Here is a 288,358-nt window from a genome sequence, read left to right on the forward strand (position 1 = left end):
CAGAGGGTTCCAGGAAGGATGGACACACTTCAAGAAAGTAATTTAGAAGGAGCAGGAGCAGCCTGTTACAACAACACATCATCAGTAGGGTAAAACTAACCTGTCTCACAATGGTCTAAATCCAGCTCACGTTCCCTACCAGTGGGGGAACAATCCAAGGCCTGGTGAATTCTGCTTCACAATGACTGGGAGAGCCGACATGGAAGGATGTTTGCCTAGTGAGAAAAGTGCACAATGGGGAGGGGACGGCCGTGGCAGGCCACGTTTCACCGCCCCCAGGGAACCCATCCAGCAAGCGTGGGAGAAGCTACCACCGACCATGCCACGGGCCAGCGGCTTTTGCCCACCCTGCAGGGATCGGCTTCCCTCCGGAAAAGCCGGGGGACAGCAAACAGTGACCAAAAAAACCCAAACAAATAAAAAGCACAGGGTGCGTCACACAACCCGTGTTAGCCACGGGGGTCACGGGCCAGGGCTGGGGGCGAGGCCCGCGCCTCTCACTCCCCCCACCCCCTCCACCGACATCTCTCGCTCTCCAGCCTCGCCCACGACATTCCCTGGGACTCTCTGCCGGGTTCCGGCCACCGCCACCGCTGCCAACCCTGAACAATTCCACCCGCTAAGCGGGTCCCCGGCTTAGGGCCGAGGAAGGGGGACGACTTCAACAACACACGGCGGGGACGCGGTGCCGCCACCCCGGCCCGCAAACTTCATCGGGCGACTCCCGTCACCGAGCCCCTCAGGCAAGCGGGCGAGGCCGAGGCGAGGCCACACGCCCCACTGCACGTCCCCGCGGCCCTTCCGACACGGACACTCCGGCAAACAGGTCGGGAGAGGGAAAGGAGGCGCAGCCACCTCGGCCGAGCGAGCCGTGCTCGGGGCTCTCGGGGAAGGGGCCGGGGAAAGCCTCGGTGGGCTCAACACAAGCCCGGCCACAGTCCAGCCCCGGCTGCCGGCCACCGCACCAGACCGAGAGCCGAAAACGCCGCCCCCGGCGAGCGGGCGGGCCCCGGCTTAAGGCCCGGCAGAAAAGGGACGAGGCGCCGTCGCCTCGCCCGCCGCCATCCCCGGGGGAGCGAGCGGGCGCCCACCCCCCTTCACGAAGGCGGCAGCAGCCGGGCCCGAGCGGGACACGCTCGCGGCTTCTCTCTGTCCCTGCCTCGCCTCGCCTCGGCCGGGGAGCGGCTCTCGCATCACCTCTCGGCTCGCCTGTCCCAGGAAGCTGGGTGGGACGGGAACCCGGACAGAGCCACGCCACTCTTCCCCTCGTGGGCTGCACTTTCCTTGCGCCGGTGACCGCCCGCGTGGCACAGCTGGAGGCAGCCACAAACAGCGAGCCCCTGGTGAACATCGGAGCCCGGTGGGGACAACAGGTCTACCCAGCCCTGCCCAAATTTGCCCAAGTCCCGTCGGAGTGGGGTACACCTGTCCGCCCCAGGACGCCGCTGGCTCCGGAGCCCGGAAGATGAGGCATCCTCGTAACATCCCGGAGCCGGGGGAACCCCGAGCCCCGTAACACCCTGGAGCCGGATGCCTCTAGCAGCCCTGTCCCAGCCGGTGAACCCGATTTCAATATAAAGAAGTATTTTCGACTTTTTTTAAAAATTTCAATTTTATATTTTACTTTATTTTATTTTTATTTTCCTTTTATTTTCCTTTCCTTTTCCTTTTCTTTTCATATTTTTTTGATTCAATGGCTCTTCTATTTGCTTCGAACAAAAATCTTTTCTGGAAAATAAAATTCTTGCCAAATCTTATTTGTGTTCCCTTTGTTCCCAGACCACTCCTAGCCGAGCTGACGGGCAGCCTGTGTCCTGTTCTCGCCCTGCTGACACACTGACCCGCCCAAACACTGTCTCCACAACCCCCCCCTTTCCCCGTCCCCCAGAGACCCTACCTGCAGAGCCCCCCCACAAAACAGAACCTCACGGGCCGCAGCACAGCCAGGGGAAGCACGTACGTGCAGCGAAACTCGGCCCAAAGCCGCCGCTCCCTGGCACAACTCGCCCTGCCCCTTCCCGCCCCACAGAGGGGGCTGCAGCGGGGCGACCGGCAGCTCCGCAGAGCTCTTGGGGCCTCGGCGCGGGTTTGGGGGGCCGTGAGGGCTCGCTGTCGAGGCGCCTGGGGCCGGCATGAAGCCGCCAGCACTCGGTCTGCATTCACACAGAGAGAGAGACACACACAGTGACTCACACACCCACTCCACACACTCGCACTCCGACGCCACCCCCTCAGACCGACACACAGACACAGACACACAGACACAGACACACACAGACACACAGATACACAGACACACCGCCACACAGACACACCGCCACACAGACACACAGACACACACAGACAAACACACAAAGACACACACAGACACACAGACACACACACAGACACCCCCCCACACCCTCTCTCATGCCCTCTCCCTGTCCCCTGTCCCATCTTCTTCTGGCCGCCCATTAACGCTGAGGACGACCCCTCCCCCCACCATCAGCCTCCCTGGCGCCATCTTCAGACTTTTCCCGCCCCCGCCCAGGGTCCCACCTGGCAGTTCACGGAGCGGCAGCGGCAGCAGCAGGGAGGTGAGGGGGCTGATGCCGAGACCAGCAGGCTGAGAGCCTGGTGCAGAAGCAGGGCTGGCGGCGGGCTGCAGGAGGCGGCGGGATGATTGGCGCCTTCTGTCCCTGGTCAAAGAAGCTTTCTGTTCAGCTTTCTCAGAGCCTTTTGCTTTGGTGGTGTTCCTTCCTGCTCAGCCCCGGCGCCGCTCAAGCCTGTGGCAGGGCGGCAGCGCGGCGGACGGGCGGGCGGGCGGGCGGCCGAGGGGGGGATGGAGGGAGCGAGCGAGCGCTGCAGAAATGAAGCCCGGAGCAGGGCCGCGGTCCATTCGAGCACGGGGAGGGGGCGCGGCAACGCTGCCGGCTGCTCTCGGGGAGCGCTTGGGGAAGCGGGGTGCCGGCACCATGTCGGCGGAGCGGACAGGGGCTGCGGCTGGGGAAGAGGCCGGCGGAGCTCGCCAGTGGCCGCTGGCGCATGGAGCCGGCAGGGACACCTGGGCACGCTGGGACCAAAAGTCGCCCGCCTTCACGTCCCGCCTTTCGCCAGGGGGAAGAAGACGCGAGAGCAGGGCTGCCTGCGGGGCTGCCAGTGCCCGCGGGCTTGCCGGACATGCAGGCCGACCGCCGAAGGCGTGCTCGCCTCTGTGGAGACGACAAGGGGGCCGCGCGACCGATGGAAGAGACGGGGCGCCATCGCGCGGCGGCCGGGCGGCAATGCTGGCCGACGGTAACAGGTCTACCCCGCAGTGGGCGGCCAGAGACTAAGTCCGGCAGAGGGCAACAGGTCTACCCGGCAATAGCCTGCTATAGACCAAGGCCAGCCGAGGGCAACCAGTCAACCCACCTCTCGGCCGCCAGGTACGAAGGGAAGCGCAAGGCTGCCGGTCTACCTCGCAACAGGCGGCCAAAGACTGAGACCTGGCGGTGGCAATCGGTCTACCCTCTTTCCCCTCACCAGGTGGCAAAGTCCGGTCCAGGGCACCCGGTCTACCCAGCACCCACCAGGACGGCAAGGCACCGGACTGGGCTCCAAGTGCCACCCTCTTGGCCTCCCAAACGCCGACCAACCACGTTTGTGGACGCGGCATGATGGGCGTGGCACGTTGCGCCCTGGTCCCCGGCCTCGGGCCCGGGTCCCTGGGCTCCTGCCCCAGCCGACACCAGGTCTACCTTGCTGCCTGGAGACAGCAGCAAACAGATCCCTCTCGCACCGCACATGCGCACGGTGAAGGGAAACCCGCCAAGTCAAGCCCCCGCACCGCGTATTGGGTCTGGGACCCGCGCGCAGGGAAGTCGAGGCCGCATGGCCCGGTGGGGCCTCTCTTTCTTTCTGGCTGGTGGTGCAGCACGCGGCCCTTGGCTCGCTGCCTGGCCCCCGGAGTCCGCGTATCGGGCCTGGGACCCGCGTGGAGGAGGGCGCGAAGGCGGACCTGCGTGAGCGAGGGGCGCCCTGCGCGCGCCCTCGCTACCGGGGCCGCCTGTCGGCCCCGGCCCACTGAGAGAGCCCTTGGAGGAAGCAAGCAAGGAAGGAAGGAAGCGCACCGCACCCACGCGCCGGAGCGGCGGGCCGGCCGGCCCGTTTCGAGCTACAAAAGCTTGTATCGAGGGCTGATTCTCAATAGATCGCAGCGAGTGAGGTGCTCTGCTACGTACGAAACCCTGACCCAGAATCAGGTCGTCTACGAATGATTTAGCGCCGGGTGCCCCACGATCATGCGGTACGCGACGGGGGAGAGGCAGCACCGCATCCGTCCGCCCCTCTGGCTCCCAACCACGAGCAGCACTCCTCACCGGGCCCGCCCGCGGACGGGCGGGCGGCCGGCTATCGCGAGCCCACCGAGGCACCGGCGGCGCTGCGGTATCGCTACGTCTAGGCGGGATTCTGACTTAGAGGCGTTCAGTCATAAGCCTGCAGATGGTAGCCTCGCGCCAGTGGCTCCTCAGCCAAGCGCATGCACCAGGGGTCTGAACGTGCGGTTCCTCTTGTACTGAGCAGGATTACTATTGCAACAACACATCATCAGTAGGGTAGAACTAACCTGTCTCACAACGGTCTAAACCCAGCTCACGTTCCCTATTAGTGGGTGAACAATCCAACGCTTGGTGAATTCTGCTTCACAATGATAGGAAGAGCTGACATTGAAGGATCAAAAAGCGATGTCGCTATGAACGCTTGGCCGCCAAAAGCCAGTTATCCCTGTGGAAACTTCTCTGACACTTCCTGCTTGAAACCCAAAAAGCCAGAAGGATCATGAGGCCCCACTTTCACGGTCTGTATTCGTACTGAAAATCAAGATCAAGCGAGCTTTTGCCCTTCTGCTCCACGGAAGGTTTCCGTCCTCCCTGAGCTCGCCTTAGGACACCTGCGTTACGCTTTGACAGGTGTACCGCCCCAGTCAAACTCCCCACCTGCCGCTGTCTCTGGAGCGGGTCGCGGCCAGTGCGCGCCGGCCGCTTGGCGCCAGAAGCGAGAGCCCCCCTTGGGGCTCGCCCCCCCGCCTCACCGGGTAAGTGAAAAAAACGATCAGAGTAGTGGTATTTCACCGACAGCCGGGACGCCGATGGGCGGGTCGCCCCGCGCCGCCGAGCACGCGCCCAGCCTTGCACTCATTATACACCTCTCATGTCTCTTCACAGCGCCAGACTAGAGTCAAGCTCAACAGGGTCTTCTTTCCCCGCTGATTCCGCCAAGCCCATTCCCTTGGCTGTGGTTTCACTGGATAGTAGGTAGGGACAGTGGAAATCTCATTCATCCATTCATGCGCGTCACTAATTAGATGACGAGGCATTTGGCTATATAATAAACATATACAGTGTTCTATGTTCCTCTTCCAAGTTAAGTAAAGGTGGCCCGTCCACCTATAGTCAAATCAGAATTTGGGGCCCAAAAGCTGTTATGGGGCCAGATGCAGTTATGAAGGATGAACCCCTCCCACCCAAACCAATTCTCACTGTCCAGTGCAACCAACAGGAGGGGAGGGGTCAACAACTTTATTAGGTAAAACAGAAACAATTGAACGAGCTTTGCTCCCAAAGATGTGAACAATATCAACAGAGGAAGAGAGCGCTCTGAGTGCCAAGGCTCTTGCAGTCTTCCCTAGCCTCGATTTAGAGAGACCGAGAGTCTGTAGCACGTCAGAGTTCTTTGAGTACCACTTTCCCCGTGCCCCAATGGGAAAGCCTATAAATTCGACATCTGCGGCGTTAGTAAGGTCTTGAATTTGCGGCAGAAGGTGTTGATATTTAGTCACCTTTTCCGCAGCTGCTCTCTTTAGAGAGTGCTTGTCATGTTCATAACGTACAGTCACATCCACCACCAATGCCTTGCTGTCCTTAACAAAGATTAAATCAGGTTTAAATAATTCATTGCTATCATCCCTTATCTGCGGTTCCTGGAATACAGTCCACCCTCCTTTTTTAGCTTCGGCACTAAGGGTGTCACAGATGGAGTTGTGCCGCTTGATCCTGGCGTCCTGGGTGATCGGGCAAGTTCCAATGATATGGGCAGCTGACTCGTATTCTGCTTTACAGTGCCTGCAAGATCGTGCATAACTTTCTTTCCTACCCCTGACCAGGAATTCTCGTGTGGGGTAGACATTCGCCCTTAGTTGCAGACCGGTGATCAGTTTACGATAAGGTATGCCTCTGTAGTTCCTTCGCCAGTTGTTACTGATGGTGTCTTCCTCAAAGATCTCAATTCCATGGCCCTGTGATGCTAGCTTTTTCCATTTCTTAAATTCAGTTTTTCTCCAATTAGATGGTTTTGGGTAATGAATTTTTGGAGCAGGGACCTCCCATTCTGATAAGTCCTCATTTCCCATGACAATGGGCATCATTGTACTACGCTCCCAAATTGATAGCATGGCTTCTTTCGCACCTCCATCTCTGATCCATAGCTTCTCATATAGTGTCTCCAGGTTTTCTCCCTTTAAAAACTTTCTTAGGGCCTTGTCAGATGTTTGGGCCAATCAATGTAGACGTCTCGCTTGTACACTTGGGATCAGCGCCGCCAATTTGATGATGCCTAGTCCACCATCTCTGCAACTTGAATATAGGATGGCATCGCATGTGCACGGTGGGAGATGTAACCAATCCTTGACTGCATTCCGAATACTCGAGTCAAGGGACTCAGGGGCCCAGCTTTGGTCTCGGTGTGGTCGGCCAGATACATCAGTCTCGGGATGGTATAAGACCGAAGTATATCAATCTTTTGTAGGGGTTTGAGTGGTGCCTCCCCAATTCGACGGAGCCATCCTTCCATTTTCCTTGACAATCCAGAGTCTGACCTGTACACCAAGATACTTTTCAGAGCTTCCTGGATTGATCATGTTCAGCGGGGAACCTTTGATGAGCCAAGTTGGACAATCATTGATGGTATACGAGTCCTTAGTTGGCCTGATGTAGAATCCATAACATTTCTTCCCCTGAGTTTGGAGTCCCATAGATTGCAGAAGGTCTCCAAGATTTTGATGTTCTCACACATACCGTCCCAGGAATTACTGAGTAGTACTAGGTCATCGGCGAAGGCCATTGCTGTAACTTTTAGTTTGCCTCGCTGGAACCCTTTACCTTCTTTCTCCAACTTGCACAGCAGGGGGTCAAGAGCCAGATTGAACAGCAGGGGCGACATGGGGTCACCTTGCTTTACACCTGAGAGGATGTTGATACTCTCGGTCTGTTCGTTCTTCATAGTGATATACATGGTTGTGTTTTTATACATGTCTTTAATGAGATGGATAATATGGGGATCGACTCCCCTTTGCTCAAGACCCGTGATGATATGCTGGCAGGAGACGGTATTGAAAGCCTTTGCAATGTCCACAAACACAACTCCGAGGTCACAGTGCTCCCGTTTTGCATGCTTAAGCACAAGTTGTAACAGCTTGAGATTTTCTGAACATCCCAACGCCCTTATGAACCCCTTTTGTCTGGGGTTAATGGGACACGCTTTGGCCAGTCTTGCTGTTATGATTCTAGAGAACAACCTCAGCACCGTAGATGAAATGGTGATGGGCCTCCAGTTGTTGATGTCACCCAACTTGGCAGCATCACTGGATTTTGGGATTAGGACTGTCCGGCAGCCCCTCAGCGTTTCGGGGATCATTCCAGATATAAGCCAGAGGTTGAAGATCTCCATCAACATAGAAAACTTTGGGTCTTTTTTAAGCAGATGACCCAAAGTAATCTTATCTGGCCCGGGAGCAGATCTCTTACTCATTTCCTTGATGTTTTTCTCAATCTCTTTCCAGGTGATCAGAGCTTGAAAGGCGGTGTTATCAGCTTTCCCATGAAGTGGGAAAGAGTCAAGACTCCTGAACCCTACCGTTGTTTCCCATCTGGATCTGAATGCTGCTTGGACTGTGTTAGATGGTATCTGGCATTGCAAATCTTCCACATCATCCAGGATGACTCTTGCAAGTCTTCCCCTCTGTAAGTGGAACATTTTTTGGAATCTTAGATATTTCCCTCTTTTGATAGCTATCTTGTGCATCCAATTAGTTGACTTGGATGCTTTCTGTCTTCAGGCTTTCTTCGACTTTGCTTTTTGGGAAGATTTTCCATCATGACAATTACTCTCTGGACCCTCAAGGACCTCCTTATAGCACTAATTCACTGCCTTTTGCGGGTCTTTTCCCTTTAGAACCTTCTTGAAGGCTCTTCGACAGTTGGGTAACTCGTGCGCCGGTAATTTCTCTCTGATGGCATCGTGATAATGGAGCTTCAATTCATTTCCCCTCGGCAGTTCCATCTCCTGGGGGGCCTTTTCTTGCACTTCCGTCCTAGAATTCACCTTATGCATTTCCATCCTAAAATTCACCTCATGCACTTCTGTCCTATCTTTCACCTCTTGTGAGTGCTTGGAAGGGGCCTTTATCAAAAGGCGCTTTTTATCACTTATTTGTTTAGTTGTTTTTGTTGGCAGTCGCTCTGCAATCCTTAGGTTTACATTCTTGCACCCGGAGTACTCTGTTATCAGCTGTCTTAGTAGCACTTCCTCACTCTCTGACCATACCTTGTTGTGGGCCCCTCTCTGTGATGTTTCCTTAGGATGGGAGGCCGCAATTCGCTCTTTATTTCTCTCAGAGGGATGCATCAATCTCTTATGTTGTCCCAGGCCAATCTTGGAGTTAAAATTTCTCTGGCATACCTCACACGTCCAGTCACCTGTTGGAACCACACACACCATCCCTTTGCATCGTGGGATATGACATTGTATGCTGCAGCAACTGAGATTTTGTTTACCGCACTTCGGACATTGGAAAATGATCTTCTTCTGTCCATGATTTCTCAGCAGATACTCGACTAATCCTGACATCCTGGTGAAATGGATGTCGCAACTAGGACAAGCCAGGTCTTTATCCTTAACGGACAGAACGGGTGTTTTTAGTAATGGCTCGCCCTTATTGGTTTTTTGAAGAGCAATGGGTGTACTAGGCTCTTCACTCACTCTCACTCTGCACTCAGAGTTAAGTTCCTGAGCCAACCCAATGGGCGAGGTCTCATACAGCTCAGGAAAATCAGCCAATCCCACCTGACCAATATCTAGATGGAGTCTACCTGTGTCGGAATAGGTGGAGTTCATAAACTCCAAACTCGCCAGATCGAATCCTTCATCATTGTGTATGGCAGGGGGAACAGATGGAATGTTGGCTTTTTGGACCCACAGATCTGAAGGGTCTGTCTGAGTAGCTATTGACATGTACCGCAAAGCCAGTAGTTGGACCATTGTCAAGACTGGTAAAAACTAGTAACTGTCAAGATCAAGTGAGGGTGGTAGAAGTTAGCAGGTGGCCCTCTCCCACACTGCCAGCTGTGTCCAAATGTAGCCTGTGGACAAGGCTCTGGGCAGCAGCTCAGAAGCTGTGCCAATTGCTTTCTGGTTTCAGCAAGGTTGTGAAGCTACCGCTGGGTGGCGAGTCCATTCGGTAGGGAGAGGCCGATACGGCACCCTCACTGACACTGGGGCGGAAGTCAACTTAGTCACCCTATATGGGTGTCCAGCAGGACCACTAGGAGGTGTGACTTCAGCAGCAAAGCCCAGTTTGTAACCTGACTCTCTAAAGCTTCTTTTTCGAACACATATAGGTTATATATGTTCCCTTTCCGGGTTAAGTGACGGTGGCCCGTCCACCGTGGTCGAAATCCGGTCATTTCGGCCAAGTCCTGGGCAACTGACGGTAACATGCTCACACCGTGCGGGCGCACAGTGCGCGGAAGTGAGAGACCCACCGAGAGTCCGGCCTCTCTCGGACTCGGGTACGACCAGGCCCCCAGTGACGTGGCCACTGTGGGACATGACTGCATGGCCCCTTCAAGTCAACTCGTGATGAAGCCAAGTGCACGGATGGGGTCGGGTACAGATCTTTGTACTCCCACCAGTGGTGGCAGTACCAGTGTGGGTACCTGGCGCGCCCACATGGTCGGAACAAACGGACATACACCGCAAATGCAATCACAGGTACACATGCCCTGTCGCACAGCTACCTGGGTTGATGTACGTTCCACTCACAACGCAGAGGCCAACTCAGGCTGGCCTGGGCAGGCGGCGGCGCACACCGAAATTTGGGGGGTCCCTGGTGGCTCACAGCAGCACTACCCCCCGAGTGCTGCCGTGCTTGATCCAGCTACGCCACTCCACGGGACTTGGACGGGACATGGCAGACTTGGGTTGCATGACCCCTGGCTCTAGGTCAGCAGTGCCCAAGATTTGGAGGTACAACCGAGGGGAGTGGGGCTTCCCCTCGGAGGATCATCAACTTCAGTTTGTTATGGGTTCCCGGCTGGCAACATATCCAAAACCAACCTGCTGCCAGCACATTTGTCCAACTCACTGGCCCGTGGACGAGGCCTTTGGGAAGAGGGCACTCTCATGGAGATGAGCGAGCCTCGACCATCAGGTTTGTTTCTGCGGATTGCGAAACTGCAAGTGGGGCGCAACTCCCACAGGCAGGGAGGGGCAGCACGGTACCCCTCACTCGCCCTGGGGCAAAAGTCAACTTGGCCACCCTTCATGGGTGACAGCGGGACCACAAGGAGGTGTGACTTCTGCAGCTGAGCCCAGGTTGTAACTATACTCTCAGGAGACGCCTCAAGAGAGTCATAGTTACTCCTGCCGTTTACCCACACTTCATTTAATTTCTTCACTTTGACATTCAGAGCACTGGGCAGAAATCACATCGCATCAACACCTGCCTCGGGCCTTCGCGATGCTTTGTTTTAATTAAACAGTTGGATTCCCCTGGTCCGCACCAGTTCTAAGCCGGCTGCTAGGCGCCGGCCGAGGAGGGGCGCCGGCCCGGGGACCTCCCCCGGGGACCCTCCCCTGCGCGAACCGCGCGGACCTCCACCAGCAGGAACTGACGGGGGGCAGTGGCGTGTGGCGACGACGGCGGCCGCCGCTGGGGCGAAGGCTGCGGCAAGGCAGAGGGCGGGCGGAGGAGGAGGTGAGCGGCGCCCGCCGCAGCTGGGGCGATCCACGGGAAGGGCACCGACACGCGTCCAGAGTCGCTGCTGCGCGCGCCCAGCCCCACTTTGCACCCCAGCCCGACCGACCCAGCCCTTAGAGCCAATCCTTATCCCGAAGTTACGGATCCGGCTTGCCGACTTCCCTTACCTACATTGTTCCAACATTCCAGAGGCTGTTCACCTTGGAGACCTGCTGTGGATATGGGTACAGTCCAGTGCGAGACTTACACCCTCTCCCCCAGAAATTCATGGGCCAGCAAGAGCTCACTGGACGCCGCCGGAACCGCGACGCTTTCCAAGGCGTGGGCCCCTCTCTCGGGGTGAACCCATTCCAGGGCGCCCGGCCCTTCACAAAGAAAAGAGAACTCGGCCCGGGGCTCCCGCCGGCTTCTCCGGGATCGGTTGTGTCACCGCACTGGGCACCTCACGGCGCCCGTCTCCGCCACTCCGGATTCGGGGATCTGAACCCAACTCCCTTTCAATCAGCTGAGGGCAACGGAGGCCATCACCCTCCCTTTCGGAACGGCGCTCACCTATCGCTTAGGACCAACTGACCCATGTTCAACTGCTGTTCACATGGAACCCTGCTCCACTTCGGCCTTCAAAGCTCTCGTTTGAATATTTGCTCCAATATTTGTCCAACATCAGCTCCAGCACCCAGTTCCTCCTCCTGGCCTTTGCAGACCAGAGCTGCAGCTCCTGCACTTGGGGCTCTTCCTGGGCATCGCCCTGGCTGCCCTTCTGGGCAATGGCCTCATCATCCCTCTGAGAGTCTGCAATTACCAAATATACACCCAAGGGACTTCTTCCTGCTCAATTTCTCTCTGCTCCACCAGGGCTCCATCTGTACTGCTGTCCCTAAAGCCATGGCCAATTCCCTCTGGGACATCAGTGTCACCTCCTATGGGAAATGGGCTGCACAGGACTTTTTTCTCTGTGTCTTCCTTGGAACAGAATATTCTTTTCTCCCCAACATGTTCTACAACTGCTCTGTGTCCATCTGAAAACCCTTATGGCCACTCTGGGACTGTCCTGGGCACCAGAGTTTGTGCCCCCATGGCAACAGCTGCCTGTGCCAGTTGCTTTCTCTCTGCTCTGCTGCTCACAGCCAAGACATTTTCACTGCCAGGGCAATGCCCTGTGCCAGTTACGTTTGAGGCTTCCCTGGGGTGGTGCCAGCACTTGGATGATGTAACTCACAGAAATTCAATCAAGCCCCTGGCAAACTTCCAGGATGGCTGGGGAAGACTGGTCTACCCAGGCCATGCCAAAATTCAGCTATGTCCTGCCAGAGCTGGGTAGAGCAGTTTGCCCTGTGCCTGGAGCTGTGGGGTTGCCCCACCCTGCCATTCCTGGGCAAGCCTGGTGGTCAAGCCCAACTGTCTTGGTTTGAAAGACAAATATTTGCTAAGAAAAGGCAAGAGCCCCTTCCCTGAGATGGAGAGTGCAACCCCCTCCCTTCCAATTATTATAGTTTTGGAATCAGGGTCTCTCAGGCAAAAGATATGGGGGTAGGAATAACAGTTCTTTACTAATATATCTACCAAGGCAAACAAAAGAAACAACAGCTATAGCAAAACAGAACAGTATAGCTCAGTTCCAGTCCTTTTTTGGCCACAGGCTCCCACTCTCCCTGTGCTCAGTTACCGGTGCTGGGGGCAGGGCAGGTCCTGTGCAGTCGCAGAGGGCTGGGTGATGGCGGCAGCGGCCCAGGGGTGAGAGGGATGGAGGAGCGACTCCCCCTTCATGGTGTCGGTCGTGGTGCTCAGCAGAGTGTCCGGAGATAGGAGGGTGAAGTGGGAAGGCAGCAGAGCGATGTCTGACAGCAGGAACGTGGCTCCTGGCTTTGGGATTGCGGGAAGGGTGCTCGGTAGCAGCACTGGCCATCTTCCTCCGACTCCACGAGTGAGAGAGCCAGGGAGAGCAGGCAGCTGCCCCACCTCTCTTTTTCTGGTGTTCCCCCTCTCCCCACCCCCTTTGAGAGAAACTGTTACTAGCTAGGGAGTAGCCACAAATACTTAGCATAACAATGGGAAAAATTCTACAGGAAGAAAAGGGAAAAATTCAACCCCCAACAACCCCCTATGCAGGACGAGCCAGTAGCACACAGAACTAGAGGCAGAAGGGGACAGGAGGAAGAAAGTGACAAAGAGGACGAGGGAGCTGGAAGGGAAGACAGATTATACCCTCTTAGAGAGGTTCCAATGGCAAATCTGGCCCCAGGACAGGGACCTATTGGTTACGTGAGTGTTCCCCTGAATACTAGGGACTTTAGGAAATTTAAGAAAGAAATGGGCAGGATGCTAGAAGATCCTACTGGAGTAGCAGAGAGAGTAGATCAGTTTTTGGGACTGAATATTTACACTTGGTTGGAATTGCACTCTATTTTAGTAATTTTGTTTACAGTGGGAGAGAAAGAAATGTTAGACAGTCAGGAATACAGGCCTGGAATAGAGATCATCAGGGCCCAGACCAGGGAGATCAGAAATGGCCTATGGCAAATCTAAATTGGAATAATCAGGAGGTGGAACATAGGCAGAATATGAGGGATTTGGATGATTATCCAAGGAGTTCAGGGAGCAGTGCCCAGGGGACAAAACATAGGGAAAGCTCAGAGTGAACACCAAGAGAAGGACGAGTCCCCAGCAGAATGGCTGGAGAAACTAAGAAAGGAATTGCAATTGTACTCAGGCATAGACCCTGATACAGCAGCAGGGCAGGTCCTTTTGGAAACACAATTCATAGCCAAGTCCTGGGGGGACATCAGGAAGAAACTGGAAAAATTGGAAGATTGGCAGGATAGGGGGTTTCAGGAGTTGTTAAGGGAGGCACAAAAAGTGTATGTTAGAAGAGATGAGGAAAAACAAAAGGCAGCATTCTAATAGCAGCAGTCAAAGAAACATAAACAGCCACAAACACAAAGAACCTAGCAGGAAAGAATAAAAAGAAAACATCAGGACCTACTTCTGAGGACACTAGACCTATGTGCTTTTCTTGTCACAAAAGAGGACATTTACAGAATTCTTGTCCTGTTTCCAGGAGTACAGGTCCCATCTGTTTCTATTGTCACAAAAAAGGACAAGTACTGAAAGTCTGCAAAAAGAGGCAGCAGGATGAAAAGATGTTTCAAGAAGATTAGGGGGGTTAGGGGCTCATTTATTTAATAAGGACCGAAACACCAGAAGAGCCCTTGATAAAATTAAAAGTAGGTCTTCAAAATGAAGAAATCACATTTTTAGTAGATACAGGGGCTTCTAGGTCCACAGTGAGAAAATTGTCTCCAGGCTGTAGTGTTAGCTGCGAGCATGTCCTGGTAATAGGGGTTAAAGGGGAAGTTTTTCAGGTTCCCATAATTAAAGATGTACTAATAGAATGTGATAAAAGATTTGGGTTGAATGATTTATTACTAATACCTGAGGCAGATAAGAATTTATTAGGAAGGGATTGAATAATAGCCCTGGGAATTCAGATAAAGCCCTGTGAAGGACAACTTAAAATTTATTCTTTAACTGAAGATAATCAGGAGATTAGTGACACAGTGTGGTATTCTGGAGAAGTGGGAAAGTTAAACATTCAGCCCATAAGCATTGAAATACAGAATCCAGAAATCCCCATTCAAGTAAAACAATATCCAATATCACTGAGAGTCGGAGGGGATTGAAACCAATAATTGAGAATTTGAGGCACCAGGGGATATCAGAACCTTGCATGTCAGCACATAACAGCCCCATTGTGCTGGTAAAGAAGCCTGATGGCAGTTACCGACCAGTTCAGGATCTCAGGGCAGTCAATCAAAGCACCATTACTCGTTTTCCAGTGGTGGCCAATCCATGGACTTTACTAAGCCAATTGGCCCCTCATTATACTTGGTATAGTGCAGTGGATTTAAAAGATGCTTTTTGGACTTGCCCTCTGGATGAGAGTAGCCGGGACTATTTTGCCTTTGAGTGGGAGGACCCAGACACAGGCAGAAGAGAACAGCTTAGGTGGACGGTAATACCCCAAGGTTTCACTGAGTCACCAAACCTTTCTGTGCAGCATTAGAAGATCTCTTGAAGTCCTTTGAGTTACTTAGAGGGATTAAGTTGTTACAGTATGTAGATGATTTGTTGTTAGCTGGAGAAACTGAAGAAGACACTAAGAAGGGGACTATACAGCTTTTAAATTTTTTAGGAGAAAATGAGTTAAAAATATCCAGGTCAAAGTTACAATTTGTGAGTCAGAAGTACGTTATTTAGGTCACTGGATCAGTAAGGGAAGGAAAAAACTAGACTCCCTGAAAGGGTTTCAGGAATATTGAATATGGGATCCCCAAAGTCTAAAAGAGAAATAAGACAGTTTTTGGGCCTTCTGCGTTATGGTAGGCAGTGGATAGAGAGATTTAGTGGGAGAGTAAAATTCCTATATGAAAAATTAACTACAAATCACTTAAAATGGGCTGAAAAGGACCAGGAAAATTTTGAGCAAGTTAAAGAGGCTTTTCTGCAAGCTCCTGTCTTAAGCCTACCTGATTTAGACAGGCCATTTCAATTATTTTTTAATACAACCTATCAAACAGTTTATGGAGTATTGACTCAGGATTGAGCAGGAAACAGAAAGCCAGTGGGATATTATTCCAAGTTACTTGATCCAGTTCCAAGGGCTGGCCAAAATGTTTACAAGCTCTCATAGCAACAGCATTGTTAGTAGAAAAGATTAGAAAAATAACTTTTGGGGCACCACTGGAAGTATACACTCCCCATAACATAAGGGGAATTCTTGCACAAAAGGCTGAGAAATGGTTAACGGACAGTCAAATATTAAAGTATGAGGGTATCTTGATAACCTCTCCAGAATTAGAATTGAAAATAACAAATGTACAAAGCCTAGCCCAGTTTCTGTATGGGGACCCAGGGGAAAAATTAATACATGATTGAATAGAAGTCATAGAATTACAAACAAAAATACGTCCAGATTTAAGGGAACAGGAACTGCGAACAGGAGAAAAATTATTTATTGATGGATCATCTCGATTGGTAAATGGGAAAAGAAAATCTGGATATGCCATAATTAGTGGAGAAAAATTAGAAGTAAAAGAATCTGGTCCTCTTAACTCATCCTGGTCAGCACAAGCCTGTGAACTTTATGCATTACTCCGTGCATTGTTGCTATTAAAGGATCGAGAGGGAACTATACTCACAGACTCGAAGTATGCTTATGGGATTGTGCATACCTTTGGAAAGATCTGGAAAGAAAGGGGGTTTGTAAACACTCAAGGGAAAGGATTAATACACCAAAGATTAGTCAGTGAAATACTTGAGGCTTTAAAAGGTCCAAAAAAGATAGCAGTTGTACACGTAAAAGGACACCAGAGGGGGAGAGACATTAAAACAAGAGGAAACAATTTGGCTGATGATGAAGCAAAAAGAGCTGCCCTAAGGGAAAACAACAGTGTAATTATGACTTTTAAAGAGACAGGAGCACAAACTGAAACACCATACTTTTCTTTAACAGAGATAGAAGCTATAAAGAAATTAGGGGCAACCATGAAGGAAGAAGAATGGATTCTACCTGATGGTAGAAAAGTAGTCCCAAAACCTATAGCCAGACAGATCCTGGACAATTTACATCGAAGAACTCACTGGGGCACAAGAGCACTTTGTGACCATTTTTTAAAATTTTATGGGTGTATAGGAATATTTGAAATTGGAAAACAAATTACACAAGGATGTCTCACATGTCAAAAAGTGAATAAAAAAGTGTTGAGGAGTCCTCCCTCTGGAGGTCGTCGGACAGCCTATCGGCCATTCGAAAAGATCCAAGTTGATTTCACTGAATTACCTAAAGTAGGCAGGTGGAAATATCTGCTGGTTATAGTAGATCAGTTGACTCAGTGGATAGAAGCATTCCCTGCGGCTAGAGCCACAGCTCAAACAGTAGCTAAAATTTTATTGGAGCATATTATTCCACGATTTGGAATAATACAAGTTATTGATTCAGATCAGGGCACTCATTTTACTTCAAGAATAATTAAAAATTTAAGCCAAGCATTAGGAATTGCCTGGGAATACCATACCCCATGGCATCCTGAAAGTTCTGGACGTGTTGAAAGGATGAATCAAACTATTAAACAACAACTAACTAAATTAGTGATAGAAACTAAATTACCATGGACCAGATGCCTTCCTTTAGCTCTGTTAAATATAAGAACCAAGCCCCACTCTGAAACTGGGATCTCACCATATGAGATGTTATATGGATTGCCTTACCCCCAAGGCATGACAATGGATCCCTCCCTGGTCGGGGACAAAACCATTCAGTGGGATCTTACAACCATCACAAACAATTTGAGGGAATTAAGAGAGAAAGGCATTTTAGCTCAAACCACTCCTCTCGATTTTCCAATACATTCCATCAGACCAGGACAATATGTATTGATAAAATGCTGAAAAGGAGAAAGTTTAGAACCTCGGTGGGAAGGACCATTTCTGGTTCTTTTAACCACAGAAGCAGCAGTCAGAACAGCAGAAAAAGGCTGGACTCATGCTTCAAGAGTAAAAGGACCAATACAAAACAAAGGATGGAAAATTATTTCAGCACCAGGAGACCTAAAAATCAAATTAAAAAGGGAATTTGAAGACTGATTAATTGTAATAACTTCATGATTAGGCGGAAAGGAAAACTTGACACCACAAAGCAGTATTAATAAGAAACTGGCATAAAGTCATTGTATTTGGGGACTAAAAGGGAACGTGTGATAGAGATATATATATAAGAGAAAGATATTATTGTATGTTGTTATTGCTTAGAATATCAATTAAAATTGCTTTGAGACATTATATTGTTAAAGTCTAGACATCCTGGATTGGCTGCCAACTGCAACCCCATTAAGTTCAGAAGCTGAGCAGCGCCGATGGAAAAGAATCAGACGCCTCCTTGATCAGTGGGAAAATCCCAGACAAATTGAAAAGTTTCTCCGGACTTTCTGACCGCCAACGTTAACCAATTTATTTGAAGAACTGCAACTCAAGAGAAAGAGACTGGTAACACCTATTATTGAGGAGGCCCAAAAACAATTAGAACATTGGCAATGTCATACTCATGGCTTAGGATGCCGCCCATGGATTTGTATTCTTTGCACTTGCTGTTTTAATTCATGGTGGAGAGTAACTAGGGCAAAAGAAAAAGAGAGACAATTGCTTTGTTTCAGTTGTTCAGGGCGTATGCATGATCAGCTAACAACAGAAAGATTTTTTAGTGACTTCTATGGGAAACCATTAAGACATGAAAACGGGACCTTTTACGCGGCAATTCAACTAATAGAGAATCAGGACCAACTACTCCTTGCCATATTAACTTTTGTGCAGGCTAAGGAACAAGCAATCCAAAATATTATAAATCAGAGTATCATAACTGGCAATTGCTGTGGAGAAGAAGTCTATGTGCCACGTAGTAGATACGTCTCACCAGCAAATTGGCATCGCGAGTATATCTATTGGTGGAAAAGAAGGTTTAGAAAACCAAAAAGAAGAATTATTTAATTGAAATAGTGTAATTTTGTTGTGGTTGGCATATCTCCGGAGCTTTACTAAATTGGGGAAAAAAAAAAAAAATTATTAGCTAATCAATCTAGAGAAAGAGATAAGGCAGTGCTGCAGAACTATAAATATTTTGTGCCATCTTTGGAACAGAAAAAGTTAAAATAGATCGTGTGAACCTTACGAGGCCAAGGGTACCAAAGAAAAAGAAATCCCAGGATACAAACTTTGCTACCGAGAAGATGGACATCTCGGCCCTTGGCTGCAACCCAAGGGGCCTTGAGACAGGTAGAAAGTTAAAATTCCTGAGGATTCTTTTCATGGTGCTTACAATAATACCCCTAGCAACTGGCCAGAACTGTAAGACTGCATGGAATGGAAAAGAACAAGCCATGCAGGAACAAATTACAAGACGACAAACCACTCAAGAAGCAGAAATAAAGACACGAACCCTTCCTGATCCCTGTGACAAATGCAATCATTCCATGTGGGTCAAGAATAAGATGGAATCAGTTTTTGTGGCACACCCACATATTAGTGCAGCTTGTTATGATCGTAGCAGCTTCTTAGAAATTTGTGTAAAAAGTTCAAAATTGTATTGGGTAAGAAAAAATTTGGGATTCAGGGGACGAGCTCCTTACCCTAATGATAATCAACTCTGTCCTAGATATGAACATTTTTTGTGTTTTGAAAAGGATGAAAAAGGAAAAGGGCCAAAGAAAAAACTAATTGGAAAACAAAAAGAAACAATGAAGGATAGGGAAATAATCAAAAGGAAAGAATTAGAAGAACTGGATGAGCTGTATAAACAATTAAAACAGCACTATAGTGACTGGGATTTGCCAACTTCAAACAAAAATTTGTTTATAGATCTAATGCAAGAAATTGCCACCGAATTAGGATTATCTAAATGTTTTGTTTGTGGAGGACTTAGGATGGCTGAAAGATGGCCATGGAGAGGTGAGGGTTTGGCTCCAGAACAATTTTTAAAATGGAATCATACACAAATTTCTAAGACCCTAAGACAGCCTGAAGGCTGGGTCCTGAGTCATCAAGTCATTGGAACAGTTTGTATAACTCGGGAAGGGAGAAAATACACTGAAGTGGTGGGATATACTCCTTGCCTATCTACTTTAGTAGTAAATTCAGACAATAACACAAAGACCTGGCGACCCAAGAGTCCTACTGGATATTGGGGAATAGCAAAAGAAATGAATTGCGAGTGGAATAATCAAACTAATTTGTGCTGGCATAACAGTTCTGGAGCTAACCCCTACCAATCCATAAAAGACTTGAAATCTTATTGGGAACAACCAGAAAATACAAAAGAAAGATGGAAAGCCCCTGATGGAATATATTGGATCTGTGGGCAACGAGCATACAGTGAACTACCCCGAAAATGGGAGGGAACTTGTACCTTAGGGATTATACGACTCTCCTTCTTTATCATACCAAGATCTAAGGGCAATATACTAAGAACACCACTTTATGAAACCTTAGAAAGAAAGAAAGAAAAAAAAGAGAATTAAATTTCGACTTTCTGATGGCGGGAAGAAACAAAAAATGGAAAGATGAAGAATGGCCTGCAAAAAGAATTATAGCATACTATGAACCTGCTACTTGGGCTCAGGATGGGTCTTGGGGATATAGAACTCCAATTTACCTATTAAATTGGTTGATAAGGCTCCAGGCCATAGTAGAAGTTGTCTCAAACCACACAGCAGACACTTTAAAGTTGTTGGCCAAACAGCATTCACAAATGTGAGCATTTGTATATCAAAACAGAATTGCCCTAGACTATCTGTTGGCAGAAGAAGGAAGAGTTTGTGGGAGGTTTAATGAATCTGAGTGCTGTGTGGAAATAGATGACCACAGAGAAGCCATCACCAAACTTGCTGACGAAAAAGTAGCACATGTACCAGTTCAAAAATGGAATTCTATCCTGAAAGCTGACTGGTGGGATAATCTTTTTGGGGGTGTGTAGTGGAAAAAATTAGGATTCATGCTATTGTGTTCTGGTTTAGGTCTATTGTTTCTGCCTTGCATGGTATCCTGTCTAATCAAACTAATCCACTCAGTAATTCAAAGAATGCAACTTACAGCCATGCCCATGGATCTAAAATCAACAGCAAAAGAAAAATTAAATTCCTTGATGGTACTGAAAGCACAATCCACTTGCACTTGAAGAAGAAAAATCGAGAAAATAGTGACTGAATGCAAAGAGAATACCCTGGCATGAGAAATGTTAACCAAATTTGAGAAAGAGTGTGAAAAGCTGGATGCCACATGAAAAATGTTAGAAAAATTAGAGGCTAGTATGAAGGAACATAGACAATACCAAGTAACAACCTTCTAAAGCACGAATCAAAATGATTTAAAAAAAAAAGAAATGGGGGAATTGTGATAAATGTGATTCGTGCTAATTAAGTTGTAACTATATTAGCAAAATTGTATTTAGATCAATAGAAGACAATTGTTACAGAGTGAGGGGGGGAGATGGGTGAGACAGGATAAAAGACATCTTACAGAGGTTGGGAGTCGAAGAAGAAGGTTGGAAGAAAGTCAGATAAGAATAGTCGAAGGACGTAGGTCTGATAAGCAGCATCTAGAAATACAGCTTCAACCTTGAAATGGGCAAAAATGGAATGATTCCAAGCATGGGACTTTAATTAGAGTCATGTTATGGAAAACATCTGCTCAGTCACACAGGGCGCCTGCGCTACCTGCAGGTCACACCTCGGTCACTGATGAAGAGGATGAGCCTTCATTGGAAATAAGACCCTCAAAAGGATGAGAGACCCCCTAACCCATTGGTAGAGCATGCGCCGTGCAGTATAGTTACGTAGATTTTAGGAACAGAAACTAGGAGGAGCTTTCTAGAAACTTCTGTAAACTACAGTATATAAGTGGGATTGTTAGCCTGGATGCTTTGATACGTGAGGAATGGGAGCCACTCCCCGTATCCCCGGTCGGAGGGGGGCCCCTCCCCGGTCGGTTTTGCTTATGCTTTATACGAACCTCAATTATACTAAATTACTTACTGCCAAATTTTGTATATTCTTAAATATATGCACTTTGATTGTTTCATCTCCAATACTTTAATTGTCATCTCCAATACTTTGATTGTATTCATTTTGTTACTATTAAAAACTTACTATTAAATTTAATCTTGTTGCTTGATAAATTGGAAAAAATAGAACATCATTCATAACAATTTGGTGCCGAAACCCAGGAACTCCAGTCCAAGTGAAGAATGGCTAGTTTTGGGAAGGAGCTCCCCACCAGTTGTTAAGGTGGTCCCAAAGCTAGACCAGGCTCTCTTGGAAAAGGAGTTCCAAATTAAAATAAAGCATAAGCAAAAGAAGCTCGCTACAAGGAGGCATGCCAGAAGAAGAAGGCTCCCGTGAGAACGCCGGCAGAAAGGGAAAGGTGCCCGTAAAACGTCTTGTGCACAAGAACCCTGTGTGAAAATGGGCTGTGTGAGTACCATGGGGTTGGGTAAAGGGGGCGGCTGTGTGCTTGTGTGTGAGTGAGGAATGTCTGAAAGGGGAGAGCGAGTGAATACCCCGGGAGGGACCGGGAGGGAAAGTCCCAGCCCGAGAACTCACGAGAAAAGTCTTTGAGAAGGGAGCTGATGCTCGGAAGAAGTGATTTAAGAAGGGAGTAAATGAACCAGGTTCAACTATCTGTTGGGAGGATAATAGATGGAAGTTTCAGTACGTGATTAAGAAAGGATTGTGGAGAATGGCCAGAAAGAGAGGTTGGGGAGAGAATAAAAGGAAAAGAAGGAATTAGGTAGGAAACAAGTGTTTGGCAAAAGAAGTGAGATTGGTATATTAAGCGAAGGAGTTGAACCGCAGAACGAATGAGAGAGAGCAAAGGAAATGTTGCCGCCAGAGATGGGTCAGAGGAAAAGTAAAATCTCTGACCCAGGGGTTGTGAATTATGAGAATAGTTCACGAGAACCCGGTGTGCCTGGGAACCAAGAGGGGGTTTCCCAGAAGGGGAGCGAGATTCCTCAGGACAGCCCCCTGGGGATAGTGTTACAATACTAAAGTACAAGGGAATCCCAAAGAGAAAAAGTAAGCAGAAAATTATACAGTACTGTATGTTTGAGTGGACAAAAGAAAAGATTTGTGCAAATAATTTGTACTGGCCAGAGTTTAAATCATTTGAGGATTAGATTTGTCAGGTTTTAAATCTATATATGAGTTCAAAACAACGTTTTAATTAAGAAGAAAGTGAATATGCTGCTTTGTGGCTTCCAAAAAGTGTGTGAGGGGTAAATTTATAGTTCAAAGGCAAGAAAAAGAAGGTTATTCGTTATACCCTTTGCAAACTAAAGGACGGGCAGCAAGAAGGGACTGGCTAAAGCCATGGGAATCGTTAAATCACCTCCCACCCCCATACAGACAGCCTGGCCAGCCTGTCCAGTCTGTTCAGCCCTTGGTCCCCGATGCACCCCCTATTCAGGACGAGCCAGTAGCACACAGAACTAGAGGCAGAAGGGAACAAGAGGAAGAAAGTGACAAAGAGGACGAGGAAGCAGGAAGGGAAGGTAGATTATACCCTCTTAGAGAGGTTCCAATGGCAAATCTGGCCCCAGGACAGGGACCTATTGGTTACGTGAGTGTTCCCCTGAATACTAGGAACTTTAGGAAATTTAAGAAAGAAATGAGCAGGATGCCAGAAGATCATATTGAGGTAGCAAAGAATTAGGACTGAATATTTACACCTGAGCGGAATTGCAGTCTATTTTAGAAATCTTGTTTATAGTGGAAGAGAGAAATGATTAGATAGTCAGGAATACAGGCTTAGAATAGAGATCATTAGAAGCCAAACCAAAGAGATCAGAAATGGCCTATGGCAGATCCAAATTGTAATAATCAGGAGGTAGAACATAGGCAAAATATGAGAGATTTCAGGTAAATGATTATCCAAGGTATTCAGGAAGCAATGCCCAGAGGACAAAATATAGGGAAATCTCTGAGTGAGCACCAAGGGAAAGATGAATGCCTGGCAGAATGGTTAAAGAGACTAAAAAAAAAAGGATTTGCAGTTATATTCAAGCATAGACTCCGATACACCAGCAGGGCAGGTCCTTTTGAAAACACAATTTGTAGCTAAGTCTTAGGGGGGGACATCAGGAAAAAATTAGAAAAATTGGAAGATTAGCAGGATAGGAGCTTCAGGAGTTGTTAAAGGAAGCACAAGAAGTGTATGTTCGGAGAGATGAGGAAAAGAAAATTAAAGCCAGGATTCTAATAACAGCAATCCAAGAAATACAAACAGCCACAAACACAAAGAATTTATCAGGAAAAAAATATTAATTCAAGAAAACTAAGGGGGGGTCAGGAGCTCATTTATTTAATATGAACCAAAATACCAGAAGACCCCTTGATAAAGCTGAAAGTAGATTCTCAAAATGAAGAAATCATATTTTTAGTAGACACAAGGACTTTGTTTTAGTTTAAGGTAAATTTAGAAAGAAACTTTTGAATAGAATTTTTCTGAGAAACAAATTTAAGCAATCTTTTTTTAATTAGTTAAAGAAAAAAAATATTTCCTCAGAGAGAAGTGGAAAAAATAACTATTTATTTAACAGGCAAAACACTTTTCAGTATAAAAATGAACAATATTAAACAACAAAACTTCTTATTGTTTCAAAAAGATGACAGATTCAAAAGAAGGTTTTTTTGTAAGTTGCAGCTTAACTTACTTAGTCTGGTATCAGTTCCTTCAGTGCTGGGAAATGCCTTGGCCCAGGCCAGGCTAGGTGGGCTACGGTGTGAGCTTTCAGTGCTTTCTTGGGTTTTCAGTCCAGAGCAAAATTAAATAATTCAAGAAAAAAAAAGAAGAAAAACACACTCCAGGGAATTTTTTACTTTAATTGGTTAAGAAAAAAAAAAAAACCTAACCAAAAAGCAAAAGAGAGTTCTCTCCCGCTGTCCACTGCGGACAACTAGGTCTGTGAGCAGGAATGCGGGGGAGTCAGTGTAGTTTCTGATAACTAATTCTGCACTTTTTCTCTCCTCTTTCACTCCTGGAATCAGTCTTAAAGCTGCAGAATTCAATATTCAACACCAACTGAACAGACTATTTAAAGATACAAGCATCATAAAATAAAAAGAAACAATTTGGCTGATAATAAAGCAGGGGGGAGCCCTAGGAAAAAACGGCAGTGTGAGTGTGGCTTTTCGGGAAGCAAAAGCACAGGGTGGGGCAACATGCTTTTCCTTGGCAGAAGTGGAGGCTGTGAAAAAGCTGGGGGTAACCCTGAAAAAAGGATGAATTTTTCTGCCCAATAGTAAAAGAGCGGTGCCAGGACTTTTGGCCCAACAGATCCCAGACAGCTCACATGGGGGGATTCACTGGGGCACGAGAGCACTTTGTGATCATTTTTGTAAAATTTTATTAAAAAAAAACAAAAAACAAAAAACAAATTACTCAAAAAAAATTGTAATAAATCAAATGAAACTAAGGAGAGTACTGGGTGCCAAAAGCTGCAGTCCATATAGGGTTAGCATAGAACCACTGTACTTTGGGACCAAGGGAGAATGTGATTTTTGTATGTGCAGTGAAAAAAAATATTATTTTACTGCTGTTTGAAATACCAGTTTAAAGTTGTTTTAAAAAGGTGCATTATCAAAGTCTGGACATCCTGAATTAACTGCCTGCTGCAACCTCATTGAACCTGAAGGCAGAACAGCACTGATGGGAAAGAATCAGACACCTAGTTGATCAATGAAAACAGCCCAGGAGGATTGAAAAATTTCTCCAAAAGCCTCCAACAGTCAACATTAACTGATTTATTTGAAGAACTACCACTCAAGAGAAAGAGACTGGTAACACCTATTATTGAGGAGGCCCAAAAACAATTAGAACATTGGCAATGTCGTACTCATGGCTTAGAATGCCGCCCATGGATTTGTATTCTTTGCACTTGCTGTTTTTAATTCATGGTGGAGAGTAACTAGGGCAAAAGAAAAAGAGAGACAATTGCTTTGTTTCAGTTGTTCAGAGCGTATGCATGATCAGCTAACAACAGAAAGATTTTTTAGTGACCTCTATGGGAAACCATTAAGACATGAAAACGGGACCTTTTATGCCGCAATTCAACTAATAGAGAATCAGGACCAACTACTCCTTGCCATATTAACTTTTGTGCAGGCTAAAGAACAAGCAATCCAAAATATTATAAATCAGAGTATCATAACTGGCAATTGCTGTGGAGAAGAAGTCTATGTGCCACATAGTAAATACGTCTCACCAGCAAATTGGCATCGCGAGTATATCTATTGGTGGAAAAGAAGGTTTAGAAAACCAAAAAGAAGAATTATTTAATTGAAATAGTGTAATTTTGTTGTGGTTGGCATATCTCCGGAGCTTTACTAAATTGGGGAAAAAAAAAAAAATATTAGCTAATCAATCTAGGGAAAGAGATAAGGCAGTGCTGCAGAACTATAAATATTTTGTGCCATCTTTGGAACAGAAAAAGTTAAAATAGATCGTGCGAACCTTATGAGGCCAAGGGTACCAAAGAAAAAGAAATCCCAGGATGAAAACTTTGCTACCGAGAAGATGGACATCTCGGCCCTTGGCTGCAACCCAAGGGGCCTTGAGACAGGTAGAAAGTTAAAATTCCTGAGGATTCTTTTCATGGTGCTTACAATAATACCCCTAGCAGCTGGCCAGAACCGTAAGACTGCATGGAATGGAAAAGAACAGGCCATGCAGGAACAAATTACAAGACGACAAACCACTCAAGAAGCAGAAATAAAGACACGAACCCTTCCTGATCCCTGTGACAAATGCAATCAATCCATGTGGGTCAAGAATAAGATGGAATCAGTATTTGTGGCACACCCATATATTAGTGCAGCTTGTTATGATCATAACAGCTTCTTAGAAATTTGTGTAAAAAGTTCAAAATTGTATTGGGTAAGAAAAAATTTGGGATTCAGGGGACGAGCTCCTTACCCTAATGATAATCAACTTGGTCCTAGATACGAACATTTTTTGTGTTTTGAAAAGGATGAAAAAGGAAAAGGGTCAAAGAAAAAAACTAATTGGAAAACAAAAAGAAACAATGAAGGATAGGGAAATAATCAAAAAGAAAGAGTTAGAAGAACTGGATGAGCTGTATAAACAATTAAAACAGCACTATAGCGACTGGGATTTGCCAACTTCAAACAAAAATTTGTTTGTAGATCTGATGCAAGAAATTGCCACCGAATTAGGGTTATCTAAATGTTTTGTTTGTGGAGGACTTAGGATGGCTGAAAGATGGCCATGGAGAGGTGAAGGTTTGGCTCCAGAACAATTTTTAAAATGGAATCATACACAAATTTCTAAGACCCTAAGACGGCCTGAAGGCTGGGTCCTGAGTCATCAAGTCATTGGAACAGTTTGTATAACTCGGGAAGGGAGAAAATACACTGAAGTGGTGGGATATACTCCTTGCCTATCTACTTTAGTAGTAAATTCAGACAATAACACAAAGACCTGGCGACCCAAGAGTCCTACTGGATATTGGGGAATAGCAAAAGAAATGAATTGCGAGTGGAATAATCAAACTAATTTGTGCTGGCATAACAGTTCTGGAGCTAACCCCTACCAATCCATAAAAGACTTGAAATCTTATTGGGAACAACCAGAAAATACAAAAGAAAGATGGAAAGCCCCTGATGGAATATATTGGATTTGTGGGCGACGAGCATATAGTGAACTACCCCAAAAATGGGAGGGAACTTGTACCTTAGGATTATACGACCCTCCTTCTTTGTCAGACCAAGGTCTAAGGGCGATGTACTAGGAACACCACTTTATGAAACCTTAGAAAGAAAAAAAAAAGAATTAAATCTCGACTTTCCAATGGCGGGAGGAAACCAAAAATGTGAAGATGAAGAATGGCCTGCAGAAAGAATTATAGCATACTATGAACCTGCTACTTGGGCTCAGGATGGGTCTTGGGGGTATAGAACTCCAATTTACCTATTAAACCGGTTGATAAGGCTCCAGGCCGTAGTAGAAGTCGTCTCAAACCACACAGCAGACGCTTTAAAGTTGTTGGCCAAACAGCATTCACAAATGTGAGCATTTGTACATCAAAACAGAATTGCCCTAGACTACCTGTTGGCAGAAGAAGGAGGAGTTTGTGGGAGGTTTAATGAATCTGAGTGCTGTGTGGAAATGGATGACCACGGGGAAGCCATCACCAAACTTGCTGGCGAAAAAGTGGCACATGTACCAGTTCAAAAATGGAATTCTATCCTGAAAGCTGACTGGTGGAATAATCTTTTTGGGGGTGTGTGGTGCAAAAAATCTGGATTCATGCTATTGTGTTCTGTTTTAGGTCTATTGTTTCTGCCTTGCATGATACCATGTCTAATCAGACTAATACAGTCAGTAATTCAAGGAATGCAACTTACAGCCATGCCTATAGATCCAGAATTAACAACAAAAGGAAAAATAAACTCCTTAATGGTACTGAAAGCGCAATCTAATCGCACTCAAGGAAAAGATGTCGAAAAAGTAGTGACTGAATGCAAAGAGAATACCCTGGCACGAGAAATGTTAATCAAATTTGAGGAGTGTGAAAAGCTGGAAACTGCACGAAAAATGTTAGAAAAAATGGAGGCTAGTATGAAGGAACATAGACAAAACCAAGTAACAACCTTCTAAAGCACGAATCAAAATGATTTAAAAAAAAAAGAAATGGGGGAATTGTGATAAATGTGATTCGTGCTAATTAAATTGTAACTATATTAGCAAAATTGTATTTAGATCAATAGAAGACTATTGTTACTGAGTGAAAGGGGGGGAGATGGGTGAGACAGGACAAAGGACATCTTCCAGATGTTGGGAGTCGAAGAAGGAGGTTAGAAGAAAGTCAGATAAGAATAGTCGAAGGACGAAGGTCTGATAAGCGGCATCTAGAAATACAGCTTCAACCTTGAAATGGGCAAAAATGGAATGATTCCAAGCATGGGACTTAATTAAAGTCATGTTATGGAAAACATCTGCTCAGTCACACAGGGCGCCTGCGCTACCTGCAGGTCACACCTCGGTCACTGATGAAGACGAGGAGCCTTCATCAGAAATAAGACCCTCAAAAGGATGAGAGACCCCCTAACCCATTAGTAGAGCATGCGCCGTGCAGTATAGTTACGTAGATCTTAGGAATAGAAACTAGGAGGAGCTTTCTAGAAACTTCTGTAGCCTACAGTATATAAGTGGGATTGTTAGCCCGGATGCTTTGATACGTGAGGAAGGGCGAGCCCCTCCCCGTACCCCCGGTCAGTTTTGCTTATTTTTTATATGAACCTCAATTATACTAAAACACTTACTCTCAAATTTTATCCATCCCAAATTATACAACTGTAATACTTTACTTGGATTGTATTCAGTTTCAATAATTTTTGTAATCATCTTTAATACTTTTGATTGTATTCATTTATAATTGTTACTATTAAAAATTAGTTGTTACTTTTAATCTTTGTTGTTTGTTTAATTGGAAAAATAGAAAACCATTCATAACAAGGACAAAGAGAAACCAGAATTTCTTGACTCACTTCGTTGTTCCTTCCGAGCAGCAGCAGAAAATGGAGATGTCCAGAGGTATTTCGAGCTGCTGCTGATGCCAGTGGGAGCCCAGCCTGCTGCCCAGCCCCAGCGGGATCCTGAGCCCAGCCCGGGCAGCTCCCGCAGTGTCGGGAGCTCAGCGCACGCGGGGCCAGGCCCAGAGCCCCGGGCACGGCCGCCCATTGCGGGGCAGCGGCGCAGGCGGAATGTCCTGAGCCCAAACCTCCTGCTCTGCCACACAGCGCCCAGCCTTCTCCCCCTGCTCCTCCTCTCCCAGCACGGCACAAATTCCAGCTCCGAGGAGGCTTCCCCACACAGGCCTCAGGCTCCTGTTTCAGCCTGAGTGTCCCTGCAGAGGAACACGGCATCTCTCAGGCAGTTCCACAAGCTCAGGGTTCTCACTTCATGGTGAATCTGGGATGGAAATGGCCTTGCTAAGAAAGCCAAAAGCCAAGGGAACGGATTAGTAATTATTAGAAAAAATTACCCTTCTTCGGGGTGTAATATATGATGTAATTCGTGTAAAGTCATAAATTAATGAACAGTGTTTGTATGAACAAAATAAACTCAGAAACCAAAAAGAAAACCACAAAGGAAAAAACCAAACAAAACAACACAGATTGCTTCACCACAACATTGTAACAGCCAACAAAAGCAGGACAGCCCAAATTAACAAGTGAATGGACGTGGCCACAAGGAGATGGCTCTCTTCAAAGACAGTCCAGAGAACACCCAGACACTGAGCGCCAAGCACCAGGATTAATCGGGAAAAATACATCTCAATACCAGCTTCCCTAAACCAAGGCCTGCCTTCATCAGAATTCATGGTCTCCCAGAATATGGTTTTGTCCAGCCCCATGCAGAGAAAGGAAACTACATGAATAAAATACATGAATATGCGAAGCAACGAAAAGGAGACAAAGACTTCTGCTCCAGGCTATGAAAAACTGTATATAAACTGGACTGACCACAGTGGTTTTGTGAACATTGGGGAATCCGGAGCAGTAGAGTTTGGATCACAGTGTGTTTACCCGGGCTCGGTGTTGCTCTTTGCAATTTTGGCTGTCATGGACCGTATCCCAGCCATGAAATAAATTATCACTTATTTCTGATTATACTCAATTCAGCTAAATCTTTTTATTATCTATAACATAGGCAAGGTTAACCAAGTAATTCCCTACATTTTCCCTGTTCAGATTCTTTTAGTTGGCTACTTTGAGAGGTCCAGCTTGTTCTGGTGCTTATCATGAGCGGATTGTACTCTTGATTTATGCACCAAGCACCAGATGTGGAATCGTCTACCCCGAACTCAGAAACAAACTCCCTCTGTCAGACCATTTTCACATTCCAGATAATTTTCAAGACGTCCACTGAGAGGTTGGAATGATTATCACACAACTCTCCACTTCTGGCTGCAGGCCCTGGAGATTCTTTCTCTGAATTCAGCCAGGCTTGTATTCCCTAGCAAGTCCTGCTACCACCTCCTGTTTTCTTAGATCAGAACAGTCACAGTGAAAACATTACCCACGGCACAACTCCCCAGCCCACCAGCAAAAGAAAGGACAAGTTTTCAAGTTCTCAAAACCTTTGTCCTGCTTTGCTGAAGGACAGTGCAGCACGCACAGTGTGGAAAGCTAAGAGACTCTGCAGTTGGTGGCACGTCTTGTGACAGGAGCTCATCCTCCAGGAAAAGTTTGTGAAAAGAGCAAACATCACTGTAGAGAAAATGCTTGGAACAGCGGAGCAGCTTTCCAGAAGTGAAATGACAATGGAAGGAAACAACCCAAGATGTTCACATATACTATTAATTCCTTTCCTTATACGCTCCCCTTTTCTGTGTTGCACTGGTTCTACATCAACTGATGTTACCTCGAAGACCTAGGACTTAGCAAGTTTGATGCACTCTGCAGTATCATTAGCTACACAGTTTGCCTTCTCCCTGTTTTGCTTTGAAAGCAATGCTGGAGACATCAGAAACCTGCAAATGCAAGATTTTAAAGCACAGCACTTAGGTTGGCTATGGGTTCTAGAGACAGGGCACGTGCTCTCACAGTATTTCACCCTCAGCAGTGACAATACACAGCAGCAACAAAGGTGATTCCTAGGACATCGTGCAGGGGTCAAGACTCCGTCTCTTGGCTTAACATGGCAAAGCTCACATGTTTTGACAGACTGAGGATCCAAACTAGTTTGCTTTTCTAGCTGTGTCGATGAACAGCAGGACAAATAAAGCAGCCAGCAGTTTCTTTGCAGAGAGGGCCTTTGCTCCAGGCTGAAAGGGCTGGATTGGCAGGGAGGAGGCAGGCAGCTGAGCTGCTGTATTGGACTGGGATCCAAACTCGGCAGAAATAGCAGTTTCATTCTTTTATTTTAATTCTCCTGTCGGCAGTCTGCGATTTTCACCCGGAACTGAACAAGAAAATAGGAACAGCCCTGGGGACGAGGGCACCGCGCCGGGCGTGGCCCCTCTGCTGCCGCTGCCCACCCGGAGCGGCCGGAGAGCAGCGCTGCCCTGCAGGGGCTGCATTTCTCACTCCTCATGTGCTGCTCTGCCCTCCCACGGGGCTGGCTCTGCCTGGCCCTGGCAGGCTCCTCCTTCGGCACTTTGCTCTGCTCCAGAGGAAAGTGCGGACAGCGCTTTGCTTGCTTGTGAGGAACAGACTGCAGCGCGGGGCGAGCGGGCGGGATAGGGCCCGGGGCATGCGAGCACAGGGGACAAGTTGCAAGCCTGCCGGAAATAAAAGTTCTGTTGTGAATGATATTCTATTTTTCCAATTTATCAAGCAACGAGATTAAATGTAGCAGCAAATTTTTAATAATAACAATTAAAAATGGATACAATTAAAGTATTAGAGAGGACTACAAAAATATCAAAGTATTAGAAATTAATACAATCAAAGTATTAAAATGAATATTGAATACATATATTTCAGGAAAAGTAAAATTTGAGAGTAAGCAATTTAGTATAATTGAGGTTTGTATAAAGCATAAACATAACTGACCAGGGAGGGGGCCTTCCCCCTACCAGCGGTACGAGGAGGGGCTCGCCCTTCCTCACGTACCAAAGCATCAAGGCTGACAATCCCACTTATATACTGTATGCTATAGAAGTTTCTAGAAAACTCCTCCTAGTTTCTATTCCTAAAATCTATGTCACTGTGTTGTATGGTGCATGCTCTACTAATGGGTTAGGGGGTCTCTCATCATTTTGAGGGTCTTATTTCTGATGAAGGCTCATCGTCTTCCTCAGTGTCTGCTGTGTAACCTGCGGGGAGCGCATGGCCACTATGTGACTGAGCAGATATTTTCCATAGCAAGACTTTGAGTCCCATGCCTGGAATCATCCCATTTTGACCCATTTTGTCCCATTTCAAGGTCGAAACTTTGTATTTCTAGATGCTGCTTGTCAGACCTACGTCCTTCTACTCCCTTCCAACATCTTTCTTCGACTCCCAGCATCTGGAAGATGTCCTTTGCCCTGTCTCATCCATCTCCCCCCTCACTGTAGCAATTGTCTTCTAGTGATCTAAATACAATTTTGCTAATATAGTTACAATTTAATTAGCACGGATCACATTTATCACAGTTCCAATCTAATGAAGAAGCAGCTAAACAAGACGGTGGTTTTGAGTGGGTGCACGAGGAAGAGATGCTCTGTGACTCCAGTTCGGCCCCGGTGCGGAGAGGCCCGTGCTGCCCCGGGGTGCACGGGGCGGAACGGGCACACAGGGAACGGACACACGGGGAATGGACACACAGGGAACGGACACACAGGGAACGGGCACACGGGGAACGGAGACACGGGGAACGGGCACACGGGGAACGGACTCGCGGGGAACGGACTCGCGGACAAACGCTCGCGGCGCTTCGGCAGCAGCAGCAGCAGAGAAGAAGCGATCCCGCAGACCCTCGACGTCCCTTCTCTTGTTCCTCGTCTCACTGTCCCGCTGTCCCACACTCTGTCGCGGTGTCCCGCAGCCTCTCCCAGTCCCCCTTTCCCGGTCTCCCCCTCCCCTCTCGGTGTCCCTGTCCCGGCCCCTCCTCTCCCCGTGCCAGGCCGGGCCATGTCCCCACCCCACTCCCGGCCCCGGGCGGGGCTGCCCCGTCCTCCCCCCCGGCCGTCCCGCCGCGGCCTCGCCTCCGCCCGGCTCTGGCGCTATTGGCGCTGGCGCTGCTGGGCGGGCATCAGTGCCTGGGCCGGGGGCGGCATCGCCGCTCTTTGGCTCCGCCTGTCCCGAGCCCGGTGCCGTCCCCGACGCGGAGTCCAGTCGCGGCTTCGGCGCCGGTGCCGGCTCCTCCCGGGGCCCGCGGAGGACACACGCGGCGCGGCCGCTCCCGCCGCCTCCGCTGCGGGTTCCCCGGCCCGAGCTCCGCCGCTCGGCAGCGCGGCCGCCGGCCCTGAGCCGCCGGGGCCCGGGGCGGGTGGGGATGCCCGGCCCGGGACGGTCGGGGGGCGCTCGGGGGCCGTGTCTGGCCCCGGGCCGAGCGCTGACGGCCGCGTGTCGCCCGCAGGGAAGGCGCAGGAGGCCTTGCAGGAGCGGTACCGGCTGGGTTCGCTGCTGGGCAGCGGCGGCTTCGGCAGCGTCTACTCGGGGACGCGCCTCGCGGACGGCGCCCCGGTGAGTGGCGGGGCCGGCGGCGGGCAGAGGACGAGGAGGAGGAGGGCGGGGGAGGAGGAAGAGAGGCAGAGGAGGAAGAGGAGGAGGCCGGGGCGCGGCGGAGCGGGCGGTAAGCTCAGCCCGCTGCTGCCCCTTGCTCGCAGGTGGCAATCAAATGCGTGCCACGGGATCGCATCCGGCACTGGGGCGAGCTGGTGAGTGAGCGGGGCCAGCGGCCGAAGCCGGGGCGTGCCGGGCGGCGAGGAGCTGGGGCCCGGCAGGGTGGGAGCCGCCGGGAGCCCTGCAGGGAGAGCGAGCGGGGGATACAGAGCGTCCCGGGCTGGCTGAGGGGTCCCAGAGCCCTGGCACGGCCTCAGCCCCACTGACGGCATCGTGGTCCTCGCGCAGCCCCACGGCGCCCGTGCGCCCCTGGAGATCGTGCTGCTGGACAAGGTGTCCTCTGGGTGTGCTGCTGTCATTCAGCTCCTGGAGTGGGTTGAGCTGCCCAACAGCTTCTTGTTGGTGCTGGAGCGTCCGGAGCGGTGCCAGGACCTGTCGGGTTTGCTGGCGGAGCGGAGGTTCCTGCCGGAGGAGGAGGCGCGGGGGCTGTTCCGCCAGGTGCTGGAGGCCGTGCGGCACTGCAGCAGCTGCGGGGTCCTGCACAGGGACATCAAGCCCGAGAACATCGTGCTCGACCTGGCCACCGGACAGCTGAAACTGATCGACTTTGGCTGTGGCGCCTTCCTCCAGGACACAGCCTACACCCAGTTTGCAGGTGAGCCCTCCCAGGGGATGCTCCTGGGCATCTTATGGCCCAGCCGGGCTGCAGCACTGAGGCTTCTGCCTGTTGGAGCGGGGATGGGATTAATGCTTGAGCCAAGTTGATTTGGGTGGGGGTGTGAGGTGGGCCAGCTCCCAGGCCTGCTGACAGCCTTCATCACCCACTCTGCCCTGGGCTGGGGTTGGAGCTGGGGCAGCCAGGCCGACAAAAACCCCATGGAGGTAGCAGAGAGGGGGGGTCAGTTCTGTGCACCGCTCAGTTTTGTGTGCAGACAAGGAAGGGCTTGAACTGCTCCTCTCCCCTTGTTTGCCTTGGCTTATTAACATTTTTGGGGGCCATGCAGGTGGGGAGAAGAGTGGGTTTTCTCCACCTCTGGGTGGGGTTTTCTTTTGCGTGTCATGGTTGGGCCTCCCTGGGGCTTCTGCTGCCCTGTTCCAGCACCAGTGGCTTCTTTTCCAACCCCGAGTTTTTACACAAGTCCCAGGTGCTGACGAGAGGACACCGGGTCACTCCCTGTGCCACTGGGGCAGCCCCTGCATGCCCAGGGATGTTGGGACCAGGCTCTGGGAGCAGCAGCATCCTCCTTCTGAACTCCATCTGTATTCCATAGGAACCCTGTCCTACAGCCCACCAGAGTGGATCCACCACCAGCACTACCATGGCGAGGCAGCAACGATCTGGTCCCTGGGCCTCCTGCTGTACCACCTGGTCGTGGGGAAGCACCCGTTCAGGAGGGGCCAGGAGATCATCTGGGGACGGATCTTGTTCCCACAAAGGCTCTCTCAAGGTGGATCCTCATCTCTGGGCAGGGGGGAATAGCAGTGCTGGGAGACAGCAGCGGGGTCGTGAGCATCCTGCTCTGGCAGCTGCTGAGGAGGTGGCACAAGTCCTGCTCTCCTGCTCTCCTCTAAACAGTAAATCCATGGGGAAGTTTAGGCACAACCCTGGGTACACCCAGCATGGCCTGGGCACGGGAAAGGGGGGAGGGGAGGAGGCAACTTCTGCAACGTACTGGTGATTTCTGGTTTCTCTCTTCAGAGTGCCAAGATGTTATTAAGAGGTGTTTGTCCATGCAACCGTTGGACAGGCCATCCTTAGAAGACCTTTTCCACGATCCTTGGATTCAGGGTGTTCATCTGCCCTAGAAGATGGGAGAGATCCACTGGCACAGCTGGATCCAGGAGCCTGGCAGGTAACAGCTGCACACATCTCTTGGCAATCAGTGGCAAAGCAAACCAGAGTGCCTGTAGCTCTGAGCAGGGATCATCAGAAGGGAGCATGCAGCTCTTGGGCTGGAGCTGAGCTGGAGACCTGGTGTGGCAAGCACTGGTGGCCACCATCCCCCTAGGTTTGCTTGTTTGTTTCACTGATGGCTGGGGCCCTGGGCAGAACACTGACAGCCTGGTCTGGCCCCCAGGGAAGGAGAAGGAGCCCCTAGAGAAGCTGTTCCAGGTGGGGCTGCTGCCAGAGACACCAAGGACACCCTCAATGACAAGAATCTGTTCCTCGACCTGGCCAGCTGAAGATGATCGACTTTGATTCTGGCACCTTCTTCACAGACACACTCCACACCCAATTTGTGGGTGAGTCCACAGCCAGGGGGATGCTCCCAGATCTGGGCACAGCATAGCCTGGCCGGGCACCAAAGATTTCCCCAATTGCTGGGGCAGATGCCATGAATTCTTCAGTTGGCTGCCAAGCTGCTTTTTGGCTGTGGGCAGCTGCTGAGGGGCTGGATGTGCCATGGCTGGCTGCAGGCTGGGCACAGTCCTGCCCTCCTGCTCTGCTCCCAGAGGCAGCAGTGATTGGGAGGTTTGTGCCCAGCTCTGGGCACGGCCAGCACGGCCTGGGCATGGCGGGAGCTGGGACAAGGGGGACAGGAGCCTTCAGCTGACGGGCGGTTTCTGGTTTCTCTCCTTGCAGCCGGGCTCTGCAGATGCTGAGGCTGCTCTGGGCTCTGCCAGGGCTCTGCTGGGCTCAGCCCTGGGCACGGCTGGGCCCGCTCTGCCCTCACATGGCTCTGACAGCTTTGCATCAGACGAGCCCATTCCGAGCACAGCACCTGAGCTTTTGCAGGTGAGGGAGACTCTCCTGCAGGCCAAGACATTGCAGTTAGGGACGCACGTCCAGTTGGCAAGAACCCAAACTCTCCACAGTCCCAGCTGAACGCCTGGATCTCCACAGGATGTTTTGTCAGTAACAGCAAGCAAAAAGCCATAAGTGAGACTTACTTTAAAAAACTCCTGATAATTTCAAAGGTAATGTGCAGCTCATTCACGATGAGAAGGAAGGGAGTCTTCTGAAGGATTTGGGCTGTGACAGAGTTTTGATTCCCAGTCATGCTTGGAGCTGGCAGGACACAAATGAATTCCTTCTTTCTTCCCACCAGTTTCACAACAATTCAAAATAATACTGGAAACAAACCCCAAAATCTTTTTAAAAAAGGTTACTGAGGCCAGTAATATTCATCAATACCTTCAGCTCATTTACAAAGTAAATAACTGAGTTTTGTGTTTCAGAAGATCAGTTACCTCTTAATTCAAAGTTAAAACAGAAGATTTTTCACTACATATTTGGGTGTTTTATCTTTCACATTTTATAGAGGTTTTATTTTCTTTTTCCTTTTCCTTAAAACAGAAAACATGCCATAAAAAAGGCATGTCCTCTGCTCCTGGTTCCCGTGTTGAGCATCTCCTTCCTGCTGGCTGAGCTGCTCAGGCAGAGCCCGGCAGCTCCTGGCCCTGCAGGGCTGAGGCTTTTCCCCATTGCTGGGCACAGACTGATGGAGCAGCACTGCTGAGCACGGGGACACACAGAGGGACCAGGAGCAGCTGCCTTTGTCCACCTGGAGCTGCAAGGCCCAAACTCTGAGCAGACAGGGCTGGAAGGGACTGACAGGCTCCCTGTTTGCTGTGCTGCCCCACTTGTGCCCGGCCCAGCTCTGTGTGGGGCAGAGGGAGAACAAGGGGCAGCTTCCCCTCTGACCCCAGGGCTTTGGACACTGTCAGCACCAGCTGCTCCAGCCACCGTCTCTGCTGGCACTGACAACAACACCCAAATTGTGGCTGATCCCGAGGGAGCAGCAGCAGGGCCTGGATCTGATCCCTGACTCTGGGGCAGGGCTGGACAAATGACCCCCACAGCAGCAGCAGCAGCAGCACATGGACCTGACTTTCAGCACAGCCCCTGCCACTCTTCCCTCCCGTGTGCAGTGGTGTCACAGCAGCCTGGGCCACCTGGGAACCCCCAGGGCCAGCAGGGACTGGAGATGGCAGCCCTGGGCTCCTGGAGGTTGTGCAGGGAACAGAGGTGAGGACTCCCTGTCCATGTGGAGCTTCCAGATGGAAAAGGCTGCTGTGAGCAGGCAGCTCCAAGGGCACAGAAAGGAGGGGCTGGAGCCCCTGATCTGTGCCAGTTCCTGGGCAGCAGCCACCAAGCACAGGGGGAACAGAGGGCACAGCAAGAGGGACAAAACCAGTCAAGGTCAGAGAGACTGGGAAGAGCCAGAGCTGGGAGCAGGAACAGCTGCTCCATTGCACCCTTGGAGAAAGCTCTTGGCTGCTTCAAAGTGCTGAAAGGTGTGAAGGGCAGAGAGGAGAGCACACCAAACAATGTTTCTGTTTCCACAGCCTCCCCTCTCAGTGTCCCAGAAGGAATTGGATGAACTGTGTTCTTCTCCCTGAGTCATCTCGTTCAGCATGAGCAGCTCAGCACCAGGAGCTAAAGGAGCTGAAGCCTTAGGCCACAAGAGCTGGCCAAGAGGGAACTTTTGACCAAAGTAATGCTGCCAGCATGGGCCTAGCTGAATGCAGCAGATGGAATCCTGGAATTGTAGAATCCTTTCTGTTGGAAAGGATGTTCTGAGCACATGGAGTCCAGCTGTTCAGCCAGCACTGTCAAGCCCAGCACTAAACCCAGTCCCTGAAGTGCCAAGGCCTGGGCAACAGGCCCTGGGCCAAAGGTGACCTCTGGATGAACCTTCCAACCAAAGGTTATCCTTGTATTAGCAAAATATACATGGTCATTAGTGCTCTGATAAATGTATCCACTCAAGTGAAACATGGATTGACCTTTCTGTATTTAGAAACCAGAAAAGGCCATGAAATCTGACATCTGGCCTTGTTTGGGGCTGTATGGTCAAAGTCAGCTCCCTTGGTTCCTCCTTGAGCCCTGGCCAGGCTTTGGGAGGATCCCAAGAGGAGAATGAAAGCAGCTGTTCCTGCACTAGAAGTGCTGTCAGTTTGTTTATTCAGCACTATCAGAGCTGGGCCCTCTCACAGCGGGGTTGGAAGCCTCACCTATGGCTGGAGGCACCTGCAGGAATTCCCAGTGTCCAGGAGTGGCTCTGCAGTCCTTGGCTGTCACAGCTTCCCCAGCTGATGTGTGCACCTGGCTGATGGCAAAGTCTGAGGGTGACTGGTGCTGTCTCTCAATCCCTGCAGGCAATCTTTGGTGCTGATGGTTGGGTGCATTGCTGAGCTTCTCCTTTTGTGATTCTTTGCTGCTTTGAACTACAGTAAATGACACTGATTGCTGAACTTGTGTCTGTGTCTCTGCTGCTGCCCCTGCCCACTGGTTAAACAAAGCAGGTGTAGTCTGGCTAGATCACCAGAATAGAATATTGCTTTTTAAATGTAAATGTAAGGGATCAGTCTTGTCTGGAATTCCCAGGTATAGGGAAAACCTTCCCTAGAGTTTGCTGGCTCTGGAGTGGGCTGAGGTTGGAGCACTGTGACAGCAATGGGGAAGGCAGCTGAAAGAAACTGAACCACTGGATGTATTAAAATGCATCCAAAAGTTGCACTTTGAAAAAGGAAAAGAAATTATGGATGTAGGAAGACGAGGGTGAATTTTGTAAACAGAATCCCAGAAACAGCACCAACAGAAGTGTGATAAATGTGATTCGTGCTAATTAAGTTGTAACTATATTAACAAAATTGTACTTAGATCAATAGAAGACAATTGTTACAGAGTGAGAAGGGGGAGATGGGTGAGACAGGATAAAAGACATCTTCCAGATGTTGGGAGTCGAAGAAGAAGGTTGGAAGAAAGTCAGATAAGAATAGTAGAAGGACGGAGGTCTGATAAGCAGCATCTAGAAATAGAGCTTCAACCTTGAAGCTGTCAAAAATGGAATGATTCCAAGCATGGGACTTAATTAAAGTCATGTTATGGAAAACATCTGCTCAGTCACACAGGGCGCCTGCACTACCTGCAGGTCACACCTCGGTCACTGATGAAGATGATGAGCCTTCACCGGAAATAAGACCCTCAAAAGGATGAGAGACCCCCTAACCCATTAGTAGAGCATGCGCCGTGCAGTATAGTTACGTAGATTTTAGGAATAGAAACTAGGAGGAGCTTTCTAGAAACTTCTGTAGCCTACAGTATATAAGTGGGATTGTTAGCCTGGATGCTTTGATACGTGAGGAATGGGAGCCACTCCCCGTATCCCCGGTCGGAGGGGGGCCCCTCCCCGGTCGGTTTTGCTTATGCTTTATACGAACCTCAATTATACTAAATTACTTACTGCCAAATTTTGTATATTCTTAAATATATGCACTTTGATTGTTTCATCTCCAATACTTTAATTGTCATCTCCAATACTTTGATTGTATTCATTTTGTTACTATTAAAAACTTACTATTAAATTTAATCTTGTTGCTTGATAAATTGAGAAAAATAGAACATCATTCATAACACCTCCGTGCCAAAAAGTCAGATAGAAAGGAAAATGACTGGCCTAGTAGGGCATGGAGCTTTTCCAGGAACTCAGGGTTAAAAGCAGGTGAATCACCTTTGGACAGAGGGGGACAGGCAACTCAAGAAGTATTTCAGGATGTCGCTAAGTCATGCAGAAAGAAAACTAGAGAGGTGAAAGCTCTATTAGGATTTAACCTGGCTGCTTCTGTGAAGGATAAAAAAAATGATTTTAGAAATACATTAATGGCAAAAGAAGGGAGAAGAAGAACCTCTATTGTTTATTAGGGGGGATATGGTTACCAAAGATGAGGAAAAGGCTGAGACACTTAACCCATTCATTGCCTCAGTTTTCAACAGTAGGACAAGTTGTCCTCAGGGCAAGTGTTCTCCTGAGCTGGGAGATGGGGACAGGGAGCAGAACAGACCCCTGTAATCCAGGAGGAAGCAGCTGGGGACCTGCTGAGCCACTCAGATGCTCACAGGTGTCTCTGGCACCAGATGGGATCCAGCCTAGGGGGATGAGGGAGCTGCTGGATGAGCTCCCCAAGCTGCTCTCCATCATTTCTCATCAGTGCTGGCTCAGCAGGGAGGTGCCAGAGGACTGGAGGTGCCAATGGGAGCCCATCCCCAAGAAGGGCTGGAAGGAGGATGTGGGGAAGTGCAGGCCTGTCAGCCTGACCTGGGTGCCTGGTGAGGTGATGGAACAGATCACCTTGAGTGCCATCACAGGGCACCTACAGGATGGCTGAGGCATCAGAGCCAGCCAGCGTGGATTTCAATATCTGCATTGATGGTCTGGATGAGGGCATGAGTGCAGCATCAGCAAATGTGCAGATGGCACCAAGCTGGGTGTGAGTGTGGATGTGCTGGAGGGTAGGAGGGCTCTGCAGAGGGACCTGGACAGGCTGGATCCAGGGCCCAAATCCAAGAAGGAGAGGTTTAACAAGAGCAAGTGTTGGGTCCTGCACTTTGGCCACAACAACCCCTGCAGTGCTATAGGCTGGGGACAGAGTGGCTGGACAGCAGCCAGGCAGAAAGGGACCTGGGGGCACTGATGGACAGCAGGCTGGACATGAGCCAGCAGTGTGCCCAGGTGGCCAAGAAGGCCAATGGCTCCTGGCCTGGGTCAGGAATGGTGTGGCCAGCAAGAGCAAGGCAGTGATTCTTCCCCCCTGCTCAGCACTGGTTGGGCAGCACCTCGAGTGCTGCGTCCAGTTCTGGGCCCCCCAATTTAGGAAGGACATGGAGGGTCTGGAGCGTGTCCAGAGAAGGGCACCAAGGCTGGTGAGGGGTCTGGAACACAAGTCCTGTGAGGAGTGGCTGAGGGAGCTGGGGATGTTTATCCTGGAGAAGAGGAGGCTCAGGGAGACAAGGTGATGTCAGGGCACAGGTTGGACTTGATTATCTCCAGGATCTTTTCCAACCTTGCTGATTCCATGATTCTCTGAAACCACCCCTGGAGCAGTTGCAGGATGAGCCCTGGGCCTCCTCTTCACAAGGTCCAGCAGCACAGGTCCCTCAGCTTCTCCACACAGACCCAAAGCCCATCCTGTCAGTCCTGCAGAGCCTCTCCAGCCCCTCCTCATTGCCCACAACAGGGAGCCCCACACCCAGACACAGCAGCCCAGATGTGCCCCCCTGGCCTGTGGTGCTTATGGCAAGGGAGCAGCACGAGGCACTGCAGGACCCTGCAGACAATTCCTGAAGCACTTGGAGGATGATCCTGCTCCCCAGGGGATGTTCCCATGGTGCCAACTCAGGAACTGAAATGGTGAGTAGGACCAGAGAGGAAAGGGCAAACAGGGATGGGCTGTGTGCTGGGGATGGTACAGGGATGGGCAAGAGGGAGAAATCCGGTGAAGGAAAGAGTAAAGGAAACAAAGGCAAAGCCAAGGAAATGCTCAGGGTAGTTTGGGGGTGGCTGCCAGGCAGCCCTGGCTCTGACAACAACATCTGCAATGGGACAGGAAACTCAGAGCCGATGGGAACAAACTTTCTGGCTGACTTCAGAGGCCACAACAAAGCTGAGTGGTTTCCCTGCCGTCCCCCAGCCCTTGCTGGCCCCAGGGGCTGATGGCATTTGTGCTCACTCAGCTCCATGTCCCCACAGCAGCACCATGGGGATGCTGAGCCTGCTGTGTGCAATGCAAACAGGGGCTCCTGAGCCAGTGCTGCCGTGTGTGTGCCTGCAAGGATGTGGCTCCTGTGTGAGCTGGGGGAGAGGCCAGGGCTGCAGAGGGGGGAAGTTGTTGGCAGGTGCATGAGGACGCTCTGGGACGCTGCCCTGGGGTGTCCAGCACAGTGGGGATGGATCAGCCCCTGCTCTGCTGCTCCTTGCCAGGGTGTCCCCCTTGCAGGGACCTTGCAGAGCACCAGCCATGCTGTTTGCCCCCAGCCTGCCCACGGCCAGCCTGGGGCTGCTCCCGGGGCTTTTCTGTGCTCAGCATTGGGCTGGCCAAGTGTTGTGGAGAGAGCGTGGCCAAGGAGCCTGGAGCCCCCAGGCCCTGCCCTGAGGCGTCAGCGCTGCCCCAGCAGTGCCCATGGCCTGTCCCTGCTGCAGCCCCGGCACTGCCACCCCCAGGGCTGTGCCCGGCCCCGAGAGCACTCAAGCCCTGCAGCAACACGAGGGCCAGGAGGGCAGCGGGGCAGTGGCACGGGAGCAGCACTGGCAACACCAAGTGCTGCTGCTGCTGCTGGGCACAGCTGCTGTGCCAGCACTGATCTGCCCCCAGCTCTGCACACAGACATTGCTGCTGCAGCTGCAGAGAAGGGAACAGAAGGGGCATCTCTGGAGAAATCTTTGCTGGGAGAATATTTATTTTATTTTGTTTAAAGTTACCAAGAGGGCTACCCCTCATTGACACAGTCTCTGGGTCACAGAAAAAATGGAGAAAATCAAAAGGAAATACAGCACAAATAATGACATTTCTTTGTGGACAATATTGAAAAGCTAAAACAAAGGAAAGTACAGAACAAACCAACAAGCAAACCAACAAGAAAAATCAAAGGAGACTTTTATTACAAGTGATTTTCAGAAATTGGCCAGCAGTTTACTGTTTCTGAAACCATCTAGTGTTCAGTCTCCACACTGCAGCCTTGAGCTCCTGGTTCCTCAGGCTGTAAATGAGAGGGTTCAGGGTTGGAGGCACCACTGAGTACAGAACAGACAGGGCCAGATCGAGAGATGGGGATGAGATGGAGGGGGGCTTTAGGTAGGCAAACACTGCAGTGCTTAGGAACAGGGAGACCACAGCCAGGTGAGGGAGGCAGGTGGAAAAGGCTTTGTGCCGTCCCTGCTCAGAGGGGATCCTCAGCACAGCCCTGAAGATCTGCACATAGGAGAAAACAATGAACACAAAACAGCCAAATACCAAACAGACACTAACAGCAATGAGCCCAATTTCCCTGAGATAAGATTTGGAGCAGGAGAGCTTGAGGATGGGTGGGATTTCACAGAAGAACTGGCTTAGGGCATTTCCATGGCACAGGGGCAGGGATAATGTATTGGCTGTGTGCAGCAGAGCATTGAGAAAGGCACTGGCCCAGGCAGCTGCTGCCATGTGGGCACAAGCTCTGCTGCCCAGGAGGGTCCCGTAGTGCAGGGGTTTGCAGATGGACACGTAGCGGTCATAGCACATGATGGTCAGGAGGAAATACTCTGCAGCAATGAAGAGCACAAAGAAAAAGAGCTGAGCAGCACATCCTGCATAGGAGATGTGTCTGGTGTCCCAGAGGGAATTGTGCATGGCTTTGAGGACAGTGGTACAGATGGAGCCCAGGTCGCTGAGGGCCAGGTTGAGCAGGAAGAAGAACATGGGGGTGTGCAGGTGGTGGCCGCAGGCTACGGCGCTGATGATGAGGCCGTTGGCCAGGAGGGCAGCCAGGGAGATGGCCAGGAAGAGGCAGAAGTGCAGGAGCTGCAGCTGCCGCGTGTCTGCCAATGGCAGCAGGAGGAAGTGGCTGATGGAGCTGCTGTTGGACATTTGCTGTCTCTTGGCATGGGGATCTGTAAGAAAAGTAATGATGGAATAGGTCAGTTTGGAGAAGATTTTAAATACCCCAGCCCAGCTTGGTGTCACTTTCCCCCCACTGCCTGCCCAGGGCTCTGCTGCCTGGAGCTGTCCCTGCCAGCAGCTGCTTCCCTGTGCCCAGGGCTGGGCCCTGCCAGTGCTGCCAGAGCCCAGCCCAGCCCTGGGGGCTCAGCTCTGCCCTGCACACCCCTCCCAGCACAGGGCACTGCCCAGGACCAGCTCTGCCTCTGCAGGCTCTGATGGCAATGTCATAGCTATCCTGAGGAGTCTGGAAAAGTGACACTGATGCTGCCTGTGAGGGACCCTGGGCTAATTTCTGTCAGTGACTGCTTTATAAAAATCCAAGAAAAAATCTTATATTTTTTCCAAACTGAACTTAGAGATTAATATCTATATGCAATTTCCCATCTAAGCAACCCAGAGCAGTAGATTATAAAATCAGGATTTTCTTTTTTAGGCAGGCCCTGCCTCACTGTGCTCCCTGTGTAATCTACCTAGAAACATTCTGGAGTTAAATGTTATGCTGGGAGCAGTCCTGAACAATGCAGCATCCTCACCACACAAGGACAACCCTTCCAAGCCTCACCAGCTGTCTCCTTCCACCCAGACCTTGTCCCTCAGTGCTGGGAGCAGCTCCCAGGGCTGGCTGAGAGCTGTCCCTGGCAGGCAGCAGAGTCCCTGCCCCAGCACAGCGCCCTGGGCTGCAGGACCCTGCTCTGCACCACAGCCCTGGGCACCCCTGGCTGCTCTACACAAGAGATCATCAGAGAATGTACTCACACAGTCTGCAGGCATTGGGATGTTCCAGCTTTAGGAGATCACTGCAGGAGCTGCAGCTGCATTGTCCTGCAGCCAGAGGCTTCCTGTGTCAAGGGCTGGGAGTGATTCTGCCCCAGGCACTTCTGAGCATCTTCCCAGCCCTGACTGATTGAAGCTCTCTGTGCCTCTGTGCTGTGCCTGGGGTGGCTGCAGGCAGTGCCCCAGCCCTGCTGGGCTGGCAGAAGAGCTGCTCATCAAGAGAAATGGGTTTTTGAAGCTCTTCTTGCTTGCCAGGATCACATTCTGAGCCAGGAGCCAAGCCCAGCTCATCAGCACAGACACAGCCCAAGGACTTTAATGACCCTCTTGGGGTTTGTGCTGAGGCCCTGAACATCAGTCCCTGAGTGGGAGCTGAAGAAACTTCTCAAGAACTCCAAGTCACAATCAAACTCCAAAGTTTCCTAAAGTTTTAATGGGTCCCACTGAGGGACACAACTGAGAAAATGTCCCCAGGTTCCAGTCAGAGCAGGAAATTGGAGGCAGTGATGACAGGTGGGGACAAAGAGAAGCCAAGTCTTGGTGCCCTGGGGCACAGCAGGGTCTGTGCCACCAAGGGCTGGGAGGAGACACCTTGTCCTGAGCCACTGGGGCCTCCTGGCACAGCCCCAGCAAGGCTGGCCACTGTCACCCCTTGTCCTGCCCTCAGCATCCCCCCACATCCCAGTGGCTTCAGGGATTTGCTGGGACGAGTCCCTGGGGAGCCTTGGTCAGGAATGGCCCCGGGGGCTCCTTCATGCTCCCAGGGGCTGCAGGTTTTTCAGAGCACTTTGGATTTTGCTTTTTCCTTGGAGTTTGTGAGAGCTTTGTGCAATCATGGCCTCCAATTATCTGCTTTAATTAGTCCCTTGAGAACCATTATAATTAACAACACTCAGTAAGGCTCATTAATGCTTCAAGATACTTCAGTTTTTTCAAGGTACTTTGCTTTTTCCTTTCTTCTCTGACTCCCTGAAAGGTTTTTGGGCAATCCTGGCCTCCCATTCTCTCCTCCAAGGAGTCCATGACGAGCCTGTGTTGGGGATGGACCCATTAACACCTCAAGGCACTTTGGGCTTCTCTTTTGACTTTGATTCTTGGAAGAGTTTGTGCAATCTCCCCTCAGGCCCTGAGGTTCGAAGGCTCAGCCTCAAATGCACCACGGGGCTGATTGGGATCAAGCAAGTCCTGACAAACCATGGCTCTGCCTCTGATTTCCCTCTGGCCTGGTGAAGTTCATTCTACTGCAATTACGGAGAAATAATTCAAAGAGATTCTTAGAAATACACATTGCTATTTTAAAGAGTCTGTTTTATTTCTATTCTCTTTATGCAAGCATTTTGTGGTTGATATTCATCCAGGGTCTCCTCAGGAGGTCTGGCCTGCTCACAGAAGCTGTGCCCTGAGATCTGACCCAGCATGGACAACCTTGCTCCACATTCCCCAATCCCAATCCTGTCTGTCCTCACTCACCTGGGACCTGCTTTGTCCCAGTTTGGAGAACTGGCTGCACTCAAGCAAAAATGAGTTTTTTCCCTTTTTTGTTTTTCTTGGCTTTTTTTTTTTTTTTTGAGCAATCTAAAACTCATGGATTTCCTCATTGCAAACAGACACCTTCCATTAGTGTGTGCCAGCCCAAGGTCCCACCATGGAGGTTTCCCTTCCCCAAGGCAGAGATATATAAGGAAAAATGTCAGGGGGACACAGCAATACAGAGTTCTTTATTTTGTGTAAACACTTGTGGACTCCTTGGTTCTACAAGGGCTCGCTGGGTCACCATGCACTCTTGGTTCCATGAGGTTCTGTACTGTCACTGTGGAGATTTGGGTCCATGGGACCCCACAGTGTCACAATGCTCTTTTGGGTTCCATGAGTCTTGCTCTGTCACATGCACTTCTGGTTCCTTGGGTTTCCATATTCTCAGCAATGGGCTCTGTAGTTCCAGAGTGTCACGATGGACTCTTGGTTCCATGAGGTTCTTCAGTGTCAAAATGGAACTCTTGGTTCCACGGGGCCCCACAGTGTCACCATTGTCTCCTTGGTTCCACAAGGTCAGGCAGTGTCACAATGGCTCACAGGTTCCATGGGGTGCCACAATGTCACAGTCCATGAGTTCCATGGACTTGGTTCCATGAGTTTCCCCAGTGTCCCAATGGTTCCTTGGCTTCACCTGGCCCCATGTGTCACAATGGACTCTTGGTTCCGTGGGGCCCCACAGTGTCACAGGGGTCTCCTTTTTCCTGTGGCACCCAGCAGCAAACCCCACTGGCAGGGCCAAATGCCTGGGAAGAAGGAGGAGGGGACATTTGGAGTGATGGTTTTTGTCTTCCCAGGGCACAGTGACGTGGGCTGGGGCCCTGCTGTCCTGGAGATGGCTGAACACCGGCCTGCCCATGGAAGGGCCGAGAGACAACAACCTCTGTGCATGGAACTGCAACAGCAGAGAGCTCAGGCTGAAGGCTGGGTTTAACAGACTGTCACCAGCACAGGAACCATCAATGTGAGAGGAAAGATGTGTGCTCATGTCTTTACAATTCATTTGGTGGGTGAAGGGATGGGTGTTCAGGTGTTTGAAATGGGTTGTAACATTTCTACTGACTTTGGGCAGCAGGTTTGTTACCGGGCCCAGCCAGCTTGGCTCCTGACACAGACAGGGGTTTTCACTGTTTTGTACTGGTTTTTGCCTATTTTCCTGGTTTGTACTGGTCCATACTGGTGTTTTCTGGTCCACACTGGTTTGTACTAGTTACTAGCAGTTTGCATTACACTGTTGTTTACTTTTTTATACTGGTTTTTACCACTTATACTGGTCCATACTGGTCCATACTGGTCTATACTGGTCCATACAGGTCCATACTGGTTTATACAGATTTCAGGGTGCCATCGAAGCTATCATTTATGGGGCAGTGGCTGGGGGTGAACCCCAAATCCTACGGGGTGTTGCACCACCAGGGCTGGGTGCTGGGCCGCGCTGCAGCGCCCCCTGCTGGCTGGGAGGACCTGGCGTTGTGCGAGCACCTCCTGGTGGCCGACCCCTGCAACTGTGAGTGGGTTGTACTGGTTTGTACTGGTTTGTACAGGTTTGTACTGGTTTGTGCTGGGATAGGATCCAGGGCGTACTGGGATGGGGCTGGGGTTACTGGATTGTACTGGGTTATACTGGGAGAGAGTGTGTGAGTGTCTAGGAGGATCTAGCACTGTGTGTACTGGTTATAGTGGGTTATACTGGTTTGTACTCGGATGAGGTGCTGAGGGTGTTACTGGTTTGTACTGGGTTATACTGGGAAAGGGAACAGGGGTGTGTGAGTGCCCCCTGCTAGCTTGGAGGACCTATTGGCCAACTTCGAGTTATACTGGTTTATACTGGTTTATATTGGGATGGGGTGCTGGGGGTCACTGGGTTATACTGGGATGTGGTCCTGGGAGTGACTGGATTGTAGTGGTTTATATTGTGTTATATTGGGATATTCTGGATTTTACTGGGTTAAACTGGGGTTTACTGGGTTATACTGGGAGGGGGCTTAGGCATGCTTGGCACTCCACTGGGAGCAACTTCTGGGGATGCTGGCCTTACTGATTTATACTGGGATGGGGCCTGGGACCTACTGGGAGTGACTTCAGGTTGTGCTGGCCTTACTGGTTTATGCTGGGAGCTGTTGCCATGGGCTCAAGGGGCTCAGGCGTTGCTCGCAGTGCTTACTGGTTTATACTGGTGCCCTCCCAGTATAAACCTGGGAGCCCCAGGACCACACTGGGAATGGGTTTGGGTGCATGAGGCCATACTGGTTTATACTGGGAGCTGCTGCCATGAGCCTCAGGAGCTCGGGAGTGGCTCAAAGTGCTTACTGGTTTATACTGGTGCCTTCCCAGTCCACACCTGGGAACACTGGTAGGCACTTGCGGCTGGGCAGGACCTCAAGGCCGAGTTGGCCTTCACCACGGCCTTGCTGAGCTGCAGCTTCTCCAACTTCTCGGCCTGGCAACACTGCCTGGGGCTGCTGATGTCCACCAGGAACTACAGCAAGGGCACTGGCCCCTGGAAGGCTGAAGGAAGGTGAGGGATTCCCCAAAAAACTCCCACAATTTTGCGGGATCCTCAAAATTTTCCAGCCCCTCCCTCACCTAGAGAGGGAGCTGGTGGGTTTTGTTGGGTTGAATGGGTAGACCTGGTTTCCCTAAATGCCCTTTGACTTTAATGGGTACACCTGAACTCCTGTATACCTGGGTGTCCCCACTGATATATTGGGTTTTCCCCACTGCCCCCCTGAGATTTTGGGGTGCCTCCTTTGCCCACCCCAGAGCTGGAGCTGCTGCAGAATACCATCTTCACCAACCCCATGCAACAAAGCACCTGGCTGTACCTGTGCTGCATCCTCTCCCGAGGTAACTCAGGGCTCCCTCCCACCCCTGATGTCCTCACCTGGAATTTTGCGGTACCCCCTGAATGTTGGGGTGCCCCCTGACATCTCCGCAGCTGCCAAGGGTCATTTGTATCTGTGTCGACTGGGAGGACGGTGGCCATCATGTTCTCCTGGCCTGTCAGCCTGAGTCAGGGCACTTGGGTGCCCCAAAAATAACCTGGATATCCCCAAAAATTATCTGGGTACACCTGGATACTGCCCAAAATCCCCTGGATCCGCCTCAATAATCACCTGCGTACACCTGGGTACTCCTTGGACACCTGGATCACCAAAAACCCCTGGGCCCCCCAAAACTAGTGTCTCAAACATCCTCATTGCTTTGACTGGGTAGACCTGGTGCCCCTAAACCTCATTGCTTTTAAAGGCTAGACCTACTGTCCCTAAATTCTTATGCATTTCAATGGATTGGCTCTGGAGTACTGTTTATCTCCATTTATCTCTACAAATCCCTCCCAGTGGTCCCACTTTTGCTTCAGTGCTCCCAGTCACACCAGTGTCCCCACTTAGCCTTTACCAGTGCTCCCAGATTAAACAGTAACTCTTCCCAATCAAGCCCTATCAGTGGGTAGGCTTGGTGTCCCTAAAATCCCTATTGACTTCACTGGGCTAGACCTGGTGTCCTTCAATCCCCTTTGACTTGAGTGGGCAGAGCTGATGTCTCAGCTCCAGCATGGGCAGCAGGTGAAGCATCAGTAATTCGGAATTGGCCTCCAGGAATTCATCCAGGACATCCAGAGCATTGGCAATGCGATCCTGGAGTGGAAATTCCCAGAATTAAGCCCAGGATTTCCTCCAAATTTCCCCAAATTTCCTATTTTAGGGCCAAATTTCCTCAAAATCCCATTGATTTTAATGGATAAACCAGGTGTCCCTAAATCCCTATTCACTTTAATGGGATAGACCTGGTATCCATAAGTTCCTATTGATTTCATTAGTCATGTCTGATGCCAAAAAAATGTGTATTGGGAGATAGATATTACAAGAGATAGGGCAACTAAGAGATGTTGTAAAAGATGGTTTATGGCCTCATGGTGTCAGTCTCATAGAAGGGTGAGACATTAAAGGTGTTACATCCAATGCCATAATATCAGAAGCTTCCTCATTCTTAGTTACAATGCCTTAAGTTCATTTTTTATCCAATCAAATACTTGTGTGAAGTTTGCCAGCATCCTTTTACACCAATCATTAATTGCTTTCCTTCTCATGGCTTTGCCACAATGCTTCATTTTTCAACCAATCATAAAACACTTCACCAACCTACATTGATATATCTTAAACTTCTAACTAACTTTATAGCAAGTTCTATTGCTAAGCTTTACAATCTTTTACTATCTTACTTAGCATACTGCTTTGCTTACATAATGCATATTTCTGTTTGCTTAAAATATATTTCTACTTAAACTAAAAACTTACATTCTTGTTTTATATCAATTTTACTTTTAATGTTCTGATTGTCCAAGACTTCTCCAAGGTCTTAGGTCAAACCTGGTTTCCATCTCAATCTCTGAGCCTGTATGCACAAGGCCCTGAGAGCTTTCTGTGCCTGCATTTCCCACACCACCTGTCATCTCTGCCTCCAATTTCCTGCTCACACTGGAACCTGGGGACACTTTCTCAGTCGTGTCCCTCAGTGAGACCCATGAGCAATATCAGACACTTTGGAGTTCGAATATGACTGAATTCTTCAGAGGTTTCCTAGAAAGCAACGGTTCTGCCTTGATTTCCCTCTGGTCTGGTCCAGTTTGTTCGGAAGTTTTTCAACTCCAGTTATGGAGAAATATGACAAAGAGCTTCTTAGAAATATCCATTCCCATTTTCAAGTATGTATTTAACTACTGTTGTCTTCAGAGCAGATGTGATTGCAGCATTCTGTGATTGATATTTATGAGAAATGGATTTGTAAAGGATTCTCAAAGCCTGACTGAAAGCTCACACAGTCTTGTACATCTGGATGCAAACTCTGAGATAAGGTGTGCTGACTCAGAAAAGCCCTGGAATAGAGAAGACATTGCTGAGAGAGAGACTGAACTAGAAACAAGTTTCAAACGATGGCCTTGCAAAAAGATCAGATATTTTTGAGAATTAGAACTGTGAAAGATGCATTGTGGCAAGACAACATGGAGTAAAATACAAGGTGATTGGTGTTAGAAGTATTAGCACCATTGTGTGGCAAAAGCTAATAGGCTGAAAAATATTTATAAAATATTGTAACCAGGAAATAACTTGGCTTTGGATAGAATGGCATGGAGTTTTATATCTCTCATTTTTCAACCTTCAAGGAGTCTAATAATGGAATAAAATATTTTTAAAACCCTTCTCAGTTACCCTATCTCTGTAGAGCTGGGATTTTCCAACACTTCTGAGTCCCTGGACCTCAGTCCCTGACAGAAAGCAGAAGGAAAACTTCTCAAGAGCTCAAAGTCATGTTCAAGCTCTAAAATTTATTTAACTTTAATGGGTTCCACTGAGGGATATGACTCAGAAAGTGTCCCCAGGTTCCAGTTAGAGTAGAACACTGGAGGCACTGATGAGAGGTGGGGACAAACAAGGGAAAGGTGTCTCTGATGCTGAGCACACCTGGATGTGTTTCAGGAATGCAAAGGGCCAAGGGCTGAGCCCCAGCCCCTGGCAAGGCAGATCCTGTCCCTCTCTCATTGCTCAGGGCTCTTCCCGGGCCACTGGGCTCTGGCCATGTGCAATGCCAAGGGCAGCACCATGGGGCGGCCCCTGCCAGGCTGCTGAGCAGGGACAAGGAGGCAATGAGGCCCCAGCACAGCAAGGCTCACTTGTCCCCTGCTGGCCTCAGGCCCAGGGCCAGCCTGCATGGCCCAAGCGCTGCAGGAGTTGGCTCTGTCAGGGCCTTTCAGCTGCTGCCCATCCCTGTGGCCTCTGCAGCCCAGGCTGTCCTATGGTGTCCATGCCCTGCGCCTCTGTCCCTGCAGGCTGTCGTCATCCCCCGGCTGCCCCACCTCGCTGGCCCCTTCCTTTGCTGACAGCTCTGCCTCCTGCCTGCCTCTGCCTGCACACACAGAGTTTTGGGCTGCTCCAGACTCCTTCTGGTGGATGTCTGGCACCACAGAGCCTCAGTGTATGAAAGGCAGATGAGAGCTGGCCCTGAGGAAGCCAAGGCCAGCCAGACTTGTCAGTCATGGCAGATGTTGTCTGCAAGCAATCCTTGGATATCAGGAATTCTGGAGGGAGATTCCCAATTTTGGCCACGGGTGCCTGGTCAAGATGGATGTTTTTTTCCCCATAAGAAAGAAAAGCACATGGTCCCAGTGTTTCAAAAGCAGATGAGAGGTGGCCCTTGGGTGGCCAAGCCAGACAGATCAGTTAGTTAGTCCTGTTAGTCCTGGCAGATTTCATCTGGGAACAATCTTTGTATATTGGGAAATTTGGAGGAGGCATCCCAATTTTGGCCATGGACAGCTAGAGGAGAAGGACACTTCTCTCCCATAGGAAGGAAAGCCCAGAGCTCCAGTGCTTGAGGGGCAGGTGAGAGGCAGCCCTCGACATGCCAGGGTCAGCCAGACCTGCCAGAAATCACCAGGAGGCCCAGCCAGCCAGAACTCTTCCATGTTCCCTTCGTTTCATGGGACCCCACAGTGTCCCCATGTTCCCTTGGTTCCATGAGGACCTGCAGTGTCACAATGTTCCCCTTGCTTCTGCAGTGTCACAATGGCCCTGTGCTTCCATGAGGCCTCACAGTGTCACAATGTTTTCATGGATCCACACAGCCCTGATGTGTCACAATGGCCCCTTGGCTCCGTCAAACACCACAGTGTCACCATGGTGTCCACATTGTCACAACTGACCCATGGTTCCATGAGGTTCCACAGTGTCACCATGGTCGCAGGCTGGATGAGATCGATGTCCCAGGCACTTTTGGATACTCGGAATGCCCGTGTGGGGCCAGGGCTGGGTCAGGCCTTGGTTTGTGGTGGGACAGAGCCCCGCCCCCAGCCATGGCCTGACACAGCTGCCAATCACAGAGCAGGGGCAATGCTAACCCAGCTCTGATTGGCCGAGCTGTCCATCAATCACAGAGCAGGGGCAATGCTGACCCAGCTCTGATTGGCTGAGCTGTCAATCAATCACACAACAGGGGCAATGCTAACCCAGCTCTGATTGGCCGAGCTGTCAATCAATCACACAGCAGGGGCAATGCTAACCCAGCTCTGATTGGCCGAGCTGTCAATCAATCACACAATAGCAGCTGGTGCCTGCCCTGACTCTGATTGAGCAAACAACTGGAAGTCCCTCCCAAGGGGCGGAGCCCATGAAGGCCCAGGGGGTTAAAAGCCAGAGCACGAGGTCAGCCCATGGTGTGGATTCTGCCTTCTGCTGGGGTTCTTCTGTGAGCCAAGCTGAAACCTGAGCTGTTGGTACCTATATGTGTATCTCTCCATACATCTTCTGTTGTTCTCTATTTCTTCTTCTCCTAATCCAACTTACCTGAAATACTTTTGGGTAACTTAATATCTTCAGTGTTCAAGGTTTTTCAGTTCAATGGTCTAAGTCAAGGAAGTTAATGCTATGATATGAGTTTTATGTTGGAAGTTGTATGAACTCTTTTGTCCATGTTCCTTGTCTATCTTTTGCCAGTAAAATTTTCTGTCATTTTGACCTCTTAACTCAATTGGTTAGAGCATGGTGCTGGTATCACTGAGGCTGTGGATTCTATCCCTGTGTGGGCCATTCCCTTAGGAGTTGGACTGGATGATACTTGTGGGTCGCTTCCTACCAAGAATATTCTTTGCATCTGGCCATGTTGGGAATACCTGGCTGGGGTTTCTCCTGTGCACCAAACTTGACTAAAGGAACTTTTGGTTACCCCCAGCATTTCAGTGTTCTGGGGTGTTCCAGCACTGCAGGCTCACCATGGCCTCTTGTTTCCATCAGGCCCTGCTGTGTCACACTGGCCCTTGGTTCCATGAGCATCTGGAGTGTCACACAGCTTGATGACATTTGTCCTTGCTGCCCCTGCCATCCCACTGCCCCAGCAACAGCCCCGAGCCACCTGTGAGGGACAGGCCCTGCTGGGCCAGGCCTGGGCTCAGGCCTTGGCCTTTCTGCTTCCTCCAGCCAGCCCAGGCCTTGCTCAGCATTGCAGTTCCCTGCTCACAGCCTCGGGCTCCTGCAATCCTGCCCTCAAGGATCTGCTCTCACCAGTCCCTGGGGAGCCTTTGGCACTCCCTGCCCTCAGTGGGGCCACTGATGCTCCAAGGGACTTGGAGTTTTGCTTCTGCCTCCTTGAGCAGCTTCTTCAACCTTCTCTCAGTGCCTGAGGGTCCTGGACTCAGCCTCAAATCCACCATGGGACTGATCAAAATGCAGAAAGCCCTCAGGAGCTCTTTGTTTTTCTTCAATTGTCTTCAAGTCTCCAGGGTTTGTGCAGCTGCTTGAAGTCAATTTGGAGTTTTCTTGAGGAGGAAGATTTCAAAGTGCACCTCGTGACTTTTTCTTATTAATCATGTTTTTACTTTTCATTTCAGAGGAGAGGTGAGTGAAGCATTCCTTAAGTGATCTTGATGCTGAATGTCTCCTTAGGAGGTCTAAGCACACAGAAGAATGAGCCCCTTGCAGGCTGACCCTGTTTGGACAACCTGCTCCTCACCCCCAGCCTCACCATGTCTGACATTGCCCACCTGGGACTGACATCCCTGTGCCCTGCAGCAGAACCTTGTCCCCTGAGCTCTGCAGCTGGCTGTCCCAGCCCATTGCACCATGTCCCACCTGCTCTCCTCAGGGCTCTGCCTGCACACAGGCCCAGGAGAAATTTTCCTGTTTGTGAGGAAAGAATGGAAAAGCCTGAGCAGGTTTCCTGAACAACAAACCCCACTGAGGAACCACATGCTCAGTCCAGGCTGTCTGGAATGATGTCACCTTCCTCCGAGGGACAGTGTGACCAGCAATGATCTCTGTAAGCAGAATTCTGAGTCTTTCAGCTGAATTCTCTGTCCCTGTCCTTTCCCTGGGTCTTTGTTGTAGATGGAAGCTGCTGGTGCCACCCTCACCTTTAATCTCACTTTTGAATGCAGACAGATGTTCCCAGGTGTGTTAAGCAGGATTTGCTCAATATTTATGCACAACTTTTGTGTTCTGTTGGAGTGAAGGGGCCATTTTGACACTGAGGGGGTGATATGGAAGCAAGGAGTCAGTTGTGACACTGGGGTCCCATGGAACCTGGGGCCATTTTTGCTCTGCAGAACCAACACAGCTGCTGGACCTTTCCTGATTTCAGGAATCAGGACTTGATACTGAAATTGTAGAGAGTCTTTCATTGGCAGCTGGGACACATGGGGGGATATTTCTTCCAAACCACATGTACCTGGTCAAGACAGGTTCCAGGTATAAATACACATTGATCCCACAAGCCCACACCTCCCTGCCCACCCATCTCCACCTTCTCTCCCTTTGTATTATAATTAGCCGCCACCACTCCTGGTGGTTGTGTTTGGTGGTTTTTGGGATGAAGGCTGTATGTCTTCCTCAGTAATCACTGTTTGACCTCTGCTTTTGGGCAGGTGCAGTGGAGGTTTGGCTCTTCCTCAGGTCAACTTGTCCCACTCAAAACCACCTGGCTGGTCCTGGTTGGTTTCTGGAGCCACAGGTTTCTGTTTTGTTGGGATTGTACAATAGCCAGGTCTTGCTTTGCTGAGTTTTTGCAATATATGTTATCTTAAAGTTTTTTCCTGGCAAATAACTTCCTATATGGTTTGTTACATACCATTTCTGCCATGAGTTCAACTTCCCCTCTAGCTGCTTAAGCACATCATAGACTTCTAAAGCTCTGAATTTTCAAAACCATTTATGTTCCCCACCTCATTAGATCACACTGGGAGTCTCTAGACCACACTGGGAGCAGGTTTGGGCACATCAGCCCTTACTGGTTTATACTGGGAGCTGCCCTCATGGGCCTCAGAAGCTCGGGGGTGGCTCCCAGTGCTTACTGGTTTATACTGGTGCTGTCTCAGTCTATGCCTAGGAACACCAGTGGGTGCTGGTGGGCAGGCAGGACCCTGAGTCCATGCTATCCTTTGCTGGGGCACTGCTGAGCTGCGACTTCTTCAACTTCTCAGCCTGGCACCACTGCTTGCAGCTGCCAGGGACTCCAGAAAGGGTGAGGCTGGGGCACTGTCCCACGAAAGGCTGTAGGAATGTGAGCAATTCCCCAGTAAAATTCCCACAATTTCAAAGGATCCCCAAAATTTTCCAGCCCCTCCCTCACCTAAAGTGGGAGGTGATGCGTCCTGTTGGGTTGAATGAGTAGAACTGGTGTCTCTAAATCCCCTTTGACTTTAATGGGTACACCTGAACTCTGGTACACTTGAGTATTCAGATACTGGGGTTTCCCCTGCTGCCCCCTTGAGATTTTGGGGTGCCCCCTTTGCCCCCTCCCAGAGCTAGAGCTGGTGCAGAACACTGTCTTCAGCAACCCCACGGATCAAAGCACCTGGGTGTACCTGCACTGCATCCTCTCCTGAGGGAACTCAGGGCTTCCTCCCACCCTTGAGGCCCTCACCTGGAGTTTTGGGGTACCCCCTGAATGTTGAGGTGCCCCCCAACAGCCCCTCGGCTGCCAAGGGTCATCTGTGTCCACGTCGACTGGGAGGACAGTGGCCATCATCTTCTCCTGGCCCATCCAGGTGAGTCGGAACACTTGGGTGCTCCAAAAATAACCTGGAGATCCCCCAAAATTATCTGTGTACACCTGTGTACTCGCCCAAATCACCTGGATCTCCCCAAAAATCACCTGGGGACATCTGGGTATCCCTAAGAATCACCTCAGTGCACATCAGTACCCCTGAAAATCACCTGGATTACCCCAGTAATCACCTGGATACACCTTGGGTACCTCTGGAACACCTAAATCACCGAAAACCCCTGAGGGTCCCCCAAACTGGTGTCCCAAAAATCCTCATTGCTTTGACTGGGTGGACCTGGTGTCCCTGAATCCCCATTGGCTTTCAAGGGTATATGTTGAGTCCTGTTTATACCCATGTATCTCTATAAATCCCTCCCAGTGGTCCCACTTATGCCCCAGTGCTCCCAGTAATCCCAGTGTCCCCCCCTTAGCCCTTCCCAGTGCTCCCAGTTGATCCACTAACCCTTCCCAATCAAGCCCTATTAATGGGTAGACCTGGTATCCCTCAATCCCCTTTGACTTCAATGGGTAGACCCAATGTCTGAAAATTTTTGCTGCCAAAAATCCCAACTTTGGGATCAGAATTTCCAGATTTGGGGCTAAAAACAAAGATTTTGGGCTTAAGTGGAGGCACAGCTCCAGCACAGGCTGAAGGTGTGGGATCAAGAATTTGTGATTAGCTCCCAGGAATTACGCCAGGACTTCCAGAGTGTCAGCACCATGATCCTGAAATTGGAAGTTCCCGGAAGTCAGCCCAGTATTTCCCCCAAATTTCCACATTTTAGCAAAAATTTCTGTAAAATCCCCATTGACTTTAATGCCTAAACCTGGTTTCCCTAAATCCCTATTGATTTCAAAAGGTAGACCTGATGTTCCGAAATCCCCTTTGATTTTTTAAAATAAGTTGACTTGCTATTCCTACGTTGCCATTGATTTCAAAGGGTAGACCTGATGTCCATAAGATCTCTATTGGGAGATGAATATTACAAGAGATGGAACAACTGAGAGACATTGTCAAAGATGGTTTATTGCTTTATTTCATCAGTTTCATAGAAGGGTGAGACATTAAAGGTGTTAGATCCAGTGTCATAATATCAGAAGCTTCTTCATTCTTAGTTACAAATGCCTTATGTTAGTTTTTTCACCAATGAAAAACTTCTATGAACTTTGCTAGTGTCTTTTTGCACCAATCATTAATTGCTTTGCTTCCCATGGCTTCAGTGCAATGCATGATTTTTCAGTATATCATAAAACACTGCACAAACCTACATTGATACATCTTAAACATCAATTAACTTTATAACAAGTTATTTTTGCTAAACTTTAAAATCTTTTACTATCTTACTTAACATACTGCTTTGCTTACATAATCCAAATTTCTGTTTTCTTGAAACATATTTTTACTTAAACTCCAAACTTATATTCTTGCTTTGTGTCTGTTTCACTTTAATGCTTTAATTCTCTAAGCCTTTTCCATGGTCTCAGGTCAAACCTTGTATCCATCTCTATCTCTGAGCCTGTATGCCCAAGGCCCTGAGAGCTCTCTGTGCCTGCATTTCCCACACTGCAGTATCCCAATGGAGCCTTGGTTCCATGGGGACTCACAATGGCAGAAGGGTCTCCTTGGTTCCACAAGGTCCTGCAGAGCCCCTTGATTCAACGAGGCCTCAAAGTGTCATCATGGCCTCCAGGATTCCATGAGGCCCCACAGTGTCACAATGGACCTTTGTTTCCATGGGGTCCAGCACTGTTCCATGAATCCTCAGTTCCATGGGGCCCTGTAGTGTCACAATGGACTCCTTGGTTCAATGGTGCCACACAGTGACACAATCACCCCTTGGCCTGACAAGACCCCACAGTGTCACAATGGTTCCTTGCTTGCATGAGGCCCTGCAGTGTCACAATGGCCCCTTAATTCCATGGAGCCCCATATTGTCACATTGGCCCCTTGATTTCATAAGGCCCTGAAGTGCCACAATGACCCTTTTGATTCACAAAACCTCATATTCTAAAAATGACTTCCATTGTTTCATGAGGCCCTGCTGTGTCACAAAGGACTCTCGGCTCCATGATGCCCCATAGTGTCACAATGGATTCCTTGGTTCTGCAGTGTCAGAATGCCCCCTCGGTCCCTTGGAGCCCACAGTGTCACTCTTGTGCCCTTGTTTCCATGAAGCCCTGCAGTGCCACAATGGTCCTTTGGTTTCATCATGTCCCATTGTGTCACAAAGGTCTCCTTGATTCCACCCTGTCAGACTGGCCCCTTTGTCCCATGGAGCCCCACACTGTCACTGTGGTCCCCTTGATTCCATGAGGCCCTGCCGTGCTGCAATGGCCCCAATGGCTACAATGGTCTCCAGTGAGACTCTCTACAACCACCTGAACAGAGGCTGTAGTCAGGTGGGGGTCGGGCTCTTCTCCCAGGCAACCACTGCCAGAATGAGAGGACACAGTCTGCAGATGAGCCACAGGTAGTATAGGTTTGACATCAGGAAAAAATTCTTCACTGAGAGAGTGACTGGGCACTGGAATCTTCTTCCCAGGGAGGTGGTGGAGTCACCACCCCTGGAGGCATTTAAAAAAAGACTGGACGTGGCACTCAGAGCCATGGTTTAGTTGAGGTGATGTTAGGTGATAGGTTGGACTTGATGATCTCAAAGGTCTTTTCCAACCTCATTACCTCTGTGATTCTGTTTCATAATAGTCTCCATTGTTCCATGAGGCCCTGCAATGTCACAATTTGGTTTCATGAGTCCCCACACTGTAACACTGGACCCTTGGTTCCATGAGGTTCTTCAGTGTCACAATGGTCTCCTTGGATCTGCAGTGTCCCAATGGCCCCTTGGTCACAATGGACTTCAGGTTCCATGAGCTTTCAGACTCTCAGCAACAGTTCTGCAGTGTCACCATGGACCCTTTGTTCCACGAGGTTCTGTGCTATAACATGGTCACCTTGGTTCTGTGAGGCCCTGCAGTGTCACAATGCACCCATGGTTGCAGGAGGTTCCACAGTGCACCTTCAGGTTCCACAGTGTCACAGCTTGACTCCTTGGTTCTGTGAGGACCCACTGTCACCCAATCTCCAAAATATCAGAATAAGACTCCTTAACACTGATTTCGTGTTAAAGAAGACATCCTTTTTTTCAGGCTTCAGGTCCAATGTGGGATAACTCCTAAGCTTATGTGGACATGTGATTCTACAAGTGTGTTGCTTGTATTTAGTCACTACATGCGTATTCCAATTTACCATTTCTATAAAACCCACCACAAGTTACCAGGTTGTGTCCTTGTTTTTTCTATCACAGCACCCTTGAGCCAGATGTGTTTCTCTTCTCTTCTGACAGTCTCTGCTGGGAAAGCAGCTCCTGCATGCCATGTTTCTCTGCTGAAAGTTCACAGGCACAGTAAAAATTGAATGAAGCCTTTTGGAGTCAAGCCCAAAGCTTCGTGTGTCCAGGCAGAGACAGGCAGGAGGCAGAGCTGTCAGCAAAGGAAGGGGCCAGCGAGGTGGGGCAGCCGGGGGATGACGACAGCCTGCAGGGACAGAGGCGCAGGGCATGGACACCGTAGGACAGCCTGGGCTGCAGAGGCCACAGGGATGGGCAGCAGCTGAAAGGCCCTGACAGAGCCAACTCCTGCAGCACTTGGGCCATGCAGGCTGGCCCTGGGCCTGAGGCCAGCAGGGGACAAGTGAGCCTTGCTGTGCTGGGGCCTCATTGCCTCCTTGTCCCTGCTCAGCAGCCTGGCAGGGGCCGCCCCATGGTGCTGCCCTTGGCATTGCACATGGCCAGAGCCCAGTGGCCCAGGAAGAGCCCTGAGCAATGAGGGAGGGACAGGATCTGCCTTGCCAGGGGCTGGGGCTCAGCCCTTGGCCCTTTGCATTCCTGAAACACATCCAGGTGTGCTCAGCATCACAGACACCTTTCCCTTGTTTGTCCCCACCTGTCATCAGTGCCACCAGTGTTTTCGCTTTACTGGAACCTCGGGACACTTTGTCAGTCATATCCCTCAGTGGGCACCATTAAAACTTCAAGAAACTTTGGAGTTTCAATTTAATTTTGTTTTCTTGAGAAGTTTTCCTTCAGCTCCCTCTCAGGGACTGATGTCCAGGAACTCAGAATTGTTCAAAAACCCCAGCTCTACAGAGACGGGGCAACTAAGAGAGGTTTTAAAAAGACTGTATTCCATTATCAGACTCCTTGAAAGGTGAAACATAAGAGATGGAAAACTTAATGCCATTCTCTCAAAAGCCAAGTTATTTCCTTCTTACAATATTTTATAAATGGTTTTCAGCCTATTAGCTTTTGCTACACAATCATGCTTATACTTCTAACAACAATCACCTTGTATTTTCCTCCACGTAGTCTTGCCACAATGCATCTTTCACAGTTCTAATTCTCAAAAATATCTGATCTTTTTGCAAGGCCATTGTTTGAAACTTCTTTCTAGTTCAGTCTCTCTCTCAGCAATTCCAGGGCCATTCTGAGTCAGCACACCTTATCTCAGAGTTTGCATCCAGATGTACAAGACTGTGTGAGCTTTCAGTCAGGCTTTGAGAATCCTTTACAAATCCATTTCTCACAAATATCAATCACAGAATGCTGAAATCACCTCTGCTCTAAAGACAACAGTAATAAAATACACCCTTGAAAATTGGAATGGATATTTCTAAGAAGGTCTTTGTCATATTTCTCCATAACTGGAGTTGAAAAACTTCTGAATGAATGGCACCAGACCAGAGGGAAATCAAGGCAGAACCGTTGTTTTCTAGGAAACGTCTGCAGAATTTGGACAGAATCAAACTCCAAAGTTTCTGATGCTGTTCATGGATCTCACTGAGGGCCACGACCGAGAAAGTGTCCCCAGGTTCCAGTGAGAGCAGGAAATTGGAGGCAGAGATGACAGGTGGTGTGGGAAATGCAGGCACAGAGAGCTCTCAGGGCCTTGTACAAACAGGCTCAGAGATTGAGATGGATCCAAAGTTTGACCTGAGACCTTGGAGAAATCTTGGACAATCCGAGCATTAAAAGTAAAATAGATATAAACCAAGAATGTAAGTTTGTACTTGAAGTAGAAATATGTTTTAAGCAAACAGAAATATGTATTATATAAGAAAAGTAGTATAAGTTACATAGCAAAAATTTTAAAATTTAGCAGTAGAACCTGTTATATAATTAACTACAATTTTAAGATGCATCAATGTAAGTTTGTGAAGTGTTTTATGATTGGTTGTAAAAATGACACATTCCTGCAAAGCCATGAGAAGGAAAGCAATTAATGATTGGTGTAAAAGGATGCTGGCAAACTTCACACAAGTATTTGATTGGCTAAAAAACTAACATAAGGCATTGTAACTAAGAATGAGGAGGCTTCTGATAGTTTGGTGTTGGATGTAACACCTTTAATGTCTCACCCTTCTGTGAGACTGACACCATGAGGCCATAAACCATCTTTTACAACGTCTCTCAGTTGCCTCATCTCTTGTAATATCAATCTCCCAATGCACATTTTTTTGACATCAGACATGACTAATGAAATCAATAGGGACTTATGGATACCAGGTCTATCCCATTAAAGTCAATACGGTTTTCGGGACACCTGGTCTATCCATTAAAATCAATGGGGTTTTGTGGAAATTTGGCCCAAAAATAAAGAAATTTGATAAAATTTGGAGGAAATCTTGGGCTGAATTCTGGGAATTTCCACTCCAGGACTACAGTGCCAATGCTCTGGATGTTCTGGATGAATTCCTGGAGGCCAATCCTGAATCCCTGATCCTTCACCTGCTGTCTATGCTGGAGCTGTGCCTCCAGGTAAGCCCAAAAATGTCGATTTTCATCCCAAAATCTGGGAATTCCAAGCTGAAAATTGGGATTTTTGGTGCCAAAAATTTTGGGACATCAGCTCTGCCCACTGAAGTCAAAGGGGATTGAAGGACACCAGATCTAACCCTGTGAAGTCAATAGGGATTTAGGGACACCAGGTCTACTCATTGATAGGGCTTGATTGGGAAGAGTTACTGTTTAAACTGGGAGCACTGGGAAGGGCTAAGGAGGGACACTGGGGTGACTGGGAGCACTGAAGCAAAAGTGGGACCACTGGGAGGGATTTGTAGAGATAAATGGAGATAAACAGGACTCCAGGTCTAACCCATTGAAATGAATAAGAATTTAGGGACAGTGGGTCTAGCCTTTAAAGGCAATGCAGTTTAGGGGAGCCAGGTCTACCCAGTCAAAGCAATGAGGATGTTTGAGACACTCGTTTTGTGGGGCCCCAGGGGTTTTTGGTGATCCAGGTGTGTAAGGGGTACTCAGGTGTATCCAGGTGATTTTTGGGGGTACCCAGGTGATTTTTGGAGATAGCCAGGTGTACCCAGGTGATTGCTGGGGGGAATCCAGTTGATTTTGGGCAGTTTCCAGGTGTACTCAGATAATTTTTGGGGGATATCCAGGTTATTTTTGGGAGCCCAAGTTCCCTCCCTCACCCTGACAGGCCAGGAGAAGATGGTGGCCACAGTCCTCCTGGTCCACATGGACACAGATGGCCCTTGACAGCTGTGGGGCTGTCACAGGGGACTCCAACATTCGGGGGGTACCCCAAAATTCCAGGTGAGGACATCAAGGGTGGGAGGGAGCCCTGAGTTACCTCGGGAGAGGATGCAGGACAGGTACAGCCAGGTGCTTTGTTGCATGGCGTTGGTGAAGATGGTATTCTGCAGCAGCTCCAGCTCTGCGGTGGGCAAAGGGGGCACCTCAAAATCTCTAAGGGGACGCTGGGGGAAATCCCAATATCTCGACGGGGGCACCCAGGTATCCAGGAGTTGAAGTCTACCCCTTAAAGTGAATGGGGATTTAGGAACACCAGGTCTACCCATTCAATGCAACAGAACCAACCAGTTCCCACTTTAGGTGAGGGAGGGGCTGGAAAATTTTGGGAATCTCGCAAAATTGGGGGAGTTTTTTAAGGAAATCCCTCACCTTCCCTCAGCCTTCCAGGGGGCAGTGGCCTTGCCGTAGTTCCTGGTGGACATCAGCAGCCCCAGGCAGTGTTGCCAGGCTGAGAAGTTGGAGAAGCTGTGGCTCAGCAAGGCCCTGGTGAAGGCCAGCTCGGTCTTGAGGTCCTGCCCGGCCACAGGTGCCTACCAGTGTTCCCAGGTGTGGACTGGGAAGGCACCAGTATAAACCAGTAAGCACTTTGAGCCACTCCCAAGCTCCTGAGGCCTGTGGCAGCAGCTCCCAAGTATAAACCAGTAAGGCCTCATGCACCCAAACCCATTCCCAGTGTGGTCCTGGGGCTCCCAGGTTTATACTGGGAGGGCACCAGTATAAACCAGTAAACACTGCGAGCAACGCCTGAGCCCCTTGAGCCCATGGCGGCAGCACCCAGTAGTAGCCAGTAAGGCCAGCACAACCTGAAGTCACTCCCAGTAGGTCCCAGGCCCCATCCCAGTATAAATCAGTAAGGCCAGCATCCCCAGAAGTTGCTCCCAGTGGAGTGCCAAGCATGCCTAAGCCCCCTCCCAGTATAACCCAGTAAACCCCAGAAAACCCCAGTTTAACCCAGTAAAATCCAGAATATCTCCATATAACACAATATAAACCACTACAATCCAGTCACTCCCAGGACCACATCCCAGTATAACCCAGTGACCCCCAGCACCCCATCCCAATATAAACCAGTATAAACCAGTATAACTCGAAGTTGGCCAATAGGTCCTCCAAGCTAGCAGGGGGCATTCACACACCCCTGTTCTCTTTCCCAGTATAACCCAGTACAAACCAGTAACACCCTCAGCACCTCATCCCAGTACAAAGCAGTATAACCCAGTACAACCAGTACACACAGTGCTAGATCCTCCCGGACACTCACACACTCTCTCTCAGTATAACCCAGTACAATCCAGTAACCCCAGCCCCATCCCAGTACGCCCTGGAACCTATCCCAGCACAAATCAGTACAAATCAGTACAAGCCACTCACAGTTCAGGGATCGGCCACCAGGAGGTGCTCGCACATTGCCAGGTCCTCCCTGGCCAGCAGGGGGCGCTGCAGCGTTGCCCAGCACCCAGCCCTGGTGGTGCCACACCCTGTAGGATTTGGGGTTCACCCCCAGCCACTGCCCCATAAACGATAGTTTCGATGGCACCCTGAAATCTGTATAAACCAGTATGGACCTGTATGGACCAGTATAGACCAGTATGGACCAGTATGGGACCAGTATAAGTGGTAAAAACCAGTATAAAAAAGTAAACAACAGTGTAATGTAAACTGCTAGTAACTAGTACAAACCAGTATGGACCAGAAAACACCAGTATGGACCACTACAAACCAGGAAAATAGGTAAAAACCAGTACAAACCAGTGAAACCCCTTGTCTGTGTCAGGAGCCAAGCTGGCTGGGTCGGGTGGCAAACCTGCTGCCCAAAGTCAGTAGAAACATTACAACCCATTTCAAACACCTGAACACCCATCCCTTCACCCACCAAATGAATTGTAAAGACATGAGCACACATCTTTCCTCTCACATTGATGGTTCCTGTGCTGGTGACAGTCTGTTAAACCCAGCCTTCAGCCTGAGCTCTCTGCTGTTGCAGTTCCATGCACAGAGGTTGTTGTCTCTCGGCCCTTCCATGGGCAGGCCGGTGTTCAGCCATCTCCAGGACAGCAGGGCCCCAGCCCACGTCACTGTGCCCTGGGAAGACAAAAACCATCACTCCAAATGTCCCCTCCTCCTTCTTCCCAGGCATTTGGCCCTGCCAGTGGGGTTTGCTGCTGGATGCCACAGGAAAAAGAAGACACCTTTGACACTGTGGGGCACATGGAACCAAACATCCATTGTGACAACACAGAACCTCACAGAACCAAGGAGACCCCTGTGACACTGCGGGGCCCCATGGAACCAAGAGTCCATTGTGACACATGGGGCCAGGTGAAGCCAAGGAACCATTGGGACACTGGGGAAACTCATGGAACCAAGTCCATGGAACTCATGGACTGTGACATTGTGGCACCCCATGAAACCTGTGAGCCATTGTGACACTGCCTGACCTTGTGGAACCAAGCAGACCATGGTGACACTGTGGGGCCCCGTGGAACCAATAATTCCATTTTGACACTGAAGAACCTCATGGAACCAAGGGTCCGTTGTGACACTCTGGAACTACAGAGCCCATTGTTGAGAATATGGAAACCCAAGGAACCAGAAGTCCATGTGACAGAGCAAGACCTCATGGAACCCAAAAGAGCATTGTGACACTGTGGGGTCCCATGGACCCAAATCTCCACAGTGACAGTGCAGAACCTCATGGAACCAAGAGTGCATGGTGACCCAGCAAGCCCTTTTAGAACCAAGGAGTCCACAAGTGTTTACACAAAATAAAGAACTCTGTATTGCTGTGTTCCCCTGACATTTTTCCTTACATATCTCTGCTTTGGGGAAGGGAAACCTCCGTGGTGGGACCTTGGCCTGGCACACACTAATGGAAGGTGTCTGTTTGCAATGAGGAAATCCAGGAGTTTTAGATTGCTCAAAAAAAATAAATAAAAGCCAAGAAAAAAAAAAAGAGAAAAAACTCATTTTTGCCTGAGTGTAGCCAGTTCTCCAAACTGGGACAAAGCAGGTCCCAGGTGAGTGAGGACAGACAGGATGGGGTTGGGGAATGTTCAGCAAGGTTGTCCATGCTGGGTCAGACCTCAAGGCACAGCTTCTGTGAGCAGGCCAGACCGCCTGAGGAGAGACCCTGGATCAATATCAACCACAGAATTCTGTAATCACCTCTGCTCTAAAGAGAACTGAAATAAAATGCATCCACTGAACTAGGAACAGATATTTCTAAGAAGCTCTTTGACATAATTCTCCAGGATTGGAGTTGAAAACCTTCTCCTGAGCTGCATCAGATCAGAAGGAAATCAAGGCAGAGCCATGGTTTGTCAGGACTTGCTTGATCCCAATCAGCCCCGTGGTGCATTTGAGGCTGAGCCTTCGAACCTCAGGGCCTGAAGGGAGATTGCACAAACCCTTCCATGAATCAAAGTCAAAAGAGAAGCCCAAAGGGTTTTGAGGTATTAATGGGTCCATCCCCAACACAGGCTCCTCATGGACTCCTTGGAGGAGAGAATGGGAGGCCATGATTGCCCAAAAACCTTTCAGGGAGTCAGAGAAGAAAGGAAAAAGGAAAGTACCTTGAAAAAACTGAAGTACCTTGAAGCATTAATCAGCCTTACTGAGTGTTGTTACTGACAAAGGTTCTCAAGGGACTAATTAAAGCAGATAATTAGAGGCCATGATTGCACAAAGCTCTCAGAGACTCAAAGGAAAAAGCAAAACCCAAAGTCTTCTGAAAAACCTGCAGTCCCTGGGAGCATGAAGGAGCCCCCCAGGGCCATTCCTGACCAAGGCTCCCCAGGGACTGGTCCCAGCAGATCCCTGAGGCCACTGGGATGTGGGGGGATGCTGAGGGCAGGACAAGGGGTGACAGTGGCCAGCCTTGCTGGGGCTGTGCCAGGAGGCCCCAGTGGCTCAGGACAAGGTGTCTCCTCCCAGCCCTTGGTGGCACAGACCCTGCTGTGCCCCAGGGCACCAAGACTTACCTTCTCCTGGGCACTGCCAGCCCTGCCAGGGCCCTTGGCCATGTCCAGCACAGCTTGTCCCGCACTGTCCCACAGCTGCTGCTGTGTCCCTGCAGGCTGCACACTCCCATCTCACTGCCCCTGCCTCTGCCCTGCCATTGCCAGCCCTGCTCTGACCTCTGCCCACCCTCACCCTCTGTGCCTTGGGACACACACACATGCACTGAGCTCATCCTCCTCCTCCTGGCTGCTTCTCTTGCCACAGCACTGCCCTGGGAGGGTTCATTCCTCACTAGAGCTGCTGTGTTTGTACTGGTGCATTTTATAGCTCTGCTGCTGCCTCTCTGCCAATTCTGCCTTCAAAGATCTCTCCAAGGAAAAGATTCATTGAATCGTGGAATAACAGAGGTGGGAAGAGACCCCTGAGCATCCTTGGTCTGGGTGTGGCTGGGATGGAGTTCCCTTTGCCCAGAGCAGCCCCTGTCCTGCTGTTCTTGGCTCTCGTGGCTGGAGTGGGTTTGGTCCCAGCCCGAGGTTTTGGCTGCTCCTGAGCAGGGCTGGCCCCACATGAGGCATCTCTGCAAGCCCCCAACCAATGTCCTGGGGGTGAGTAAGTGTTCCTGAGGACATAGGGATGGGATGGGATGGGATGGGATGGGATGGGATGGGATGGGATGGGATGGGATGGGATAGGATGGGACAGCTGGGCTGGACTGACCCAAGGGATCTTTCATTCCATGGGATGTCCTGATCAGCAGGGAAATGAGGGGGACAAGAGGGTCTCTGGATTTTCTGTATTAATACATTTGTCTTCCGAAGCAAACACTACATGTGCTGAAATCTTGTCTCCCCTTGATCTTCCTTGCTTCTGCATTTGACCTTTGTTTTTTAGTCCTCCTAACATTAATCTATTTCTAAGGTGACCCACAATTTTTTCACCATATTTTCTCCTGTGACAGAGACACTTGGCGTTCACTTGATCCCCTGAGGGATTTAACCACAGTCACCTTGTCCAACTCTGCTCTTAGGGGCACACCCAGCAATGTCAGGGCTCTGTCAGGTGCCCAGCCCTGAGCTGGGCTCATGCCCTGCTCACAGCCCCAGGGGTGTCCAGGGACACGAGTCCTTCCCTGGCACACACACACACAGTTCATTGCAGCACGGGCAGGGGCTCCCTGGACTCTGCTGCCACTGCCAGAGCCTGGCAGGGACCTCAGCCCTGCGAGTGTCACCCTGCCCTGCCCCTGCTGGAGGTGCCCCACGGCCAGAGGGATGGACACGGGGAGCTCTGGGCACAGGAGCTCATCCCAGCCCTGCATCCAGGGGTTCCCAGGGGATGTTACTCTCTGGAAACTCCAGGAACAGCTGCAGGTGTTTGTGCTCACTGGGTTTATGTCCCCTCACACACACACAGGATGTTCAGGGCTGTCCCTGCACTGCAAACACAGACTCCTGACCCGGTCACTTGATGTCTCTCCAGGGAGGGAAGAACAACCTCTGTGCCCTGGGGTGAGTGGCCACTGCTGGGAGCAGCACTGGCTTTGCCAGGGCACTGCTGGGACAGCCCCACCCTGAACACTGCCACACTTGTGCTGGTCACTGCTGTTCTCCTCTCCAGGGTGCTCTGCTGGGAACATCCTTGAGAGCAAACTGCGAAGGAGATTGAAGCTTTCAGGCCCTGCACTGGGGAGATGCCCCTGCATGATTGTCCTAGGGTGATGTTATGGTGTTTTTATCTCCAATCGTGTGTTCTGATTATGTTTGGTATTATGTCCTGTGCTTTCAGGACTGACTCTGAAATTGAAGCTTTGTTTTATCTTATTATCAGCCGGCTCACCTCTCCCATGGTCTATGTTTAGGAGAGGTTTTAGCTCAGCTTGCTTGCCTGCTTGCTTGCCTGCTTGCTCGCTTCTGCCTCTTTTTTTTTCCTTCGCTTTGGCCTGGCTTTTGCTTATTAGTTAGTTCAGCTAGGCAGTCCAACTTTTTCCCTGGACTGTTTTTTTTCCACCCCGTCCCCTCCCTCTCCTGGAAACCATCTGAACCTGTTCTGGACGGGGACCTGGGGAACACCAAGAAACACCGGGAGTCTACATTCTGTCACCTGCAGCAGTCATTCCCCAGCGCCGGAGACTGACAACTGGGCGACCACTCGCCGAAGAGACTCTCTGAGTTTGTCATCCCTTCAGAACGGTGAAAGAGTTATTTTGTCAGCTGATGTTGTTTTTTTCCTGTGCTGGGGAGTGTTTTGCTTGTTAAATAAACAGGGTTTTTTTCCCACTCTTCTCTGAGGAAATTCTTCCCGAACCCGGTGGTGGGGGGGAGGAGTCGTGGGGTTTGCTGTCTGGGGGCTCCTTCCGGAGGTTTTCCCCCAAATTTGCCCTAAACCAGGACAATGATGGAAATGCTGTTGGAGAGCTCAGCTCTGTCCCAGAAGTGCCCATGGCCTGTCCCTGCCTGCAGTCCCTGGACAGTCACACAGCAGGACAGGGACTGAGCTGAGAGAGCCCTGAGCCCTTAAACCAGCCCAGAGGCTCTGAAGGGGAGTGTGGAAGTGAAGGAAGGGGAGGTTATGGAGCAGAAGCCCTGGGGCTGCCTGGCAGTGAGGAGAACTGGGGTTTTCTTTTCTTTCCAGCTCTGCCCAGAGGCACAGACTCTGCAGCTCCAGAGAAGTCAGGAAGAAAAATGTCAGGGGAACACAGCAATACAGAGTTCTTTATTTTGTGTAAAAACATATCTAGTACAACTCCTGGGTTATACAGTCTATGGCTCACAATAGAAATAGAAATACCGAATTAAAAATGGCACAGACAAAGATTTTCATGTGAACAAATTCTCAAAAATGGAATACCAGTGCCAGCACAAAAACCACAGGACACAGTGTGGGCATTAATGAGTAACATCTTAAGAGCTCTACAGGAGAATGAGTTTATTGCTTCTGAAAAGCATTCATGATTATATTCCTCAGGCCATCCTTGAGCTCCTGGCTCCTCAGGCTGTAGATGAGGGGATTCAGGGTTGGAGGAACCACTGAGTACAGAACTGACAGGGCCAGATCCAGGGATGGGGAGGAGATGGAGGGGGGCTTCAGGTAGGCAAATGTCCCCGTGCTGACAAACAGGGAGACCACGGCCAGGTGAGGCAGGCAGGTGGAAAAGGCTTTGTGCCTTCCCTGTTCAGAGGGGATCCTCAGCACAGCCCTGAAGATCTGCACATAGGAGAAAACAATGAACATAAAACATCCAAGTCCTAAACAGGCACTAAGAGCAAGAAGCCCAAGTTCCCTGAGGCTACAGTGTGAGCAGGAGAGCTTGAGGATCTGTGGGATTTCACAGAAGAACTGGCCCAGGGCATTGCCCTGGCACAGGGGCAGGGAAAATGTATTGGCCGTGTGCACCAGTGAATAGAGAAAGGCACTGGCCCAGGCAGCTGCTGCCATGTGGGCAGAAGCTCTGCTGCCCAGGAGGGTCCCGTAGTGCAGGGGTTTGCAGATGGACACGTAGCGGTCATAGCACATGATGGTCAGGAGGGAAAACTCTGCAGCGATGAAGAACAGAAAGAAAAAGAGCTGAGCAGCACATCCTGCGTAGGAGATGGTCCTGGTGTCCCAGAGGGAATTGTGCATGGCTTTGGGGACAGTGGTGCAGATGGAGCCCAGGTCAGTGAGGGCCAGGTTGAGCAGGAAGAAGAACATGGGGGTGTGCAGGTGGTGGCCGCAGGCTACGGCGCTGATGATGAGGCCGTTGGCCAGGAGGGAAGCCAGGGAGATGGCCAGGAAGAGGCAGAAGTGCAGGAGCTGCAGCTGCCGCGTGTCCGCCAAAGACAGCAGGAGGAAGTGGCTGATGGAGCTGCTGTTGGACATTTGGTGTGTCTTGGCATGGGAATCTGTAAAATAAATAATAATGGAATAGTTCAGTTTGGAGAGGACTTTAAATATCCCAGCCCAGCTTGGTGGCACTTTCCCCCCACTGCATGCCCAGGGCTCTGCTGCCTGGAGCTGTCCCTGCCAGCAGCTGCTTCCCTGTGCCCAGGGCTGGGCCCTGCCAGTGCTGCCAGAGCCCAGCCCAGCCCTGGGGGCTCAGCTCTGCCCTGCACACCCCTCCCAGCACAGGGCACTGCCCAGGGCCAGCTCTGACTCTGCAGGCTCTGATGGCAATGTCATAGCTATCCTGAGGAGGTTGGAAAAGTGACACTGATGCTGCCTGTGAGGGACCCATGGCTAATTTCTGTCAGTGCCTGCTTTATTAAATCCAAGATAAAAAAATTATATTTTTTCCAAACTGAACTTAGAGATTAATATCTATATGCAATTTCCCATCTACGCAACTCAGAGCAGTAGATTATAAAATCAGGATGTTCCTTTTTATGCAGGCCTTGCCTCACTGTGCTCCCTGTGTAATCTGCCTAGAAACATTCTGGAGTAAAATGCTATGCTGGGAGCAGTTCTGAACAATGCAGCATCCTCCCCACACAAGGACAACCCTTCCAAGCCTCACCAGCTGTCTCCTTCCACCCAGACCTTGTCCCCCAGTGCTGGGAGCAGCTCCCAGGGCTGGCTGAGAGCTGTCCCTGGCAGGCAGCAGAGTCCCTGCCCCAGCACAGCGCCCTGGGCTGCAGGACCCTGCTCTGCACCACAGCCCTGGGCACCCCTGGCTGCTCTACACAAGAGATCATCAGAAAATGTACTCACACAGTCTGCAGGCATTGGGATGTTCCAGCTTTAGGAGATCACTGCAGGAGCTGCAGCTGCATTGTCCTGCAGCCAGAGGTTTCCTGTGCCAAGGGCTGGGAGTCATTCTGCCCCAGGCACTTCTGAGCATCTTCCCAGCCCTGACTGATTGAAGCTCTCTGTGCCTCTGTGCTGTGCCCTGGGTGGCTGCAGGCAGTGGCCCAGCCCTGCTGGTCTGGGAGAAAAGCTGCTCATCAAGAGAAATTTTTGAAGCTCTTCTTGGTTGCCAGGATCGCCTTCTGATCCAGGAGCCCAGCCCAGCTCAGCAGCAGAGACACAGCACAAGGACTTTAATGACCCCCTCAGGGATTGGGGCTGAGTCTCTGAGCATCAGTCCCTGAGTGGGAGCGGAAGAAACTTCTCAAGAACTCCAAGTTACAATCAAACTCCAAAGTTTCCCAAAGTTTTAATGGGTCCCAATGAGGGACACAACTGAGAAAGTGTCCCCAGGTTCCAGTTAGAGCAGGAAATTGGAGGCAGAGATGATAGGTGGAGACAAAGAGAAGCCAAGTCTTGGTGCCCTGGGGCACAGCAGGGTCTGTGCCACCAAGGGCTGGGAGGAGACACCTTGTCCTGAGCCACTGGGGCCTCCTGGCACAGCCCCAGCAAGACTGGCCACTGTCACCCCTTGTCCTGCCCTCAGTATCCCCCCACATCCCAGTGGCCTCAGGTGTCTGCTGGGATGAGTCCCTGGGGAGCCTTGGTCAGGAATGGCCCTGGGGGCTCCTTCATGCTCCCAGGGACTGCAGGTTTTTCAGAGGACTTTGGGTTTTGCTTTTGCCTTGGAGTCTCTGAGAGCTTTGTGCAATCATGGCCTCCAATTATCTGCTTTAATTAGTCCCTTGAGAGGCTCTGTCAGTAACAACACTCAGTTGGGCTGATTAATGCTTCAAATACTTCAGGTTTTTTTAAGTACTTGGAGGTTCCCTTTTGACACCAACTGTTTTAGTAGTTTATGCAATCATGGCCCCAGTTGTCTACTTTAATTAGTCCCTTGAGAGCTTTATATTGACACTCAGTGGGTCTCATTAATACATTGAGATACTCAAGGTTTTAAAGGTAGTTTGGATTTTCCTTTCCTCTCTGACTCTCTGAGAGGGTTTTGGGCGATCCTGGCATCCAGTTCTTTCCTCCAAGCAGTCCATGAGGAGCCTGTGTTGGGGATGGACCTCAGTGGGACCCATTAATGCTTTGAGACACTTTGGGTTTTTCTTCTGCCTTGGACTCCTGGAAAGGTTTGTGCAATCTCCTCTCAGGCCCTGAGGTTCAAGGACTCAGCACCAAATGCACCATGGGGCTGATTGGGATCAAGCTCATCACGACAAACCATGGCTCTGCCTTGATTTCCCTCTGGTGAAGTTCATTCATTAGGAATATTTTCAAATCCAGTTATGGAGAAATATTTCCAATAGATTCTATGAAATACATATTCCTATTTTGAAGACTGTATTTCATTGTTATTCTCTTTAGAGTAGAGGTGATTGCAGCATTCTGTGATTGATATTTGTGAGAAATGGATTTGTAAAGGATTCTCAAAGCATGACTGAAAGCTCACACAGTCTTGTACACCTGGATGCAAACTCTGAGATAAGGTGTGCTGACTCAGAATGGCCCTGGAATAGAGAAGACATTGCTGAGAGAGAGATTGAACTAGAAACAAGTTTCACACCATGGCCTTGCAAAAAACCCAGATGTTTTGGAGAATTAGAACTGTGAAAGATGCATTGGTGCAAAAACACGTGGGGTACAATAATGAGTGGTTGGTGTTAGAAGTATTAGCACCATTGTGTAAGAAAAGCTGATAGACTGAAAAACATTAATAAGGTGTAGTAAACACGAAATAACTCGGCTTTGGATAGAATGGCATGGAGTTTTACATGTCTTATGTTTCACCCTTCAAGGAGTCTAATAATGGAATAAAATATTTTTTAAAATATGCCTCTCAGTTGCCCCGTCTGTGTAGAGCTGGGATTTTTCAACAGTGCTGAGTCCTTGGACATCAGTCCCTGAGAGGGAGCTGAAAGAAAACTTCGCAAGAACTCAGAGTCAGATTCAAACTCCAAAGTTTCTTGAAGTTTTAATGCGTCTCACTGAGAAACTGAGAAAGTGTCCACAGGTTGCAGTTAGAACAGAACACTGGAGGCACTGATGACAGGTGGGGACAAACAAGGGAAAGGTGTCTCTGATGCTGAGCACACCTGGATGTGTTTCAGGAATGCAAAGGGCCAAGGGCTGAGCCCCAGCCCCTGGCAAGGCAGATCCTGTCCCTCCCTCATTGCTCAGGGCTCTTCCCGGGCCACTGGGCTCTGGCCATGTGCAATGCCAAGGGCAGCACCATGGGGCGGCCCCTGCCAGGCTGCTGAGCAGGGACAAGGAGGCAATGAGGCCCCAGCACAGCAAGGCTCACTTGTCCCATGCTTTCAGTGAAGACTTTTTTCCTGATGTCAAACATATCCTACCCCTGGCTTATTTGCAGACTGTGTCCTCTCATTCTGTCAGGTGCTGCCTGGGAGAAGAGACCAACCCCCATCTGACTACAGCCTCTGTTCAGGTGGTTGTAGAGAGTCTCACTGGAGACCATTGTAGCCATTGGGGCCATTGTAGCACGGCAGGGCCTCATGGAATCAAGGGGACCACAGTGACAGAGCGGGGCTCCATGGGACAAAGGGGCCATTCTGACACTGTGGAACCAAGGAGATCATTGTTACACTACAGGGCCTCATGGAACCAAGGAGGCCATGAGGACACTTTGAGGCCACGTGGAACCAAAGGACCATTGTGGCACTGCAGGGCCTCATGGAATCATGGAGTCCATTGTGACACTACAAGACCTCACTGAAGCAAGGAATCGTTGTGACACTATGGAGTCCTGGCAGGCCAAGGGGCAATTGTCACAATGTGTGGCAACATGGAACCAAGGAAGCCATTATGACACTACAGGGCGCCATGGAACTAAGGATTCATGGAACAGTGCTGGACCCCATGGAACCAAAGGTCCATTGTGGCACTGTGGGACCTCATGGAATCCTGGAGGCCATGATGACACTTTGAGGCCTCGTTGAATCAAGGGGCTCTGCAGGACCTTGTGGAACCAAGGAGACCCTTCTGCCATTGTGAGTCCCCAGGGAACCAAGGGTCCATTGGGATACTGCAGTGTGGGAAATGCAGGCACAGAGAGCTCTCAGGGCCTTGGGCATACAGGCTCAGAGATAGAGATGGATCCAAGGTTTGACCTCAGACCTTGGAGAAGGCTTAGAGAATTAGAGCATGAAAGTGAAACAGACATAAAACAAGGATATAAGTTTGTAGTTTAAGTAAAAATATGCTTTAAGCAAACAGAAATTTGTATTATGTAAGCAAAGCAGTATGTTAAATAAGTAAGTAAAAGATTTTAAAGTTTAGCAAAAATAACTTGTTATAAAGTTTATTCGATGTTTAAGATGTATCAATGTAGGTTTGTGCAGTGTTATATGATATACTGAAAAATGAGGCATTGCACTGAAGCCATGGGAAGCAAAGCAATTAATTTATTCAATTAATTAATTAAAAAGACACCAGCAAAGTTCATAGAAGTTTTTGATTGGCTAAAAAACTAACATAAGGCATTTGTAACTAAGAATGAGGAAGCTTCTGATATTATGGCACTGGATGTAACACCTTTAATGTCTCACCCTTCTATGAGACTGATGAAATAAAGCAATAAACCATCTTTGACAATGCCTCTCAGTTGTTCCATCTCTTGTAATATTCATCTCCCAATAGAGATCTTATGGACATCAGGTCTACCCTTTGAAATCAATGGCAATGTAGGAATAGCAAGTCGACCTATTTTAAAAAATCAAAGGGGATTTAGGAACATCACGTCTACCTTTTGAAGTCAATAGGGATTTAGGGAAACCAGTTTTACCCATTAGTGAATGGGGATTTTGCAGAAATTTGGTGCTGAAATGGGGACATTTGGGGAAATTTGGGGGAAATACTGGGCTGAATTCTGGGAATTTCCATTTCAGGATCATGGTGCTGACACTCTGGAAGTCCTGGCATAATTCCTGGGAGCTAATCACAAATTCTTGATCCCACACCTTCAGCCTGTCCTGTAGCTGTGTCTCCACTTAAGCACCAAATCTTTGTTTTCAGTCCCAAATCTGGGAATTCCGAGCCCAAAGTTGGGATTTTTGGCACCAAAAATGTTCAGACATTGAGTCTACCAATTGAAGTCAAAGGGGATTGAGGGATACCAGGACTACCCATTAATAGGGCTTGATTGGGAAGGGTTAGTGGATCAACTGGGAGCACTGGGAAGGGCTAAGGTGGGACTCTGGGGTTACTGGGAGCACTGGGGCATAAGTGGGACCACTGGGAGAGATTTATAGAGATACATGGGTATAAACAGGACTCAACATGTACCCCTTAAAGTCAATGGGGATTCAGGGACACCAGGTCCACCCAGTCAAAGCAATGAAGATGTTTGGGACACCAGTTTTGGGGGCCTTCAGGGGATCTGCGTGATTTAGGTGTTCAAGGGGTACCCAGGTGTATCCAGGTGATTTTTGGGGTAGTCCAGGTGATTTTCAGGGGTACTGAACTGCACTAAGGTGATTTTTTGGGATACCCAGTTATACCCAAGTGACTTTTTGGGGTAGCCCATTGCACTGAGGTGATTTTTGGGGATACCCAGGTGTACCTAGGTGATTTGGGGGAGTACACAGGTGTACCCAGATAACTCTGGGGGCTCTCGAGGTTATTTTTGGGGCACCCAAGTACCCTGACTCACCCTAACAAGCCAGGAGAAGATGATGGCCACTGTCTTCCCAGTCGACGTGGACACAGATGACCCTTGGCAGCCGAGGGGCTGTTGGGGGGCACCTCAACATTCAGGAGGTACCCCAAAACTCCAGGTGAGGGCCTCAAGGGTGGGAGGGAGTCCTGAGTTACCTCAGGAGAGGATGCAGTGCAGGTACACCCAGGTGCTTTGGTCCATGGGTTGCTGAAGACAGTGTTCTGCACCAGCTCTAGCTCTGGGGGGGCGGGAAAAGGGGGCACCCCAAAATCTCTAGTGGCCTGTGAGGGACACCCCAATATCTGAATACTCAAGTGTACCAGAGTTCAGGTGTACCCGTTAAAGTCAAAGGGGATTTAGAGACACCAGTTCTACTCATTCAATCCAACAGGACGCATCACCTCCCACTTTAGGTGAGGGAGGGGCTGGAAAATTTTGGGGATCCTGTGAAAATGTGGGAATTTTAACGGGGAATTGCTCCAATATCTTCAGCCTTTCATGGGGCAGTGCCCCAGCCTCGCCGTTTCTGGAGTCCCTGGCAGCTGCAGGCAGTGTTGCCAGGCTGAGAAGTTGGAGAAGTCGTGGCTCAGCAGTGCCCCAGCAAAGGACAGCTTGGCCTCAACACCCACTGGTGTTCCTAGGCATAGACTGAGAGGGCACCAGTATAAACCAGTAAGCACTGGGAGCCACTTGTGAGCCCCCGAGACCTGTAGCAGCAGCTCCCAGTATAAACCAGTAAGGGCTGATGAGCCCAAACCTGCTTCCAGTGTGGTCTAGAGGCTCCCAGGGTGTTCTAATGAGATGGGGAACATAAATGGTTTTGAAAATTCAGAACTTTAGAAGTCTATGATATGCTTAAGCAGGTAGAGGAGAAATTGAACACATGGCAGAAACGTTTTGTAACAAACCATATAGGAACTTATTTGCCAGGAAAAAGCTTTAAGATAACATATATTGCAAAAACTCAGCAAAGCAAGACCTGGCTATGATACAAACCCAGCAAAGCAGAAACCTGTGGCTCCAGAAACCAGCCAGGACCAGACGGGTGGTTTTGAGTGGGACAAGCTGACCTGAGGGAGAGCCAAACCTCCACTGTGCCTGCCCAAAAGCAGAGGTCAAACAGCGATTACTGAGGAAGACATACAGCCTTCATCCCAAAAACCACCAAACACAAACAACAGGAGGGTTGGCAGCTAATTATAATACAAAGGGAGAGAAGGTGGAGATGAGCAGGCAGGGAGGTGTGGGCTTGTGGGATCAATGTGTATTTATACCTGGAACCTGTCTTGACCAGGTACACGTGGTTTGGAGGAAATATCCCCCCATGTGTCCCCCATGTGCTGCCAATGAAACACTCTCTACAATTGCAGTGTCAAGTGCTGATTCTCGAAATCAGTTGTTGAGCCAGCCAGAAGGTCTTCGTCTGTCTGCTGGAGCACAGGGGACATCGACATCCCAGTGCACCCCGGACTTTTTCTGGAGCTGACCTCTGCTCCCCGGTCACTCTCTGTGGGGACGAGCAACCAACCTCCTATATGGCCTAGAGGAACGTTTGACCAAAATGTTTTGGGGGAGGCCCAAGGTAAGGTGAGCCTGAAAGACACTAGGGATGCCTGCACATGGCTAACAGTGTGTCAGAGACATCCGACACACAGAGCTGACAGGTTTGGGGAAGGTATTTGGAAGCTGGCAAAGACGTTTCTGTTGACCACTTAGGGTGGCCACTAGCAAGTTTGGGGGTAACTTGAACAGGAACTACAGTGTTATCAATATTATTAACAGCATAACTCACTGCTATAAACATAACTGCCATAAATTGTGCTTGTTGTTTGTTGTAGGGTGGTGGAAGAAGTATTTTATATGGTGGTTGGTGTTTTGTGTTTGCATCACTCCAATTTTGGTGGTGGAGAGTTTGGATTTTGGGGAATGTCTTCTCTGTTTTCTGTAGTGGACCTGTGCAATATCTGGTGTAACACTGCCCTCTTGTGTTATTAACTGTCATTGCAACAAGTTAAGATTTCTGTTCTTTTCTGAGGCGTGAGATTCTATTGTTTCTGATGTAATGCTGCCCTCTTGTGTCTGTAACTGTCAATGACAGGTCAGGGAATTTTTTTGGAAACTGTCAGAGTTAAAAAGGTGGTGGAAGCTGGGAGTGAGTGCGGAGGGCTCGACCAAGCAAGGAGGAAGCCCTTTCTAGGTGGCTCCAGATTGAGCCCCCGGATTTCTTGGGGGATCAAGGGAAACTTGTACGGTTGGTACGGGAGGATGGGGGAGTAGAGCAGGTACACTTGGGAGGAATAGTCTCAGATTCCATAGATAGTTATCTGGGTTTTGATTGGGAGCAACCTCTAATCGAAAGGGAACCTAGAAGGGTTAGACCAATTCCTTGCTTTGCGTGTGGACCAGCAATTTGGACACCAAGGTGGCATCCAGCCTGGGACCTCCTACAGTGTCATTGGTGCAAAAGGAAGTGGCACTGCAGATCTAGGAGGTGGACGCCTACATGCCCCAGGTGTACCCCGGACCCATGGCATCATATTCAGGAATTAATACAGGTTGAGTGTGAGATTGTGAATTTGATCTGTGCAAAGAGTCTTTCAGTTCCCAAGGATTGGCACGTTTTCGATGACCACTGGGAGGAAGTGAAAGAATATTGCCAGCAGAGGTTTGGGAGAGGAGATAAGAGAAATAAGGAGAGAAATCATGGGGACCCAGCAAAATAAAGAGGTGCCTAGGAGGAGCCCTTTAGGATGTATACTAACCCACTGGGAGGAAGTTGTGGGGACAGGAGAAACGGAGAGCAAAAGGGTTTTCATCCAATACTCTAATCAATAGTGGCCTCTCAATAAATCAGAAGATGGGGCAAAGTGGCCATTAAATGGAACATGGGACTGTAACACCATGTTGAAGTTAATGTTGTTTTTAAGGTGGGAAGGAAAATGGGATGAGGCACCATATGCAGATGTTTTTCACCTCACAGAACCACCCAGAATGGCAAAGGGATTGTGGTATTAACCCTCCACAAGACCCACTGATCCTACCAATGGAAAGAGAAAACACAAGGGTCTCACATATATTAAAATGATGCTGCTCAGCCTGTAGTCTTGGTCAGAAGTGCACTAAAAATGACAAGGTATATAAGGAAGAAGACTCTGATCTGGATGATCTCCCCTCCTCCATCACTAGAGTTGGGTGGGAGCCCAGCAAGGGCACCAGATCAAACTCCAACACCCCTGGGAAGTCCAGCATCCTCCCATACAAGGGCAAAGCTAGGGAACAACCAGCACCTTTGCAGGCACCTCTTAGAGAAGAAGTGGGAGCAGATGGAACAATGATGCTACTAAAGGTTCCCTTCAATACCAATGATTTTGAAATTTGGAAGAGGAATGTAAAGGATTACAGAAAGGACCCTCTAAGTATAGCTGAACACTTTTGGTTAATAGTGAAATCACATAACCCGGATTGGAATGCTATACAGTTACTGTTCCATGCAATGACAGAACCAGAGAAACAGCTGATCCCAAAGGTACCCTGGGATTTGGCCCAGGAGCACTGTAAGACATGGGAGAGGATGTAAAGGAATTCTTTCCCCTCCAGGACCCAAAGTGGGATGTGAATAGAATGGCAGGAAGACAGAAGGTACAAGAATATCAGGAGTGGATTGCAAAGGGAATAGAGAAAGCCATCCCCAAATCTATGAACTGCTCAGCTTTATATGCTATTAAACAAGGTCCCTTTGAGTCACCACCTGAGTTCTTAGACAGGCTGAGACACAATGCGTCGTAGCACACCTTTGGACCCAGATCAGATATCGGGATACAGCAGTTAGTGTCATTATTTTTAGGTCAATCCACCGGTGATAGAAGATGTAAACTTCAGAAATTCAGACCCACAGAAGGAAGAAACTTAGAAATATTATTGGATGAAGCCTGGAGGGTGTTTAGCAATCGAGAAGAAGGGAATAAGGGGAAAGAAGGAAGGATGATGGAAGTAGTTAAAAAAGAAGATGAATATTTTAAAAAGGGGCTTCCCCCTCTGCGCTTAGGAATAAAAGAATGTGCTCTATGGGAGCAATTAGGCCACTGAAAAAATGAATGCCCAGAACCCTGAGAAAAGAAAAACAAAGGGGCACGGGGAGTGGCAAATGTAAATGAAGACTGACAGGAACCAGGGGGATCTTCCCTAGCTGATCCCTTGGTTATAATGAAGCTAGGGGAAGGAAAAGATCAAAAGCAAATAAAATTTTTAAATGATACAGGGGCAATGTGTTAGATTTCAAACACAGTTTTAACTCAAGTGGGAGAAGATTGTATTATGGTTAAGGGAGCCACTGGCCAAGCTGAAAAGGCTTATTTTTGTGGACCACTAAAATATAAACTGGGAAAACTAGTCGGCTTGCATAAATTCTTATACCTAATTCTTATACCTTATGCCTAATTCACCACATGCACTCCTTGGAAGGGATTTGCTTGAACAATTGAATGCAACAATCAGATTTGAAAAAGGGGAGGTTACTCTGGAGGTGGATACTCAAGAATATATTCAAATAATGAAGTTCCCATAGAAGGAAAAATCGGTGAAGATATCATCAGCCAGGTGTACCCTGGTGTGTGGGCCACTGAGAATCCAGGAAGAGCTAAAAATGCATCACCAGTAGAGGTAAAGCTTAAAGAGGGACAATGACCAGTAAGGATAAAACAATATCCCTTAAAAAGACAGGGTAGGGAAGGAATCCAGCTGGTAATAGAAAAATTCTTGCAATGGGGTCTGTTAAGGGAATGTGAATCTGATTTGAACACTCCCATATTACCAGTTCACAAACCTGATGGAACGTACAGAGTAGTCCAGGATTTAAGAGCAGTCAATAGAATAGCAGAGGATTTATGTCCTGTAGTAGCAAACCCATACACTTTGTTAACAGTATTGACACCTTAACTAACCTGGTTTACTGGTTTAGATTTGAAAGATGCTTTCTTTTGCCTCCCTCTCCATGAAGCCAGCCAAAAGATATTTGCCTTGGAATGGAAAAGTGGACAAAGGACCCAGCTCACTTGGACTGTACTGCCTCAAGGATTCAAGAATTTCCCCACCATATTTGGCAACCAACTCGCCAAGGATCTCGAGTCTTGGGAAACCCCACCCGGGAAGGGGAGACTGCTACAATACAGAGATGACATCCTGATCACCACTGAGACAGAAGACACTTGCATGCCTTGGACAGTGAGTCTCTGAAACTCTTTGGGGCTCCAAGGGCACCGAGTGTCTAAGAAGGAAGCCCAGGTAATGCAGCAGGAAGTCACTTACTTGGGGTATGAAATTAATGTGGGGCAAAGAATTGTGGGGCAAGCCTGAAAAGTGGCTCTATGCCAAATACCAAAACCACAGACTGTAAAAGAATTGAGAACTTTCCTTCATGGACAGAAGCAGCAATGTCCTGAATGGCAAAAGGCATGCAGGATATGGCATCTCCATCAGCCATGAGGTAACAGAGTCAGAACCATTGCCTGTCAATACCTCTGCAGAAAATGTGAAAATTGCCTTGACCCGAGCCTTGGAATTGACCCAATGTGAGAATGTGAACATAGACATGGATCCAAAGAACACTTGTGGGGCTGTGCATGCTTATGGAGCAATGTGAAAGGAAAGGGGGCTACTGAACTCTCAAAAGAAAAACACTGAACATGCAGAAGAAATTCTGAAATTGCTGGAGGCAGTACAGCTCCCAAAGAAAATAGCAATTATGCACATCAGAGCACATCAATAGGCATACTTGGAATCAGAAAAAGGAAATGAGCTGGCAGACAAGGAGGCAAAAGAAGCAGCAAAAAGAGAGGCACAATTGGAAGGAGCTCTAATCCCAGACAGGAAAATCTCCCTTGAGGGTAAACCAAATTATGACAAAGAGGATCTAAAGCTAATTACAAATTTGGATGAGACATACAGTAAAGAGGGGTGGGCCCATACCCCAGAAGGAAGGGTAATCATACCTGGCCATCTAATATGGTTTGTAATAAGGGAGGAGCATAGGAAAAGACACTGGGGACCAGAGACTGTGTATGAACACTTAAATCACAACATCATGGCTAGAAATTGATACACTACAGTGAAGCAGGTAACTCAACGATGTGATCTCTGCTTCCAGACTAATCCTAAAAACAAAGCCAGAAATGGGTGAAATTGAGAAGGGAAATGTACCTGACCAATTATGGCAAATGGACTTCACAGAACTCCCAAGAAAAGGGGGGTTTTGTTATTTACTGGTATGAACTGATACCTTTTCAGGATGGCCTAAGGCTTTCCCGCTACAACTGCTAAGGCCAGAAAAGTGGTCAAGGCATTAGTAAAAGAGATAGAATCACGATTTGGGGGTCCAGCTGCCATTTCTTCAGATAGAGGGCTCCATTTTATTGCAAAGTTGATACATCAGGTTAGTAATATTTTAGGTATAGATTGGCAATGACATACCCCATATCATCCCCAGTCAAGTGGACAAGTGCAGAAGATGAATAATTTAATCAAACAGCAAATTGTTAAATTAGGACAGGAGGTCAATCTGCCTTGGCCTCAATCCCTTCCTTTAGCCCTTTTACACATCCCAACTAAACCAAGGGCAAAGGAAAGGCTGAGTCCTTTTGAGATCCTGTATGGGCGACCTTATGCAATACAGAAGGGAACATCAGCACAAATAGGGGAAGAAACTATCACAAAATACATGGTGGCCCTAGGGGAACAACTCAGCAATATCAGGAAATATGTATAAAGAAGCTGGTGTAGGGGATTGGATGGACCAGTACATAATGTACAACCTGGAGATTGTGTGTATGTGAAGTCTTTCACAGAAAAGACTTTGGAACCACAGTAGGAAGGACCATACCAGGTGCTCCTCACCTCCTTCCCTGCCATCAAGATCAGAGAACAAGCAGCATAGAGACATCACACTGGAATTAAAAAGGCTTCACAGTCACCATGGAGAATCAGGCAGGTGCAGCTTGGAAAGCTGTGGTTCTGATGATCATAGCCATGGCTATGGCAGACATGTGTGCAAGACCTCCTATATACAATGGGACTGGCATTTCTATGTGTCAGGGGAAAGCTTCTGACTTTGACTCTCCTAAGTCTCTGTGGCAGGTGTTACAAATATCAAACACAACTGTCTGGCCAGGGAAAGATGTCTGGGGATGCAAATTTGCATTTGTTCAGGACGGATTCCATCAGGGACTTATAAAACCCATTCAAATTGGTACTGAATGTTGTGACACATGCTTCACTAACTGTTCTGAATTCAGGCTTAAAACAGAGGGATGTGAAACCAAGGCTTTTAGAATTCAACCACGAGGGAACTGTGCTACATCTATCTGAACATCGAATATGGGCACAAAAGGTTAAAGGGAAGTGGCAGATTATTAACATAGAGCTATGTGCCACAAGAAAACAACTGAGGTTTGTATGTGAAGGAAATGTCAACAATGACCGAGATATTTGCCTGGATACACAACAAAGCATCTGTCTCTTCAGAATCCATTCAGTCAACCAGACAACCTTGCTGGTATATATAGATCAGGGTTGTGTATGCCTCAGAACAGCATGCCCCACCATAAGAGTGGACGAGCTCATTACAAATGAAACACAATCTGATTTGTGCATTTGTAACTTGGTCAAAATTGAGTGGTGCAATTTCTCCTCTTGGGCACCTGTTGTATCACATCAGTATATAAAGGCAAACATGACAACTGTGCAGGATGTATTGTCTGTGCCCAGAAGAATAAATCTCACTCTAGTTATAGAGCAAGTAAAATACAGATCTTCAGGAAATTCTGAAAGAAATGAGAAGTATGGGAAAGAAGATCTTGATCACAATACACCATGAGACAGACTATAAGGAGACCATAGAAGGTTGGAGGGAGACACATCTCACCACTGGTGGGATGTATTTTTTGGGTGGTCTCCTACTGCAGCAGGGTTTCTACACTGATTGTGTCATCTGATAGTAGTTTTGTTAGTTCTGATCAGTTTAAGTTTTGTTCTTGGTTATGATTTTCTGGAATTTCAAACAGTCACAAAGAATGGCTACAATCCCTATCCTGTTAACAAATCACCTGGGTAAAGACAGTCATAGAGAGTATGATAGGTATCTTAGAAAGCAAAAGAATTTGCATCATTTAGAAGAAAAGGGTGGAAATGAGATGGGGAACATATATGGTTTTGAAAATTCAGAATTTTAAAAGCATATAATATGCTTAAGCCAGTGGATGAGACTTAGAACACATAGCAGAAACGGTATGTAATGAACCACATAGGAACATAGTTACCAGGAAAAAAACCATTAAGATATATTGCAAAAACTCAGCAAAAAAAGACCTGGCTATTGCACAAACCCAACAAAGCAGAAACCTGTGGCTCCAGAAACCAGCCAGGACCAGACGGGTGGTTTTGAGTGGGACAAGCTGACCTGAGGGAGAGCCAAACCTCCACTGCACCTGCCCAAAAGCAGAGGTCAAACAGCAATTACTGAGGAAGACATACAGCCTTCATCCCAAAAACCACCAAACACAACCACCAGGAGTGGTGGAAGCTAATTTTAATAAAAGCAGGAGAAGGTGGAGATGGATGGGCAGGGAGGTGTGGGCTTGTGGGATCAATGTGTATTTATACCTGGAACCTGTCCTGACTAGGTACATGTGGTTTGGAAGAAATATCCCCCCATGTGTCTCAGCTGGCAATGAAACACTCTCTACAATTTCAGTGTCAAGTCCTGATTCCTGAAATCAGGAAAGGCCCAGCAGCTGTGTTGGTTCTGCAGAGCAAAAATGGCCCCTGGTTCCATGGGACCCCAGTGTCACAACTGACTCCTTGCTTCCATGTCACCCCCTCAGTGTCAAAATGGCCCCTTCACTCCAACAGAACACAAAGGTTTTGCATAAATATTGAGCAAATCCTGCTTAACACACCTGGGAACATTTGTCTGCATTCAAAAGTGAGATTAAAGGTGAGGGTGGCACCAGCAGCTTCCATCTACAACAAAGACCCAGGGAAAGGACAGGGACAGAGAATTCAGCTGAAAGACTCAGAATTCTGCTTACAGAGATCATTGCTGGTCACACTGTCCCTCGTAGGAAGGTGACATCATTCCAGACAGCCTGCACTGAGCATGTGGTTCCTCAGTGGGGTTTGTTGTTTAGGAAAGCTGCTCAGGCTTTTCCATTCTTTCCTCACAAACAGGAAAATTTCTCCTGGGCCTGTGTGCAGGCAGAGCCCTGAGGAGAGCAGGTGGGACATGGTGCAATGGGCTGGGACAGCCAGCTGCAGAGCTCAGGGGACAAGGTTCTGCTGCAGGGCACAGGGATGTCAGTCCCAGGTGGGTGATGTCAGACATGGTGAGGCTGGGGGTGAGGAGCAGGTTGTCCAAACAGGGGCAGCCTGCAAGAGGCTCATTCTTCTGCATGCCAAGACATCCTAAAAAGGAAATTCAGCATCAAGATCACTTGGGAAATGCTTCTATCAGCTCTTCTCTGAATGTAATTTAAAACAAAATACTCACTTGATTAAAGAAAAAAAGTGATGAGGCTCACTTTGAAATCTTCCTCCTTAACAGAACTCCAAACTGACTCCAAGCAGCTGCACAAGTCCTGAAGTAAGGCAAAGAGCTCCTGAGGGCTTTCTGTATTTTAATCAGTCTCACAGTGGATTTGGGGCTGAGTCCAGGACCCTCAGGCAATGAGAGAAGGTTGAAGAAGCTGCTCCAAGAGTCAGAAGCAAAACTCCAAGTCCCTTGGAGCATCAGTGGCCCCACTGAGGGCAGGGAGTGCCAAAGGCTCCCCAGGGAGTGGTGAGAGCAGATCCTTGAGGGCAGGATTGCAGGAGCCCGAGGCTGTGAGCAGGGAACTGCAATGCTGAGCAAGGCCTGGGCTGGGTGGAGGAAGCAGAAAGGCCAAGGCCTGAGCCCAGGCCTGGCCCAGCAGGGCCTGTCCCTCACGGGTGGCTCGGGGCTGTTGCTGGGGCAGTGGGATGGCAGGGGCAGCAAGGACAAATGTCATCAAGCTGTGTGACACTCCAGATGCTCATGGAACCAAGGGCCAGTGTGACACAGCAGGGCCTGATGGAAACAAGAGGCCATGGTGAGCCTGCAGGGCTGTAACATCCCAGAACACTGAAATGTTGTGGGTAACCAAAGGTTCCTTTACTCGTGTTTGGTGCACAGGAGTAACTCCAACCAGGTATTCTCAACATGGGCAGATGCACAGAAGATTCTTGGTAGGAAGGGATCCACAAGGATCATCCTGTCCAGCTCTTGAGTGAATGGCCCACACAGGGATTGAACCCACAACCTCAGTGATACCAGCACCCTGCTCCAACCAACTGAGCTAAGAGGCCAAAATGACACACGATCTTACTGGCAAAATATAGACAATCGAAGAACTTGGGCAGAAGGATTTATACAAGCTCCGACTCACCATAAAACTCTTCTCATAGCATTAACTTAATTAACACAAGGCCATTTATCCTACAAATCTTTAACCCTGAAGATGTTAAATTACCCAAAACCATTCCAGGTAAGAAGGATTAGACAAAGAAATAGAGAAAACAGAACATCTATATACAGAAATGCACACAGGTACCAGCTGCTCAAGTTCCAGCACGGCTCACATAAAAACCCCAGCAGACAGCAGGATCCAGACCATGGCTGGCTCAGAGCTCCAGCTTTTAATCCCCTGAGCCCATATTGGCCCGCACTTTGGGTGGGATTTCCAGTTGTTTGCCCAATCAGAGTCAGGGTTTGTACCTGCTGCTAGTGTGTGACTGATTGACAGCTCAGCCAATCCAAGCTGGGTTAACACTGCCCCTACTGTGTGATTGACAGATTGGCCAATCAGAGCTGGCTTAACATCACTTCTGATGTGTGATTGATTGTCAGCTCGGCCAATCAGAGCTGGGTTAGCATTGTCCCTGCTGTGTGATTGATTGGCAGCTGTGCCAGGCCAGGGCTGGGGGCGGGGCTCTGTCCCAGCACAATCCCAGGCCTGACCCGGCCCTGGCCCCACACGGGCATTCCGAGCACCCCGAGGTGTCTGGGACATCGATCTCATCCAGCCTCTGGCAGCCACCATGGTGACACCATGGAACCTCATGGAACCAAAGAGACCATTGTGACATTCTGGTGCCTCATGGAATCAGGGGGTGAAATCCCTTGTGAAACTCAGGACCCCTGTGGAACCAAGGGTCAGTGATGAAGCTGTGGGGCCCACAGAACCAAGGAGCCATTGTGACACAGCGGGGCCACATGGAGCCCAGGGGCCGTCGTGACACTGCAAGAACTTATGGATCAAAGGGCGATTGTGACACTACAGAAGCAAGGAGAATATTGTGACAAGGAGAATATTGTGACAATACAGGGACTCCTGGAATCAAGGAGAATATTGTGACACTGTGAGGCCCCATGGAACCAAAGCAACAAGGAACAGGTCTGTCTGTCTGGGCCTCCCGCGGGCCACCTGACAGGTCTGGCTGACCTTGGCATGTCGAGGACCACTGCTCATCTGCCCCTGAAACACTGGGGCTCTGTGCTTTCCTTCCTGTGGAAAAGAACTGTCCTTCTCCAGGTGCCCGTGGCCAAAATTGGGAATCTGCCTCCAGAATTCCCTATATCCAAGGATTGCTCCCAGACAAAAGCTGCCATGACTCACAAATCAGGCTGGCCTTGGTTTCCTGACGGCTGGCTCTCATCTGCCTTTGAAACACTGGGGCTCTGTGCTTTCCTTCCTAGGGAAGAAAAATGTCCCTTTTATCAGTGCAGATACGGCCAAAATTTGGATTCCATCTCTGAAATTCCCCATATCGAAGGATTCCTTTCAGACAAAAACTGAAAACAGAAAAGAAAGGTCTGCCTGGCCTTGGCCTCTGATGGTCATCTTTCATCTGCCCCTGAAACACTGGTATTCTGTGCTTCCCTGCAAAAGAACTGTCCTTTTCCTCCAGATGTCCATTTCTGAAATAGGTATTCCACCTCTAAAATTCCCTATATCTGGGGATTACTCCCACAAAAAATCTGCAAACACCATCAAGTCTGTCTGTCCTTGGCCTCTGGTGACTGCCCCACATCTGCCCCTGCAGCACTGGGGCTCAGTTGTTTTCTTCCTATGGAGACCATTGTGACACTGTGGGGCCCCTCAGAACCAAAGGGCCATTGTGACCCTGCAGGGCCTCATTGTGACACTGCAGAAGCAAGGAGAACATTGTGAGACTACAAGGTCCCATGGAACCAAGGGGACATGGAACAGATCTGGCTGGCTTGGCCTCCTGGGGGCCACCTCTCAGGTCTGGCTGTTCCTGGCATGTTGAGGGCTGCTGCTCATCAGCCCCTGGAGAACTGGGGCTCTGTGCTTTCCTTCCCATGGAAAAGAACCATCCCTCTTTCCAAGTGCCCAAGGCTGAAATTGGTACTCCCCCTAAAGAGTTCCCTATATACAAGGGTCCTCCCAGACAAAAACTGCCAGGACAGACAGCACTGGCTGGCCTTGGCCTCCTGAGGGCTGTCTCTCATCTACCACCAAACACTGGGGCTCTCTACTTGCATTACAGTGGAAAAGAACTGCCCTTCTCACCTAAATGTCAATGACCAAAACTGGGATTCTACATCTAAAATTCCATCCATCCAAGGATTGCGTCCACACAAAAGTATCCAGGACAGAAAAGTCGGGCTGCCTTGTCCTCTGATGATTTTCTTCGATTATGAGAAGAATGTTTTAATTTTCCCACACCTGGGAGAGGGTCCAGATGTCTCCCAAGGTGGGGTTTGGAGGCTTCAAGAACATGACCACTACATGAAGGAGCTCTGTGCTGAGTGGGGTGGAGACAGAGGACAGCAAAGGAGAGCCCAGACTGGACACAGGTAGAAAGGAATTTCTCTTGCAGGGCAGGGCTGTGGTGCAGCACATCCCTCAGAAGGAGTCTGGAGCAGCCCAAGGCTTTGTGTGTGCAGGCAGAGGCAGGCAGGAGGCAGAGTTGTCAGCAAAGGAAGGGGCCAGCGAGGTGGGGCAGCCGGGGGATGACGACAGCCTGCAGGGACAGAGGCGCAGGGCATGGACACCGTAGGACAGCCTGGGCTGCAGAGGCCACAGGGATGGGCAGCAGCTGAAAGGCCCTGACAGAGCCAACTCCTGCAGCACTTGGGCCATGCAGGCTGGCCCTGGGCCTGAGGCCAGCAGGGGACAAGTGAGCCTTGCTGTGCTGGGGCCTCATTGCCTCCTTGTCCCTGCTCAGCAGCCTGGCAGGGGCCGCCCCATGGTGCTGCCCTTGGCATTGCACATGGCCAGAGCCCAGTGGCCCGGGAAGAGCCCTGAGCAATGAGGGAGGGACAGGATCTGCCTTGCCAGGGGCTGGGGCTCAGCCCTTGGCCCTTGGCATTCCTGAAACACATCCAGGTGTGCTCAGCATCAGAGACACCTTTCCCTTGTTTGTCCCTACCTGTCATCAGTGCCACCAGTGTTTTCCTTTTACTGGAACCTGGGGACATTTTCTCAGTCCTATCCCTCAGTGGGACCCATTACAACTTCTATAAACTCTGGAGTTTCAATTTAATTTTGAGTTGTGAGAAGTTTTCCTTCAGCTCCTTCTCAGGGACTGATGTCCAGGGACTCAGCACTGTTGGAAAATCCCAGCTTTACAGAAATGGGGCAACAGAGAGGTGCATTTTTTTTCTAAAGATTTAATCCATTATCAGTCTCATTGAAGGGTGAAACATAAGAGATGTAAAACTCAATGCCATTCTTTCCAAAGCCAAGTTATTTCCTGCTTACAATATTTTATAAATGGTTTTCAGCCTATTAGCTTTTGCCACACAATGGTGTTAATAATTCTAACACCAATCACCTAGTATTTTAGTCCACGTAGTCTTGCCACAATGCATCTTTCACAGTTCTAATTCTCAAAAATATCTGATCTTTTTGCAAGGACATTGTTTGAAACTTGTTTCTAGTTCTGTCCCTCTCTCAGCAATGTCTTCTCTATTCCAGGGCCATTCTAAGTCAGCACACCTTATCTCAGAGTTTGCATCCAGATGTACACGAGTGTGTGAGCTTTCAGTCAGGCTTTGAGAATCCTTTACAAATCCATTTCTCACAAATATCAATCACAGAATGCTGCAATCACCTCTACTCTAAAGACAACAGTAATAAAATACAGCCTTGAAAATTGGAATGGATATTTCTAAGAAGGTCTTTGTCATATTTCTCCGTAACTGGAGTTGAAAAACTTCTGAATGAATGGCACCAGACCAGAAGGAAATCAAGGCAGAATCATTGTTTTCTAGGAAACCTCTGAAGAATTCAGTCAGAATCAAACTCCAAAGTGTCTGATACTGCTCATGGGTCCCACTGAGGGACACAACTGAGAAAGTGTCCCCAGGTTCCAGTGAGAGCAGGAAATTGGAGGCAGAGATGACAGGTGGTGTGGGAAATGCAGGCACAGAGAGCTCTCAGGGCCTTGTGCATACAGGCTCAGAGATTGAGATGGATCCAAGGTTTGACCTAAGACCTTGGAAAAATCTTGGACAATCCGAGCATTAAAAATAAAATAGATCTAAAAAGAGAATAGAAGTTTGTAGTTCAAGTAGAGATATGTTTTAAGCAAATATAAATATGCATTATGTAAGCAAAGGAGTATGTTAAGTAAAATAGTGAAAGATTGTAAAGCATAGCAATAGAACCTGTAATAAAATTAATTAGAAGTTTAAGATATATCAATGTAGTTTGGTGACGTGTTCTAGGATTGGTTGAAAAATGAAGCATTGCGGCAAAGCCATGAGAAGGAAAGCAATTAATGATTGGTGTAAAAGGATGCTGGCAAACTTCACAGAAGTATTTGATTGGCTGAAAAACTAACATAAAGCATTGTAACTAAGAATGAGGCAGGTTCTAATATTATGGTGTTGGATGTAACACCTTTAATGTCTCACCCTTCTATGAGACTGACACCATGAGGCCATAAACCATCTTTTACAACGTCTCTCAGTTACCTCATCTCTTGCAATATCAATCTCCCTATACATATTTTTTTGACATCAGACATGACTAATGAAATCAATAGGGACTTATGGACACCAGGTATATCCCATTAAAGTCAATATGGATTTAGGAACACCTGGTTTATCCATTAAAGAAAATGGCTTTTGGTGGAGTTTAGTCCTAAAATGGGGAAATTTTGGAAAATTTGGGGGAAATCTTGGGCTGAATTCTGGGAATTTCCACTCCAGGATTGCAGGGCCAATGCTCTGGATGTCCTGGATGAATTCCTGGAGGCCAATCCCAAATCCCTGATCCCTCACCTGTGGTCCATGCTGGAGCTGGGCCCCCAGGTAAGCCCAAAATTGTCCATTTGCAGTCTGAAATCTGGGAATTCTGAGCCCAAAACTGGGATCTTTAGCATAAAAAATGTTGGCACATCAGTTCTACCCACTGAAGTCAAAGGGGATTGAAGGACACCAGGTCTACCCCTGTGAAGTCAATAGGGATTTTAGGGACACCAGGTCCATCCATTGATAGGGCTTGATTGGGAAGAGTTACTGTTTAGACTGGGAGCACTGGGAAGGGCTGAGGGGGACACTGGGGTGACTGGGAGCACTGAAGCAAAAGTGGGACCACTGGGAGAGATTTGTAGAGATAAATAGAGATAAACAGGACTCCAGAGCTAACTCATTGAAATCAATGAGAATTTAGGGACAGCAGGTCTACCCTTTAAAGCCAATAAGGTTTAGAGGCACCAGGTCTACCCTATCAAAGCAATGAGGATGTTTGAGACATGAGTTTTGGAGGCCCCAGGGGTTTTTGGTGATCCAGGTGTGCAAGGGGTACCCAGGTGTATCCAGGTGATTTTTAGGGGTTCCCAGGTGATTGTTTGGGATAGCCAGGTGTACCCAGGTGATTGTTGGGGGGGATCCAGGTGATTTTGGGTAGTATCCACGTGTACCCAAATAAGTTTCAGGGATATCCAGGTTGTTTTTGGGGCATCCAAGTGCCCTGACTCACCCTGACAGACAAGGAGAAGATGATGGCCACTGTCCTCCCAGTCCACATGGACACAGATGACCCTTGGCAGCTGAGGGGCTGTCGGGGGGCACCCCAACATTCAGGGGGTGCCCCAAAAGTCCAGGTGAGGACATCAGGGGTGGGAGGGAGCCCTGAGTTACCTCAGGAGAGGATGCAGGGCAGGTACAGCCAGGTGCTTTGGTGCATGGGGTTGGTGAAGATGGTATTCTGCAGCAGCTCCAGCTCTGGGGTGGGCAAAGGAGGCACCCCAAAATTTCTAGGTGACACCGGGGGAAATCCCAATATCTCGATGGGGGCACCCAGGTATACAGGATTTCAGGTGTACCCATTAAAGTCAAAGGGGATTTAAGGAAACCAGGTCTGCCCATTCAACCCAACAGAACCAACCATCTCCGACTTTAGGTGAGGGAGGGGCTGGAAAATTTTGGGGATCTCACAAAATTGTGGGAGTTTTCTGGGGAATCCCTCACCTTCCTTCAGCCTTCCAGGGGCAGTGCCCTTGCCGTAGTTCCTGGTGGGCATCAGCAGCCCCAGGCAGTGTTGCCAGGCTGAGAAGTTGGAGAAGCTGCAGCTCAGCAAGGCCCTGGTGAAGGCCAGCTCGGCCTTGAGGTCCTGCCTGGCCACAAGTGCCTAGCAGTGTTCCCAGGTGTGGACTGGGAAGGCACCAGTATAAACCAGTAAGCACTCTGAGCTACTCCCGAGCTCCTGAGACCTGTGGCAGCAGTTCCCAGTATAAACCAGTAAGGCCTCATGCACCCAAACCCATTCCCAGTGTGGTCCTGGGGCTCCCAGGTTTATACTGGGCAGGCACCAGTATAAACCAGTAAGCACTGCAAACCACCCCTGAGCCCCTGAGCCCATAGCAGCAGCTCCCTGTAGAAACCAGTAAGCACAACCTGAAGTCACTCCCAGTAGGTCCCAAGCACCATCCCAGTATAAATCACCAAAGCCAGCATCCCCAGAAGTTGCTCTCAGTGGAGTGCCAAGCATCCCTAAGCCCCCTCCCAGTATAACCCAGTAGACCCCAGTTTAACCCAGTAAAATCCAGAATATCCCTGTATAACCCAATATAAACCACTACAATCCAGTCACTGCCAGGACCACATCCCAGTATAACCCAGTGACCCCCAGCATCCCATCCCAGTATAAAACAGTATAACTCACAGTTGGCCACCAGGTCCTCCAAGCCAGCAGGGGGCACTCACACACCCCGGCTTGCTTTCTCAGTAGAACCCAGTACAGACCAGTAACGCCCCAGCACCTCATCCCAGTACAATCCAGTATAACCCAGTATAACCAGTACAGACAGTGCTAGGTCTTCCCGGACACTCACACACCCTGTCTCAGTATAACCCAGTATAACCCAGTATAACCCAGTGACCCCAGCGACCCCAGCCCCATCCCAGCACCCCCTGGACCCCATCCCAGTCCAAACCAATACAAACCAGTACAACCCACTCACAGTTGCAGGGGTCAGCCACCAGGAGGTGCTCGCACCGTGCCTGGCCCTCCCAGCCAGCAGGGGGCGCTGCAGCACGGCCCACCACCCAGCCCTGGTGGTGCCACACCCCGTAGGATTTGGGATTCAGCGCCAGGCACTGCTCCATGAATGACAGCTCCGATGGCACCCTGAAACCTGTGTAAACCAGTCTGGACCAGTATAGACCAGTATGGACCAGTATAGATCAGCATGGACCAGTATAAGTGGTAAAAAACATTAAAAAACAGTAAACAAGAGTGTAATACAAACTGGTAGTAACCAGTACAAACCAGTATGGACCAGAAAAGTCCAGTATGGACCACTACAAACCAGGAAAATAGGTAAAAACCAGTACAAACCAGTGAAAACCCTTGTCTGTGTCAGGAGCCAAGCTGGCTGGGCCCAGTAACAAACCTGCTGCCCAAAGTCAGTAGAAATGTTACAACCCATTTCAAACACCTTAACACCCATCCCTTCACCCACCAAATGATTTGGAAAGACATGAGCACACATCTTTCCTCTCGCATTGGTGCTTCCTGTGCTGGTGACAGTCTGTTAAACCCAGCCTTCAGCCTGAGCTCTCTGCTGTTGCAGTTCCATGCACAGAGGTTGTTGTCTCTCAGCCCTTCCATGGGCAGGCCGGTGTTCAGCCATCTCCAGGACAGCAGGGCCCCAGCCCACGTCACTGTGCCCTGGGAAGATAAAAACCATCACTCCAAATGTCCCCTTCTCCTTCTTCCCAGGCATTTGGCCCTGCCAGTGAGGTTTGCTGCTGGATGCCACAGGAAAAAGGAGACCCCTGTGACACTGTGGGGCCCCACGGAACCAAGAGTCCATTGTGAGACACGGGGCCAGGTGAAGCCAAGGAACCATTGTGACACTGGGGAAACTCATGGAACCAAGTCCATGGAACTCATGGACTGTGACATTGTGGCACCCCATGGAACCTGTGAGCCATTGTGACACTGTGGGGCCTTGTGGAACCAAGGAGATCATGGTGACACTGTGGGGCCCCGTGGAATCAAGAATTCCATTTTGACACTAAAGAACCTCATGGAACCAAGAGTCCATTGTGACACTCTGGAAATAAAGAGATCATTGTTGAGGGTATGGAACCTCGAGGAGCCAAAAGTCCATTGTGACAGATCAAGGCCCATGGAACCCAAAAGTGCATTGTGACACTGTGGGGCCCCATGGACCCCAATCTCCATTGTGTCAGTGCAGAACCTCATGGAGCCAAGAGTGCATGGTGACCCAGCAAGGCCTTGTGGAACCAAGGAGTCCAAAGGTCTCAAACATTTCTTGCAGGCTTCTGACTTGGGGAAGGGGAAGATGCTTGGTTGTACCTTGCACTAGCACACACTAAGAGATAGTGTCTGTTTTCAATGAGGAAATTCAGGAGTTTTCAATTGCTTCAAAATAAAAAAAAAAAGGGGAAAAAAATCTCCTTTTCACCTGAGTGGAGTCAGCTCTCCAAGCAAAGCAGGTCCCAAGTGAGTGAGGACAGACAGGATGGGGTTGGGGAATGTGGAGCAAAGTTGTCCACACTGGGTCAGATCTCAAGGCACAGCTTCTCTGAGCAGGTCCGACCTCCTGAGGAGAGAACCTGGATCAATATCAATCAGGGAATGCTGCAATCACCTCTGCTCTAAAGAGAGCAGTAAGAAAAAACACCCTTCAACATAATAATAAATATCTCTAAGAAGCCGTTTGAATTATTTCTCCATACGTGTAGTAGGAAAACTTCCTAAAGAATTGCCCCAGGCCAGAGGGAAATCAAGGCAGAGCCATGGTTTGTCAGGACTTGCTTGATCCCAATGAGCCCCGTGGTGCATTTGGTGCTGAGCCCTTGAACCTCAGGGCCTGAGAGGAGATTGCACAAACCTTTCCAGGAGTCCAAGTCAGAAACAAAACCCAAAGTGTCTCAAAGCATTAATGAGTCCCACTGATGTCCATCCCCAACACAGGCTCCTCATGGACTCCTTGGAGGAGAGAATGGGAGGCCAGGATTGCCCAAAAACATGTCAGAGACTCAGAGAGGAAAGAAAACCCCAAAGTACATTTAAAATCTTCAGTATCTCAATGTATTAATGAGCCCCACTAAGTGTCAATACAAAGCTCTCAAGGGACTAATTAAAGTAGATAATTGGGGCCATGATTGCATAAACTACTAAAAGAGTTGGTGTAAAAAGGGAAACTCAGAGTACCTTAAAAAAACTGAGTACCTTGAAGCATTAATGAGCTCCACTGAGTGTTGTTACTGACAAAGGTTCTCAAGGGACTAATTAAAGCAGATAATTGGAGGCCATGATTGCACAAAGCTCTCAGAGAATCCAAGGCAGAAGGAAAACCCAAAGTCCTCTGAAAAACCTGCAGTCCCTGGGAGCATGAAGGAGCCCCCAGGGCCATTCCTGACCAAGGCTCCCCAGGAACTCATCCCAGCAGATCCCTGAGGCCACTGGGATGTGGGGGGATGCTGAGGGCAGGACAAGGGGTGACAGTGGCCAGCCTTGCTGGGGCTGTGCCAGGAGGCCCCAGTGGCTCAGGACAAGGTGTCTCCTCACAGCCCTTGGTGGCACAGACCCTGCTGTGCCCCAGGGCACCAAGACTTGGCTTCTTTTTGTCCCCACCTGTCATCTCTGCCTCCAATTTCCTGCTCTGACTGGAACCTGGGGACACTTTCTCAGTCGTGTCCCTCAGTGGGACCCATTAAAACTTTAGGAAACTTTGGAGGTTGATTGTGACTTGGAGTTCTTGAGAGGTTTCTTCATCTCCCACTCTGGGACTGATGTTTAGGGCCTCAGCACAAGCACCCCAAGAGGGTCATTAAAGTCCTTGTGCTGTGTCTGTGCTGATGAGCTGGGCTGGGCTCCTGGCAAATAGACAACTCCTGGCAACCAAGAAGAGCTTCAAAAACACATTTCTCTTGATGAGCAGCACTTCTCCCAGCCCAGCAGGTCTGGAGCACTGCCTGCATCCACCCCGGGCACAGCACAGAGGCACAGAGAGCTTCAATCAGTCAGGGCTGGGAAGATGCTGAGAAGTGCCTGGGGCAGAATCACTCCCAGCCCTTGACACAGGAAGCCTCTGGCTGCAGGACAATGCAGCTGCAGCTCCTGCAGTGATCTCCTAAAGCTGGAACATCCCAATGCCTGCAGACTGTGTGAGTACATTCTCTGATGATCTCTTGTGTAGAGCAGCCAGGGGTGCCCAGGGCTGTGGTGCAGAGCAGGGTCCTGCAGCCCAGGGCGCTGTGCTGGGGCAGGGACTCTGCTGCCTGCCAGGGACAGCTCTCAGCCAGCCCTGGGAGCTGCTCCCAGCACTGGGGGACAAGGTCTGGGTGGAAGGAGACAGCTGGTGAGGCTTGGAAGGGTTGTCCTTGCATGGTGAGGATGCTGCATAGTTCAGAACTGCTCCCAGCATAACATTTAACTCCAGAATGTTTCTAGGTAGATTACACAGGGAGCACAGTGAGGCAGGGCCTGCCTAAAAAGGAAAATCCTGATTTTATAATCTACTGCTCTGGGTTGCTTAGATGGGAAATTGCATAGAGATATTAATCTCTAAGTTCAGTTTGGAAAAAATATAATTTTTTTTTCACGGATCTTAAAAAAGAAGGCAATGACAGAAATCAGTGCAGGGTCCCTCACAGGCAGCATCAGTGTTGCTTTTCCAAACTCAGGGTTGTTGTGATGTTGCCATCAGAGCCTGCAGAGATAGAGCTGGCCTGGGCAGTGCCCTGTGCTGGGAGGGGTCTGCAGGGCAGAGCTGAGCCCCCAGAGCTGGGCTGGCCTCTGGCCTCTGGCAGCACTGGCAGAGCCCAGCCCTGGGCACAGGGAAGCAGCTGCTGGCAGGGACAGCTCCAGGCAGCAGAGCCCTGGGCATGCAGTGGGGGGAAAGTGCCACCAAGCTGGGCTGGGATATTTAAAGTCCTCTCCAAACTGAACTATTCCATTATTATTTATTTTACAGATTCCCATGCCAAGACACAGCAAATGTCCAACAGCAGCTCCATCAGCCACTTCCTCCTGCTGCCATTGGCAGACACGCGGCAGCTGCAGCTCCTGCACTTCTGCCTCTTCCTGGCCATCTCCCTGGCTGCCCTCCTGGCCAACGGCCTCATCATCAGCGCCGTAGCCTGCGGCCACCACCTGCACACCCCCATGTTCTTCTTTCTGTTCAACCTGGCCCTCACTGACCTGGGCTCCATCTGCACCACTGTCCCCAAAGCCATGCACAATTCCCTCTGGGACACCAGAAACATCTCCTACTCAGGATGTGCTGCTCAGCTCTTTTTCTTTCTGTTCTTCATCTCAGCAGAGTTTTCCCTCCCGACCATCATGTGCTATGACCGCTACGTGTCCATCTGCAAACCCCTGCACTACGGGACCCTCCTGGGCAGCAGAGCTTGTGCCCACATGGCAGCAGCTGCCTGGGCCAGTGGCTTTCTCAATGCTCTGCTCCACACGGCCAATACATTTTCCCTGCCCCTGTGCCATGGCAATGCCCTGGACCAGTTCTTCTGTGAGGTACCCCAGATCCTCAAACTCTCCTGCTCCAAATCCTACCTCAGGGAAATTGGGATCATTGCTGTCAGTGTCTGTTTAGCTTCTGGATGTTTTGTGTTCATTTTTTTCTCCTATGTGCAGATCTTCAGGGCTGTACTGAGGATCCCCTCTGAGCAGGGACGGCACAAAGCCTTTTCCACCTGCCTCCCTCACCTGGCTGTGGTCTCTCTGTTTATCAGCACTGGAACATTTGCTCACATGAAGCCCCCCTCCATCTCCTCCCCATCCCTGGATTTGTCACTGTCAATTCTGTACTCAGTGGTGCCTCCAGCCCTGAATCCTCTCATCTACAGCCTGAGGAACCAGGAGCTCAAGGATGCCCTGAGAAAATTCATGACTCTGTATTTTCTGAAGCATTAAACTTTTCTGCTGCATAATCTTCAGAATGTAACTCTCTAAAAGCTCACCTTTTTTTTTATTTCCATATTTGTCCGTTTTTTCTACGGTATCTTTTTCTATTGTTGTAATATTTCTTACAAAGTACTGTAGTGTTACTCTTTACATTTCTTCATGAATATCTACCTTTCTTTTGAAACACAAAGACATGCAAGAGGTCTTTCACCTGTGCATTTAAATAAAACAAGTGCCTGCCCTGCTCTGTGTGTCCAGGATCCTTCCTCAGCCCTTCTCTGTCTCTGCAGGGCAGTGCCTGTGGGCAGAGGTGGAGGGAAGAGACTCCCAGCACAGCAGCACAGCCAGGGACAATGGCCCTGGCTCTTCCCACATCTGCTCTTCCCAACTCCACCCTCTCCTTGCCATCCCTTCTGTGGCTGTGAGGCCACAGTGCTCTGGCAGCTTGGTCACTGTCCTGCTGTGTGTCCGTGCTGTGCCCACAGGCAGGGACAGGCCATGGGCACTGCTGGGACACAGCTGGGCTCCAGCACAGCAGCTCCATCAGCAAAAGGCATCTCCTGAGGGCAGGGCAGGAAGGCTTTGCTCTCCTCCAGAGCTGCTGTCAGCAATGTGCTCCAGGAATGCCCTGGCCAAGCAAAGCCCAGTGCCTAGGGCAGAGGGGCAGTGTTCAGGGGGCACACAGCAGTGTCCTGGCACAGCCAGAGCTCCTGGGATGGACCTGAGGGAGCAGCAGAGCAGGGCCTGGGCTGTGTCTTCGTTCTGGGCACAGCCTGGGAAGGTGCCCCAGGGCAATTGTCCCACACCTGCCCCAGCAAACACCACAGCCAGCACTGGCCTCTCCCCCAGCTGCAGGAGGTTGTTTGTCCCTGCATGGAGGGACATCAAGTGACCAGGCCAGCAGGTCATGTTTGGTGTGCACTGAGGAGATTTCAACAGTGCATCATGTGTGTGGGGAGATGAACCCGAGTGAGCACAAACACCATCACCAGCACTCGGGGGTGGCACAGTTCTGGTGGCACAAACAGTGCCTTGAGGCCACTACACTCTGGGAAACACCTGAATTCATTACTGGGCTGTGGTTAAAACTGCATAGAGAGAAACATTCCAGGAAGGGAGATTCCAGGAAAAAATGCTCAGGACAGCCATGGACAGCACAGAGAGACCATTGGAGTTCCCTGGTCTGTGGGGAGAAATCAGAGCTGCCTCCCTTCTGAACCACCCCAAGGACCTGGACAGGGCTGTGCTGTGTTCTGGGCACTGACCTGGAACTGAGGGATGTGGAAAAGGCCTTTGGTGTCAGGGATGTTGAGAAGGCTGGGCAGTGCATTGTGGGACCTCTCTCAAACCCCTTGGAAAGGGCAGAGCCATCCCAGAGGGTCCTGGGCACTTGGGTAGGGCAGACATGGAACCAGTCTACAAACAGGGCAGGGAGGGGCACTGGGACAGTCACAGACTGGTCAGGCTCAGCAGGGAAGGGCATGTGGCAAATCCTCCTGCAGCCATTGCAGGCACTGGCAGCACAAGGCAGGGATTGCAGAACCCCTGTGGGAGGGAAAAGAAGGGGATGTTGTGTGCCCAGACTTTAGCCAGGCCTGGGACATGGTCTGCTGTGCTCCCCTCAGAGCCAGATTGGAGAGAGCTGGGCTGCAGGAGAGGAACATGGGGTGAGTGGGAATTTGGCTGAACAATCAGGGTCAAATGTCATCCATGGCACAGAGTCCTCTGGGCAGCCACTCCCTGGTGACCTCCCTGAGTGACCAGTCCTTGACCACCAGTGTGGAACATTTCTATTATCGCTATAAGGGCATGAAATGCACTTTCAATTCCTTTGTGGATGCTGCCAAATTGCAGGGAGTCTGTGACCAAACTCATCTAGTTAATGGTAACTGCAAAATGTAATTGGGCAAAATGACTGAGTTGGGTAAATTTGTCTTGCCATCATGTGTCAACGAAGCCATAAGAAAAGGTAGAATTTATGTATCAGAAAAAAGGCAGTTCAATAGGGAAAATCAAACCCAACCAAAACCAACCAAATCAAGACTCACCCACAAAATCAAAAAACCCCACAAAACAACCAACCACAAAAAGCAAAGGCCATACACAGAAGAAAAGCAAACCCACAGGAAATCTCCTAGCAGCAGAAAATATTTAACCACATTGTGGCAGGAGTGGATTCTGTACGTGTAGGTGCTGTTTTGAAAGAAAAATATCTTAAAAAAGAAATCAATCCCATATGCCCCTTGCCTCTCACTTCTCTCAGTTTACTTCTGATCATGGTGTGACATGGAATGGAACATCCCTTGGATCAGTCCAGCCCAGCTGTCCCATCCCAGTTCCCTCAGGAACACTTGCCCACCCCAAGCCCATGGGTTGGAGAAGGCTGCAGATACGCCTCATGGTGGGCAAGCACTGTGACAAGACCAGAAGAGAATAACATTTATTCTTATCAAGAACAGTAGAAAAGAACAGCACAGTCTTGGAGAAATGGATGATGGATGTAACTCCAGCATACAGAAGTCACGCAAAATGCAAGCAGGATGCCAGCTCAGCTCTGCAAGGCTGAAAAAAGAGAAATTATGCAAAACAAGGAAATTGTCATCATTCAAAAGAAGGGATCGAGGAACAGTCACCTAAAAAGGACATTGGATGTCGAAAACAGACCACATAAAGATTTTTGATAAGGGGTCCAACTATGTCAAATAAAGAAAAGGCAATGGGGATAACTCATGAATAGATTATCAGTGTGTGAGACAGAAACTCTGATCATTTGATGCTCAGTGCACTTGAATGGATGAAGGATCCCCTGAGTGACCACTATGCTGTAATAAAGAATACCTGCTTTCACATACTCAAAATTGTGTTCAAAAATTTCTATCTTGTGGGTTTCAGTATCAGTGGAGTCCTTGACTCCATAATGTCCCTTGCAGAGTTTCACAATTGCCCCTTGGTTCCAAAGGGCCCTGCTGGATAACAATGGACCCTTGGTTCCATTTGGGTCTGTTCTGTCAAAATGGCCTCCTTGGTTCTGCGCTGCCACAATGCTCTCCGTGGTTCCACAAGGCCTTGGTGTGTCACAACAGCCCCTTGGTTCCATGAACTGCCATAGTGTCACCACGGTCTCTTGGATCTGCAGTATCACAATGGACAATTGGTTAAAGCAGTCCTGCAGTGTCACAATGAATATTTGGTTCCATGAGGCCCCACAGTGTCACCATGGCCCCTTGGTTCCACGAGGCCTCGCTTTATACCAATGGCCCCTCAGTTCCATGAGGTTTTGTTCTGTCAACAATGGCCTCCTTGGTTCTGTCATGTGAAAATGGCTGCTTGGTTCCATGAGGTTCCTCAGTGTCACAGTGGTCTCCTTGGTTCCATGAGGCTCTGCAGTATCACAGTGTCCCAACGTTTCCATGAGCTTCTGTCCCATCAACCATGTCCTTTGCTCCAGTGAGGCCCCACAGTGTCACACTGGTCCCTTGGTTCCATGAGGTTCTGTGGTATCACCATGGTCTCCCTGGATCTGCATTATCACTATGGACCATTGGTCCCATGGGGCCCTGCTGTGTCACAGTGGCTCCTTGGTTCCATGAAGTGTCACTGTATAACAATGGAATATTGGTCCCATGAGGTTCTGTAGTGTCACAATGGTCTCCTTGGTTCTGGACTCTAACAATGGATCCTTGGTTCCACGAGGTTCTGTACTGTCACAGTGCTCTCTATGATTCCACAAGGCCTTGCTGTGTCACATTGGATTCTTGGTTCCGTGAGCTTCCATGGTGCCACCATGGTCTCCTGGCATCTGCATTGTCACAATGGACAACTGGTTCCATGGGACCCTGCTCTGTCACAATAAACCCTCAGTGCCATGAGGTTCTGGAGTGTCACAATGGTCTCCCTGCTTCAACGAGGTCCTGGAGTGTCACAATGGCTGCTTGGTTCCATGAGCTTCCATAGTACCAACAATTATTTCCTTGTTTCTGCAGTGTCATAGTGGACCCTTGGTTCCAGAAGGTTCCTAAATGTCACTGGTCTCTAATGCTGGCCAGGGGTTTTACACATAGAAGCACAAATGGGATGGGACTGCTGTGGAATGTGTCTCCAGCTGCTTTACTATTATTTTTTCCTCCCAAGCATTAGTCTCATTACAAGGTTGGGACAGTGGGAAGATGCCAGCAGCTCAGGTCCTCAGCAACAGCCAGAGAACGTGATGTTACAACACAGTGTGAAAGGTTTTTGACCAATCACAAAAGCAAAAACATATTGACAATAGTTCTATCCAACCACTATAAGTATACATATACCTTTGGTTAAAACAATGCTTGTTTATTTCAAATACAATACCTACTTGTAAACCTTAAAATACAATGCACAGGGCTCCAATACTAAACTCAGACCTTCCTAATATCTTGCTAGATATACTTTTCTGCAGCTTAGGGAGTCATTCTCGCCATGTGTGTAAGGTGGGTCCGAAGTTCCCCTCGATTTTGCCTCCCGACCATCACAAGGAGACCTCAAGGACCCCACCCAGGCTGGCTCTGAACAATGGTTTCCTGGCCGGGCCAAGGTGGATGCTCGTGACTGTGTGCTGGTGTATTGTGTTCACTGGACTGTGCTGTCATGGCACCAACCAGAGACTGTGTTGTACCAACTGAGGACTGCTTGTCCGTACCTGTCTCCTGCAGCACCACACAATGGTCCATAAATCTTCCCACCTCTTGGCCAGAGGCCACTTGCTATGGAGAAGGACTATAAAAGAGCAACCCTCTGGAAAAGACCCTTTGAGATCTCTCCACTGATGAAGACCAGTCTGCCCCCTGGAGAAGACCCCTGAGATCTCCCCACGGATGGAGACTCATCTATCGGATGACCCGTGAGGACGCCCGTCTCGTCTGTTGGTAGCTATTTTCCCATCCCTTTCTTTCCTTCCCCTCTCCCTATACTTTGTTTCCTATACCTCTCCCCTTTACCGTAACTGAGTTGTTGGCATTTGATGAAATGCATTGCTGTTGTTGATTAAACTGATTTTCTGCTGTTGAATAAACTGATTTTGTCCCCTGCACTTTGCCTGTTTGCACCTTTAAGATCATAAGAACCATCACGACCCCCGCTCTGCATTCATAGTGGATCGTGACAGGCTCCATGAGACCACAGGACCATTCTGACTCTGTGGAACCAAGGATACTATTGTTACACTATGAGGCATCATGGAACAAAGGAGGCCATTGTGAAGCAGCAGGGGAACCCGCTGACACTATTTTTATACTTCAAGGGCCATTGTGGAACTGCTGAGCCTCATGCAACCAATGAAACCATTGTGACATCACAGAGCCTCATGGAATCATGGGGCTGTTGTGACACTGTGTGGCACCATGGAACCAAGGAGACCATTGTGAAACTACAGGGCTCCATAGAACTAAGAACTCATGTAACAGAGGGGCCCAATGGAATCAAGGGGCCATTCTGTACTTCAGGGCCTCTCCACCCTGTGGGGCATGCTCCTGCAAGCCCAGGAAAAGATACTCCACTCATTTTGTCAGATAAGGAATGGCCTCAGAATAATCTTCTTTTCCTGTACCCTCATTGGTTTAAATTTGACTGTAGTGTTCCCGCCTTAGTTCTTCCCATTGATTGTCCTCCTCGACCCACCCCTTTGCAGTCCCCTGCTTCTCTCATAATTGAACCTAAACTCCACCTGTACCCTGGCATATAAAACCCATGACTCTACCCTCATTCTTGTCTTGGTCCCTGGTTCAATAAAGGATCCCGGGTTTTGCTAAACCAAGACCCATCCTGTTTACGTCTTTTCCTGTTGGTCATTAATGGCTGCCTGAGGTCCAAGACTCCAGGGCCCAGGGAAGCTGTTGTGCCCCTCACTGCAGCGGAACACAACACCAAGGGGCAGTTGTGATGTCAGGGCCCCAAGGGTACAAGAACATGGAACAGGTCTGGTTGGCTGGGCCTCCTGAGGGCTGCCTGACTGGTCCAGCTGACTTGCCATGTTGGGGGCTATTTCTCATCAGCCCCTGAAACACTAGAGTTCAGTGCTTTCCTTCCTATGGGAAAGAGCTGTCCTTCTCCTCCAGGGGTTCATGGCCAAAATTGGGATACCTCCTCCAAATCTGATTTTATCCAAGGATTATTCCCATATGAAACCTGCCAGGACAGACAGCTCTGGCTGGCCTTGGCCTCTTGGGGGCCACCTCTTATCTGCCTTCAAAACACTGGGGACTTGTGCTTTTCTTCCCATGGAAAAAACATCTTTCAAGTCCAGGCATCCATGGCCAAAATTGGGAATCCACCTCCAAAATTCCAAGGATAGGTCCCAGACAAAAGCTGCCAGGACTGTCTAGGTTCCCTTGGCTTCCTATGGGCCAGCTCTTGTCTGCCTTTGAAACACCAGGGCTCCCTACAATCCTTCCTAGGGAAAAGAATTGTCCTTCTCATCCAGATGTCCATAAACAAAAGTGGGATTTGGCCTCCCAAATTCTGTCTGTTCAAGGATTCCTCCCTGACAAAAGGTCTGGCTGGCCTTGGCCTCCTTGGGGCTGCGTCTAATCAGCCTTTGAAACACTGGGACTCTACCCTTTCCTTCCTATGGAGAACTGTCTTTCTAGTCCAGGAACCCATGGCTGAAATGGAATTCCATCTCCAAAACTCCCCATATATCCAAAGGTTGTTTTCAGACAGAAGCTGTAAGGACAGACAGGTCTGGCTTGCCTTGGCCTCTGGTGAGTGCTTCTCATCTGCCTTCAAAACCCTGGGGTTCTGTGGTTTCCTTCCTATGGAAAACAGCGATCCCTCTTGTCCAAGGGCTCTTGGGCTCAAGCACTTGACCACTATCTAGGGACAAAGAAGCTCTGTGCTCAGTGGAGTGGAAACCGAGGACAGCAGAAGAGTGCCCTGGGAGGGATTGAACAGTGGTTTCAGAGATGGTGGATCCTTTTGACATAGTGGAAAACAGCCAGAGAAAGAAAGAATTAATGCCAAGGGAAGCTGGGGAGGCCCAGACTGGACACCAGGAGAAATTTCCTTCCTATGAAAGGGCTGTGGTGCAGCACATCCCCCAGAAGGAGTCTGGAGCAGCCCAAGGCTCTGTGTGTGCAGGCAGAGGCAGGCAGGAGGCAGAGCTGTCAGCAAAGGAAGGGGCCAGCGAGGTGGGGCAGCCGGGGGATGACGACAGCCTGCAGGGACAGAGGCGCAGGGCATGGACACCGTAGGACAGCCTGGGCTGCAGAGGCCACAGGGATGGGCAGCAGCTGAAAGGCCCTGACACAGCCAACTCCTGCAGCACTTGGGCCATGCAGGCTGGCCCTGGGCCTGAGGCCAGCAGGGGACAAGTGAGCCTTGCTGTGCTGGGGCCTCATTGCCTCCTTGTCCCTGCTCAGCAGCCTGGCAGGGGCCGCCCCATGGTGCTGCCCTTGGCATTGCACATGGCCAGAGCCCAGGGGCCCAGGAAGAGCCCTGAGCAATGAGGGAGGGACAGGATCTGCCTTGCCAGGGGCTGGGGCTCAGCCCTTGGCCCTTTGCATTCCTGAAACACATCCAGGTGTGCTCAGCATCAGAGACACCTTTCCCTTGTTTGTCCCCACTTGTCATCAGTGACTCCAGTGTTCTGCTCTAACTGGAACCTGAGTGTTGAAATTCAAAATGTAAGGAATTCTCAGAACCTTGGGCCTGTAAGACAAAGCTTACAATTATACACAGTTAAGTAGAGATAATTTTCATTTTAGAATTTAAAATATAGAAAAAATAAAGGTAGTTACAAACGTAACAAGAAGTTTTAGAGTGCAGCAATGAAAGTTTGAGTGTTTTGATACAATTGGCTAAGAAAGTTCACACTGTAGTATGAGTCAGTAAGACAAAAATAACTTAGTATTGAATTTGAAATGCAAGTATCTCTCTTGACAGTGTTTTATTGGTTAATAAATCCTTTACAGATCTTCCAAATAAATCTTTTGACTTCTAAGTCATGCTGTGAACATCCGGTAGACAAAGTTATTCTTTCTGCCTGGATAGGAAATAAGAAAAATAAACCACACTTTCTAAAGCAACTCAGAAGTTCTGTCTCTCTGCTTCATTCAAAAAAAGAAAAAATCCCCACAAAAAAAGTAACATAAAAACAATAAACCCACACTTTTAAAATATAATGTAAAAACAATAAAGCTGGGGATCAATTCACCTGGGGACACTTTCTCAGGCATGTCCTTCAGTGGGACCCATTAGAACTTCAGGTAACTTTGGACTTCGAATCTGTCTTTGAGTTCTTGAGAGGTTTCTTTTCCTCCTCGTGAGGTTTCTTTTCCTCCTTTACCCTATTTTTTCCTACCTGACATCATTGTCATCACTTTTCTGCTCTAATTCAACCCTTGAGAAACATTCTCCTTCATGTTTATCAGTGGGACTCACTAAAAGTAAGAGAAACTTTGGAGTTTGAATTTGACTTTGAATTCTTGAGAGGTTTCTTCAACTCCCTCTCAGGGACTGATGTTCAGGGACTCAGCCCCAACCCCGAGAGGGTCATTAAAGTCCTTGTGCTGTGTCTGTGCTGCTGAGCTGGGCCGGGCTCCTGGCAAAGGCAGCACTGCAGAGAGAGAGCCAGTATTTCCAAAATATTATTTGGAGCTCCTTGGTAGCACCAAATGCACCACGGGGCTCATTGGAATCAAGCAAGTCCTGACAAACCATGGCTCTGCCTTGATTTCCATCTGGTCTGGTGCAGTTCATTAGGAAGGTTTTCAACTCCAGATATGGAGAAATATTTCAAAGAGCTTCTTAAAAATATCCATTCCTATTTTCAAGGGTGTGTTTAATTACTGTTCTCTTTAGAGCAGATGTGATTGCAGCATTCTGTGATTGATATTGATGCAGGGTCTCTCCTTAGGAGGTCTGGCAAAGAGGAGTTTTCTTTTTTTTTATTTTTTTTGAAGCAATCTAAAACTCCTAATGTTCCCCACTGCAAACAGACACACTCCTCAGGTGTGTGCCAGCCCAAGGTGCCACCAAAACCACTGCAGAGCTGCCCTGGGCCAGCTGTGAGGGTGGATCATCATCCCAACCTGCCCTGGACCACTGCCAGGGGCTGTGGCCATGGACACTGCACTGACCCCACTGCTGGGTTTGGGTGCCACGCAACCAGGAGAAGTTCAAGTTTCCTTGGAAACACTGGGGAGCACTGGGACATACTGGAGAACACTGGGAATGCTGTGGTAGACAATGGGACATACTCAGAGTGATACTGGGGAGGACTGGGACATACTGGGGACACGGGGAATGCTGACAGGGAATCTGGGTGGGCTGGGATGGAATGTGGGGATACACAGAGACACACTGGGACATACTGGGGAACACTGGGACAAGATGGGAAGATGGGAAGTGAAGAGGGGGAATCTGGATGGACTGGGATGGACTGTGGGCTGCACTTAAAAATACAGGGATATCCTGGGACATCCTGGGATTGACAGAGACTGACTGGATATGGGACTACAACGCCTCTCATGCCCTGCACCCCACAGAACCCTGGTATCCATCCCCCACATGTCCCTTAAGTGTCCCCCAGACCCTCAAGGATTCTGAAGTGCCTCCTCATTACTCGAGCACACTCCTCAGCACACTCCAGACCACCTAAAAGTGTCCCCAGTTCCCCTGAATGCTCCCAACCCCACAGATTCCCGTTACAGTCACTTCTGGGAATTCATCTCCTGTCATCCCCCACGGCCTCAGAGTCCCTCATAACACAGTTCCGTACTTAAAAGTCCTGCCGTGCCCTGTGCCCTAAAGAGCCCGGTTAGAGCTCCCTAAGCTCCCCCCAAGTGCTCCCAAACCATTCACGTTCCCTCCTGAGCACCTCAAGTCACGGCTCGGACACAAAAGTGTCCCCCAGGTGCCCTCCCGGACCCCCAAATGCCTCAGCTGAACCACTTCCAGGACTACAGCTCCCATCATGCTCCGTGGTTCCCATAGAGTGCTATTGCAGCCATGACTTCACCTCCCATCATGCACCGCGCCCCACCGAGAGACATTGTAGCTGCACCTACAACTCCCATGATGCTCTGCGGCCCCATTGAACCACATTATACCAGTGCCTACAACTCCCATCACCCCCTGCGCCCCGGAGAGCCCCGTTAGAGCCCCCCAAGTGCCCCCCTGGACCCCCAAGAGCTCCCCCAGACCACGAAGTTTCTTTCAGAATCCTTAAGTTACCACTCGGCTCCCTGAAGTGTCTTCCAGACCCTCAAGTTCTCTCTAAATTCCCTCCCCAGACCCAAAACTTTCTGAAATGTACCCCAGAAATTTCTTCTTGGACCCCAAAGTGGCCCCGTTATTTCCTGTCTGTGAAAATAATTAAAAATATGAGAAAGGGATTAAAATAGGAGGAATTATCATAAACAGGAAGAAATCAATGGCCGATAGTGGTCAATTAATTAATGAAGTGAATTGTGTTACTTAGAACCAATGACCATTAATTTTTCTGCTTGCTTGCTAAAAATGTATCGATCTTTTCATATAAATATAAAAATTAGGTATAAAAAAGAATGATAGTATTATTAAAATAAAAGCATAATTATATTTTTATTATTTAAGTAAATCACAATATTAATAATAAATTTATAAGGGGGTTTTATGTTTTAGGATGTCAGTCCCAGATAGGCAATGTCAGACATGGTGAGGCTGGGGGTGAGGAGCAGGTTGTCCAAATAGCATTGGCCTGCAAGGGGCTCATTCTTCTGCATGGCCAGACCTCCTAAGGAGACATTCAGCATCAAGATCACTTAAGGAATGCTCCAGTCGACCCTTCTCTCAACTGAAAAATAAAACTAATATGCCCTTGATTAAAACCTAAATTCCTTTTCACTCGTAAGGAAAGCTCTGTCTCCTGCTGTTCACAAACAGAGAAGGGCTGGAGGGAGATGTGATGCTCAGAGGCTGTTTGGGGTACAGTGACCATGAAATAATGCAGTTTTTTAATATTCTGTGAAAGAAGGTGGAGAATCAACAAAACTTCTACACTGGACCTACAGAGAGCAAATTTTGGCCTATTCAGAATATTTCAAATATTTGGCCTATGCAGATTTGGGGATAATTGAGCTGATTTTTTTACAGGAAACATCTCTTAAAGGATTCCAGGAAGAATGGAGGCACTTCAAGAAAAGAATCTGGAAGGAGCAGAGGCAGTCTGTCTCTTACTTTACTCACAGAGGAAAGTGAGCTAGTGAGGAAAATAACCGGCCTGGCTAGGCAAGGAGCTTTTACCAGGAACTCAGGGAGAAAATAAGGTGCATTACCTTTGGACAGAGGGGCAGGCAACTCAGGAAACGTTTAAAGAAGTTGTTAGGTCATGCAGAAAGAAAATCAGACATGAAAGCTGAAATTAGGAGTTAACTTGGCTGCTTCTGTGAAGGATAACAAAAATGGTCTTATAAAGGCATTAATGGCAAAAGGAGGGACAAGGAAAATCTCCATTCCTTATTGGGGGGGGTGGGATATGGTTACCAAAGATGAGGAATAGGCTGAAGTATTCAACACCATCTTTCCCTCAGTTATCAAAAATCAGACAGGTTGTCCTGAGGACAAGTGTTCTCCTGAGCTGGTAGATGGGGACAGGGAGCAGAACAGACCCCTGTAATCCAGGAGGAAGCAGCTGGGGACCTGCTGAGCCACTCAGATGCTCACAGGTGTCTCTGGCACCAGATGGGATCCATCCTAGGGGGATGAGGGAGCTGCTGGATGAGCTGCCCAAGCTGCTCTCCATCATTTCTCATCAGTGCTGGCTCAGCAGGGAGGTGCCAGAGGACTGGAGGTGCCAATGTGAGCCCATGCCCAAGAAGGGCTGGAAGGAGGATGTGGGGAAGTGCAGGCCTGTCAGCCTGACCTGGGTGCCTGGTGAGGTGATGGAACAGATCACCTTGAGTGCCATCACAGGGCACCTACAGGATGGCTGAGGGATCAGAGCCAGTCAGCGTGGATTTCAATATCTGCAATGATGATCTGGATGAGGGCATTGAGTGCAGCATCAGCAAATGTGCAGATGGCACCAAGCTGGGTGTGAGTGTGGATGTGCTAGAGGGTAGGAGGGCTCTGCAGAGGGACTCAGACACCAGAGTGACACTGACACTGCAGGGTGTCATTGCACCAAGAATCCATTGTGACACTGCAGGATCTTGTGTCACCAGGGCTCCATTGTGACACTGTGCAAACGAGGAGTCCATTGTGTCACTGTGGATCTTTATGGAATTCGGGGGTCCCTGTGACTCCATGGGGCCTCATGAAATCAAGACAGTTGTGACACTTTTTGTCCTTGTGGAAACAAGGAGACCACTGTGACACTGCTGGACCTCATAAAACCAAGAGGCCATTGTGACACTGCAGGGCCTTGGGGTGAACAAGGTGCCATTGTGACACCTTGGGGCACAAGGATCTAAGAGACTTTGTGACACCCAGGAGTTCCATGGAACCAAAAGTAAATTGTGACACTGGGAGGCCTCATGAAATTGTGACACCCTAGGGCCATATGGAACCGTGCTGACATTAAGGTGGGTGTGAGTGTGGATCTTCTGGAAAGTAGGAGGGCTCTGTACACAGGCCTGGACAGGCTGGATCCAGGGCCCAAATCCAACAAGGAGAGGTTTAACTAGACCAAGTATAGGGTCCTGCACTTTGGCCACAACAACCCCTGCAGTGCTACAGGCTGGGGACAGAGTGGCTGGACAGCAGCCAGGCAGAAAGGGACCTGGGGGCACTGATGGACAGCAGGCTGGACATGAGCCAGCACTGTGCCCAGGTGGCCAAGAAGGCCAATGGCACCTGGCGTGGATCAGGAATGGTGTGGCCAGCAGGAGCAGGGCAGTGATTCTTCCCCTGTGCTCAGCACTGGTTGGGCAGCACCTCAAGTGCTGTGTCCAGTTCTGGGTCCCCAATTTAGGAAGGACATGGAGGGTCTGGAGCATGTCCAGAGAAGGGCAACAAGGCTGGTGAGAGGTCTGGAACACAAGTCCTGTGAGGAGTGGCTGAGGGAGTTGAGGTTGTTGATCTTGGAGTAGAGGAGGCTCAGGGAGCCATGGTAGTGTCAGGGCACAGGTGTGACATGATGGTCTCCAAGGACTTTTCCAGCTTTTCTAATTCTGTGATTCTCTGAAACCACCCCTGGAGCAGTTGCAGGATGAGCCCTGGGCCTCCTCTTCACAAGGTCCAGCAGCCCAGGTTTCTCAGCTTCTCCACACAGCCCCAAAGCCCATCCTGTCAGTCCTGCAGAGCCTCTCCAGCCCCTCCTCATTGCCCACAACAGGGAGCCCCACACCCAGACACAGCAGCCCAGATGTGCCCTCCTGGCCTGTGGTGCCTCTGGCAAGGGAGCAGCACGAGGCACTGCAGGACCCTGCAGACAATTCCTGAAGCACTTGGAGGATGATCCTGCTCCCCAAGGGATGATCCCATGGTGCCAACTCAAGAAAAGAAAATGGAGAGTGTGGCCAGAGAGGAAAGGGCAAACAGGGATGGACTGTTGGCAGGAGAGGGTTCAAGGGTTGGTAAGAGGAAGAAATCTAGAAAGATTTCTAGAAAGAGTAAGGAAAGCAAATGTGAAGCAAAAGGAATGCTCAGGGCAGTTTGGGAGTGGTTGCCAGGCAGCCCTGGCTGTGAGCAATAACATCTGCAGTGGGACAGGAAACTCACAGCTCATGGGAAGAAAATTTCTGGCTGACTTCAGAGGCCACAACAAATCTGAGTGGTTTCCCTGCCGTTCCCCAGCCCTTGCTGGCCCCAGGGTGTGATGGCATTTGTGCTCACTCAGCTCCATGTCCCCACAGCAGCACCATGGGAGTGCTGAGCCTGCTGTGTGCAATGCAAACAGGGGCTCCTGAGCCAGTGCTGCCGTGTGTGTGCCTGCAAGGATGCGGCTCCTGTGTGAGCTGGGGGAGAGGCCAGGGCTGCAGAGGGGGGATGTTGTTGGCAGGTGCATGAGGACGCTCTGGGACACTGCCCTGGGGTGTCCAGCGCAGTGGGGATGGATCAGCCCCTGCTCTGCTGCTCCTTGCCAGGGTGTCCCCCTTGCAGGGACCTTGCAGAGCACCAGCCATGCTGTTTGCCCCCAGCTTGCCCACGGCCAGCCTGAGGCTGCTCCCGGTGCTTTTCTGTGCTCAGCATTGTCCTGGCCAAGTGTCGTGGAGAGAGCGTGGCCAAGGAGCCTGGAGCCCCCAGGCCCTGCCCTGAGGCGTCAGCGCTGCCCCAGCAGTGCCCATGGCCTGTCCCTGCTGCAGCCCCGGCACTGCCACCCCCAGGGCTGTGCCCGGCCCCGAGAGCACTCAGGCCCTGCAGCAACACGAGGGCCAGGAGGGCAGCGGGGCAGTGGCACGGGAGCAGCACTGGCAACACCAAGCACTGATCTGCCCCAGCTCAGCACACAGACAGCAGGAGCTCCAGAGAAGGGAACAGAAGAGTCATCTCTGGAGAAAACTTTGCTGGAATACAGATCCTTTAGATCGTTTAAAGGCATCAAGAGCACAGCTGCTCATTTACACAGTCAGTGACCACAGCAAAGGTAGAGAGAAACAAAATGAGCAATGGTACAAACAATGATATTTCTTTGTGTAGAATATTAAAAAGTAAAACTAAGAAAAAAAATCTGCAAAATTAAACCAACAAGAACTATCAAAGATGACTTTTATTACAAGTGATTTGCAGAAATTGGTCTGCAGTTTAATGTTTCCGAAACCATCCAGTGATCAGTGTCCACACTGCAGCTTTGAGTTCCTGGTTCTTCAGGCTGTAGATGAGAGGGTTCAGAGCTGGAGGCACCACTGAGTACAGAACAGACAGTGACAAATCCAGGGATGGGGAGGAGATGGAGGGGGGCTTCATGTGAGCAAATGTTCCAGTGCTGATAAACAGAGAGACCACAGCCAGGTGAGGGAGGCAGGTGGAAAAGGCTTTGTGCCGTCCCTGCTCAGAGGGGATCCTCAGCACAGCCCTGAAGATCTGCACATAGGAGAAAATTATGAACAGAAAACAACCAAATAACAAACAGGCACCAACAGCAATGATCCCAATTTCCCTGAGATAGGAGTGTGAGCAGGAGAGCTTGAGGATCTGTGGGATTTCACAGAAGAATCCCCCCAGGGCATTGCCCTGGCACAGGGGCAGGGAAAATGTATTGGCTGTGTGCAGCAGAGCATTGAGAAAGGCACTGGCCCAGGCAGCTGCTGCCATGTGGGCACAAGCTCTGCTGCCCAGGAGGGTCCCGTAGTGCAGGGGTTTGCAGATGGACACGTAGCGGTCGTAGCACATGATGGTCAGGAGGAAATACTCTGCTGAGATGAAGAACAGCAGGAAGAAAACCTGTATAGCACATCCTTCATAGGAGATGTGTCTGCTGTTCCAGAGGGAATTGTGCATGGCTTTGGGGACAGTGGTGCAGATGGAGCCCAGGTCAGTGAGGGCCAGGTTGAGCAGGAAGAAGAACATGGGGGTGTGCAGGTGGTGGCCGCAGGCTACGGCGCTGATGATGAGGCCGTTGGCCAGGAGGGCAGCCAGGGAGATGGCCAGGAAGAGGCAGAAGTGCAGGAGCTGCAGCTGCCGCGTGTCTGCCAATGGCAGCAGGAGGAAGTGGTTGATGGAGCTGCTGTTGGACATTTCCTGTGTCTTGGTGTGGGGATCTGTAAGAAAATTAATCATGGAATAGTTCAGTATGGAGAAGATTTTAAATATCCCAGCCCAGCTTGGTGGCACTTTCCCCCCACTGCCTGCCCAGGGCTCTGCTGCCTGGAGCTGTCCCTGCCAGCAGCTGCTTCCCTGTGCCCAGGGCTGGGCCCTGCCAGTGCTGCCAGAGCCCAGCCCAGCCCTGGGGGCTCAGCTCTGCCCTGCAGACCCCTCCCAGCACAGAGCACTGCCCAGGGCCAGCTCTCCCTCTGCAGGCTCTGATGGCAATGTCATAGCTATCCTGAGGAGGCTGGAAAAGTGACACTGATGCTGCCTGTGAGAGACCCTGGGCTAATTTCTGTCAGTGACTGCTTTATTAAAATCCAAGAAAAAAATATTTTGTCCAAACTGAACTTAGAGATTAATATCTATATGCAATTTCCCTTCTACGCAACGCAGAGCAGTAGATTATAAAATCAGGATTTTCTTTTTTAGGCAGGCCCTGCCTCACTGTGCTCCCTGTGTAATCTACCTAGAAACATTCTGGAGTTAAATGTCATGCTGGGAGCAGTTCTGAACTATGCAGCATCCTCACCACACAAGGACAACCCTTCCAAGCCTCACCAGCTGTCTCCTTCCACCCAGACCTTGTCCCCCAGTGCTGGGAGCAGCTCCCTGGGCTGGCTGAGAGCTGTCCCTGGCAGGCAGCAGAGTCCCTGCCCCAGCACAGCGCCCTGGGCTGCAGGACCCTGCTCTGCACCACAGCCCTGGGCACCCCTGGCTGCTCTACACAAGAGATCATCAGAGAATGTACTCACACAGTCTGCAGGCATTGGGATGTTCCAGCTTTAGGAGATCACTGCAGGAGCTGCAGCTGCATTGTCCTGCAGCCAGAGGCTTCCTGTTCAAGGGCTGGGAGTGATTCTGCCCCAGTCACTTCTGAGCATCTTCCCAGCCCTGACTGATTGAAGCTCTCTGTGCCTCTGTGCTGTGCTTGGGGTGGATGCAGGCAGTGCCCCAGCCCTGCTGAGCTGGGAGAAGAGCTGCTCATCAAGAGAAATGTGTTTTTGAAGCTCTTCTTGGTTGCCAGGATCACCTTCTGAGCCAGGAGCCCAGCCCAGCTCAGCAGCACAGACACATCACAAGGACTTTAATGACCCTCTCGGGGACTGGGGCTGAGTCTCTGAGCATCAGTCCCTGAGTGGGAGCTGAAGAAACCTCTCAAGAACTCCAAGTCACAATCAAACTCCAAAGTTTCTTGAAGTTTTAATGGGTCCCACTGAGGGACACAACTGAGAAAGTGTCCCCAGGTTCCAGTTAGAGCAGGAAATTGGAGGCAGAGATGACAGGTGGGGACAAAAAGAAGCCAAGTCTTGGTGCCCTGGGGCACAGCAGGGTCTGTGCCACCAAGGGCTGTGAGGAGACACCTTGTCCTGAGCCACTGGGGCCTCCTGGCACAGCCCCAGCAAGGCTGGCCACTGTCACCCCTTGTCCTGCCCTCAGCATCCCCCCACATCCCAGTGGCCTCAGGGATCTGCTGGGATGAGTTCCTGGGGAGCCTTGGTCAGGAATGGCCCTGGGGGCTCCTTCATGCTCCCAGGGACTGCAGGTTTTTCAGAGGACTTTGGGTTTTCCTTCTGCCTTGGAGTCCCTGAGAGCTTTGTGCAATCATGGCCTCCAATTATCTGCTTTAATTAGTCTCTTGAGAACCTTTGTCAGTAACAGCACTCAGTCGGGCTGATTAATGATTCAAGGTACTCAGTTTTTTTAAGGTACTTGGCGGTTCCCTTTTTACACCAACTCTTCTAGTAGTTTATGCAATCATGGCTCCAATTATCTTCTTTAATTAGTCCCTTGAGAGCTTTATATTGACACTCAGTGTGTCTCAATAATACATTGAGATACTCAAGGTTTTAAAGGTAGTTTGGATTTTCCTTTCCTCTCTGACTCTCTGAGAGGGTTTTGGGCAATCCTGGCATCCAGTTCTTTCCTCCAAGGAGTCCATGAGGAGCCTGTGTTGGGGATGGACTTCAGTGAGACCCATTAATGCTTTGAGACACTTTGGGTTTTTCTTCTGCCTTGGACTCCTGGAAAGGTTTGTGCAATCTCCTCTCAGGCTCTGAGGTTCAAGGGCTCAGCACCAAATGCACCACGGGGCTCACTGGGATCAAGCAAGTCCTGACAAACCATGGCTCTGCCTTGATTTCCCTCTGGTGAAGTTCATTCATTAGGAATATTTTGAAATCTAGTTATGGAGAAATATTTCCAAGTGATTCTAAGAAATACACATTCCTATTTTGAAGACTGTATTTCATTGCTATTTCTTTAGAGCAGAGGTGATTCCAGCATTCTGTGATTGGTATTGACGCAGGGTCTCTCCTCAGGTCTGGCCTGCTCACAGAAGCTGTGCCTTGAGGTCTGACCCAGTGTGGACAACCTTGCTGCACATTCCCAAAACTCATCCTGTCTGTCCTCACTCACCTGGGACCTGCTTTGCTTGGAGAACTGGCTGCACACAGGCAGAAAGTAGTGGTCCTCCCCCCCCCTTTTTTTTTTTTTTCTGTTTTGAAGCAATCTACAACTCCTTAATGTCCCCATTGAAAACAGACACCTTCTATTAGAGTGTGCTAAAGCCAAGGTGCCACCAAGCAGCTTCCCCTTCCCCAAGGCAGAACCCTGCAAGGAATGTTTGAGTCCTTTGGACTCCTTGGTTCCCTGAGGCCTTGCAGTGTCACAGAGGCCCCTTGGTTCTGCACTGTCACAATGGAGATTTGGGTCCATGGTGTCCCACAGTGTCACAATGCTCTTTTGGGTTCCATGAGACCTTGATCTATCACAATGGACTTTTGGCTCCTCGAGGTTCCATACTCTCAACAATGGTCTCTGTAGTTCCAGAGTGTCACAATGGACTCTTGGTTCCAGGTGGCCCCACAGTGTCACCGTGGTCTCCTTGGTTCCACAAGGCCGTGCAGTGTCACAATGGCTCACAGGTTCCATGAGGCCCCCCAATGTCACTGTGGCCCCTTGGTCCCATGAGTTTCCCCAGTGTCACAATGGTTCCTTGGCTCCACGTGGCCCAGGTGTCTCACAATGGACTCTTGGTTCCGTGGGGCCCCGCAGTGTCACAGGGGTTTCCTTGGTTCTGCTGGTCACAATGGACACTGCAGCGCCCCCTGCTGGCCGGGAGGACCTGGCACTGTGCGAGCACCTCCTGGCGGCCGACCCCTGCAACTGTGAGTGGCTTGTACTGGTTTGTACCGGTTTGTGCTGGGATGGGGTCCAGGGGGTGCTGGGATGGGGTCCAGGGGGTGCTGGGTGGAGGCTGGGGTTACTGGGTAGTACTGGGTTATACTGAGAGAGGGTGTGTGAGTGTCCAGGAGGACCTAACACTATGTGTACTGGTTGTACTGGGTTATACTGGTTTGTACTGGGATGGGGTGCTGGGGTGTTACTGGTTTGTACTGGGATGAGGTCCTGGGGTGACTGGGTTGCAGTGGTTTATACTGGGTTATACTGGGATATTCTGGATTTTACTGGTTTAAACTGGGGTGTGCTGCATTATACTGGGAGGGAGCTTGGGGATGCTTGGCACTCCACTGGGAGCAAATTCTGGGGATGCGGCTCTTGCTGATTTATACTGGGATGGGGCTTGGGACCTACTGGGAGTGACTTCAGGTTCTGCTGACCTTACTGGTTTCTACTGGGAGCTGTCACCAAGGGCTCAGGGCCTCAGGGGTGACTCCCAATGCTTACTGGTATGTACTGGTGTCATCCCAGTATAAACTTGGGAGCCCCAGGACCCCACTAGGAGCCCCTAGACTACACTGGGAATGGGTTTGGGTGCATGAGGCCTTACTGGTTTATACTGGGAGCTGCTGCCACAGGCCTCAAGAGCTCAGGAGTGGCTCCAAGTGCTTACTGGTTTATTCTGGTGCCTTCCCAGTCCACACCTGGGAACACTGGTAGGCACATGTGGCCAGGCAGGACCTCAGGGCCGAGCTGGCCTTCACCAGGGCCTTGCTGAGCCACAGCTTCTCCAACTTCTCGGCCTGGCAACACTGCCTGTGGCTGCTGATGCCCACCAGGAACTACGGCAAGGGCACTGCCCCCTGGAAGGCTGAAGGAAGGAGAGGGATTCCCCAAAAAAACTCCCCCAATTTTGCGAGATCCCCAAAATTTTGCAGCCCCTCCCTCACCTAAAGTGGGAGCTACTGGGTTCTGTTGGGTTGAATGGGCAAACCTGGTGTTCCTAAATCTCTATTGACTTCAATGAGTAGATCTGGTTTCCCTAAATCCCCACTGACTTTAATGGGTACACCTGAACTCCTGGATACCTGGGTGCCCCCATCAAGATATTAGGATTTCCCCTGGTGTCCCCCTGAGATTTCGGGGTGCCTCCTTTGCTCACCCCAGAGCTGGAGCTGCTGCAGAATACCATCTTCACCAACCCCATGCACCAAAGCACCTGGCTGTACCTGATCTGTACCCTCTTCTGAGGTAACTCAGGGCTCCCTCCCACCCCTGATGTCCTCACCTGGAGTTTTGGGGTACCCCCTGAATGTTGGGGTGTCCCCCGACAACCCCACAGCTGCCAAGGGTCATCTGTGTCCACGTCGACTGGGAAGACAGTGGCCATCATATTCTCCTGGCCTGTCAGGGTGAGTCAGGGCACTTGGGTGCCCCAAAAATGACCTGGATATCCCTCAAAATAATCTGGGTACACCTGGGTACCCTTGCACACCTGGATCACCAAAAGCCCCTGGGCCCTCCAAAAACTAGTGTCTCAAGCATCCTCATTGCTTTGACTGGGTAGACCTGGTGGCCCTAAACTTTATTACCTTTAAAGAGTAGACCTGCTGTCCCTAAATTCAATGGGTTAGCTCTGGAGTCCTCCTTATCTCCGTTTATCTCTTTAAATTCCTCCCAGTTGTCCCACTTTTTTCAGTGGTCTTAGTAACCCCAGTGTCCCCCCTTAGCCCTTCCCAGTGCTCCCAGTTTAATCAGTAACTCTTCCCAAATAAGCCCTTTCAATGGGTAGACCTGGTGTCCCTAAATCCCTATTGACTTCACAAGGGTAGACCTGGTTTCCTTCAATCCCCTTTGACTTCAGTGGGCAGAGTTCATGTCCCAAAACTTTTGGCACTAATAATCCCAATTTTGGGCTTGGAATTCCCAGCTTTCAGGCTGAAAATGGACATTTTTGGGCTTACCTGGGGGCCCAGCTCAAGCATGGACAGCAGGTGAAGGATCAGGGATTTGGGCTTGGCCTCCAGGAATTCATCCAGGACATCCAGAGCATTGGCACTGCGATCCTGGAGTGGAAATTCCCAGAATTCAGCCCAAGATTTCCTCCAAATGTACTCAAATTTCCCTATATTAGGGCCAAATTTCCTCAAATTCCCATTGATTTTAATGGATAGACCAGGTGTCCCTAAATCTATATTGACTTTAATGGGATACACCTGGTGTCCATAAGCCCCTATTGATTTCATTAGTCATGTCTGATGTAAAAAAAATGTGCATTGGGAGATTGATATTGCAAGAGATGAGGCAATTGAGAGATGTTGTAAAAGATGGTTTATGGCCTCATGGTGTCAGTCTCATAGAAGGGTGAGACATTAAAGGTGTTACATCCAACACCATAATATCAGAAGCTGCCTCATTCTTAGTTACAATGCTTTATGTTCGTTTTTTAGCCAATCAAATACTTCTGTGAAGTTTGCCAGCATCCTTTTACACCAATCATTAATTGCTTTCCTTCTCATGGCTTTGCCACAATGCTTCATTTTTCAACCAATCCTAGAACACGTCACCAAACTACATTGATATATCTTAAACTTCTAATTAATTTTATTACAGGTTCTATTGCTAAGCTTTACAATCTTTCACTATTTTACTTAACATACTCCTTTGCTTACATAATGCATATTTATATTTGCTTAAAACATATCTCTACTTGAACTACAAACTTCTATTCTTGTTTTAGATCTATTTTATTTTTAATGCTCTGATTGTCCAAGATTTCTCCAAGGTCTTAGGTCAAACCTTGGATCCATCTCAATCTCTGAGCCTGTATGCCCAAGGCCCTGAGAGCTCTCTGTGCCTGCATTTCCCACACCACCTGTCATCTCTGCCTCCAATTTCCTGCTCACACTGGAACCTGGGGACACTTTCTCAGTTGTGGCCCTCAGTGGGACCCATGAGCAGTATCAGACACTTTGGAGTTTGATTCTGACCAAATTCTTCAGAGGTTTCCTAGAAAACAATGGTTCTGCCTTGATTTCCTTCTGGTCTGGTGCCATTCATTCAGAAGTTTTTCAACTCCAGTTATGGAGAAATATGACAAAGACCTTCTTAGAAATATCCATTCCAATTTTCAAGGGTGTATTTTATTACTGTTGTCTTTAGAGTAGAGGTGATTGCAGCATTCTGTGATTGATATTTGTGAGAAATGGATTTGTAAAGGATTCTCAAAGCCTGACTGAAAGCTCACACAGTCTTGTACATCTGGATGCAAACTCTGAGATAAGTTGTGCTGACTCAGAATAGCCCTGGAATAGAGAAGACATTGCTGAGAGAGAGACAGAACTAGAAACAAGTTTCAAACAATGTCCTTGCAAAAAGATCAGATATTTTTGAGAATTAGAACTGTGAAAGATGCATTGTGGCAAGACTACGTGGACTAAAATACTAGGTGATTGGTGTTAGAATTATTAACACCATTGTGTGGCAAAAGCTAATAGGCAGAAAACCATTTATAAAATATTGTAAGCAGGAAATAACTTAGCTTTGGAAAGAATGGCATTGAGTTTTACATCTCTTATGTTTCACCCTTCAAGGAGACTGATAATGGATTAAATCTTTAGAAAAAAAATGCACCTCTCTGTTGCCCCATTTCTGTAATGCTGGGATTTTCCAACAGTGCTGAGTCCCTGGACATCACTCCCTGAGAAGGAGCTGAAGGAAAACTTCTCACAACTCAAAATTAAATTGAAACTCCAGAGTTTATAGAAGTTTTAATGGGTCCCACTGAGGGATAGGACTGAGAAAATGTCCCCAGGTTCCAGTAAAAGGAAAACACCGGTGGCACTGATGACAGGTGAGGACAAACAAGGGAAAGGTGTCTCTGATGCTGAGCACACCTGGATGTGTTTCAGGAATGCCAAGGGCCAAGGGCTGAGCCCCAGCCCCTGGCAAGGCAGATCCTGTCCCTCCCTCATTGCTCAGGGCTCTTCCCGGGCCACTGGGCTCTGGCCATGTGCAATGCCAAGGGCAGCACCATGGGGCGGCCCCTGCCAGGCTGCTGAGCAGGGACAAGGAGGCAATGAGGCCCCAGCACAGCAAGGCTCACTTGTCCCCTGCTGGCCTCAGGCCCAGGGCCAGCCTGCATGGCCCAAGTGCTGCAGGAGTTGGCTGTGTCAGGGCCTTTCAGCTGCTGCCCATCCCTGTGGCCTCTGCAGCCCAGGCTGTCCTACGGTGTCCATGCCCTGCGCCTCTGTCCCTGCAGGCTGTCGTCATCCCCCGGCTGCCCCACCTCGCTGGCCCCTTCCTTTGCTGACAGCTCTGCCTCCTGCCTGCCTCTGCCTGGACGCACATAGCCTTGGGCTGCTCCAGACTCCTTCTGGGGGATGTGCTGCACCACAGCCCTGCCCTGTGAGAGAAATTCCTTTCTTCCTGTGTCCAGTCTGGGCTCTCCTTTGCTGTCCTCTGTCTCCACCCCACTCAGCACAGAGCTCCTTCATGTAGTGGTCATGTTCTTGAAGCCTCCAAACCCCACCTTGGGAGACATCTGGACCCTCTCCCAGGTGTGGGCAAATTAAAACATTCTTCTCATAATCGAAGAAAATCATCAGAGGACAAGGCAGCCCGACTTTTCTGTCCTGGATACTTTTGTGTGGACGCAATCCTTGGATGGATGGAATTTTACATGTAGAATCCCAGTTTTGGTCATTGACATTTAGGTGAGAAGGACAGTTCTTTTCCACTGTAATGCAAGTACAGAGCCCCAGTGTTTGGTGGTAGATGAGAGACAGCCCTCAGGATGCCAAGGCCAGCCAGCGCTGTCTGTCCTGGCAGTTTTTGTCTGGGAGGACCCTTGTATATAGGGAACTCTTTAGGGGGAGTACCAATTTCAGCCTTGGGCACTTGGAAAGAGGGATGGTTCTTTTCCATGGGAAGGAAAGCACAGAGCCCCAGTTCTCCAGGGGCTGATGAGCAGCAGCCCTCAACATGCCAGGAACAGCCAGACCTGAGAGGTGGCCCCCAGGAGGCCAAGCCAGCCAGATCTGTTCCATGTCCCCTTGGTTCCATGGGACCTTGTAGTCTCACAATGTTCTCCTTGCTTCTGCAGTGTCACAATGAGGCCCTGCAGGGTCACAATGGCCCTTTGGTTCTGAGGGGCCCCACAGTGTCACAATGGTCTCCATAGGAAGAAAACAACCAAGCCCCAGTGCTGCAGGGGCAGATGTGGGGCAGTCACCAGAGGCCAAGGACAGACAGACTTGATGGTGTTTGCAGATTTTTTGTGGGAGTAATCCCCAGATAGACGGAATTTTAGAGGTGGAATACCAATTTCAGAAATGGACATCTGGAGGAAAAGGACAGTTCTTTTGCAGGGAAGCACAGAATACCAGTGTTTCAGGGGCAGATGAAAGATAACCATCGGAGGCCAAGGCCAGGCAGACCTTTCTGTTCTGTTTTCAGTTTTTGTCTGAAAGGAATCCTTCGATATGGGGAATTTCAGAGATGGAATCCAAATTTCAGCCGTATCTGCACTGATAAAAGGGACATTTTTCTTCCCTAGGAAGGAAAGCACAGAGCCCCAGTGTTTCAAAGGCAGATGAGAGCCAGCCCTCAGGCAACCAAGGCCAGCCTGATTTGTGAGTCATGGCAGCTTTTGTCTGGGAGCAATCCTTGGATATAGGGAATTCTGGAGGCAGATTCCCAATTTTGGCCACGGGCACCTGGAGAAGGACAGTTCTTTTCCACAGGAAGGAAAGCACAGAGCCCCAGTGTTTCAGGGGCAGATGAGCAGTGGTCCTCGACATGCCAAGGTCAGCCAGACCTGTCAGGTGGCCCCCGAGAGGCCCAGCCAGCCTGACCTGTTCCTTGTTGCTTTGGTTCCATGGGGCCTCACAGTGTCACAATATTCTCCTTGATTCCAGGAGTCCCTGTATTGTCACAATATTCTCCTTGTCACAATATTCTCCTTGCTTCTGTAGTGTCACAATTGCCCCTTGATCCATAAGTTCTTGCAGTGTCACGACGGCCCCTGGGCTCCATGTGGCCCCGCTGTGTCACAATGGCTCCTTGGTTCTCTGGGCCCCACAGCTTCATCACTGACCCTTGGTTTCATAGGGGTCCTGAGTTTCACAAGGGATTTCACCCCCTGATTCCATGAGGCACCAGAATGTCACAATGGTCTCTTTGGTTCCATGAGGTTCCATGGTGTCACCATGGTGGCTGTCAGAGGCTGGATGAGATCGATGTCCCAGACACCTCGGGGCGCTCGGAATGCCCGTGTGGGGCCAGGGCCGGGTCAGGCCTGGGATTGTTGTGGGACAGAGCCCCGCCCCCAGCCCTGGCCTGGCACAGCTGCCAATCAATCACACAGCAGGGACAATGCTAACCCAGCTCTGATTGGCCGAGCTGACAATCAATCACACATCAGAGGTGATGTTAAGCCAGCTCTGATTGGCCAATCTGTCAATCACACAGTAGGGGCAGTGTTAACCCAGCTTGGATTGGCTGAGCTGTCCATCAGTCACACACTAGCAGCCGGTACAAACCCTGACTCTGATTGGGCAAACAACTGGAAATCCCACCCAAAGGGCGGGCCCATACAGGCTCAGGGGATTAAAAGCTGGAGCTCGAGGTCAGCTGTGGTCTGGATCCTGCTGTCTGCTGCGGTTCTTCTGTGAGCCATGCTGGAGCTTGAGCAGCTGGTATCTGTATGCATTTCTGTCCATGGATATTCTGTTGTTCTTTATTTCTTTGTCTAATCCTACTAACCTGGAATGGTTTTGGGTAATTTAACATCTTCTGGGTTAAAGGTTTGTAGGTTAAATGGCCTTGTGTTAATTAAGTTAATGATATGAGAAGAGTTTTATGGTGAGTTGGAGCTTGTATAAATCCTTCTGCCCAAGTTCTTTGATTGTCTATATTTTGCCTGTAAAATTTTGTCATTTTGGCCTCTTAGCTCAGTTAGTTGGAGAAGGGTGCTGGTATCACTTAGGTTGTGGGTTCAATCCCTGTGTGGGCCATTCACTCAAGAGCTGGACTTAATGATCCATGTGCATCTGCCCATGTTGAGAATATCTGTCTTGGGTTTCTTCTGTGCATCAAAGTCGAGTAAAGGAACCTTTGGTTACCCCCAACATTTCAGTGTTCTGAGGTGTTCCAGCCCTGCAGGCTCACCATGGCCTCTTGTTTCCATCAGGCCCTGCTGTGTCACATTGGCCCATGGTTCCATGAGCATCTGGAGTGTCACACAGCTTGATGACATTTGTCCTTGCTGCCCCTGCCATCCCACTGCCCCAGCAACAGCCCCGAGCCCCCCGTGAGGGACAGGCCCTGCTGGGCCAGGCCTGGGCTCAGGCCTTGGCCTTTCTGCTTCCTCCAGCCAGCCCAGGCCTTGCTCAGCATTGCAGTTCCCTGCTCACAGCCTCGGGCTCCTGCAATCCTGCCCTCAAGGATCTGCTCTCACCAGTCCCTCGGGAGCCTTTGGCACTCCCTGCCCTCAGTGGGGCCACTGATGCTCCAAGGGACTTGGAGTTTTGCTTCTGCCTCCTTGAGCAGCTTCTTCAACCTTCTCTCAGTGCCTGGACACAGCCCCAAATCCACTGTGGGGATTATTAAAATACAGAAAGTCCTCAGGAGCACCTTGTCTTCTTCCAGTTGTCTTCAAGTTATCAGGGGTTGTGCAGCTGCTTGGAGTCCGTTTGGAGTTTTGTTAAGGAGGAAGGATTTGATGTGCATCACATGAATAGTTTTTCATTTTCCATTTTAGAGAAGAGCTGATAGAAGCATTTCCCAAGTGATCTTGATGTTGAATGTCTCCTTAGGAGGTCTGGGCATGCAGAAGAATGAGCCCCTTGCAGGCTGACCCTGTTTGGACAACCTGCTCCTCACCCCCAGCCTCACCATGTCTGACATCGCCCACCTGGGACTGACATCCCTGTGCCCTGCAGCAGAACCTTGTCCCCTGAGCCCTGCAGCTGGGTGTCCCAGCCCATTGCACCATGTCTCACCTGCTCTCCTCAGGGCTTTGCCTGCACACAGGCCCAGGAGAAATTTTCCTGTTTGTGAGGAAAGAATGGAAAAGCCTGAGCAGGTTTCCTAAACAACAAACCCCACTGAGGAACCACATGCTCAGTGCAGGCTGTCTGGAATGATGTCACCTTCCTACGAGGGACAGTGTGACCAGCAATGATCTCTGTAAGCAGAATTCTGAGTCTTTCAGCTGAATTCTCTGTCCCTGTCCTTTCCCTGGGTCTTTGTTGTAGATGGAAGCTGCTGGTGCCACCCTCACCTTTAATCTCGCTTTTGAATGCAGACAGATGTTCCCAGGTGTGTTAAGCAGGATTTGCTCAATATTTATACAAAACCTTTGTGTTCTGTTGGAGCGAAGGGGCCATTTTGACACTGAGGAGGTGACATGGAAGCAAGGAGTCAGTTGTGACACTGGGGTCCCATGGAACCAGGGGCCATTTTTGCTCTGCAGAACCAACACAGCTGCTGGACCTTTCCTGATTTCAGGAGTCAGCACTTGACACTGAAATTGTAGAGAGTGTTTCATTGCCAGCTGGGACACCTGGGGGGATATTTCCACCAAACCACGTGTACCTGGTCAAGACAGGTTCCAGGTATAAATACACATTGATCCCACAAGCCCACACCTCCCTGCCCATCCATCTCCACCTTCTCTCCCTTTGTATTATAATTAGCCGCCAAACCTCCTGGTGGTTGTGTTTGGTGGTTTTTGGGATGAAGGCTGTATGTCTTCCTCAGTAATCGCTGTTTGAGCTCTGCTTCTGGGCAGGTGCAGTGGAGGTTTGGCTCTCCCTCAGGTCAGCTTGTCCCACTCAAAACCACCCGTCTGGTCCTGGTTGGTTTCTGGAGCCACAGGTTTCTGTTTTGTTGGGTTTGTACAATAGCTAGGTCTTGCTTTGCTGAGTTTTTGAAATATATCTTAATGTTTTTTTCCTGGTAAATATGTTCATATGTGGTTCATTACATACCGTTTCTGCTATGTGTTCTAAGTCTCATCCACTTGCTTAAGCATATTATATGCTTTTAAAATTCTGAATTTTCAAAACCATATATGTTCCCCATCTCATTTCCCCCCTTTTCTTCTAAATGATGCAAATTCTTTTGCTTTCTAAGATACCTATCATACTCTCGATGACTCTCTTTACAAAATTGATTTGATAACAGGATAGGCATTGTAGCCATTCTTTGTGACTGTTTCAAATTCCAGAAAATCATAACCAAGAACAAAACTTAAACTGATCAGAACTAACAAAACTACTATCAGATGGCACAATCAGTGTAGAAACCCTGCTGCAGTAGGAGACCACCCAAAAAATACATCCCACCAGTGGTGAGATGTGTCTCCCTCCAACCTTCTATGGTCTCCTTATAGTCTGTCTCATGGTGTATTGTGATCAAGATCTTCTTTCCCATACTTCTCATTTCTTTCAGAATTTCCTGAATATCTCTGTGTTTTAGTAGCTCTATAACTAGAGTGAGATTCATTCTTCTGGGCACAGACAATACATCCTGCACAGTTGCCATGTTTGCCTTGATATACTGATGTGATACAACAGGTGCCCAATAGGAGAAATTTCACCCCTCAATTTTGACCAAGTTACAAATGCACAAATCAGATTGTGTTTCCTTTATAATGAGCTCGTCCACTCTTATGGTGGGGCATGCTGTTCTGAGGCATACACAACCCTGATCTATATATACCAGCAAGGTTGTCTGGTTGACTGAATGGATTCTGAAGAGACAGATGCTTTGTTGTGTATCCAGGCAGATATCTCGGTCATTGTTGACATTTCCTTCACATACAAACCTCAGTTGTTTTCTTGTGGCACATAGCTCTGTGTTAATAATCTGCCACTTCCCTTTAACCTCTTGTGCCGAGGTTCTGTGTTCAGATAGATGTAGCACAGTTCCCTCATGGTTTAATTCTAAAAGCCTTGGTTTCACATCCCTCTATTTTAAGCCTGAATTCAGGACAGTTAGTGAAGCATGTGTCACAACATTCAGTACCAATTTGAATGGGTTTTAGAAGTCCCTGATGGAATCCTTCCTGAACAAATGCAAATTTGCATCTCCAGACATCTTTCCCTGGCCAGACAGTTGTGTTTGATATTTGTAACACCTGCCACAGAGACTTAGGAGAGTCAAAGTCAGAAGCTTTCCCCTGACCACATAAATGCCAGTCTCATTGTATATAGGAGGTCTTGCACACATGTCTGCCATAGCCATGGCTATGATCATCAGAGCCACAGCTTTCCAGCTTGCACCTGCCTGATTCTCCATGGTGACTGTGAAGCCTTTTTGATTCCAGTGTGATGTCTCTATGCTGCTTGTTCTCTGATCTTGATTGCAGTGAAGGAGGTGAGGAGCTCCTGGTATGGTCCTTCCTACTGTGGTTCCAAAATCTTTTCTGTGAGAGACTTCACATACACGCAATCTCCAGGTTGTACATTATGTACTGGTCCATCCAATCCCCTACACCAGCTTCTTTCTACATGTTTCCTGATATTCCTGAGTTGTTTCCCCAGGGCCACCATATATTCTGTGATAGTTTCTTCCCCTATTTGTGCTGATGTTCCCTTCTGTATTGCAGAAGGTCGCCCATACAGGATCTCAAAAGGACTCAGCCTTTCCTTTGCCCTTGGTTTAGTTGGGATGTGTAAAAGGGCTAAAGGAAGGGATTGAGGCCAAGGCAGATTGACCTCCTGTCCTAATTTAACAATTTGCTGTTTGATTAAATGATTCATCCTCTCCACTTGTCCACTTGACAGGGGATGATATGGGGTATGTAATTGCCAATATATACCTAAAGTATTACTAACCTGATGTACCACCTTTGCAATAAAATGGAGCCCTCTATCTGAAGAAATGGCAGCTGGAACCCCAAATCGTGATACTATCTCTTTTACTAATTCCTTGACCACTTTTCTGGCCTTAGCAGTTGTAGCTGGGAAAGCCTTAGGCCATCCTGAAAAGGTATCAGTTCATACCAGTAAAGAACAAAACCCCCCTTTTCTTGGGAGTTCTGTGAAGTCTCTTTGCCATAATTGGTCAGGTACATTTCCCTTCTCAATTTCACCCATTTCTGGCTTTGTTTTTAGGATTAGTCTGGAGGCAGAGATCACATTGTTGAGTTATCTGCTTCACTGTAGTGTATCAATTTCTAGCCATGCTGTTGTGATTTAAGTGTTCATACACAGTCTCTGGTCCCCAGTGTCTTTTCCTATGCTCCTCCCTTATTACAAACCATATTAGATGGCCAGGTATGATTACCCTTCCTTCCGGGGTATGGGCCCACCCCTCTTTACTGTATGTCTCAACCAAATTTGTAATTAGCTTCAGATCTTCTTTTGCATAATTTGGTTTACCCTCAATGGAGATTTTCCTGTCTGGGATTAGAGCTCCTTCCACTTGTACCTCTCTTTTTGCTGCTTCTTTTGCCTCCCTGTCTACCAGCTCATTTCCTTTTTCTGATTTTTGTATGCCTTTTGATGTTCTCTGATGTGCATAATTGCTATTTTCTTTGGGAGCTGTGCTGCCTCCAGCAATTTCAGAATTTCTTCTGCATGTTCAGTGTTTTTCTTTTGAGAGTTCAGTAGCCCCCTTTCCTTTTACATTGCTCCATAAGCATGCACAGCCCCAAAAGTGTTCTTTGGATCCATGTCTATGTTCACATTCTCACATTGGGTCAATTCCAAGGCTCGGGTGAAGGCGATTTTCACATTTTGTGCAGAGGTATTGACAGGCAATGGTTCTGACTCTGTTACCTCATGGCTGATGGAGATGCCATATCCTGCATGCCTTTTGCCATTCAGGGCATTGCTGCTTCTGTCCATGAACCAGTCCTCTGCCTCTTCCACAGGAACATCCTTCCAATCCAGGCAGCTTGAGGATGTTGCTTCAATGGTTTCCAAGCAGTCATGGTGTACTGGTTCTCCTGTGTTTCCACTGAGGAAAGAAGCTGGATTGACAATGTTAGTGATCACAATCTCCACATCATCCTGTTCTACCAGTATGGATTGGTATTTCAGGAACCTCTGTGGAGAAAGCCACTCCCTGCCCTTCATTTCTAATACTGCAGACACTGTATGGGACACCAACACAGTCATTTTTGTGTCCCAAAGTGAATTTTCAGGCATCCTGGATATTTAGCACTACTGCTGCTACCACATTCAGGCATCCTGGCTATCCTTTTGTGGTCACATCCAATTGCTTGGAGATGTAGGTGACTGCTCTGTGATATCTTAATCTAAATCTTGTGCCAATACTCCCAGGGTGATTCCCTGTTTCTCATGAGAAAACAAAAAGAAAGGTTTACCCAGTTCAGGGAGTCCCAGAGCTGGAGCTGACATCAGGGCCTTTTTCAATTGTTCCAAGGCTCGTGTGGCCTATTTGTCCCATTGCAGATGCTTCTGTTCAGAGTTGATCAGTGCATACAGGGGTTGAACAAGCAACTCGTAATTACAGATCCAAAGGCGACACCGCTCAGTCATTCTGAGGAAAGTTCTCAATTCTTTTACAGTCTGTGGTTTTGGTATTTGGCACAGAGCCTCTTGTCAGGCTTGCCCCACAATTCTTTGCCCCACATTAATTTCATACCCCAAGTAAATGATTCCCTGCTGCATTACCTGGGCTTTCCTCTTAGACACTCGGTGCCCTTGGAGCCCCAAAGAGTTTTAGAGACTCACTGTCCAAGGCATGCAAGTGTCTTCTGTCTCAGTGGTGATCAGGATGTCATCTCTGTATTGTAGCAGTCTCCCCTTCCCGGGTGGGGCTTCCCAAGACTCGAGATCCTTGGCCAGTTGGTTGCCAAATATGGTGGGGAAATTCTTGAATCCTTGAGGCAGTACAGTCCAAATGAGCTGGGTCCTTTGTCCACTTTTCCATTCCAAGGCAAATATCTTTTGGCTGGCTTCATAGAGAGGGAGGCAAAAGAAAGCATCTTTCAAATCTAAACCAGTAAACCAGGTTAGTTAAGGTGTCAGTACTGTTAACAAAGTGTATGGGTTTGCTACTACAGGACATAAATCCTCTGCTATTCTATTGACTGCTCTTAAATCCTGGACTACTCTGTACGTTCCATCAGGTTTGTGAACTGGTAATATGGGAGTGTTCAAATCAGATTCACATTCCCTTAACAGACCCCATTGCAAGAATTTTTCTATTACCAGCTGGATTCCTTCCCTACCCTCTCTTTTTAAGGGATATTGTTTTATCCTTACTGGTTATTGTCCCTCTTTAAGCTTTACCTCTACTGGTGATGCATTCTTAGCTCTTCCTGGCTTCTCAGTGGCCCACACACCAGGGTACACCTGGTTGATGATATCTTCACTGATTTTAACTTCTATGGGAACCTCATTATTTGAATATATTCTTGAGTATCCACCTCCAGAGTAATCTCCCCTTTTTCAAATCTGATTGTTGCATTCAATTGTTCAAGCAAATCTCTTCCAAGGAGTGCATGTGGTGAATTAGGGATGTGTAAGAATTTATGCAAGCCTACTGGTTTTCCCAATTTATATTTTAGTGGTCCACAAAAATAAGCCTTTTCAGCTTGGCCAGTGGCTCCCTTAAACATAATAAAATCTTCTTCCACCTGAGTTAAAGCTGTGTTTAAAATCGAACACATTGCCCCTGTATTAATTAAAAATTTTATTTGCTTTTGATCTTTTCCTTCCCCTAGCTTCATTATAACCAAGGGATCAGCTAGGGAAGATCCCCCTGGTTCCTGTCAGTCTTCATTTGCATTTCCCACTCCCCGTGCCCCTTTGTTTCCTTTTCCTCAGCGTTCTGGGCATTCATTTTTTCAGTGGCCTAATTGCTCACATAGAGCACATTCTTTTATTCCTAGGCGCAGAGGGGAAGCCCCTTTTTAAAATTTTCATCTTCCTTTTTAACTACTGCCATCACCCTTCCTTTTTTCCACTTATTCCCCTCTTCTCAGTTTTTCAACACCCTCCAGGCTTCATCCAATAATATTTCTAAGTTTCTTCCTTCAGTGGGTCTGAATTTCTGAAGTTTGCATCTTATGTCACCGCTGGATTGACCTAAAAATAATGACACTAACTGCTGTATCCCGATATCTGATCTGGGTCCAAAGGTGTGCTACGACACATTGTGTCTCAGCCTGTCTGAGAACTCAGGTGGTGACTCAAAGGGACCTTGTTTAATAGCATATAAAGCTGAGCAGTTAATAGATTTGGGGATGGCTTTCTCTATTCCCTTTGCAATCCACTCCTGATATTCTTGTACCTTCTGTCTTCCTGCCATTCTATTCACATCCCACTTTGGGTCCTGGGGGGGAAATAATTCCTTTACATCCTCTCCCATGTCTTACAGTGCTCCTGGGCCAAATCCCAGGGTACCTTTGGGATCAGCTGTTTCTCTGGTTCTGTCATTGCATGGAACAGTAACTGTATAGCATTCCAATCCGGGTTATGTGATTTAACTATTAACCAAAAGTGTTCAGCTATACTTAGAGGGTCCTTTCTGTAATCCTTTACATTCCTTTTCCAAGTTCCCAAATCACTGGTATTGAAGGAAACCTTTAGTAGCATCATTGTTCTATCCGGTCCCACTTCTTCTCTAAGACGTGCCTGCAAAGGTGCTGGTTGTTCCCTGGCTTTGCCCTTGTATGGGAGGATGCTGGACTTCCCAGGGGTGTTGGAGTTTGATCTGGTGCCCTTCCTGGGCTCCCACCCAACTCTAGTGATGGAGGAGGGGAGATCATCCAGATCAGAGTCTTCTTCCTTATATACCTTGTCATTTTTAGTGCACTTCTGACCAAGACTACAGGCTGAGCAGCATCATTTTAATATATGTGAGACCCTTCTGTTTTCTCTTTCCATTGCTAGGATCAGTGGGTCTTGTGGAGGGTTAATACCACAATCCCTTTGCCATTCTGGGTGGTTCTGTGAGGTGAAAAACATCTGCATATGGTGCCTCATCCCATTTTCCTTCCCACCTTAAAAACAACATTAACTTCAACATGGTGTTACAGTCCCATGTTCCATTTAATGGCCACTTTGCCCCATCTTCTGATTTATTGAGAGGCCACCATTGATTCGAGTATTGGATGAAAACCCTTTTGCTCTCCGTTTCTCCTGTCCCCACAACTTCCTTCCAGTGGGTTAGTATACATCCTAAAGGGCTCCTCCTAGGCACCTCTTTATTTTGCTGGGTCCCCATTATTTCTCTCCTTATTTCTCTTATCTCCTCTCTCAAACCTCTGCTGGCAATATTCTTTCACTTCCTCCCAGTGGTCATCGAAAACGAGCCAATCCTTGGGAACTGAAAGACTCTTTGCACAGATCAAATTCACAATCTCACACTCAACCTGTATTAATTCCTGACTATGATGCCATGGGTCCGGGGTACACCTGGGGCATGTAGGCGTCCACCTCCTAGATCTGCAGTGCCACTTCCTTTTGCACCAATGTCACTGTAGGAGGTCCCAGGCTGGATGCCACCTTGGTGTCCAAATTGCTGGTCCACACGCAAAGCAAGGAATTGGTCTAACCCTTCTAGGTTCCATTTCGATTAGAGGTTGCTCCCAATCAAACCCCAGATAGATATCTATGGAATCTGAGAATATTCTTCCCAAGTGTACCTGCTCTACTCCCCCGTCCTCCCGTACCAACCGTACAAGTTTCCCTTGATCCCTCAAGAAATCCGGGGGCTCAATCTGGAGCCACCTAGAAAGGGCTTCCTCCTTGCTTGGTCGAGCGCTCCGCACTCACTCCCAGCTTCCACCACCTTTTTAACTCTGACCGTTTCCAAAAAAAATTCACTGAGCTGTCATTGACAGTTACAGACACAAGAGGGCAGCATTACATCAGAAACAATAGAATCTCACGCCTCAGAAAAGAACAGAAATCTTAACTTGTTGCAATGACAGTTAATAACACAAGAGGGCAGTGTTACACCAGATATTGCACAGGTCCACTACAGAAAACAGAGCAGACATTCCCCAAAATCCAAAATCTCCACCACCAAAATGAGAGTGATGCAAACACAAAACACCAACCACCATATAAAATACTTCTTCCACCACCCTACAACAAACAACAAGCACAATTTATGGCAGTTAGGGTTATGGCAGTGATTTATGCTGTTAATAATATTGATAACGCTGTAGGTCCTGTTCAAGTTACCCCCAAACTTGCTAGTGGCCACCCTAAGTGGTCATCAGAAACCCCATTGCCAGCTTCCAAATACCTTACCCAAACCTGTCAGCTCTGTGTGTCGGCTGTCTCTGACACACTGTTAGCCATGTGCAGGCATCCCTAGTGTCTTACAGGCTCACCTTACCTTGGGCCTCCCCCAGAAAATTTTGATCAAATGCTCCTCTAGGCCATATAGGAGGTTGGTTGTTCGTCCCTGCAGAGAGTGACCAGGGAGCAGAGGTCAGCTCCAGAAAAAGTCCGGGGTGCACTGGGACGTTGATGTCCCCTGTGCTCCAGCAGACAGACGAAGACCTTCTGGCTGGCTCAACAACTGATTTCGAGAATCAGCACTTGACACTGCAAGTGTAGAGAGTGTTTCATTGCCAGCACACGGGGGACACATGGGGGGATATTTCTTCCAAACCACGTGTACCTGGTCAAGACAGGTTCCAGGTATAAATACACATTGATCCCACAACCCCACACCTCCCTGTCCACCCATCTCCACCTTCTCTCCCTTTGTATTAAAATTAGCTGCCACCCCTCCTGGTGGTTGTGTTTGGTGGTTTTTAGGATGAAGGTTGTATGGCTTCCTCAGTAATCACTGTTTGAGCTCTGCTTCTGGGCAGGTGCAGTGGAGGTTTGGCTCTCCCTCAGATCAGTTTGTCTCACTCAAAACCACCTGGCTGGTCCTGGCTGGTTTCTGGAGCCACAGGTTTCTGTTTTGTTGGGTTTGTACAATAGCCAGGTCTTGCTTTGCTGAGTTTTTGCAATATTTGTTATCTTAAAGCTTTTTCCTGGCAAATGAGTTCCTATATGGTTTGTTATATAGCGTTTCTGCCATGTGATCTATTTCCCCTCTACCTGCTCAAGCACATCATAGACTTCTAAGGTTCTGAATTTTCAAAACCATTTATGTTCCCCATCTCACTAGATCACACTGGGAGCCTCTAGACCACACTGGGAGCAGGTTTGGGTGCATGAACCCTTATGGTTTATACTGGGAGCTGCTGCCACAGGCCTCAGGGGCTCAGGAGTGGCTCCCAGTGCTTACTGGCTTATACTGGTGCCCTCCCACTACAAACCTGGGAGCCCTTAGACTACATTGAGGATGGGTTTGGGTGCATGAGGCCTTACTGGTTTCTACTGGGAGCTGCCATCATGGGCCTCAGAAGCTCGGGGGTGGCTCCCAGTGCTTACTGGTTTATACTGGTGCCCTCTCAGTCTATGCCTGGGAACACCAGTGGGTGCTGGTGGGCAGGCAGGTCCCTGAGGCCAAGCTATCCTTTGCTGGGGCACTGCTGAGCTGCGACTTCTCCAAATTCTTAGCCTGGCACCACTGCCTGCAGCTGCCAGGGACTCCAGAAAGGGCAAGGCTGGGGCGCTGCCTCACAAAAGGCTGAAGAAATGGGAGCAATTCCCCAGTAAAATTCCCACAATTTCAAAGGATCTCCCAAATTTTCCAGCCCCTCCCTAACCTAAAGTGGGAGGTGATGTGTTCTGTTGGGTTGAATGAGTAGAACTGGTGTCTCTAAATCCCCTTTGACTTTAATGGGTACACCTGAACTCTGGTATACTTGAGTATTCAGATATTGGGGTGTCCCTCACGGCCCCCTAGAGATTTTGGGGTGCCCCCTTTGCCCCCTCCCAGAGCTAGAGCTGGTGCAGAACACTGTCTTCAGCAACCCCACAGACCAAAGCACCTGGGTGCACCTGCACTGCATCCTCTCCTGAGATAACTCAGGGCTCCCTCCCACCCTTGAAGCCCTCACCTGGAGTTTTGGGGTACCCCCTGAATGTTGGGGTGCCCCCCAACAGCCCCTCGGCTGCCAAGGGTCATCTGTGTCTACATCGACTGGGAGGACAGTGGCCATCATCTTCTCCTGGCCCATCAAGGTGAGTCGGGACACTTGGGTGCCCCAAAAATTACCTGGAGATCCCCCAAAATTATCTGGATACACCTGTGTACCCCCCCACATCCCCTAGGTACACCTGGGTATCCCCCAAAATCACCTCAGTGCACTTGGGTGCCCCAAAAAATCACTTGGGTATACCTGGGTATGCCAAAAAATCACCTCAGTGCACTTCAGTACCCCTGAAAATTACCTGGACTACCCCAAAATCACCTGGATACACCTGGGTACCCCTTGAACACCTAAATCACCCTTGAGGCCCCCCAAAACTGGTGTCCCAAAAATCGTCATTGCTTTGACTGGGTAGACCTGGTGTCCCTGAATCCCCATTGACTTTGAAGGGTACATGTTGAATCCTGTTTATACCCATTTATGTCTATAAATCCCTCCCAGTGGTCCCACTTATGCCCCAGTGCTCCCAGTAACCCCAGTGCCCCGCCTCAGCCCTTCCCAGTGCTCCCAGTTGAACCACTAACCCTTCCCAATCAAGCCCTATTAATGATCTGGTAATAGATCTGGTATCCCTCTATCCCCTTTGACTTCAATGGGTAGACCCAATGTCTGAAAATTTTTGGTGCCAAAAATCCCAACTTTGGGCTCGGATTTCCCAGATTTGGGGCTGAAAACAAAAATTTTGGTCTTAATTGGAGGCACAGCTCCAGCACAGGCTGAAGGTGTGGGATCAAGAATTTGTGATTAGTTCCCAGGAATTATGCCAGGACTTCCAGAGTGTCAGCACCATAGTCTTGAAATGGAAATATGCTGAATTCAGCCAAGTATTTCCCCCAAATTTTCCCATTTTAGCACCAAATTTCTGCAAAATCCCCATTGACTTTAATGGGCAGACCTGGTTTCCCTAAATCCCTATTGATTTCAAAAGGTAGACCTGATGTTCCTAAATCCCCTTTGATTTTTTAAAATAGGTCGACTTGCTATTCCTACATTGCCATTGATTTCAAAGGGTAGACGTGATGTCCATAAGATCTCTCTTGGGAGATTAATATTACAAGAGATGGAACAACTGAGAGACATTGTCAAAGATGGTTTATGGCTTTATTTCATCAGTCTCATAGAAGAGTGAGATATTAAAGGTGTTACATCCAGGGCCAAAATATCAGAAGCTTTCTCATTCTTAGTTTCCAATGCCTTATATTAGTTTTTTAGCCAATCAAAAACTTCTATGAACTTTGCTAGTGTCTTTTTACACCAATCATTAATTGCTTTGCTTCCCATGGCCTCAGTGCAATGCATCATTTTTCAGTATATCATATAACACTGCACAAACCTACATTGATACATCTTAACATCTAATTAACTTTATAACAAGGTTTTTTGCTTAACTTTACAATCTTTTACTATCTTACTTAACATACTGCTTTGCTTACATAATCCGTATTTGTTTTCTTGAAGCATATTTTTACTTAAACTACAAATTTATATTCTTGTTTTATGTCTGTTTCACTTTAATGCTCTAATTCTCTAAGCCTTCTCCAAGGTCTCAGGTCAAACCCTGTACCCATCTCTATCTCTGAGCCTGTATGCCCAAGGCCCTGAGAGCTCTCCGTGCCTGCATTTCCCACACTGCAGTATCCCAATGGACCCTTGGTTCCATGGGGACTCACAATGGCAGAAGGGTCTCCTTGGTTCCACAAGGTCCTGCAGAGCCCCTTGATTCAACGAGGCCTCAAAGTGTCATCATGGCCTCCAGGATTCCATGAGGCCCCACAGTGTCACAATGGACCTTTGTTTCCATGGGGTCCAGCACTGTTCCATGAATCCTCAGTTCCATGGGGCCCTGTAGTGTCACAATGGACTCCTTGGTTCAATGGTGCCACACATTGTGACAATTGCCCCTTGGCCTGCCCGGACTCCATAGTGTCACAATGGTTCCTTGCTTCAGTGAGGTCTTGTAGTGTCACAATGGACTCCATGATTCCATGAGGCCCTGCAGTGTCACAATGGCCCCTTGATTTCATAAGGCTCTGAAATGCCACAATGGCCCTTTTGTTTCACAAAACCTCAAATTCTAAAAATTACCTCCGTGGTTTCATGAGGCCCTGCTGTGTCACAAAGGACTCTCGGCTCCATGATGCCCCATAGTGTCACAATGGTCTCCTTGATTCTGCAGTGTCTGAATGCCCCCTCGGTCCCTTGGAGCTCACAGTGTCACTCTTGTGTCCTTGTTTCCATGAGGCCCTGCAGTGCCACAATGGTCCTTTGGTTCCATGTGGCCTCAAAGTGTCACAACGGCCTCCTTGGTTCCATGAGGCCCTGTAGTGTAACAATGATCTCCTTGGTTCTACAGTGTCAGAATGGCCCCTTTGTCCCATGGAGCCCCGCTCTGTCACTGTGGTCCCCTTGATTCCATGAGGCCCTGCCGTGCTACAATGGCCCCAGTGGCTACAATGGTCTCCAGTGAGACTCTCTACAACCACCTGAACAGAGGCTGTAGTCAGGTGGGGGTCGGTCTCTTCTCCCAGGCAACCACTGACAGAATAAGAGAACACAGTCTGAAGATGAGCCAGGGGTAGTATAGGTTTGACATCAGGAAAAAATTCTTCACTGAGAGAGTGATTGGGCACCGGAATCTTCTGCCCAGGGAGGTGGTGGAGTCACCACCCCTGGTGGCATTTAAAAAAAGACTGGATGTGGCACTCAGAGCCATGATTTAATTGATGAGGTGATGTTAGGTGACAGGTTGGACTTCATGATCTCAAAGTTCTTTTCCAACCTCATTACCTCTGTGATCCTGTTTCATAATAGTCTCCATTGTTCCATGAGGCCCTGCAATATGACAATGGACCTTTGGTTTCATGAGTCCCAACAGTATAACAATGGACCCTTCGTTCCATGAGGTTCCTCAGTGTCACAATGGTCTCCTTGGATCTGCAGTGTCCCAATGGCCCCTTGGTCTCAATGAACTTCAGGTTCCATGAGCTTTCATACTCTCAGCAACAGTTCTGCAGTGTCACCATGGGCCCTTTCTTCCACGAGGTTCTGTGCTATAACATGGTCACCTTGGTTCTGTGAGGCCCTGCAGTGTCACAATGCACCCATGGTTGCAGGAGGTTCCACAGTGCACCTTCAGGTTCCACAGTGTCACAGCTGACTCCTTGGTTCTGTGAGGACCCGCTGTCAGCAAATCTCCAAAATATCAGAATAAGACTCCCTAACACTAATTTCTTGTTCAAGGGAACATCCTTTTTTTCAGGCTTCAGGTCCAATGTGGGATAACTCCTAAACTTATGTGGACACCTGATTCTACAAGTCTGTTCCTTATATTTAGTCACTACATGCATATTGCAATTTACCATTTCTATAAAACCCACCACAAGTTACCAGGTTGTGTCCTTGTTTTTTCTGTCACTGCACCCTTGAGCCAGATGTGTTTCTCTACTCTTCTGACAGTCTCTGCTGGGAAAGCAGCTCCTGCATGCCACGTTTCTCTGCTGAAAGTTCACAGGCACAGTAAAAATTGAATTAACTCTTTTAGTGTCAAGGCCAAGGCTTTGTGTGTGCAGGCAGAGGCAGGCAGGAGGCAGAGTTGTCAGCAAAGGAAGGGGCCAGCGAGGTGGGGCAGCCGGGGGATGACGACAGCCTGCAGGGACAGAGGCGCAGGGCATGGACACCGTAGGACAGCCTGGGCTGCAGAGGCCACAGGGATGGGCAGCAGCTGAAAGGCCCTGACAGAGCCAACTCCTGCAGCACTTGGGCCATGCAGGCTGGCCCTGGGCCTGAGGCCAGCAGGGGACAAGTGAGCCTTGCTGTGCTGGGGCCTCATTGCCTCCTTGTCCCTGCTCAGCAGCCTGGCAGGGGCCGCCCCATGGTGCTGCCCTTGGCATTGCACATGCCCAGAGCCCAGTGGCCCAGGAAGAGCCCTGAGCAATGAGGGAGGGACAGGATCTGCCTTGCCAGGGGCTGGGGCTCAGCCCTTGGCCCTTTGCATTCCTGAAACACATCCAGGTTTGCTCAGCATCAGAGACACCTTTCCCTTGTTTGTCCCCACCTGTCATCAGTGCCTCCAGTGTTCTGCTCTAACCTGGGTGTTGGACTTCAAAATGTAAGGAATTCTCACAACCTTGGGCCTGTAAGCCACTCAGTTAAGTAGAGATAATTTTCATTATAGAATTTAAAATATAGAAAAAATAAAGTTAGTTACAAACGTAACAGGAATGTTTAGAATGCAGCAATGAAAGTTTGTGTGTTTTGATATAATTGGCAAAGAAAGTTCACACTGTAGTATGAGTCAGTAAGAAAAAATAACTTAGTATTGAATTTGAATTGCAAGTATCTCTGTTGACAGTGTTTTATTGGTTAATAAATCCTTTAAAGACCTTGCAATTATAAATCTTTTGACTTCTAAGCCATGCTGTGAACATCCGGTAGACAAAGTTATTCTGTCTGCCACACTTTCTAAAACAACTCAGAAGTCCTGTCTCTCTGCTTCATTCAGAAAAAGAAAAAAATCACCACAAAAAAGTAACATAAAAACAATAAACCCACACTTTAAAAATATAATGTAAAAACAATAAAGCTGAGGATCAATTCACCTGAAGACACTTGCTCAGGCATGTCCTTCAGTGGGACCCATTAGAACTTCAGGTAACTTTGGACTTTGAATCTGACTTTGAATTCTTCAGAAGTTTCTTTTCCTCCTTTACCCTATTTTTGCCTACATGACAACATTGTCATTCATTTTCCACTCTAATTCAACCCTTGGGAAACTTTCTCCTTCATGTTTATCAGTGGGACTCACTAAAAGTAAGAGAAACTTTGGAGTTTGAATCTGACTTGGAATTCTTGAGAGGTTTCTTCAACTCCCTCTCAGGAACTGATGTTCAGGGACTCAGCCCCAACCCCGAGAGGGTCATTAAAGTCCTTGTGCTGTGTCTGTGCTGCTGAGCTGGGCCAGGCTCCTGGCAAAGGCAGCGCTGCAGAGAAAGAGCCAATATTTCCAAAATATTATTTGGGGCTCCTTGGTAGCACCAAATGCACCACGGGGCTCGTTGGGATCAAGCAAGTCCTGACAAACCATGGCTCTGCCTTGATTTCCATCTGGTCTGGGGCAGTTCATTAGGAAGGTTTTCAACTCCAGTTATGGAGAAATATTTCAAAGAGCTTCTTAGAAATATCCATTCCTATTTTCAAGGGTGTATTTTATTACTGTTCTCTTTATAGCAGAGGTGATTGCAGCATTCTGTGATTGATATTGATCCAGGGTCTCTCCTCAGGAGGTCTGGCAAAGAGGAGTTTTCTATTTTTTTCTTAATTTTTGAAGCAATCTAAAACTCCTAATGTTCCCCACTGCAAACAGACACACTCCTCAGGTGTGTGCCAGCCCAAGGTAACACCAAAACCACTGCAGAGCTGCCCCGGGCCAGCTGTGAGGGTGGATCATCATCCCAGCCTGCCCTGGGCCACTGCCAGGGGCTGTGGCCATGGACACTGCACTGACCCCACTGCTGGGTTTGGGTGCCACGGGAACCGGGAGAAGTTCAAGTTTCCTTGGAAGCACTGGGGAGCACTGGGACATACTGGGGAACACTGGGAATGCTGTGGGAGACAATGGGACACACTCAGAGTGATACTGGAGAGGACTGGGACATACTGGGGACACGGGGAATGCTGAGAGGGAACCTGGGTGGGCTGGGATGGAATGTGGGGATACACAGAGACACACTGGGATATACTGGGGAACACTGGGACAAGATGGGAAGATGGGAAGTGAAGAGGGGGAATCTGGATGGACTGGGATGGACTGTGGGGTGCACTTAAAAATACAGGGACATCCTGGGACATCCTGGGATTGACAGAGCCCAATTGGAGCCAGGACTACAACGCCTCTCATGCCCCACGCCCCACAGAACCCCAGTATCCATCCCCACATGTCCCTTAAGTGTCCCCCACACCCTCCAGGATTTCGAAGTGCCTCCTCAGCACCCATTCGGGACCACCTAAAAGTGTCCCCAGTTCCCCTGAATGCTCCCAACCCCACAGATTCCCGTTACAGTCACTTCTGGGAATTCATCTCCTGTCATCCCCCACGGCCTCAGAGTCCCTCATAACACAGTTCCATACCTAAAACTCCTGCCGTGCCCTGTGCCCTAAAGAACCCGGTTAGAGTTCCCCAAGATCCCCCCAAGTGCTCGCGATCCATTCACGTTCCCTCCTGAGGATCTCAAGTCGTGGCTCAGACGCAAAAGTGTCCCCCAGGTGCCTTCCTGGACATCCAAACTCCCTGTCCGAGCCACTTCTAGGACTACAGCTCCCATCATGCTCCGTGGTTCCCATAGAGTGCTATTGCAGCCATGACTTCATCTCCCATCATGCACCGCGCCCCACCGAGAGACATTGTAGCTGCACCTACAACTCCCATGATGCTCTGCGGCCCCATTGAACCACATTATACCTGTGCCTACAACTCCCATCACCCCCTGCGCCCCGGAGAGCCCCATTAGAGCCCCCCGAGTGCCCGCCCGGACCCGAATGGCCCCAGATTCTCCTCCTTGACCCTCAAGTGCCCCCCTGGACCCACAAGAGCTCCCCCGGACTCTGAAGTTTCTGTTAGAATCCTTAAATGACGACCCGGCTCCCTGAAGTGTCCTCCAGACCCTCAAGTTCTCTCTAAATTCCCTCCCCAGACCCAAAACTTCCTGAAATGTACCCCAGAAATGTCTTCATGGATCCCAAAGAGGCCCCGCTTTATCCTGTCTGTGAAAATTATTACAAAGATGAGAAAGAGATTAAAATAGGACTAATTGTCATAAACAGGGAGAAATCAATGGCCGATAGTGGTCAATTAATTCACGAAGGGAATCGTGTTACTTAGAACCAATGACCATTAATTTTCCTGCTTGCTAAAATTGTATCGATTTTTTCATATAAATATAAAAATCAGGTATAAAAAAGAATAATAACATTATTAAAATAAAAGCATAATTATATTTTTATTATATAATTAAATTACAATATTAATAATAAATTTATAGGGGGTTTTTATGTTTTAGGATGTCAATCCCAGATAGGCAATGTCAGACATGGTGAGGCTGGGGGTGAGAAGCAGGTTGTCCAAATAGCATTGGCCAGCAAGGGGCTCATTCTTCTGCATGTCCAGACTTCCTAAGGAGACATTCAGCATCAAGATCACTTAAGGAATGCTTCAGTCAGCCCTTCTCTCAACTGAAAAACAAAAATAATGTGCCCTTGATTAAAACCTAAATTCCTTCTCTTCCCACTCGCAAGCAAAGCTCTGTCTCCTGCTGTTCACAAACAGAGAAGGGCTGGAGGGAGATGTGATGCTCAGAGGCTGTTTGGGGTACACTGACCATGAAATAATGTAGTTTTTAATATTCTGTGAACGAAGGTGGAGAATCAACAAAACTTCTACACTGGACCTACAGAGAGCAGACTTTGGCCTATTCAGAATGTAGATTGGGGGAAAATGAACTGATTTTTTTACAGGAAACAGCTCTTAAAGGATTCCAGGAAGAATGGAGACACTTCAAGAAAAGAATCTGGAAGGAGCAGAAGCAGCCTGTCTCTTACTTTACTCACAGAGGAAAGAGAGCTAGCGAGGAAAATAACTGGCCTGGCTAGGCAGGGAGCTTTTACCAGGAACTCAGGGAGAAAATAAGGTGCATTACCTTTGGACAGAGAGACAGGCAACTCAGGAAACGTTTAAAGAAGTTGTTAGGTCATGCAGAAAGAAAATCAGACATGAAAGCTCAAATTAGGAGTTAACTTGGCTGCTTCTGTGAAGGATAACAAAAATGATTTTATAAATGCATTAATGGCAAAAGGAGGGACAAGGAAAATCTCCATTCCTTATTGGGGGTGCTATGGTTACCAAAGATGAGGAAAAGGCTGAAGTATTCAACCTCTTTGTTGCTGTAGTTTTCAACAATAAGACAGGATGTCCTGAGGACAAGTGTTCTCCTGAGCTGGGAGATGGGGACAGGGAGCAGAACAGCCCCCTGTAATCCAGGAGGAAGCAGCTGGGGACCTGCTGAGCCACTCAGATGCTCACAGGTGTCTCTGGGACCAGATGGGATCCATCCTAGGGGGATGAGGGAGCTGCTGGATGAGCTCCCCAAGCTGCTCTCCATCATTTCTCATCAGTGCTGGCTCAGCAGGGAGGTGCCAGAGGACTGGAGGTGCCAATGTGAGCCCATCCCCAAGAAGGGCTGGAAGGAGGATGTGGAGAAATGCAGGCCTGTCAGCCTGACCTGGGTGCCTGGTGAGGTGATGGAACAGATCACCTTGAGTGCCATCACAGGGCACCTACAGGATGGCTGAGGGATCAGAGCCAGCCAGCGTGGATTTCAATATCTGCATTGATGATCTGGATGAGGGCATTGAGTGCAGCATCAGCAAATGTGCAGATGGCACCAAGCTGGGTGTGAGTGTGGATGTGCTGGAGGGTAGGAGGGCTCTGCAGAGGGACCTGGACAGGCTGGATCCAGGGCCCAAATCCAACAAGGTGAGGTTTAACAAGACCAACTGCTAGGTCCTGGACTTGGGCCACAACAACCCCTGCAGTGCTCCAGGCTGGGGACAGAGTGGCTGGACAGCAGCCAGGCAGAAAGGGACCTGGGGACACTGATGGACAGCAGGCTGGACATGAGGCAGCAGTGTGCCCAGGTGGCCAAGAAGGCCAATGGCTCCTGGCCTGGATCAGGAATGGTGTGGCCAGCAGGAGCAGGGCAGTGATTCTTCCCCTGTGCTCAGCACTGCTTGGGCAGCACCTCGAGTGCTGTGTCCAGTTCTGGGCCCCCCAATTTAGGAAGGACATGGAGGGTCTGGAGCGTGTCCAGAGAAGGGCAACAAGGCTGGTGAGAGGTCTGGATCACAAGTCCTGTGAGGAGTGGCTGAGGGAGCTGGGGTTGTTGATCCTGGAGAAGAGGAGGCTCAGGGAGTCATGGTAGTGTCAGGGCACAGGTTGGACTTGATGATCTCCAAAGACTTCTCCGGCTTTTCTGATTCCGTGATTCTCTGAAACTGCCCTTGGAGTAGTTGCAGGATGAGCCCTGGGCCTCCTCTTCACAAGGTCCAGCAGCCCAGGTCCCTCAGCTTCTCCACACAGCCCCAAAGCCCATCCTGTCAGTCCTGCAGAGCCTCTCCAGCCCCTCCTCATTGCCCACAACAGGGAGCCCCACACCCAGACACAGCAGCCCAGATGTGCCCCCCTGGCCTGTGGTGCCTCAGGCAAGGGAGCAACACAAGGCACTGCAGGACCCTGCAGACAATTCCTGAAGTACTTGGAGGATGATCCTACTCCCCACGGGATGTTCCCGTGGTTGTAATTTGGGAACAGAAATGGGGAGTGAGGCCAGAGAGGAAGGGGCAAACAGGGATGGGCTGTTTGCAGAAGAGGGGAGAGAAATGGGCAAGAGGAAGTAATCTGGTGAAGGAAAGAGTAAAGAAAGCAAAGGTGAAGCCAAGGAAATGCTCATGGCAGTTTGGGGGTGGCTGCCAGGCTCCCCTGGCTCTGAGCAACAACATCTGCAGTGGGACAGGAAACTCACAGCTCAGAGGAAGAAACTTTCTGGCTGAATTCAGAGGCCACAACAAAGCTGAGTGGTTTCCCTGCTGGCCCCAAGCCCTTGCTGGCCCCAGGGGCTGATGGCATTTGTGCTCACTCAGCTCCATGTCCTCACAGCAGCACCATGCTTGTGCTGACCCTGCTGTGTGCAATGCAAACAGGGGCTCCTGAGCCAGTGCTGCCGTGTGTGTGCCTGCAAGGATGGGGCTCCTGTGTGAGCTGGGGGAGAGGCCAAGGCTGCAGAGGGGGGATGTTGTTGGCAGGTGCATGAGGACGCTCTGGGACGCTGCCCTGGGGTGTCCAGTGCAGTGGGGATGGATCAGGCCCTGCTCTGCTGCTCCTTGCCAGGGTGTCCCCATTGCAGAGAGCTTGCAGAGCACCAGCCATGCTGTTTGCCCCCAGCCTGCCCACGGCCAGCCTGGGGCTGCTCCTGGGGCTTTTCTGTGCTCAGCATTGGGCTGGCCAAGTGCTGTGGAGAGAGCGTGGCCAAGGAGCCTGGAGCCCCCAGGCCCTGGCCTGAGGCGTCAGCGCTGCCCCAGCAGTGCCCATGGCCTGTCCCTGCTGCAGCCCCGGCACTGTCACCCCCAGGGCTATGCCCGGCCCCGAGAGCACTCAGGCCCTGCAGCAACACGAGGGCCAGGAGGGCAGCGGGGCAGTGGCACAGGAGCAGCACTGGCAACACCAAGCGCTGCTGCTGCTGCTGGGCACAGCTGCTGTGCCAGCACTGATCTGCCCCAGCTCTGCACACAGACATTGCTGCTGCAGTTTCAGAGAAGGGAACAAAAGTGGCATCTCTGCAGACAACTTTGCTGGGAGTGAGGTCCTTAGGTTCCTTTAAAGCCACTGAGATTGCAGCCCCTCTTTGACACAGTCTGTGGCCACAGAAATCATGGGGAGAAACAAAATGAAACTATGCACAAAGAATGGCATTTCTATGTGGAATATGTTAAAATACTAAAAAAAAAAAAGGAAATAAGCAATTCAACGACCAAACCAAACAAGTACTATCAAAGACGACTTTTATTGGAAGTGATTTGCAGAAACTGGGCAGCAGTTTACTGTTTCTTAAACTATCCACTGATCAGTGTCCACAATTTAGCCTTGAGCTCCTGGTTCCTCAGGCTGTAGATGAGAGGGTTCAGGGCTGGAGGCACCACTGAGTACAGAACTGACAGTGCCAGATCCAGGGATGGGGAGGAGATGGAGGGGGGTTTCACATGAGAAAACACAGCAGTGCTTACAAACAGGGAGAGCACAGCCAGGTGAGGGAGGCAGGTGGAAAAGGCTTTGTGCCGTCCCTGCTGAGAGGGGATCCTCAGCACAGCCCTGAAGATCTGCACATAGGAGAAAACAATGAACACAAAACAGGCAAGGGCTAAACATGCACTAACCACAAGAAGCCCAAGTTCGCTGAGGTAGGAGTGTGAGCAGGAGAGCTTGAGGAACTGGGGGATTTCACAGAAGAACTGGCCCAGGGCATTGCCCTGGCACAGGGGCAGGGAAAATGTATTGGCTGTGTGCAGCAGAGCATTGAGAAAGCCACTGGCCCAGGCAGCTGCTGCCATGTGGGCACAAGCTCTGCTGCCCAGGAGGGTCCCGTAGTGCAGGGGTTTGCAGATGGACACGTAGCGGTCGTAGCTCATGATGGTCAGGAGATAATACTCTGCTGTGATGAAGAACATAAAGAAAAAGAGCTGAGCAGCACATCCAGCATAGGAGATGTGTCTGGTGTCCCAGAGGGAATTGTGCATGGCTTTGGGGACAGTGGTGCAGATGGAGCCTAGGTCAGTGAGGGCCAGGTTGAGCAGGAAGAAGAACATGGGGGTGTGCAGGTGGTGGCCGCAGGCTACGGCGCTGATGATGAGGCCGTTGGCCAGGAGGGCAGCCAGGGAGATGGCCAGGAAGAGGCAGAAGTGCAGGAGCTGCAGCTGCCGCGTGTCTGCCAATGGCAGCAGGAGGAAGTGGCTGATGGAGCTGCTGTTGGACATTTCTTCACTCTGGCCATGGAGTCCTGCTGAAGGAGGACACAGTTATAATTCAGGGGAGACTTTGCTGAGCAATATCCAAGTCCCTTTGCTCAGCTCTGCCCCTGCTGCTCTGTGCCACCCCATTTTCCTTTTCTCAAAGCCCTTCCTTCAGCCCCGTGCCTGGAACTCTGCTGGGATCTGGCCCCATTGCCGTGACAAGCAGGGACTCTGCTCCTGGACACGAGGGATCAAGTCTGCTCTGAAGCAGTGGGGTCATGGGAACAGGGACAGGGGCCAGTCCTGCGGCTTGATTTCATCAGGCCAAACTGCTCCTGAGGCTGAGGAGCTTGGCAGCACCTCCTGTCCCAGGGCTAATGAATGGTGATGGCTAAAGGCAGTTTGAGAGGGATTCCTGCTGTGCCCTGGGAGATCAGAGAGAACTGTGCAATGCAAGAGCTTTGGCAGTAACTCAGTGAAGGGTGAGGGGAACTGCTCGGTCACTCCATCTGTCCCCAGCTGCCCTTTCTGAGATCGAGGGCAGTCACTGTGTTCCCCTGAAAATCAGCCTGACATAGCTGAGCAACCTGTCTCTGAGAGCAGAGGGACAGCAGAGCAACCTGGCTCAGCCCTTCTCACAGTCTGAACCCCACTCCTGGCCAAGGACACTCGGGTCCCCCAGTGTCCCCTGGAGGCAGCTCCCAGCTTGGATGGCATCCCAAAGACACACCAAGGGTCCTGTCCATGGCACTGCTTGAGGAGAGTTGGCTCATTCCCAGCCTCCCAGCCTGCCCTGCCCAGAGCTCCCCGGGGCACAGGGACCTGGGACACCCCATTGCTGTGCTCAGCCTGCACAGGAGGAGCCCAAGGGCTGGGCCTGAGCCTGCAGCTGGAGCTGCCATTGCCAGAGAGCCCATCAGCAATGCCAGGAGCACCTGGGCAAGGCAAGGAGAGAGAGAACTGGCCCTGAGGAAAAGCCTTTCCCTGTCCATCCCTGCACAGCCCCTCCCAGGCAGCACCAGGGCAGGACAGTGACCCTCAGGCCATGGTCAGCAGGGAATGGACACATGGCAGGAGAGATGGCCTTTATTTCTGGTGCTGCTCTGCCAGCCCAGGAGGGGACTGAGGGCCCCGAGCCTCCGGGCTGAGGGCTGAGCTGGCTGGGAGGGGACACCAGAGCTGTGCTGCTCAGGGCAGTGTCTGCCCTGCAGGGCAGGGCTGGCAAGTGCCACATCTGTCCTGCAGCAGGGGTTCCCTCAGCACTGTCTCCCTCCCTCCCTGCCCATGGCTCTGCTGCTGGAGCTGTCCCAGCCCGAACTCTTCCTGTGGCCCCGGGCTCCTTCCCTGCCAGAGCTGCCAGAGCCCAGCCCAGCCCCTGGGTCAGCTCTGCCCTGCAGCTGCTCGGGGGTGCAGGAATTAAAGAACAGCTCCCCAAAGCCTGGGCACCATGGAAAGGTGATGCTGCATGGATCTGGAGGCTGGGGAGGTGGAGGCACCTGCTGAGGTTCCCAGGAAATCTCAGAGTGATGGTTTAAGAGCCTCATACCCTGCTCTGCCCTTCACAGCTGAGTTTCCATTCCCACCAAGCTGAACCTGGGAAAAGTGGGAGCACAGATTCAGGAAAGAAGAGACTCAAGCAAAAAATTCCTGCTCTGAATGACCTCATGAAAAGTCCCCTCAGAAATGACCTGGGCATGAGCTGGAGCTGTGAGCAGCCGTGGCCAGCACAGCACCCTCTGCACAGCAGCAGGACCTGCCCTGGCAGGAGTCACTCCTTGCACCCACAGCTCCACTCCACCATGCATGTGGAGCTCCCAGGCAGGCTGACAGCTGCCCAGGCTGGCTCCAGGAGATCTCTCCAGGAGCACAGGGGACATTGCCCTGCACCCACACACTCACCATGTCCCAGGACTGTGAAGAAGTTTCCCCAAGTGCAGTCTCAGCTCAATGTCTTCCCAGTCCTGAGTGCCTTGAGCCTGTCTGTGCCTGGCTCCTGTGCCCTCAGTGCCTGCAGGCAGTGCCCTCAGCCCTGCTGGGCTGGCAGAGGAGCTGCTCCTCAGCAGAAATGTCTTTTTGAAGCTTCTCTTGGTTTACCCTGGGAGCTGCTTCTGTGCCAGGATCCCAGCCCATCTGAGCAGCACAGACACAGCACAAGGACTTTAATGAATCTCTTGGGGCTTTGGTGCTGTTTACATCAGACTCAGTCCCTGAGAGAGTGTTCAAAAAAGTTCTGAAGAACTCTAAGTTAGATTTAAACTCAAAAGTTTCTTTAACTTCTTATGGGTTCCACTGAGAGACACAACTCACATGAAAGTGTCCCCAGGTTCCAGTTAGAGCAGAACAATGGAGGCACTGATGACAGATGGAGAAAAACAAGGGAAAGGTGTCTCTGATGCTGAGCATACCTGGATGTGTTTCAGGAATGCAAAGGGCCAAGGGCTGAGTCCCAGCCCCTGGCAAGGCAGATCCTGTCCCTCCCTCTTTGCTCAGGGCTCTTCCCGGGCCACTGGGCTCTGGGCATGTGCAATGCCAAGGGCAGCACCATGGGGCGGCCCCTGCCAGGCTGCTGAGCAGGGACAAGGAGGCAATGAGGCCCCAGCACAGCAAGGCTCACTTGTCCCCTGCTGGCCTCAGGCCCAGGGCCAGCCTGCATGGCCCAAGTGCTGCAGGAGTTGGCTCTGTCAGGGCCTTTCAGCTGCTGCCCATCCCTGTGGCCTCTGCAGCCCAGGCTGTCCTACGGTGTCCATGCCCTGCGCCTCTGTCCCTGCAGGCTGTCGTCATCCCCCGGCTGCCCCACCTCGCTGGCCCCTTCCTTTGCTAACAGCTCTGCCTCCTGCCTGCCTCTGCTTGCACACACAGAGCCTTGGGCTGCTCCAGACTCCTTCTGAGGGATGTCTGGCACCACACCTCTGCCCTAGGAAGGAAATTTCTTTCTCCTTTTTTCCAGTCTGGACCTCCCTGGCTTTCCAGCTGGCATTAATTCTTTCTTTCTCTGGCTGTTTTCCAGTACGTCAAAAGGATCCACTGTCTCTGAAACCACTCTTTAAACACTGTCATGGCTCTCATCTCTTGTTCTCTCCACCCCAATGAGCACAGAGTTTCTTTGTCCCTATATAGTGGTCAGGTGCTTGTAGCCTCCAAACCCCACCTCAGGAGATGTTTGTGTCTTCTCTGAGGTCTTTGCAGTTGAAGATGTTCTGCTCATAGTCTAAGCAAATCACCAGAGGACAGGGCAAGCCACACCTCTATGTCCTGGCTACTTTTTGTTTTGGAGCAATCTCTGGATATATGGAATTTGGGAGGCCAAATCCCAATTTTGGTCCTTGCCCCTGCACAAGAAGGCCAATTCTTTTCCATAGGAAGGAAAGAACAGAGCCCCAGTGTTTCAGGGCCAGATGTGAGATGATCCCCAGAGGCCAAGGCCAGACAGACTTGACAGTACTGGCAAGTTTTGCCTGGGAGCAACTCTTGGGTATACAGAATTTTAGAGGTGGAATCCAGGTTTCAGACATGGACACTCGGAGGAGAAGGATGGTTCTTTTGCATAGGAAGGAAAGCACAGAACAGTGGTGTTTGAGGGGAAGATGAAAGGCAGCCATCAGATGCCCAGGTCAGCCAGACCTCTCCATCCTTTTGTCTGAAAACAACGCTTGGATATAGGGAGTTTTGGAGATGGAATACCAATTTTAGCCATTTCTGTGTAGATAAGGGTGGTTCTTTTCCATAGGAAGGAATACACATAGCCCAAGTGCCTTAAAGGAAGAAGAGTAGAGAGGTGGCTCCTGGGAGGCCAAACCAGCCACACCTGTTTGCCCTGGAAGTTTTTGTCATGGAGGAATCCTTGGATATATGGGATTTGGCGGGAGGCATCTCAATTTTGACCACAGACATCTTTAGAAAAAGGATGGTTCTTTCCCATTACAAGGAGAGCACCGAGCCCCAGTGTTTGGAAAGCAGGTGAGAGGCAGCCCCCAAGAGGCCAAGGGCAGCCAGACCTGTCTGTCCCGGCAGCTTTCACTTGGCAGGAATCCTTGGAAGTGCAGAGTTTTGGTAGTGGAATTCCAATTTTGGCCATGGGCACCTGGTTGAGATGGATGAATTTTTCCTATAGAAAAGCAAAGCGTGAAGTCCAAGTGTTTTGGAACAAGATGAGAAGTGGCCACCCATGGGCCAAGCCAGACCTGTCTCTTCTGGCACCTTTCATCTAGGGGCTATCCATGGACATAGGACACTTTGGAGGTGGAATCTCAATACTGGCCATGGGCATCTGGCCAGGAAGAAGGAAATTATTATTATTATTTTATTTTCATTAGGAAAGTACAGAGCCTCAGTGTTTCAAAGGCAGATGAGAGCTGGCCCTGAGGAAGCCAAGGCCAGCCAGACTTGTCAGTCATGGCAGCTTATGTCTGGGAGCAATCCTTGGATATCGGGAATTCTGGAGGGAGATTCCCAATTTTGGCCATGGGCACCTGGTCAAGATGGATGTTTTTTTTCCATAAGAAAGAAAAGCACACGGTCCCAGTGTTTCAAAAGCAGATGAGAGGTGGCCCTTGGGTGGCCAAGCCAGACAGATCAGTTAGTTAGTCCTGTTATTCCTGGCAGATTTCATCTGGGAACAATCTTTGTATATTGGGAAATTTGGAGGAGGCATCCCAATTTTGGCCATGGACAGCTAGAGGAGAAGGACACTTCTCTCCCATAGGAAGGAAAGCCCAGAGCCCCAGTGCTTCAGGGGCAACTGAGAGGCAGCCCTCGACATGCCAGGGTCAGCCAGACCTGCCAGAAATCACCAGGAGGCCCAGCCAGCCAGAACTCTTCCATGTTCCCTTTGTTTCATGGGACCCCACAGTGTCCCCATGTTCCCTTGGTTCCATGAGGCCCTGCAGTGTCACAATGTTCCCCTTGCTTCTGCAGTGTCACAATGGCCTTGTGCTTCCATGAGGCCTCACATTGTCACAATGTTTTCATGGATCCACACAGCCCTGATGTGTCACAATGGCCCATTGGCTCCATCAAACACCACAGTGTCACCATGGTTTCCACATTGTCACAACTGACCCATGGTTCCATGAGGTTCCACAGTGTCACCATGGTCGCAGGCTGGATGAGATCGATGTCCCAGGCACCTTGGGATGCTTGGAATGCCCGTGTGGGGCCAGGGCCGGGTCAGGCCTTGGTTTGTGGTGGGACAGAGCCCCGCCCCAGCCATGGCCTGGCACAGCTGCCAATCACAGAGCAGGGGCAACGCTAACCCAGCTCTGATTGGCCGAGCTGTCAATCAATCACACAGCAGGGGCAATGCTAACCCAGCTCTGATTGGCTGAGCTGTCAATCAATCACACAATAGCAGCTGGTGCCTGCCCTGACTCTGATTGAGCAAACAACTGGAAGTCCCTCCCAAGGGTCGGGGCCCATGAAGGCCCAGGGGGTTAAAAGCCGGAGCACGAGGTCAGCCCATGGTGTGGATCCTGCCTTCTGCTGGGGTTCTCCCGTGAGCCCTGCTGGAACCTGAGCCATTGGTACCTATATGTGGGTCTCTCCATACATCTTCTGTTGTTCTCTACTTATTCTTCTTGTAATCCTACTTAACTGAAATACTTTTGGCTAACTGAGTATCTTCAGGGTTAAAGGTTTTTCAGTTAAATGGTCTAAGTCAAGGAAATTAATGCAATGATATGAGTTTTATGTTGAGTTGGATGTTGCATGGAATGTTTTGTCCATGTTCCTTGATTGTCTGTATTTTGCTAGCAAAATTTTGTGTCATTTTGACCTCTTAACTCAATTGGTTAGAGCTAGTATCACTGAGGTTGTGGGTTCAATCCCTGTGTGAGCCATTCACTTAGGAGTTGGACTGGATGGTCCTTGTGGGTCCCTTCCTATCAAGAATCTTCTGTGCATCTGCCCATGTTGAGAATATCGGGGTGGGGTTTCTCCTGTGCACCAAACTTGACTAAAGGAACCTTTGGTCACCCTCAGCATTTCAGTGTTCTGGGGTGTTCCAGCCCTGCAGGCTCACCATGGCCTCTTGTTTCCATCAGGCCCTGCTGTGTCACACTGGCCCTTGGTTCCATGAGCATCTGCAGTGTCACACAGCTTGATGACATTTGTCCTTGCTGCCCCTGCCATCCCACTGCCCCAGCAACAGCCCCGAGCCACCCGTGAGGGACAGGCCCTGCTGGGCCAGGCCTGGGCTCAGGCCTTGGCCTTTCTGCTTCCTCCAGCCAGCCCAGGCCTTGATCAGCATTGCAGTTCCCTGCTCACAGCCTCGGGCTCCTGCAATCCTGCCCTCAAGGATCTGCTCTCACCAGTCCCTGGGGAGCCTTTGGCACTCCCTGCCCTCAGTGGGGCCACTGATGCTCCAAGGGACTTGGAGTTTTGCTTCTGCCTCCTTGAGCAGCTTCTTCAACCTTCTCTCAGTGCCTGAGGGTCCTGGACTCAGCCCCAAATCCACTGTGGGGATCATAAAAATAGAGAAAGTCCTCAGGAGCATCTTGTCTTCTTCCAGTTGTCTTCAAGTTATCAGAGGTTGTGCAGCTGCATGGAGTCCGTTTGGAGTTTTGTTAATGTGGAAGGATTTCAAAGTGCACCTTGTTACTTTTTTTTCTTTAATAAAGTGAGTATTTTTTTTATGTTTAATTTCAGAAAAGAGAGGATAGAAGCATTCCCCAGGTGATGTTGATGCTGAATGTTTCCTTAGGAAGTTTGGGCATGCAGAAGAATGAGCCCCTTGCAGGCTGACCCTGTTTGAACAACCTGCTCCTCACCCCCAGCCTCACCATGTCTGACATCGCCCACCTGGGACTGACATCCCTGTGCCCTGCAGCAGAACCTTGTCCCCTGAGCTCTGCAGCTGGCTGTCCCAGCCCATTGCACCATGTCCCACCTGCTCTCCTCAGGGCTCTGCCTGCACACAGGCCCAGGAGAAATTCTCCTGTTTGTGTGGACAGAATGGAAAAGCTTGAGCAGGTTTCCTAAACAACAAACCCCACTGAGGAACCACATGCTCAGTCCAGGCTGCCTGGAATGATGTCACCTTCCTTCGAGGGACAGTGTGACCAGCAATGTTCTCTGTAAGCAGAATTATCTGCATCTTTTAGCTGAATTCTGCAGTGGTGGCCACCAGGCCGGCTTGCCCAGGGAGGCTTCTGGCCATGGCCTGCAGGGAGCTGCTGCTGCCAAGGTGCCTTTGGTGCCTCAGGCTCTGCCTGGCACAGGTCCCACCACGGCTCTCTGCTCTTGTGCCCGAGCCCTTCCCTGTGCTGGGGCTGGCCTGGGGCTTTTCCTGCAGTGGGACCTGGGCTGGCCATGGCACAGGAAAGGCAATTCCTGCTGGAGCAGGAGGCTCTGCCTGGAATGGGCTCAAACAACTCCAGCAAGGCCCTGTTTGCAAAGCTCCAGGGGGAAATGAAGGAGGGGGTTTCAGGCTGCTTCTGGGGTGAATAATGCTGAAACCAGCCTGCCTCCTCCATCCCAAAGTTCAACATCCTGAGACAGATGAAGCTGTGGCAGAGCTGGTAAAATCCCCAGAGAAAGGAGCAACCAAGTGACACCACTGAGAACTTGTGCAGAGCTGCTGAGCTGGCACAGCCTGGGCACATCTGACTGACAGGGCAGCACTTCAGACTAGAAAAGCCCCATCCCAAATTTTAGTGGCAGCATCTCCTGACATTTCCCTTCTTGGGTGGGTGCGGAGATTCCTCCCTGCAGTGGAGACACCCCTCAGGGTCACTGCTTGAGGCTGAGCTAAAGGACCCTGAGCCCAGGGTCGTTGGTCTGGGGGAGTGACACCCATCTCTACTTAGTTCTGCTTTGATACAATTGCTACAAGTGCTAAAATTTCTAGAGCACTACATTAAAATAGATGTTACAGCTCCTGTACTGTGGATAAATAATTCTGATTAAGATCTTTATGTCTAATCATGATCACAATCAATCATATCTCTATGTATATAAATACTTCTGGTTTTCCATTCTTAATGTTGAGGGACAAAGTTGTACAAAGATTCAATTCCACCTGTATAATCCTTTACACATAAATCCTTGACGAAGTCTGGAGCCGGGATTGGATCCAGGCACTCCCAGGCTCCTCTCACAGAAGGAGTTTAGAAAGCCTGGGGGTCCTGGTTTGGGGGAGCTTGGGGGTGTAATTGGGGTGTTGGGGGTCCTTTCTGCACCCAACAGGAGCTTCTACAATGAACTTTGTGTGAAGCTCCCACTGTGCCCATGACAGGAGCCCCTGGGAGTGTCTGTGACATCCCGGCTCTTTGGCAGCCTGGGCACTCCTGGGGTGTCACCCTGGAACCCCTGTGAGTGTCTGTGCCCTCACTGTTCTTTAGGAGCACAGGGATGTCCCCACTGCACTCCTGCCACTGCCTGTGACAAATTGGCTCCTTGGCAGGGCAGAGACACCTCTGTTGTCACTGTGGAGCCCTGTGACTGTCACCTCATGAGCCTTAGGAAGATTAAGGAGCCCTGGGATGTCCCCATGGAGCCCCTGTGACTGAGTGTGACCAAACAGATCTTCAGGAGCCCAGAGACGCCTCAGATGTCCCCATGGAGCCCCTGTGCCTGCACGTGAGCTCACAGCTCTTGAGCAGCCTGGAAACCCCTGGAATCTGTTCATTCCTGCTCTGCTGAGGATGGATCCTCAGCAACTTGGAGGTTCCCTGATGGATTTTAGTTCTCCAGAGACTTGTTCAGTCTTCAGCTCTTCAGTTCAGGAATTCTGTGGCAAAGGCCTATTAATATTTCAAAACACCCTAACAAGTCAAGACTCTGGGAATATTTTCATTTTAATGAATTAAATTCTTCTGTGGTTAACTATACAGATTTCAGAAGTCTATTCAAAGAGAATATACCAGATTTTTTTAAAAAAATACAGGGTTTTTTTTTTTTGTTTTTTCTGTTTTTATTTTGTTTTTATTTTTACATTTATAGATTGATATCAACAATCTCCATTTAATATTGATCCCCAGCACCTCCTAATTTAGTCTGAATAGATAGGAAAATCAAGACCTGTAACAACAGTGGGAGTTTTGCACCACTTAATTTATGGTTTGGCTCAGTCTCTTCTGCCTTCACTTAGAGACAGTATTAAAAAACACACGAAGGAAATGGATTTTCTCGTGTTTGGGCTTGGTTGTTTATTAAATCTTATTTATATTTATCAAAAAGTACAGTGTTCAGCAACACTTCTGGCCACCTGCTAGAAGTGAGCAAAAATAGAGCCAGATCCAGCTGCTACAAGGTCTCTTCAAGCTAAACAATCCAATATAGAATTAACACCTATATTATTTATCCTTTTAACCCAGTAACTAACTTCCCATGACCCTCAGTGTGACACTGACTGTCCAACCAGAAACTCCTACCTGAAACCATGAAGAAGAAGGAAGATGAACAGCGAAAGAGACACCACCCAAAATCCTCCATCTTGTCCCATGCCTATTACTGTATTATAAAAACCTCAAATTTAATACCCTTCACCGTGTGAAAGCACATAATTCTATTTAAATACACACTTGTGATTTTAACTTCATCACTCAAAGTTAGAAGCCTTCTCCAAGACCTCAGGTCAAAAGCAGTGTTCTCCAGGGGGTCAGTGCCAGAAAGCACAGAAATGTCAAAAACCCCAGGTCACTGGGATCCAACAATTTTCCACACACAAACTTTAGAATCTTAGGTTCAAAACCAGGTTGGTTACGATGCCTCGATTTACACTGAGGGCAGAGCCCTTGCCTTCTCTCAGAGGAACAATACCAATGCTTTTCACAGGTCCTACAGTGTTACAGTAACCACGCAGAGTGCCAACCTCTAGAAGCCCCAAAACCTCGTAACACCCACAAAAGCAAGCTATTCCTCTTCTCTCTTGAATGACCAGACTCTCTCGTGCAGGCTGTTCCCAGTCCAAAGCTACCAACTTCACTGCTGAGGTTCTGCATATTCCTTCCAGATTAACCTGATCGTTTCCTCTTTCTATCCAATAGTGCACTGGATTCACGAATTCCCAAGGATCCAGTCCAAACTACAGGAGGGAGGGGGATTCCTTCTATTCTTCAAGCCACGATTTAAAATATGCTCAAACCACCACACTAAAACTCTGGCAGTCCACAAATATGACCTCCCCTTAAATTTTCAAGGGTTAAGGACACACAGCTGCAGGAGGGAAATTCTTTTAATTTGTCATGCCAGGTTTACACGTCCTTTCACCCTTTGTAAAACTCTCCTGGCTTAAGCTAAAACCATCTCGAAAGAGCCCGCCTAAACTGCCGAGCTCTGTCAGCTTGGCCTCGAGCTTCAACAGCCACTTCCATCAGCAAACTACAACAGAGCAGCCAACAACACAGCCCGAGTAACAACACAGCAAACACAGGGCAGAATTACCGGTTTGTTGCAATTATAACTTTTGTCACAAGATGGCAATATTAAAATACACAATTTCAAATCTAAAAATACACAATGACAGCGGTGGCAGGGACCGGTTAAACCCGAACACCGAGTGTTAGAGGGAATACTGTCCCCAAAACCAGGACTCCACACACACAACCCGATTCCCAAAGTCAAAATCGCTGCGGGGAAGGGTATCTCTTTATCAAGGGACAAAGTACTCACCTCTTTTCAACACAGCACACAGCATGCGGCAATTTTAAATGTTCACCCCAATCGCTTCACCATTCTCTGACAAAAACACTGATCTGAGCTCTGCTTTCGTGTCGTGCCAAAGGTTCATCTCACCAGTCACACACACAGCCTTTGGCTGGCCACTGCACCCTCCTGAAGCTTGCAAGCAAAACTGCACAGCTTGAACTGAGCACAGAAGGTCTTCTGTGACTTATCAGCTGCCTTTTAGCCATGTGTACACCTTACAGGCTACCCTACATAATTTTAAACACACTGTTTTGTCTGCAGTCCAGCAACAGGTCTTGTCTGTCCCTGTGATGAGCAGCTGGGGAGCAGAGATCCCTCCAGGAAGGTCCGGCAGCACCAGAGACATCCACAGCCCGGGCTGTTCTCACACACAAACAGAGGAGTCCTGCCATGGTCAACAAACTGATGCAGAAACAAAAACTTTCTAACCCGTTAAAGAGTGATATGGTTATTACAACACTGGGCACAGCTGGGAGAAATCTCCCACAGGGATGTGTGAAATGCACAGAGCTCTTGCCTTCTTTTATCAACAAAAGTCTGTCATATTCATATAATTACCCAACATGCCTATATATATGCATTACCTAACCCAGCCTAGCCCCATTTTGTATTAAAATGAGCTCAAAGTCCTTTTCTGCTTGTGCAGTTCTTTCCTTCAAATGGGTCTGTGGGTGTTTGAAATGGGTCAGTGGTCTCCTAATGATGAAGTCAGGGAGTCTTCCTTGCTTTCAACTTTTCACCTTTCTCTTGTTGGCAGGCTCTCTGGCCCCTTGGCCATAATTCAAGCTCCCAACATGGCTCTGGCTGGTTTTGGGGGCCAGATGCAGTTATGGTTCCTTCACTTTAACAATATCCTAATTGCATGTCTTGACACAACAAAGCCAAGTAAGTGATTTATTGTCTTAGCTGTACTGACTCAGCAACTTTCTACATTGTTTCTATTCTAATCATTTTTCGTATATCTTCTATCCCTCAGCTAAGCTCTTAAACCTTTGATTTTTGTTTCACCTTCACCCACCAAATGATTTGTAAAGACATGAGCACACATCTTTCCTCTCACATTGATGGTTCCTGTGCTGGTGACAGTCTGTTAAACCCAGCCTTCAGCCTGAGCTCTCTGCTGTTGCAGTTCCATGCACAGAGGTTGTTGTCTCTCAGCCCTTCCATGGGCAGGCCGGTGTTCAGCCATCTCCAGGACAGCAGGGCCCCAGCCCACGTCACTGTGCCCTGGGGAGACAGAAACCATCACTCCAAATGTCCCCTACTCCTTCTTCCCAGGCATTTGGCTCTGCCAGTGGGGTTTGTTGCTGGGTGCCACAGGAAAAAGGAGACCCCTGTGACACTGTGGGGCACATGGAACCAAACATCCATTGTAACACCACAGAACCTCACAGAACCAAGAGTCCATGGTGACACAACAAGGCCTCGTAGAACCAAAGAGTCCAAAGGTCTAAAACAGTTCTTGCATGGTTCTGCCTTGGGGAAGGGGAACTTCAATGGCAGCAGCTTGGGCTGGCACACACTAATCAAAGGTGTCTGTTTTCAGTGAGGAAATTCAGGAGTTTTAGACTGAAAAAAATAAAAAAGGAAAACCATCTCTTTTCCTGAGTGTAGCCAGTTCTCCAAGAAAAGCAGGTCCCAGATGAATGAGGACAGACAGGATGGGGTTGGGGAATGTGGAGCAAGATTGTGCACACTGGGTCAGACCTCAAGGCACAGCTTCTGTGAGCAGGCCAGACCTCCTGAGGAGAGACGCTGGATCAATATCAATCACAGAATGCTGCAGTCAGCTGTGCTCTAAAGAGAATAGCAATGAAATACATGCTTCAAAATAGGAATGTATATTTCATAGAATCTATTGGAAATATTTTTCCATAACTGGATTTGAAAATTTTCCTAATGAATGGCACCAGACCAGAGGGAAATCAAGGCAGAGCCATGGTTTGTCAGGACTTGCTTGATCCCAATCAGCCCCGTGGTGCATTTGGTGCTGTGCCCTCGAACCTCAAGGCCTGAGAGGAGATTGCACAAATCTTTCCAGGAGTCTAAGTCAGAAGAAAAACCCAAAGTGTCTCAAAGCATTAATGGGTCCCACTGAGGTCCATCCCCAACACAGGCTCCTCATGGACTCCTTGGAGGAGAGAATGGGAGGCCAGGATTGCCCAAAACCCTCTCAGAGAGTCAGAGAAGAAAGGAAAATCCAAACTACATTTGAAACCTTGAGTATCTCAAAATATTAATGAGCCCCACTGAGTGTCAATACAAAACTCTCAAGGGACTAATTAAAGTAGATAATTGGGGCCATGATTGCATAAACTACTAGAAGAGTTGGTGCCAAAAGGGAAACTCAGAGTACCTTAAAAAAACTGAGTACCTTGAAGCATTAATGAGCCCCACTGAGTGTTGTTACTGACAAAGGCTCTCAAGAGACTAATTAAAGCAGATAATTGGAGGCCATGATTGGACAAAACTCTCAGAGACTCCAAGGAAAAAGCAAAACCCAAAGTCCTCTGAAAAACCTGCAGTCCCTGGGAGCATGAAGGAGCCCCCAGGGCCATTCCTGACCAAGGCTCCCCAGGGACTCGTCCCAGCACATCCCTGAGGCCACTGGGATGTGGGGGGATGCTGAGGGCAGGACAAGGGGTGACAGTGGCCAGCCTTGCTGGGGCTGTGCCAGGAGGCCCCAGTGGCTCAGGACAAGGTGTCTCCTCCCAGCCCTTGGTGGCACAGACCCTGCTGTGCCCCAGGGCACCAAGACTTGGCTTCTCTTTGTCCCCACTTTTCATCAGTCTCTCCAGTTGTCTGCTCTGACTGGAACCTGGGGACACTTTCTCAGTTGTGTCCCTCAGAGGGAACCATTAAAACTTTAGGAAACTTTGGGGTTCAATTCTGACTGAACTCTTGAGAGGTTTCCTAACAAAACATGGCTCTGCCTTGATTTCCCTCTGCTCTAGATTAGCTCATTAGGAAGGTTTCCTACTCCAGTTACTGAGAAATATTTTAAAGAGACTCTTAGAAATATCCATTGCTATTTTAAAGAGGGCATTTTATTACTGTTCTCTTTAGAGCAGAGGTGATTACAGCATTCTGTGATTGATATTGATGCAGGGTCTCTCCTCAGGAGGTCTGGCCTGCTCTCAGAAGCTGTGCCTTGAGGTCTGACCCAGTGTGGACAACCTTGCTGCACATTCCCCAGCCCCATCCTGTCTGTCCTCACTCACCTGGGACCTGCTTTGCTTGGAGAACTGCCTGCACTCAGGAAAAGACGAGTTTTGTTTTGTTTTTTTTTCTCAAAACAATCTAAAACTCCTATTTTTCCCCACTGCAGACACACTCCTCAGGTGTGTGCAAAGCCCAGGGTGGCACCAAGGAGGTTCAGCTCTCGGGATCGATGCTTTGGGAGTGGCGCCTGCACTCGGCGCCATCTTTCCTTTCTGCCTCTAACTCCCGTCATGCCCCGCGGCCCCATAGACCCCCCCCCATTGGAGCCGGGACTACAACACCCATCATGCCCTGCGCCCCACAGAACCCCCGGTATCCGCTCCCCATCTGTCCCATACGTGCCCCAGGAACCTGGAGGATCCGTAATTGCCCCCTCAGGGCTTATTCGAGACCCCCCAAAAACGTCCCCAGATGCCCTGAATGCTCCCCTTACAGCTATTTCTGGGAATTCATCTCCTGCCATCCCCCACGAGCTCGCAGCACCTCATAATCCAGTCCCGCGCCGAAAACTCCTGCCCTGCCCCGCACCCTAAAGGGCCCGGTTAGAGCTCCCCAGGCTCCCCCAACGTTCACCCGACCCGTATATGTTCCTCGCTGAGGACCTGAAGCCGCCACTCAGAGGGAAAACTGTCCCCTAAATGCCTTCCTAGACCCCCAAACTATCCGTAAGAACCACTTCCGGGACTACAGCTCCCATCATGCTCCGCTGTCCCGTCAAAACTCCATTCTAGCCATGACTTCATCTCCCATAATGCCTTGCACTCCACTGAGGGACACTGAAGCTGCGCCTACAACTCCCGTGATGCTCCACGGCTCCATTAAACATCATTATGCCCGCGCCTACAACTCCCATCACCCCCCGCGCCCCGGAGAGCCCCGTTAGAGCCCCCGAGTGCCCGTCCGGACCCCGAATGGCCCCAGATTCCCCTCCCTGACCGCCAAGGGCCTCCCTGAAACAGCCAGGTAACATCCGATGCCCAGACTTTCCCTCAGCATCTCTAAGTTCTCTGTTAGTGCCCACTCGACGCTCCCAAGTGTCCTCCCGTCCTCAACTTCCTTCTAAATTCGTTCCCCAGACCCAAAATTGCCATGAATGTGCCCCAGAAATGTCTCCCTGGACCCGAAGTGCCCCCCTTGACCCTGTGGGAGAAAAAGATGATAATAAAGGTGACCAAATGACTGCAAATATTACAAATTGTCAAATATTACAAATTATCATAAAGAGGGAGAAATAAATAACCCTTAGAGTTTATTTAATAAATGAAGGGAATTGTGTTACTTAGAACCATTGGCCAATAATTTTTTTGGTTGCTAATAATGTGTAGAGCCTTATTATAAATATAAAAAAATGTGTTTATAAAAATATAGAAAAATAATATTATAAATAAGAAAAATATAATTATATTTTATTATTTAAGAACATTTTAAATTTAAATTTATGAGGTTTTTTCGAATTTGGTTTGTCAGTCAAAGGTGGGTGATATCATGACACAGTTATGATGCGGGTGAGGAGCAGGTTGTCCAAACAGAGCCAGCCAGCAAGGGGCTCATTCTTCTCTGTGCCCAGAGCTCCTAAGGAGACATTCAGCATCAAGATCACTCTGGAAATGCTTCTCTCTGTCATGAATGTCGTTCTATTTGTACAGTTTATCAGACAACAAGGTTAAATTTTGCTGCAATTTTTTAATAGCAACAGTTGTATATAAATGAATACAATCAAAATATATTGGATACGTATATCTGAATATATACAAAATTTGGCAGTTAGTAATTTAGTATAATTGAGGTTCCTATAAAGCATAAGCAAAACCAACCGAGGCTACGGGGAGGGGCTCGCCCTTCCTCACGTACTGAACAATCAAGCCAAAATTCCCACTTATATACTATATGCTAATACATATTGATACAGAAGTTTCTAGAAAACTCGTCCTTGTTTCTATTCCTAAAATCTACGTCACTATGTTGTATGGGACATGCTCTACTAATGGGTTAGGGGGTGTCTCATCCTATTGAGGGTCTTATTTCTGATGAAGGCTCATCGTCTTCATCAATGACTGAGGTGTGACCTGCAGGTAGCACAGGTGCCCTGTGTGACTGAGCAGATGTTTTCCATAATAAGGCTCTGATTAAATCCCATGCCTGGAATCATCCCATTTTGGCCCATTCCAAGGTCAAAACTTTCTGTTTCTAGATGCTACTTATCAGACCTACGTCCTTCTAGTACTCCCTTCCAACATCTGGAGGATTCCATCTGCTTTGTCTCACTCATTTCCTTTTTTTTTGGCTTTATAACAATTATTTTCTATTGACATGAGTACAATTTTGCTAATATCGTTACAATTTAGTTAGCACGAATCTCATTTATCACATACATACATATCTGTGAGACTTTCCTGTCAAAGCATTATCCAACTCAACCCTGGCACATCCCAAGTCCAGCAATTTGCATGCACAGAAAGCCAAAACTCGGCAATTCCCCGGTTCCAGCACCAGCACTGCTCAGATCTGGTGATTTGTGGGTGCCAGCACTGCAGATCCAGCAGATTGTTGACGCTGGCAGTGCCCAGGTCTGGCGTTTGCCAGCATCGGTGCCGCCCAGAGCCGTCAGTTTCCTGCTGCTGGGGCACTCGGGGGTTGTGGCTGAGCAGGAAAGGTGAGCCTGTGCCGGGAGCTTTTCTTGGCTGGAGCAAAGGCTGGGCACGCAGAGACCTTCCTGGCACTGTGCCCTGGGCCAGCAGGGATTGTGCTGCTGGAGCCCACCCTCAATTTCTTCTGTCAGGCAGCTTTAGGACATGCAGGAGCCAGAGCAGAGCCTCAGCTTTCTGGATTCATCCAGAAGAATCCTGTGTGTGAAGCAGCCTGGGAACAGGGTTTCCATGCCAGGGCGGGCAATTCAGAGCCCTTTTCTCCCCCATGGGCTGAGGGTGTGGCACTTGCCATTTGCAAGGGCCCTGCAGATGCCAAAGGGGCCGTTTTCAATCTGCTGAGAACAGTCGGAACTGAGAGCCTGTCCTAAACCTGCTTTTCCTGCAAATGTACTCAAGGAATTCTCTTTTTTTGCAGTCTCAGCCGCTGTGTGTGTGCAGGTGTACTGAGTGAAGGATGGAACGGGTCTATTGGGGGGGAATGTTCTCCTTCTCTAGTGGTTTTGGGTTTTGTTTTTGTTGTTCTCGTTGGATTTGTTTGTTTTCTTGGATGTGTTTGATTATTGCGGTTTATAATTTTAAATTTTGTTTTATTTTTTAATCATCTCCTCCTGGCAGCTGTGGGCAGAGCTCTGTAGCTGTGTGTGACACTTGTGTGTGGCACAGTGAAGGTGTCCAGGGGGGCCTTGCCCGAGCTGTGTGCAGAGGAATCCCCATCAGGCCAGGCTGGGGGTGCTCCGTGGCCGTGCCTTGCGTTGACTGGAAGCTGCCATGGAGCGTCTCCAGGGATGGAAGGTTGGGGCTGCCAGGGCTGTGGTGTCACAGACAGGGGAACGCTGGGGCTGCCACAGCTGCCGTGTCCCAGAGAGGGGAATGTTGGGGTGCCCTGCTCCTGGCCCGGCCCCAACAGCTCTGCCAGCTCCTCTCAAGGACACAAAGGCTGAGCCAAAGGGTGAGAATTGCGGGAGGGGCTGAGCTGGGAGGGACCCGGTGGGATCATGGAGTCCAGGGCCCTGCCCTGCACAGACAGCCCAACAAGGGGAGGCTGTGCATCCCTGGGAGAGGTGTCCAAAGGCTCCTGGAGCTGTGTCAGCCTTACAGCTGGGAGCATTTTTTGAGGATCCTGGTCAGTGATGGAAGATCATTCAGTAGAGGGAAGGAAGGAAGGAAAGGTAGAAGGGTGGAAGGGTGGAAGGAAGGAAGGAAGGAAGGAAGGAAGGAAGGAAGGAAGGAAGGAAGGAAGGAAGGGTTATGAATGTTATTCTATTTATCCAATTTATCAAAAAACAAGGTTAAATTTAGCAGCAAATTTTTGATAGTAATTTTTATAAATTTATACAACCAAAGTATATGAGATTAATGCAATCAAAGTATAGAATACATCTATTTCAGGATATGTAATATTTAAGAGTAAGTAATGGAGTATAATTGAGGTTCATATAAAGCATAAGCAAAACCAACCAGGGGTACAGGGAGGGGCTCGCCCTTCCTCTTGTACCAAAGCATCCAGGCTAACAATCCCGCTTATATACTGCAGGCTACAGAAGTTTCTAGAAAACTCCTCCTAGTTTCAGTTTCTAAAAATCTACATCACTATGTTGTTTGGTGCATGCTCTGCTAATGGTTAGGGGTCTCTCATCCTTTTGAGGGTTTTATTTCTGATGAAGGCTCATCCTCTTCATCAGTGTCTGCTGTGTAACCTTGCAGGTAGCACAAGCGCCTTAAGCTTGGGTTATATAACTAAGCATAAATTCCCACTATAAAATTAAGTTCCATGCCTGGAATCATCCCAATTTGACCCATTTCAAGGTTGAAACTTTTATTTCTAGATGCTGCTTATCAGACCTATGTCCTTCTACTATTCCCTTCCAACATCCTTCTTCGACTCCCAACATCTGGAAGATATCCTTTGCCCTGTCTCACCCATCTCCCCCCTCACTCTGTAACAATTGTCTTCTATTGATCTAAATACAATTTTGCTAATACAGTTACAATTTAATTAGCACAAATCACATTTATCACAATTCCCCCATTTCTCTTTTTGATCATATTGATTCGTGCTCTAAAACATTGTTGCTTGGTATTCTCTATGTTCCTTCATACTAGCCTCCAATTTTTCTCATATTTCTCATGCTGCATTCAGCTTTTCACACTCCTTCTCAAATTTTATTAACATTTTTCGTGCCAGGGTATTCTCTTTGCATTCAGTCACCATTTTCTCGATCTCTCTCCCTCCAGTATGATAGAATCATGCTTTTAGTACCATCAAGAAATTCAGTTTCTTTTTTGCTGTTGATTCTGGATCCATGGGCATGGCTGTAAGTTGCATTCAATGAATTACTGAGTGGATTACTCTAATTAGACAGGGTATCATGCAAGGCAGAAACAATAGTCCTAAACCAGAACATAATAGCATGAATCCCAATTTTTTCCATCACACACCCCCAAAGAGTTTATCCCACCAATCAGCTTTAAGGATAGAATTCCATTTTTGAACTTGTACATGTGCCACTCTTTGAATTTCATCAGCAATTTTTGTGATGGCTTCCCCATGATCATCTATTTGCACACAGCACTCAGATTCATTAAACCTCCCACAAACTCCTCCTTCTTCTGTCAGCAGATAATCTAGGGCAATTCTCTTTTGATGTACAAATGCTCACATTTGTGAATGCTGTTTGGCCAACAACTTTAAATCGTCTGCCCTATGGTTTGAGACGACTTCCACTACTGCCTGGAGCCTTATCAACCAATTTAATAGGTAAATTGGAGTTCTATATCCCCAAGACCCACCCTGAGCCCAAGTAGCAGGTTCATAATGTGCTATAATACTTTCTGCAGGCCATTCTTCATCTTTCCATTTTTGGTTTCCTCTTGCCATTGGAAAGTTGAGGTTTAGTTCTCTTTTCTTTCTTTCTAAGGTTTCATAAAGTGGTGTTCCTAGTATATTGCCCTTAGACCTTGGTCTGACAAAGAAGGAGGGTCGTAGAACTCCTAAGGTACAAGTTCCTTCCCACTTTTGGGATAGTTCACTGTATGCTCGTTGCCCACAAATCCAATATATTCCATCAGGGGCTTTCCATCTGTTTTCTGTGTTTTCTGGTTGTTCCCAATAAGATTTTAAGTCTTTTATAGATTGGTAGGGGTTAGCTCCAGGACTGTTATGCCAGCACAAATCAGTTTGGTTATTCCAGCACAAATCAGTTTGGTTATTCCACTGGCAGTCCATCTGTTTCGTTATTCCCCAATATCCAGTAGGACTCTTGGGTTGCCAGGTCTTTGTGTTATTGTCTGAATTTACTACTAAAGTAGATAGGCAAGGAGTATATCCCACCACTTCAGTGTATTTTCTCCCTTCCCGAGTTATACAAACTGTTCCAATGACTTGATGACTCAGGACCCAACCCTCAGGCTGTTTTAATGTCTTAGAAATTTGAGTATGATTCCATTTTAAAAATTGGTCTGGAGCTAAACCCTCACCTCTCCATGGCCATCTTTCAACCATTCTAAGTTCTCCACAAACAAAACATTTAGATAATCCCAATTCTGTGACAATTTCTTTCATCAGATCTACGAACATATTTTTATTTGAAGTTGGCAAATCCCAGTGGTGCTTTAATTGTTTATACAGCTCATCCAGCTCCTCTAACTCTTTCCCTCTGATCTTTTTCTTATCCTTCATTGTTTCTTTTTGTTTTTCAATTAATTTTCTCTTTGGCCCTTTTCCTTTTTCATCCTTTTCAAAACACAAGAAATTTTCATATCTGGGACAAAGTTGATGGTTGTTAGGATAAGGAGCACGCCCACTGAATCCCAAATTCCTTCTCACACAATACAATTTTGGACTTTTCATACAAATTTCTAAGAAACTGCTACAATCATAACAGGCAGCACTAACGTGTCAATGTGCCACAAAAACTGATTCCATCTTATCCTTGACCCACATGGAGTGATTGTATTTGTCACAGGGATCAGGAATGGTTTGTTTCTTTCCTGCTGGCTCTTGTGCTGCTTGTTATCTTGGAATTTGTTCCTGCATGGCTTTTTCTTTCCTGCTCCATGCAGTCTTATGGTTTTGGCCAGTTGCCAGGGGTATTATTGTAAGCACCATGAAAAGAATCCTCAGGAATTTTAACTTTCTACCTGTCTCAAAGCCCCTTGGGTTGCAACCAAGGGCCGAGATGTCAATCTTCTCGGTAGCAAAGCTTTTATCCTGGGATTTGTCTCCTTTTGGTGTCCTTGGCCTCATAAAGCTCATATAAGCCATTTTAGCTTTTTCTTTTCCAAAGATGGCATCAATTATTTGTAGTTCTGCAGCACTGCCCTGTTTCTTTCCCTAGATTGATCAGCTATTTTTCCTAATCCACTAAAGCTCTGGAGATATGCCAACTATAACAAAATTTGTTTTCACACTGCTTCAGTTAAACAGTTCGTTTTACTGGTCTTTTTCTGCTATGAAATTGGGGTTGGTAGTTAAATATTTGTCACCACCAATAGATACACTCACGATGCCAATCAGCTGCTGAAATAAATCTATGACGTGGCACATCGATTTCTTCTCCACAACAATTGTCATTTATTATACACTGGTCTATAATATTATGAATTGTTTGTTCTTTAGCCTGTACAAAAGCTAATATGGTGAGGAGTAGTTGGTCTTGGTTCTCTATTAGTTGAATTACTGCAAAAAAGGTCCCACTTTCTTGTCTCAATGGTTTTCCATAAAAGTCACTAAAAAATCTTTCTATTGTTAGCTGTCCACGTACACAATCTAAACAACTTAAACAAATCAATTGCCTCTCTTTTTCTTTTGCCCTATTTACCCTCCAGCACGAATTAAAACAACAGGTACAAACAATACAAACCCAAGGGCAGCATTCTAAGCCATGATTATTACATTCCCAATGTGTTAATTGTTGTTGGGCCTCCTCAATAATAGGTGTTACCAATCTCTTTTTCTTGAGTTGCAGCTCCTCAAATAAATCAGTTAATGTTGGCAGTCAGAAGCTCCTGAGAAGCTTTTCAATCCATCTGGGCTTTTCCCACTCATCAAGGAGGCGTCTGATTCTTTCCCATGGGCGCTGTTCAGCCTCTGAACTCAATGAGGTTGCAGTTGGCAGCCAATGCAGGATGTCTAAATGACAACCATGTACTTCTCAAAACAATTAAATTGATAATTCTAGCAGTAACACCATACAATAATATCTTTCCCATATATATTATATCTCCCCCTTTTGTCCCAAGGTACAATGATTTTATGTCAATTTGTTATAGACTGTAGCTTTTTGGCACCAAGTACTCCTTTCCACCTAATCATGAATTTATTTCAATTTCTCTGTGTTTTTGAATCTGGATGGAAATTTAATCAACTTTTAAATTCCCTTTTTAATTTGATTTTTAGGTCTCCTGGTGCTGAACTAATTTTCCAATCTTTATTTTGTATTGGTTCTTTTACTTGCAAAGCATGAGTCCAGCCTTTTTCTGCCGTTTGGACTGCTGCCTCTGTGGTTAAAAGAACCAGAAATGGTCCCTCCCATCGAGGTTCTAAACTTCCTCCTCTCCAGCATTTTGTCAACACATACTGTCGTGGTCAGATAGAGTGTATTGGAAAATCGAGAGGAGTGGTTTGAGCTAAAATGCCTTTCTCTCTTAATTCCCTCAAATTGTTTGTGATGGTTGTAAGATACCCCTGAATGGTTTTGTCCCCGACTAGTGAAGGATCCATTGTCATGGCCTGGGGGTAAGGCAATCCATATAACATCTGATATGGTGAGATCCCAGTTTCAGAGTGGGGCTTAGTTCTTATATTTAACATGGCTAAGGGAATGCAGCTAGTCCGTGGTAATTTAGTTTCTATCATTAATTTAGTTAGTTGTTGTTTAATAGTTTGGTTCATCCTTTCAACTCGTCCCAAGCTTTTGGGATGCCATGGGGTATGATATTCCCAGCAAATTCCGAGTGCTTGGCCTAAATTGTTAATTATTCTCAAGGTAAAATGAGTGCCCAGATCTGAACCAATATCTTGCACTAATTCAATTCTTGGAATAATATGCTCCAATAAAATTTTAGCTTCTGTTTGAGCTGTGGCTCAAACGGCAAGAAATGCTTCTACACACTGAGACTCCAAGTCAGTAATACAATTTAATAGGAGAAAAGAGAAAAAATAAAATACATGCAATAATATAAAAGAAACAACCACCGACACAGTCAGAAATACAACCTGACACCCTGTCAGTCAGGGTGTTGGTAGCAGTCCGTATAAATGGTGGCTGCATCCTCCTGGATGACAGATGTGGTTCTGTTGAAGCAGTGCTCCTGTAGAAGGTGCAGTTTTCCAGCGATGATGTGGAAAAGGTCCGACTTTCCTCTGGGATCCAGTGGAAAGGTTTGCCTTCACATCCCAAACCCCAGTTTTTTATCTAGGTAGGAAAGGCTTGGCTCCTGCCCCTGGCTGGGGCATCTCCCAATGGGATGATGTAATCTTATCAGTCACACAATAGGACTTAATGGCCCATTAACAGAATATATCTTCTGGAGGAAGGATGGGTTGTGAAAAGATAACGATGATCATCCCCCGATCTTATCAGATGGCACATCAGCAGAGGATATCTCCCACAGAGATAAGGATCACCACCCCTCCCACATTTTAACAGATGGTGATAGAATACACATTTTTGCATTGTACCCCAGGACAATATTCCAACTCCAACATTTCTGATGCCGTTCATGGGTCCCACTGAGGGACACAACTGAGAAAGTGTCCCCAGGTTCCAGTGTGAGCAGGAAATTGGAGGCAGAGATGACAGGTGGTGTGGGAAATGCAGGCACAGAGAGCTCTTAGGGCCTTGTGCATACAGGCTCAGAGATTGAGATGGATCCAAGGTTTGACCTAAGACCTTGGCGAAGGCTTGGGGAATCAGAGCATTAAAAGGAAAATTGATATAAAACAAGAATATAAGTTTTCAGTTTTAGAAGAAATCTATTTTAAGCAAACAGAAATATGCATTCTGTAAGCAAAGCAGTATGTTAAGTAAGATAGTAGAAGTTTGTAAAGTTTAGCAATAGAACCTGTTATAAAGTTAGAAGTTTAAGATATATCAATGTAGGTTTGTGAAGTGTTCTAGGATTGGTTAAAAAATGATGCATTGCGGCAAAGCCATGAGAAGGAAAGCAATTAATGATTGGTGTAAAAGGATGCTGGCAAACTCCACAGATGTGTTTGATTGGATAAAATACTAACGTAAGACATTGTAACTAAGAATGAGGCAGGTTCTGATATTATGGCATTGGATGTAACACCTTTAATGTCTCACCCTTCTATGAGACTGACACCATGAGGCCATAAACCATCTTTGACAACGTCTCTCAGTTGCCTCATCTCTTGCAATATCAATCTCCCAATGCACATTTTTTTGACATCAGACATGACTACTGAAATCAATAGGGTATTATGGACACCAGGTGTATCCCATTAAAGTCAATATTGATTTAGGGATACCTGGTCTATCCATTAAAATCAATGGGATTTTGAGGAAATTTGGCCCTAATATAGGGAAATTTGAGTAAATTTGGAGGAAATCTTGGGCTGAATTCTGGGAATTTCCACTCCAGGATCGCAGTGCCAATGCTCTGGATATCCTGGATGAATTCCTGGAGGCCAATCCCGAATCCCTGATGCTTCACCTGCTGTCCATGCTGGAGCTGTGCTTCCAGGTAAGGCCAAAAATGTCCATTTTCAGCCCAAACCCTGGGAATTCCAAGCCCAAAATTGGGATTTTTAACGCCAAATTTTTGGGACATCAGCTCTGCCCACTGAAGTCAAAGGGGATTGAAGGACACCAGGTCTACCCCTGTGAAGGCACTAGGGGTTTTAGGGACACCAGGTCTACCCATTGAGAGGGCTTGATTGGGAAGAGTTACTGTTTAAACTGGGAGCACTGGGAAGGGCTAAGGGGGGACACTGGGGTTACTAAGAGCACTGAAAAAAGTGGGACAACCAGGAGGAATTTATAGAGATAAATGGAGATGAACAGGACTCTAGAGCTAACCCATTGAATTTAGGGACAGCAGGTCTACTCTTTAAAGGTAATAAAGTTTAGGCCCACCAGGTCTACCCAGTCAAAGCAATGAGGATGCTTGAGACACTAGTTTTGGGGGTCCCAAGGGGGTTTTGGTGATCCAGGTGTGCAAGGGGTACCCAGGTGTATCCAGGTGATTTCTGGGGGTACCCAGGTGATTTTTGGGGCACCCAAGTGGCCTGACTCACCCTGACAGGCCAGGAGAAGATGATGGCCACCGTCCTCCCAGTCAATGTGGACACAGGTGACCCTTGGCAGCTTTGGGGCTGTCGGGGGACACCCCAACATTCAGGGGTACTCCAAAAGTCCAGGTGAGGACATCAGGGGTGGGAGGGAGCCCTGAGTTACCTCGGGAGAGGATGCAGGGCAAGTACAGCCAGGTGCTTTGGTGCATGGGGTTGGTGAAGATGGTATTCTGCAGCAGCTCCAGCTCTGGGTGGGCAAAGGAAGCACCCCAAAATCTCAGTGGGGCAGTGGGGAAAACCCCAATATCTCAGTGAGGACACTCAGGTATACAGGAATTCAGGTCTACCCAATAAAGTCAAAGGGGATTTAGGAACACCAGGTCTACCCATTCAACCCAGCAGAAGCCACCAGCTCCCACTTTAGTTGAGGGAGGAGCTGGAAAATTTTGGGGATCCCGCAAAATTGGGGGGAGATTTTTTGGGGAATCCCTCACCTTCCTTCAGCCTTCCAGGGGACAGTGCCCTTGCCGTAGCTCCTGGTGTGCATCAGCAGCCACAGGCAGTGTTGCCAGGCTGAGAAGTTGGAGAAGCTGCAGCTCAGCAAGGCCCTGGTGAAGGCCAGCTTGGCCTTGAGGTCCTGCCCGGCCACAGGTGCCTACCAGTGTTCCCAGGTGTGGACTGGGAAGGCACCAGTATAAACCAGTAAGTACTGTGAGCTACTCCCGAGCTCCTGAGGCCTGTCGCAGCAGCTCCCAGTATAAACCAGTAAGGCCTCATGCACCCAAACCCATTCCCAGGGTAGTCTAGGGGTTCCTAATCTGGTCCTGGGGCTCCCAGGTTTATACTGGGATGGCACCAGTACAAACCAGTAAGCACTGGGAATCACCCCTGAGGCCCTGACCCCTTGGTGACAGCTCCCAGCATAAACCAGTAAGGCCAGCACAACCTGAAGTCACTCCCAGTAGGTCCCAAGCCCCATCCCAGTATAAATCAGTAAGGCCAGCATCCCCAGAATTTGCTCCCTGTGAAGTGCCAAGCATCCCCAAGCTCCCTCCCAGTATAACCCAGTACACCCCAGTTTAACCCAGTAAAATCCAGAATATCCCTGTATAACCCAATATAAACCACTACAATCCAGTGACTTCCAGCACCCCATCCCAATATAAACCAGTATAACCCAGTATAATTCACAGTCGCCACCAGGTCCTCCCAGTCAGCAGGAAGCACTCAGACACCCCTGCTCCCTTTCCCAGTATAACCCAGTACAAACCAGTAACACCCCAGCACCCCATCCCACTACAAACAAGTATAACCCAGTACAACCACTACACAAAGTGTTAGGTCCTCCTGGACACTCACACACTCACTCCCAGTATAATCCAGTACTGCCCAGTAACCCCAGCCCCATCCCAGCACCCCCTGGACACCATCCCAGCACAAACCAGTACAAACCACTCACAGTTGCAGGGGTCGGCCACCAGGAGGTGCTCGCACAGTGCCAGGTCCTCCCGGCCAGCAGGGGGCGCTGCAGTGTCCATTGTGACCCGACAGAACCAAGGAAACCCCTGTGACACTGCAGGGCCCCACGGAACCAAGAGTCCATTGTGAGACACCTGGGCCACGTGGAGCCAAGGAACCATTGTGACACTGGGGAAACTCATGGGACCAAGGGTCCACTGTGACATTGTGGGGCCTCATGGAACCTGTGAGCCATTGTGACACTGCACGGCCTTGTGGAACCAAGGAGACCACGGTGACACTGTGGGGCCACCTGGAACCAAGAGTCCATTGTGACACTCGGGAACTACAGAGACCATTGCTGAGAGTATGGAACCTCAAGGAGCCAAAAGTCCATTGTGATAGAACATGGCCTCATGGAACCAAAAAGAGCATTGTGACACTGTGGGAAACCATGGACCCAAATCTCCATTGTGACAGTGCAGAACCAAGGGGCCTTTGTGACACTGCAAGGCCTCAGGGAACCAAGGAGTCCAAAGGACTCAAACATTTCTTGCAGGGTTCTGCCTTGGGGAAGGAGAAGCTGCTTGGTGGCACCTTGGCTTTAGCACACACTAATAGAAGGTGTCTGTTTTCAATGGGGACATTAAGGAGTTGTAGATTGCTTCAAAACAGAAAAAAAAAGGGGGGGAGGGGAACACTCCTTTTGGCCTGTGTGCAGCCAGTTCTCCAAGTAAAGCAGGTCCCAGTTGAGTGAGGACAGACAGGATGGGGATGGGGAATGTGCAGCAAGGTTGTCCACACTGGGTCAGACCTCAAGGCACAGCTTCTGTGAGCAGGCCAGACCTGAGGAGAGACCCTGGATCAATATCAATCACAGAATGCTGGAATCACCTCTGCTCTAAAGAGAATAACAATGAAATACAGTCTTCAAAATAGGAATGTGTATTTCTTAGAATCTCTGGGAAATATTTCTCCATAACTGGATTTGAAAATCTTCCTAATGAATGGCACCAGACGAGAGGGAAATCAAGGCAGAGCCATGGTTTGTCAGGATTTGCTTGATCCCAAGCAGCCCCGTGGTGCATTTGGTGCTGCGCCCTTGAAGCTCAGGGCCTGAGAGGAGATTGCACAAACCTTTCCAGGAGTCCAAGGCAGAAGAAAAATCCAAAGTGTCTCAAAGCATTAATGGGTCCCACTGAGGTCCATCCCCAACACAGGATCCTCATGGACTCCTTGGAGGAAAGAACTGGATGCCAGGATCGCCCAAAACCCTCTCAGAGAATCAGAGAGGAAAGGAAAATCCAAACTACCTTTAAAACCTTGAGTATCTCAATGTATTAATGAGACCCACTGAGTGTCAATATAAAGCTCTCAAGGGACTAATTAAAATAGATAATTGGAGCCATGATTGCATAAACTACTAGAAGAGTTGGTGTCAAAAGGGAACCTCCAAGTACCTTAAAAAAACTGAAGTACCTTGAAGCATTAATCAGCCCAACTGAGTGTTGTTACTTACCAAGGCTCTCAAGGGACTAATTAAATCAGATAATTGGAGGCCATGATTGCACAAAGCTCTCAGAGACTCCAAGGCAAAAGCAAAACCCAAAGTCCTCTGAAAAACCTGCAGTCCCTGGGAGCATGAAGGAGCCCCCAGGGCCATTCCTGACCAAGGCTCCCCAGGGACTCGTCCCAGCAGATCCCTGAGGCCACTGGGATGTGGGGGGATGCTGAGGGCAGGACAAGGGGTGACAGTGGCCAGCCTTGCTGGGGCTGTGCCAGGAGGCCCCAGTGGCTCAGGACAAGGTGTCTCCTCCCAGCCCTTGGTGGCACAGACCCTGCTGTGCCCCAGGGCACCGAGACTTGGCTTCTCTTTGTCCCCACCTGTCATCTCTGCCTCCAATTTCCTGCTCTAACTGGAACCTGAGGACACTTTCTCAGTTGTGTCCCTCAGAGGGACCCATTAAAACTTCAAGAAACTTTGGCGTTTGATTCAAACTTGGGAGTTCTTGAGAGGTTTCTTCTGCTCCCTCTCCGGGACTGATGTTCAGGGCCTCAGCCCCAAACCCCAAGAGGGTCATTAAAGTCCTTGTGCTGTGTCTGTGCTGCTGAGCTGGGCCAGGCTCCCTGCTCAGAAGGCGATCCTGGTAACTAAGAAGAGCTTCAAAAACACATTTCTCTTCATGAGCAGCTCTTCTCCCAGCCCAGCAGGGCTGGGGCACTGCCTGCAGCCACCCAGGCACAGCACAGAGGCACAGAGAGCTTCAATCAGTCAGGGCTGGGAAGATGCTCAGAAGTGCTTGGGGCAGAATCACTCCCAGCCCTTGACACAGGAAGCCTCTGACTGCAGGACAATGCAGCTGCATCTCCTGCAGTGATCTCCTAAAGCTGGAACATCCCAATGCCTGCAGACTGTGTGAGTACATTCTCTGATGATCTCTTGTGTAGAGCAGCCAGGGGTGCCCAGGGCTGTGGTGCAGAGCAGGGTCCTGCAGCCCAGGGCGCTGTGCTGGGGCAGGGACTCAGCTGCCTGCCACGGACAGCTCTCAGCCAGCCCTGGGAGCTGCTCCCAGCACTGGGGGACAAGGTCTGGGTGGAAGGAGACAGCTGGTGAGACTTGGAAGGGTTGTCCTTGTGTGATGATAATAGTGCAGGGATGCTCTCAGCATGACATTTAACTGCAGAACATTTCCAAGGAGATTACACAGGGAGCACAGTGAGGCAGGGGTTGCATAAAAGGGAAAGTCCTGCTATTTAATCTGCTGTACTGGGTTGCATTGCTGGGAGATTGCACATTGATATTCATCTCTCAGTTTAGGTTGAGAAAAATTTTTAAAAATTCTCTTAGATCTCAGTAAACCAGGCAAAGAAAGAAGTCAGCACAGAGCCCCATACAAGAAGCATCAGTGTCGCTTTTCCAGCCTCCTCAGGGTTGTTGTGATGTTGCCATCAGAGCCTGCAGAGGCAGAGCTGGCCCTGGGCAGTGCCCTGTGCTGGGAGGGGTGTGCAGGGCAGAGCTGAGCCCCCAGGGCTGGGCTGGGCTCTGGCAGCACTGGCAGGGCCCAGCCCTGGGCACAGGGAAGCAGCTGCTGGCAGGGACAGCTCCAGGCAGCAGAGCCCTGGGCACGCAGTGGGGGGAAAGTGCCACCAAGCTGAGCTGGGGTATTTAAAATCTTCTCCAAACTGAACTATTCCATGATTACTTTTCTTACAGATTCCAATGCCAAGACACAGGAAATGTCCAACAGCAGCTCCATCAGCCACTTCCTCCTGCTGCCATTGGCAGACACGCGGCAGCTGCAGCTCCTGCACTTCTGCCTCTTCCTGGCCATCTCCCTGGCTGCCCTCCTGGCCAACGGCCTCATCATCAGCGCCGTAGCCTGCGGCCACCACCTGCACACCCCCATGTTCTTCTTCCTGCTCAACCTGGCCCTCACTGACCTGGGCTGCATCTGCACCACTGTCCCCAAAGCCATGCACAATTCCCTCTGGGACACCAGGAACATCTCCTACGCTGGATGTGCTGCTCAGGTGTTTATGCTTATCTTTTTCCTTGCATCAGAGTTTTCCCTCCTGACCATCATGTGCTACGACCGCTACGTGTCCATCTGCAAACCCCTGCACTACGGGACCCTCCTGGGCAGCAGAGCTTGTGCCCACATGGCAGCAGCTGCCTGGGCCAGTGCCTTTCTCAATGCTCTGCTGCACACAGCCAATACATTTTCCCTGCCCCTGTGCCATGGCAATGCCCTGGGCCAGTTCTTCTGTGAAATCCCCCAGATCCTCAAGATCTCCTGCTCCAACTCAAAGCTCAGGGAATTTCTGCTTCTGGCTGTCGGTGCCTATTTAACTTCTGGATGTTTTGTGTTCATTGTTTTCTCCTATGTGCAGATCTTCAGGGCTGTGTTGAGGATCCCCTCTGAGCAGGGACGGCACAAAGCCTTTTCCACCTGCCTCCCTCACCTGGCTGTGGTCTCCCTATTCTTCTGCACTGTCATGTTTGCCTACCTGAAACCTCCCTTCATCTCCTCCCCATCTTTGAATCTGGCCCTGTCAATTCTGTACTCAGTGGTGCCTCCAGCCCTGAACCCCCTCATTTACAGCCTGAGGAACCAGGAGCTCAAGGATGGCCTGAGGAAAATGATAATGAATGCTTTTCAGAAGCAATAAACTCTCATTCTCCTGTATAGCTATTATGATATTATTCATTAATGCTCACTCTGTGTTTTTTATGCTTGCACAGGTATAATATTTTTTCGAATTTGTTCACAGGAAAATCTTTGTCTGTACCATTTTTAATTCAGTACTTGCGTTTCTAGTGTGAACTACATTCTGTATAAACCAAGAGTTCTACTTTGAGTTTCTAGTGTGAACTACAGACTGTTTAAACCAAGAGTTCTACTACCTATGTGCTTATACAAAATAAAGAACTCTGTATTGCCCTGTTCTCCTGACATTTTTCCTCCTGACTTCTCTGGGGCTGCAGGGTCGGTGCCTCTGGGCAGAGCTGGAGTGGAAAAGGGAACCTCACTGTTCCTCACTGCCAGGCAGCCCCAGGGCGTCTGCTCCATAACCTCCCCATCCTTCATTTCCACAGTGCCCTTCAGAGCCCCTGTGTTGGTTTAAGGCCTCAGGGCTCTCTCATCTCAGTCCCTGTCCTGCTGTGTGACTGTCCAGGGACTGCAGGGAGGGACAGGCCATGGGCACTGGTGGGACAGAGCTGGGCTCTGCAACAGAATTTCCATCATGCAAGGGCATCTCCCCAGTGCAGGGCCTGAAAGCTTCAATCTCCTTCCCAGTTTGCTCTCAAGGATGTTCCCAACACAGCGCCCTGGAGAGGAGAACAGCAGTGACCAGCACAAGTGTGGCAGTGTTCAGGGTGGGGCTGTCCCAGCAGTGCCCTGGCAAAGCCAGTGCCGCTCCCAGCAGTGGCCTCTCACCCCAGGGCACAGAGATTGTTCTTCCCTCCCTGGAGAGACATCAAGTGACTGGGTCAGGAGTCTGTGTTTGCAGTGCAGGGACATTCCACAGCCCTGAACATCCTGTGTGTGTGTGAGGGGACATAAACCCAGTGAGCACAAACAGCTGCAGCTGTTCCTGGAGTTTCCAGAGAGTAACATCTCCTGGGAACCCCTGGATGCAGGGCTGGGATGAGCTCCTGTGCCCAGAGCTCCCCGTGTCCATCTCTCCAGCCGTGGGGCACCTCAGGCAGGGGCAGGGGCAGGGGCAGGGTGACACCCACAGGGCTCAGGTCCCTGCCAGGCTCTGGCAGTGGCAGCAGAGTCCAGGGAGCCCCTGCCCGTGCTGCAATGAACTGTGTGTGTGTGTGTGCCAGGGAAGGACTCATGTCCCTGGACACCCCTGGGGCTGTGAGCAGGGCATGAGCCCAGCTCAGGGCTGGGCACCTGACAGAGCCCTGACATTGCTGGGTGTGCCCCTAAGAGCAGAGTTGGGCAAGGTGACTGTGGTTAAATCCCTCAGGGGATCAAGTGACAGCCAAGTGTCTCTGTCACTGTCCTTCCTTACTCAGAAAACAGGAGAAAATATGGTGAAAAAATTGTGGGTCACCTTAAAAATAGATTAATGTTAGGAGGACTAAAAAACAAAGGTCAAATGCAGAAGCAAGGAAGATCAAGGGGATACAAGAATTCAGCACAAGAATTCAGCACATATAGTGGTTGCTTTGGAAGACAAATGTATTAATACAGAAAATCCAGAGACCCTCTTGTCCCCCTCATTTCCCTGCTGATCAGGACATCCCATGGAATGGAAGATCCCTTGGGTCAGTCCAGCCCAGCTGTCCCATCCCAACCCATCCCATCCCATCCCATCCCATCCCATCCCATCCCATCCCATCCCATCCCATCCCATCCCATCCCATCCCATCCCATCCCATCCCTCTGTCCCCAGGAACACTTGCCCACCCCCAGGACATTGGTTGGGGGGTTGCAGAGTTGCCTCATGTGGGGCCAGCCCTGCTCAGGAGCAGCCAAAGCCTCGGGCTGGGACCAAACCCACTCCAGCCATGAGAGCCAAGCACAGCTGGACAGGAGCTGCTCTGGGCAAAGGGAACTCTATCCCAGCCACACCGAGGCCAAGGGCGCTCAGGGGTCTCTTCCCACCTCTGTTATTCCACCATTCAATGAATCTTTTCCTTGGAGAGATCTTTGAAGACAGAATTGGCAGAGAGGCAGCAGCAGAGCTATAAAATGCAGCAGTACAAACACAGCAGCTCCAGTGAGGAATGAACCTTCCCAGGGCAGTGCTGTGGCAAGAGAAGCAGCCAGGAGGAGGAGGATGAGCTCAGTGCATGTGTGTGTGTCCCAAGGCACAGAGGGTGAGGGTGGGCAGAGGTCAGGGCAGGGCTGGCAATGGCAGGGCAGAGGCAGGGGCAGTGAGATGGGAGTGTGCAGCCTGCAGGGACACAGCAGCAGCTGTGGGACAGCACAGGACAAGCTGTGCTGGACATGGCCAAGGGCCCTGGCAGGGCTGGCAGTGCCCAGGAGAAGCCAAGTCTTGGTGCCCTGGGGCACAGCAGGGTCTGTGCCACCAAGGGCTGGGAGGAGACACCTTGTCCTGAGCCACTGGGGCCTCCTGGCACAGCCCCAGCAAGGCTGGCCACTGTCACCCCTTGTCCTGCCCTCAGCATCCTCCCACATCCCAGTGGCCTCAGGGATCTGCTGGGATGAGTCCCTGGGGAGCCTTGGTCAGGAATGGCCCTGGGGGCTCCTTCATGCTCCCAGGGACTGCAGGTTTTTCCAAGGACTTTGGGTTTTGCTTTTGCCTTGGAGTCTCTGAGAGCTTTGTGCAAACAGGTCTTCCAATTTTCTCCTCCAAGAGTCCAGGAGGAGCCTGTGATGATGATGGACCTCAGTGGGACTGACACTGAAACTGCATGAAAAACAGGAACTCCCCAACATTATCTTCTCAGTGTTACGGAATTTAGGCATTACTTTCTTCTGGCCAGGATGTTTTTGTGCCCAGCACGTGCAATAGAAATAATTCCATCCACACATGCCTGGCTTGGGCAGTGAAAATCACTCCGTCATACATAGTTCTTTACTAGGGTTTTCACATATTTATACAGACAAAACCCAAAGAAATTCATATTCATTGATCTTAAATTACTCAATTCTTAGTATTCAATCTCCTGTTGCTTATTGATCCCTTTGCCCTTGGAGTGAATTAGACCCTCCTTTGATTCTCTTACCAGTCTTTTCCCAGACCAGGTGTCTCCAACCACACTGGGGGTGATGTTCATTAATGTTCATTTACCTCCTCTGTATCTTCTGGCTACTCCCAATCTCTAGATGTTAAACTCATCAGGCCTCACCCAACCTTGGTGAACTGAGTCTTTTGAAGAGAAACTTCAATTCCCCTCCTCCTGGGCAAATGCAAACAAAATCCTGACTGAAGTTCCATTAAAAAATTTAAATTTGTATCATTTGCAGCAACTCCATTATGTTCCTTACTGTCCCAATTCTGTCCTGTCTGTCCAATACTGTCCTGCACTGTTACATGAATCCTGAGCTCCATGGGGTGCTGTAGTGTCACAATGGTCTCCTCAGTTCCATGGTGACACAGTTGCCCAAATGTCTATGGTACCACAACTGCCCCTTTGTCCCACGAGGCCCCACAGTGTCACAATGGCCCCTTGTTTCCATGACACCGTGTAGTGTCACAATGATCTCCATGATTCCATACAGTCCTGCAGTGTCACAATAAAACTTTTGTCACTGAGGCTCCACAGTGTCACCATGGCCCCTTGGTTCCATGGAGCCCCACAGTGTCACTGTGGTCCCCTTGGCTCCACAAGACCCTTTGGTTCTAGCAGGTCTTGATGTTTCAAAATGCTCTCCATGATTTCATGAGCACCCTGTGTCACAACAGACTCTTGGTTCTGTGAAGTTCTTCAGTGTCACAAAGGCCCCTTGGTTCCATGAGGTTTGGTAGAGTCACAATTCACTCCTTGGTTCCATGAGGCCCTGCTGTGTCACAATGCCCATGGTTCAATCAGTTTCCACAGTGTCATCACGATCTCCTTGGATCCACAGGATCTCAATGGTCTCCTTGGTACCTTCCTGTCCCAATGTCACAATGGATTTTTGGTACCATGAGGTTCCACAGTGTCACAAGGGTCTCCTTGGTTCCATTAGGATACAAGAGCTTTGCATAAACATTGAGCAACACCAGCTTAACACACCTGGGAACATCTGTCTGCATTCAAAAGAGGGATTGAAGGTGAGAATGGCACCAGCAGCTTCCATTTGCAACAGAGATCCAGGGAAAGGACAAGGATGGAGAATTCAGCTGAAAGACTCAGAGGATTCACAGAATCACAGAATCCCTAGGTCTGAAGAGACCTTCAAGATCATCTAGTCCATCTCATGCCCTAACACCTCAACTAGACCATGGCACTGAGTGCCATATCCAGGCTTTTTTAAATACATCCAGGGATGGTGTCTCCACCAACTCCCCAGGTAGATCATTCCAGTACTTTATTACCCTTTCTGTAAAAAGCTTTTTCCTAATATCCAACCTATATTTCCCCTGATGCAGTTTAAGACTGTGTCCTCTCATTCTGCCGGTTGCTGCCTTGAGAAGGAGACCAACCCCAACCTGACTACAACCACCATTCAGGGAGTTGTAGAGTGATGAGGTCTCCCCTAAGCCTCCTCCAGCATAAACATCCTCAGCTCCCTCAGCCACTCCTCACAGGACTTGTGTTCCAGACCCCTCACCAGCCTTCTTGCCCTTCTCTGGACACGCTCCAGCCCCTCCATGTCCTTCCTAAATTGGGGACCCAGAACTGGACACAGCACTCGAGGTGCAGCCCCACCAGTGCCAAGTAGAGGGAAAGAATCACTGCTCTGCTCCTGCTGGCCACACCATTCTTGATGCAGGCCAGGAGCCATTGGCCTTCTTGAACACCTGTGCACACTGCTGGCTCATGTCCAGCCTGTTGTTCATCAGTGTCCCCATGTCACTCTTGGAGCGGACACGACATACAAAAGGACGCACTACATTTCAGAAGGCAAATATCTGTTAATTACAACAGCTAGCTGTTGTACCCTCTAAAAACTTTACATTTTATTCATTGGTTACAATAAATCAACATAACCTTCATTGGTGTAAAACAATCTCCACTTCTGTTTTTTCAGAAAACTTTTCTAAACTTTTAACTTTTCTTAACTTTTACTAAAGAAAACTTTTCTCAGATGCAGGTTTCTTCTTGCTTATCTCCCTCCCCTTCTTCTCTTCTCAGTCTCCATACCACAGGCTTTCTTAAAATTCCTTTCAGAAGTAAACTGTAGCTATTAACTCTAGCTGGCTCACAGACCAGCTGTAAGCCCCCTTCCATATCCCCGTGTCCCTTTCTGCCTGGCTGCTGTCCAGCCACTCTGTCCCCAGCCTGGAGCACTGCAGGGGTGGTCGTGGCCAAAGTGCAGGACACAGCACTTGGTCTTGTTAAACTTCACCTTGTTGGATTTGGGCCCTGGATCCAGCCTGTCCAGGTCCCTCTGCAGAGCCCTCCTACCTTCCAGCACATCCACACTCACACCCAGCTTGGTGCCATCTGCACATTTGCTGATGCTGCACTCAATGCCCTCATCCAGATCATCAGTGCAGATATTGAAATCCACGCTGGCTGGCTCTGATCCCTCAGCCATCCTGTAGGTGCCCTGTGATGGCACTCAAGGTGATCTGTTCCATCACCTCACCAGGCACTCAGGTCAGGCTGACAGGCCTGCAGTTCCCCACATCCTCCTTCTAGCCCTTCTTGGGCATGGGCTCACATTGGCACCTCCAGTCCTCTGGCACCTCCCTGCTGAGCCAGCACTGATGAGAAATGATGGAGAGCAGCTTGGGCAGCTCATCCAGCAGCTCCCTCATCCCCCTAGGATGGATCCCATCTGGTTGTAGAGACACCTGTGAGTATCTGAGTGGCTCAGCAGGTTCCCAGCTGCTTCCTCCTGGATTACAGGGATCTGTTCTGCTCCCTGTCCCCATCTCCCAGCTTAGGAGAGCACTTGTCCTGAGGACAACTTGTCCTATTGCTGAAAACTGAGGCAAAGAATGGGTTAAGTGTCTCAGCCTTTTCCTCATCTTTGGTAACCATATCCCCCCAAATAAACAATAGAGGTTCTCTTTTTCCCTTCTTTTGCCATTAATGTATTTCTAAAATAATTTTTGTTATCCTTCACAGATGCAGCCAGGTTAAATCCTAGTAGAGCTTTCACCTCTCTAGTTTTCTTTCTGCATGACTTAGCGACATCCTGAAATACTTCTTGAGTTGCCTGTCCCCCTCTGTCCAAAGGTGATTCACCTTCTTTCAACCCTGAGTTCCTGGAAAAGCTCCATGCCCTACTAGGCCAGTCATTTTCCTTTCTATCTGACTTTTTGGCACAGAGGGACAGGCAGCTCCTACAAGACTTCTTTCTTGAATTGTCTCCATCCTTCCTGGGAAACCTTGCTTTTTAAAGGCTGTTTCCCTTAAAAAAAAAACAGTAACTGATTTGGTACTCTCCAAAACTGCATCCTGAATAGGCCAAATCCTGTTCTCTCAAAGTCCAATGTAGAAGTTTTGTAGATGCCCCTCTTTCATTCACAAAATATTTAAAAACTCAATAATTTCATGGTCACTGTAGCGCAAACAGCCTCTGACCACCACATCTCCCACCAGCCCTTCTCTCTTTGTGAAAAGCAGGAGACAGAGCTTCCTTGGGAGTGGGAAGAGAAGGAAACCTCCCCAAAGTGCAGCCTGGAAGGTTCAGCCTGGAGGTGAGCAAACAGAAAAGTCCCTCCCAGGGCAGAATGTTGGTGCCCGAGGTGTCCCAGCGTGAGGCTGGGCCATGCCATGGCTCTGTGTGCCAGGAGCCGGCAGTGCTGGGTGCAGGGAGCCCAGGGAGGGCACAGCAATGCTGGGCTGAGAAATGCTGGGGGGGACAGCGAGATGGGCGTGTGCAGCCGGCCAGGGCACAGGAGCAGCACGCACAGGGGGCACAGCCTGCAGGAGAGATGGCCAAGGGCTGGGCAGGGCTGGCAGGGCCAGAGGCACCCAGGCCTTTGTGCCCTGGGCTCGGGCAGGGCCTCTGCAGCCCCACAGAAGGAACTTTCCTGGCAGGGGCTGCACTTTGCTTCTGCCTCGGCCCTCCCTCAGGAGGCTGGCAGGGCTTGCAGCTTGATGACATTTGTCCTTGCTGCCCCTGCCATCCCACTGCCCCAGCAACAGCCCCGAGCCACCCGTGAGGGACAGGCCCTGCTGGGCCAGGCCTGGGCTCAGGCCTTGGCCTTTCTGCTTCCTCCAGCCAGCCCAGGCCTTGCTCAGCATTGCAGTTCCCTGCTCACAGCCTCGGGCTCCTGCAATCCTGCCCTCAAGGATCTGCTCTCACCAGTCCCTGGGGAGCCTTTGGCACTCCCTGCCCTCAGTGGGGCCACTGATGCTCCAAGGGACTTGGAGTTTTGCTTCTGCCTCCTTGAGCAGCTTCTTCAACCTTCTCTCAGTGCCTGAGGGTCCTGGACTCAGCCCCAAATCCACTGTGGGGCTCATAAAAATACAGAAAGTCCTCAGGAGCACCTTGTCTTCTTCCAGTTGTCTTCAAGTTATCAGGGGTTGTGCAGGGGCTTGGAGTCAATTTGGAGTTTTGTTAATGGGGAAGGATTTCAAAGTGCACCTTGTAACTTTTTTTCTTTAATAAAGTGAGTATTTTTTAAATTTTTAATTTCATAAATGAGAGGATAGAAGCATTCGCCAAGTGATGTTGATGCTGAATGTTTCCTTAGGAGGTCTGGGCACAGAGAAGAATGAGCCCCTTGCAGGCTGACCCTGTTTGGATAACCTGCTCCTCACCCCCAGCCTCACCATGTCTGACATCGCCCACCTGGGACTGACATCCCTGTGCCCTGCAGCAGAACCTTGTCCCCTGAGCTCTGCAGCTGGCTGTCCCAGCCCATTGCACCATGTCCCACCTGCTCTCCTCAGGGCTCTGCCTGCACACAGGCCCAGGAGAAATTTTCCTGTTTGTGTTGACAGAGTGGAAAAGCCTGAGCAGATTTCCTGAAGAGCAAACCCCACTCAGGAACCACAAGCTCAGTACAGCCTGCCTGGAGTGATATCTCCTTTCTACAAGGGACAGTGTGACCAGCAATGATGTCTGTAAGCAGAATTCTCTGAATCTTTCAGCTGAATTTTCTATCCCTGTCCTTTCCCTGGATCTCTGTTGCAGATGGAAGCTTCTGGTGCCATTCTCACTTTTGAATGCAGACAGGTGTTCCCAGGTGTGTTAAGCAGGTGTTGCTCAAAGTTTATGCCAAGGGTTTGTGTTCCTCATGGAACCAAGGAAACCTCTGTGACACAGTGGGGGCTCATGGAACCAAGGAGACAATTGTGACAGTTCAGACCCTCACAGAAACAAGGCTCCATTGTGACACTGAGGGGAATCGTGGAACCCAGCAGACCATTGTGACACAGCAATGTCACATGGAAGCAATGGTCCATTGTTACACTGCTGATTGAAGGAGACCATGGTGATACTATGGAACCTCATGGAACCACAGGTCCAGTGTGAGACAGTGGTGCCTCATAGAACCAAGGAGACCATTTTGATCCTAAGGAACTTAATGGAGAAATCAATCCATTCTGACACAGCAGGGCCTCATGGATCCAAGGGTCCTTTGTGGCACAGCAAGACCTCGATGGAACCAAGGGGGCGATTGTGTCAAAGCAGGGCCTAATGCACCCATGGAGACCATTGTGACACTAAGGAAACTCATGTAACCATGGCAACCATCGGGATGCTATGGAACCTCATAGAACCAAGGGTCCATGGTGACCCTGTAGGGCCTCCTGGTACAGAGTGACACCAGTGTGACACAGTGGGGCCTTGTGGAACCAAGGAGTCTTTGTGATACTCGAGATTCTAATGGAACCAAGGGTGCATTGAGACACAGCAGGGTCTTTTAGGAATCAAGGAAACCACTGCTAAAAGCAGGGTAACTCATAGAACTAAGGAGTCCATTGTTACACTACAAAACCTATGGAACCAAGGATCCATTATGAAAAAGCAGGGCCTCATGGATCCAAGGGGCCACTGTGACACTTTGGGGCTGCATTGTCCATTACGACAAAGCAGATCCAAGGAGACCATGGTGACACTGTGGAACCTCATGGATCCAAGGGGCCACTGTGACACTGAAGAACTTCATGGAACCCAGGGTCCAGTGTGACACAGCAGCGCCTCGTTGGAACAAAGGAGCCATTGTTGACAGCACAGAAACTCATGGAACCAAGGGGCCGTGGTGACACAGCAGGGCCACATGGAACCAAGGAGACCTGTGACATTTAGGAATCTTATGGAGCCAAGGGTCCACTATGACTCTGCAGAAACAAGGAGATATCACACAGTATCACATGGTGATGCTATGGAAGCTCATGGAACCAAGGGTCCATTGTGACAAAGCAAGGCCTTGTGGATCCAGGGGTCTGTTTCTAAACTTTGTGGCGTCATGGAACCAAGAGCCATTGTGACATGGTGTGGTCACATGGAGTCACATTGGGGTCCACTGTGATCCTGCAGATCCAAGAAAACCACTGTGACTGAGGAACCTCATGGAACCAAGAGTCCATTGTTACACTGTGGGGCACTGTGGAACCAAGGGTACCACAGTTACATTGTGGGGCCTCATGGAACAATGGAGACCATTCTGACACTTTGGGACCCACTGGAACCAAGGGGCTGTTACAGCATGGCAGGGCCGCCTGGAATCAAGGGCACTACAGTGAACAGTGTGGGTCTCCATGGGATGAAGGGTCCATTCTGAGACAATGGAACCAAGGATACCATTGTGACACTATGGGGCACCATGGAACCAAAGGTGCATTGTGACACAGCAGGGCCTCATGAAATCATAGAAGCCATTTTTACACTTTGAGGCCTTGTGAAACCAAAGGGCCATTGTGGCACTTCAGAGCCTTGTGGAGCCAAGGGGATCATAGTGACTCTGTGGGGCTCAGTGAAACCAGTGGTCTGTTGTGACACTGTGGGGTCTCATGGAATCAATGGTCTATGGGGAAACTGCAAGGTTTCATGGAATCAATTATTTATTTTGACACTGCAGGGCCTTATGGAATCATGGAGACTATTGTGACACTACAGGTGATGCCTTGGAGTGGCTACCTAGAGCAGAGGCTAGCCAAGGTTAAGAGTATAAAGTGGGTATTTATTGAAGGCCTTCAATAGATTGACCTTGGGCAGGCAAAAGCCTCCGAGGGACTACACTCAAGATGGATTGTGATGATGAGTTTTTCAGACAGATTTAAGTTTGGTCCATTTGCATATCAGGGGCTAACCCAGCAATTACAGCTTCAGGTAATGAAGCCATATTCCCTCAGTTTTCTCACCCCTGAATTCACTTTTGTTTTTACTTTTCAGACCCTGAGACTGTAGGGTGTCCTTGAGTTTCAGGCCTAGAGGAATTGTTTTGTCTGACCAAACTGTGAATACAGTTAACTAACATTTTATATGGAGTTTAGAGTTAGGCACTATTGAGTATAGGATTTGAAAAATATATAGGCTAAAATCTTAAGGCATCACAGGCCTCACTGAATCAAGGGGCCACTGTGACACTTTGTAGCCTCATGGAACCAAGGAGTCCATTGTGACACTGCAAGGCCTCATGGAAGCAAGGAACCATTGTGACACTCTGGGGTCTTGTGGGGCCAAGGGGTGATTGTGTCACTGTGTGGCACCATTGAACCACGGAGTCCATTGTGACACTACAGGGCCCCATGGAACTGAGGATTCATGGAACAGTGCTGGACCCCATGGAACCAAAGGTCCATTGTGACACTGTGGGGCCTCATGGAATCCTGGAGGCCATGATGACACTTTGAGGCCTCGTTGAATCAAGGGGCTCTGCAGGACCTTGTGGAACCAAGGAGACCCTTCTGCCATTGTGAGTCCCCACGGAACCAAGGGTCCATTGGGATAATGCAGTGTGGGAAATGCAGGCACGGAGAGCTCTCAGGGCCTTAGGCATACAGGCTCAGAGATAGAGATGGGTACAGGGTTTGACCTGAGACCTTGGAGAAGGCTTAGAGAATTAGAGCATTAAAGTGAAACAGACATAAAACAAAAATATAAATTTGTAGTTTAAGTCAAAATATGTTTCAAGAAAACAGAAATATGGATTATGTAAGCAAAGCACTATGTTAAGTAAGATAGAAAAGATTTTAAAGTTCAGTAAAAATAACTTGTTATAAAGTTAATTAGCTGTTAAGCTGTATCAATGTAGGTTTGTGCAGTGTTATATGATATACTGAAAAATGATGCATTGAACTGAGACCATGGGAAGCAAAGCAATGAATGATTGGTAAAAAAAGACACTAACAAAGTTCATAGAAGTTTTTGATTGGCTAAAAAACTAATATAAGTCATTTGTAACTAAGAATGAGGAAGCTTCTGATATTATGGCACTGGGTGTAACACCTTTAATGTCTCACCCTTCTATGAGACTGATGAAATAAAGCAATAAACCATCTTTGACAATGTCTCTCAGTTGTTCCATCTCTTGTAATATTAATCTCCCAATAGAGATCTTATGGACATCAGGTCTACCCTTTGAAATCAATGGCAACGAAGGTATAGCAAGTCTACCTATTTTAAAAAATCAAAGGGGATTTAGGAACATAAGGTCTATCTTTTGAAATCAATAGGGATTTAGGGAAACCAGGTCTGCCCATTAAAGTCAATGAGGATTTTGCAGAAATTTGGTGCTAAAATGTGGAAATTTGGGGGAAATACTGGGCTGAATTCTGGGAATTTTCCATTTCAGGATCATGGTGCTGACACACTGGAAGTCCTTCCATAATTCCTGGGAGCTAATCACAAGTTCTTGATCCCACACCTTCAGCCTGTGCTGGAGCTGTGCCTCCACTTAAGCCCAAAATCTTTGTTTTCAGCCCCAAATCTGGGAATTCCGAGCCCAAAGTTGGGATTTTTGGCAGCAAAAATTTTTAAACATTGGGTCTACCCATTGAAGTCAAAGGGGATAGAGGGATACCAGGACTCCCCATTAATAGGGCTTGATTGGGAAGGGTTAGTGGTTCAACTGGGAGCACTGGGAAGGGCTAAGGGGGGACACTGGGGTTACTGGGAGCACTGGGGCATAACTGGGACCACTGGGAGAGATTAATAGAGATAAATGGGTATTAACAAGACTCAACATTTACCCTTTAAAGTCAGTGAGGATTCAGGGACACCAGATCCACCCAGTCAAAGCAATGACGATTTTTGGGACACCAGTTTTGGGGGCCCTCAGGGGATTTGGTTGATCTAGGTGTTCCATGGGTACCCAGGTGTATCCAGGTGATTATTAGGGTAATCCAGGTGATTTTCAGGGGTACTGAAGTGCACTGAGGTGATTTTTGGGGATACCCAGTGTACCAAGGTGATTTTTGGGGAGATCCAGGTCATTTGGGGGAGCACACAGGTGTACCCAGATAATTTTGGGGGATCTCCAGGTTATTTTGGGGCACCCAAGTGAGTCGATTCACCTGGATGGGCCAGGAGAAGATAATGGCCACTGTCCTCCCAGTTGACATGGACACAGATGACCCTTGGCAGCCGAGGGGCTGTTGGGGGGCACTCCAACATTCAGGGGGTACCCCAAAACTCCAGGTGAGGGCCTCAAGGGTGGGAGGGAGCCCTGAGTTACCTCAGGAGAGGATGCAGTGCAGGTACAGCCAGGTGCTTTGATCCGTGGGGTTGCTGAAGACAGTGTTCTGCACCAGCTCTAGCTCTTGGATGGGGCAAAGGGGGGACCCCAAAATCTCTAGGGGACAGTGGGGGACACCCCAATATTTGAATACTCAAGTGTACCAGAGTTCAGGTGAACCCATTAAAGTCAAAGGGGATTTAGAGACACCAGTTCTACTCATTCAACCCAACAGAACGCATCACCTCCCACTTTAGGTGAGGGAGGGGCTGCAAAATTTGAGGGATCCTGTGAAATTGTGGGAATTTTTCTGGGGAATTGCTCACATTCCTAGAGCCTTTCGTGGGGCAGTGCCCCAGCCTCGCCCTTTCAGGAGTCCCTGGCAGCTGCAGGCAGTGGTGCCAGGCTGAGAAGTTGGAGAAGTCGCAGCTCAGCAGTGCCCCAGCAAAGGATAGCTTAGCCTCAGGGTCCTGCCTGCCCACCAGCACCCACTGGTGTTCCTAGGCATAGACTGAGAGGGCACCAGTATAAACCAGTAAGCACTGGGAGCCACCCCTTAGCTTCTGAGGCGCATTATGGCAGCTCCCAGTTTAAACCTGTAAGGCCTCATGCACCCAAACCCATTCTCAGTGTAGTCTAAGGGCTCCCAGGTTTATACTGGGAGGGCACCAGTATAAGCCAGTAAACACTGGGAGCCACTCCTCAGCCCCTGAGACCTGTGGCAGCAGCTCCCAGTATAAACCAGTAAGGGTTGATGCACCCAAACCTGCTCCCAGTGTGGTCTAGAGGCTCCCAGTGTGATCTAATGAGGTGGGGAACATAAATGGTTTTGAAAATTCAGAACTTTAGAAGTCTATGATATGCTTAAGCAGGTAGAGGGGAAATTGAACACATAGCAGAAATAGTGTGTAACAAACCATATAGGAACTTATTTGCCAGGAAAAAGCATTAAGATAACATATATTGCAAAAACTCAGCAAAGCAAGACCTAGCTATGGTACAAACCCAACAAAACAGAAACCTGTGGCTCCAGAAACCAGCCAGGACCAGACGGGTGGTTTTGAGTAGGACAAACTGACCTGGGGGAGAGCCAAACCTCCACTGTGGCTACCCAAAAGCACAGGTCAAACAGCGATTGCTGAGGAAGACATACAGCCTTCATCCCAAAGACCACCAAACACAACCAATAGGAGGGTTGGCAGTTAATTATAATACAAAGGGAGGGAAGATGGAGATGGGCGGGCAGGGAGGTGTGGGCTTGTGGGATCAATGTGTATTTATACCTGGAACCTGTCTTGACCAGGTACACGTGGTATGGAAGAATTATCCCCCCATGTGTCCCCCATGTGCTGCCAATCAAACACTCTCTACAATTGCAGTGTCAAGTGCTGATTCTCGAAATCAGTTGTTGAGCCAGCCAGAAGGTCTTCGTCTGTCTGCTGGAGCACAGGGGACGTCGACATCCCAGTGCACCCCGGACTTTTTCTGGAGCTGACCTCTGCTCCCCGGTCACTCTCTGCAGGATGAGCAACCAATCTCCTATATGGCCTAGAGGAACGTTTGACCAAAATGTTTTGGGGGAGGCCCAAGGTCAGGTGAGCCTGTAAGACACTAGGGATGCCTGCACATGGCTAACAGTGTGTCAGAGACATCCGACACACAGAGCTGACAGGTTTGGGGAAGGTATTTGGAAGTTGGCAAAGGGGTTTCTGTTGAACACTTAGGGTGGCCACTAGCAAGTTTGGGAGTAACTTGAACGAACCAATGTGTTATCAATATTATTAACAGCATAACTCACTGCTATAACCCGAACTGTCATAAACAGTCTGTGTAAATTGTGCTTGTGGTAGGGTGGTGGAAGAAGTATTTTATATGGTGGTTGGTGTTTTATGTTTGCATGACTCTTATTTTGGTGGTGGAGATTTTGGATTTTGGGGAATGTCTGCTCTGTTTTCTGTAGTGGACCTATGCAATATCTGGCGTAACCCTGCCCTCTTGTGTTATTAACTGTCATTGCAACAAGTTAAGATTTCTGTTCTTTTCTGAGGCGTGAGATTCTATTGTTTCTGATGTAATGCTGCCCTCTTGTGTCTGCAACTGTCAATGACAGGTCAGTGATTTTTTTTGGAAACTGTCAGAGTTAAAAAGGTGGTGGAAGCTGGGAATGAGTGCGGAGGGTTCGACCAAGCAAGGAGGAAGCCCTTTCTAGGTGGCTCCAGATTGAGCCCCCGGATTTCTTGAGGGATCAAGTGAAACTTGTACGGTTGGTACGGGAGGACGGGGGAGTAGAGCAGGTATACTTGGGAGGAATATTCTCAGATTCCATAGACAGTTATCTGGGTTTTGATTGGGAGCAACCTCTAATCGAAAGGGAACCTAGAAGGGTGAGACCAATTCCTTGCTTTGCGTGTGGACCAGCAATTTGGACACCAAGGTGGCATCCAGCCTGGGACCTCCTACAGTGTCATTGGTGCAAAAGGAAGTGGCACTGCAGATCTAGGAGGTGGACGCCTACATGCCCCAGGTGTACCCCGGACCCATGGCATCATATTCAGGAATTAATACAGGTTGAGTGTGAGACTGTGAATTTGATCTGTGCAAAGAGTCTTTCAGTTCCCAAGGATTGGCACATTTTCGATGACCACTGGGAGGAAGTGAAAGAATATTGCCAGCAGAGGTTTGGGAGAGGAGATAAGAGAAATAAGGAGAGAAATCATGGGGACCCAGCAAAATAAAGAGGTGCCCAGAAGGAGCCTTTTAGGATGTATACTGACCCACTGGAAGGAAGTTGTGGGGACAGGAGAAACGGAGAGCAAAAGGTTTTCATCCAATACTCTAACCAATAGTGGCCTCTCAATAAATCACAAGATGGGGCAAAGTGGCCATTAAACGGAACATGGGACTGTAACACCATGTTGAAGTTAATGTTGTTTTTAAGGTGGGAAGGAAAATGGGATGAGGCACCATATGCAGATGTTTTTCACCTTACAGAACCACCCAGAATGGCAAAGGGATTGTGGTATTAACCCTCCACAAGACCCACTGATCCTAGCAATGGAAAGAGAAAACAGAAGGGTCTCACATATATTAAAATGATGCTGCTCAGCCTGTAGTCTTGGTCAGAAGTGCACTAAAAATGACAAGGTATATAAGGAAGAAGACTCTGATCTGGATGATCTCTCCTCCTCCATCACAAGAGTTGGGTGGGAGCCCAGGAAGGGCACCAGATCAAACTCCAACACCCCTGGGAAGTCCAGCATCCTCCCATACAAGGGCAAAGCTAGGGAACAACCAGCACCTTTGCAGGCACCTCTTAGAGAAGAAGTGGGAGCAGATGGAACAATGATGCTACTAAAGGTTCCCTTCAATACCAATGATTTGGAAATTTGGAAAAGGAATGTAAAGGATTACAGAAAGGACCCTCTAAGTATAGCTGAACACTTTTGGTTAATAGTTAAATCACATAACCCGGATTGGAATGCTATACAGTTACTGTTCCATGCAATGACAGAACCAGAGAAACAGCTGATCCCAAAGGTACCCTGGGATTTGGCCCAGGAGCACTGTAAGACATGGGGGAGGATGTAAAGGAATTCTTTCCCCCCCAGGATTCAAAGTGGGATGTGAATAGAATGGCAGGAAGACAGAAGGTACAAGAATATCAGGAGTGGATTGCAAAGGGAATAGAGAAAGCCATCCCCAAATCTATGAACTGCTCAGCTTTATATGCTATTAAACAAGGTCCCTTTGAGTCACCACCTGAGTTCTTAGACAGGCTGAGACACAATGCGTCGTAGCACACCTTTGGACCCAGATCAGATATCGGGATACAGCAGTTAGTGTCATTATTTTTAGGTCAATCCACCTGTGATAGAAGATGTAAACTTCAGAAATTCAGACCCACTGAAGGAAGAAACTTAGAAATATTATTGGATGAAGCCTGGAGGGTGTTTAGCAATCGAGAAGAAGGGAATAAGGGGAAACCAGGAATGGTGATGGCAGTAGTTAAAAAGGAAGATGAATATTTTAGAAAGGGGCTTCCCCCTCTGTGCCTAAGAATAAAGAATGTGCTCTATGTGAGCAATTAGGCCACTGAAAGAATGAATGCCCAGAACGCTGAGGAAAAGGAAACAAAGGGGCACGGGTAGTGGCAGTTACAAATGAAGACTGACAGAACCAAGGGGATCTTCCCTAGCTGATCCCTTGGTTATAATGAAGCCAGGGGAAAGAAAAGATCAAAAGCAAATAAAATTTTTAATTGATACAGGGGCAATCTGTTCGATTTTAAACACAGTTTTAACTCAGGTGGGAGAAGATTATATTATGGTTAAGGGAGCCACTGGCCAAGCTGAAAAGGCTTATTTTTGTGGACCACTAAAATATAAATTGGGAAAACTAGTAGGCTTGCATAAGTTCTTATACATGCCTAATTCACCACATGCACTCCTTGGAAGAGATTTGCTTGAACAATTGAATGCAACAATCCGATTTGAAAAAATGGAGGTTACTCTGGAGGTGGATACTCAAGAATATATTCAAATAATGAGGTTCCCATAGAAGGAAAAATCGGTGAAGATATCATCAACCAGGTGTACCCTGGTGTGTGGGCCACTGAGAAGCCAGGAAGAGCTAAGAATGCATCACCAGCAGAGGTAAAGCTTAAAGAGGGACAATGACCAGTAAGGATAAAACAATATCCCTTAAAAAGAGAGAGTAGGGAAGGAATCCAGCTGGTAATAGAAAAATTCTTGCAATGGGGTCTGTTAAGGGAATATGAATCTGATTTGAACACTCCCATATTACCAGTTCACAAACCTGATGGAACGTACAGAGTAGTCCAGGATTTAAGAGCAGTCAATAGAATAGCAGAGGATTTATGTCCTGTAGTAGCAAACCCATACACTTTGTTAACAGTATTGACACCTTAACTGACCTGGTTTACTGATTTAGATTTGAAAGATGCTTTCTTTTGCCTCCCTCTCCATGAAGCCAGCCAAAAGATATTTGCCTTGGAATGGAAAAGTGGACAAAGGACCCAGCTCACTTGGACTGTACTGCCTCAAGGATTCAAGAATTTCCCCACCATATTTGGCAACCAACTCGCCAAGGATCTCGAATCTTGGGAAACCCACCCGGGAAGGGGAGACTGCTACAATACAGAGATGACATCCTGATCACCACTGAGACAGAAGACACTTGCATGCCTTGGACAGTGAGTCTCTGAAACTCTTTGGGGCTCCAAGGGCACCGAGTGTCTAAGAAGGAAGCCCAGGTAATGCAGCAGGAAGTCACTTACTTGGGGTATGAAATTAATGTGGGGCAAAGAATTGTGGGGCAAGCCTGAAAAGAGGCTCTATGCCAAATACCAAAACCACAGACTGTGAAAGAATTGAGAACTTTCCTCAGAATGACTGAGTGGTGTCACCTTTGGATCTATAATTACGAGATGCTTGTTCAACCCCTGTATGCACTGATCAACTCTGAACAGAAGCATCTGCAATGGGACAAACAGGCCACATGAGCCTTGGAACAATTGAAAAAGGCTCTGATGTCAGCTCCTGCCCTGGGACTCCCTGAACTGGGTAAGCCTTTCTTTTTGTTTTCTCATGAGAAACAGGGAATCGCCCTGGGAGTATTGGCACAAGATTTAGATTTCGATTTAGATATCACAGAGCAGTCACCTACATCTCCAAGCAATTGGATGTGACCACAAAAGGATAGCCAGGATGCCTGAATGTGGTAGCAGCAGTAGTGCTAAATATCCAGGAAGCTTGAAAATTCACTTTGGGACACAAAAATGACTGTGTTGGTGTCCCATACAGTGTCTGCAGTATTAGAAATGAAGGGCAGGGAGTGGCTTTCTCCACAGAGGTTCCTGAAATACCAATCCATACTGGTAGAACAGGATGCTGTGGAGATTGTGATCACTAACATTGTCAATCCAGCTTCTTTCCTCAGTGCAAACACAGGAGAACCAGTACACCATGACTGCTTGGAAACCATTGAAGCAACATCCTCAAGCTGCCTGGATTTGAAGGATGTTCCTGTGGAAGATGCAGAGGACTGGTTCATGGACAGAAGCAGCAATGTCCTGAATGGCAAAAGGCATGCAGGATATGGCATCTCCATCAGCCATGAGGTAACAGAGTCAGAACCATTGCCTGTCAATACCTCTGCACAAAATGTGGAAATCGCCTTGACCCGAGCCTTGGAATTGACCCAATGTGAGAATGTGAACATAGACATGGATCCAAAGAACACTTTTGGGGCTGTGCATGCTTATGGAGCAATGTGAAAGGAAAGGGAGCTACTGAACTCTCAAAAGAAAAACACTGAACATGCAGAAGAAATTCTGAAATTGTTGGAGGCAGTACAGCTCCCAAAGAAAATAGCAATTATGCACATCAGAGCACATCAAAAGGCATACTTGGAATCAGAAAAAGGAAATGAGCTGGTAGACAGGGATGCAAAAGAAGCAGCAAAAAGAGAGATACAATTGGAAGGAGCTCTAATCCCAGACAGAAAAATCTCCCTTGAGGGTAAACCAAATTATGACAAAGAGGATCTGAAGCTAATTACAAATTTGGATGAGACATACAGTAAAGAGGGGTGGGCCCATACCCCAGAAGGAAGGGTAATCATACCTGGCCATCTAATATGGTTTGTAATAAGGGAGGAGCATAGGAAAAGACACTGGGGACCAGAGACTGTGTATGAACACTTAAATCACAACAGCATGGCTAGAAATTGATACACTACAGTGAAGCAGGTAACTCAACAATGTGATCTCTGCCTCCAGACTAATCCTAAAAACAAAGCCAGAAATGGGTGAAATTGAGAAGGGAAATGTACCTGACCAATTATGGCAAATAGACTTCACAGAACTCCCAAGAAAAGGGAGTTTTGTTATTTACTGGTATTAACTGATACATTTTCAGGATGGCCTAAGGCTTTCCCTGCTACAACTGCTAAGGCCAGAAAAGTGGTCAAGGCATTTGTAAAAGAGATAGTATCACGATTTGGGGGTCCAGCTGCCATTTCTTCAGATAGAGGGCTCCATTTTATTGCAAAGGTGGTACATCAGGTTAGTAATATTTTAGGTATAGATTGGCAATTACATACCCCATATCATCCCCAGTCAAGTGGACAAGGGCAGAAGATGAATCATTTAATCAAACAGCAAATTGTTAAATTAGGACAGGAGGTCAATCTGCCTTGGCCTCAATCCCTTCCTTTAGCCCTTTTACACACACGAACTAAACCAAGGGCAAAGGAAATGCTGAGTCCTTTTGAGATCCTGTATGGGCGACCTTATGCAATACAGAAGGGAACATCAGCACAAAGAGGGGAAGAAACTATCACAGAATATATGGTGGCCCTAGGGAAACAACCCAGGAATATCAGGAAACATGTAGAAAGAAGCTGGTGTAGGGGATTGGATGGACCAGTACATAATGTACAACCTGGAGATTGTGTGTATGTGAAGTCTCTCACAGAAAAGACTTTGGAACCACAGTAGGAAGGACCATACCAGGTGCTCCTCACTTCCTTCACTGCCATCAAGATCAGAGAACAAGCGGCATAGAGACATCACACTGGAATTAAAAAGGCTTCACAGTCACCATGGAGAATCAGGCAGGTGCAGCCTGGAAAGCTGTGGCTCTGATGATCATAGCCATGGCTATGGCAGACACGTGTGCAAGACCTCCTATATACAATGGGACTGGCATTTATGTGTGTCAGGGGAAAGCTTCTGACTTGGACTCTCCTAAGTCTCTGTGGCAGGTGTTACAAATATCAAACACAACTGTCTGGACAGGGAAAGATGTCTGGGGATGCAAACTTGCATTTGTTCAGGACGGATTCCATCAGGGACTTCTAAAACCCATTCAAATTGGTACTGAATGTTGTGACACATGCTTCACTAACTGTTCTGAATTCAGGCTTAAAATAGAGGGATGTGAAACCAAGGCTTTTAGAATTAAACCATGAGGGAACTGTGCTACATCTATCTGAACAGAGAACGTGGACACAAGAGGTTAAAGGGAAGTGGCAGATTATTAACATAGAGCTCTGTGCCACAAGAAAACAACTCAGGGTTGTATGTGAAGGAACTGTCAACAATGACCGAGATATCTGCCTGGTTACACAACAAAGCATCTGTCTCTTCAGAATCCATTCAGTCAACCAGACAACCTTGCTGGTATATATAGATCAGGGTTGTGTATGCCTCAGAACAGCATGCCCCACCATAAGAGTGGACGAGCTCATTATAAAGGAACCACAATCTGATTTGTGCATTTGTAACTTGGTCAAAATTGAGGGGTGCAATTTCTCCTACTGGGCACCTGTTGTATCACATCAGTATATAAAGGCAAACATGGCAACTGTGCAGGATGTAATGTCTGTGCCCAGAAGAATGAATCTCACTCTAGTTATAGACCTACTAAAACACAGAGATATTCAGGAAATTCTGAAAGAAATGAGAAGTATGGGAAAGAAGATCTTGATCACAATACACCATGAGACAGACTATAAGGAGACCATAGAAGGTTGGAGAGAGACACATCTCACCACTGGTGGGATGTATTTTTTGGGTGGTCTCCTACTGCAGCAGGGTTTCTACACTGATTGTGCCATCTGATAGTAGTTTTGTTAGTTCTGATCAGTTAAAGCTTTGTTCTTGGTTATGATTTTCTGGAATTTGAAACAGTCACAAAGAATGGCTACAATGCCTATCCTGTTATGGAATCAACTAGGTAAAGACAGTCATAGAGAGTATGATAGGTATCTTAGAAAGCAAAAGAATTTGCATCATTTGGAAGAAAAAGGGGGAAATGAGATGGGGAACATCTATGGATTTGAAAATAGAGAATTTTAAAAGCATATAATTTGCTTAAGCAAGAGGAGGGGAAATAGAGCACATAGCTTAACCGTATGTAACAAACCAGATAGGAACTTATGTACCAGGAAAAAAACATTAAGGTATATTGCAAAAACTCAGCAAAGCAAAACCTGGCTATTTTACAAACCCAACAGAACAGAAACCTGTGGCTCCAGAAACCAGCCAGGACCAGCCAGGTGGTTTTGAGTGGGACAAACTGACCTGAGGGAAAGCCAAACCTCCACTGCACCTGCCCAGAAGCAGAGGTCAAACAGCAATTACTGAGGAAGACATACAGCCTTCATCCCAAAAACCACCAAACACAACCTCCAGGAGAGGTGGCAGCTAATTATGATAAAAAGGGAGAGAAGGTGGAGATGGGTGGGCAGGGAGGTGTGGGCTTGTGGATCAATGAGTATTTATACCTGGAACCTGTCTTGACCAGGTACACGTGGTTTGGAGGAAATATCCCCCCATGTGTCCCAGCTGCCAATGAAACACTCTCTACAATTTCAGTATCAAGTCCTGATTCCTGAAATCAGGAAAGGTCCAGCAGCTGTTTTGGTTCTGCAGAGCAAAAATGGCCCCTGGTTCCATGGGACCCCAGTGTCACAACTGACTCCTTGCTTCCATGTCACCCCCTCAGTGTCAAAATGGCCCCTTCGCTCCAACAGAACACAAAGGTTTTGTATAAATATTGAGCAAATCCTGCTTAACACACCTGGGAACATCTGTCTGCATTCAAAAGTGAGATTAAAGGTGAGGGTGGCACCAGCAGCTTCCATCTACAACAATGACCCAGGGAAAAGACAGGGACAGGGAATTCAGCTGAAAGACTCAGAATTCTGCTTACAGAGATCATTGCTGGTCACACTGTCCCTCGTAGGAAGGTGACATCATTCCAGACAGCCTGGACTGAGCATGTGGTTCCTCAGCGGGGTTTGTTGTTTAAGAAAATTGCTCAGGCTTTTCCATTTTTCCTCACAAACAGGAAAATTTCTCCTGGGCCTGTGTGCAGGCAGAGCCCTGAGGAGAGCAGGTGGGACATGGTGCAATGGGCTGGGACAGCCAGCTGCAGAGCTCAGGGGACAAGGTTCTGCTGCAGGGCACAGGGATGTCAGTCCCAGGTGGGCGATGTCAGACATGGTGAGGCTGGGGGTGAGGAGCAGGTTGTTCAAACAGCGGCAGCCAAAAAGGGGCTCATTCTTTTGTGTGCCCAAACTTCCTAAGGAAACATTCAGCATCAACATCACCTGGGGAATGCTTCTATCCTCTTTTCTGAAATTAAAAACTAAAAAAATACTCACTTTATTAAAGAAAAAAAAGTTACAAGGTGCACTTTGAAATCCGTCCTCATTAACAAAACTCCAAACGGACTCCAAGCAGCTGCACAACCCCTGATAACTTGAAGACAACTGGAAGAAGACAAGGTGCTCCTGAGGACTTTCTCTATTTTAATGATCCCCACAGTGGATTTGGGGCTGTGTCCAGGACCCTCAGGCACTGAGAGAAGGTTGAAGAAGCTGCTCAAGGAGTCAGAAGCAAAACTCCAAGTCCCTTGGAGCATCAGTGGCCCCACTGAGGGCAGGGAGTGCCAAAGGCTCCCCAGGGACTGGTGAGAGCAGATCCTTGAGGGCAGGATTGCAGGAGCCCGAGGCTGTGAGCAGGGAACTGCAATGCTGAGCAAGGCCTGGGCTGGCTGGAGGAAGCAGAAAGGCCAAGGCCTGAGCCCAGGCCTGGCCCAGCAGGGCCTGTCCCTCACGGGTGGCTCGGGGCTGTTGCTGGGGCAGTGGGATGGCAGGGGCAGCAAGGACAAATGTCATCAAGCTGCAAGCCCTGCCAGCCTCCTGAGGGAGGGCCGAGGCAGAAGCAAAGTGCAGCCCCTGCCAGGAAAGTTCCTTCTGTGGGGCTGCAGAGGCCCTGCCCGAGCCCAGGGCACAAAGGCCTGGGTGCCTCTGGCCCTGCCAGCCCTGCCCAGCCCTTGGCCATCTCTCCTGCAGGCTGTGCCCCCTGTGCGTGCTGCTCCTGTGCCCTGGCCGGCTGCACACGCCCATCTCGCTGTCCCCCCCAGCATTTCTCAGCCCAGCATTGCTGTGCCCTCCCTGGGCTCCCTGCACCCAGCGCTGCCGGCTCCTGGCACACAGAGCCATGGCATGGCCCAGCCTCACGCTGGGACACCTCGGGCACCAACATTCTGCCCTGGGAGGGACTTTTCTGTTTCCTCACCTCCAGACTGAACCTTCCAGGCTGCACTTTGGGGAGGTTTCCTTCTCTTCCCACTCCACAGGAAAGCTCTGTGTCCTGTTGTTCACAAAGAGAGAAGGGCTGGTGGGAGATGTGTTGTTGAGAGGCTCTTTGGGGTACAGTGACCATGAAATTATTGAATTTTTATATATTCTCTGGAAGAAGGAGGGGCATCTACAAAACTTCTACATTGGACTTCAAGAGAGCAGAATTTGTGCTATTCAGGATGCAGATTTGGAGAGTACCAGATCAGGTACTGACTTTTTTAAGGGAAACAGCCTTTAAAAAGCAAGGTTTCCCAGGAAGGATGGAGACAATTCCAGAAAGAAGTCTTGCAGGAGCTGCCTGTCCCTCTGTGCCAAAAATTGAGATAGCAAGGAAAATGTCAGGTTTGGTAGGGAATACAGCTTTTCCAGGAACTCAGGGTTAAAAGCAGGTGAATCACCTTTGGACAGAGGGGCAGGCAAATAAAGAAGTGTTTCAGGATGTCGCTAAGTCATGCAGAAAGAAAACTAGAGAGGTGAAAGCTCAATTAGGATTTAACCTGGCTGCTTCTGTGAAGGATAACAAAAATTATTTTAGAAATACATTAATGGCAAAAGAAGGGAAAAGGAGAACCTCTATTGTTTATTAGGGGGGATATGGTTATCAGAGATGAGGAAAAGGCTGAGACACTTAACCCATTCTTTGCCTCAGTTTTCAACAATAGGACAAGTTCTCCTCAAGATAAGTGTTCTCCTGAGCTGGGAGATGAGGACAGGGAGCAGAACAGACCCCTGTAATCCAGGAGGAAGCAGCTGGGGACCTGCTGAGCCACTCAGATTCTCACAGGTCCATCCTAGGGGGATGAGGGAGCTGCTGGATGAGCTGCCCAAGCTGCTCTCCATCATTTCTCATCAGTGCTGGCTCAGCAGGGAGGTGCCAGAGGACTGGAGGTGCCAATGGGAGCCCATCCCCAAGAAGGGCTGGAAGGAGGATGTGGGGAAGTGCAGGCCTGTCAGCCTGACCTGGGTGCCTGGTGAGGTGATGGAACAGATCACCTTGAGTGCCATCACAGGGCACCTACAGGATGGCTGAGGGATCAGAGCCAGCCAGCGTGGATTTCAATATCTGCACTGATGATCTGGATGAGGACATTGAGTGCAGCATCAGCAAATGTGCAGATGGCACCAAGCTGGGTGTGAGTGTGGATGTGCTGGAGGGTAGGAGGGCTCTGCAGAGGGACCTGGACAGGCTGGATCCAGGGCCCAAATCCAACAAGGTGAGGTTTAATAAACTAAGTGCTGGGTCCTGCACTTGGGCAAAACAACCCCTGCAATGCTCCAGGCTAGGGACAGAGTGACTGAACAGCAACCAGGCAGAAAGGGACCTTGGGGCACTAATGGAGAGCAGGCTGGACATGAGCCAGCACTGTGCCCAGGTAGCCAAGAAGGCCAATGGCTCCTGACCTGGATCAGTAATGGTGTGGCCTTCAGGAGCAGGGCAGTGATTCTTCCCCTGTGCTCAGCACTGGTTGGGCAGCACCTCGAGTGCTGTGTCCAGTTCTGGGTCCCCAATTTAGGAAGGACATGGAGGGGCTGGAGTGTGTCCAGAGAAAGGCAAGAAGGCTGGTGAGGGGTGTGGAACACAAGTCCTATGAGGAGTGGCTGAGGGAGCTGGGGTTGTTTATCCTGGAGAAGAGGAGGCTCAGGAAGACAAGGTGATGTCATGGCACAGGTTGGACTTGATGATCTCCAGGGTCTTTTCCAGCCTTGTTGATTCTGTGATTCTCTGAAACCACCCCTGGAGTAGTTGCAGGATGAGCCCTGGGCCTCCTCTTCACAAGGTCCAGCAGCCCAGGTCCCTCAGCTTCTCCACACAGCCCCAAAGCCCATCCTGTCAGTCCTGCAGAGCCTCTCCAGCCCCTCCTCATTGCCCACAACAGGGAGCCCCACACCCAGACACAGCAGCCCAGATATGCCCCCCTGGCCTGTGGTGCCTCTGGCAAGGGACCAGCACGAGGCACTGCAGGACCCTGCAGACAATTCCTGAAGCACTTGGAGGATGATCCTGCTCCCCAAGGGATGTTCCATTGGTTGCAATTTGGGAACAGAAATGGGGAGTGGGGCCAGAGAGGAAGTCGCAAACAGGGATGGGCTGTATGCAGGAGAGGGGAGAGAAATGGGCAAGACGAAGTAATCTGGATCTGGAAAGAGTAAAGAAAGGTGAAGCAAAGGAAATGCTCAGGGCAGTTTGGGGGTGGCTTCCATTCAGCCCTGGCTCTGGCCAGCATAGTCTGCAGTGGGACAGGAAACTCACAGCTCATGGGAACAAAATTTCTGGCTGACTTCAGAGGCCAAAACAAAGCTGAGTGGTTTCCCTGCCGTTCCCCAGCCCTTGCTGGCCCCAGGGGCTGATGGCATTTGTGCTCACTCAGCTCCATGTCCCCACAGCAGCACCATGGGGGTGCTGAGCCTGCTGTGTGCAATGCAAACAGGGGCTCCTGAGCCAGTGCTGCCGTGTGTGTGCCTGCAAGGATACGGCTCCTGTGTGAGCTGGGGGAGAGGCCAGGGCTGCAGAGGGGGGATGTTGTTGGCAGGTGCATGAGGACGCTCTGGGACGCTGCCCTGGGGTGTCCAGCGCAGTGGGGATGGATCAGCCCCTGCTCTGCTGCTCCTTGCCAGGGTGTCCCCCTTGCAGGGACCTTGCAGAGCACCAGCCATGCTGTTTGCCCCCAGCCTGCCCACGGCCAGCCTGGGGCTGCTCCTGGGGCTTTTCTGTGCTCAGCATTGGGCTGGCCAAGTGTTGTGGAGAGAGCCTGGCCAGGGAGCCTGGAGCCGCCAGGCCCTGCCCTGAGGCGTCAGAGCTGCCCCAGCAGTGCCCATGGCCTGTCCCTGCTGCAGCCCCGGCACTGCCACCCCCAGGGCTGTGCCCGGCCCCGAGAGCACTCAGGCCCTGCAGCAACACGAGGGCCAGGAGGGCAGCGGGGCAGTGGCACGGGAGCAGCACTGGCAACACCAAGTGCTGCTGCTGCTGCTGGGCACAGCTGCTGTGCCAGCACTGATCTGCCCCCAGCTCTGCACACAGACATTGCAGCTGCAGCTCCAGAGAAGGGAAGAAAAGGGGCATCTCTGGAGAAATCTTTGCTGGGAGAATCTTTATTTTATTTTATTTAAAGTTACCAAGAGCACAGCCACTCATTGACACAGTCTCTGGGTCACAGAAAAGATGCAGAAAATAAAAAAAAATACAGCAGAAATAATGACATTTCTTTGTGTACAATATTGAAAAGCTAAACCAAAGGAAAGTAAAGAACAAACCAACAAGCAAAGCAACAAGAAGAATCAAAGGAGACTTTTATTACAAGTGATTTTCAGAAATTGGCCAGCAGTTTACTGTTTCTGAAACCACCTAGTGTTCAGTCTCCACACTGCAGCCTTGAGCTCCTGATTCCTCAGGCTGTAAATGAGAGGGTTCAGGGTTGGAGGCACCACCGAATACAGAACAGACAGGGCCAGATCGAGAGATGGGGATGAGATGGAGGGGGGCTTCAAGTAGGCAAAAAACCCAGTGGTAACAAACAGGGAGACCACCACCAGGTGAGGGAGGCAGGTGGAAAAGGCTTTGTGCTGTCCCTGCTCAGAGGGGATCCTCAGCACAGCCCTGAAGATCTGCACATAGGAGAAAACAATGAACACAAAACAGCCAAACACCAAACAGACAGTAACAGCAATGAGCCCAATTTCCCTGAGATAAGATTTGGAGCAGGAGAGCTTGAGGATGGGTGGGATTTCACAGAAGAACTGGTCCAGGGCATTTCCATGGCACAGGGACAGGGAAAATGTATTGGCCGTGTGCAGCAGAGCATTGAGAAAAGCACTGGCCCAGGCAGCTGCTGCCATGTGGGCACAAGCTCTGCTGCCCAGGAGGGTCCCGTAGTGCAGGGGTTTGCAGATGGACACGTAGCGGTCGTAGCACATGATGGTCAGGAGGGCAACCTCAGATCCAAGGAAGAAGACAAGCATAAAAAGCTGAGCAGCACATCCTGAGTAGGAGATGTGTCTGGTGTTCCAGAGGGAATTGTGCATGGCTTTGGGGACAGTGGTGCAGATGGACCCCAGGTCAGTGAGGGCCAGGTTGAGCAAGAAGAAGAACATGGGGGTGTGCAGGTGGTGGCCGCAGGCTACGGCGCTGATGATGAGGCCGTTGGCCAGGAGGGCAGCCAGGGAGATGGCCAGGAAGAGGCAGAAGTGCAGGAGCTGCAGCTGCCGCGTGTCTGCCAATGGCAGCAGGAGGAAGTGGCTGATGGAGCTGCTGTTGGACATTTGCTGTGTCTTGGCGTGGGGATCTGTAAGAAAAGTAATCATGGAATAGTTCAGTTTGGAGAGGATTTTAAATATCCCAGCCCAGCTTGGTGTCACTTTCCCCCCACTGCGTGCCCAGGGCTCTGCTGCCTGGAGCTGTCCCTGCCAGCAGCTGCTTCCCTGTGCCAAGGGCTGGGCCCTGCCAGTGCTGCCAGAGCCCAGCCCAGCCCTGGGGGTTCAGCTCTGCCCTGCACACCCCTCCCAGCACAGGGCACTGCCCAGGGCCAGCTCTGCCACTGCAAGCTCTGATGGCAACATCACAGTAACCCTGAGGAGGCTGGAAAATTGACACTGATGCTGCCTGTGAGGGACCCTGTGCTGATTTCTGTCACTGACCACTTTATTAAGGTCTGAGAAATAAATTCCTTATTTCTCTCTACCTGAACTGAGAGATAAATATCTATGTGCAATTTCCCATCTAGGCAACCCAGAACAGAACGTTGAAAAAGCTGAATTTTTCCTTTTCTGTAGTTCTTGAGTTGCTGTGATCCCTCTATAATCTGCTTGGAAATGATCTAGATTTACATGTCATGCTGGGAACAGTCCTGAACAATGCAGCATCCTAATCACACAAGGAGAACACTTCCAAGCCTTACCAGCTGTCTCCTTCCCCCCAGACCTTGTCCCCCAGTGCTGGAAGCAGCTCCCAGGGCTGGCTGAGAGCTGTCCCTGGCAGGCAGCAGAGTCCCTGCCCCAGCACAGCGCCCTGGGCTGCAGGACCCTGCTCTGCACCACAGCCCTGGGGACCCCTGGCTGCTCTACACAAGAGATCATCAGAGAATGTACTCACACAGTCTGCAGGCATTGGGATGTTCCAGCTTGAGGAGATCACTGCAGGAGCTGCAGCTGCATTGTCCTGCAGCCAGAGGCTTCCTGTGTCAAGGGGCTGGAAGTGATTCTGCCCCAGGCACTTCTGAGCATCTTCCCAGCCCTGACTGATTGAAGCTCTCTGTGCCTCTGTGCTGTGCCTGGGGTGGCTGCAGGCAGTGCCCCAGCCCTGCTGGGCTGGAAGAAGAGCTGCTCATCAAGAGAAATGTGTTTTTGAAGCTCTTCTTGGTTACTAGGATCACCTTCTGTGCAGGGATCCCAGCCCAGCTCATCAGCACAGACACAGCACAAGGACTTTAATGACCCTCTTGGGGATTGGGGCTCAGTCTCTGAGCATCAGTCCCTGAGTGGGAGCTGAAAAAACCTCTCAAGAACTCCAAGTCACAATCAAAGTCTAAAGTTTCTTGAAGTTTTAATGGGTCCCACTGAGGGACACAACTGAGAAAGTGTCCCCAGGTTCCAATTAGAGCAGGAAATTGGAGGCAGAGATGACAGGTGGGGACAAAGAAAAGCCAAGTCTTGGTGCCCTGGGGCACAGCAGGGTCTGTGCCACCAAGGGCTGGGAGGAGACACCTTGTCCTGAGCCACTGGGGCCTCCTGGCACAGCCCCAGCAAGGCAGGCCACTGTCACCCCTTGTCCTGCCCTCAGCATCCCCCCACATCCCAGTGGCCTCAGGGATGTGCTGGGACGAGTCCCTGGGGAGCCTTGGTCAGGAATGGCCCTGGGGACTCCTTCATGCTCTCAGGGACTGCAGGTTTTTCCAAGGACTTTGGGTTTTGCTTTTGCCTTGGAGTCTCTGAGAGTTTTGTGCAATCATGGCCTCCAATTATCTGCTTTAATTAATCTCTTGAGAGGATTTGTCAGTAACAACACTCAGTGGGGCTCATTAATGCTTCAAGGTACTCAGTTTTTTTAAGGTACTCTGAGTTTCCCTTTTGACAGCAACTCTTTTAGTAGTTTATGCAATCATGGCCCCAATTATCTACTTTTATGAGTCCCTTGAGAGCTGTGTATTGACACTCAGTGGGTCTCATTAATACATTGAGATACTCAAGGTTTTAAAGGTAGTTTGGATTTTCCTTTCCTCTCTGACTCTCTGAGTGGTTTTTGGCGATCCTGGCATCCAGTTCTTTCCTCCACGGAGTCCATGAGGAGCCTGTGTTGGGGATGGACTTCAGTGAGACCCATCAATGCTTTGAGACACTTTGGGTTTTTCTTCTGCCTTGGACTCCTTCAAAGGTTTGTGCAATCTCCTCTCAGGCCCTGAGGTTCAAGGGCTCAGCACCAAATGCACCACGGGGCTCACTGGGATCAAGCAAGTCCTGACAAACCATGGCTCTGCCTTGATTTCCCTCTCGTCTGGTGCCATTCATTAGGAAGATTTTCAAATCCAGTTATGGAGAAATATTTCCAAGAGATTCTATGAAATACACATTCCTATTTTGAAGACTGTATTTCATTGCTATTCTCTTTAGAGCAGAGGTGATTCCAGCATTCTGTGATTGGTATTGATGCAGGCTCTCTCCTCAGGTCTGGCCTGCTCACAGAAGCTGTGCCTTGAGGTCTGACCCAGTGTGGACAACCTTGCTCCACATTCCCCAACTCCATCCTGTCTGTGCTCACTCAACTGGGACCTGCTTTGCTTGGAGAACTGGCTGCACACAGGCCAAAAGGAGTGTTCCCCCCCTCCTTTTTTTTTTTTTCTGTTTTGAAGCAATCTACAACTCCTTAATGTCCCCATTGAAACAGACACCTTCTATTAGTGTGTGCTAAAGCCAAGGTGCCACCAAGCAGCTTCCCCTTCCCCAAGGCAGAACCCTGCAAGAAATGTTTGAGATCTTTGGACTCCTTGGTTCCCTGAGGCCTTGCAGTGTCACAAAGGCCCCTTGGTTCTGCACTGTCACAATGGAGATTTGGGTCCATGGTGTCCCACAGTGTCACAATGCTCTTTTTGGTTCCATGAGGGCCATGTTCTATCACAATGGACTTTTGGCTCCTCGGGGTTCCATACTCTCAACAATGGTCTATGTAGTTCCAGAGTGTCACAATGGACTCTTGGTTCCAGGTGGCCCCACAGTGTCACCGTGGTCTCCTTGGTTCCACAAGGCCGTGCAGTGTCACAATGGCTCACAGGTTCCATGAGGCCCCACAATGTCACAGTGGCCCCTTGGTCCCATGAGTTTCCCCAGTGTCACAATGGTTCCTTGGCTCCACGTGGCCCAGGTGTCTCACAATGGACTCTTGGTTCCGTGGGGCCCTGCAGTGTCACAGGGGTTTCCTTGGTTCTGTAGGGTCACAATGGACACTGCAGCGCCCCCTGCTGGCCGGGAGGACCTGGCACTGTGCGAGCACCTCCTGGTGGCCGACCCCTGCAACTGTGAGTGACTTGTACTGGTTTGTACTGGTTTGTAATGGTTTGTACTGGTTTGTACTGGTTTGTGCTGGGATGGGGTCCAGGGGGTGCTGGGTTAGGGCTGGGGTTACTGGGTTGTACTGGGTTATACTGGGAGTGAGTGTGTGAGTGTCCAGGAGGAGCTAACACTGTGTGTACTGGTTGTACTGGGTTATACTGGTTTGTACTTGGATGGGGTGCTGGGGTGTTACTGGTTTGTACTGGTTTGCACTGGGATGGGGTGCTGGGGTGTTGCTGATTTGTACTGGGCTCTACTGGGAAAGAGAGCAGGGGTGTCTGAGTGCTCCCTTCTGACTGGGAGGACCTGGTGGCAACTGTGAATTATACTGGGTTATACTGGTTTATATTGAGATGGGGTGCTGGGGGCCGCTGGGTTATACTGGAATATGGTTCTGGGGGTGACTGGGTTGTAGTGGTTTATATTGGGTTATACTGGGATGTTCTGGATTTTACCAGGTTAAACTGGGGTGTCCTGGGTTATGATGGGAGGGAGCTTGGGGATGCTTGGCACTCCACTGGGAGCAAATTCGGGGGATGCTGGTCTTGCTGATTTATACTGGGATGGGGCTTGGGACCTACTGGGAGTGACTTCAGGTTGTGCTGGCCTTACTGGTTTATACTCGGAGCTGTCACCAAGGGCTCAGGGCCTCAGGGGTGACTCCCAGTGCTTACTGGTTTGTACTGGTACCATCCCAGTATAAACCTGGGAGTCCCAGGACCACACTAGGAGTCCCTAGCCTACAATGGGAATGGGTTTGGGTGGATGAGGCCTTACTGGTTTATACTGGGAGCTGCTGCCACAGGCCTCAGGAGCTCCGGAGTAGCTCACAGTGCTTACTGGTTTATACTGGTGCCTTCCCAGTCCACACCTGGGAACACTGGTGGGCACTTGTGGCCAGGCAGGACCTCCAGGCTGAGCTGGCCTTCACCAGGGCCTTGCTGAGCTGCAGCTTCTCCAACTTCTCAGCCTGGCAACACTGCCTGGGGCTGCTGATGCCCACCAGGAACTATGGCAAGGGCACTGTCCCCTGGAAGGCTGAAGGAAGGTGAGGGATTCCCCAAAAAAATCTCCCCCCAATTTTGCGGGATCCCCAAAATTTTCCAGCTCCTCCCTCACCTAAAGTGGGAGCTGGTGGGTTCTGTTGCGTTGAATGGGTAGACCTGGTGTTCCTAAATCCCCAATGACTTTAATGCGTACACCTGAATTCCTGTATCCCTGGGTGTCCCCACTGAGATATTGGGGTTTTCCCCACTGCCCCCTGAGATTTTGGGGTGCCTCCTTTGCCCACCCCAGAGCTGGAGCTGCTGCAGAATACCGTCTTCACCAACCCCATGCACCAAAGCACCTGGCTGTACCTGTGCTGCATCCTCCCTGAGGTAACTCAGGGCTCCCTCCCACCCCTGATGTACTCACCTGCAGTTTTGGGCACCCCCTGAATGTTGGGGTGTCCCCCGACAGCCCCACAGCTGCCAAGGGTCACCTGTGTCCACATCGACTGGGAGGATGGTGGCCATCATTTTCTCCTGGCCTGTCAGGGTGAGTCAGGGCACTAGGGTGCCCAAAAATAACCTGGATATCCCTGAAAATTATCTGGGTACACCGGGATACTGCCCAAAATCACCTGGATCCCCCTCAACAATCACCTGGATACACCTGGGTACCCCTTGGACACCTGGATCACCAAAAACCCCTGGGCCCCCCAAAACTAGTGTCCCAAACATCCTCATTGCTTTGACAGTGTAGACCTGGTGACCCTAAGCTCCATTGCTTTTAAAGGATAAATCTGCTGTCCCCAAATTCCTATTGATTTCAGTGGGTTAGCTCTGGAGTCCTCTTTATCTCCATTTATCTCTACAAATCCCTCCCAGTGGTCCCACTTTTGCTTCAGTGCTCCCAGTCACCCCAGTGTTCCCCTTTAGCCCTTCCCAGTGCTCCCAGTTTAAAGAGTAACTCTTCCCAATCAAGCCCTATCAATGGGTAGACAGGGTGTCCCTAAATCCCTATTGACTTCACAGGGGTAGACCTGGTTTCATTCAGCCCCCTTTGACTTCAGTGGGCAGAGTTGATGTCCCAATATTTTTGGTGCTAAAAACACCAATTGTGGGCTCAAAATTCCCGGATTTCAGCTGAAAATGGAAATTTTTCAGCTTACCTGGAGGCACAGCTCCAGCATGGACCACAGGTGAGGGATCAGGGATTCGGGATTGACCTCCAGGAATTCATCCAGGACATCCAGAGCATTGGCACTGCGATCCTGGAGTGGAAATTCCCAGAATTCAGCCCAAGATTTCCTCCAAATTTACTCAAATTTCCCCATTTTAGGACCAAATTTCACTAAAATCCCCATTGACTACAATGGATAAACCAGGTGTCCTGAAATCCCTTTTGACTTTAATGAAATCAATAGGGACTTATGGACACCAGGTCTATGCCATTAGTCATGTCTGATGTCAAAAAAATGTGCATTGGGAGATTGATATTACAAGAGATGAGGCAACTGAGAGACATTGTCGAAGATGGTTTATGGCCTCATGGTGTCAGTCTCATAGAAGGGTGAGACATTAAAGGTGTTACATCCAATGCCATAATATCAGAACCTGCCTCATTCTAAGTTACAATGCTTTATGTTAGTTTTTTAGCCAATCAAATACTTCTGTGAAGTTTGCCAGCATCCTTTTACACCAATCATTAATTGCTTTCCTTCTCATGGCTTTACCGCAATGTGTCATTTTTACAACCAATCCTAGAACACTTCACAAACTTACATTGATGCATCTTAAAATTGTAGTTAATTATATAACAGGTTCTACTGCTAAACTTTAAAATTTTTGATATATAACTTATCATACTACTTTTCTTACATAATACATATTTCTGTTTGCTTAAAACATATTTCTACTTCAAGTACAAACTTACATTCTTGTTTTATAAGCCAGTGTCCATTAAGGAGACAGGGGAGTCTGCAACTTTATTTCAGTCAAGGGAAAGAGTCCACCAGGGCACACGCTCATGCAGTTTTCTCTCCTGAGGTTCTGGAGGTGGCAGCCTCCTTTATCCTCAACTCCCAGATGCACATTGCCCTCTTCCTTTCCCCATTGGCTGAGGTACTAGAAAGGTACAGCCTTCCCAAATTGCCTACCCCATATCCCCCTTTGAACCTGTCATTTTACCCCAAAGTTCATAAACTCAAGCTCATGCAGACCCTTGTCTGTTTCAGGAGCCAAGCTGACTGGGCTCTGTAATAAACCTGTTGCTTGTATTTAGTAGAGAGATTAAGACCCATTTCAAAGATAATAACACCCATACTTTCAGTCATTGAATTATCTTTAAAGACAACTTACTCGTCAGTCACAATGGACTCCTCAGTTCCATGAGGCCCCACAGTGTCACAACTGACCCTTGGTTCCAGGAGGTTCCACAGTGTCACCACGGTCACTGTCAGAGGCTGGATGAGATCGATGTCCCAGACACCTCGGGATGCTCGGAATGCCCGTGTGGGGCCAGGGCCGGGTCAGGCCTTGGTTTGTGGTGGGACAGAGCCCCGCCCCCAGCCCATGACTGGCACAGCTGCCAATCACACAGCAGGGGCAATGCTAACCCAGCTCTGATTGGCTGAGCTGTCAATCAATCACACAGCAGGGGCAATGCTAACCCAGCTCTGATTGGCCAAGCTGTCAATCACACAATAGGGGTGATCTTATCCGAGCTCAGATTCTCTTTCTATCGACCTTCTCTCCTGCTGTTCTTCTCTATTTCTTCTCCTTCTAATCCTGCTTACCTGGAAGATTTTTGGATACCTTAGCATCTTAATGGTTAAACGTTTCTAGGTTAAATTACATGAATGATGTTAATGATATGATAAGACACTTATTTTGAATTGGATCTTCTATTAAACCCTTTGCCAATTTTCCTTGATTGTCTATATTTTGCCAGTAAAATTTTGTGTCATTTGGACCTCTTAACTCAATTGGTTAGAGCATGGTGCTGGTATTACTGAGGTAGTGGGTTCAATCCCTGTGTGGACCATTCACTCAAGAGCTGGACTTGATGATCCTTGTGGGTCCCTTCCTACCAAGAATCTTCTTTGCACCTGGCCATGTTGAGAATATCTGGCTGGTGTTTTTCCTGTGCACCAAACTTGACTAAAGGAACATTTGGTCACCCCCAGCATTTCAGTGTTCTGGGGTGTTCCAGCCCCCCAGGCTCACCATGGCCTCTTGTTTCCATCAGGCCCTGCTGTGTCACACTGGCCCTTGGTTCCATGAGCATCTGGAGTGTCACACAGCTTGATGACATTTGTCCTTGCTGCCCCTGCCATCCCACTGCCCCAGCAACAGCCCCAAGCCCCCCGTGAGGGACAGGCCCTGCTGGGCCAGGCCTGGGCTCAGGCCTTGGCCTTTCTGCTTCCTCCACCCAGCCCAGGCCTTGCTCAGCATTGCAGTTCCCTGCTCACAGCCTCGGGCTCCTGCAATCCTGCCCTCAAGGATCTGCTCTCACCAGTCCCTGGGGAGCCTTTGGCACTCCCTGCCCTCAGTGGGGCCACTGATGCTCCAAGGGACTTGGAGTTTTGCTTCTGCCTCCTTGAGCAGCTTCTTCAACCTTCTCTCAGTGCCTGAGGGTCCTGGACTCAGCCCCAAATCCACTGTGAGGCTGATTAAAATACAGAAAGCCTTCAGGAGCTCTTTGTCTTACTTCAGGGCTTGTGCAGCTGCTTGGAGTCAGTTTGGAGTTCTGTTAAGGAGGAAGATTTCAAAGTGAGCCTCATCACTTTTTTTCTTTAATCAAGTGAGTATTTTGTTTTAAATTACAGTTCAGAGAAGAGCTGACTGAAGCATTTCCCAAGTGATCTTGATGCTGAATGTCTCCTTAGGAGGTCTGGGCATGCAGAAGAATGAGCCTCTTGAAGACTGACCCTGTTTGGACAACCTGCTCCTCACCCCCAGCCTCCCCATGTCTGACATTGCCCTCCTGGGACTGACATCCCTGTGCCCTGCAGCAGAACCTTGTCCCCTGAGCTCTGCAGCTGGGTGTCCCAGCCCATTGCACCATGTCCCACCTGCTCTCCTCAGGGCTCTGCCTGCACACAGGCCCAGGAGAAATTTTCCTGTTTGTGAGGAAAGAATGGAAAAGCCTGAGCAGGTTTCCTGAACAACAAACCCCACTGAGGAACCACATGCTCAGTCCAGGCTGCCTGGAATGATGTCACCTTCCTACAAGGGACAGTGTGACCCGAAATGATCTCTGCAAGCAGAATTCTCTGAATATTTCAGCTGAATTCTCTGTCCTTTCCCTGAATCTCTGTTGCAGATGGAAGCTTCTGGTGCCACCCTCACCTTTAACCCCTCTTTTGAATGCAGACAGATGTTCCCAGGTGTGTTAAGCAGATGTTGCTCAATGTTTATGCGAAGCTTTTGTATCCTCATGGAGCCAAGGGGACCCTTGTGACACAGCAGGGGTTCATGGAACCAAGGAGACAATTGTGACAGTTCAGAGCCTCACAGAAACAAGGCTCCATTGTGACACTGAGGGGGAATGATGGAATCAAGGAGACCATTGTGACACAGAGGGGCCACATGGACCCAATGTTCCATTGTGACAATACAGATTTCAGGTGACCGTGGTGACACTATGGGACCTCATGGTTCCAAGGGGCCACTGTGACACTGAAGAACTTCATGGAACCCAGGGTCCAGTGTGACATTGCAGCCCCTCATTGGAACAAAGGAACCATTGTTGACAGCACAGGAACTCATGGAACCAAGGGGCCCTGGTGACACAACAGGGCCACATGGAACCAAGGAAATCTGTGACATTTAGGAACCTTCTGGAACCAAGGGTCCACTATGGCACTGCAGAAACAAGGAGACCATTGTGACACTATGGAAGCTCATGGAACCAAGCAGCAATTGTGACACTCCAGGACCTCGTTGAACCAGAGAGACCATTGTGACACTCCAGAACCACATGGAACTAAGGGTTTACTGTGGCACAGCAGGGTCCCATGGAACCAGTTGTCCATTGTGACAATGCAGATGCCAGGAGACCATGGTGGCACCATGGAAGCTCACGGAACCAAGGATCCAGTGTGACACAGCAAGGCCTTGTGGTATCATAGAGACCATTGTGACAGTATAGAATCTCGTGGAACCAAGATTCCATTGTTATACAGTGGGGCTTCATGGAACCAAGGAGCCACAGTGACTCAGCAGGGCCACATGGAACCAATGATCCATAGTGATACTGTGGGTCCAGGGAGACCATGGTGATACCACAGAACCTCATGGAACCAAGGAGACCACTGTGACACTGAGGAACCTCATGGAACCAAGCAGCCATTTTCACATAACAGAACCAAGGAGAGCACTGTTGACAGTACAAAACCTCATAGAACTGAGGGGCCATTGTTTTACAGCGAGGCCTCGTGGAACCAAGGGGCCATGGTGACACTGTGGGGACCCATGGAACTAAATATTCATTGTGAGACTGTGGGGCTGCTTTAACCAATTGTCCATTGTGATACTGCAGATCCAAGAGACCGTGGTGACACTATGGCAGTTCATGGAACCAAGGGGCTGTTGTGACACACCAAGGCCTTGTGGAACCACGGAGAGCATTGTGGCAGTGCAGAACCAAGGAGGCCATTTTGACAGCACAGGCCCTAATGGAACCAAGGGTCCATTGTTATATAGCAGGACCTCATGGAACCAAGGGGCCATTGGGAAACTGTGCAAGGGCCATAATGGAGTCAAGGACAGCACTGATGTTGAAATCCACAGGATAGAAACTTTTGAACACAATTTTGAATTTGAGTATTTGAAAACAGGTATTTTTATTACAGCATGGTGGTCACTTGGGCAATCCTTGTTCCATCTTAGTGCACAGAGAATCGAATGAACATTGAATGAACAAAGTTTTTATCAGACACATTGATTATGTGATTTATTAGCTATCCCACTTCCTTGGACTTTATTTGACATAGTTGCACCCCTTATTGAAAGTCTTTATATGACTCTTTGGGGTCTGTCTTCAATATCCTTCAGTGTCCTTTTTAGGTGGCTGTTCCTCTATCCCCTCTTTTGAGTAAAGGCAATGTTGTTGTTTTGTAGAACTTCTGTTTTGTCAGCCTTGCAGAGCTGAGCTGGCATCCTCCTTGCATTTTGTGTGACTTCTGTTTGCCTCAGCTACATCCTTTATCCATTTCTCTAAGACTGTGCTGTTCTGTTCAACTGTTCTTGATAAGAAAAAATGTTGTTCTGTTCTGGTCTTGTCACAGTGCTTGCTCACCATGAGGCGTATCTGCAGCCTTCTCCAACCCATGGGCTTGGGGAGGGCAAGTGTTCCTGAGGGAACAGGGATGGGACAGCTGGGCTGGACTGACCCAAGGGATGTTCCATTCCATGTTATACCACGATCAGCAATAAACTGAGTAGTGGGGGGCAAGGGGCATAGGGAATTGATGCATTTTTAAAGACATTTTTATTCAAAACAACACCTACACATACAGAATCCTTTCCTGCCACAAGGTGTTTAAACATTTTCCACTGCTAGGAGATTTACTGTGGTTTTGCTTTACTTCCATCTGTGGCTTTTGCCTTTGCCTTTTGTGGTTGGTTGGTTTGTGGGTTTTTTTGTTTTTCTTGGTGGGTCTTGCTTCTTTTTTCTTTTTTGTTTTTGCTTGGGTTGGGTTTTTTTCCCCTACTGAATTGATTTTCTTCTGATGCATAATTTTCTTCTGCCTTTTCCTCTTGCTTGATTGGCCCCTGACAGCAAGATAAATTTACACAACGTAGTCATCTTGCTCAATTATATTCTGCAGTCACCATTAACTAGATGAGTTTGGTCACAGACTCTCTACAACTTGGCCGCATCCACAATGGTATTGAAAGTGCATTTCATGCCATTGCAGAGATAATAGCAATGTTCCACAGTGGTGGTCAAGGACTGGTCACTCAGGGATGTCACCAGGGAGTGGGTGCCCAGAGGACTCTGTGTCATGGATGACTTTTGACCCTGATTGTTCAGCCAAATTCCCACCCACCCACCCCATGTTCCTCTCCTGCAGCACAGCGCTGTCCAATCTGGCTCTGAGGGGAGCACAGCAGACCATGTCCCAGGCCTGGCTAAAGTCTGGGCACACAACATCCCCTTCTTTTCCCTCCCACGGGGGTTCTGCAATCCCTGCCTTGTGCTGCCAGTGCCTGGAATGGCTGCAGGAGGATTTGCCACCTGCCCTTCCCTTCTGAGCCTGACCAGTCTGTGACTGTCCCAGTGCCCCTCCCTGCCCTGTTTGCAGACTGGTTCCATGTCTGCCCTTCCCAAATGCCCAGGACCCTCTGGGATGGCTCTGTCCTTTCCAAGGGCTTTGAGAAAGGTCCCACAATGACACTGCCCAGCCTTGTCAACATCCCTGACTCCAAAGGCCTTTTCCACATCCCTCAGTTCCAGGTCAGTGCCCAGAGCACAGCACAGCCCTGTCCAGGTCCTTGGGATGGTTCATAAGAGAGACAGCTCTGATTTCTCCCCACAGAGCAGGGAACTCCAATGGTCTCTCTGTGTAGTCCATGGCTGTCCTGAGCATTTTTTCCTGGAACCTCCCTACCAGAATGTTTCTCTCTATGCAATCCTAACCACAGCCCAGTAATGAATTCAGGTGTTTCCCAGAGGGTAGTGGCCTCAAGGCATTGTTTGTGCCACCAGAACTGTGCCACCCCTGAGTGCTGGTGATGGTGTTTGTGCTCACTCGGGTTCATCTCCCCACACACACACACAATGCACTGCTGAAATCTCCTCAGTACACACCAAACATGGCCTGCTGGCCTGGTCACTTGGTGTCCCTCCATGCAGGGTCAAAAAACCTCCTGCAGCAGGGGGAGAGACTAGTGCTGGGTATGGTGATTGCAGGGGCTGGTGTGGGACAATTGCCCTGGGGCACCTTCCCAGGCTGTTCCCAGAACAAAGACACAGTCCAGGCCCTGCCCTGCTGCTCCTCAGGTCCATCCCAGGAGCTCTGGCTGTGCCAGGACATTGCTGTGTGCCCCCTGCACACTGCCCCTCTGCCCCAGACTCCTCACTGTCTCTTCTGAACACAAGCACGGTAGATACTGATGGAGTAATACTGTGACTAATGGCATCCCTTGGTGGAAAATATAATCAGAAGTTTAAAAATAAGAAAAACAAGTGGAAAAATAGAATAACAAAAAAGACACATGGCACAAAGCAGTGTGGGCAGTCTGTAATGAGTTCCATTCTGAATGCTATGCAGAACAAACAGGTACTTTATTGTTTCTGAAAAGCACAGAGTGGTCATATTCCTCAGGGCATCCTCAAGCTCCTGGTCCCTCAGGCTGTAGATGAGGGGTGCAGGGCTGGAGGCAGCACCGAGTACAGAACTGACAGTGCCAGAGGCAGGGATGGGCACCAGGGTGGCACAGGTGACCTTTGGGCTTTGCAGGGCCCAGGCACAAGGGCTGTGCCAGAGGCAGGGCTGAGGTCACACTCTGTGGGCTGGGGCAGAGCCCAGCCAGAAATCCCCCCTGAGCCAGCAGCTCTGCAGTGGTGGCCACCAGGCTGGCTTGCCCAGGAGGCTTCTGGCCATGGCCTGCAGGGAGCTGCTGCTGCCAAGGTGCCTTTGGTGCCTCAGGCTCTGCCTGGCACAGGTCCCACCACGGCTCTCTGCTCTTGTGCCTGAGCCCTTCCCTGTGTTGGGGCTGGCCTGGGGCTTTTCCTGCAGTGGGACCTGGGCTGGCCATGGCACAGGAAAGGCAATTCCTGCTGGAGCAGGAGGCTCTGCCTGGAATGGGCTCAAACAACTCCAGCAAGGCCCTGTTTGCAAAGCCCCAGGGGGAAATGAAGGAGGGGGGTTCACGCTGCTTTTGGGGTGAATAATGCTGAAACCAGCCTGCCTCCTCCATCCCAAAGTTCAACATCCTGAGAGGGAGCTGAAGCTGTGGCAGAGCTGGTAAAATCCCCAGAGAAAGGAACAACCAAGTGACACCACTGAGAACTTGTGCAGAGCTGCTGAGCTGACACAGCCTGAGCACATCTGACTGACAGGGCAGCACTTCAGACTGGAAAAGCCCCATCCCAAATTTTAGTGGCAGCATCTCCTGACATTTCCCTTCTTTAAGGGGTGTGGAGATTCCTCCCTGGAGTGGAGACACCCCTCAGGGTCACTGCTTGAGGCTGAGCTAAAGAGATTTGCCCAGGGTTGTTGGGCTGGGGAAGTGACACCCATCTCTACTTAGTTCTGCTTTGATACAATTGCTTCAGAATTCATTCCTAGAGCACTATATTAAAAGAGATGTTACAGTTCCTATACTGTGGAGTAAATGATTCTGATTAAGACCTTTATATCTAATAATGATCACAATCAATCATATCTCTATGTATAAAAATACTTCTGGTTTGCCATCCTTAATGTTGAGGGACAAAGTTGTACAAGTTGCAGTTCCACCTGTATAAGCCTTTAATATGAATCCTTGACAAAGTCTGGGGCTGGGATTGGATCCAGGCACTCCCAGGCTCCTCTCACTGAAGTTTAGAAAGCCTGGGGGTGCTGGTTTGGGGGAGCTTGGGGGTGTAATTGGGGTGTTGGGGGTCCTTTCTGCAACTCGTGACCCAACAGGAGCTTCTCTAATGAACTTTGTGTGAATCCCACTGTGCCCATGACAGGATCCCCTGTGAGTGTCTGTGACATCCCGGCTCTTTGGCAGCCTGGGCACTCCTGGGGTGTCACCCTGGAGCCCCTGTGAGTGTCTGTGCCCTCACTGTTCTTTAGGAGCACAGGGATGTCCCCACTGCACTCCTGCCACTGCCTGTGACAAATTGGCTCCTTGGCAGGGCAGAGACACCTCTGTTGTCACTGTGGAGCCCTGTGACTGTCACCTCATGAGCCTTAGGAAGATTAAGGAGCCCTGGGATGTCCCCATGGAGCCCCTGTGACTGAGTGTGACCAAACAGATCTTCAGGAGCCCAGAGACCCCCTCAGATGTCCCCATGGAGCCCCTGTGGCTGCACGTGAGCTCACAGCTCTTGAGCAGCCTGGAAACCCCTGGAATCTGTTCATTCCTGCTCTGCTGAGGATGGATCCTCAGCAACTTGGAGGTTCTCTAATGACTTTCAGTTCTCCAGAGACTTGTTCAGCTCTTCAGTTCAGGAATTCAGTGACAAAGGCTCCTTAATATTTCAAAACACCCTAACAAAGCAAGCCCCTGGGAATAATTTCATTTTAAGTCTTTAATTCTTCTGTGGTTAATAATACAGATTTCAGAAATGTATTCAAACAGAATATACCATGTTGTTTTTAATACAGGGACTTTTTCTGTCCCATTTAGTTTTGTTTTCCTTTTTATAGATGAATATCAGCAATCTCCAGTTGATAGTGATCCTGAGAACCTCCTAATGCAGACTGAATAGAGATGAAAATCAAGACCCTTTATGGCTGACAATCAATCACACTCTGTCCCTACACCCACCCCGCCATTTCCCCCATCCAACCCCTGGCACTCAGAGCAGTCTTGTGCAAATCTGAGCTCCCTCCCCTCCAGGCTGTGCCTGCAGCTTTCAGCTCCTTGGCTCCAACTCCCACCTGCTTTCCTTGGAGAAGGAGCTGCCCGAGACACAGAGGGATGTTTATTTATTGTCAGCAAACAAAACCAAAGGCAGGCACAGCTCCATAAAAAACAGAAGTCCAGCCCAAGGAGTGCTGGGCAATGGAGCCACATCCAGGGGTGTCCCCAGGGCTCAGGATTGGGGCCAGGGCAGTGAAATCTCTTTCTTGCTGATCTGGACGAGGGCATGGAGGGCACCCTGAGTCAGTGTCCAGGTGAGGCCAAGCTGGGTGGGAGTGTGGCTGTGCTGCAGGGCAGGAAGCTCTGCAGAGGGATCTGGACAGGCTGGAGCCATGGGCCCAGGACAATTGGATGAGGTTCACCAAGGCCAAGGGCTGGCTCCTGCCCTGGGCTCACAACAACCCCAAATCCCTGCCTGTGCCCTGCCCCTGATCCCCACAGCCTGTCCTGTTTCCTTCATCCCTGCATTGCCAGGGACTTTCTGGGACAAGGCAGCTCTGCTGTGGGGATGGAGGGAGGTGCAAGTGCCAGCACTGCAGTGGGAACCACAACTCCTCAGGTTTGTGTCCTTTGGGGGTCAGCAACTGGTGAGACCTCAGAGGCACAGGTAGGTCTTCCTTCATTGCCACGAAATAAAAGTTTAACCTGATAAAATTTAATAACCATCACAGCTCTTCCCTCAGTTCTGTGCGATGTCCCAGCAGTATCCTCCATCTATCATCCACAAGGGATTTCTGTGATAGATATATACACAGCTGAGGTGTTGTATCAGGATGCTCTACATGGAGTAGGTTTAAAAAAACTCAAACCATGTCCTATTTGCAAGGCTGCCAGTAGTGGATGCCCAAGGGTGCTCAGGCTGGTTTTAAAACTGCCGAAAACCTGAAACCAGCCTGACTCCAGGTGGACCAGGGGGATCCCGGGGGACAGGGGACCCTGCTGGGCATGAACAGCATTGGACTTGTCTGGGGAAACTGTGAGGGGGGCTGGGGCAGAGTGACCAACCCAGTGACCTCACACAGCCCTGCTGTGATGTCACACAGCCCCTCCTGTGATGTCACAGCCTGCCCTGTGATGTCAGAGCTCTGTCCTGTAATGTCACAGTCAGGTCTGTGATGTCACAGGGACAGCCTGTGATGTCGTAGCTGCTCAATGACCTCACATACCCCACTCTGTGATGTCATAGCCCACTCTGTGATGTCACAGCCCGCTCTGTGACCTCATGTTACCAGATGATATACTGCCTACCCCAGCTGAGCTAACACAATTCTTGTTCTCCAAAACCACTGGCCTCTGGAAACTGCACAATGCCAGTTGTGTAAGAAGGGGAACTGAAAGTTCCCCAGCCTCAGTGTCCTGCCAGCACCGCCAGGCCAACTGGAACATTGGGGTCCACGACCACCAGGGACCACCAGAGAGACCCCCAGGACAGAAGAACCCATGGGTAAAGAGGAGGGGAAATATGTTCATGATTTTGGGGAAATTGTTATCATATGTGTGTTTAGTCCAGGACAGTCAATGAATAAGTTTGCAAAGTACAGAATATAAACAGAAACTTTCCTGTACTTGGCTTTGGGAGGAGCTGTCCCCTGTGTATCCAGCCAAATAAAGAATGCTGCTTTTTAATGCTATATTGGTGTAAAGGATTTTTTTATTTTACTGAATGTTTGGTAACACTCCCACTGCCCAGGAAAGCTCTGTCTCCTGCTGTTCATAAACAAAAAAGGGTTGGTGGGAGATGTGGTGGTCAGAGGCTGTTTGGGGTACAGTGACCATGAAATTATTGAGTTTTTAAATATTCTGTGAAAGAAGGAGAAGCATCAACAAAATTTCTACACTGCCCTTACAGAGAACAGAATTCAGCCTATTCAGGATACAGATTTGGGGATAACTGACTTTTTAAAGGGAAACAAGAAAAGTTTTAACGACTTAAAAACAAAGCATTCCAAGAAGGATGGAGAAACTTCAAGAAAGAAATCATGAATGAGAAGGAGGAGCCCGTCCCAGTGTGCCAGAAGTGAGCTAGAGAGGAAAATGACTGGCCTGGCTGGGTATGGAGCTTTTTCCAGGTACTCAGAGAGAAAAGAGGGTGCATCACCTTTGGACAGAGGTGCAGGCAACTCAGTAAGTGTTTAAGGATGTTGTTAGGTCATGCAGAAAGAAAATGAGAGAAGTGAAAATTCAATTAGGACTTAACCTGGACACTTTTGTGAAAAATAATAGAAAATATTTGTATAAAGAAGTTATTAGCAAACCGTCGGACAAGGAGAATCTCAGCTCTTTATTGGATGCTGTGGGGAATAGAGAAACTGAAGATGAGAAAAAGGCTGAGACACTTAACCCATTCTTTGCCACAGTTTCCAAATATTAGACAGGAAGTCCTGAGGACAAGTGTTCTCCTGAGCTGGTAGATGGGGACAGGGAGCAGAACAGACCCCTGTAATCCAGGAGGAAGCAGCTGGGGACCTGCTGAGCCACTCAGATGCTCACAGATGTCTCTGGCACCAGATGGGATCCATCCTAGGGGGATGAGGGAGCTGCTGGATGAGCTCCCCAAGCTGCTCTCCATCATTTCTCATCAGTGCTGGCTCAGCAGGGAGGTGCCAGAGGACTGGAGGTGCCAATGGGAGCCCATCCCCAAGAAGGGCTGGAAGGAGGATGTGGGGAACTGCAGGCCTGTCAGCCTGACCTGGGTGCCTGGTGAGGTGATGGAACAGATCACCCTGAGTGCCATCACAGGGCACCTACAGGATGGCTGAGGGATCAGAGCCAGCCAGCGTGGATTTCAATATCTGCATTGATGATCTGGATGAGGGCATTGAGTGCAGCATCAGCAAATGTGCAGATGGCACCAAGCTGGGTGTGAGTGTGGATGTGCTGGAGGGTAGGAGGGCTCTGCAGAGGGACCTGGACAGGCTGGATCCAGGGCCCAAATCCAACAAGGTGAGGTTTAACAAGACCAAGTGCCAGGTCCTGCACTTGGGGCACAACAACTCCTGCAGTGCTCCAGGCTGGGGACAGAGTGGCTGGACAGCAGCCAGGCAGAAAGGGACCTGGGGGCACTGATGGACAGCAGGCTGGACATGAGCCAGCAGTGTGCCCAGGTGGCCAAGAAGGCCAATGGTTCCTGGCCTGGATCAGGAATGGTGTGGCCAGCAGGAGCAGGGCAGTGATTCTTCCCCTGTGCTCAGTACTGGTTGGGCAGCACCTCGAGTGCTGTGTCCAGTTCTGGGTCCCCAATTTAGGAAGGACATGGAGGGGCTGGAGCGTGTCCAGAGAAGGGCAACAAGGCTGGTGAGGAGTCTGGAACACAAGTCCTATGAGAAGCGGCTGAGGGAGCTGGGGATGTTTATCCTGGAGAAGAGGAGGCTCAGGGGAGACCTCATCACTCTCTACAACTCCCTGACAGAAGGGTGTAGCCAGGTGGGGATCTGGCTCTTTTCTACGGGAACAGTGACAGGACAAGAGGACACAGCCTTAAGCAGTGCCAAGGGAGGTTTAGGCTGGACATTAGGAAATATTCTTCACAAAAAGGGTGATTGAGCATTGGAATGGGCTGCCCATGGAGGAGGGTGAGTCACCGTCCCTGGAAGCTGTTCAGGAAAGACTGGATGTGGCACTGAGTGCCATGGTCTGGGTGACAAGGTGGTGTTGGGTCACAGGTTGGGCTTGATGCTCTCAAAGGTCTTTTCCAGCCTGGGTGATTCTGTGATGATTGTGACACTGCAGGACTCTGAAGAAGCAAGGTCCCATTGTGACACTGTGGGGCTAAATGGAACCAAGGTCCATTGATGACTCTGGGTCATTGTGGAACCAAGGAGGCCACAGTGACACAGTGGGCTTTGTTGAACCAAAGGGCCGTTGTTACACTGCAGGGACTTGTGGAACTAAAGAAACAATTTTGACACCTAGGTGCCCCCTGGAATGAAGGGCCCACTGTGATACTGCAGGGCCTCATGTACTCAGACACCACGGTGACACTGACACTGCAGGGTGTCATTGCACCAAGGATCCATTGTGACACTGCAGGATCTTGTGTCACCAGGGCTCCATTGTGACACTGTGCAAACGAGGAGTCCATTGTGGCACTGTGGAACCTTGGGTAACAATGGGGCCATTGTGACACCGTGCAAACAATGAGTCCATGTGGCACTCTGGAGCCTTATGGAATTTAGGGGCCCCTGTGACTCTGTGGGGCATTAGGAAATCCAGAACGCATTTGTGACACCTTTTGGCCTCGTGGAAACACGGAGTCTATTGTGACACTGTGGAACCTCATATAACAGGGGGCCATGGTGACAGTGCAGGGCCTCATGGAACCAAGGAGTCAGGGTTAATCTTTGGGCCCCTGTGGAACCTCAGAGACCACTGTGCCACTGCAGGACCTTGTATAACCAAGGTGCCATTGTGACACTGCGGGGCCCATGGATCCAAGAGACATTGTGAAACCAAGGTGTTCCATGGGGCCAAAGGGATATTGTAACACTGGGAGGACTCATGCAATCATGGAGACCATTGTGACACTCCAGGGACTCCTGGAACCGTGGTGACACCAAGTTGGCTGGGAGTGCTGATCTACTGGAGGGTAGGAGGTCTCTGCAGAGGGACCTGGACAGGCTGGATCCAGGGCCCAAATCCAGCAAGGTGAGGTTTAACAAATCTGAGTGCCAGGTCCTGGACTTTGGCCACAACAACCCCTGCAGTGCTCCAGGGTGGGGACAGAGTGGCTGGACAGTGGCCAGGCAGAAAGGGACCTGGGGACACTGATGGACAGCAGACTGGACATGAGCCAGCAGTGTGCCCAGGTGGCCAAGAAGGCCAATGGCTCCTGGCCTGGATCAGGAATGGTGTGGCCAGCAGGAACAGGACAGTGATTCTTCCCCTGTGCTCAGCACACCTGGAGTGCTGTGTCCAGTTCTGGGCCCTTCAATTTAGGAAGGACATGGAGGGGCTGGAGCGTGTCCAGAGAAGGGCAAGAAGGCTGGTGAGGGGTCTGGAACACAAGTCATGTGAAGAGCAGGTGAGGGAGCTGGGGTTGTTTAACATGGAGAAGAGAAGGCTCAGGGAGAGAAGCTGGTGTCAGGACAGAGGTTGGACTTGATGATCTCCAAGGACTTTTCCAGCTTTTCCGATTCTGTGATTCTCTGAAACTGCCCCTGGAGCAGTTGCAGGATGAGCCCTGGGCCTCCTCTTCACAAGGTCCAGCAGCCCAGGTCCCTCAGCTTCTCCACACAACCCCAAAGCCCATCCTGTCAGTCCTGCAGAGCCTCTCCAGCCCCTCCTCATTGCCCACAACAGGGAGCCCCACACCCAGACACAGCAGCCCAGATGTGCCCCCCTGGCCTGTGGTGCTTATGGCAAGGGAGCAGCACGAGGCACTGCAGGACCCTGCAGACAATTCCTGAAGCACTTGGAGGATGATCCTGCTCCCCAAGGGATGTTCCCATGGTGCCAGCTCAGGAACTGAAATGGAGAGTGGGACCAGAGAGGAAAGGGCAAACAGGGATGGGCTGTGTGCTGGGGATGGTACAGGGATGGGTAAGAGGAAGAAATCTGGTGAAGGAAAGAGGAAAGAAAGCAAAGGTGAAGGAAAGGAAATGCTCAGGGCAATTTGGGGGTGGCTGCCAGGCAGCCCTGGCTCTGAGCAACAACATCTGCAGTGGGACAGGAAACTCACAGCTCATGGGAACAAACTTTCTGGCTGAATTCAGAGGCCACAACAAAGCTGAGTGGTTTCCCTGCCGTCCCCCAGCCCTTGCTGGCCCCAGGGGCTGATGGCATTTGTGCTCACTCAGCTCCATGTCCCCACAGCAGCACCATGGGGGTGCTGACCCTGCTGTGTGCAATGCAAACAGGGGCTCCTGAGCCAGTGCTGCCGTGTGTGTGCCTGCAAGGATGCGGCTCCTGTGTGAGCTGGGGGAGAGGCCAGGGCTGCAGAGGGGGGATGTTGTTGGCAGGTGCATGAGGACGCTCTGGGACGCTGCCCTGGGGTGTCCAGCGCAGTGGGGATGGATCAGCCCCTGCTCTGCTGCTCCTTGCCAGGGTGTCCCCCTTGCAGGGACCTTGCAGAGCACCAGCCATGCTGTTTGCCCCCAGCCTGCCCACGGCCAGCCTGAGGCTGCTCCCGGGGCTTTTCTCTGCTCAGCATTGGGCTGGCCAAGTGTTGTGGAGAGAGCCTGGCCAAGGAGCCTGGAGCCCCCAGGCCCTGCCCTGAGGCGTCAGCGCTGCCCCAGCAGTGCCCATGGCCTGTCCCTGCTGCAGCCCCAGCACTGCCACCCCCAGGGCTGTGCCCGGCCCCGAGAGCACTCAGGCCCTGCAGCAACACGAGGGCCAGGAGGGCAGCGGGGCAGTGGCACGGGAGCAGCACTGGCAACACCAAGTGCTGCTGCTGCTGCTGGGCACAGCTGCTGTGCCAGCACTGATCTGCCCCCAGCTCTGCACACAGACATTGCTGCTGCAGCTCCAGAGAAGGGAACAGAAGGGGCATCTCTGGAGAAATCTTTGCTGGGAGAATCTTTATTTTATTTTATTTAAAGTTACCAAGAGTGCAGCCCCTCATTGACACAGTCTCTGGGTCACAGAAAAGATGGAGAAAATCAAAAGGAAATACAGCACAAATAATGACATTTCTTTGTGGACAATATTGAAAAGCTAAAACAAAGGAAAGGAAAGAACAAACCAACAAGCAAACCAACAAGAAGAATCAAAGGAGACTTTTATTACAAGTGATTTTCAGAAATTGGCCAGCAGTTTACTGTTTCTGAAACCATCTAGTGTTCAGTCTCCACACTGCAGCCTTGAGCTCCTGATTCCTCAGGCTGTAAATGAGAGGGTTCAGGGTTGGAGGCACCACTGAGTACAGAACAGACAGGGCCAGATCGAGAGATGGGGATGAGATGGAGGGGGGCTTCAGGTAGGCAAACACTGCAGTGCTTAGGAACAGGGAGACCACAGCCAGGTGAGGGAGACAGGTGGAAAAGGCTTTGTGCCTTCCCTGCTCAGAGGGGATCCTCAGCACAGCCCTGAAGATCTGCACATAGGAGAAAACAATGAACACAAAACAGCCAAATACCAAACAGACACTAACAGCAATGAGCCCAATTTCCCTGAGATAAGATTTGGAGCAGGAGAGCTTGAGGATGGGTGGGATTTCACAGAAGAACTGGTCCAGGGCATTTCCATGGCACAGGGGCAGGGAAAATGTATTGGCTGTGTGCAGCAGAGCATTGAGAAAGCCACTGGCCCAGGCAGCTGCTGCCATGTGGGCACAAGCTCTGCTGCCCAGGAGGGTCCCGTAGTGCAGGGGTTTGCAGATGGACACGTAGCGGTCGTAGCACATGATGGTCAGGAGGAAATACTCTGCAGCAATGAAGAACACAAAGAAAAAGAGCTGAGCAGCACATCCTTCATAGGAGATGTGTCTGGTGTCCCAGAGGGAATTGTGCATGGCTTTGGGGACAGTGGTGCAGATGGAGCCCAGGTCAGTGAGGGCCAGGTTGAGCAGGAAGAAGAACATGGGGGTGTGCAGGTGGTGGCCGCAGGCTACGGCGCTGATGATGAGGCCGTTGGCCAGGAGGGCAGCCAGGGAGATGGCCAGGAAGAGGCAGAAGTGCAGGAGCTGCAGCTGCCGCGTGTCTGCCAATGGCAGCAGGAGGAAGTGGCTGATGGAGCTGCTGTTGGACATTTCCTGTGTCTTGCCATGGGGATCTGTAAGAAAAGTAATCATGGAATAGTTCAGTTTGGAGAGGATTTTAAATATCCCAGCCCAGCTTGGTGGCACTTTCCCCCCACTGCCTGCCCAGGGCTCTGCTGCCTGGAGCTGTCCCTGCCAGCAGCTGCTTCCCTGTGCCCAGGGCTGGGCCCTGCCAGTGCTGCCAGAGCCCAGCCCAGCCCTGGGGGCTCAGCTCTGCCCTGCACACCCCTCCCAGCACAGGGCACTGCCCAGGACCAGCTCTGCCTCTGCAGGCTCTGATGGCAATGTCATAGCTATCCTGAGGAGGCTGGAAAAGTGACACTGATGCTGCCTGTGAGGGACCCTGGGCTAATTTCTGTCAGTGACTGCTTTATTAAAATCCAAGAAAAAATCTTATATTTTTTCCAAACTGAACTTAGAGATTAATATCTATATGCAATTTCCCATCTAAGCAACCCAGAGCAGTAGATTATAAAATCAGGATTTTCTTTTTTAGGCAGGCCCTGCCTTACTGTGCTCCCTGTGTAATCTACCTAGAAACATTCTGGAGTTAAATGTTATGCTGGGAGCAGCAGTCCTGAACAATGTAGCATCCTCACCACACAAGGACAACCCTTCCAAGCCTTACCAGCTGTCTCCTTCCTCCCAGACCTTGTCCCCCAGTGCTGGGAGCAGCTCCCAGGGCTGGCTGAGAGCTGTCCGTGGCAGGCAGCAGAGTCCCTGCCCCAGCACAGCGCCCTGGGCTGCAGGACCCTGCTCTGCACCACAGCCCTGGGCACCCCTGGCTGCTCTACACAAGAGATCATCAGAGAATGTACTCACACAGTCTGCAGGCATTGGGATGTTCCAGCTTTAGGAGATCACTGCAGGAGCTGCATCTGCATTGTCCTGCAGCCAGAGGCTTCCTGTGTCAAGGGCTGGGAGTGATTCTGCCCCAGTCACTTCTGAGCATCTTCCCAGCCCTGACTGATTGAAGCTCTCTGTGCCTCTGTGCTGTGCCCGGGGTGGCTGCAGGCAGTGCCCCAGCCCTGCTGGGCTGGGAGAAGTGTAGCTCATGAAGAGAAATGTGTTTTTGAAGCTCTTCTTGGTTGCCAGGAGTTGTCTATTTGCCAGGAGCCCAGCCCAGCTCATCAGCACAGACACAGCACAAGGACTTTAATGACCCTCTTGGGGTGCTTGTGCTGAGGCCCTAAACATCAGTCCCAGAGTGGGAGCTGAAGAAACCTCTCAAGAACTCCAAGTCACAATCAAACTCCAAAGTTTCCTAAAGTTTTAATGGGTCCCACTGAGGGACACGACTGAGAAAGTGTCCCCCGGTTCCAGTCAGAGCAGGAAATTGGAGGCAGAGATGACAGGTGGGGACAAAGAGAAGCCAAGTCTTGGTGCCCTGGGGCACAGCAGGGTCTGTGCCACCAAGGGCTGCGAGGAGACACCTTGTCCTGAGCCACTGGGGCCTCCTGGCACAGCCCCAGCAAGGCTGGCCACTGTCACCCCTTGTCCTGCCCTCAGCATCCCCCCACATCCCAGTGGCCTCAGGGATCTGCTGGGATGAGTCCCTGGGGAGCCTTGGTCAGGAATGGCCCTGGGGGCTCCTTCATGCTCCCAGGGACTGCAGGTTTTTCAGAGGACTTTGGGTTTTGCTTTTGCCTTGGAGTCTGTGAGAGCTTTGTTCAATCATGGCCTCCAATTATCTGCTTTAATTAGTCCCTTGAGAACCTTTGTCAGTAACAACACTCAGTGGAGCTCATTAATGCTTCAAGGTACTCAGTTTTTTTAAGGTACTCTGAGTTTCCCTTTTGACACCAACTCTTTTAGTAGTTTATGCAATCATGGCCCCAGTTATCTACTTTAATTATTCCCTTGAGAGCTTTGTATTGACACTTAGTGGGGCTCATTAATACTTTGAGATACTCAAGATTTTAAATGTACTTTGGGGTTTTCTTTCCTCTCTGAGTCTCTGACATGTTTTTGGGCAATCCTGGCCTCCCATTCTCTCCTCCAAGGAGTCCATGCGGAGCCTGTGTTGGGGATGGACATCAGTGGGACTCATTAATGCTTTGAGACACTTTGGGTTTTGTTTCTGACTTGGACTCCTGGAAAGGTTTGTGCAATCTCCTCTCAGGCCCTGAGGTTCAAGGGCTCAGCACCAAATGCACCACGGGGCTCACTGGGACCAAGCAAGTCCTGACAAACCATGGCTCTGCCTTGATTTCCCTCTGGCCTGGGGCAATTCTTTAGGAAGTTTTCCTACTACACGTATGGAGAAATAATTCAAACGGCTTCTTAGAGATATTTATTATTATGTTGAAGGGTGTTTTTTATTACTGCTCTCTTTAGAGCAGAGGTGATTGCAGCATTCCCTGATTGATATTGATCCAGGTTCTCTCCTCAGGAGCTCGGACCTGCTCAGAGAAGCTGTGCCTTGAGATCTGACCCAGTGTGGACAACTTTGCTCCACATTCCCCAACCCCATCCTGTCTGTCCTCACTCACTTGGGACCTGCTTTGCTTGGAGAGCTGACTCCACTCAGGTGAAAAGGAGATTTTTTTCCCCTTTTTTTTTTTATTTTGAAGCAATTGAAAACTCCTGAATTTCCTCATTGAAAACAGACACTATCTCTTAGTGTGTGCTAGTGCAAGGTAGAACCAAGCATCTTCCCCTTCCCCAAGTCAGAAGCCTGCAAGAAATGTTTGAGACCTTTGGACTCCTTGGTTCCACAAGGCCTTGCTGGGTCACCATGCACTCTTGGCTCCATGAGGTTCTGCACTGTCACAATGGAGATTGGGGTCCATGGGGCCCCACAGTGTCACAATGCTCTTTTGGGTTCCATTGGCCTTGATCTGTCACAATGGACTTTTGGCTCCTCGAGGTTCCATACTCTCAGCAATGATCTCTGTATTTCCAGGGTGTCACAATGGACCCTTGGTTCCATGAGGTTCGTCAGTGTCAAAATGGAATTCTTGATTCCACGGGGCCCCACAGTGTCACCATGGTCTCCTTGGTTCCACAGGGCCAGGCAGTGTCACAATGGCTCACAGGTTCCATGGGGTGCCACAATGTCACAGTCCATGAGTTCCATGGACTTGGTTCCATGAGTTTCCCCAGTGTCACAATGGTTCCTTGGCTTCACGTGGCCCCGTGTGTCACAATGGGCTCTTGGTTCCATGGGGCCCCGCAGTGTCACCGGGGTTTCCTTGGTTCTGTGAGGTTCTGTGGTGTCACAGTGGATGTTTGGTTCCATGGAACCCCACAGTGTCACAGGGGTCTCCTTTTTCCTGTGGCACCCAGCAGCAAACCCCACTGGCAGGGCCAAATGCCTGGGAAGAAGGAGAAAGGGACATTTGGAGTGATGGTTTTTGTCTTCCCAGGGCACAGTGACGTGGGCTGGGGCCCTGCTGTCCTGGAGATGGCTGAACACCGGCCTGCCCATGGAAGGGCTGAGAGACAACAACCTCTGTGCATGGAACTGCAACAGCAGAGAGCTCAGGCTGAAGGCTGGGTTTAACAGACTGTCACCAGCACAGGAACCATCAATGTGAGAGGAAAGATGTGTGTTCATGTCTTTAGAAATCATTTGGTGGGTGAAGGGATGGGTGTTAAGGTGTTTGAAATGGGTTGTAACATTTCTACTGACTTTGGGCAGCAGGTTTGTTACCGGGCCCAGCCAGCTTGGCTCCTGACACAGACAAGGGTTTTCACTGGTTTGTACTGGTTTTTACCTATTTTCCTGGTTTGTAGTGATCCATACTGGTGTTTTCTGGTCCACACTGGTTTGTACAGCTTACTACTGTTTTGCATTACACAGTTGGTTGCAGTTTTTTACTGGTTTTTACAACTTATACTGGTCCATACTGGTCCATACTGGTCCAGACTGGTCCAGACTGGTTTATACAGGTTTCAGGGTGCTGTCGAAGCTGTCATTCATGGGACAGTACCTGGGGGTGAACCCCAAATCCTATGGGGTGTGGCACCACCAGTGCTGGGTGCTGGGCCACGCTGCAGCGCCCCCTGCTGGCCGGGAGGACCTGGCACTGTGCGAGCACCTCCTGGTGGCCGACCCCTGCAACTGTGAGTGAGTTGTACTGGTTTGTATTGGTTTCTACTGGTTTGTGCAGGGATGGGGTTCAGGAGGTGCTGGGACAAGGCTTAGGTCACTGGATTATACTGGATTATACTGAGAGAGTGTGTGTGAGTGTCCAGGAGGACCTAACACTGTGTGTACTGGTTGTACTGGTTTATACTGGTTTGTACTGAGATGGGGTGCTGGGGTGTTACTGGTTTGTACTGGGTTATACTGGGAAAGGGAGCAGGGGTGTGTGAGTGCTCCCTGATGGCTGGGAGGACCTGGTGGCCGACTGTGAGTTATACTGGGTTATACTGGTTTATACTGGGAGGTGGTTCTGGGGGTGACTGGTTGTAATGGTTTATATTGGGTTATACAGGGATATTCTGGATTTTACTGGGTTAAACTGGACTGTACTTGGTTATCCTGGGAGAGGGTTTAGGGATGCTTGGCACTCCACTGGAAGCAACTTCTGGGGATGCTGGCCTTACTGATTTATACTGGGAGCTGCCGCTACGGGCTCAGGGGCTCAGGGGTGGCTCCCAGTGTTTACTGGTTTATACTGGTGCCTTCCCAGTCCACACCTGGGAACACTGGTAGGCACTTGCAGCCAGGCAGGACCTCAAGGCCGAGCTGGCCTTCACCAGGGCCTTGCTGAGCCAGAGCTTCTCCAACTTCTCGGCCTGGCAACACTGCCTGTGGCTGCTGATGCCCACCAGGAACTACGGCAAGGGCACTGCCCCCTGGAAGGCTGAAGGAAGGTGAGGGATTCCCCAGAAAAACTCACACAATTTTTTGGGATCCCCACAATTTTCCAGCCCCTCCCTCGCCTAAAGTGGGAGCTGGTGGGTTCTGTTGGGTTGAATGGGTAGAACTGGCTTCCCTAAATCCCCTTTGACTTTAATGAGTAGATCTGGTTTCCCTAAATCCCCACTGAATTTAATGGGTAGACCTCAACTCCTGGATACCTAGGGGCCCCCAGTGAGATATTGGGATTTCCCCCAGCGTCCCCCTGAGATTTTGGGGTGCCTCCTTTGCCCACCCCAGAGCTGGAGCTGCTGCAGAATACCATCTTCACCAACCCCATGCAACAAAGCACCTGGCTGTACCTGTGCTGCATCCTCTCCCGAGGTAACTCAGGGTTCCCTCCCACCCCGATGTCCTCACCTGGACTTTTGGGGTACCCCTGAATGTTGGGGTGCCCCCTGACAGCCCCAAAGCTGCCAGGGGTCACCTGTGTCCACGTCGACTGGGAGGACAGTGGCCATCATCTTCTCCTGGTCTGTCATGGTGAGTCAGGGCACTTGGGTGCCCCAAAAATCACCTGGGTACCCCCAGAAATCACCTGGATACACCTGGGTACCCCTTGCACACATGGATCACCAAAACCCCTTGCAGCCCCCCCGAAAACTAGTGTCTCAAACATCCTCATTGCTTTGACAGGGTAGACCTGGTGGCCCTAAATTCAATGGGTTAGCTCTGGAGTCCTCTTTATCTCCATTTATCTCTACAAATCCCTCCCAGTTGTCCCACTTTTTTCAGTGGTCTTAGTAACCCCAGTGTCCCCTCTCAGCCCTTCCCAGTGCTCCCAGTTTAAACATTAACTCTTCCCAATCAAGCCCTATCAATGGGTAGACAGGGTGTCCCTAAATCCCTGTTGACTTCACAGGGGTAGACCTGGTGTCCTTCAATCCCCTTTGACTTCAGTGGGCAGAGCTGATGTCTCAGCTCCAGCATGGACAGCAGGTGAAGAATCAGGAATTCAGGACTGGCCTCCAGGAATTCATCCAGGACGTCCAGAGCATTGGCACTGCAATCCTGGAGTGGAAATTCCCAGAATTCAGCCCAAGATTTCCTCCATATTTACTCAAATTTCCCTATATTAAGGCCAAATTTCCTCAAAACCCCATTGACTTTAATGGATAAACCAGGTGTCCCTACGTCCATATTGACTTTAATGGGATACACCTGGTGTCCATAAGGCCCTATTGATTTCATTAGTCATTTCTGATGTCAAAAAAATGTGCATTGGGAGATTGACATTACAAGAGATGAGGCAACTGAGAGATGTTGTAAAAGATGGTTTATGGCCTCATGGTGTCAGTCTCATAGAAGGGTGAGACATTAAAGGTGTTACATCCAACACCATAATACCAGAACCTGCCTCATTCTTAGTTACAATGCTTTATGTTCGTTTTTAGCCAATCAAATACTTCTGTGAAGTTTGCCAGCATCCTTTTACACCAATCATTAATTCGTTTGCTTCTCATGGCTTTGTCACAATGTGTCATTTTTACAACCAATCCTAAAACACTTCACAAACTTACATTGATGCATCTTAAAATTGTAGTTAATTTTATAACAGGTTCTACTGCTAAACTTTAAGATTTTTGCTATATAACTTATCATACTACTTTTCTTACATAATACATATTTCTGTTTGCTTAAAACATATTTCTACTTCAAGTACAAACTTACATTCTTGTTTTATATCTATTTTACTTTTAATGCTCGGATTGTCCAAGATTTCTCCAAGGTCTTAGGTCAAACCTTGGATCCATCTCAGTCTCTGAGCCTGTATGCACAAGGCCCTGAGAGCTCTCTGTGCCTGCATTTCCCACACCACCTGTCATCTCTGCCTCCAATTTCCTGCTCACACTGGAACCTGGGGACACTTTCTCAGTCGTGTCCCTCAGTGGGACCCATGAACGGCATCAGAAATATTGGAGTTCGAATATGACTGAATTCTTGAGAGGTTTCCTAGAAAACAACGGTTCTGCCTTGATTTCCCTCTGGTCTGGTCCAGTTCATTTGGAAGTCTTTCAACTCCAGTTATGGAGAAATATGACTAAGAGCTTCTTAAAAATATCCATTCCTATTTTTAAGGTGGTATTTTATTACTGTTTTCTTTAGAGCAGAGGTGATTGCAGCATTCTGTGACTGATATTTGTGAGAAATGGATTTGTAAAGGATTCTCAAAGCCTGACTGAAAGCTCACACATTCTTGTCATCTGGATGCAAACTCTGAGATAAGGTGTGCTGACTCAGAAAGGCCATGGAATAGAGAAGGCATTGTTGAGAGAGAGATTGAACTAGAAACAAGTTTCAAACTATGGCCTTGCTAAAAGATCAGATATTTTGGAGAATTAGAACTGTGAAAGATGCATTGTGGCAAGACTACATGGAGCAAAATACAAGGTGATTGGTGTTAGAATTATTAGTACCATTGTGTGGCAAAAGCTAATAGGCTGAAATATATTTATAAAGTATAGTAACCAGGAAACAAGTTGGCTTTGGATAGAATGGCATGGAGTTTTACTTCTCTTATGTTTCACCCTTCAATGAGACTGATAATGGAATAAAATATTTTTAAAACCCCTCTTAGTTGCCCCATCTCTGTAGAGCTGGGAATTTCCAACAGTGCTGAGCCCCTGGACATCAGTCCCTGAGAGGAAGCTGCAGGAAAACTTCTCAAGAACTCAAAATTAAATTGAAACTCCAAAGTTTCTTGAAGTTTTAATAGAGGGATATGACTCAGAAAATGTCCCCAAGTTCCAGTTAGAGCAGAACACTGGAGGCAGTGATGACAGGTGGTGACAAACAAGGGAAAGGTGTCTCTGATGCTGAGCAAACCTGGATGTGTTTCAGGAATGCCAAGGGCCAAGGACTGAGCCCCAGCCCCTGGCAAGGCAGATCCTGTCCCTCCCTCATTGCTCAGGGCTCTTCCCGGGCCACTGGGCTCTGGCCATGTGCAATGCCAAGGGCAGCACCATGGGGCGGCCCCTGCCAGGCTGCTGAGCAGGGACAAGGAGGCAATGAGGCCCCAGCACAGCAAGGCTCACTTGTCCCCCCTGCTGGCCTCAGGCCCAGGGCCAGCCTGCATGGCCCAAGTGCTGCAGGAGTTGGCTCTGTCAGGGCCTTTCAGCTGCTGCCCATCCCTGTGGCGTCTGCAGCCCAGGCTGTCCTACGGTGTCCATGCCCTGCGCCTCTGTCCCTGCAGGCTGTCGTCATCCCCCGGCTGCCCCACCTCGCTGGCCCCTTCCTTTGCTGACAGCTCTGCCTCCTGCCTGCCTCTGCCTGGACACACAAAGCCTTGGGCTGCTCCAGACTCCTTCTGGGGGATGTGCTGCACCACAGCCCTTACATAGGAGGGAAATTTCTCCTGGTGTTCAGTCTGGGCCTCCTCAGCTGCCTTTGGCATTAATTCTTTCTTTCTCTGCCTGTTTTCCACTATGTCAAAAGGATCCACCATCTCTGAAACCACTGTTCAATCCCTCCCAGGGCACTCTTCTGCTGTCCTCAGTTTCCACTCCACTGAGCACAGAGCTTCTTTGTCCCTAGATAGTGGTCAATTGCTTGAGCCCAAGAGCCCTTGGACAAGAGGGATCGCTCTTTTCCATAGGAAGGAAACCACAGAACCCCAGGGTTTTGAAGGCAGATGAGAAGCACTCACCAGAGGCCAAGGCAAGCCAGACCTGTCTGTCCTTACAGCTTCTGTCTGAAAGCAACCTTTGGATATATGGGGAGTTTTGGAGGTAGAATTCCATTTCAGCCATGGGTTCCTGGACTAGAAGGACAGTTCTCCATAGGAAGGAAAGGGTAGAGTCCCAGTGTTTCAAAGGCTGATTAGACGCAGCCCCAAGGAGGCCAAGGCCAGCCAGACCTTTTGTCAGGGAGGAATCCTTGAACAGACAGAATTTGGGAGGCCAAATCCCACTTTTGTCTATGGACATCTGGATGAGAAGGACAATTCTTTTCCCTAGGAAGGAATGTAGGGAGCCCTGGTGTTTCAAAGGCAGACAAGAGCTGGCCCACAGGAAGCCAAGGGAACCTAGACAGTCCTGGCAGCTTTTGTCTGGGACCTATCCTTGGAATTTTGGAGGTGGATTCCCAATTTTGGCCATGGATGCCTGGACTTGAAAGATGTTTTTTTCCATGGGAAGAAAAGCACAGGTCCCCAGTGTTTTGAAGGCAGATAAGAGGTGGCCCCCAAGAGGCCAAGGCCAGCCAGAGCTGTCTGTCCTGGCAGGTTTCATATGGGAATAATCCTTGGATAAAATCAAATTTGGAGGAGGTATCCCAATTTTGGCCATGAACCCCTGGAGGAGAAGGACAGCTCTTTCCCATAGGAAGGAAAGCACTGAACTCTAGTGTTTCAGGGGCTGATGAGAAATAGCCCCCAACATGGCAAGTCAGCTGGACCAGTCAGGCAGCCCTCAGGAGGCCCAGCCAACCAGACCTGTTCCATGTTCTTGTACCCTTGGGGCCCTGACATCACAAATGCCCCTTGGTGTTGTGTTCCGCTGCAGTGAGGGGCACAACAGCTTCCCTGGGCCCTGGAGTCTTGGACCTCAGGCAGCCATTAATGACCAACAGGAAAAGAAGTAAACAGGATGGGTCTTGGTTTAGCAAAACCCGGGATCCTTTATTGAACCAGGGACCAAGACAAGAATGAGGGTAGAGTCATGGGTTTTATATGCCAGGGTACAGGTGGAGTTTAGGTTCAATTACGAGAAAAGCAGGGGACTGCAAAGGGGTGGGTCGAGGAGGATAATCAATGGGAAGAACTAAGGAGGGAACACTACAGTCAAATTTAAACCAATGAGGGTACAGGAAAAGAAGATCATTCTGGGGCCATTCCTTATCTGACAAAATGAGTGGAGTATCTTTTCCTGGGCTTGCAGGAGCATGCCCCACAGGCTGGAGAGGCCCTGAAGTACAGAATGGCCCCTTGATTCCATTGGGCCCCTCTGTTACATGAGTTCTTAGTTCTATGGAGCCCTGTAGTTTCACAATGGTCTCCTTGGTTCCATGGTGCCACACAGTGTCACAACAGCCCCATGCTGCCATGAGGCTCTGTGATGTCACAATGGTTTCATTGGTTGCACGAGGCTCAGCAGTTCCACAATGGCCCTTGAAGTATAAAAATAGTGTCAGCAGGTTCCCCTGCTGGTTCACAATGGCCTCCTTTGTTCCATGATGCCTCATAGTGTAACAATGGTATCCTTGGTTCCGCAGAGTCAGAATGGTCCTGTGGTCTCATGGAGCCTGTCACGATCCACTATTAATACAAAGTGGGGGTCGTGATGGTTCTTTTGATCTTAAAGGTGCAAACAGGCAAAGTGCATGGGACAAAATCAGTTTATTCAACAGCAGAAAATCAGTTTATTCAACAACAGCAATGCATTTCATCAAATGCCAACAATTCAGTTATGGTAAAGGGGAGAGGTATAGGAAACAAAGTATAGGGAGAGGGGAAGGAAAGAAAGGGATGGGAAAATAGCTACCAACAGACGAGACAGGCGTCCTCACGGGTCATCCAATAGACGAGTCTCCGTCCGTGGGGAGATCTCAGGGGTCTTCTCCAGGGGGTAGATGGGTCTTCATCAGTGGAGCGATCTCAAAGGGTCTTTCCCAGACGGTCGCTCTTTTATAGTCCTTCTCCAAAGCGAGTGGCCTCTGGCCAAGAGGTGGGAAGATTTATGGACCATTGTGTGGTGCTGCAGGAGACAGGTACGGACAAGCAGTCCTCAGCTGGTCCAACACAACCTCTGGTTGGTGCCATGACAGCACAGTCCAGTGAACACAGTACACCAGCACACAGTCACGAGCATCCACCTGGCCTGGCCAGGAAACCATTGTTCAGAGTCAGCCTGGGTGGGGGTCCTCGAGGTTTCCTTGTGATGGTCGGGAGGCAAAATTGAGGGGAAGTTCGGACCGACCCTTACAGAGCCCCACAGTCCCCTTATAGAGCCCCACGGCCCCTTATGGTGCCCCACAGTGTCACTATGATCCCCTTGATTCCATGAGGCCCTACCGTGCAACAGTGGTTGTACCCCTCGGTTATACAAGGCCCTCCATTGTCCCAACGGCCCCTTGGTTCTAGTGGATCCTGAAGTATCATAGTGGTCTCCATGGTTCCATGTGGTCCCACAATGCCACAATGGACTTTTGGTTCCATGAGGTTCAGTAACGTAGCATGGATGCCTTGATTCCATGAGGTTGTGTAGCATCACAATGATCTCCTTGGTTCTGCAACCCTGCTGTGGCTGCCGTGTAACAATGGATCTGTGGTACCATGAGGTTCCATAGTGTCACCATGGTCTCTTTGGTTCCACAAGGCCTTGCTGTGCCACAATGGCTCCTTGGTTCCATGAGGTGCCTGGCCTCTCATAGCTCTAATAATTGAATCAATTGAAATAGGAGACATAAACCTGAGACCCTGGCAAACCGGCCACTGTGAGATGTTAATTTGCACATTCCAAAGTAAATTTAATTCGTAGCCCTGATTCTCGGTTGGTCTGAGACCTTTGCCATAAAAAGCCAAGTTCTTCGGGATTGGACCTCTGCCCTCAGGTATTCCCTGTGTATTGTGAACCCGATCCCCTGACCCTTGTCTTTGGTTCCTGCTTATCTTTAGATAACATCACTTTTGGAAATTGCTTCATGGACCACATGGATTAAAGGATATCCTGGCAGACCACTGAACCCCTCCCTTTATTATTTTACAGCCATGCTATCATTTATTTAAGCTGGTAATGTTGTCTCAAAGGGGAGAATCCCTGAGGAATGCAACACACAGCCCCTCACAGACCCTTATGGCCCTCATTGCTCCTCACAGTTCCCCGTGGTCCCTTGTGGGCCCTCACAGCCCCAGGCATGGGGCCCCTCCCAAAGGAGAAGGGGTCGGGCCCTGCTTGTTCCCCTTTTATTTTGGTCCCTTCACAGCAATGGGTAAAGAAAGGCTGAAATGGAGCCTTTCCCCAGCGTTTCCCTCGGGGTTCATTGCAGGCTGAAGCTCTGTGCTGGCGCTGCCCCAGCACCAACATCCCTGCAGCCCCCAGGGCCTTTGCTGTCCCCCCGTGTCCATTCCCTGTCCCCGAGTCCCGCCCGGCTCTGGCAGCAGCAGCAGCCGCAGCGCAGTGGGCGCCGGCCCGGCCCAGCCGGAGCTCCCGGGCAGGAGCAGCAGCAGCGCCGGCCCCTTCCCACCTGCTCCTGCCTCGGCTTCCAAGGCCTTTGTCCAGGGCAATTCTGGAGTACAGCAACAATCACCCACACCCAGCCCTGATTCCTCAGGGCCTGCCTGTGCTGCCCTGACCCAGCCTGCAGAGACAGAAAGGATCGGGTTCCAGCACTGCTTTCAGACCTGTTTTACTCACCCTGAGCTGACAGCAGGAGGCTGTTGTTGCCTTTGCCTTGGGAACTGTAGATCATGGCTGCTCTTGCCCCTCTTCTGTTTGCCACTTGAATTTTATCTGTAAAACTGCAATTGCCTTTTCAGTCAGTACTACCCAGAGTGCTTTTGTGATGGGGAACTCAGGCTGTTTGTTGCAGTCATCATGAGTAGCAGATCTTGAAATGTTCACAAATCCCTGAGCACAAAGTCAAGGAGAATTAAAGCCACACAGGACACTTTCGCAGCACTCAAACACAGCCCTGTTGCTGTTGCTGCTGAAATAGAATCAGCTGACAGAGGCCATCACAGAAATTGCCTCTGGACTGTCAAATAAAATGAGAAATCCATCAAGACAAAGAGAAACCAGAAAGCCTCAACTCACTTCATTATTCCTTCCGAGCAGCAGCAGAAAATGTAGATGTCCAGAGGTATTTCCAGCTGCTGCTGATGCCAGTGGGAGCCCAGCCTGCTGCCCAGCCCCAGCGGGATCCTGAGCCCAGCCCGGGCAGCTCCCGCAGTGTCGGGAGCTCAGCGCACGCGGGGCCAGGCCCAGAGCCCCGGGCACGGCCGCCCATTGCGGGGCAGCGGCGCAGGCGGAATGTCCTGAGCCCAAACCTCCTGCTCTGCCACACAGCGCCCAGCCTTCTCCCCCTGCTCCTCCTCTCCCAGCACGGCACAAATTCCAGCTCCGAGGAGGCTTCCCCACACAGGCCTCAGGCTCCTGTTTCAGCCTGAGTGTCCCTGCAGAGGAACAGGGCATCTCTCAGGCAGTTCCACAAGCTCAGGGTTCTCACTTCATGGGGAATCTGGGATGGAAATGGCCTTGCTAAGAAAGCCAAAAGCCAAGGGAATGGATTAGTAATTATTAGAAAATTATAGAAAAAATTACCCTTCTTCCGGGTGTAATATCTGATGTAATTCGTGTAAAGTCGTAAATTAATGAACAGTGTTTGTATGCATAAAATAAACTCAGAAACCAAAAAGAAAACCACAAACGGAAAAAAAAACCCAACACAGATTGCTTCACCACAACATTGTAACAGCCGACAAAAGCAGGACAGCCCAAATTAACAAGTGAATGGACGTGGTCACAAGGAGATGGCTCTCTTCAAAGACAGTCCAGAGAACACCCAGACATTGAGCACCAAGCACCCAGGATTAATCGGGAAAAATACATCTCAATACCAGCTTCCCTAAACCAAGGCCTGCCTTCATCAGAATTCATGGTCTCCCAGAATATGGTTTTGTCCAGCCCCATGCAGAGAAAGGAAACTACATGAATAAAATACATGAATAAGCGAAGCAAGGAAAGGAGACAAAGACCTCTGCTCCAGGCTATGAAAAACTGTATATAAACTGGACTGAAAAGTGGTTTTGTGAACATTGGGGAATCCGGAGCAGTAGAGTTTGGATCACAGTGTGTTTACGCGGCGCTGATCCCGGGCTCGGCGTTGCTCTTTGGGATTTTGGCTGTCGTGGACTGTATCCTGGCCACGAAATAAATTATCACTTATTTCTGATTATATTCAATTCAGCTAAATCATTTTATTATCTATAACATAGGCAAGGTTAACCAAGTCATTCCCTACATTTCCCCTGTTCAGATTCTTTTAGTTGGCTACTTTGAGAGGTCCAGGTTTTTCTGGTGCTTATCATGAGTGGATTGTACTCTTGATTTATGCACCAATGCACCAGATGTGGAATCGTCTACCCCGAACTCAGAAACAAACTCCCTCTGTCAGACCATTTTCACATTCCAGATAATTTTCAAGACGTCCACTGAGAGGTTGGAATGATTATCACACAACTCTCCACTTCTGGCTGCAGGCCCTGGAGATTCTTTCTCTGAATTCAGCCAGGCTTGTATTCCCTAGCAAGTCCTGGTACCACCTCCTGTTTTCTTAGATCAGAACAGTAACAGTGAAAACATTACCCACGGCACAACTCCCCAGCCCACCAGCAAAAGAAAGGACAAGTTTTCAAGTTCTCAAAACCTTTGTCCTGCTTTGCTGCAGGACAGTGCAGCACGCACAGTGTGGAAAGCTAAGAGACTCTGCAGTTGGTGGCACGTCTTGTGACAGGAGATCGTCCTCCAGGAAAAGTTTGTGAAAAGAGCAAACACCAATGTAGAGAAAATGCTTGGAACAGCGGAGCAGCTTTCCAGAAGTGAAATGACAATGGAAGGAAACAACCCAAGATGTTCACATATACTATTAATTCCTTTCCTTATATGCTCCCCTTTTCTGTGTTGCACTGGTTCTACATCAACTGATGTTACCTTGAAGACCTAGGACTTAGCAAGTTTGATGCACTCTGCAGTATCATTAGCTACACACAGTTTGCCTTCTCCCTGTTTTGCTTTGAAAGCAATGCTGGAGACATCAGAAACCTGCAAATGCAAGATTTTAAAGCACAGCACTTAGGTTGGCTATGGGTTCTAGAGACAGGGCACGTGCTCTCACAGTATTTCACCCTCAGCAGTGACAATACACAGCAGCAACAAAGGTGATTCCTAGGACATCGTGCAGGGGTCAAGACTCCGTCTCTTGGCTTAACATGGCAAAGTTCACATGTTTTGACAGACTGAGGATCCAAACGAGTTTGCTTTTCTAGCTGTGTCGATGAACAGCAGGACAAATAAAGCAGCCAGCAGTTTCTTTGCAGAGAGGGCCTTTGCTCCAGGCTGAAAGGGCTGGATTGGCAGGGAGGAGGCAGGCAGCTGAGCTGCTGTATAAGACTGGGATCCAAACTCGGCAGAAATAGCAGTTTCATTCTTTTATTTTAATTCTCCTGTCGGCAGTCTGCGATTTTCACCCGGAACTGAACAAGAAAATAGGAACAGCCCTGGGGATGAGGGCACCGCGCCGGGCGTGGCCCCTCTGCTGCCGCTGCCCACCCGGAGCGGCCGGAGAGCAGCGCTGCCCTGCAGGGGCTGCATTTCTCACTCCTCATGTGCTGCTCTGCCCTCCCACGGGGCTGGCTCTGCCTGGCCCTGGCAGGCTCCTCCTTCGGCACTTTGCTCTGCTCCAGAGGAAAGTGCGGACAGCGCTTTGCTTGCTTGTGAGGAACAGACTGCAGCGCGGGGCGAGCGGGCGGGATAGGGCCCGGGGCATGCGAGCACAGGGGACAAGTTGCAAGCCTGCAGGAAATAAAAGTTCTGTTGTGAATGATATTCTATTTTTCCAATTTATCAAGCAACGAGATTAAATGTAGCAGCAAATTTTTAATAGTAACAATTAAAAATGGATACAATTAAAGTATTAGAGAGGACTACAAAAATATCAAAGTATTAGAAATTAATACAATCAAAGTATTAAAATGAATATTGAATACATATATTTCAGGAAAAGTAAAATTTGAGAGTAAGCAATTTAGTATAATTGAGGTTTGTATAAAGCATAAGCATAACTGACCGGGGAGGGGACCCTCCCCCTACCAGCGGTACGAGGAGGGGCTCGCCCTTCCTCACGTACCAAAGCATCAAGGCTGACAATCCCACTTATATACTGTATGCTATAGAAGTTTCTAGAAAACTCCTCCTAGTTTCTATTCCTAAAATCTATGTCACTGTGTTGTATGGTGCATGCTCTACTAATGGGTTAGGGGGTCTCTCATCCTTTTGATGGTCTTATTTCCGATGAAGGCTCATCGTCTTCCTCAGTGTCTGCTGTGTAACCTGCGGGGAGCGCATGGCCACTATGTGACTGAGCAGATGTTTTCCATAGCAAGACTTTGAGTCCCATGCCTGGAATCATCCCATTTTGACCCATTTTGTCCCATTTCAAGGTCGAAACTTTGTATTTCTAGATGCTGCTTGTCAGACCTACGTCCTTCTACTCCCTTCCAACATCTTTCTTCGACTCCCAGCATCTGGAAGATGTCCTTTGCCCTGTCTCATCCATCTCCCCCCTCACTCTGTAGCAATTGTCTTCTATTGATCTAAATACAATTTTGTTAATATAGTTACAATTTAATTGTCACGAATCACATTTATCACAGTTCCAATCTAATGAAGAAGCAGCTAAACAAGACGGTGGTTTTGAGTGGGTGCAGGAGGAAGAGATGCTCCGTGACTCCAGTTCGGCCCCGGTGCGGAGCGGCCCGTGCTGCCCCGGGGTGCACGGGGCGGAACGGACACACCGGGAACGGGCACACAGGGAACGAGCACACAGGGAACGGGCACACGGGGAACGGACTCGCGGGGAACGGACTCGCGGACAAACGCTCGCGGCGCTTCGGCAGCAGCAGCAGCAGAGAAGAAGCGATCCCGCAGACCCTCGACGTCCCTTCTCTTGTTCCTCGTCTCACTCTCCCGCTGTCCCACACTCTGTCGCGGTGTCCCGCAGCCTCTCCCAGTACCCCTTTCCCGGTCTCCCCCTTCCCTCTCGGTGTCCCTGTCCCGGCCCTTCCCTCTCCCCGCGGCAGGCCGGGCCATGTCCCCACCCCACTCCCGGCCCCGGGCGGGGCTGCCCCGTCCCCGCCCCCGGCCGTCCCGCCGCGGCCTCGCCTCCGCCCGGCTCTGGCGGTATTGGCGCTGGCGCTGCTGGGCGGGCATCAGTGCCTGGGCCGGGGGCGGCATCGCCGCTCTTTGGCTCCGCCTGTCCCGAGCCCGGTGCCGGCCTCGACGCGGAGTCCAGTCGCGGCTTCGGCGCCGGTGCCGGCTCCTTCCGGGGCCCGCGGAGGACACACGCGGCGCGGCCGCTCCCGCCGCCTCCGCTGCGGGTTCCCCGGCCCGAGCTCCGCCGCTCGGCAGCGCGGCCGCCGGCCCTGAGCCGCCGGGGCCCGGGGCGGGTGGGGATGCCCGGCCCGGGACGGTCGGGGGGCGCTCGGGGGCCGTGTCTGGCCCCGGGCCGAGCGCTGACGGCCGCGTGTCGCCCGCAGGGAAGGCGCAGGAGGCCTTGCAGGAGCGGTACCGGCTGGGTTCGCTGCTGGGCAGCGGCGGATTCGGCAGCGTCTACTCGGGGACGCGCCTCGCGGACGGCGCCCCGGTGAGTGGCGGGGCCGGCGGCGGGCAGAGGACGAGGAGGAGGAGGGCGGGGGAGGAGGAAGAGAGGCAGAGGAGGAAGAGGAGGAGGCCGGGGCGCGGCGGAGCGGGCGGTAAGCTCAGCCCGCTTCTACCCTTGCTCGCAGGTGGCAATCAAATGCGTGCCACGGGATCGCATCCGGCACTGGGGCGAGCTGGTGAGTGAGCGGGGCCAGCGGCCGAAGCCGGGGCGTGCCGGGCGGCGAGGAGCTGGGGCCCGGCAGGGTGGGAGCCGCCGGGAGCCCTGCAGGGAGAGCGAGCGGGGGATACAGAGCGTCCCGGGCTGGCTGAGGGGTCCCAGAGCCCTGGCACGGCCTCAGCCCCACTGACGGCATCGTGGTCCTCGTGCAGCCCCACGGCGCCCGTGCGCCCCTGGAGATCGTGCTGCTGGACAAGGTGTCCTCTGGGTGTGCTGCTGTCATTCAGCTCCTGGAGTGGGTTGAGCTGCCCAACAGCTTCTTGTTGGTGCTGGAGCGTCCGGAGCGGTGCCAGGACCTGTCGGGTTTGCTGGCGGAGCGGAGGTTCCTGCCGGAGGAGGAGGCGCGGGGGCTGTTCCGCCAGGTGCTGGAGGCCGTGCGGCACTGCAGCAGCTGCGGGGTCCTGCACAGGGACATCAAGCCCGAGAACATCGTGCTCGACCTGGCCACCGGACAGCTGAAACTGATCGACTTTGGCTGTGGCGCCTTCCTCCAGGACACAGCCTACACCCAGTTTGCAGGTGAGCCCTCCCAGGGGATGCTCCTGGGCATCTTATGGCCCAGCCGGGCTGCAGCACTGAGGCTTCTGCCTATTGGAGCCGGGATGGGATTAATGCTTGAGCCAAGTTGATTTGGGTGGGGGTGTGAGGTGGGCCAGCTCCCAGCCCTGCTGACAGCCTTCATCACCCGCTCTGCCCTGGGCTGGGGTTGGAGCTGGGGCAGCCAGGCCGACAAAAACCCCATGGGGGTAGCAGAGGGGGGGATCTGACTCCGTGCCCTGGCTGGTTTGGTGTGCAGGCGAGGAAGGGCTCGAACTGCACCTCTCCCCTTGTTTGCCTTGGCTTACTAACATTTTCTGAGGGCCGTGCAGGTGGGGAGGAGAGTGGGTTTTCTCCACCCGTGGGTGGGTTTTTCTTTTGCGTGCCACGGTTGGGCCTTCTCAAGGCTTCTGCTGCCCTCTTCCAGCACCGGTGGCTTCTTTTCCAGCCCCGAGTCTGTACACAAGTCCCAAGTGCTGGTGAGAGGGCAGCGAGTCACCCCGTGTGCCACTGGGGCAGCCCCTGAATGCCCAGGGATGCTGGGGCGAGGCTCTGGGAGCCGCAGCATCCTCCTTCTGAACTCCATCTGTATTCCGTAGGAACCCTGTCCTACAGCCCACCAGAGTGGATCCACCACCAGCACTACCATGGCGAGGCAGCAACGATCTGGTCCCTGGGCCTCCTGCTGTACCACCTGGTCGTGGGGAAGCACCCGTTCAGGAGGGGCCAGGAGATCATCCGGGGACGGATCTTGTTCCCACAAAGGCTCTCTCAAGGTGGATCCTCATCTCTGGGCAGGGGGGAATAGCAGTGCTGGGAGACAGCAGCGGGGTCGTGAGCATCCTGCTCTGGCAGCTGCTGAGGAGGTGGCACAAGTCCTGCTCTCCTGCTCTCCTCTAAACAGTAAATCCATGGGGAAGTTTAGGCACAACCCTGGGTACACCCAGCATGGCCTGGTCACGGGAACGGGGTGGGGGGGAGGCAACTTCTGCAACGTACTGGTGATTTCTGGTTTCTCTCTTCAGAGTGCCAAGATGTTATTAAGAGGTGTTTGTCCATGCAACCGTTGGACAGGCCATCCTTAGAAGACCTTTTCCACGATCCTTGGATTCAGGGTGTTCATCTGCCCTAGAAGATGGGAGAGATCCATGGGCACAGCTGGATTCAGGAGCCTGGCAGGTAACAGCTGCACACATCTCTTGGCAATCAGTGGCAAAGCAAACCAGAGTGCCTGTAGCTCTGAGCAGGGATCATCAGAAGGGAGCATGCAGCTCTTGGGCTGGAGCTGAGCTGGAGACCTGGTGTGGCAAGCACTGGTGGCCACCATCCACCCTGGGTTTCCTTGTCTGGTTCACTCATGGCTGGGGCCCTGGGCAGAACACTGACAGCCTGGTCTGGCCCCCAGGGAAGGAGAAGGAGCCCCTGGAGAAGCTGTTCCAGGTGGGGCAGCTGCTGGGGACACTAAGGACAACCTCAATGATGACAATCTCTTCCTCAGCCTGGCCAGCTGAAGATGATGGACTGGATTCTGGCACCTTCTTCACAGACAAACTCCACACCCAATTTGTGGGTGAGTCCACAGCCAGGGGGATGCTGCCAGATCTGGGCACAGCATAGCCTGGCTGGGCACCAAAGATTTCCCCAATTGCTGGGGCAGATGCCATGAATTCTTCAGTTGGCTGCCAAGCTGCTTTTTGGCTCTGGGCAGCTGCTGAGGGGCTGGATGTGCCATGGCTGGCTGCAGGCTGGGCACAGTCCTGCCCTCCTGCTCTGCTCCCAGAGGCAGCAGTGATTGGGAGGTTTGTGCCCAGCTCTGGGCACGGCCAGCATGGCCTGGGCACGGCGGGAGCTGGGACAAGGGGGACAGGAGCCTTCAGCTGACGGGCGGTTTCTGGTTTCTCTCCTTGCAGCCGGGCTCTGCAGATGCTGAGGCTGCTCTGGGCTCTGCCAGGGCTCTGCTGGGCTCAGCCCTGGGCACGGCTGGGCCCGCTCTGCCCTCACATGGCTCTGACAGCTTTGCATCAGACGAGCCCATTCCGAGCACAGCGCCTGAGCTTTGTGCTTCTGCAGGTGAGTGAGACTCTCCTGCAGGCCAAGACATTGCAGTTAGACACACACGTCCAGTTAGCAAGAACCCAAACTCTCCACAGTCCCAGCTGAACGCCTGGATCTCCACAGGATGTTTAGTCTGTCCCACTTGTCATTCCTTTTTGGTTAGAATTGTGCAATTGCACTTTCTTCCTCCTCTAGAAGTGCCACGAGTGGGCAAAACCTGGCAAGGGGGCCGTGTTCCTAAGGCAGTGCAGTCTGGAGCTGATGGATGGAGAATTGCCCTTCTGCACTTCCAAACCAAGCAAAAAGCCGTAAGTGGGACTTTGTGTCTTTAAGAAGCCTCTGACAGTTTCAAAGGGAATGTGCAGCTCATTCACAGGCTGAGAAGGAAGGGCATCTTCTAAAAGATTTGGGCGGTGACAGAGTTGAGATTGCCAGTCCTGCCAGGAGCTGGCAGGGCACAAAGCAATTTCTTCTTGCTTCCCACCAATTTCACCACAATTTAAAAGAACAATATTGGAAACAAATCCCAAAATCTTTTTTAAAAAGGTTACAGAGGCCAGTAAGATGCATCAATGCCATTGACTCTCATTTGCAAAGTGAATAACTGAGTTTTCTGTTGCAAAAGATCAGTTACCTCTTAAAGTTACAGAAGATTTTTCACTGCACACTTGGGTTTTGCTTTTATCTTTCACATTTTATAGAGGTTTTTTTCTTTTCTTTTTCCTTAAAACAGAAAATATGCCATAAAATAGGAGTGTCCTCTGCTCCTGGTTCCCGTGTTGAGCATCTCCTTCCCGCTGGCTGAGCTGCTCAGGCAGAGCCCGGCAGCTCCTGGCCCTGCAGGGCTGAGGCTTTTCCCCATTGCTGGGCACAGACTGATGGAGCAGCACTGCAGAGCACGGGGACACACAGAGGGACCAGGAGCAGCTGCCTTTGTCCACCTGGAGCTGCAAGGCCCAAACTCTGAGCAGACAGGGCTGGAAGGGACTGACAGGCTCCCTGTTTGCTGTGCTGCCCCACTTGTGCCCGGCCCAGCTCTGTGTGGGGCAGAGGGAGAACAAGGGGCAGCTTCCCCTCTGACCCCAGGGCTTTGGACACTGTCAGCACCAGCTGCTCCAGCCACCGCCTCTGCTGGCACTGACAGCAACACCCAAATTGTGGCTGATCCCGAGGGAGCAGCAGCAGGGCCTGGATCTGATCCCTGACTCTGGGGCAGGGCTGGACAAATGACCCCCACAGCAGCAGCAGCAGCAGCAGCACATGGACCTGACTTTCAGCACAGCCCCTGCCACTCTTCCCTCCCGTGTGCAGTGGTGTCACAGCAGCCTGGGCCACCTGGGAGCCCCCAGGGCCAGCAGGGACTGGAGATGGCAGCCCTGGGCTCCTGGAGGTTGTGCAAGGAACAGAGGTGGGGACTCCCTGTCCATGTGGAGCTTCCAGATGGAAAAGGCTGCTGTGAGCAGGCAGCTCCAAGGGCACAGAAAGGAGGGGCTGGAGCCCCTGATCTCTGCCAGTTCCACAATCCTGGGCAGCAGCCACCAAGCACAGGGGGAACAGAGGACACAGCAAGAGGGACAAAACCAGTCAAGGTCAGAGACTGGGAAAAGCCAGAGCTGGGAGCAGCAACAGCTGCTCCATTGCACCCTTGGAGAAAGCTCTTGGCTGGTTCAAAGTGCTGAAAGGTGTGAAGGGCACAGAGGAGAGCACACCAAACAATGCTCCTGTTTCCACAGCCTCCCCTCTCAGTGTCCCAGAAGGAATTGGATGAACTGTGTTCTTCTCCCTGAGTCATCTCGTTCAGCATGAGCAGCTCAGCACCAGGAGCTAAAGGAGCTGAAGCCTTAGGCCACAAGAGCTGACCAAGAGGGAACTTTTGACCAAAGTAATTCTGCCAACATGGACCTAGCTGAATGCAGCAGATGGAATCCTTTCTGTAGGGAAAGACCTCTGAGCTCATCCAGTCCAGCCATTCACCCAGCAGTGTCAAGTTTAGCACTAAACCCAGTCCTGAAGTGCCAAGGCCTGAGTGAGGCCTGAACAACAGGCCCTGAGCCAAAGGTGACCTCTTGATGGACCTTCCAACCAAAGGTTATCTTTGTATCCACTCATTCCTGAAATATGCAGGATCATTAGCATTGTGATAGATGTATCCACTCCTTGGCGAAACATGGATTGACCTTTTTGCATTTAAAACCGGACAAGGCCACGAAATCTGACATCTGGCCTTGTTTGGGGCTGTATGGTCAAAGTCAGCTCCCTTGGTTCCTCCTTGAGCCCTGGCCAGGCTTTGGGAGGGACCCAAGAGGAGAATGAAAGCAGCTGTTCCCTCACTAGAAGTGCTGTCAGTTTGTTTATTCAGCACTATCAAAGCATCCAAAAATTGCATCTCAGAAAAGGAAAAGAACTTGTGGGTTTGGGAAGACAAGGATGGATTTTGTTGACAGCACATTGGAAACAGCACCAACAGAAGGAAGAATCGGTTTTGGAACACTCCCACATGGAGTGACAGAGGAGGGTTTAAATCTTGAGCTTGGGTTCATTTCTTCAAGTGAAATAGAATATTATTATTCATAATAATGGTTATATAAAAATATAACATGATCTTTTTTTTTTTAGATATCATTAAAAATTGATAATGTGAAATAATGCTGACAATGCTAATATGTCAGCTTTGGCTGCTCACTGTGACACTAAATACCCTACAGAAAAGGACTAGCCAAGACCCAAACATCAGTGGTAAACTTTGCAAATTGTATACAAGGAATAAAGGAGGAAGGGATGAAATTGGCTATTTTTATGGGGTTTGCTGGTACTGTGATGTGGAATGCTTTGTGTGTTCCTGTGAAAAATGCAGTGAATAAGACATAAGGGTTTTTCATATACCAGATTATCCACAAGCTGCAGGATTGGTTGAACAGATGAAGGGATTGTTAAAAGAGTAGTTGAAGATATGAGGAGATTGGGAACCTGTCCCAGTGGAGAACCCATCTCCCAGATGTGCTCCATACCCTAAACAATGGGCCCACTGGGAAATGGAAACCCCCTGGCTGTGCATGGCTGCACCCAATTTGCAAATACAGCCATGGACAGTGACACTGTGACTGCCTGGGAAATTATTCCGGGTGTGATGGCCCCTGACAGGCCCCCCAGAGGCTGCAGGGCTGGGCCTTCATGCATTGGAATTAATTAGGATAAATCAGAAGCAAATGAGACTTAACAATACAGGAACAGGAATTCAGATTCCTCCAGGACACTTTGGTTTGATAACTGCTTGCTGGAGCTTGGCCTTACAAAGTGTTCATGTCATGGAAGGAAGAACTGATGCAGATGATCTAGGAGAAATTTAAGTAATTCGGTTAAGTAATTATTAAGATTATTCAACCCCATGGCGGGGTGGCACAGTTACTGATACTGCAGTTTTAACAACAATTGTGAAAGAAGGAGATCCACCTCAAATCCACCTGTTTGTAGAGACAGAGGGTTTGGATGCAGCAGTCCTAATAATGGAGCCAGAGTGTGGGTGCAGAGGCCAAATGGCCCTCCCAGGCCAGCTGAAGGAACAGCTCTGGGGAAAGACAACACTGTTTGAATCCTGAAACCTGGGCAGAAGCAATGGGAATGTGTCCCTGCAGCCAAGTGCTCTGTGCCAGAACAAGTGGATGTTATGGGATATTGTTTTACAGATCCTGCCAGACCAAATCTCCCTGTTTGCCCCAACGCCCCCTTTGGAAAATGCTCTGATCCACGGGGCTCCATGTGAAGGCTGATGTGACACTGAGGGACCTCCACACAAATTCCATCCAGGAGCCTGGGGGCCCCTCAGGAGCTGGGACCTGGCGTCTCTCCAGCCCGAGGGGAAAGGACCCCACCAAGCCTTGTCAGCCACAGGCAGTGCAGTAAAGCTGGACAGCAAAGGACCTTGGGGACATTAGTGTGGAATTAAAAAGGTGCCAACTCCATGGACAACAGAATTATTGTTCTTAACCCCAATGAGATTGAGGAAAAAGAATGAATAACCTTGTCACTAAAGTACTGTCTTGTTCAAGTTGTGTCTTGAGAGTCAGCCAGAATCTTTGCTTGCCAGAAACACCTCTAGAGTTTCTCCAAGGGATGAGTCATGAAATTCTTATTAAAATTTAAAGATCAAAGTAACCAAAATACTCAGTGTAACTAACTGCTGGAAATGTTGTGATGCTGTTAAAATATCCAATAGCACATCCTCTGAGTTCCAACAAACACAAATTGGGGCTCTACAGAGCAACATGGCCTTGGATTATCTGCTTGCTGGCCAGGGAGGAACCTGTGCTTTTCTAGGACAGGAATGTTGCAGGAGTGTCTATCAGTGCTGGGTTTGAAGTCCAACAATCTGGAATCACCTCGATAGAAAGAGCAGCAGAAGAGTGGCAGAAAGAAGAAAATTCTTCATGGTGGGATTGGCTTCCAAATTGGAGGCTGCTGTGAAATGAATTTGTGGCAGTCACTGTAATCATTGCAGCATGAGCACTTGGTGTATTATGATTCCATGCTAGAGCTGTTGTGACACTTTGTGCTGAGAAATGGAGTACTGAGACTTTTCTACCAAGAGACAGTCTCAAGAAAAAGTGGGATTTGACAAAGAACCTAGAAAATAGCAACTAATTAGGCACGTTTTAAAAGGAATGCGAATTGTAGCTGTGAGTAATGAATTTGAACAACACTTAATTGAAGAACACGAGGTGATGCCTTTATGCCTAATGTCTAAATCTAAGGTTCTGTATTATGGAAAGAATTGTTATGAAGGTTGTAGTTCATCTCTAAGTCAAAGCATGATTGAAGTACTGAGGCCTGAACACCCGGCACTGGGTGAGGCATCAACAACAGCCCTGAGCTAAAGCTGTCCTCTAGAGGAACCTTCCAACCAAATGTTATATTTGTATCTGCTCATTAATGAAGCTTTGTTAGAAATATGATCTCTGTATATGTGCATTGGTGAAACACGGATTTATCTTTCTGTATTTAGAAACCGGACAGGGTCACATCTGGCCACATTTATTTGGGCGTGTATGGTCAAAGTCACCTCCCTTGGTTCCTCCGTGAGCCCTGGCCAGGCTTTGGGAGAAACCAAATTGAGAATGAAACCAGGTGTTCCCACACTAGAAATGATGTCAGTTTGTTTGTTTAACAGTGTAAAAGCTGGGCCCTCTCACAGCCAGGTTGGAGCCTCGTTGCCTGCAAAGGTGGGCATACCTGCAGGAACTCCCAGTGTCTGGGAGGGGCTCTCCAGTCCTTGGCTGTGACAGCTTCCCCCAGCTGATGTGCACATCTGGGTGCTGCTAAAGTCGGGGGTAACTGGTGCTGTCTGTTTCTTCATCACTACAGGCAATCTTTGGTAGTGATGATTGGGTGCATTGCTGATCTTCTCCTTTTGTAATTATTTTCTAATGGTTATGTGCTTTGCTGAGCTTCTCCTTTTGTAATTCTTTGCACTTTTGCATTATATAAATTCCTCTGTTCCTGAAGTTGGTGTCTGTGTCTTTGATGCTGACCCTGCCTACCAGCAAAGCAGGTGCTGTGGGCCCCATAGAACCAAAGATGCCTTGTGACACTGCAAGGCCTGTGACCAGGGGACCTTTGTGACACTGTGGGGCTCCACGGAACCATGGGGACCATTCTGACACTGCAGGGATTTATATTACCAAGAGTCCCTTGTTTTTCTCTCCCTGCCCCTGCCCCAGCCCAACAGTGCAGTTGACCCAGTCATGGTAACCTCCTGCAGGAGGAACTGGAGGCACTGCAGGTCAGGGACAGCCACTCTGTGTCTGGAATGCTCAGGAGAGCCTCTGCTCGGGCAGCTGCTGCAGCCCCAGGGCCAGCCCTGCTGCCCAGCACAGCAGCAGAGAGTTGCCCCAGGACTCCTCAGGCAGCTGCTGCTGCCCCAGGGACAGGGCAGCCTCTTGCCAGGGCTCCTCTGCACTCCCACGGGCTCCTGCTCTGCTCCTGGCACATGCCAGCTGCCCACAGAGCCTTTGCCAGGGGAACACGTCTGTGCTGGCCTGAGCAGCCATTGCTGCAGCCCCTGCCCTGCTCCCCACAGCCCCGAGCTGGGGCTGCTGCTCTGCAGAGCACGGGGGCTGCGCTGCCCGGGGCCCTGGGCTGCCTCTGCTGGGCTCTGCTGCTCAGCCTGGGACACAGAGGCAGCTGATGGTGCTCCCTGCACTGACCCCCTCCCACACAGGCTCTGCTGGGGCCATGCAGGGGCTCAGAGCTGCCTGCCTTTTTCCAGGGCTGCCCCCAGGAGGCCAAGGGCAGCCAGACCTGGGTGTCCTGGCAGCTTTCACCTGGGAGGAATCCTTGGAGGTACGGAGTTTTGGAGGTGGAATTCCAATTTTGGCCATGGGCACCTGGCTGAGATGGATGTATTTTTCCTATAGAAAAGCAAAGTGTGAAGTCCAAGGGTTTTGGAACAAGATGAGAAGTGGCCACCCATGGGCCAAGCCAGACCTGTCTCTCCTGGCACCTTTCGTCTAGGGGCTATCCATGGACATAGGACACTTTGGAGGTGGAATCTCAATACTGGCCATGGGCATCTGGCCAGGAAGAAGGAAATTATTATTATTATTATTTTCTTTTCATTAGGAAAGCACAGAGCCTCAGTGTTTGAAAGGCAGATGAGAGCTGGCCCTGAGTAAGCCAAGGCCAGCCAGACTTGTCAGTCATGGCAGATTTTGTCTGGGAGCAATCCTTGGATATCGGGAATTCTGGAGGGAGATTCCCAGTTTTGGCCATGGGCACCTGGTCAAGATGGATGGTTTTCCGCATAAGAAAGAAAAGCACACTGTCCCAGTGTTTCAAAAGCAGATGAGAGGTGGCCCTTGGGTGGCCAAGCCAGGCAGATCAGTTAGTTAGTCCTGTTAGTCCTGGCAGATTTCATCTGGGAACAATCTTTGTATATTGGGAAATTGGAAGGGGACATCCCAATTTTGGCCATGGACGGCTAGAGGAGAAGGACACTTCTCTTCCATAGGAAGGAAAGCCCAGAGCCCCAGTGCTTCAGGGGCAGGTGAGAGGCAGCCCTCGACATGCCAGAAATCAGCAGGAGGCCCAGCCAGAACTCTTCCATGTTCCCTTCATTTCATGGAACCCCACAGTGTCCCCATGTTCCCTTGGTTCCATGAGGCCCTGCAGTGTCACATTGTTTTCATGGATCCACACAGCCCTGATGTGTCACAATGGCCCATTGGCTCCATGCGCCCTCACTGTGTCACAATGGCTCCTCTGTGACACTACAGGCTCCACAAGATCACCATGGACCCTTGGTTCCTTGGGGCCCTCAAATTCCACAATGGTCTCCTTGATTCCATGAGGCACCAGAGTGTCACAATGGCCCCTTGGTTCCATCAAACACCCCAGTGTTACCATGGTGTCCACATTGTCACAACTGACCCATGGTTCCATGAGGTTCCACAGTGTCACCATGGTCGCAGGCTGGATGAGATCGATGTCCCAGGCACCTTGGGATGCTCGGAATGCCCGTGTGGGGCCAGGGCCAGGTCAGGCCTTGGTTTGTGGTGGGACAGAGCCCCGCCCCCAGCCATGGCCTGGCACACCTGCCAATCACAGAGCAGGGGCAATGCTAACCCAGCTCTGATTGGCTGAGCTGTCAATCAATCACACAGCAGGGGCAATGCTGACCCAGCTCTGATTGGCCGAGCAGTCAATCAATCACACAATAGCAGCTGGTGCCTGCCCTGACTCTGATTGAGCAAACAACTGGAAGTCCCTCCCAAGGGGCGGGGCCCATGAAGGCCCAGGGGGTTAAAAGCCGGAGCACGAGGTCAGCCCATGGTGTGGATCCTGCCTTCTGCTGGGGTTGTCCTGTGAGCCATGCTGGAAGCTGTGCTGTTGGTACCTGTATGTGTATCTCTCCATACATCTTCTGTTGTTCTCTATTTCTTCTTCTCCTAATGCTACTTGCCTGAAATACTTTTGGGTACCTTAGTATCTTCAGGGTTAAAGCTTTTTCAGTTAAATGGTCTAAGTCAAGGAAGTTTATGCTATGATATGAGTTTTATGTTGAATTGGATGTTGAATGAAATGTTTTGTCCATGTTCCTTGATTGTCTATATTTTGCCAGCAAAATTTTGCATCATTTTGTCCTCTTAGCTCAGTTGGTTAGAGCTGGTATCACTGAGGTTGTGGGTTCAATCCCTGTGTGGGCCGTTCACTTAGGAGTTGGCCTGGGTGATCCTTGTGGGTCCCTGCCTATCAAGAATCTTCTTTGCACCTGGCCATGTTGAGAATATCTGGCTGGAGTTTCTCCTGTGCATGAAACTCAAGTGAAGGGACCTTTGGTCACCACCAGCATTTCAGTGTTCTGGGGTGTTACAGCCCCACAGGCTCACCATGGCCTCTTGTTTCCATCAGGCCCTGCTGTGTCACACTGGCCCTTGGTTCCATGAGCATCTGGAGTGTCACACAGCTTGATGACATTTGTCCTTGCTGCCCCTGCCATCCCACTGCCCCAGGAACAGCCCCGAGCCACCCGTGAGGGACAGGCCCTGCTGGGCCAGGCCTGGGCTCAGGCCTTGGCCTTTCTGCTTCCTCCAGCCAGCCCAGGCCTTGCTCAGCATTGCAGTTCCCTGCTCACAGCCTCGGGCTCCTGCAATCCTGCCCTCAAGGATCTGCTCTCACCAGTCCCTGGGGAGCCTTTGGCACTCCCTGCCCTCAGTGGGGCCACTGATGCTCCAAGGGACTTGGAGTTTTGCTTCTGACTCCTTGAGCAGCTTCTTCAACCTTCTCTCAGTGCCTGAGAGTCCTGGACTCAGCCCCAAATCCACCATGGGGCTGATTAAAATACAGAAAGCCTTCAGGAGCTCTTTGTCTTCCTTCAATTGCCTTCAAGTCTTCGGGGCAGTGCAGCTGTGTAACGTTGACTGGCACTGTGCCTGAGACAGAGACACAGCACTCTATGATCCATGTGACAAAAAGCCCTTTATTGTTCTGACTTCACCTTAAATACCTTTCTTTATGTTCCTGAGCAAGCCCTTGTGATTGCTTGAAAGTTCAGGCTGCTCAGCTCTCTGACCAATAGCTCCTGCAGCTTAGCTGGGACTCATTGGATCAAATCCTTGTCTATCTCCAATTCTGTCCTATCTCTGTTCTCTGGAGCCCTGTCTATCAGGTCAGGCTGTTTCTCCCATATGTGGCCAAATTAACTGCCCAGTACAAGCCAGCTTGCACTGTGACAATTCCCTGTTTCTTTTTTATTAATTTGAAGAAAAAATTTAAAACACAAACATGCAGCTTGTTCTCTGTTCTTTTACCTGCAAGGGCTCTTTTGCATGCAAGATGACATTGATAGCAGAAATTTAATTTGGATGTGGTTTTTACCTAGCTTAATAAATTTGGCTTTCTTAGGTGTTGATGAGTTCCACGTACCAAAAGCTGCAGTGCTTATGTTCAGGAGCGGTTGGGTGAATTTAGTACCTTCTGGTTTCACATATAACCATTTAACTGCTTAAAATAGATATTGTGGAACAGCAGACTGAGAGCCTGGAGCTGCTCACTAATGCTCTGCACATCCTTCTGGCTAAGTCCTGCAGCCTCTTTGAAGTCATGACTAGCGTTTCCAGCTGTAGTCAAAGAGCAGCAGCTCTGTCGTGGGGCAATAGCATATATACCAACAGCCAGCTGGCTTCACTTCTGCCAGTCCATTTTTGCCTTCTTGATGTCGTTTCTGAGGAAGTCCATTGGAGCAGTTTGGCTGCCAGTGGAGATTGATGCAGTAAAAGAACAACACGTTGTGTTCTGAAAGAGGGCTGCATGTGCACAGGAGATCTAAGCAGCTATGGCTGGCTTCACAGTCAGGGCCAAGAAGGACTTGGTCTCTGCTCAAGAGTGTAGATGCAGCAGGACTTTGTTGGCCTTGAATTGCAGAGGAAAGCCTGCTGCAGTACCAGGGCTCAGGCACCTCTCTTCAGCTCCTGAAAGCAGAGCACTTCCACGTGGGTTTGGAGTTGGTGCAGCAGATCAAGGAGCCTCTCTTGGCAATTCTCTGGCACTCCACACAGGTGAAGGCCACGTGGCTGCTCGTGGCTTGTCTTGCTCTGGTCTGATTTGATTGTGGGCAAACTAAAGGACTTGATCAGCTGGGGGGATAGAGTCAGGATAGTGTGTGTGCAGGAGAGGAGTTTGCACCCCAAATTACATCTTGTTTCTCTGTCTCTTTTGGCTCTTCTTTCCTGCTTCCAGGATTTCCATGTTGGGCTCCAGACTTGAGGAGATGCTGTTCAGAGAGAGCTGAAACTCCCAAATGTGCCTGCTTCAGCCCTTGCATGTACAGGGTGAGTTTTCTTAGTGGGGTAACAGGGCAAGGTGAGTGAGTGCAGACAAAAAGCAGGTGAGCAGAGTTTTCTCCTGTGCTCACTGACATACAAAAGACTGAATGACAGACACGGATTATTTGCATCCTGTTTTGTGGCTTGAGGTAGCAATTGAAGTGACATAGTGGTGTAGGGAAAGCAGCAAAACCTGTGCTTGTATGCAGCTCTGATCCAGAAAGCTCCAACACTGGCAGACTCAGTTATGGAAGTTGCTCTCCCTGGACTCTCTTGAGTTTCTTTGGATGGAGATGCTGAGACCATGACAGTGGGGTGTTGTGGGGCTGGGTGGTGGCTGGTGCTCACAGCAGAGGCTCTGCTCTTGTGCTCTCCTTCTCAACAGGCAAAACCTTAACATCCTGTGTGACTGCCCCAACACAGATGAAGGTGGCAAGGAGGCTGAAGATGAGGAGTGTGATCCACAGTGGCAGGAAGACTATGATGATGACCTTGATGAAGACAACTTTATGATTGATAATGATTCAGATTGTGATTCTTACTTTAAAGATAATGATGTCCAGTGGTAGCTACAATAGCTGTGTTCTGTCACCCAGCCTGCCACCTTGGACCTCTGCCTCTACTTTGTCTCAACCAGTCTGTGTTAATATTTTTCCTGGAAGGCAGGGAGGAGCTCTCAGATGGAACAAAACATTTCCTCTGAGAGGTTTCTTGCTCAGTGACTCTTGAATATGCAGGAACATGCTCTGGGCAGCTGGTCTGTGTTACTGTGGCCACCTCTCTCAGAAAGGCATCTCCTTGCCTTTTTCCCTTGTTCTCCAGTTCTGCCTGCAGGTATTTGAGTTAGAAAGTCACAGCCCACCTGCACAGTGAGGACCACTTGCCACCTGTTCAAGGGCTGCTCCTTGTGCTTGGTGTGCCTTCCCCAAGGGATGGGCACAGGGGAGGGTGGCATGTGTCCCAGCACAGCACTGTCTAGCAATGGCCAGTGTCTAGAAATGCTGTAAGAAGATGCATTTACACTCAAGTTCAAGCCTCCCAGCTGGAGCTGGTGGGATGCTCTCCAGCCACAGATGGATGTGGTTCAGTTCCTCTGGTTGAGAGGGGCTGCATTTTTACCCTTTGTTGGAGTTTTCTTCTCTGTTAGGAAGCAGGAAGGGCTGCTGTGAATGACACAAGGTTGCAGAATTGTTCAAGTTTATAAATATATGCACACACATATATTTTATATATATGCAGAGATTGTTCAGATAATACTGTATCTTTGCCAAAAAAGAATGAAGGCCCAGAGATTTGAAAAACAAGTTCTATTTAAAAAAATAAACAGTTTTCTTCCATCACAAGCCTTCTTCTTGTTTGTGGGGAACAGGGGAGTGAAGGGAGAGCAGGATATCCTCAAGTGAGGATGTGACCTGGATGTGCTAATCCCAGGAGTTATTTGTGAAATTGGTGTGGCTTTGGAATCCTCAGGCAGGCCACACAGTCTGCCATGCCAAGTGGCTTTTCCTTCCTGGGCAGTTCAGGGAAGAGTGAGAGGGTGTGGGGAGGGCTGGCAAAGAGGGCAGGGCACCAGGCCATAGGGAGGGGTGGGGCTGCTGTTTGTGGGAGCAGGAGCAAGGCAGGATGCCTGCATGGTGATGGAGGGGTAACATCTGGTGCCCAGAAAAAGGCATATGACCAACATTGAACTCGTCAACTTCCATGTCAAAATGGACATTGAGCTGTTTTCCCTGGGTAGTTTGATCAATTGCATGGAAGGGGGAAGGATGAAGAATTTGGGCAGTGTTGGAGCCCAAATGGCATTTTGCCACTTGTGATTTCCTCCCAGCTTTTGCCGAGGGGTGACAGCTCCAGCCCTGCAAACCACTCCCTTTTGCAAGGCACACTCAGACCTTGCTGGAAGCTCAGGGTTCTTGAAGGGGCTGCTGCAGTTGGCAACAGGAGCTGCTGTTGAATTTTTCACGTTGCTTAACACCCCATCCCAAATGCCACCACGTGGCTGAGGAAGGACAGAAAAAGATTTGGGTGGAAGAAGGGAGACCAAAAGCTTAGAAAAGGATGAAAGAAAAGCTCTGATTACGATGATGGCAATAACAAGAAAAAGATTTATTTTTGGCAGCAAATGAGCACCTGCCGCCCTCCAGCCCTCCCAGATGGGCAGGCCCAGCGGTGCCGTTTCCATGGCATGAGGTGCTGGGAGCCTGGGGAGAGAAGCCAGAAAGCCACGGTCACTCACAGAAGGCTCCTGTCCCCCCTGTCCCACCAGGGCCTGTGCGTGGGCCAGGCTGCTGGCTGTGCCCAGAGCCCAAACCTCCCAACCCATTCTCCCATTTTTAGAGGAGAGCTGCAAGGCAGACCACGCTCCACCTCTTCTGCTTAAGCACGGCACAGCAACCTCCTCAGCAGCTGCAAGAGCGAGATTCTCGTGTGCCCACTCTCATCTGCCCCTGTGCCACCTGTGCTGTGGAGCTGGGTACCCACCTCTGCAGAGCTGCTGCCAGGAGAGGAGCTGATCCCACACAAGGTCCTCGTCCTTCTTGAAGGGGATGTCCCTGCACACCGTGGCTGCCCCGGGTAGCGCCGGCACCTCCGTGGAGTGCGTCCAGTGCCGGCACTTCCCCACCCGGTCTGGGCACAAGGTGCAATCTTCCTGGAAAAAACAAAGAACAACTGCATGAAAGTCAATTCAAAATGAGACATAAAAAGAAGAAAAACCACCAAAGGTTATCAGTGTTTCAAAGGGCCTGGGGAGGGTCTTTCCACTCCATGCAAGAATTAAACCTCTCCCCAGGTGGGGAAAAACCCCACCTTTCCTGCCTGTAAGTCCACCCCTTCCTCAAGGGTCTGAAAAGCAGATCAGCTGGGGCATGGCTTTGGAACCCACCCCCCTCTGCTGTCCCCCATCCTCATGGATGGATGCTTTTGTCAGGCAGGCTGCCCCCACCCCAGCCCACACCAGGCTGGCTGGCAGAAGCTGTAGGCGAGGCCAGGAGCCGGCTCCCCTTCCACAACATCCATCCCCTGTCCCGCCAAAAAGCAGCTGGGCGGGCGGCGCAAAGATGAATATTCCCCATTGCCGCCGAGCGGGGAACCTCCGGCGCGTGGCCAGGCCGAGCCCTGGCATGCCTGGGAGCACGAGCATCCCCCCGCCCCTGCACCGGCTGGGGACTCATCTTGATTTCGTCGGGACACAGAGCCTGTCCTGTCCTCCAGGAAGGGGCCACAACCAAAGCCCGTGGGCTTTGCCCCGCCAGCGGCCAGCTCGAGGATGGTGTTCTCCGGCTCCGCGTCGTGCTCCAGAAGAACACGCCAGCTGTGCCTCGGCTTGCGGGGACATCACGATGCCATTGAGCTGCAGGGGGATGTTTCCCCTTGTCCAGTCTGTGGCAACTTCACTGCACTGTGCCACCACTTCTCCAATAGGACGGGGAGCCCTGAGCCGCTCCCTCCACAACTCGCTGGGGACCCACGGAAGCGTCTCCTCGGCCGCGCTCTCTGCTCCGTGCCACGGCCACAGGGAAACGCTCTGGGGTTTGCTTTGAGCGCCATGAGACGTGAGCAGCTGGAACTTGCTGGGCTCCTGGATCCTACTGTGCAGAGGGATGGATCTCTGCTGTCTCCTGGGCCAGCTGGGGGTTCTGCAGCCAGGAATGCTCAAAAAGATCGTCTAGGCATGGCCTGTCTGCAGGGTCCATGGATAAACACCACCTGATCAGGTGCTGGCACTCTGCAGAGAGAAACCAAAAACCCCTGGTCAGCTCCTGTCCATGCTCTCCCAGATTCCACAGTGCCCACCCCACACTAGGAGTGCTCGGAGCTGCACCCAAAGCTTCCCATCCATCCTCCCTTTTGGAGCAGAGCAGCACACATGCCACCTCCTCCAGCTAAGCCCAGGAGATCAACCTCCTCCCTAGCTGCAAGAGCCGGACGCTTATGTGCCAGCTGCCATCTCCCAAGCCCATTCTTGCTCCCGTGCCTTGAAAACATATCCCCACCTTGAGACACCCGGGGTGGCAAGAAGAACTGGCCCCGGATGATGTCCTCAGGGGTTTTGAAAGGAAGGTGCCCGCAGACCAGGTCATAGAGCAGGATGCCCAGGGACCAGATGGTGGCTGGCTGGCCATGGTAGCAGCCGAAGAGGATCCACTCTGGCGGGTTGTACTGCGGCGTTCCTATGGGACACGGGCACAGCTCATCAGGCCGATGCTGCTCCCTCCCTCCCAGCCAGCTCCACAACAGCCAGACCCTGCCCCCGCCAAAAAACAACTTGGCTGCAGCCGGCTGAAGAAAGATTCCCCCTCCCTCCCTCCGTCTTCCCCTGTGCCAGCAAAGGGGAGAACCTCCGCTGCCCAGCTGGGCCCTGGCTTTGGGCTCACCTGCCATGTGGGTGTAGAACGTGTCCTGGAGGAAGGTTCCGCAGCCAAAGTCACTGAGCTTCGCCTCGCCCGTGGCCAGGTCAACGAGGATGTTCTCGGCCTTGATGTCGCGGTGCAGGACGCCGCGGCTGGTGCAGTGCCGGACGGCCTGCAGCACCTGGCGGAACAGCCCCCGCGCCACGGGCTCTGGCAGGAACCCCCCCGCGTCCAGCAAGTGCCACAGGTCCCGACAGCGCTCCGGACGCTCCAGGACCAGCGCGAAGCCGTCGGGCAGCTCAAACCAGTCCAGGAGCCGCACGACGCCGCGGAAGCCAGGGCACGACACCATCCACAGCAGCACCAGCTCCAGTGGCACCAGGGCGCCCTTGTGCTGCGGGGGGACCGCGATGCCGTCAGCGGGGCCGATGCTGCGCCGCGCCTTCGGCACCCCCTGCCCGGCGCCACCGCAGCTCACATTGCCCGGCCCGGGACGCTGCGCGGCCCCCGCTCACTCCACGCTCGCTCCCCTCGCAGCGTCCCGGCTCCCACCCTGCCGGGCCTGGCCTCAGCCGCGCCCGGCACGCCCCGCCGGCTGCTCCCGCTGGCCCCGCTCACTCACCAGCCGCGCCCACTCCCAGATGCGATCCCGGCCCACTCGCTTGATGGCCACCTGCAAGCCAAGACAAGCGGCGGGCTGAGCTCGCCGCCCGCCGATCCCCCCCCTCCCCGCTCCGAGCCGGCCCCGTCTCTTACCGGAGCGCCGTCGGCGAGCCGGGTCCCGGCGTAAACGCTGCCGCAGCCGCCCCTCCCCAGCAGCGGGCCCTCCCGGTAGAGCTGCTCCAGGGGAGGCTTCTCCGCCCGTGCGGACGGCACCGCGCTCTCGGCATTCTGCCAGGGGCACCCACTCGCCCCAGGCGCTGCTGCTTGCCCAGCCGCCCCGGGCTCCGGCGGCTCGGGGCCGGCGGCCGAGCTGACGGGCGGCGGGGCTCGCACCGGGGAAGCTGCCGGCGACGGGGCGGGAGCCGGGCGGCTGCGGGGCGGCTCCGGGCGGAACCGCGGGAGGGGCCTCGTTCGGGGCCGGGGCCGGACCAGGGCCCGCGGCAGGCGGAGCCAAAAGGCGATGATGCTCCAGCACCACCACCAGCAGAGTGAGGAGCTCCTGCAGAGGCTCTTCGAAAGGCGCCGCAGCCAGTGTGGACAGAGGCGGGCAGGGGCCCGGCTCGCCCACGGGCGCCTTGCGCAGCGCGGCATGAGCCGGGCTGGGGGAGGCGGAACACGGACGGGACGGAACGGGAGTAGAGGGAGTGTGAAAGGAAGAAGGGGACGGAGAGCGAGTTGGAATTCGAGCGGAAAACCGATCGAGAGAAGCGCTGCTGCTGCTGCTGCTGCTGCCGCTGCTGCGGAGCCGCCGGAGCGCGCGGCCGTTCTTCCTCCGCGAGCCCAACGGAGGAGCGGCCGCGCGCCCCGCGGAACGAAAGAAACAAACAAAGAAATAAAAAACGAAGCTAATTCGTATTAGAGTGAGAGGAATGTTGAATTTGTCTTTACAAATGAGCTGTGGATCTGCTTGTAGATAAGGCTAGCACTGAGAGATAAAAGAAACAATGGGATGGATTCCACTGATTGATGAATGGAAAAAGATATTTGCCTTTACAAACAAACTGCAGGGCTGCTGATAAATGAAATTGGATATCGAAAGATGAAAGAAGGAGCGAGGGAAAAACTATGAATTCTATAAGAATTAAAAATTAAAAGGGAGGGTTATATATTAGAGGCGAATTTCAGGTATCAGGCATTCCGGGAAGTCTGTGCCTCTCAAGTACCTCAGCCAGTGGGGAAAGAGAGAGGGAAATGCGGCCGGGAAAATAGGATAAAAAGGAGGCTGTGCCCTCCAAAAATTGGAGAGATCCCAGGGGAATGTCCCATGGCCTCTCTCTTTATTCGAATAAAGCAAAAAGGACTCCTCTGTCTCCTTTTTGGACATAAACCTCTGGTGTGTGTGGATTAATTTTCCTGACAGCACTCTCAGGGCCCATTCAAGACTCCCCAAAAATGTCCCCAGATCCCCTGAATGCTCCCAGCCCCATAGATGCCCCTTTACAGCTATTTCTGGGAATTCATCTCCTGCCATCTCCCACGAGCTCGCAGCACCTCAGAACCCAGCCCCCCGTGAAAACTCCTGTCCTGCCCTGCGCCGTAATGAGCCCGGTTAGAGCTCCCCAGGCTCCCCCGAAGTTCTCCCTTCCCGTATATGTTTCCCTCTTAGGATCTGAAGCCGCTACTCAGAGGCAAACGTGTTATCCAAGTGCCTTCCCAGACCTCCAAACTCTCCATAAGAACCACTTCCCGGACTACAGCTCCCATCATGCTCCGCTGTCCCGGTAAAACGCCATTCTAACCATGACTTCATCTCCCATCGTGCCCCGCGTCCCAATGAGAGACACTGAAGCTGCGCCTACAACTCCCGTGATGCTCCACGGCTCCATTAAACCTCATTATACCCGCGCCTACAACTCCCATCACCCCCCGCGCCCCGGAGAGCCCCGTTAGAGCCCCCGAGTGCCCGTCCGGACCCCGAATGGCCCCAGATTCCCCTCCCTGACCGCCAAGGGCCTCCCTGAAACAGCCAGGTAACATCCGAAGCCCAGACTTTCCCCCAGGATCTCTAAGTTCTCTGTTAGGGCCCACTCGACGCTCCCAAGTGTCCTCCCGTCCTCAACTTCCTTCTAAATTCTTTCCCCAGACCCAAAATTGCCGCAAATGTGCCCCAGAAATGTCTCCCTGGACTTGGAAGTGCCCCCCTGGAGCCTGTCGGAGAAAAAGATGATAATAAAGGTGACCAAATGACTACAAATATTACAAATTATCAAATATTACAAATTACCAAATAATTGAAATTTTCATAAAGAGGGAGAAATAAATAAGCAGGAGAGATTATTTAATTAATGAAGGGAATTGTGTTAATTAGAACCATTGGCCAGTATTTTTTTTGGTTGTTAATAATGTAAAGAGTTTTATTATAAATATAAACATTTGGTTATAAAAATATAGAATCGTACTATTGTAAATAAGAAAATTATAATTATATTTTAATATTTAAGAACATTTTTAATTTAAAGAGAAATTTAATTTTATTTTCGAATTTGGTTTGTCAGTCAAAGGTGGGTGATATCATGACACAGTTATGATGGGGGTGAGGAGCAGGTTGTCCAAACAGGGCCAGCCAGCAAGGGGCTCATTCTTCTCTGTGCCCAGAGCTCCTAAGGAGACATTCAGCATCAAGATCACTTGGGAAATGCTTCTATGTGTCATGAATGTCGTTCTATTTGTACAATTTATCAGTCAACAAGGTTAAATTTTGAGGCAATTATTTAAGAGCAACAATTGTATATAAATGAAATAGAATCAAATATATTGGATACGTATATCTGAATATATACAAAATTTGGCAGTTAGTAATTTAGTATAATTGAGGCTCCTATAAAGCATAAGCAAAACCAGCCGGGGCTACGGGGAGGGGCTCGCCCTTCCTCACGTACTGAACAATCAAGCCAAAATTCCCACTTATATACTATATGCTAATACATATTAATACAGAAGTTTCTAGAAAATTCCTCCTAGTTTCTGTCCCTAAAATCTACGTCACTATGTGTATGGGACATGCTCTACTAATGGGTTAGGGGGTCTCTCATCCTTTTGAGGGTCTATTCCCGATGAAGGCTCATCATCTTCATCAGTGACCGAGGTGTGACCTGCAGGTAGCACAGGTGCCCTGTGTGACTGAGCAGATGTTTTCCATAATAAGACTCTGATTAAATCCCATGCCTGGAATCATCCCATTTTGGCCCATTCCAAGGTCGAGTCTTTCTATTTCTAGATGCTGCTTATCAGACCTACGTCCTTCTCCTATTCCCTTCCAACATCTGGAGGATTCCATCTGCTTTGTCTCACTCGTTTCCTTTTTTTTGGCTTTGTAACAATTATTTTCTATTGATGTGAGTACAATTTTCCTAATATAGTTACAATTTAGTTAGCAGGAATCTCATTTATCACATACATACATATCTGTGAGACTTTCCTGTCAAATCATTATCCATCCCAACCCTGGCACATCCCAAGTCCGGCAATTTGCATTCACAGAAAGCCAAAACTCGGCAATTCCCCGGTTCCAGCACCAGCCCTGCTCAGATCTGGTGATTTGTGGGTGCCAGGACTGCAGATCCAGCAGATTGTTGACGCTGGCAGTGCCCAGGTCTGGCGTTTGCCAGCATCGGTGCCGCCCAGAGCCGTCAGTTTCCTGCTGCTGGGGCACTCGGGGGTTGTGGCTGAGCAGGAAAGGTGAGCCTGTGCCGGGAGCTTTTCTTGGCTGGAGCAAAGGCTGGGCATGCAGAGACCTTCCTGGCACTGTGCCCTGGGCCAGCAGGGATTGTGCTGCTGGAGCCCACCCTCCATTTCTTCTGTCAGGCAGCTTTAGGACATGGAGGAGCCAGAGCAGAGCCTCAGCTTTCTGGATTCATCCAGAAGAATCCTGTGTGTGAAGCAGCCTGGGAACAGGGTTTCCATGCCAGGGTGGGCAATTCAGAGCCCTTTTCTCCCCCATGGGCTGAGGGTGTGGCACTTGCCATTGGCAAGGGCCCTGCAGGTGCCAAAGGGGCCGTTTTCAATCTGCTGAGAACAGTCGGAACTGAGAGCCTGTCCTAAACCTGCTTTTCCTGCAAATGTACTCAAGGAATTCTCTTTTTTTGCAGTCTCAGCCCCTGTGTGTGTGCAGGTGTACTGAGTGAAGGATGGAACGGGTCTATTTGGGGGAGATGTTCTCCTTCTCTAGTGGTTTTTGGTTTTGTTGTTCTTGTTGGATTTGTTTGTTTTCTTGGATGGGTTTGATTATTGTGGTTTATAATTTTAAATTTTGTTTTAATTTTTTAATCATCTCCTCCTGGCAGCTGTGGGCAGAGCTCTGTAGCTGTGTGTGACACTTGTGTGTGGCACAGTGAAGGTGTCCAGGGGGGCCTTGCCCGAGCTGTGTGCAGAGGAATCCCCATCAGGCCAGGCTGGGGGTGCTCCGTGGCCGGTGCCTTGCGTTGACTGGAAGCTGCCATGGAGCGTCTCCAGGGATGGAAGGTTGGGGCTGCCAGGGCTGTGGTGTCACAGACAGGGGAACGCTGGGGCTGCCACAGCTGCCGTGTCCCAGAGAGGGGAATGTTGGGGTGCCCTGCTCCTGGCCCGGCCCCAACAGCTCTGCCAGCTCCTCTCAAGGACACAAAGGCTGAGGCAAAGGGTGAGAATTGCGGGAGGGGCTGAGCTGGGAGGGACCCGGTGGGATCATGGAGTCCAGGGCCCTGCCCTGCACAGACAGCCCAACAAGGGGAGGCTGTGCATCCCTGGGAGAGGTGTCCAAAGGCTCCTGGAGCTGTGCCAGCCTTGCAGCTGGGAGCATTTTTTGGGGATCCTGGTCAGTGATGGAGGATCATTTGGTAGGGGGAAGGAAGGAAGGAAGGATTATGAATGTTATTCTCTTTCTCCAATTTATCAAACAACAAGATTAAATTTAGCAGCAAAGTTTTGATAGTAACTTTTACAAATTTATACAATCAAAGTATTTGAGATGAATACAATCAAAGTATAGAATACATATATTTCCGGATATGTAAAATTAAAGAGTAAGTAATTTAGTATAATTGAGGTTCGTATAAAGCATAAGCAAAACTGACCAGGGGTACAGGGAGGGGCTCACCCTTCCTCTCGTACCAAAGCATCCAGGCTAACAATCCCACTTATATACTGCAGGCTACAGAAGTTTCTAGAAAACTCCTCCTAGTTTCTATTCCTAAAAATCTAAGTCACTGTGTTGTTTGGTGCATGCTCTACTAATGGTTAGGGGTCTCTCATCCTCTTGAGGGTCTTGTTTCCGATGAAGGCTCATCGTCTTCATCAGTGTCTGCTGTGTAACCTTGCAGGTAGCACAGGCACTCTAAGCTTGGGTTATATAACTAAGCATAAGTTCCCACAATAAAATTAAGTTCCATGCATGGAATCATCCCAATTTGACCTATTTCAAGGTCGAAACTTTCTTTCTAGATGCTGCTTATCAGACCTACGTCCTTCTGTTATTCCCTTCCAACATCCTTGTTCGACTCCCAACATCTGGAAGATGTCCTTTGCCCTGTCTCACCCATCTCCCCCCTCACTCTGTAACAATTGTCTTCTATTGATCTAAATACAATTTTGTTAATATAGTTACAATTTAATTAGCACGAATCACATTTATCACAATTCCCCCATTTCTCTTTTTGTTCATATGGATTCGTACTCTAAAAAGTTGTTGCTTGGTATTCTCTATGTTCCTTCATACTAGCCTCCAATTTTTCTAACATTTCTCATGCTGCATTCAGCTTTTCACACTCCTTATCAAATTTTATTAACATTTAACGTGCCAGGGTATTCTCTTTGCATTAAGTCACCATTTTCTCGATCTCTCTCCCTCGAGTGTGAGTGGATTGTGCTTTCAGTACCATCAAGAAATTCAATTTCCTTTTTGCTGTTGATTCTGGATCCATGGGCATGGCTGTAAGTTGCATTCAATGAATTACTGAGTAGATTAGTCTAATTAGACAGGGTATCATGCAAGGCAGAAACAATAGTCCTAAACCAGAACATAATAGCATGAATCCCAATTTTTTCCACCACACACCCCCAAAGAGTTTATCCCACCAATCAGCTTTCAGGATAGAATTCCGTTTTTGAACTGGTACATGTGCCACTCTTTTCATTTCATCAGCAAGTTTTGTGATGGCTTCCCTGTGATCATCTATTTCCACACAGCATTCAGATTCATTAAACCTCCCACAAACTCCTCCTTCTTCTGCCAGCAGATAATCTAGGGCAATTCTCTTTTGATGTTCAAATGCTCTCATTTGTGGATGCTGTTTGGCCAACAACTTTAAAGCTTCTGCTGTGTGGTTTGAGACGACTTCCACTACTGCCTGGAGCCTTATCAACCAATTTAATAGGTAAATTGGAGTTCTATATCCCCAAGACCCATCCTGAGCCCAAGTAGCAGGTTCATAATGTGCTAATTCTTTCTGCAGGCCATTCTTCATCTTTCTATTTTTGGTTTCCTCCCGCCATCAGAAAGTCGAGATTTAATTCTCTTTTTTCTCTTTCTAAGGTTTCATAAAGTGGTGTTCCTAGTATATTGCCCTTAGACCTTGGTCTGACAAAGAAGGAGGGTCGTATAATTCCTAAGGTACAAGTTCCTTCCCATTTTTGGGGTAGTTCACTGTATGCTCATTGCCCACAAATCCAGTATATTCCATCAGGGGCTTTCCATCTGTTTTTTGTGTTTTCTGGTTGTTCCCAATAAGATTTTAAGTCTTTTATGGATTGGTAGGGGTTACCTCCAGGACTGTTATGCCAGCACAAATCAGTTTGGTTATTCCACTCACAATCCATTTCTTTTGCTATTCCCCAATATCCAGTAGGACTCTTGGGTCGCCAGGTCTTTGTGTTATTGTCTGAATTTACTACTAAAGTAGATAGGCAAGGAGTATATCCCACCACTTCAGTGTATTTTCTCCCTTCCCGAGTTATACAAACTGTTCCAATGATTTGATGACTCAGGACCCAGCCTTCAGGCCGTTTTAGGGTCTTAGAAATTTGAGTATGATTCCATTTTAAAAATTGTTCTGGAGCTAAACCCTCACCTCTCCATGGCCATCTTTCAGCCATTCTAAGTCCTCCACAAAGAAAACATTTAGATAATCCCAATTCTGTGGCAATTTCTTGCATTAGATCTACAAACAAATTTTTGTTTGAAGTTGGCAAATCCCAGTTGCTATAGTGCTGTTTTAATTGTTTATACAGCTCATCCAGTTCCTCTAATTCTTTCCTTCTGATTATTTCCCTATCCTTCATTGTTTCTTTTTGTTTTCCAATTAGTTTTTTCTTTGGCCCTTTTCCTTTTTCATCCTTTTCAAAACACAAAAAATGTTCATATCTAGGACAGAGTTGATTATCATTAGGGTAAGGAGCTCGCCCCCTGAATCCCAAATTCTTTCTTACCCAATACAATTTTGAACTTTTCACACAAATTTCTAAGAAGCTGCTACGATCATAACAAGCTGCACTAATATGTGGGTGTGCCACAAAAACTGATTCCATCTTATCCTTGACCTACATGGAATGATTGCATTTGTCACAGGGATCAGGAAGGGTTCGTTTCTTTACTGCTGGCTTTTGTGCTGCTTGTTGTCTTGTAATTTGTTCCGGCATGGCTTGTTCTCTTCTGCTCCATGCTGTCTTATGGATTAAACCAGTTGCCAGGGGTATTATTGTAAGCACCATGAAAAGAATCCTCAGGAATTTTAACTTTCTACCTGTCTCAAGGCCCCTTGGGTTGCAGCCAAGGGCTGAGATGTCCATCTTCCCGGTAGCAAAGTTTTTATCCTGGGATTTGTTTCTCTTTGGTACCCTTGGCCTCGTAAGGTTCGCACGATCTATTTTAACTTTTTCTGTTCCAAAGATGGCACAAAATATTTATAGTTCTGCAGCACTGCCTTATCTCTTTCCCTAGATTGATTAGCTATTTTTCCCAATGTACTAAAGCTCTGGAGATATGCCAGCCACAACAAAAATTACGCTATTTCAGTTAAATAGTTCCTCTTTTTGGTCTTCTAAACCTTCTTTTCCACCAATAAATATTCTCACGATGCCATTTTGCTGGTGAGACGTATTTACTACGTGGCACATAGACTTCTTCTCCACAGCAACTGTCAGTTATGATACTCTGGTTTATAATATTTTGGATTGCTTGTTCTTTAGCCTGCACAGAAGTTAATATGGCAAGGAGTAGTTGGTCCTGATTCTCTATTAGTTGAATTGTGGCATAAAAGGTCCTGTTTTCATGTCTTAATGGTTTCCCATAGAAGTCACTAAAAAATCTTTCTGTTGTTAGCTGATCATGCATACGCCCTGAACAACTGAAACAAAGCAATTGTCTCTCTTTTTGTTTTGCCCTAGTTACTCTCCACCATGAATTAAAACAGCAAGTGCAAACAATACAAACCCAAGGGCGGCATTCTAAGCCATGAATACAACATTGCCAATATTCCAATTGTTTTTGGGCCTCCTCAATAATAGGTGTTACCAGTCTCTTTCTCTTGAGTTGCAGTTCTTCAAATAAATCGGTTAACGTTGGTGGTCGGAAAGTCCGGAGAAACTTTTCAATTTGTCTGGGATTTTCCCACTGATCAAGGAGGCGTCTGATTCTTTCCTATGGGCGCTGTTCAGCTTCTGAACTTAATGGGGTTGCAGTTGGCAGCGAATCCAGGATGTCTAGACTTTAACAATATAATGTCTCAAAACAATTTTAATTGATATTCTAAGCAATAACAACATACAATAATATCTTTCTCTTATATATATATATATCACACCTCATTTTTGGTCCCCAAATACAATGACTTTATGCCAGTTTCTTATTAATACTGCTTTGTGGTGTCAAGTTTTCCTTTCCGCCTAATCATGAAGTTATTACAATTAATCAGTCTTCAAATTCCCTTTTTAATTTGATTTTTAGGTCTCCTGGTGCTGAAATAATTTTCCATCCTTTGTTTTGTATTGGTCCTTTTACTCTTGAAGCATGAGTCCAGCCTTTTTCTGCTGTTCTGACTGCTGCTTCTGTGGTTAAAAGAACCAGAAATGGTCCCTCCCACCGAGGTTCTAAACTTTCTCCTTTCCAGCATTTTATCAATACATATTGTCCTGGTCTGATGGAATGTATTGGAAAATCGAGAGGAGTGGTTTGAGCTAAAATGCCTTTCTCTCTTAATTCCCTCAAATTGTTTGTGATGGTTATAAGATCCCCCTGAATGGTTTTGTCCCCGACCAGGGAGGGATCCATTGTCATGCCTTGGGGGTAAGGCAATCCATATAACATCTCATATGGTGAGATCCCAGTTTCAGAGTGGGGCTTGGTTCTTATATTTAACAGAGCTAAAGGAAGGCATCTGGTCCATGGTAATTTAGTTTCTATCATTAATTTAGTTAGTTGTTGTTTAATAGTTTGATTCATTCTTTCAACATGTCCAGAACTTTCAGGATGCCATGGGGTATGGTATTCCCAGGCAATTCCTAATGCTTGGCTTAAATTGTTAATTATTCTCGAAGTAAAATGAGTGCCCTGATCTGAATCAATAACTTGTACTATTCCAAATCTTGGAATAATATTCTCCATCAGAATTTTGGCTACCATTTGAGCTGTGGCTCTAGCCGCAGGGAATGCTTCTACCCACTGAGTCAATTGATCTACTATAACCAGCAGATATTTCCACCTGCCTACTTTAGGTAATTCAGTAAAGTCAACTTGGATCTTTTTGAATGGCCGATAGGCTGTCCGACGACCTCCAGAGGGAGGACTCCTCAACATCTTTTTGTTCATCTTCTGACACGTGACACATCCTTGAGTAATTTGTTTCCCAATTTTAAATATTCCTATACACCCATAAAATTTTAAAAAGTAGTCACAAAGTGCCCTTTTGCCCCAGTGAGTTCTTCAATGTAAGTTGTCCAGGATCTGTCGGGCTATAGGTTTTGGGACTACTTTTCTACCATCGGGTAGAATCCATTCTCCTTCCTTCAGGGTTGGCCCTAGTTTCTTTATAGCTTCTACCTCTGTTAAAGAAAAGTATGGTGTTTCAGTTTGTGCTTCTGTCTTTTTAAAAGTCATAATTACACTGCTGTTTTCCCTTAGGGCAGCCCTTTTTGCTTCATCATCAGCCAAATTGATTCCTCTTGTTTTAATATCTCTCCCCTCTGGTGCCCTTTTATATGTATGATTGCTATCTTTTTCAGTTCTTTTAAAGCCTCAAGTATTTTACTTACTAATCCTTAGTGTATTAATACTTTTCCTTGGGTGTTTCTTTCCAGATCTTTCCAAAGGTATGCACAATGCCAAAAGCATACTTCGAATCCGTGTATATGGTTCCCTCTTGTTCCTTTAATAATATGTGTTGGTTTGAAAGTAAAACCAGTGCGAGACTCCAAGTCAGTAATACAATTTAATAGGAGAAAAGAGAAAAAATAAAATACATGCAATAATATAAAAGAAACAACCACCAACACAGTCAGAAATACAGCCTGACACCCTGTCAGTCAGGGTGTTGGTAGCAGTCCGTATAAATGGTGGCTGCAGTCCTCCTGGATGACAGATGTGGTTCTGTTGAAGCAGTGCTCCTGTAGAAGGTGCAGTTTTCCTCCAAAGATCCAGCGATGATGTGGAAAAGGTCCGACTTTCCTCTGGGATCCGGTGGAAAGGTTTGTCTTCGCGTCCCAAACCCCAGTTTTTTATCTAGGTAGGAAAGGCTTGGCTCCTGCCCCTGGCTGGGGCATCTCCCAATGGGATGATGTAATCTTATCAGTCACACAATAGGACTTAATGGCCCATTAACGGAATATATCTTCTGGAGGAAGGATGGATATCTCCCACAGAGATAAGGATTACCACCCCTCCCACATTTTAACAGATGGTGATAGAATACACATTTTTGCATTGTACCCCAGGACAATATTCCAACTCCAACATTTCTGATGCCGTTCATGGGTCTCACTGAGGGACACAACTGAGAAAGTGTCCCCAGGTTCCAGTGTGAGCAGGAAATTGGAGGCAGAGATGACAGGTGGTGTGGGAAATGCAGGCACAGAGAGCTCTCAGGGCCTTGTGCATACAGGCTCAGAGATTGAGATGGAAACAAGGTTTGACCTCAGACCTTGGCGAAGGCTTGGGGAATCAGAGCATTAAAAGGAAAATTGATATAAAACAAGAATATAAGTTTTTAGTTTAAGTAGAAATATGTTTTAAACAAACAGAAATATGTATTCTGTAAGCAAAGCAGTATGTTAAGTAAGATAGTAAAAGATTGTAAAGCTTAGCAATAGAACTTGTTATAAAGTTAGAAGTTGAAGATATATCAATGTAGGTTTGTGAAGTGTTATAGGATTGGTTGAAAAATGATGCACTGTGGCAAAGCCATGAGAAGGAAAGGAATTAATGATTGGTGTAAAAGAATGCTGGCAAACTTCACAGAAGTATTTGATTGGATAAAAAACTAACATAAGGCATTGTAACTAAGAATGAGGAGGCTTCTGATATTATGGCTTTGGATGTAACACCTTTAATGTCTCACCCTTCTATGAGACTGACACCATGAGGCCATAAACCATCTTTTACAACGTCTCTCAGTTGCCTCATCTCTTGTAATATCAATCTCCCAATGCACATTTTTTTGACATCAGACATGACTAATGAAATCAATAGGGACTTATGGACACCACGTCTATCCCATTAAAGTCAATACGGTTTTCGGGACACCTGGTCTATCCATTAAAATCAATGGGGTTTTGTGGAAATTTGGCCCGAAAATAAAGAAATTTGATAAAATTTGGAGGAAATCTTGGGCTGAATTCTGGGAATTTCCACTCCAGGACTACAGTGCTGATGCTCTGGATGTTCTGGATGAATTCCTGGAGGCCAATCCCGAATCCCTGATCCTTCACCTGCTGTCTATGCTGGAGCTGTGCCTCCAGGTAAGCCCAAAAATGTCCATTTTCAGCCCAAAAGCTGGGAATTTCAAGCCCAAAATTGGGATTTTTAGCCCCAAAAGTTTTGGGACATCAGTTCTGCCCACTGAAGTCAAAGGGGATTGAAGGAAACCAGGTCTACCCTTGTGAAGTCAATAGGGGTTTTAGGGACACCAGGTCTACCCATTGATAGGGCTTGTTTGGGAAGAGTTACTGTTTAAACTGGGAGCACTGGAAAGGGCTAAAGGGGGACACTGGGGTTACTAAGAGCACTGAAAAATGTGGGACCACTGGAAGGGATTTGTAGAGATGAATGGAGATGAACAGGACTCCAGGTCTAACCCATTGAAATGAATAGGAATTTAGGGACAGCAGGTCTATCCTTTCAAAGCACTGAGGTTTAGGGGAACCAGGCCTACCCAATGAAAGCAATGAGGATGCTTGAGACACTAGTTTTTTGGGGGCCCCAGGGGTTTTTGGTGATCCAGGTGTGCAAGGGGTACCCAGGTGTATCCAGGTGATTTCTAGGGGTAGTCAGGTGATTTTTGGGGACAGCCAGGTGTACCCCGGTGATTGCTGGGGGGGATCCAGGTGATTTTGGGCAGTATCCAGGTGTACCCAGATTATTTTGAGGGATATCCAGGTCATTTTTAGGGTACCCAAGTGCCCTGACTCACCCTGACAGGCCAGGAGAAGATGATGGCCACCGTCCTCCTGGTCCACATGGACACAGATGACCCTTGACAGCTGCGGGGCTGTCACAGGGCACTCCAACATTCGGGGGGTACCCCAAAATTCCAGGTGAGGACATCAGGGATGGGAGGGAGCCCTGAGTTACCTCGGGAGAGGAAGCAGAGCAGGTACACCCAGGTGCTTTGGTGCATGGGGTTGGTGAAGATGGTATTCTGCAGCAGCTCCAGCTCTGGGGTGGGCAAAGGAGACACCCCAAAATCTCTAGGGGACGCTGGGGGAAATCCCAATATCTCGATGTGTGCACCCAGGTATCCAGGAGTTCGGGTCTACCCATTAAAGTCAGTGGGGATTTAGGAACACCAGGTCTACCCATTCAACACAACAGAACCCACCAGCTCACACTTTAGGCGAGGGAGGGGCTGGAAAATTTTGGGGATCTTGCAAAATTGTTGGAGTTTTTTGGGGAATCCCTCACCTTCCTTCAGCCTTCCAGGGGCAGTGCCCTTGCCGTAGTTCCTGGTGGCCATCAGCAGCCACAGGCAGTGTTGCCAGGCTGAGAAGTTGGAGAAGCTGTGGCTCAGCAAGGCCCTGGTGAAGGCCAGCTTGGCCTTGAGGTCCTGCCTGGCCACAAGTGCCTACCAGTGTTCCCAGGTGTGGACTGGGAAGGCACCAGTATAAACCAGTAAGCACTTGGAGCCTCTCCTGAGCTCCTGAGGCCTGTGGCAACAGCTCCCAGTATAAACCAGTAAGGCCTCATGCACCCAAACTCATTCCCTGTGTGGTCTGGGGGCTCCCAGGTTTACACTGGGTGGGGACCAGTATAACCCAGTAAGCACTGGGAGCCGCCCCTGAGCCCGTAGCAGCAGCTCCCAGTATAAACCAGTAAGCACAACCTGAAGTCACTCCCAGTAGGTCCTAAGCTCCATTCCAGTATAAATCAGTAAGGCCAGCATCCCCAGAAGCTGATCCCAGTGGAGTGCCAAGCATCCCTAAGACCCCTTCCGGTATAACCCAGTACACCCCAGTTTAGCCCAGTAAAATCCAGAATATCTCTGTATAATCCAGTATAAACCACTACAATCCAGTCACTCCCAGCACCACATCCCAGTATAACCCATTATAACCCAGTGACTCCCAGCACCCCATCCCAATATAAACCAGTATAACTCGCAGTTGGCCAGTAGGTCCTCCAAGCTAGCAGGGGGCACTCACACACCCCTGCTCCCTTTCCCAGTAGAACCCAGTACAAACCAGTAACACCCCAGCACCTCATCCCAGTACAAACCAACATAACCCACTACAACCAGTACACACAGTGCTGGATCCTCCTAGACACTCACACACTCTCTCCCAGTATAACCCAGTACAATCCAGTAACCCCAGCCCCATCCCAGTACGCCCTGGATCCTATCCCAGCACAAACCAGTACAAACCTGTACAAACCAGTACAAACCAGTACAAGCCACTCACAGTTGCAGGGGTCGGCCACCAGGAGGTGCTCGCACAACGCCAGGTCCTCCCAGCCAGCAGGGGGCGCTGCAGCATGGCCCAGCACCCAGCCCTGGTGGTGCAACACCCCGTAGGATTTGGGGTTCACCCCCAGCCACTGTCCCATAAACGATAGCTTCGATGGCACCCTGAAATCTGTATAAACCAGTATGGACCTGTATGGACCAGTATAGACCAGTATGGACCAGTATGGACCAGTATAAGTGGTAAAAACCAGTATAAAAACAGTAAACAACTGTGTAATGCAAACTGCTAGTAACTAGTACAAACCAGTGTGGACCAGAAAACACCAGTATGGACCACTACAAACCAGGAAAATAGGCAAAAACCAGTACAAACCAGTGAAAACCCTTGTCTGTGTCAGGAGCCAAGCTGGCTGGGCCTGGTAACAAACCTGCTGCCCAAAGTCAGTAGAAATGTTACAACCCATTTCAAACACCTGAACACCCATCCCTTCACCCACCAAATGATTTGTAAAGACATGAGCACACATCTTTCCTCTCACATTGATGGTTCCTGTGCTGGTGACAGTCTGTTAAACCCAGCCTTCAGCCTGAGCTCTCTGCTGTTGCAGTTCCATGCACAGAGGTTGTTGTCTCTCAGTCCTTCCATGGGCAGGCCGGTGTTCAGCCATCTCCAGGACAGCAGGGCCCCAGCCCACGTCACTGTGCCCTGGGAAGACAAAAACCATCACTCCAAATGTCCCCTTCTCCTTCTTCCCAGGCATTTGGCCCTGCCAGTGGGGTTTGCTGCTGGGTGCCACAGGAAAAAGGAGACCCCTGTGACACTGTGGGCCCGATGGAACCAAACATCCATTGTGACACCACAGAACCTCACAGAACCAAGGAAACCCCTGTGACACTGCGGGGCACATGGAACCAAGAGTCCATTGTGACACTCTGGAACTACAGAGACCATTGTTGAGGGTATGGAATCTCGAGGAGCCAAAAGTCCATTGTGACAGAGCAAGACCTCATGGAACCAAAAAGAACATTGTGACTGTGGGGTCCCATGGACCCAAATCTCCACTGTGACAGTACAGAATCTCATGGAACCAAGAGTGCATGGTCACCCAGCAAGCCCTTGTAGAACCAAGGAGTCCACAAGTGTTTACACAAAATAAAGAACTCTGTATTGCTGTGTTCCCCTGACATTTTTCCTTACATAGCTCTGCTTTGGGGAAGAGAATACTCCATGGTGGGACCTTGGGCTGGCACACAGTAATGGAAGGTGTCTGTTTGCAATGAGGAAATCCGGGAGTTTTAGATTGCTCAAAAAAAAAAAAAAAAAAAAAAAAAAGCCAAGAAAAACAAAAAAGGGAAAAAACTCATTTTTGCTTGAGTGCAGCCAGTTCTCCAAACTGGGACAAAGCAGGTCCCAGGTGAGTGAGGACAGACAGGATGGGGTTGGGGAATGTGGAGCAAGGTTGTCCATGCTGGGTCAGTCCTCAAGGCACAGCTTCTGTGAGCAGGCCAGATCTCCTGAGGAGAGACCCTGGATCAATATCAATCAGGGAATGCTGCAATCACCTCTGCTCTAAAGAGAACTGAAATAAAATGCATCCACTGAAATAGGAACGGATATTTCTAAGAAGCTCTTTGACATAATTCTCCAGGATTAGAGTTGAAAACCTTCTCCTGAGCTGCACCAGACCAGAGGGAAATCAAGGCAGAGCCATGGTTTGTCAGGACTTGCTTGATCCCAATCAGCCCCGTGGTGCATTTGAGGCAGAGCCTTCGAACCTCAGGGCCTGAGGGGAGATTGCACAAACCCTTCCAAAAATCAAAGTCAAAAGAGAAGCCCAAAGTGTCTTGAGGTATTAATGGGTCCATCCTCAACACAGGCTCGTCATGGACTCCTTGCAGGAGAGAATGGGAGGCCATGATTGCCCAAAAACCTTTCAGGGAGTCAGAGAAGAAAGGAAAAAGGAAAGTACCTTGAAAAAACTTAAGTACCTTGAAGCTTTAATGAGCCCCACTGAGTGTTGTTACTGACAAAGGTTCTCAAGGGACTAATTAAAGCAGATAATTGGAGGCCATGATTACACAAAGCTCTCAGAGACTCCAAGGCAAAAGCAAAACCCAAAGTCCTATGAAAAACCTGCAGTCCCTGGGAGCATGAAGGAGCCCCCAGGGCCATTCCTGACCAAGGCTCCCCAGGGACTCGTCCCAGCACATCCCTGAGGCCACTGGGATGTGGGGGGATACTGAGGGCAGGAAAAGGGGTGCCAGTGGCCAGCCTTGCTGGGGCTGTGCCAAGAGGCCCCAGTGGCTCAGGACAAGGTGTCTCCTCCCAGCCCTTGGTGGCACAGACCCTGCTGTGCCCCAGGGCACCAAGACTTGGCTTCACTTTGCCCCCACTTGTCATCTCTGCCTCCAATTTCCTGCTCTAACTGGAACCTGGGAACACTTTCTCAGTTGTGTCCCTCAGTGGGACCCATTAAAACTTCAAGAAACTTTGGATTTTGATTGTGACTTGAAGTTCTTGAGAGGTTTCTTCAGCTCCCTCTCAGGGACTGATGCTCAGAGACTCAGCCCCAGTCCCCAAGAGGGTCATTAAAGTCCTTGTGCTGTGTCTGTGCTGATGAGCTGGGCCGGGCTCCTGGCTCAGAATGTGATCCTGGTAACCAAGAAGAGCTTCAAAAACACATTTCTCTTGATGAGCAGCTCTTCTCCCAGCCCAGCAGCGCTGGGGCACTGCCTGCAGCCACCCCGGGCACAGCACAGAGGCACAGAGAGCTTCAATCAGTCAGGGCTGGGAAGATGCTGAGAAGTGACTGGGGCAGAATCACTCCCAGCCCTTGACACAGGAAGCCTCTGGCTGCAGGACAATGCAGCTGCAGCTCCTGCAGTGATCTCCTAAAGCTGGAACATCCCAATGCCTACAGACTGTGTGAGTACATTCTCTGATGATCTCTTGTGCAGAGCAGCCAGGGGTGCCCAGGGCTGTGGTGCAGAGCAGGGTCCTGCAGCCCAGGGCGCTGTGCTGGGGCAGGGACTCTGCTGCCTGCCAGGGACAGCTCTCAGCCAGCCCTGGGAGCTGCTCCCAGCACTGGGGGACAAGGTCTGGGTGGAAGGAGACAGCTGGTAAGGCTTGGAAGTGTTCTCCTTGTGTGATGAGGATACTGCAGGGCTGCTCTCAGCATGACATTTGACTGCAGAACATTTCCAAGGAGATTATACAGGGAGCACAGTGAGGCAGGGGCTGCATAAAAGGGAAAGTCCTGCTTTTTTAATCTGCTGCACTGGGTTGCATTGCTGGGAAATTGCACATTGATATTCATCTCTCAGTTTAGGTTGAGAAAAATTTTTTAAAATTCTCTTAGATCTCAGTAAGGCAGGCAAAGAAAGAAATCAGCACAGGGCCCCTTAGAGGAAGCATCAGTGTCGCTTTTCCAGCCTCCTCAGGGTTGTTGTGATGTTGCCATCAGAGCCTGCAGAGGCAGAGCTGACCCTGGGAAGTGCCCTGTGCTGGGAGGGGTCTGCAGGGCAGAGCTGAGCCCCCAGGGCTGGGCTGGGCTCTGGCAGCACTGGCAGGGCCCAGCCCTGGGCACAGGGAAGCAGCTGCTGGCAGGGACAGCTCCAGGCAGCAGAGCCCTGGGCAGGCAGTGGGGGGAAAGTGCCACCAAGCTGGGCTGGGATATTTCAAGTCCTCTCCAAACTGAACTATTCCATGATTACTTTTCTTACAGATCCCCATGGCAAGACACAGGAAATGTCCAACAGCAGCTCCATCAGCCACTTCCTCCTGCTGCCATTGGCAGACACGCAGCAGCTGCAGCTCCTGCACTTCTGCCTCTTCCTGGCCATCTCCCTGGCTGCCCTCCTGGCCAACGGCCTCATCATCAGCGCCGTAGCCTGCGGCCACCACCTGCACACCCCCATGTTCTTCTTCCTGCTCAACCTGGCCCTCACTGACCTGGGCTCCATCTGCACCACTGTCCCCAAAGCCATGCACAATTCCCTCTGGAAGACCAGACACATCTCCTATGCTGGATGTGCTGCACAGGTATTTTTCTTTCTGTTCTTCATGTCAGCAGAGTTTTCCCTCCTGACCATCATGTGCTACGACCGCTACGTGTCCATCTGCAAACCCCTGCACTACGGGACCCTCCTGGGCAGCAGAGCTTGTGCCCACATGGCAGCAGTTGCCTGGGCCAGTGCCTTTCTCTATTCACTGCTGCACACAGCCAATGCATTTTCCCTGCCCCTGTGCCATGGAAATGCCCTAAGCCAGTTCTTCTGTGAAATCCCACCCATCCTCAAGCTCTCCTGCTCCAAATCTTATCTCAGGGAAATTTGGCTCATTGCTGTTAGTGTCTGTTTGGTATTTGGTTGTTTTGTGTTCATTGTTTGTTCCTATGTGCACATCTTGAGGGCTGTGCTGAAGATCCCCTCTGAGCAGGGACAGCACAAAGCCTTTTCCACCTGCCTCCCTCACCTGGCCGTGGTCTCCCTGTTTGTTACCACTGGCTTTTTTGCCTACTTGAAGCCCCCCTCCATCTCTTCCTCAACCCTGGATCTGGCATTGTCAGTTCTGTATTCAGTGGTGCCTCCAGTCCTGAATCCCATCATCTACAGCCTGAGGAACCAGGAGCTCAAGGCTGCAGTGTGGACACTGATGACTGGAGGATTTAAGAAACTGTAAACTGCTGGTCAATTTCTGCAAATCATTTGTAATAAAAGCCACTTTGGTAATTCTCGTTGGTTTCATTTTGGAGGTTACTGTCTTTGTTTTACTTTTTTACTATAATCCTTAAAGAAATTGCATTGTTCATGCCATTTCTCATTTTCTTTCTCTCCACCTTCCCAGTGGCCACAGACTGCAAATAAGGTGCTATGCTCATTGTGGTTTTAAACAACCTAAAGGATCTCTCTCCCAGCAGGATTTTATCCAGAGATGCCCCTTCTGTTCCCTTCTCTGCAGCTGCAGCAGCAATGTCTGTGTGCAGAGCTGGGGCAGATCAGTGCTGGCACAGCAGCTGTGCCCAGCAGCAGCAGCAGCACTTGGTGTTGCCAGTGCTGCTCCCGTGCCACTGCCCCGCTGCCCTCCTGGCCCTCGTGTTGCTGCAGGGCCTGAGTGCTCTCGGGGCCGGGCACAGCCCTGGGGGTGGCAGTGCCGGGGCTGCAGCAGGGACAGGCCATGGGCACTGCTGGGCCAGCGCTGACACCTCAGGGCAGGGCCTGGGGGCTCCAGGCTCCTTGGCCAGGCTCTCTCCACAACACTTGGCCAGACCAATGCTGAGCACAGAAAAGCCCCGGGAGCAGCCCCAGGCTGGCCGTGGGCAGGCTGGGGGCAAACAGCATGGCTGGTGCTCTGCAAGGTCCCTGCATGGGGGACACCCTGGCAAGGAGCAGCAGAGCAGGGGCTGATCCATCCCCACTGCGCTGGACACCCCAGGGCAGCATCCCAGAGCATTCTCATGCACGTGCCAACAACATCCCCCCTCTGCAGCCCTGGCCTCTCCCCCAGCTCACACAGGAGCCGCATCCTTGCAGGCACACACACGGCAGCACTGGCTCAGGAGCCCCTGTTTGCATTGCACACAGCAGGCTCAGCAGCACCATGGTGCTGCTGTGGGGACATGGAGCTGAGTGAGCACAAATGCCATCAGCCCCTGGGGCCAGCAAGGGCTGGGGGATGGCAGGGAAACCACTCAGCTTTGTTGTGGCCTCTGAAATCAGCCAGAAAGTGTGTTCCCATCAGCTGTGAGTTTCCTGTCCCACTGCAGATGTTGTTGCTCAGAGCCAGGGCTGCCTGGCAGCCACCCCCATACTGCCCTGAGAATTTCCTTGGCTTCACCTTTGCTTTCTTTATTCTTTCTTGATCCAAATTTCTTCCTATTGCCCAGCCCTGTCCCCTCCCCTGCAAACAGCCCATCCCTGTTTGCCCTTTCCTCTCTGGCCACACTCCCGATTTCAGTTCCTGAGTTGGCACCATGGGAACGTCCCTTGGGGAGCAGGATCTTCCTCCAAGTGCTTCAGGAATTGTCTGCAGGGTCCTGCAGTGCCTTGTGCTGCTCCCTTGCCAGAGGCACCACAGGCCAGGGGGGCACATCTGGGCTGCTGTGTCTGGGTGTTGGGCTCCCTGTTGTGGGCAATGAGAAGGGGCTGGAGAGGCTCTGCAGGACTGACAGGATGGGCTTTGGGGCTGTGTGGAGAAGCTGAGGGACCTGGGCTGCTGGACCTTGTGAAGAGGAGGCCCAGGGCTCATCCTGCAATTGCTCCAGGGGTGGTTTCAGAGAATCACAGAATCAGCCAGGCTGGAAAAGACCCTGGAATTCAGCAACCTGTGCCCTGACACCACCTTCTCTCCCTGAGCCTTCTCTTCTCCATGTTAAACAACCAGAGCTTCCTCAGCCACTCCTCACAGGACTTGTGTTCCAGACCCCTCACCAGCCTTGTTGCCCTTCTCTGGACACACTCCAGCCCCTCCATGTCCTTCCTAAATTGGGGACCCAGAACTGGACACAGCACTCGAGGTGCTGCCCAACCAGTGCTGAGCACAGGGGAAGAATCACTGCCCTGCTCCTGCTGGCCACACCATTCCTGATCCAGGCCAGGAGCCATTGGCCTTCTTGGCCACCTGGGCACACTGCTGGCTCATGTCCAGCCTGCTGTCCATCAGTGCCCCCAGGTCCCTTTCTGCCTGGCTGCTGTCCAGCCACTCTGTCCCCAGCCTGGAGCACTGCAGGGGTTGTTGTGGTCCAAGTGCAGAACCCGGCACTTGGACTGGTTAAACTCAACCTTATTGAATTTGGGCCCTGGATCCAGCCTGCCTAAGTCTGTGTACAGAGCCTTCCTACCTTGCAGCAGATCCACACTCACACCCAGCTTAATGTCAGCACCATTCCACAAGGCCCTAGAATGTCACAATTTCATGAGGCCTCCCAGTGTCACAATTTTCTTTTGGTTCCATGGAGCCCCTGGGTGTCACAAATTCCCTTGTATCCTTCAGCCTTGCAGTGTCACAATGGCACCTTGGTCCATCAAGGCCCTGTAGTGTCACAGTGGATCGTTGTTTCCATGAGGTCTCACAGTGCAGCAATGCTCTCCCTGGTTCCACAGTGTCACAATGGCCTCTTGGTCCCATGGGGCACCGTGGTGCCAAAATTGTTTCCTTCAGTCCATGAGTCCCTCTAGGGTCAAAATGGCCTCTTGGTTATACGAGGTCCAGCAGTGTCACAGTGGTCTCCTTGTTTCCACGAGGACAAAAAGTGTCACTACTGTCTTCTTGATTTCATGAGGCCCCATGGAGTCAGGGGCCCCCGAATTCCATAAAGCTCCACAGTGACACAATGGACTCCTTGTTTACATGGTGTCAGAATGGACCCCTGGTGACACAAGATCCTGTAGTGTCACAATGGATTCTGGGTGCCATGACACACTGAATCCTTAAAAAAACCCGGTATAATCACGGACAAAGACCCTGTAACTAATTAAAGTTACAAAGTGCTGTGTTTATTCACCAGTGGTCAGCACAGGAGTCACCTCTGAAAGGCGTGACCGCCCCGAACAAGGTTCTTTGCCATCTATTTATTGCCCAAGATCTTACATACAATACATCTGCATAACCCCAGCACCTCCCATCCCCACCCCATATTAAAATGAGCCCATTAGTCCTTCACACGTGTGCAGTTCTTCTCTTGAATTGGGTCGGTGGTCTCGAAATGGGTCAGTAGACTGGAAGGATGAAGTCAGGAGAGTCTTCATCAGGTCTCAGTGACCCTCTGGCACAATCCAAGGCCCCGTGCTTCATGGTTAACATTTTACTTATTTTACGTTCTTCTGTACGTAAATTTATAATAGCAGATAATTATACCAATTAGTTCTAGCCTAAGCATCTAGTAATTATTAACCTACCATTTTTCTACCTAACTTACATCTTGGTCATGGAAACTACTTCTACCCTTAGCAAAAATCTTAACTTTTTAAACCATGATTCACTACAACCGAGAGGAGTTCCTGTGTTTCGACAGCGACGTGGGGCTGTTCATGGGATTCACCCCCTATGGGGAGATAAAGGCCCAGCACTTGAACAGCAAACCAGAAACACTGGAGCATTATGGGGCTCAGGTGGGCACAGTTTGCCCACACAACTCCAAGATCATTGCCCCGTTCAGCGTGGAGAGCAGAGGTGAGCGTGGGACAGAGCGTGTCCCCTTGGGCCCTGGCCCGGGAATGACCCTGGAGCCTCTCAAAAACTCCCTGGGAATCCCCCCAGAGCACCCAGCCCTCCCTGTGCCCATCCCCGGGCCTTCCTGTTCCTCTCAGTCAGTCCTGTGGCTCTCCCAGTCCATCCCAGTCCCCCTCCCAGTGCCAACTCACTTCATCCCCTTGTCCCCATAGTCCCTCCCAGACCCTGCCCCTCTTTCTCAGTCAATTTCCAATCTAGTCTCAGTCCACTCCAAGTCTTCACAGTCCACTCCCAGACCTCCACCCTCTTTCCCAGTGCACCCCTAGTGCCTCCCAGTTCATTTCCAGTTTGTCTCTATGCCACACCAGCCCTCTCCTGTCTCTCCCAGTTCCCCCCAGCTGATCCCAGTGTGTCCCACTCTCTCCCTGTGCCCCCCAGTGTGTCCATCTCACTGGTCCTCGAGCTCCCAGCCCGTCCCTGGCTGCCTGCTCTGCTCTGGAATGGATTTCTACCCTGCTCAGATCCAGCTGAGCTGGTTCCAGGGCCAGCAGGAGCTCTCAGGGCATGTGGTGGCCATCGACCTGGTCCCTAAAGGGGACTGGACCCACGAGCTTCTGTTCCTGCTGGAACTTCACCCCGGCACGGGGTCACCTCCAGCTGCCAGGGGGAGCATGTCAGCCTGGAGCACCCCCTGAGCCGACACTGGGGCACATCCCGGACCCCACAGTGGGGGAGTGTGGGGAGGCACTGGGAGGGCTAGGAAGGGGATTGGGGTGTGCTGGGAGTAACTGGGAGGGAGTTTGAGATAGCCTGGTTTAAACTAGGAGTAGGGCTTGTGGATCTGAAAGGGCTTAGAAGAAGTTTGAAGGATGCTGGGGAGGGTGGGATGGGGGTCTGGGGGTCCTCGTGGGCACTGGGAGGGAGTCTGGGGGTGTTGGGTGTAACTGGGAGGGATTTGAGTGAGCCTGGAGGGGATGGAAAAAGATCAGGGATTGGAAAGCAGGAGTTGGAATGAGGTTGGTTGTGCTGGTAAGAGACTGGGAGGGTCTTGGTGAGTCCTGGTGGGACTGGGAGAGGGTTTGGGGGTCCTGGGGTGGTGGAGGGCAAATGGGAGGGGGTTGTGGGATCCTGAGAGGGACAGAAGAGGCTTTGGTGGGTCCTGGGGAGGCTAGGAAGAGACTGGGAGGAGCTCTCAGGGGGTCCTGAGCCAGCTAGAAGTGATTGGGAGGGTGATTGGAGGGGGCTTGGGGGTGTCTGTGAGAGGTTTTAGGGGATCCTGACTCCTGCGGGACCCCCAAAGATGCCTCCAGCCGCTGCCGTCAGTACCTTACTGCGGGGATTGGGGGTTCTGTGTTGGGCTTCGTCTTCCTGATGCTGGGGCTCGGCTTCTACCTGTGCAAGAAGGTGAGGGGGGGTCCCAGGGGGTCGTGTGCCCCCTTCCCCGGAGTGTTTGTGCTCCCCCCAGCCCGGAGTCACCCCCTTTTCTCTGCCCTCAGAGCTCCTGAGCCAGCAGTGGCTGCAGCCCCTCCCCGCTACCTCAGGCCCGGCCGGGACCCCCGCTCCGTCCCCACGCTGATTTAGGAGGGGGGTGGTGCGTCCCCCCCAGCCCTGCTTTCACTCTGCCCACGTCCAGCTTCTCCCAGGGATCCAAAGAAAACTTCCCAGTTCACCCCGGACCCGTTTCTTGGGGGGAGGGACTTGGGGGGACC

At 49.7% G+C, this 288,358-nt stretch overlaps 1 pseudogene; it reads right to left on the reverse strand.

Moving 5' to 3' along the window:
* Window positions 1-4,139: 4,139 nt before the first annotated feature.
* LOC148218257 (28S ribosomal RNA) lies at window positions 4,140-5,234 on the reverse strand (annotated as a pseudogene).
* Between the last annotated feature and the right edge of the window lie 283,124 nt (window positions 5,235-288,358).

Source organism: Sturnus vulgaris, unplaced genomic scaffold (assembly GCF_052056855.1).
Source record: "Sturnus vulgaris isolate bStuVul1 unplaced genomic scaffold, bStuVul1.hap1 Scaffold_192, whole genome shotgun sequence".
NCBI classification, from domain to species: Eukaryota; Metazoa; Chordata; class Aves; order Passeriformes; family Sturnidae; genus Sturnus; species Sturnus vulgaris.